We start from the raw sequence: 255,561 nt of genomic DNA, 5'->3' as shown, positions 1-255,561 counted from the left end.
GCTGGACATCCCACTGACCACGACAGGAGACCTCACCCCTTCCAAGGCCTCAGTCTACGGGCGCAACTGGTCCCGGAAGCGTCCTGGGCTTTCCTGGCAGCAGCCAGACAGACAACTCATCTCCGGCATGTGGTGGACATGGTGTCCTCTGGGGAGAGCGTGGCGCCTGCGACTCCCTCTTGGGTGGTAGACTCACATGGTTCTACGATGAGACAGCAAAGCGAGCGGGTGTGCTGAGGCACAGCGGTTGTTTTGTTGGCTGGTGGCCAGAGTTTGGTTGAGTTCATTTCATCCTTTCTTGACCCATTTGTCTGTTTCCTTTTGTGAATCATTATTTTTTCAAATGAACAGCAGTTGTCTGTCAAATTGCAAGGGAGAGTGTCCACCGTTCGCCAGGGGGTTGAGCAGCAAAACGGCCCCCCACCTACCTGGAACCCGTCCTCGGCCCCGTGGACCCTGCCTGCCTGAGGGTGCTCGAGCCGTGAAGCCCCAAACAACACAGAGCCTGATTTCCTGTGAGACATTGTAGTTCCCACCATAGGCATGAATGCCCTATCTTTCCAAATTTGCCCTGTTGCATAACAAGCCCTAAACAGATGTTCACAAATACCACAGATACTTGCTGCCTGTAGATTTGCTGTGAGTCCTGAGCTGGGAGCGATGGTCCAGGGGTTGCTGAGGGTTATCTCGGCTCTGGCCGCTTTCCTTCCAGGCAGAGCCTGGCCTCCTGAGGCTCCCTGGCACCCAGCATTACTTGGAAGCTGATTTCAGCCATTTTCATCCCACACCTGGTCCAGCAGAGGATGGTCAGGACAGCGACATTGGGTGAGTCAGGCCGGGCCTGCTGACTTCCTCAGCGGCCATCATGTTGCCTGCCTGGCTGTGGCCCAGGGTCCGGTGAGAGAGCTCAGGGCTGGCTGGCGATGCTCCTCCACAGCTCATGGATGGGCGCCTGCAGCGCTGGGTGTCATGCTCCTGAAAGGGGGCTGTCAGGGCATGTGCGATGTGCAAAGTCCAGTGACCCAAAGTGGACTCGGGCCCTTTTGGCCCACGTGTCTGCTGCCACCACAGGATGAGGCTAGACCCAGCAGCACCGGGAAGTGGGCTGTGGGCCTGGAGTCTGTTAAACTCCGCTTCCTGTTCTGTGAAGTTCTGTGGATTAGCTGCAGACTGGTCAGGATTGTCGAGTCGTTCTTCTAGACGCACACTGGGATGTTTTTCTCTGCAGCTGGGGAATCGTCCCTGAGAAGCCACTTTGACATTAAAGCTACTCCAGGTGTGTGTTATTCAGTGGTTGCTCAGAATAGCTTTTTTTATTCTTTTACTTTAAACTGTGTCTTTATATTGAGAGTGGGTTTCTTATGGGCAACATGTTTTGAGTTTTGCTTCTTCTTCTTTTTTCTTTTTTTTACCCATTCTGATAGTATCTGTTTTTTGTTTGTAGCATTTAGGCCATTTACTTTTAAAGTAGTTGTTGATGGGATATACCTTCGTGTGGTCTTCTTCATGGTTCCTGTGCTTAGAGTTCCGTGAGCTTCTTGGATCTGTTGGTTTCAATCAAATTTGAAATTTAGGATATTGCTGTTCATATAGTTTGTCCTGCTCCCTCTCATTCTAGGATTCCAATGACACATATGCTGCGTTAGTTGATGTTGTCCTGATGTTCTTTTTTTCCTCTCTCTTCACACTTTGCCTGTCTTTTCTTCTCTGATCTTTTCTCTGTAATGCCTACTCTGCTGGTAGTCCCAGCTAGTCTTTCTTTTTTAAAAAAATTCTCCCACTTGTCTCCTGGTCCTCTGCATTCTCCAGCACACAGGGCATCTTTATGATGCTGTTTGTACGTCTTTGTCTAAGAAGTCCATCGTCTCTGTCACATATCTGCAATTTTCTCCTGGCTATGGGTAATATTGCTGATAATCCTTGGTGGCTCAGTGGTAAAGAATCCACCTGCCAGTGTAGGAGACATGGATTAGATCCCTGGGTCAGGAAGATCCCCTGAAGAAGGAAATGGCAACTCACTCCAATATTCTTGCCTGAAGAATTTCATGGACAGGAGCTTGGTGGGCCACAGTCCATGGGGTTGCAAAGAGTCAAATAAGACTAAATAGCAACAATGGGTAATATCTTCCTGCTTTTTTTTCATGCTTTTTGATTAAAAAAAATTAAATATTTTAAAAACATATAGGAGCTTCCCTGGGGTCCAGTGGCTAAGACTTTGCCTTCCACTGCAGGGGATGAGGGTTTGATCCCTAGTCAAGGAAGTTTCACATGCCATAAGGTGTGGCCAAAAAAAGAAAAAAAGAAAAATCCAACTTGCAAGCTTTAAAAAAATATATATGTATAACATAAGTTTACCGTTTTTATCATCTTAAAGTGCACCATTTGGTGGCCTTAAGTTATATTCATCAGCCATCACCACCATCCGTCTCCAGACTATTTTCATCTTGCGCAATTGAAACTCTATACCCATTAAACACTGACTCCCCATCCCCGCTCTTCCCAGCCCCTGGAAACCACCTTTCTACTTTGTCTCTAGAAATCTGATGATTCTAGGAACCTCCCGTGGGTGAAATTGCACAGTATTTGTCCTTCTGTGACTGGCTTATGTCATGGGGTGTAAGGTCTTCAAGGTTCATCCGTGTTGTAGCACGTTTCAGAATTCCCTTCCTTTTTCAGTCATGCCTATTGACTTTTAGTTGGATGCTTGACGTTGTGGCTTTTATGTCTTTGGGTCCCAGATGTCATTTAATTCCTTTAAAGAGTCTGACGTTTTCTGGGAACAAATAACTTGAAAGGATCAAACTGATCCCTGGTAGCGTCACTGTGTTCTGGAACAAAACGCAATGGTCTTTCAAGGAAGACAGTACTTGGCCTTGTGTATTACAAGGTTTTTCCATGCTGGAACTTTCCCCATCCTGAGAGAGTGCCAGTTGTTTAGTCTGCAAGTTCCACATCGGATTTCTGGGTGAAAAACCTCAGAGGCGCTAAGCAAACGATCAGTTTGAAATACCATATTGGTATCAGTGAAATCTAAAAACACAAGTCCAGTGGGCTCATTCCTATTGTAATAAATGCGGATTATACTCCCAGTATAATCCAGGCTTTACTGGGATGTTATGTGGGTATTCTAACTTATCCTGTGTATTCTGAGTAATTGTTAGAGGTTTCCAAATATTTAACCACCCCTCCAGTCACTCATACATCCTAAAAAGAACATCCAGCAGCTTCTAAGACAAAATTAACACCAGCTATTTAAAAAGAAACTTCCAGAAGGAATCTGATCCCCTTTCCACGCATACTCCACAGAATACAATTCCCACAAAGGGAATAAAACAACTAGAAAAAGTGGTTCAGGCGTGTCTCTAACCTTTACAGAAGTCATAAATGATGTCACATGTTCTGAATGCCTAATAAACTGATCTAAAGGCTTACACTAAAACAGGCACAGACGATGGGACAGCCTTTGACTTGCCGGTAGCCTGCTGTACAAAAATCAGTTCTTCTTGTGAGGCCTACATAAGTACAGCAGGGCAGACAGAACAGTGAGTGACGAGGCTGGAAGGGAATGGGTCTATCTGTCTAAAGCAGACCCTATGAAATTCTGGGCCCTGTGGGCTTTGAGACCTGCAGGAAGCATTAAGAGTCATTTTCTTTGTGTTAACTGTCTGTTTTGTTGTTGGTTTGTATGTCTTTCCAGAGATTTTGTTTGCTTATTTTATTTTCAAGAGATGAATTTTTTTATTGGAGTATAATTGTTTTACGATGTTGTGTTCGTGTCTGCTGTACAACAAAGTGAATCAGCCATATGTATACATAATAATCCCCTGAAATATAGTTGATTTACAGTATTGTGTTAGTTTCAGGTTTACAGCAAAGTGATTCCATTATATATACATATATTTTTTTCAGATTATTTTCAATTATAGGTTATTACAAGTGATTGAATAGAGTTCCCTGTGCTATATAGTAAATCCTTGCTGCTTATCGATTGTATGTATAGTAGTTTGTATCTGTTAATCTCATACTCCTAATTTATCCCTCCCCCCACCTTTGGTAATCAGAAGTTTGTTCTGCTTGTCTGAGTCATTTTCTGTTTGGCATATAGACTCATTTGTATTATTCTTTATATTCCCCATATAAGTGATATCATATGATATTGTTTGACTTCACTAAGTATAATATTCTCTGGGTCCATCCATGTTGCTGCAAATGGAAATATTTCATCTTTTTTATGACTCATACCATCTGCTAATGGGCACTTGGGTTGTTTCCATGTCTTAGCTGTTGTAAACAATGCTGCTAGGAACATTGGGGTGCATGGATCTTTTCAAAATAGTTTTCATCTCCTCCACAGGTGTATTCAGGGACGGGATTGCTGGGTCGTATGGTAGCTCTAATTTTAGATTTTCAGGCACCTCCACACTGTTCTCCATAGTGGCTGCACCAGTTTACATTCCTACCAGCAGTGTAGGAGGGCTCCTTTCTCTCCACCATTTATTATTTGTAGACTTTTTAATGATGGCTGTTCTGTTGTGAAGTGGTACCTCATTGTAGTTTTGATCTGCATTTCTCTAATATTTAGTGATGCTGAGCATCTTTCATGTGCCTATTGGTCATCTGTGTGTCTTCTCTGGAGAAATGTCTGTTTAAGTCTTCTGCCTGTTGGGTTGTTTTTTCCGATACTGAGATGTATGAGTTGTCTGTATATTTTGGAGATTAAGCCCCTGTCGATAGCATCATTCACACATATTTTCTCCCATTCAGCAGGTTGTCTTTTTGTTTTGTCGATGGTTTCCTTTGCTGTGCATACATGTCTTGTCCAAGGTTTAAATGCTACCACATAGCCACTGTCACATCAGATGGTTCAACCATGCAGCCTACAGCAGAGAAAAAAAAGTTAACCCTGAGTCCCCTAGAGAGTGTGTGTAACACACATGCTTCTGATCTTAATCAACAGAGTGTTGACAAGGGTAAAAATCTGGGCATCATGAATTAATGTACTGTGGCCTGATGTCATCTGTCTTTGACCAAAAGCGGAACTGAGAGAGAAGAAAGCAGTTCCTGACATCTGGAGCTGATCTGACACTTGCAGCTAGATCTTAGCATGGTCACGAGCTGTCTGAGGCTCACCGCCAGGCCGTTTTGTTCTGTCGGACATAAAATCCTCGCAGACAAGCAGCCTCAGGGGTTACTGAGGTTACTCAGAGACCAGGATAAAATGAAACAGGATAAGCCCGCTTAACAGCTTTGTCTAAGAACAGACACAAAGGTCACCAACAAAGTTCCCCGTCTTAGCGTGGTCTCTGCTTCTGGGAGCATTCCATTCCAGAGCAGACCCAGCTTCCTCAGATGCTGCTCCAAACTGCCTCCGAGCACCCAAGTCCTGCCCCAAGGTCTGCTCCACAGAGCCTCAGCGATGTCACCTACAGAGGAGTCCCTGACCAGAAAGGGTTAAACACCACGTGTCACAGAGACCTCCCTGTGCTGAGCCCATCCCAGGAGCAGCGTGGCACACACCCGACAGACACAGGATTCTCAGACATACCTCTGTATAGAGTCACTCATGTTTGTGCCACTGGCAAACACAAGCTTCAACTTCTTTTTTTGTTTAAATTAATTAATTTATCTATTTTTCGCTGTGCTGGGTCTTCTTGCTGCGTTCGTTCTCTAGTTGCAGTCAGCAGGGGTTCCTCTTCATTGCAGTACGCAGGCTTCTCATTGTGGCGGCTGCTCTCGTTGGGGCTACCCAGCTCTAGAGTACAGGCTCAGTAGTTGTGGCCCATGGGCTTAGTTGCCCTGTGGCATGTGGGATCTTCCCAGACCAAGAATCTAACCCGTGTCCCCTGCGTTGGCAGGTGAATTCCTAACCACTGGACTACCAGGGAAGTCCCTAGTTATATTTCTAGATGATAACAATGAGCAACCCAAAAAGGAAATTAAGAGAACAATTGCACATAAAATAGCATCCACATGAAAGAGATGGGGTCAATCTAAAAAGTGTAATACTCATATTGTAAAAAGTATAAACATTGTTGAAAGAATTTAAGTTCAGTTGTTCAGTACCGTCCTATTCTTTGTAACCCCATGGACTGCAGCATGCCAGGCTTCCCTGTCCTTAACCAACTACCAGAGCTTGCTCAGACTCATGTCCATTGAGTTGGTGATGCCATCTATCCATCTCATCCTCTGTCGTCCCCTTCTCCTTCTGCCTTCAATCTTTCCCAGCATCAGGGTCTTTTCAAATGAGTCAGTTCTTTGCATCAGGTGGCCAAAGGATTGAAGTTTCAGCTTCATCATCAGTCCTTCCAATGAATATTCATGACTGATTTTCTTTAGGATTGGCTGATTTGGTCTCCTTGCAGTCCAAGAGACTCTCAAGAGTCTTCTCCAACACCACAGTTCAAAAGCATCAATTCTTCGGTACTCAGCTTTCTTTATAGTCCAACTCTCATATCCATACATGACTACTGGAAAAACCATAGCCTTGACTAGATGGACCTTTGTCAGCAAAGTAATGTCTGCTTTTTAATATGCTATCTAGTTTGGTCATACTTCTCTTCCAAGGAGCAAGCATCTTTTAATTTCATGGCTGCAGTCACCATCTGCAGGGATTTTGGAGCCCCCCCAAATAAAGTCTGTCACTGTTTCCATTGGTCCCCCATTTATTTGCCATGAAGTGATGAGACCAGATGCCATGTTCTTAGTTTTCTGAATGTTGAGTTTTAAGCCTACTTTTTCACTCTCCTCTTTCACTTTCATCAAGAGGCTCTTTAGTTTCTCTTTGCTTTCTGCCATAAGGGTGGTGTCATCTGCATATCTAAGGTTATTGATATTTCTCCTGGCAATCTTGATTCCAGCTTGTGCTTCTTCCAGCCCAGCGTTTCACATGATGTACTTTGCATATAAGTTAAATAAGCAGGGTGACAATATACAGCCTTGACGTATTCCTTTCCCAATTTGAAACCAGTTTGTTGTTCTATGCTCAGTTCTAACTGTTGCTTCTTGACCTGCATACAGGTTTCTCAGAGGCCAGTAAGGTAGTCTGGTATTCTCATCTCTAAGAATTTTCCAGTCTGTTGTGATCCACACAGTCAGAGTCTTTGGTGTAGTCAATAAAGCAGAAGTAGATGTTTTTTGGGGAATTCTTGCTTTTTTGATGATCCAACGGATGTTGGCAATTTGATCTCTGGTTTCTCCACCTTTTCTAAATCCAGCTTGAACATCTGGAAGTTCATGGTTCACATACTGTTGAAGCCTGGCTTGGAGAATTTTAAGCATTACTTTGCTAGCATGTGAGATGAGTGCAATTGTGAGGTAGTTTGAACATTCTTTGGCATTGCCTTTCTTTGGGATTGGAATGAAAACTGACCTTTTCCAGTCCTGTGGCCACTGCTGAGTTTTCCAAATTTGCTGGCATATTGAGTACAGCACTTTCACAGCATCATCTTTTAGGATTGAAATAGCTCAACTGGAATTCCATCACCTCCACTAGCTTTGTTCATAGTGATGCTTCCTAAGGCCCACTTGATTTTGCATTCCAGGATATCTGACTCTAGGTGAGTGATCACACCATCATGGTTATCTGGGTCTTTAAGATCTTTTTTGTACAGTTCTTCTGTGTATTCTTGCCACCTCTTCTTAATATCTTCTGCTTCTGTTAGGTCCATACCATTTCTGTCCTTTATTATGCCCATCTTTGCTGAAATGTCCCCTTGGTATCTCTAATTTTCTTGAAGAGATCTCTAGTCTTTCCCATTCTATTGTTTTCCTATATTTATTTGCATTGATCACTGAGGAAGACTTTCTTATCTCTCCTTGCTATTCTTCAGAGCTCTGCACTCAAATGGGTGTATCTTTCCTTTTCTCCTTTGCCTTTAGCTTTTCTTCTTTTCTCAGCTATTTGTAAGGCCTCCTCTGACAGCCATTTTGCCTTTTTGCATTTTTTTTTCTTCAGGATGGTCTTGATCTTGCCTCCTGCACAATGTCACGAATCTCCACCCATAGTTCTTCAGGCACTCTGTCTATCAGATCTAATCCCTTGAATCTTTTTCCCACTTCCACTGTATGATCATAAGGGATTTGATTTAGATCATACCTGAATGGTCTAGTGGTTTTCCCTGCTTCCTTCAATTTCAGTCTGAATTTGCAATAAGGAGTTCATGATCTGAGCCATAGTCAGTTCCTGGTCTTGTTTTTGCTGACTGTATAGAGCTTCTCCATCTTTGGCTGCAAAGAATATAATCAGTCTGATTTCAGTATTGACCATCTGGTGATATCCATGTGTAGAGTCTTCTCTTGTGTTGTTGGAAGGGGGTGTTTGGTATGATCAGTGTGCTCTCTTGGCAAAACTCTATTAGCCTTTGCCCTGCTCCATTTTGTACTCAGGCCAAATTTACCTGTTACTCCAGGTATCTCTTGACTTCCTACTTTTGCATTCCAGGCCCCTATAATGAAAAGGACATCTTTTTTGGGTGTTAGTTCTAGAAGGTCTCTACAAGACCTTCATACATACCTTCTACAAGGTCTTCATACAACCGTTCAACTTCAGCTTCTTCAGCATTACTGGTTGGGGCATAGACTTGGATTACTGTGATATTGAATGGTTTGCCTTGGAAATGAGCAGAGATCATTCTATTGTTTTTGAGACTGTATCCAAGTATTGCATTTTGGACTCTTTTGTTGACTATGAGGGCTACTCCATTTCTTCTAAGGGATTCTTGCCCACACTAGTGGATATAAAGGTCATCTGAGTTAAATTCACCCATTCCAGTCCATTTTAGTTCACCGATTCCTAAAATGTCAATGTTCACTCTTGCCATCTCCTGTTTGACCACTTCCAATTTGCCTTGATTCATGGACCTAACATTCCAGGTTCCTATGCAATATTGTTCTTTATAGCATCAGACTTTACTTCCATCACCAGTCACATCCACAACTGGGAATTTAAAGACCTAAATTTTGGACTGCAAGGAGGTCCAGCCAGTCCATTCTGAAGGAGATCAGCCCTGGGATTTCTTTGGAAGGAATGATGCTAAAGCTGAAACTCCAGTACTTTGGCCACCTCATGCAAAGAGTTGACTCATTGGAAAAGACTCTGATGCTGGAAGGGATTGGGGGCAGGAGGAGAAGGGGACGACAGAGGATGAGATAGCTGGATGGCATCACTGACTCAACGGACATGTGTCTGAGTGAACTCCGGGGGTTGGTGATGGACAGGGAGGCCTGGCGTGCTGCGATTCATGGGGTCTCAAAGAGTCGGACACTACTGAGCGACTAAACTGAACTGAACTGAACTGAAAGACCTAAATAAATGAAAAGACATCCTGTGTCCATGGATTGGAATGCTTAATATTGGTAAGATGTGTTATTCCCTGGGGACTTACTGATTCAAGACCAACTCTCTCAAAACTCCATCAGCATTTTTGTGCAAAAATGGAAAATCTGACCCTAAAATTTGTACAGATCACTGTTTTCCAGGATTACAGGGCTCAGATTGTCCCTACTGCCAACCTGTGGGCAACTGACACAGACACCCGGGGAGTGGGGGCTACTTGTGTAGGGTTATGAAAGCAAGGGTTATGCAGTATAAGACACTCCCCCCGCCAAAAAAGAAAGGAGGACATGTACAAGAAGAGCCAGGTGATAGATATGCAATGTGAGGGACAATGTGGATCTGCTTGCCGGCGAATCTGGTGAAAATTATAAAAGCACAATTGTTAAAGCCTCTAAATGGGGTTGCAAAGAGTTGGAAAACACTGACGCAACTCAGCACGCATTGGAGACGTTCAAGCCCGAGGGTGTTCTCGGGGGTGGAGGATGTGGTGAAAGACGGTTGGAGGGAGGTTGGTGGGATCACTGGACACACAAGCTAACTGCAGCCTGGTTGGTTTGCCCCAAAACCAGGAAGGGAGAGAGCTGGGAGGAGACCACTTGGGGTGAGAACACATCTCAAACCCTGACCTCTACAGATATCTCTTCAAATGAGTGGGAACTTGATGGGTTCGGGTTGTGGGGCAAGTTACACCCCCAGGGGACTGCTGCAGACAATGGAGGAAACAGCATGTTATAAGTGAGGTTTAACAGCTGAATGTACTCAGGGAAAGAGACAGAGAGAGCCCTGCCAAAACCAGTGTCATTCCAAGGTGAGCACCACACATCCAAGGCTGTGCCCTCAAGGACCTTCCATGCTCAACACTGCAAGGATGCAAACAGACTCTACTGAAATGATCCAACCAGTCACTAAACAAATAAAAAAAGTGATAACAAACCCCAGGGAGAGGACCAGTACCGGAGTTGCTGTCATGTATTATCCAGAACGTTCAGGGTCCAAGAAGAATTATGAAACGTGCAAAGAAGCTGGGAAGTATGACCCATTCACCAGGACAGAAGTTGGGGGCAGGGGGAAGCAGGCATAGAAACTGACAGTGAGTGAGACCACTGTTGGTGGTTTTCACAGACAAAGCCTTCAGAGTAGCCATTATAAATACATTCAGTAAGTCAAGGAAGACACGATGATGGTGCCACATTCAACAGAGGATAAAAACAAAGAGACTGAAATTGTTTTCAAAAATGAATCAAATGGATATTCTGGAATTGAAAGGACAATAGCTGAAATAAAAGAAAAAATTAACTAGGGGAGCTTGGCAGTGTATTTGAACTGGCAGAAGAAAGAATTTGTGAACTTGAGGATAGGTCCATAGCGATTTTACAGTCTGGTCCCTTCTGGTTTGTAATGTTTCTGCTAATCATCTAATGGGAGCTCCCTTGAATAGGACAGGCCGCTTTTCTCTTGCTGCTTACAGGATTCTCTCTTTTTCTTTTGACAGTTTGATTAAAATGTGTCTCAGTGTAGGCCCTTATCCTAGTTGGAGTCCTTTGAGCTTCTTAAATTTGGATGCTCCTTCTGTTCCTCAGAATTTGGCCATTATATCTTCCACGGTTTTCTGTCCCTTTCTCTCTGTGTCTCCTCATTCTGGATCTCTCATAATGTCTCTACTGTCAACTTCAAAGTGTTCTATAAGTTCCTATGGCCTTCTTCACTCTTCCTCATTCTTCTTTTCGTTCCTCCAGCGCAGTGGTTTCGGATGATCTGTCTTTGAGTTTCCCGATTCTTTCTTTTGCTTGACCCAGTTGGCCAGTGAAGGAAGCCCTCTAGTGAATTTTTAAATTCAGTTATTGTATTTGCAATTCAGAATTTGCTCAGTTCTCTTTTTGTAATAGTTTCTTTTTTGATACTCATTTTGTTCATCACTTTCCTGACTTTGTTTAGTTGTCTATCTGTGTTCTCCTGTAGATTATTAAACTTCTTTAACACAATTATTTTGACTTATTTGACAAGTAATTCAGAGATCTCCCTTTTTTTGGTTTGGTTTCTGGACATTGATTTTGTTCCTTTGATTAGGGCATCTTTCCTGGTTTGTTCATATGCCTAGTGATGGTTTGCTGAATTTTTTTTTAAAGTATCAAATTTATTTCAATATCTAGTTTCATTTTTTAATTAAAGCTATTGGACAATTTTTGCAATTTAAAAGTCATTAATAGAGGTGAGGAAAACATTAATAATCTATTAGTTATTGACAACAAATAAAATTATCAACCATGTATTTTAAAAAGCCATGTTAAAGAGTAAAAAGTTCCAATTATACTATTCAACTGAAGGAAATATCCTTTACCTCTTTATTTCTAGTTATAACATTCTCATTTTGACATAATTTACCCCCTTTTCACCCAATGAATACAATGCAAACAAAATTTTTCCAAATGTTAAGACTTTCTTTACCATTTACAACATATGACATAATTGTAACTCTCTAAAAGTTCCTTAAAAGAAAGTTGAAATTTTAATTTTCACCATGAACCTGTCTGATCAAAAATTAAAGACATCACTACCACATGAATTAAAACAAAGAATGGAATTAAAAACAAAAGTGGTATCTATATAATCAGCAAATTATCTGATAAGACATTTTAACTACTTCACATTTCTACTTGGCACAAGTGAGAATAAACTGGTTCTAAGGTATACTATCAGAGATCAAATTGCCAACATCCGCTGGATCATCGAAAAAGCAAGAGAGTTCCAGAAAAACATCTACTTCTGCTTTATTGACTATGCCAAAGCCTTTGTGTGGATCACAATAAACTGTGGAAAATTCTGAAAGAGATGGGAATACCAGACCACCTGACCTGCCTCTTTAGAAACCTATATGCAGGTCAGGAGGCAACAGTTAGAACTGGACATGGAACAACAGACTGGTTCCAAATAGGAAAAGGAGTACGTCAAGGCTGTATACTGTCACCCTGCTTATTTAACTTATATGCAGAGTACATCATGAGAAACGCTGGGCTGGAAGAAGCACAAGTAGGAATCAAGATTGCCAGAAGAAATATCAATAACCTCAGATATACAGATGACACCACCCTTAAGGCAGAAAGTGAAGAGGAACTAAAAAGCCTCTTGATGAAAGTGAAAGAGGAGAGTGAAAAAGTTAGCTTAAAGCTCAACATTCAGAAAACGAAGATCATGGCATCTGGTCCCATCACTTCATGAGAAATAGATGGGGAAACAGTGGAAACAGTGTCATACTTTATCTTTTTGGGCTCCAAAATCACTGCAGATGGTGACTGCAGCCATGAAATTAAAAGATGCTTACTCCTTGGAAGAAAAGTTATGACCAATCTAAATAGCATATTGAAAAGCAGAGACATTACTTTGCCAACAAAGGTCCATCTAGTCAAGGCTATGGTTTTTCCAGTGGTCATATATGGATGCGAGAGTTGGACTGTGAAGAAAGCTGAGCACCGAAGAATGATGCTTTTGAACTGTGGTGTTGGAGAAGACTCTTGAGAGTCCCTTGGACTGCAAGGAGATCCAACCAGTCCATTCTGAAGGAGATCAGTCCTGGGTGTTCTTTGGAAGGAATGATACTAAAGCTGAAACTCCAGTACTTTGGCCACCTCATGCAAAGAGTTGACTCATTGGAAAAGACTCTGATGCTGGGAAGGATTGGGGGCAGGAGGAGAAGGGGACGACAGAGGATGAGATAGCTGGATGGCATCACCGACTCGATGGATGTGAGTTTGAGTGAACTCCGGGAGTTGGTGATGGACAGGGAGGCCTGGCGTGCTGCGATTCATGGGGTTGCAAAGAGTCGGACACTACTGAGCGAATGAACCGAACTGAACTGAATGTATACTACGAGGTTTGGCATTTCCACTCTTAAGCTTTAAATCATAGTGTTACTCTACTCAAGTCATCTCTAAGAAAATGGCAGTGTTCATAAGTACAAAAATTATTATATCCAGTAGGTGGTATTCTACATAGTCAAGATAACAGGAAAATTCTTTATAAAATTAGATTTTTAAAAATGCAGAATATTTGGTAATTACCAGCATCTCAAAAGCTAAAATGAGAAAAATACAGAAAATAGAGAAGTACTCATTGAATAATATTATTTTGCTTTGAGGAAACCAGAAACTATTCTATTCCAAGAAATAAGTAATAATGATAAGAGATGTAATTAATACACCATATATCTTTTAAGCCAAAGCACGTGTTTCTGCTCAGAACAACTTTGATTTCTACATTCTTAATCTCCTTTGTCCAGAACAGGACCCCATTTTAAGCCATTATTTGAATAGAGTTCATAAACTAAAGCCACTTTTCTTCATAGGATGTTTTCATTTTAGTATTCATACATAAGCTGCAAAAAGGCAAATGAAAGTTCTAAGAATTTGTAGCATAATAAATGCCAATTTACAGTAACTGTCAACAGACTTCTATTCCAAACCCGAAAAGTTGCTACAGTACAAGTGAGAACTACATGATTCTTCCATAGACTCAGACTTCGATTAGTAATACTGTCATAAGATCTGAAAGGAAACGTTAATGGGTCCTTTCAAGGATGCATAATTTTCCAAACAGTTTTTCTCTGGATGCACAGCCTGTTCATTCTTTCAATCATTTTTTAGTCATTTAGCTTTTGCGATATTTTCTTGATGTTTTTGATTCTTCTTTTGCTCCTTTTCCCTGGTCTCAATCATCTTGGCCAATTTCCAAGACAGCACAGCACTTGCTCAGAAAAGATGGAGTCAGAGCCAAAATAACTAAGGAAGCCCTATGGGTCCTTTGCAGCCCATTCCACAGCATACTCAGCCCAACCCTTTAAGTCAAACGTCTTCGTGGAGGCCTTATGCTTGAGCAGTGATCTCTGATTTTGTCCAGGGATTATCAGCCAGTCACAATTTCAGATGACGTTTGGTTGGTTGTCTTCTTCTTTAACTCTACCAATACACTTCTGAGAGAAGGCTTAAATTCTTATACTCCTGTGCACCTCAATTTCGGACCCCAAGTGCAAGCACCCTCCATACTTTAAGGAATAAACATTCTTCTTCTTCCTTCAGAAAAGGATCCACCAGGCTTGCTCTCCCGACCAGACCCACATGGCACCTGAAGCTAAGGACAGCTCAACAGCCACCTGCGATTTCACTTCCTTATGTTTTCCCCCAGTTCACCCTTCCTCCCTAGCAGGCCCAGCGGGGTTCGAACAGCCTGCGGTCTGGGAATCAGGGGTCGCCCCCACCACACCCTGGGCCACTGGCGCCGTGGCCACCTCCACTGAGCACCGCCACCCGCCTCCCCTACATCTCACAGGGGACAGTGGGTTTGGACCCCCACTCCCGACCTATTTGCTGAATTTTATGCTTTGAGAAAAGTCACCTCTCCCAGGCTTTCTACAAGGGAATGCACTCACCAATTAGCCCAGCTAGAGACTCTGGTGTCTATGAAACCTTTTGTGGGCCTGCCTGCAGCTTCTCCCACAGGACTTCCCAGTTAGGTTTGCCGGGTTCTTCTCCCGGAGCACGTAAGCCTTTGCTCCCTCCAGCGTGTGTCTGTGGGACTGCATGTTCCCTGGCTCTCTGTTCTCTGCAACCCCTAGGCATCTGAAGTATGCCAGCTGTCCGTTAGCTCCCCAGAGCCTGGGAGATAGATACCAGTCCTCAGAATGCTGGCTAGATTCATGCTATGCTCTTCTCTCTCTCTCCTGGTGCTATTGAGTCAGGCGTCTTCTCCTGATCACACCAAGCTGCCCTGGCCTCCGTGTGCCGCACCATGGGCCCCCTGGTGCTGATGCTGCTGAACACTGCCCTCACTCCTTCTAGCTTTAGGCAACCTCCAGACCTCCAAACTGCGTTGGTTCTGTTAGCCCTGGAGTCAGGAGAGACAGACACCAGTCCCTCGAGTAGCCCTCTGAAAGCCTGTAGTATTGGTCCACGTCTTATGTTCTCTTCCCCACCCCCTGGGACGAGCCGTGCCAGCCAGGGGGTGGGCAGTCACAGAAGAAATGAAAGGGTCTTCTTACACTTCTCCATGGAGCTGTTGTTGACTCTGCATTTGCCTGGGGGACTACAACTTCTTGGAAATGGCCCCCCCACTCCAGTGTTCTAGCCTGGAGAGTCCCGTGGATGAAGAAGCTTAGTGGGCTACAGTCCAAAGAGTCATAAAGAGTCAGACACAGCAACTAAGCACAGCACTGCAACTTGTTAGCTGGTTTCTGAAGTTCTCCTAAAGGTATTTTGGTGTTTCTAGGGTTAATTTGGTGTCTCTGTTGGGGATGAGGGCTGAGCCTTCCTATTCTGCCATCTTGCTGGCACCACCCTGAGTCTTCTGTTCATCACCATGAGATCACATGAGGTGTCAAGACATATAGAGCATGTCAGTCACTTAGTTGTGGCTGGCTTTTTGCAACCCCATGGACAGTAGTCCACCAAGCTCCTCTGTCTGTGGAATTCTCCAGGCAAGAATACTGGAGTGGGTAACCATTCCCTTCTCCAGGGGATCTTCCTGACCCAGGGATTGAATCCGCATCTCTTGTATTGAAGGCAGACTTTTTACCATCTGAGCCACCAGGGAAGCCCAGGATGTATAGAGCCCAGTTGTCTAAAAGGTGCTTAACACAGACTTTGAATGAAAGGCTGAATGAGTGACACAGACCAGACAAAGACCCCATCTCCTTTAATTAGTAAGGAAACTAAAGATCAGAAATGCTCAAAGTCCAAGGCCAGCTGCAAGCAAGAGATGGGTCTGCAGTGGGTTGAATAGTGTCACCCAAAAAGGCATGCCCACCATAAACTTCAGTTGTGACCTTATTTGGAAATTATTATAGAGTCTTTGCAGATATAATCCAGTTAAGGGTCTCAAGATCGTCCTGGATTTAAAGTAGGTCACAGTTCCATTGACTGTAGTCCTCCTAAGAGGAAGGAGGGGGAAAGCAGAGACAGGGACACAGAATTGAAGATGTCTCATGAAGACATCTTCATGAGAGGTAGCTACAAGCCAAGTTCTGCCAGCAACCCCAGCAGCCAGGAAAGAGGCATGAAACATATGCTCCCCCAGAGCCTCCTAGAGAACTAACCCTGCTGCCACCTTGGCTTCAGACCACTGGCCTCCAGACTGGGAGAGAATAAACTTCTGGAGTTTTAAGCTCCCAGTTTGCGGTTCTTCATTCCAGCAGCCCTAGGGATCTAATATAGGATCTAACTTCCCAATCAAAGAGTTGTAACTTCTATTCCCGATCCCACCACAGATCTTGAGAAGGGAGTCAGGTCTGTTTAAAAAAAAAAAGAACTACAGGTCCCAAAATGGAGTCACCTGCAAACGAATACTTACTATCTAACCGCAGTGTCTCCCAAGAATGTGACCCTTTAACCAGTCAACAGGAATTAGTGAGGTATCTGCATGATAGAACCCCCCTCTCCCCGCCAAAGGAAGGTGACCCTGCCTAAAGCAATCCACTCTGTTAGTAACTACCTTTTTTTCCTAGTCCCCTTTTGCCTGTAAAAGCCTTCATTCTGTACAGCTCCTCTAATCTTCTCATGTGCTGGATGAAATAAATGCTGCCTGATTCAAGAATCTCTGAATTGAGACTTTTCTGGTGGTTCCTTAAGACTGTGCTTCCACTGCAGGGGTCACGGGTTCAATTCCTGGTCAGGGAAGTAAGATCCCACCTGCCTCACAGTGTGACCAACAAATAAATAATAAAAAAAGAATTTGAGTAAATTATGAAAAAACTGACAGCACAGGTATGTTCAGAGTACGTTATTGGTTCCTATGCTAACCTCACAGTAGCCCTGAGTGAGGCTCCCGCTGTCGGTCCTCTTTATACCTAGAAGTGAGAGTGAGGGAGTTTAAGACACACCCTAGACCCACTCGAGGGCCAGTGACCGGTGGGGACTCCACCCAGGCAGCCCAGCTTCAAAGCCATTCGATTACACTCTCAGAATGTGGGCAGTAGCCCGTCCTCCAGCACAGTGACTTCAGATGGACTGTGGAGGGAAGGAGCAGCAGGTCAGTCCCGGGGCGTCAGGAAACCTTGCATCTCTCTCCCAGCTCACTACTCAGAGCCCCTTCGTGGACTTCCCGTTGGGAACACAGAGAAGGTTAGGGTCCTCAGGGACAACATTTGCAATTCTCACCCAGTCTTAATTACTCGGCGGGTACGGTGTTCACTCTCCTCTGGGAGCTGCGAGGAGCAGACTCACAGAATTCACACTCGCAGCCAATTAGACCTGATCTGGACGCACAGCGCCTCATTTTCTGCGCCCTCAGATTCCCCTCCCAGCTTTCCTCCTAAGCCAGCTCATCTGCGTCGTCGGGCAACTGGCCTTGATACGGTCTACGATGAAGTGAACAATAAACTGGGGACGTCGCCGTACAGGACACACGCTGACTCCTGGGGATGGAGCCGGGAGGGGGCAGGAAAGGTTGGCGGACTTATGGGGTGGGCACGTGTGTGCATGACGTCACCGCGCCCCATCCAGGCGTTCGCGGAGCCGCGGCGGGATTGGCTGCCGGCAGGTGCGGCGGGCGCTAGAGGCCGAGCTCATCGCCTGCGTGCGCCCTCCTTGAGGTCGAGGGTCTTGCGCCCGGGGGTTGAGGCCCGGCCTCGCCTGCCTCCCACCGCCCGCCAGGCCTGGGCGTGGCATGTGAGTCCTGCGCGCCCACCTGCGCCTTCGCACCTTCTGCCGCCTCCCTCCCAGGGAGCGGGACGGGGGCGCGGTCCAGAGGAGAGTTGCCCTCGGCTCGGCTGGGCCGGGCGGCGTAGGCACAAAGAGGACACTGATGGCCCGCGGGACGGCTCTACAGCCTGGGGACAAATTGAGCCTGGAGCGCACTGAGCCTCTGGAAACACCCAAAAAGAGATTGTGTTAAGAGTGTAGGAACTGGGTGGTCCAGTGGTTAAAAATCCACTTTCCAGTGCAGGGGGTGCGTGTTCCATCCCTAACCCTAACCCCTACCCCTACCCCGGGGATCTAGATACCCCGTACTGTGGGGCAGCTAACCCTGTGGGCTGCAACTCCTGGGCATGTGCCCCATAGTGGGGAGAAGCCGGAGTGCCACTACTGAGACTGGATGCCGCCAAAAATAAATATTTTAAAATGTAGAGTTAGAACTCTCAGCTCCCAAAAGTGTGGAGAGTGCAATTCTTTCGCGAGGAACCCTGGGATTGGGTTACTGGTGTTTTTTTCTGGAGTAGGTTGAGGCCCTCAGTCCTGGGCTGGAATTTTTGGAAGCATTTTGGGAGCCTACAGTTACTGTTTTATTCTTAGGAACACTTCCCTTCAGATAGAGAAGGTATAAATAGACTGAACAACAGATTAAACATTCAAAAATATCTCTGTAAAAATGGCAGAGTCCTTATACTGTGACAATATAAATGGAAGCCCAAAGCAGAAAAATCTTTCTGGGAAAGTTAAAAAGTAGCACAAGGCTCTTCCAGGGGAGTTATTTCACATGAAAATGAATGGAGGAAAATGCAGAAAGACTATTGCTAACCTGTATCCTTCAGTCCTGCAGTACTTGTAACTGCCCAGCAGTGAGATGGAAGAAAGAGCCTGTAGACAGTGACAGAGGCATCAGTGTTTTTTGGATGGGCACCTTAACAGGTCAGAGGCAAAGGTCCTGGAGCAACACCCCACTGAGTACAGGGGAGGGCAAGCAGGACATGGCAGCAATCTTCATTGGAGGGGGCTGCTCTCAGTTGTAGGGAGCGTGATGTTTGAAGCCCCCTTGGTCAACAGGGGGGCTCCCACACAGCTCTGGGTTAGCAACAGTCATGAAGGCTGATGTCTCCTGATGATGACCAAACATAATGGAGCCATTCTGGTCCTTGGGCTGGAACAAATTTTAGCTGGGGGTCAGGCTGATCACTGGAGAAGGCGGTGGCAACCCACTCCAGTATTCTTGCCTGGAGAATCCCATGGACAGCAGAACCTGGCAAGCTACAGTCCATGGGGTTGCAGAGTCGGACACGACTGAGAGACTTACACACACACAGGCTGATCATGCTGGCGATTCCTGATTAAACTTGCAGATTAAGACGGGGATGCAGGGACTTCCCTGGTAGTCCAGTTGTTAAGAATGCAGGGGACTCGGGTGCGATCTATGGTCAAGGACCTAAGAGCCCACATGCCACGAAGCAACTAAGCCCATGAGCCACAGATAGAGTCCCTGTGTGAAATGAAGAGCCTGTATGCTGCAGCTAAATAAATAAATATTAAAAAAAAATAGACGTGGGGCATGGGATGTACCAAGAGCAAGAGAGCAGCCATTTATGGGGACCGACAGACCATACAACCATAGGAAAAGGCAGAGTTCCATGAAGAATTCAGGAGCGTATTGGTTGTGAAGACAAAATGAGGTAACATATAAAATACCTACTGGGACCTCCCTAGTGCTCCAGGGGTTAACATTTCGCCCTTGAAACGCAGGGGAGAGGGTTGAATCTCTGGTCCCAGAACTAAGATCCCACATTGCCACAGGGCAGCTAAGCCCATGCTCCACAACGAGAGAAGCCTACCAGCCACAATAAAGACCCAATGCAGCCAAAGAGTAAAATGTGTACCATGGTGCCAGGGACGTGGTAGGTCCTCATAAAAGTGATAAAATTGCAAAGATCTGAGTTTCCAGATGACTCAGAGTAGGTTTATGAATCATTTTGTGATGATGATTCCCTGATTTACATATCCGTCAGATGATACAAGGTCACACTGGCTATCCTGGGGACCCAAATAGGGTGATTTGGTTGGACTCCATTAATGCCTAATCAGAGAAGAACAATACATTTTTGAGAGGGAGAGAAATAACACAAGAATGTAAGGTGGAATAGGGGCTGTGCGGTAGCCATCTTCCAGCTTACATGACTCTGAGTAAGTACTGACAGCAGGCTTGCTTACTGCTTGTGCTTGGAGAGAGCCCAGCATTAGGTTAAATCACATCTTGCCCCACAGCCCTGGGCAGTCCTGACAGCCCCACAGTCATGAGCTCTGACAAGTCCTTGGAAGCCTAGTAGACACGCCAAGAAGCAGGAAACAGGGATGTCCCGGTGGTCCTGTAGGTTGACTCTGAGCTCCCAATACAGGGGGGTGGGATGAACAGATTCGATCTCTGGTCAGGAAACTAGATATCCCCCTGCTGCAACTAAAAAAAATTTTTTTAGAAACATTGTGCTCTTTGGAGCTCATTTTCAAAGCATTACTTGGCTTACAATCCTTTTACTCCGGTTATATCACAGTTTAGATTGAGGCATGTTGCAACACATGGACTGTATGTAGCCCGCCAGGCTCCTCTGTCCATGGGATTTCCCAGGCAAGAATACTGGGAGTGGGTTGCCGTTTCCTCCTCCAGGGAATCTTCCAGACCCAGGGATGGAACCTGCATCTCCTGTGTTTCTTGCATTGGTAGGCAGGTTCTTTACCACTAAGCCATCTGGGAAGCTCTTAGAATTGAGGACTCCATGGCAAAGAAAAGTTGGGTGACTTGTCTGGTGTCACACAGATAGTAGGTGGCAAAGACAGGACTGGTACACTTGCCATCCCCTTGGTAGAGGGAACCTTCCACAGTGATGTTCTTTGTCTAAGTTTAAACCCAGATTTAAATCCTGATGAATAGGGACAGGCTCTTCCTTTTATCATTCTTCCATGTTGGAAGACAGGTGTTTTAGTTCCCAGAGGATGGCACTGTCTCCATTTGACTGCTGATGGAATTTCAGGGCCCTGTCTGTCATCAAGGCCTCTCTGTGTGTGCAGCACCCAGTTGCCATCAGCTGCATCTGCTGAGTGACAGCCAGGAGGATCTTTGATTTAGTAAAATGCCAAGGCTCTCTCTAGGCTGGGGACTTCCCTGGTAATCCAGTGGCTAAGACTCTGCCCTCCCAATGCAGGGGGCCCTGTGTTTGATTCCTGCTTGGGGAACTAGATCCCACATTCCACAACTAAGACCGATGCAGCCAAATAAACAAATAAATATATATTTTTTTTAAGGAAAAGAAGGGCTTCCCTGGTGGCTCAGTGGCAAAGAATCCACCTGCCAACACAGGTTCAATCCCCGGTCTGGGATCCATAACTACTGAGCCCACGTACCCTAGAGCCTGTGCTCCACGACAAGAGAAATCCCCGCAATGAGAAGCCCATGCATCACAGCTAGAGAGCAGCCCCCACTTGCTTCAACTAGAGAAAAGTCCAGGCAGCAATGAAGACCCAGCACAGACAAAATAAATAAATTACTTAAAAAATTTTTTTAAGTAGTAGTAGAAGATTGATGATCCCAAACGCCACAACTAAAACCAAATAAAAAAAAAAAAAAAAAGATCTCCAGACTGAAGAACATCTCCAGAAACAAGTACAGTCAGCACTGTCACATGGGGCAAAGTTGAGAAAGTCACACTTACTGTCACATGGAGTAACTGGACAGGACCATGGTCCTCACTAGCTGTACCCACGACTGATGACCCATAGACAGAACTTTGTGCTTTCAGCTCTCCGTCTCCAAGGTAAAGGACATCTACACTGCCCCAGTCTCCCCTGACCACAAACAAGCATGGCAACCTTCTCATTAGATCCGTGAAGACGTTTGAGCCCTGACAGATCAGCCAGACTTACTTGGGTTTATACAGAACCACATCCTCAGCAAAACCAAAACCTAAGAGGGTCACAGAAACTTTAAACGGAAAGGACAGGCAGGGAGGTGCAGACTGGTTTCACCTATAATCCTCTTGAATTTTCCTGTGCTGAGGGAGGGCTTTTTTTTCCTAACCAAGGTTTTCGAGGCACAGAGCAAAGAAGGAAAACCTGGCATAATACAAAGTCATCATGAAAATAGAAATGCCTGAAATTCAAGACTCCCTGTCAACACAAATAATAACCAGAGTATAACAGGAATGACAAGAGTTTTATTTGAGTCAAACAGGACTGTAGCCTGGGAGACAGCCTCGGAGGAGCTGCTTCGGAGAAGCATGGTTTTCAGCTCAGTTTTATATCTTGTCAGAACAAAGGACATCAAACAAGTCTGGGGTACATTCCTTCAAGGTTTCAAAAAACAGATGAGCCAATATACAGCGAGTCAGAACGGCCTCAGTGCCTGGGAAGGGAGTCTTACCACAGAAGGAGAAACCAACACACGTCCCAGGCGGGGAGTCTTTTAATATTTATATATTTTTAACATGGGCATTCTTTGCTTCTGGTCTGTGAACCCGTTAATGATCAAAGCAGATGTACAATGTACATTTGATAGGCCATAAACAGGCTGTTCTGGTTAGCATCAAATTCAAGTTAACTCCTGTATAAACCAGAATGACTTTCTCATACCTCAGTATGTGAAAACTTCTTCCTCCCCAAATCTGCATTTTTAAAACTTTAATTTTTTTTTTTTTTTTTTTACCTCTGTGCCATGGCCAGAGGCATCCCTCTCCCATCATGGGATGTAATGGCTTTTCTTCTCAATTAATCAGGAGGCCATAGCTTGGAGAAGTCCTGTCCTTGGCCTGGGCCTCCAGATTACCCAACATTGGTTTCTAATATTTCTAATGAAAAATTTTTTTAAGGTTTTTTTTTTTGACCATTGTAAAAGCCTTTCTTGAATTTGTTACAACATTGCTTCTGTTGTTTTATGTTTTGGTTTTTTTGGCTGCAAGGCACCTGGGATCTTAGCTCCTGGACCAGGGATCGAACCTGCACCACTGTTAGGGGAATTAAGATTGAAGTCTTGTTAAGGCTTCAGAGACAAAGAAAGCAGAGCAGGCTTCTGACTTGTCCCTAATCTGCCTGGATGCCACCCTGGCTACATGCCTGCCTGCACTTGCACTGACTTTTACCAGCTAGCTGGGCAGCATCATAGATAAGATAGGGAGTGAGTCTTGGAATTCTCCTGAGCCCTGGAGATCCAACCAGTCTCCCAGGCCTGGAGTGTATCAGTGCTCATAAGATAAAACAGACAGCATTAACATGAAACCAGAGCTGAAGTTTGCTCACAGATTGATGGCTATATCAATTTGTGGCCTGAGATTTTAAGTGGGAATCTCAGAACTGAAGTTTTGAAGCCTCATCCACAAAGTGGGCTCACTGCCTGGGACATTTTCCCAGTTCAGACTCTGGACTTGCTGTGACATGGGATTTCCCAGTGCTGTTTAAGTCTGGATGTTGGTTAAAACCCAGTCTGATGATGTATCCTCTGCTGTTTCTATTTCTCTTTTAATGTTAATATATTGAGGGTAAGCTAGATAATTCTCTAACAAATACGGGTATTGTTCATTTGTTTGCAACAAGTGATTAATTTTGTTAACAAACCCCTTGAACCTGAGAAGAAAGTTAAAACTTTTGGCAGAACAACACGCTGCATTAGAAGGCAAAGTTTAACCACTGGGTTGCCAGGGAAGTCCTTGTAATGAACAATCAAATGTCCCATCCCTGCATTCTTCCTCCATAACAGTTACCCCTGGAGTCTCAATACAATGTCTCTTTATTCAGGGAGCTCATAAACACAAGCATTCGCCAAGGCCAGCCATTGTGCTCACTCCCTTGGAAATTAGACTGAGCTGTGGATCTTGGGTTTCACTGTCACCAACACAGCTCTGATGAGAACAATCTGGACGGTACATCTTTGCATCCATCCTTAACTGGTTCTTTAGTACCGATTCTCTAGAAGAGCAGATGTTTGGACAGAAGCATTTTTAAAACATGTGCCACGTTACAATCCAAACAGCTGGTTCATGTTCTTTTCCAGTCCTGAGTGAGAATATCTATTTCCCCACACACCTTTGTCACTGATGGTAGTTATCCCTTTTTTTGTATTTTATTGGACATTGACTGTTTTGTCATTTTGAAAATTTCTATATTTTGCAGGAGGTTTTTTTGTTGTTGTTGTTGTTCTCTCTCTCTCTTTTTTTTTTTTCAGCATAATAGAGTTTAGTTCTAAAATAAGGAAGCAGTTCTTTTTGATTTCTGGGCATCAGCAGAATTTTGGTGAACAGCAGGGCTGGAACTAGGGTGAGGCAAGTGAGGCATTCTCCGAGGGGTGAGGGCTTATCTCCACAGTTAAATTTTTTAAGTTTAAAAAATGTTTTTAAATAAGATAAATTTTAAAAATGCAGTCTTTTGAAAAATAAAAATGGTTGGACTTCCCTGGGGGTCCAGGGGCTAAGCCCCTCAGCCTCCACAGCATGGGCTGCGAGTTCAATCCCTAGTGGGGGAATTAAGATCCCCCATGCCTCAGGCGTGGTCAAAAAATACCAATAGATGCAAAAAAACCCATGATGAACAAACAAGCAAAGTTTTAAGAGGAGTTGACCCTGGAGGATTTCCCTAGCCCGCCAGTGGTTAAGGCTCCGTGCTCACATTGCAGCGGGCGTGGGTCCGATAACCCCGAGGCGGGACCAGGGGTAAAAGAGGACCTGACCGATGCTGCACAACTGCACGCCTGCCTCACTCCTTCGCTCTGGTCTGCCCTGGCGGAGACGGCGCTCACTTTTAAAAGGGCCCCCGGATGCCATCCGTACAAACCTCGGCCATCCCTCCATGCGAGTGCATCACCGCACTGGCCTGTAGGGGCGCACGCACAGCACAATCACACTTCAGGTTTGCGTCCACATCCCAGGAGGAGGGGCCTGAGTATCCAGAACTCTGAGCCGGGTTTCAAGAATGTCTCTGACCTTTCCTTGTGTTGAGGCATTCTTTCCAGGAGATTCTGGGCCCTCGACATCCGTGGGAAAGGCACTGGCTCCTCCTCACAGTGACCTTGCTGTGCAGCCAGGGTTGGAGGCTTGCGGGGAGGAGGGCCGCGAGGGAGTGACCAGCCCGAAGCTGCGACCAGATCTCGTTCACTCCCTCCCTTCTCTCGGCCCCCCATCCCCCCACCACCCCAAGCAGGGTACACTTCACCCCTGGGCCATCAAAATCGATAAGGAGGTGACTCGGGGCTCTGGCTCCCTGGCATCTGGACACGGAACCAGCAACGGTGCTGCGGGCTGGCAGGCCTTTTTCCTGGAAGATCGGGAACAGAGCCTCCAGTCTCTGATGCCCTGATGGCCTTGGGTCCACCCCAAATGCTTCCCATGTCATACGTGGCCACAAACACAGAGACTGCTGCAATCCCTTTCCATTGACAAGTAGAAGCTCTGGTGGTCTCAGCTGCTCCCTCCAACTCACACTGCCCCCCACCCCCCACCCCCAGCTTCACCCGGGAGCACCAGACACAGTTTTCCTTCCTCCCACAAAGGCTTCCCTCTCTCCTTCTCTAAAGAATGCCAGGACCTTCGGATGTCCTAGTTATTGAATTAACTGATGCCTCTTGTTCTTAATCCGGAGAAGGCAATGGCAACCCACTCCAGCAGTACTCTTGCCTGGAAAATCCCATGGACCGAGGAGCCTGGTAGGCTGCAGTCCATGGGGTCGCTAAGGGCACGACTGAGCGACTTTACTTTCACTTTTCACTTTCATGCATTGGAGAAGGAAATGGCAACCCACTCCAGTGTTCTTGTCTGGAGAATCCCAGGGACAGAGGAGCCTAGTGGGCTATGGGGTCACACAGAGTCGGACACGACTGAAGTGACTTAGCAGCAGCAGCAGCTTGTTCTTCATCAGGCCAGGAGAGCGTTCTTTCTTACTTCTACCTTTTTAACTTAGAAGCATGTTTGCTGCTGCTGCTGGCTTTGCGAAAATTCACGGTTGCTTTTCCGGGTGTGTGTTAGTTGCTCAGTCTTGTTGAACTCTTTGCGACCCTTTGGACTGTATAAGCCTATCAGGCTCCTCTGTCCAAGGGATTTTTCAGGCGAGAATACTGGAGTGGGTTGCCATTTCCTTCTCCAGGGGATCTTCCCTGACCCAGGGATTGAACCTGTGTCTCTTGCATTGCAGGCGGATTCTTTACCCACTCAGCCATCACGGAAGCCCTTCTGGGTGTATACGACCCATTACTGGAAAGTTCAATAACGGATTTGGGAAGTAGAGGTAGCTGATAAAAATCTGCAAAAAAACCCCAATCAATACCTCTGGGTGGTGGATGGTCAGAGATTCCAATTTTCTTCCAGGCACTGTTCTGATTTTCCTCAAAGTTTACTTCTGTGGTTTAGAAACAATAATTATATATCAACTATGTTGTTGTTTAACTGTTAAGTCGTGTCCAACTCTTTTGTGACCCCATGGACTTGTATCCCTCCAGGCTCCTCTGGCCATGAGATTTCCCAGGCAAGAATACCGGAGCAGGTTGCCCGGTCCTCCTCCAGGGGATTTTCCCCACCCAGGAATCGAACCTCGGTCTCCTGCGTTGGGAAGCGGGTTCTTGACCGCTAAGCCAGCCACCAGCGAAACTCTAAAACCAATTGTACTTCAATTAAAAATTGGCAAATTCAATGAACTAACTTGCAAAGTAAAAAATAAAAGTAAAGTTGTTGCTCTTTTCAAGCTCGTTTATCAAGTTCTGACTCTCAGGCTACCCACCCGCTTTCTTTCCTTGTTTGGAGTCGGAGGGGGCGTCTCTGAAAGGAGCCCCGCCCTCCAGAAATTCGCTCCGCCCGGGACTCGCTCGCGGCACCGCGTCCCCGGAACGCGCATGCGCACGAACTCGGCTCCGCCCCCTGAGTGGGGGCGGGATGAACGAAGCGCCAATGTTCTGCCGTGCGGAGGCGCAGCCTCAGCGAGGCCTTTAGCTCCCGGGCAGCTCCTGTTTTCTGTGACCTCGTGGCGCAATGGTAGCGCGTCTGACTCCAGATCAGAAGGTTGCGTGTTCAAGTCACGTCGGGGTCAGGTCGGCTTTTTTTCCTCCCAAAGTACAGGGGCAGCAGAAGGAGTGGAGTCGAGTTCCATCTCAAGAGATTTGACCTCGCGCAGGTGTATTACCATACCCGCCTGACGGCTCGTCGACCGTTTTCCTCTCGTCGCGAAGACAGAGCTGATGCTCACGGTCCCTCCCGGGACCCGCCGTGGGCTGCGCGCCGGGCCTCTTGAGTCACCCCTTCCCGAAGTCAGCCCCTCCCGCCCGACTCACGTCTCCCCTCCCCAACCCGGCTACCCGGAGGGTCTCCCGGCGGGAGGTGTCCCCGCGGACTCCGCAGGTGTCTGATCCCTCAGCGGGCTCGGCTGGAAGGTCCAGTCCGCAGGTCTGGTGGCCTTGGAACCCGCGGCGGGGGCTGCTCGTGCTCCCCTCTACGCACCCGTCTCCCAACCCCCCCGCCCCGGACCTGGGGACTGACGGCCGAACTCTGCGCAGCTCGGATGCCCGGAGATGCCCGGGCAGGTGGAGCCCGGCTTCCACGGAGGTGCTGGGACCCGCTAGCGGGTGGCGAGCGCGATCCTGAGGGAGACCAGGACTGGCCCTGCCCTGGAGTGGGCGGAAAACCAGCCATAAAGAGCCAGCGTTTCAAATCTCAAATGACGAAAATATCCCCAGGATTAGATCTGTGCCTGCAGACGGGTGCAGAGCTGCAGGGCCTGAGGAGCTGTAGGCTCAGGCAGCTCAGGGTGGCTGTTCTCTTACTCTCTGTCCATCCGCTGCTGGACCAGGGCCCGCTTCCCCTACACTCTACGCTCAGGACTGACCTTCCTACCTAGTGGCCCCAGGACCCAGCTTATCACAGGGGCAGTGAAGGGCTGCCCTCTGCTGGTCTCCCTGGTAACTAATGAGCCCACGTGAGGTCAGTTTCCCCTATAACTGCAGTCTCCCCTTCCCAGGGAGAAGGCAGCCGTCCTGTCCACCTCTCTGTCCACTGCACACGGTGGGCTGTAGCTCCAGGACTTTCTTCAGAGGCGAAAGTTCCTCCATGTTCAATCATCCATGTCTCTGTTGCTGACTCTGGCTCTCTCTTCTGCCTTGAAACTAGGCAAGCACAAGGCTGGTAGTCTTGCAGGCCACCAGGAGCACATCTGTACATCTGCACATCACACGTGGAAAGGAAAAACATGTCAAGGGGTTCTTCACAGGAGATGATGAGGGACCAAGGGAGTACAGGGGAGATTTCCCCGTGCCTGGGTTCAGGGCAGCTTGTGCACCTGGTTGGAAGAATTGAGAGATTAGATCCAAAGGGAGTAGCCCTTATTTTCGCGAATAACAGTGTAAAAAGACTCCTCTGGGTTCCTGACAAAAGAATAAAACCCACAGGACCCACACTTCACCTACAGCTGTTCAGTTTCCCTTACCCTCATGACCAGAAGAGAAAGGAACATGGAAAGACAGACAGAATGACCTGGTCGCAGGAGCTAATAATCTGTGGACATTACCAGAACACACGGTGAAGGTGATTCTCAAAAATGGCTTTTTATACCACTTTGAATAACTCTTCTTGCATATTGTCGGTGAAATTTATGTATGTTTTTACTGTACAGTTTGAGTAAAGGAGATGTACATGAAACAGAATTAATAGATTTTAATTAACTTTAATAGAATTAACATGACCTAAATTTTAATAGAATATCAAATATATGCAGCAATATTGTATTTATTTTGTTTAAAAATTTTCATAAATGAAAAACATCAGAAAATGAATTACTAAGTAAAAGAAAAAATTTTTTCTTTCTGGAAAAATAAAGCAAGTTGCACAAAAACTTTAAACACACAAAATATGTAAACACATACTCTGCATGTTAACATGTAGGACTGTGGGTGGGAGACACACCAGCTCTGGGAGAGCGGTAACCACTGTCTTGTCCTGAGTTGGCAACAGGGACAAAAGTTGGAAAAGCTGCCAGTTACTGATCAAAGGTGGGGTGTTTGAGACCCAGTTACTGGGGTTGTTTAGCTTCCAGGTTTTTATAGGAGACGACAGGTTGCCTTCCTGGGCTGGTCACTGTCAATAAGAGGTTGGTTTCCTGGGTGTGCTGCTGCCCACTGTGAGTAGGGCTCTGTTTTTATACTGGTTTGGTTATTATCCGTGTGTATATTCAGTCTCTCAGAGGGTGTTTATTCCCCAGCTGTCTCCCTGCAGGGTCCCTGGAAACCTCGGCCTGGACAAATGTCCATGGTTCCTGTGGAATGATCCTGCCACAGGCCCTCTCTGTCCCCAAGTGCTGGGACCCACGCTTTCCCTCAGGTCTGCACACCCAGGGTGGACAAGGCACCCCACTGCTCCCAGCCTCAGGCGACTGTGCTGTTCAGGACTCCAGGTCTGGGGCTCCTGGGAAGGATGAGTCCCTGGGGGCCACTGCTGCTGGACTCAGGAGACTGGCACTCTCCAGAGGACTCTGGATGCTCCCTGGCATCCTTGGCTGCAGGAGATGCAATGGTTTTGGGCATCAGAACCTGCCCCCCAGTAAGTAGGCTGAGCATAAGTCGTGTGAGTCTGTGTGCCCGAGGCCAAACAAACTAAAATGTAGGCATTTGGGGCAGAGAAAGGTTTACTGCAGGACTGAGCCAGGGGGATGGGTGGCTTGTGTCGGCCTCAAACACTGAACTCCCTGAAGGGTTTCAGCAAACATCTTAAAAAAAATTCATTTATTTAGCAGTACCATGTCTTAGTGGTGGCATGCAGGACCTGCGGAATCTTCACTGCGGTATGCGTGATCTTAAGTTGCAGTTGCAGCATGGGGGATCTAGTTCCCTGACCAGGAAACGAACCAAGGCCCCCTGCGTTGGGAGCATGGAGTCTTAGCCACTGGACCATCAGGGAAGTCCCAGCAAAGCATTTTGAAAGGCCCGGGGAGGGAGGGCATTCCCAGGGTCTGTGGTCTGTGGTCAGCTCGTTTGCAATTCTCTGATTGGTTGATGGTGAGGTCACAAGGTGGGGTCACAGGGGTTCACAGTATCAGTCCTTAGGCCCTGTAGATCTGGGGCAATCAATCATGTGTGAGTTTCTCCCATTTGGTGGTGGTTTTTAACATCTGCAAACTCAAGAAGTATTCCTGAGATGCTGTGATCTGGGAACTTCACAGCAGAGGGGGAGGGAGTCTGTTCCAGGAAGGCCCCACAAGGTCTTAGCAGCACAAACCAAGGTCTTTGACCTGCTTCCTCTTTCCTCCTCATGCCCACTTGAACTTGAAACTCGTTACCCCAATCCTCAGGTGTCAGTGCCACTCCCCACCTTGTGGGGGGCAGCCTGGCTCAAGGGGTGACCTCAGCCCTGGGAGACACGACCAGGACAGAGGGGTACCTGAGACCCGGCTCACTAGAGCTGCCCTTTGTGAAGACGACTCTAGAAAGCTGAAAGAAACAGCGTGAGGTCTGCCGACTCTGTGCTCCAGGGGACGCACTGAACTGACCGTGGCGGAGAAGGGAGATGAAAGCGGCCGAGGGAAACCTGGACATACCTTCAAGTGCCCTGAGCAGACGGCAGAAGGAGATCTCATTTGTACAAAACACACCCTGCTCCACAAGGCTGGAGAAGAACACACTGGATTGTCAGCACTGCTTCTCTAGGGTGGTGAGATATTTGCCTGCATTTTCTCACTTTTCATCAACAGTAAAGAATCTGGAATTCACTATGCCCGTCTGGAGCCTGGCCCTGCCTCAGTATGACCTGGACAATTACTGCCACCTCTCAGTGCCTGGTGCAGGCAGTAAAGAATCTGCCTGCAATGCAGAAGACACAAGACTCGGGTTCAATCCCTGGGTTGGGAAGATCCCTTGGAGAAGGAAATGGCTACCCAATCCAGTATTCTTGCCTAGAGAATTCCATGGACAGAGGAGCCTGGCAGGCCACAGGCCATGGGGTCACAAAGAGTCAGACACGACTAAGCAACTAACACAGACACTCAGTGCCTGATGTCCTTGTCTGTAAAGTGGGAGCCACCAGGGCTCCTGGCTCGGAGGACGAACGAGAGAACTGAGGGGGTGGATTTACGCAGGGGGCTTCAGACACTACAGACCCTCCTGCTGTGATCAGAATGACTTTTCTAAGGTTATTGCTATTTCCAAGGCCAAACCCTCTTCTCAGTAAGAGGATTGCATCAGCGGAACCACAGTGTGTCCTGCCTCCCCTCTGACCCAGACACTCTGTGCGCTATGTGCTGGGACAGGGCCCTGCAAAACCCTGCCGGAGGTCCCCCACCTGGGCCTCCCAACTGGCCCCCAGGTGGGGATTCCGACCACAGGTGGGAACCAATCAAGGAGGAAGCAGGACTGCATCGGCCAACAGAGGGCGCCAGAGGCGAACCCCGCCGAAGCGGGCCGTTAACCGCGAGCATCTTTTTCCCTCCAGCGAAGCGAACGCGGAGCCTTCCTGTTAGAGCGCCTCTGGGAGAATTTCTGGAAAGCGACGTGAGCCTCGCCTCTTTTCAAGTAGTCATCTAACACTTTCGCCGTTATGTGATCGTTGCAGGGGTTGGCATATTGTAAATAGTAACGTGTTAAAATGAAAGGGCTACATCATTAGTTTAACTATAACCCAGGAAATATTAATACCGTCAGGATTTGATACTAGGATGAATTAAAAAATATAAGAACAATCTCTTCTTTATTAGACAGTTTGCATGTTTCCTCTTTCTCTTTGTATTTTCAGTCCCCTCCTGCCATAAATTTATAATAACATGATATACTTTTAAAAGTATACTTCTCTCTACCAAGATGCAAATATAAATTATAAAACATAATTTCATAAAATTAAAATGTGTTGGGCTTCCCTGGTGGTTCAACTGGTTAAGACTCTGCACTTCCAATTGAGGGACTGTGGGTTTAATCCGTGGTTAGGGAATTAAGATCCCATGGGCCGCACAGCAAGGCTGAAAAACTTAAAAAAATATCTTATTTCCTGAGACCTTAGAGATCTGAAGTGTTCATTTTTCTTTGGAATTGAATTAACAGTATAATAATGTTAGCATAGTACTGATACAAACTGTACAAATATGAGTTTTGATAGTAAAATTAGAAATGATCAAATTGCCTCTTTAAACAAATCTTAAATTTTATACCAGAGTATAGCTGATTAACAAAGTTGTGTTAACGAATTGTCTCTTTGGCACTTCAGAAGTGTTTACACGCTGGGATGGCATCTCTAGGGAGGAGATGGCTGGGTGAGAAGTGGCTTTTTCTTGACAAAAGACTCTGTCAGGGAGAAAAATGTTTTCCTCTGCCCTTCTAAGTTCTTCTGGCTGGTCTAAGAGAGACAGAGTAACACGAGAAAATCAAGTACAGTTTAATGTTGAAACCATTTACCTCAGATAGGGACTTGAACTCGGCCAAAACCCACGGTCTTCCAACTAAGATCACAGACCTGGTTTCAGGACCTAATGGAGCTCAGGTCCTTGATGTCTCATCGCAGAAAGCATTCAGTGAGAGACAAAATGATAGATAAGAAGTGGATTTCTTCAGACAGAAACACACTCCACAGAGTATGGACTGTGTCAGAGGGTGAGTATGGCCTTGAGATGTCGTGTGGTGAGCTTTCAAGGGCTGCGTGGTTTCACAGGCTAAACCACAGGCTAATTAGGGGAAGATTATTCCAATTGTTCTGAGGAAGGGGCAGAGATTTCCAGGGATTGGCCTACTGCTCACTTTTTGTTTTTGTTTTTTTCCCTAAGTTCTTCACTATTCTGTTTTTTTAAAAATAATTAAATTTATTTATTTATTTTAATTGGAGGATACTCGGCAATATTGTGATTGTTTTCTGCCATGCATCAACACGAACCGGCCATAGGTATATATGTGCCCCCCCAATCCTGAACCCCCCTCCCACCTTCCTTTCTACTCTGTCCCTCTAGGTTGTCCCAGAGCACCGGCTTTGGGTCCCCTGCTTCATACACAGACTTTTTGATCTTTGCTGGTTGACTGTAGAACTCTCATGGTGCCTCTGGGTGTGTCATTTAGCTTGCTAATGTGTTACAGTGAGCGTATACTGAGGATCAAGGTCTAGGCCTCTGAGTCGTCTAGGTTGTGCCCTGCTCCTTCCCTCCTGTTTCAATATCAGGGACTTCCTGGGGGTCCAGTAGCTAGGACTTTGGGTTCCCAATGCAGGGGGCCTGGATTCCATTCCTTGTCAGGGAACTAGATTGCACATGCCACAACTAAGACCCGGCACAACCAAATAAATAAATAGGACACAATGGATACTCTTTAAGGCCCATCCAGCATTAACACTCTAGTCTTCTCTTCAGCCTTGTTACTCTGAGTGTTGTCCTAAAACCTGCAGCAGAGACTGCCTGGGAGGAGAAATGCAGACCCAGACCCCACCCCAGTGCCACTGACCCCTTGTTCATCATTCAGTTGTGTTTGACTCTCTGTGACCCCAGGGACTGCAACACGTCGGGCTTCCCTGTCCTTCACTATCTCGTGGAGTTTGTTGCTTAGACTCATGTCCATTGATTTGATGATGCTATCCAGTCATCTCATTCTGTCACCCACTTCTCCTCCTGCCCTCAATCTTTCCCAGCATCAGGTTCTTTTCCAATATGTCAGCTCTTTGCATCAGGTAGCCAAAGTAGTAGAGCTTCAGCTTCAGCGTCAGTCCTTCCAATGAATATTCAGGACTGATTTCCTTTAGGATTGACTGGTTTGATCTCCTTGCTGTCCAAGGGATTCTCAGGAGCCTTCTTCAGCACCACAGTTCGAAAGCACTGATTCTTCAGCACTCAGCCTTCTTTGTGATCCAACTCTCACATCTGTACATGTGAGATGCTTTTTAAAAACATCTCCTGGTGATCTGCAGATGCTCTCCTACATAAACTTGAGGCTCCTCAGAGGGAAGAATGAAACAACCCACATGAATATAAATACATACATTTTATAGACTCGGGGGGCTAGGATGCCCCCTGGCAGTAGAGAAACGACGTCTTCATTTCTGAGCCATTTCTCCCATCTGACTCCATGGAATTTCTTCAAGTTCAGTGTTTTGTTCCTAGAAACAACAGATACTCACAACCCATTTTCTGGGTGACAGGTGAGCAGATGAGCAGAGTTGGATAGTCCTATCTCCTCATCACCTGATGTAAAATTATGAGCTTTTATTCCACCTTCTCTGGAACCAGGCAGAAGTAATTTGCAGACTCCTCTCTGCCACTCATTAGCCACTTAGCCCTGGGCAAGTTGCTCAGCTGATAGACTCTGTAAACTACCCCGAAGAAATAGGTTAGTGATCCATCCAGGGTTGTTTCGAGGATTATGAACTCCCAGAGGAATGCACTTGCCAGAGTCCTGGATTAAGGTGGGGGTTGGCGATGTGATGGAAAGAGAACGTTGTTACATAAAACCACAGGCAGTGGTGTGACGTGCTTATGGCTGTTGTATTAGTCAGCTTGGGCTGCCATTACAAAACACGTCAAAGACGAAGTGTCTTAACAGAAATTACCATTGTCGTGGTTCTGGAGGCTGAAATTTGCAGAGAAGGTGCCAGCTGACCCAGTTCCCGGTGAGGACTCTCTTCCTGGTGTGTGGATAGCCGCCATTTTGCTGAGTCCTTGCAGGGCCTTTCTCGGTCGCGCGTGGGCCCGGAGATCTCTCTTCCCCTGTTAGAGCCACCACTCTCGTCAGGTTCCACCCTCCTGACCTCATGGCACGTTAATTACCTCCAAATTACCTCCTCTCCTAGAGCTTCTCTGGTGGTTCAGATGGTAAAGAATCTGCCCACAATGCGGGAGACTCAGGTTCAATTCCTGCATTGGGAAGATCCCCTGGAGAAGGAAATGGCAACCCACTCCAGTATTCTTGCCTTGAGAATCCCATGGACAGAGGAGTCTGGCGGGCTACAGTCCACGGGGTCACAAAAAGTCGGATACAACTGAAGCGACTCGGCACGGCATATTTCATGATAAGATTCTTGTTATGAATTAAAACAGATATGTATTTATTTACTTTTAGGTGCACTGGATCTTTGTTGCTGCATGCGGTCTTTCTCTAATTTCAGTGAGCAGGGGCTACTCTCTAGTTGCCGTGCATGGGATTCTCATCGCAGTGGCTTCTCCTGTAGAGCACACGTTTCAGTGGGTGTGGCTCGAGGGCTCTGTGGCACAGGGGTTCAGTTGCTTCTTGGGCACACAGAACCTTCCCGGACCGGGGACTGAACCCGTGTCCCATGCATTGGCTGGTAGATTCTTAACCTCTGAACCGGCAGGGAAGCCTTCAGACATTGTTTCTGAAGCTCTGCCACAGCACAACTGAAGTGACTTAGCACGCATGCACACACAGCACGGAAATGCCTGTGCTCTGGCCAGAGAGCCTTTCACTTTGATTCTTTTAATCCCAGTGGATGAAAAATGGAAGACACCAAGACAGAGACAGGTAAACAGTTTTGTAGGCGTGTTATTCCCTATGAAATGTAACCCACAGAAGACAGGTGAAAGCTACAAGGGTGGCTTTGCAAGTAGACAACTTCAAAGTGTTCCCCAAATCCCCCACAACTACACAGTGGTTTTACCTGCTGTCAGAGGTGAGTCTTTGGAGGGTGTTTTCTAGGTATTGGCTCTAGCAGTGGGGGGTTGCTATGGGTCTGTGTAAACAATAGCTTCCGGGAGCTGAATTGCTATGGATATATTATTACTAACCAAAGTCCATACTTAACTCAGATTCCTTAGTTCTTGCTTAAGGTCCCTTTTCTGTTCCAGGGTCCCACTCAATCACCATGGCGCATTCTGTCCTCGTTTATCTTAGGCTCCCCTTGGCTGTGACAGTTTCTCTGAATGTTCTTGTTTGGGTTGACATTGACAGATTTGAAGAGTGCTTATCAGGTGTTTTCATAGAATATTTCTCCATTGGGATTTGCCTGATGTTTTTCAGATGATTAGACTGGAGGGTTATGGGTTTTGGGGAGGAAGACCATAGAGATAAAGTGCCATTTTCATTACATCCTATCAAGATGCCCTCCTCCCCCCAAATCCCTGTCCCCCGGAACCTCAGGATGTGACCTGATTTGGAACTGGGGTCTTTGCAGATGTGATGAGGTTAAGATGAGGTCACATGGGTTAGGGTGGGCTCTGATCCAGTGACTGGTGTCCTTTAAGGAGAGAAAACAGACACAGAGGCAGAGGTTGGAATTATGCTACCAGAGGCCGAGAGATGCCAACAACTCCAGAAGCCAGGAGAGAGCCCTGGAGCAGATGCTCCCCGAGCCCCAGAGAAGGAACCAGCCCTGTCAGCTCCTGCATTTTGGACTTCTGGCCTTCAGCACTATGAGAGAATACACTGCTGTTGGGTTAAGCCACCAGCTACAGCACCCCTAGATACATACTTAAGCACATACTATGAGCCTGATTTATCACTGTTGATGTTAACCTTGGTCATGGGGCTGAGGTCATCTTTGCCAGGTTTCTCTGCTCTTAAGTCACTGTCTCCCCCTCCACACACACACCCTTCCATGGTGTGCTCTTTGGAAGGAAGTCCCTGGACACAGTCCCGTTGCACTTTATTTTTAAAAATTAACTGATTAATTAATTTTTGCCTGCCCTGGATCTTTGTTGCTGTGGCTCCCGGGCTCTAGAGTGAGAGCTCGGTAGCTGTGGTGAGTGGGCTCGGTTGCTCTGCTACATGTGGAAATGTCCCAGACCAGGGATTGAACCTGTGTCTCCTGGGTTGGCAGGAGGATTCTTAACCAGTGGACCACCAGGGAAGTCCCCACAGTCCTTTAAAGAGTTGGGAATGCTCCATGTCACAGGAGGGTTTATTTGAAGGCTCGTGAGAGTCCTTTGGACAGCAAGGAGATCAAACCAGTCCATCCTAAAGGAAATCAACTCTGAATATTCATTGGAAGGACTGATGCTGAAGCTGAAGTTCCAATACTTTGGGCACCTGATGTGAAGAACTGAGTCATTGGAAAAGACCCTGATGCTGGGAAAGATTGAAGGCGGGACGAGAAGGGGATGACAGAGGATGAGATGGTTGGATGGCATCACCGACTCAATGGACATGAGTTTGAGCAAACTCCAGGAGATGGTGAAGGTCAGGGAAGCCTGGCATGCTGCAGTCCATGGGGTCACAAAGAGTCGGACACAACTAAGCAACTAAACAACAACCATCGTGAAAGAGGCTTTTCTCCTTCCAGTATTCTCATATATGTTGTTACCAAGATAAAGGACTGATCATATATGTTGAAGGACTTAAGTGTAGCAACTTTTAAATTCCTTTAATTAATCCTATTAGCTTTATCCCCATGTAATTTATTTGGGCCATTTGGAATTATAACCATGAACAATGTTTTGGTATCTTCTCAGTAGTCATACATCACATGTCTGTTTCATGACTTCTAACGTTGGCCAGGATACCAGAAGACCATTAAAGAGCTGGGCTTGGAGATGTAGCATACATCCTAGCATTTTTGTCTGGCGGGACCCTCCCTCTGTGTAACTCTGGTGGGACTCTTGCCAGTGACAGACAGCACCCAACCTTTCTGGTATAGAGTTGAGCCAAAGGTTTTGGGTCCAGCCAAACAAGACCCTATTTCCCCGGCCAGGGTGGCAAAGGTAGGCAGGAAACGTAAACAGGGCCAACCAATTTTCTCCGTTTTTGGTTTGTTTGGTCCTGAAGAGAAGTGGGGAGGGTCTTATTATCTGGATCACAAGGTAGGAAAGATGGGAATGAGGATTAGGGGAGGCTACCCTCCCGAATAAGCAAAGAGGGGCTGCCTACAGAGAAAGACGAGGCTGAGGAGTGAAGAGCAAATAGTGGGGAGGGGACTTCCGTAGTGGTCCAGGTTAAGAATCTGCCTTCCAGTGCAAGGGACTCAGGTTCGATCCCTGGTGGGGGAACTAAGATACCGCATGCCACTGCCAGGCAACTAAGCCGAGCTCTGTAACTAGAGAGAAGCCTCCACACCATGATGAAAGACTCGTGGAACTAAGATCCCACATGCCTCAATGAAGGCAAGACTCCATACACCCAATAAAATTAAATTTAATTAATTAATTTTTTAAATGGTTGAGAGAAGAGGGCGGGGAAGACAGATGGGGAGGCAGAACACTCATGACCTTGTTGTAAATCCCTGAAGCCAGACTTCTAGCTGTGTGACCCTCTCAGGATTTATGTTTTCCTTTTTCTAGAATTGGGCCTCTTAAAACAGAGGGAACTTTGACTGTTACTGAAATCACTCTCGTCTTGGTGGCTAACTTTTCTTAGGCAATTACCCTGTACCAACCAGGCTGAGAGCTCTTAGTCCATCTCAACGTTCTTTCTTTTGGCCACCTGACTTGAGGGACGTTAGTTCCCCAGGGGAGGACTGAACCCTTGTCACTGGCAGCGAAAGTGCAGAGTTCCAACCACTGGACCACACCATCTCATTTAATCCTCACCACAAAGGGCGGTTGTAGATATGGTTTCGAGTTCACAGATGGGAAAACTGAGGCTCTGAGGGACCAGCAAGTTGCTGGCGCTCTCCCCATAGACCCTGGTGGTGTCTCCTGAGCCCAGGTTTGCTGACACACAGCCTCTTGGTCCCTTTGCCAACAAACACTTGGCACTGGCCATCTGCCTCTACCAGGATGCAGTCACTGGCCACTGCAGCCCCAACCTTCATCACACCCTGAAAGGATTTCAGAGTGGAGATCAGGAATGAGGCTGTCTGCTCTGGGAAAATCCTGGCAGAACAAGCCTGCAGAAGATATTCTCAGGAGAAGATTTTATGAGCCTAATTCTTGCATCTCCTCATGTCTAGAAAAACACTAAAATCATGAAGGGGGACATCTGCTCCTGACCAGCAGGAAACCTTTGCCAAAGAGTGTGCTTGACTGCACACTGCCCCCTTCACTAAAATAGTGCATAATACTGACCCCCCTCTACCCCTACTCCCATTTTCGGAGCAGTTCCTCAGAGCTCTCTGAAATGTCACCTTCCAGGCTATAGTCCTCATTTTGCCCACACTAAAACTTAACTCACACTCTCTCACGGAGCATTTAAAAAATCAATACCCTTATCCAGCTGTTGGATAAACATCCAAGACCAGAGAACCTGAGTCCTGACGCTTGAAAATGTGGCCTCGTGCGCTATCCTGGCAGAGTCTAAATTAAAGAACGGGCGCACGCGGGCTGGGTGGGGCGGGAAGAAGAGCGTCCGCACAGTCAAGTCCGCACAGTCAAGTCCTGTGCGGTCTCCCAGCCTGCGTGCAGAGCAGGCGCTCCGGGAGCCGGAGGTTTCTGGCTGCGGGCGCGGGCTCTCAGTGGCCAGCCCGCCAGCGCTTCCACGCGGCTTTCAGACCCCCAGCCCTGGGAGGTGTGGAGCCGGCGAGGGCCGGAGGACCCAGCCCCCGCCGCGCTTTCCACTTTCTGCTTCTTTCCGGAGCTTCCTTCAACTGTGTATTCGGAGTCCCGGAGTTGGCAGGCCTTGGCCAGCTAAGCGGGCGACCTGGGCCGGGCGGCGGGCGGCCCGGGGCGGGGACTGGAGCGCGGCTGGCCCGGCCGGGCCTCCCCTCGGCTTCCTGCGTGCTCCCCGTGGCCGGCGCCCGGTACATGGAGGCGTCCGAAGAGCTTACACCCGGGCCGGGAGCCCGGGCGCTCAGCCCGGAGCGCCGCGCGCCGCGCTGTCTGCGGCTGGCCGACCTCCGGCGGGAGCTACGGGCGCTCCTGTTCCTGGCGGGCCCCGCGGTGAGTAGGGGGCCTCACCGGGGGCTGGTCCCGGGGGCGGGGGTCCCCGGGCGCAGAGCTAGCGGGAGGCGGCGGGCGGGCGCGCGCGGGGCCACGGTCCTGGGAGCCTGGAGGCGGGCAGGTCCCGGCGCCTCCGCGTGCGCCCGGGCCGCGCTGGCCGCCCTGCGCGGCTGGACAGCTAGGGAACGGAACCGGCCGCGTCCAATCTCCCGCTCCGGAGCCTTCTCTGGATGAGGGCTCCCGAGGAGCAGGCAGAAGCCACCAGAACCGCAAAACACTGCGGAGAACACCGAAAACTAGCCGTCGATTCTGGCCGTGAACGTGCGTCTCTGGAGTAACTCCAGGTGGGGAGCGGTGTCTTTTAGACCCACATCTTCAGGACCATTTCTTCGTTGCATAAATCAGCCTCTGCCCAAGGAAACTAGCGGCATCCTGCCCCACACGCCCTCCCCCAATTCTTGTGCTTAAAACGTTTTTGATGTGGTTCTCTTTGGGGCTGAGGTTTTTTTTTTCTCCATTATCATTGTCAGTTTAGGACTCTTTCTGTGTTTTCTATTTAAAGGTAATTAGAATTTTGAAACCACAACACCCACAAAACAGAATCTCATCATTGTTCTGCCAGTTTGGGTGATTTTCAAATCAACAGGGTAGGGGAGCCCTTTCTTCAGACAAGAAGAACCTGGGATGGTTCTAAGGGGAGAATAAGCTTTTGGACTGGAGAAGGGAATGGTTCCCCACTCCAGTATTATTGCCTGGAGATTCCCATGGACAGAGGAGCCTGGTGGGCTACAGTCCACAGGGTCACAGAGAGTCAGACACAACTGAGCAACTAACACACAAGCTGTTGGGCTCTGGGGTGATGAGACATTCTGCACCTGCAGAGGCTGAGGCAGACAGGAGTGACCTGATGGTGACCCCGCTGTTTGTGGGATCCTGAGATGCCCATTGTGTTGTACCGGGTGGCATGGATGAGACCGGGAGAAAGCCATGGCTTGAAAATCCATGTAGCGGGGAGCTGTTGGCAGCCAGAGGGAAAAGAACACCTGGTTAGGAATCTTTCTTGTGGGTCCAGTTCTCTGCTTTGGCCTCAGAAGGGAGGTTAGGAAACGGCTATGTGAACCTGAGTCGTCTGGTAACCTCTTCTAGCTTCTGTTAATCCATCCATAAAATGCGGATAATAATACCATGCTTGGCCCAACATTATCTCACAGGTTACTGTGAGAAAGGTCTCTGTAAGGCTTCCCAAGTGGCTCAGCAGTAAAGAATCTGCCTGCCAATGCAGGAGACGTGGGTTCAATCCCTGGGTTGGGAAGATTCCCTAGAGGAGGAAATGGCAAGCCACTCCAGTATTCTTGCCTGGGAAATCCCATGGACAGAGGAGCCTGGGTCCATGAGGTCACAGAATAGGACACGACTTGAGCAACTAAACATGCAAAGCTGCTATTGCTCTGCTAAGTCACTTCAGTTGTGTCCAGCTTGCCACCCCATGGACCATAGGCTGCCAGGCTCCTCTGTCCCCGGGATTTCCCAGGCAAGAACACTGGAGTGGGTTGCCATTTCCTTCCCCAGAGGATCTTCCTGACCAGGGATCGAAACCTTATCTCTTATGTCTCCTACATTGGCAGGTGAGTTCTTTATCACTAACACCACCTGGGAAGCCCCCCAAAAATGAATAACTAAACAAGGTAGCCTCTGAGATGCAGCCCTCCCAGGGCAGGCCCCTGTCTCTGCTGGCCCCCAGAATCACCCAGTCCCCTTGATGGACCTGTCGGTCTGCAGGGATGGTTAGCACATGGCTGACATGCAGCCCCCCGCCCTTTCTCTCTGTACACCTGTGTGTGTGTGCCTGTGACGATGTTAATTATAAGCGTAATCTATGTTCCTTGTAGAAAAAATAAAACCGAGACAAATGAAAGGAAAAATCTCTGAAATGATCTGAGATAACCGGAGAGTTGGGAAATGTTCCTTGCAGCCGTTTGTGGGACAGTTTCTGTCTGACTACTTTATGCAGTCGGGTCATAGAGTTCTGACACCTGTTTAATTGGTCATGGGTTGTATATGGGCCCCTCTTGGTCCCTCTCTGTCTCTGTTCCCCTCTCCTCTGGGTTTTCTGTTTCCTGGGGGCATGAGGGAGGGGAGAGGTGCCCCTCATTGCCTGCTCAGGGTCCCCCTCTTCGCTTTCTGAGGGTCCACCATCCATTAGGTAGGACCTTGGTCTGAGGTTCCTCTCTCTGCTTTTCTGTCTCCCGTTCACCCTATCCCTTCCAGGCCTCTCATATCAACACTGACTCATGAGGATCCAGTGTAGGAATCAGGTTGAGGGATTAGGATTTACCACACCTGCAGTGAGCTTTAAATGAGGGCTGTAAAGAGAGAATAATGCAGAACACAAAGGCAAGCATGTGAGATGAGCTGTGCACATCTGAACAGAGGCTGGGCCACATTTTCCTTTAAAGATTTAGGTAAACTGTGCGTTTGTTGGGGCAGGAAGGCAGTTGTTGAAGTTACCTGGCCTTAGGCATTTCAGCTGAACTTTCTCCTCATTAGCTTCTCTTCACCAGACTGAACTGTCAGTCCTGAAGAATAATCTCAAAGAGGGATTGCGTGCTCCTCAGGGACACAGGCTGTGCAGTGCATTGGTGAGGATAGAAAAGATCTGCGGTAGCCAGGTCCAGACAGAGGGCACTGGTTTCCATCTCCATGGAAACAGGCTCACCCAGGAGAGAGTTGAGAGGGTCTAAGGCTGAAGGACAAAGACTAGTGACAACGCCCCCCAAGCAGAAGGGCATCTGAGAGACTGGCTTCCTGCCCACGAACCTGCAGGCTGATCTCTGACTGTTACCCTGTAGGTGGGGAATGAGGAGCCAGGGGTGTTCAGTGACCTTATGTAAGATGTCGCAGGACCAGACTTGCTGGAGGCAGAAAATAACCTTGGCCGAAGGTGGTAGCTCCTGGGCAGTCCAGTGGTTAGGACTCTGAGCTTTCACTGCCAAGGGCCCAGTTTCAGTCCCTGGTCAGGGAACTAAGATCCCACAAATCCAACTGCCTCCTGCCCTCACCTTTTCCCAGCCCCAGCCATCCCTCACATCCCACCCCATCCTGCCTGGAACGTTCTCCCAGACAGGCCCCCTTCACTTGCCCGCTCACCAGCCAGGTTGCGGCAGAAACTTCTGTGACTCCTGGGTTCCTGTGTTGTCTGCAGTGCCCGTCTTGTGTGATCCGCTGTGTTGCTCCGTGTTGAACATCTTTCCCTGTGATGCCCTGGGTTCCCTGGGGTGGGGCTGGAGCCATGGTGTTCCCCTTACTCAGATCCATGCTCCCGTGCTTGGCCTGTACTCTGTGCTCCGAAGGAGTGGACAAGAATTGACCTTCTTTTTTTTTTTCAATTTCAAATTTATTTAATATAAATTTATTAATTTTAATTGGAGGCTAATTGCTTTACAATATTGTATTGGTTTTTCCATACATCAACATGAATCCACCACGGGTGTACATGTGTTCCCCATCCTGAACCCCCCTCCCACCTCCCTCCCCATCCCATCCCTCTGGGTCATTGCAGTGCACCAGCCCCGAGCACCCTGTATCATGCATCGAATCTGGACTGGCGATTCGTTTCACATATGATAATATACATGTTTCAATGCCATTCTCCCAAATCATCCCACCCTCTCCCTCTCCCACAGAGTCCAAAAGACTGTTCTATACATCTGTGTCTCTTTTGCTGTCTCGCATACAGGGTTATCGTTACCATCTTTCTAAATCCCATATATATGTATTATACTGTATTGGTATTTTTCTTTCTGGCTTCACTCTGTATAGTAGGCTCCAATTTCATCCACCTCATTAGAACTGATTCAAATGTATTCTTCTTAATGGCTGAATAATACTCCCTTGTGTATATGTACCACAGCTTTCTTACCCATTTGTCTGCTGATGGACATCTAGGTTGCTTCCATGTCCTGGCTACTATAAACAGTGCTGCGATGAACATGGGGGTACACGTGTCTCTTTCAATTCTGGTTTCCTCAGTGTGTATGCCCAGCAGTGGGATTTCTGGGTCGTATGGCAGTTCTATTTCCAGTTTTTTAAGGAATCTCCACACTGTTCTCCATAGTGGCTGTACTAGTTTGCATTCCCACCAACAGTGTAAGAGGGCTCCCTTTTCTCCACACCCTCTCCAGCATTTATTGCTTGTAGACTTTTGGATAGCAGCCATTCTGACTGGCATGAGATGGTACCTCATTGTAGTTTTGATTTGCATTTCTCTGATAATGAGTGATGTTGAGTATCTTTTCATGTGTTTGTTAGCCATCTGTATGTCTTCTTTGGAGAAATGTCTGTTTAGTTCTTTAGCCCATTTTTTGATTGGGTAGTTTATTTTTCTGGAATTGAGCTGTAGGAGTTGCTTGTATATTTTTGAGATTAATTCTTTGTCAGTTGCTTTGTTTGCTATTATTTTCTCTCATTCTGAAGGCTGTCTTTTCACCTTGCTAATAGTTTCCTTTGTTGTGCAGAAGCTTTTAATTTTGTTTGTTTAATTTTGCTTTTATTTCCAGTATTCTGGGAGGTGGGTCATAGAGGATCCTGCTGTGGTTTATGTTGGAGAGTGTTTTGCCTATGTTCTCCTCTAGGAGTTTTATAGTTTCTAGTCTTATGTTTAGATCTTTAATCCATTTTGAGTTTATTTTTGTGTATGGTGTTAGAAAGTGTTCTAGTTTCATTCTTTTACAAGTGGTTGACCAGTTTTCCCAGCACCACTTGTTAAAGAGATTGTCTTTTCTCCATTGTATATTCTTGCCTCTTTTGTCAAAGATAAGGTGTCCATAGGTGCATGGATTTATCTCTGGGCTTTCTATTTTGTTCCGTTGATCTATATTTCTGTCTTTGTGCCAGTACCATACTGTCTTGATGACTGTGGCTTTGTAGTAGAGCCTGAAGTCAGGCAGGATGATTCCTCCAGTTCCATTCTTCTTTCTCAAGATTGCTTTGGTTATTCAAGGTTTTTTTTTTGTATTTCCATACAAATTGTGAAAGTATTTGTTCTAGCTCTGTGAAAAATACCATTGGTAGCTTGATAGGGAGTGCATTAAATCTATAGATTGCTTTGGGTAGTATACTCATTTTCACTATACTGGAGAATCAACCTTCTGAGAGTCAGGTGTTTGGGTCCTGACTGCGCTTCTGACCTGGCTGCGTGACTGAGGGCTGGGTGTCCAGCTTGTCCCCCTGCCTGCACTTACCTCAGGTATGTGCACCCAGTGACCTGGCATCCTGCCAGGCTGACCTTTGCTGCTGATGCTGACCTTCCTGGCATCTCTGGATGGGGCGAGGATGGACCCTTGGGGACTGGGCTGGTACAGCACACCAGGCAGGCTCACACCCTCTGTCCTTCTGGCATCCAGCCCCAGAGGGCACTCTCCCAAAGCCTCCTGGCCAGAAAACGAGGGTCTCCATGACAGGAGGCAGAGACATGCACAGACAGCCCGGCCATCTCTGTTGTCCACTTACCCCTGTCTGAACCCCAGGCAGGAGTCCTTGAGGTGCTGGGGGAACAACCTGTGGGCCCAAAAGCAAGCCCTGTAGGTTCTGTAGGTCTGGTCCTTGACGGCCCCCTCTTGATTGGACAAGTATAGCGGGGTGCGGGGGGGAGTATGCTGAAAAACAGATCCCTCAGCCCATGGACATCTGGACTCTGTCGCTTGAAGTGGGACTGGGCATGAGTCTTCTGACCAAGACCCTTGGGTGATCTCAGGTGTGTGGTTAGCAAACGTGAACTCTGGAGCCAGGACCCCCTCCGCCCCTGAGGCTGGGGTGTGGCAAGTCTGGCCATCCAAGGACTGCACCACTGGGATGACCCACCTTCAACCCAACAGTTGAGTGGATTAGCTCTGCACAAGATGTGGGTTTGATTCCTGGGTCAGGAAGATCCCCTAGAGGAGGGAATGGCAACGCATTCCAGTATTCTTGCCTGGGAAATCCCATGGACAGAGGAGCCTGGCAGGCTACAGTCTATAGGATCACAAAGAGTCAGACACTACTGAGCACACACACACACACATACACGCACAGACACACACACATGCACTCATGGATTATCTCAGCTAGATTTCCCAGCCTCTGCTCTGAGAGATCCCACCCGTGCACTAGGCATTCACCCTAAGAAAATGTCTGGCCCCACCCAAGTAAGAAAGACATTCTGTGCAGTGTGATTTGTATCAGCAAAACCTGGGAAGCAGCCCAGAGACCTGACCATGGAGGAGGCAAGTGCATTTTCCTGTGAAGCCACAGAAACAGCTTACATGTGGCCTGCGGAGTGACCGGACATTGTGTTACGGAAATATTGAAGTCTGATGAAAAAGGGGAAAACAGATCTATGACTATCATTTGCAACAGTTTATGACAGTTCAGTTCAGTTCAGTCACTCAGTCGTGTCCGACTCTTTGCGACCCCATGAACTACAGCACGCCAGGCTTCCCTGTCCATCACCAACTCCCAGAGCTTGCTCAAACTCCTGTCCATTGTTGAGTCAGTGATGCCATCCCACCATCTCATCCTCTGTTGTCCCCTTCCTCCCTCCTTCAATCTTTCCCAGCATCAGGGTATTTTCCAATGAGTCAGTTCTTCACATCAGGTGGCCAAAGGATTGGAGTGTCAGCTTCAGCATCAGTCCTTCCAATGAATATTCAGGACTGATTTCCTTTAGGATAGACTGGTTTGATCTCCTTGCTGTCCAAGGGACTCTCAAGAGTCTTCTCCAACCACGGTTCAAAAGCATCAGTTCTTCAGCGCTCAGCTTTCTTTATGGTCCAACTCTCACATCCATGGAAAAACCATAGCTTTGACTAGATGGACCTTTGTTGGCAAAGTAATGTCTCTGCTTTTTAATATGCTGTTTAGGTTGGTCATAGCTTTTCTTCCAAGGAGCAAGTGTCCTTTAATTTCATGGCTGCAGTCACCATCTGTAGTGATTTTGGAGCCCCCCAAAATAAAGTTTCTCACTATTTCTATTGTTTCCCCATCTATTTGCCATGAAGTGATGGGACCAGATGCTATGATCTTAGTTTTCTGAATGTTGAGCTTTAAGCCAACTTTTTCACTCTCCTCTTTCACTTTAATCAAGAGGCTTTTTAGTTCCTCTTCACTTTCTGCCATAAGGGTGGTGTCATCTGCATATTTGAGGTTATTGATATTTCTCCTGGCAATCTTGATTCCAGCTTGTGCTTCATCCAGTCCAGCATTTCTCATGATGTACTCTGCATAGAAGTTAAATAAGCAGGTGACTGTATACAGCCTTGACATACTCCTTTCGCGATTTGCAACCAGTCCATTTTTCCATGTCCAGTTCTAACTGTTGCTTCTTGACCTGCATATAGATTTCTCAGGAGGCAGGTAAGGTGGTCTAGTATTCCCATCTCTCGAAGAATTTTCCACAGTTTGTGGTGATCCACACAGTCAAAGGCTTTGGCATAGTCAATAAAGCAGAAGTAGATGTAGTTTACGCACAAAAAGGCTTAAAAAAACCCGAAAAGATTGATAGTGATGCTGAATATACCCAAATAAGGGCCCTGTGCCCTTTAAAGTTAATATAAATTCACAATCAAAGAGACACCAACTCTGTGAATGAAACCACAGAATATCTGTGGGGTGGGGACAGCATTTAGTCATGGCCACTTCCTGGGAACAGGCCTACGGGGGCCCCTGGTTCTGACTTTAGGGTCTACAGAATTGGGGTTTTCATATCAACCTTTTTCAAAATTTCTATTTATTTTTGGCTGTGCTGGGTCTTCATTGCTGTGTGGGCTTTTCTCTAGCATTCTGGGTGGGGGCTTCTCTCTAGTTGCAGTGTGAAACTTTGGTCTCTGCAGTGGGGGAAGCAGGAACTGGGTTGAGGTTTGGAATTCGATGTGGAGATATATGCACCCTCGCCACCGCACACGCATGCACACGTGCACACACGGCTGAGAGCAGGCCTCTCAAGGTCTGTCGATCTGGGTCCACCTGTGGAGATGTACCTGTCTGTCTCCAGGTGCAGGGAGGGAAAGCAGGCAGTCACCTGTACCGTCACCAGCAGGGCCAGGTCCGATGCCCACATGGCAATCTTGGGTGGTTGCGGCGCTAGCCGATGGCAGTGTGGGTCGACAGAGGTGAGGACGAGGGTCACTGGGAGCCTCGCCTGAGATCACCGGAGGAGCTTTCGCCCTCGAAGGACTGAACGGCAGCAGTGCTGGCTGGACCTGCACAAGCTCCCTGAGCCCCGGGAGTGCACTTTGAGAGGGGCGTGTGGGGCCGATGGGCTTCCCGGGAAGTCCTGCACCTCCCGGGTCTGGCAGGTCACAGAAGGTGGTTTTAAATTAACCTGAGGAGATAAGTCAGTGTCCAGAGGTGAGGCTGGAAGTTCTGGAATGGTGAGGGAGAATGAGTCCGTGTTCCTCAAGCTGCATTTGCCCTCATATTGGAGGTTTTGTGGAATCTGAGATGCTTGGCAGACTGGTGATGATTCACTCCATCGTTCCAGACCCCACTGGCCTTCCATTGAGGTAGCCTCAGGTCCGCCTCAGGAGTTCCTCTCCGTGGACTGTTCTGCTGGCCGTTGAAAGCTGTTCTCTTCAGCCCTCAGGAGGAATCTGAAATAACAACGGGTCATCCCAGGAGGCAGCCTCTAGAAATTTCAGGGAAAATAGGCATGCAGTCTATGGTATGAGAATCTACAGTGAAAAATAAATTTTAAAAGTTGGAAGTTCTCAGAAACATGACACTGGTGGCAGCAAATGAACCTGCATATTTTTCAAGAAGTCCACCCGAGGCTGCTCGTTTGCCTGTGAGAGCTGGCGGAGGCTCCGTGCAAGCCAGGCCTCCTTACCTCTGGTCCAAGCCCACCGGGGAGGGCGGGGTCACCTGGGAGCCCCCCGCCCCCGCCTTCCTTCCACTGCCATGGCGGCCCTCACTTGCAGCTTCGTGTTTTCTGTCTCTTCCCAGTTCCTGGCCCAGTTGATGGTGTTCCTCATCGGTTTTGTGAGCTCTGTGTTCTGCGGGCACCTGGGGAAGCTGGAGCTGGACGCTGTCACACTGGCAATTGCTGTACGTACGGGGCTGGCCAGCTGAGAGATAGGAAGCCGTCTGTGTGTTCATTTGCCCCTGTGGCTCTTACAGATGATCAGAGTTTTGGGGCTTCAGGGAAGACACATGCGTGCCTGAATCTCTCACTGCTGGAGGCCACTGGTCTGAAAGGGGTTTCACTGGGCTAACCTCCAGGTGTGGGCAGGGCTGGGACCGTGTTTCCGTCCTCAGCCTACCTCTCCTTCCCCAGGGAGCCGCCCCAGGTATGTGTCTCCTCAGGTGCCAGGCTCCGGAGGGGGCGTCTTTGGAGGGCCAGAATTCTGTCTGCCACGCCAGCTAGTCTGCCATCCCTGGAGCTCTGGCTCCCACCCGGACCCCACATCTGGAAGTAGGGAATTGTTCACCAGTAGAAACCCTCCCCCCTCCCCCAGCTCTTGATTTGTCTCTTATCCCGAGATGCCAGAATATGAAACCCTGGGTGCCCGGGTCCAAACCTGAAACTGGGAGGAGGGACTTCCCTGGTAGTCCAGTGGTTAAGAATCTGCCTTTCAGGGCAGGGGACATGGGCTGGATCCCTGGTGGGGATCCCTTGTTGTTCCACAACAAAGACCCAGCTCAGCCTACCGCGCCCCCCCCAACCCCAAATAATAATAAAACTTTTAAAAATTTAAATAATAAAAATGAAAAAAATCAGGAGGCACCAGTCCTCTCTGTACCCCAGACGTGAGCCCCACAGCCACAGAGAGGTGTCATTGCCCTCAGCCGTGGTTGCTGGCTTGGGGGCCCTGCCAGCCTGTTCACTTGGGCCAGCAGATGTTTCACTCAAGTTCTTGCCTCAGGTGTGTCCTCTGAAATGCCCGCATCGGCCTCCCACACCTGGTCCATCGGGCATTTGAACTTGCCACCTCTGAGCCTGCAAGGTGCTCTGAACCATCCCCAGGGGCTCGTGGATTGCTTTGCTTTCAGGGAGTAGCGTGGACAACCCTGGTTTAATTATCCTTTTTGGTCTCTGATGTTTGGATATTTGGGGAACTCAGCAAGCTTCCCACAGATCCTTCTTGGCCACGGAAGTGCAGGAAAGCTGGTGCTTCCGGGCTGGGCCTGGCGGGGACTGCTGTCCCTGGTGCTTCCTGCAGACTCAGGGGGCAGCGGGTGGAGGCAGGCAGGGCCTCAGACTTCCCTGGTTTGGGGATGCTGTGGATGCTGGAAGGCATGAGTCTTGGCTCTGAGACTTGTTCCTGCTCTCGCAGAGTCCTTCAGGGCGTTGTGTGGGTCATCCTTGGTCACTAGCAAGTGGGCTCACCCAGGACTGCTCTGTGCCATGCCGCAGGCCCCTTAAGAAGGGTTCATGGTCCTCGGAACCTCGGAAAAAGGTGCCCAAGACCTGGGGAACAAATGTCTAAGAAAGACTAATGCAGTGTTGTCACCACGGCCTTGAATGTCCTTTCCTCCCAACACTGTGTCTGTCCTTTAATTCAGGGCACGGGGAGGTCTGTGCACAGGCTCTGGGTGGAGTGCTGAGGGCTCCGGGGCTCTGACGGGCAGAGGGGGAACCTGCCCCCAGCCTCCTCCCTGGTTTGTTCCCAGGTGGTCAACGTTACTGGTGTCTCAGTGGGGTTCGGCTTGTCTTCTGCTTGTGACACGCTCATCTCCCAGGTGAGTGGCAGCCCCAGGTCAGGTCACTCCCCCGCCCCGCACCAGGTGGAGGGTGGAGTCCCCCAGGGCAAACCCTTGCCACATTTCTCAGCTCTCCTGCTGGCTCCAAAGTGTGGCCACAGGTCTCTCTGTTCTGGGAAGTGGCATTTTTCTGCATGACTGCCCTACTGCTACGTCTTGACAGATAGGGGATGTTTTGTTAAAGTCCCTTTTATCACTTCCAACATTGTGGAGCTTGGTATGTCCAGGGGTCCTCAAACGGGCATGTGTGTCAGAGTCACTTGGGGGCCCCCCACCAGCCATAAGCCTGAAGAACCAGGTCTTGGGTTTGGGGTGGGGAATGTCCTGACTGGTTGTGTATGCCGGTCCCAGTGGCTAATTTCAAGCTGCCCAAGATGTCACTGAGCTGGCTGGGGAGGGCTGTGCATGGTGGGTTTTGTAAGCAATAGGGGCTGGCTCCAGTGCCCCCCCATCCCCAAGTTTCTGCATCAGTAGGTCTGGGGAGGGGGAGGCCCAGGACATCATATTTCTAATCAGTTTCCAGGTGAGGCCACCCTGACTGCACATTAGGATTACATGAACATGGGGAGATTTTACAAATTATTGGTGTCTGGGACCTACTGTGGACCAGTTAAGTCCAGACTTATCTTTATCAAGCCCCTGTCATCAATGATTTAAAAATGTTCCCCAAATTAAACATCCATTTATGATAAAAACTCTTCAGAAAATAGGCACAGAAAGAACGTACCTCAATATAATAAAGACCATACAGAAAAAGACCCTGGTGCTGGGAAAGATTAAAGTCAAGAGAAGGGGGCAGCAGAGGATGAGATGGTTAGAAAACATCACTGACTCAATGGCATGAGTTTGCACAAACTCCAGGAGATGGTGAAGGACAGGAAAGCCTGGTGTGCTGCAGTCCATGGGGTTGCAGAGAGTCAGACATGACCGAGTGACCAAACAATGATTAGGTCACAGCTAACATACTCAATGGTGAAAAGCTGAAACCTTTTCCTCTAAGATCAGGAATCAGACAAGGATGCCCTCTTGCTCCACTTTTATTCAACACAGTATTGGAAGTCCCAGCCATAGAAATCAGAGAAGAAAAAGAAATACAAGCAATCCCAATTGGAAAGGAAGAAGTAAAACTGTCACTGTTTACAGATGACATGATGCTATAGAAAATCCTAAAGACGCCACCAGAAAGCACCTGGAGCTCATCAATGAATTTGGTAAAGTTCTAGGACACAAAATTAATATGCAGAAACCTGTTGTGTTTCTATACCCTAACAATGAAATATCAGAGATATAAGAAATGTTCCTTAGGTGATTCTGATGAGCAGCGACATTTGAGAACCACTGATACCTAAAATGTAGCAGTTTCTGGGGCCATCTGTCTCTCTGTGGGGCGTGATTGGAGGCCTCTGGGGGACAGTGAGGGTGCCGTTTCTGTGTTAATGTGTTGGTTTGACTGTGCACGCAGACGTTTGGGAGCCAGAACAAGAAGCACGTGGGCGTCATCCTGCAGCGAGGCGTGCTGGTGCTGCTGCTCTGCTGTCTGCCCTGCTGGGCGCTCTTCCTCAACACCCAGCTCATCTTGCTGCTCTTCAGGCAGGACCCGGCCGTGTCCAGGTGAGATGGGCCACCCCCTGGCAGGATGGGTCCATCCCGGCAGAAAGATGGTGCCAGCCAGGTTCAGACTCTGGGGGTTCCCAAGGCCAGGGACAGGCCATGCATGAGGAGCAGGTTAAGCTGTCCTCAGCTGACTCTCCATACCTGGCCCATGGGATAACATACCTGGTCCTCATTTGGGTAACTTTCAGGTAAATAGTTCTGGGTGAAATATGATCTGCAAACACCCTCCACATGAAATGGTGGTTCATGGTGTTGATTCCCGGTTCTGTGATTCTTGGCCCTGGTCAATATTAAAATCACCTGAATGCTTTTAAAGCCCACCGCTGGGGAATTCCCTGGTGGTGCAGCAGTTAGGACTCTGTGCTTTCACTGCCAAGGGCCCAGGTTCGATTCCTGGTTGGGGAACTGAGATCCTGAAAGCCGCATGGTGTGGCATTGGAGAAGGAAATGGCAACCCACTCCAGTATTCTTGCCTGGAGAATCCCAGGGATGGGGGAGCTTGGTGGGCTGTCGTCTGTGGGGTCACACAGAGTCGGACACGACTGATGTGACTTAACAGGAGCAGCAGCATGGTGTGGCAGAAAAACAAAAAAACAACGCCCTCCCCTCCTCTGGTGCCCTCCCCCAGCATGTTGTTCTTTTCATTTGTTTGTTAAAATATTTAGTTATTTGGCTGCATACGAGATCTTTGATCTTGGTTGCCACCTGTGGGATCTTTAGTTGCGGGATCTTTAGTTGCAGCATCTAGTTTCCTGACCAGGGATCGAACCTGGGCCCCCTGCATTGGGAACACAGAGTCTTAGCTACTGGATCACCAGGAAGTCCCTAGCATTCTGGTTTAATTGGCCTGGGGTGCAGCCTGGGTGTCCATGTCTTTCAAAGCTCTCCTAGATGATTCTAAAATGTGACGCAAGGTTTGAGAGCCGCTGGTTTAGTTGATAAAGACCTTTTATGACTTTCTGCTCAACCAGTGGCTCTGAACCCAGGGGACACTTGGAATGTTACAAGACGTTTCTGGACGTCAGAACTGGTATGGGGGTGTCGCTGCTGGTAGAAACCAGAGATGCTCCATCTTGGGATACACAGGACTGCCTCCACGGCAAGAATTACCCAGCCAGGGTGCCCAGTTTGAACCCCGTGTCCTGGACCTGGAGAGACTTGGGAGAACCAAGAATGGCCACTCGGGTCATAGGATGACATGTTCTGTGTAGATTCTGACAGTGCTCCAGCAGCTTCAGCCTGTACGTTTAGGAAGAGCCAAGCACGTGAAGGTAGTGTTGCTGTGTCCTGCCTACCTTCCCCTGGAAACGGAGCACTCTGTCACTTTTCCCTCTTCCTTGTACAGGCTTACCCAGACCTACGTCATGATCTTCATTCCAGCTCTTCCTGTAAGTGTCCACGGGGTAAGGGGGTCCCTCCTTGAGGTTCATGGGTAAAAAGGCAGCGGAGATGCCTTGAGCTCAGGGATCTGGTTCAGCCCTGCGATGATGCCCACATGAGGAGTTGGCTCCTTCAAGGAAGCGTAGTTTTCATCACACTCGGGAAAGACACAAACCTTTATCCCTCAAGAAACACCAGGGTCAAGAGGGCTGCAGAGGCCGGGGTCCCCGCTCCTGTAGCAGAAGGGGCCTCTGCTCACCCGCGGGGAGGAGCTCAGACTTCTCCTGTAGACGGTGAATCCTTGCCACCACGGACCCCCAGGGGCCTCGCCCGGAACTTTGAGGCTCTTGCTTGCTAAGCCTGAGGCATGGAACCCACGTGTGTTAGTGTTCGGGGGGGGGGGCTACCTGCTTGGTGAATAAGCACAGCTATTTCATTCAGTTAAACATGTGGCTGGATTAGTCTGCTGAGCTGCTGTAACAAAATATCACAGGCTTAGACAACAGAAACCGATTTCTCACAGTCTCGGGGGCTGGCAGGTCCAAGGTCAAGGTGTCGGGGCTGGTTTCCTCCGAGGCCTCTCTCCTTGGCATGGAGGCCCACCCCCAGTGTTGCTTGTCTGCCCAGAAAGGGCACCAGTCCTGCTGGATCAGGGCCCCCCCAGTGGCCTCATTTAAACTTAATTGACTTTGGGCTTCCCTGGTGGCTCAGATGGTAAAGAATCTGCCTCCAGTGTAGATTGGAGGATCAAACCTAGGTTCAATCCCTGGGTTGGGACGATCTCCTGGAGAAGGAAATGGCAAGCCACTCCAATATTCTTGCCTGAAGAATTCCATGGATAGAGGAGCCTGGCAGGCTACAGTCCATGGGGTTGCAAAGAGTCAGAAACGACTAACATTTTCACTTTTAAAGACTTTATCAAATATGGTCACATTGGGCATGAGGGCTTCAGCATATGAACTGGGAGGGGATGTAATTTAGACCTCAGAAGCACTCATTTGCCCTCATAATTGAGATCGTGGTCTTTATTTTTTCCTTTTAAACTGAATATTCTTTTCTAAGATTTTTACTTAACATCTTTATTGAATTTGTTACAGTATTGCTTCTGTTTTATGTTTTGGGTTTTTTTTTTTTTTTTTTTTTGGAGGGGGGTACCCTGAGACATGTGGGATTGTAGCACTCTGACCAGGGACCAAGCTGGCACCCCATACATTGGAAGGTGAAGTCTTAACCACTGAACTACCAGGGAAGTCCCTGAACTGAATATTCTTGAGTTTATTCCACCAAATAGGACTACAGCCTAATCTATAGAAAGGGGCACCCATCCAGAGTTTGCATGGGCCTCCTGCAAAGCCCAGTGCCCCCAGGAGAGTCCCAACCAAGCACCCAAGGAAACCACTCTCCCAGCTCCCCCGGGGGTGCTTAGATCATGTTCACCCATAAGAGAGATGTCCGGACTTGGGGTTCCTGTCCTGCCCCCGAGCCTCCCAAGAGGGCCCCAGCCTGGGCCTCCTGTGAGAGCAGAGGGCAGGCTGGCCGAGGTCCCAGCTCTCCACTGTGAGGCTGGCCAGGGTGCTGACCTCTGTCCCATGTTGTCTTGCAGGCGACCTTCCTCTACACGTTACAAGTGAAGTACCTGCTCAACCAGGTAACTCGACTCTCCTGTACTGTAGGGGTGAGCACATCTCTCCTTTCAGGGGTCAGGGAGACCGGGTGGAGAGGCTCGCCTATCCGGAGCCCCTGTGGGGCGTTTCCCCGAGGGGTGCTCGCAGGGCTGAGGAGTCAAGGAAAGGATAGGTTGTTATTGGCACTGGAAAAGTTGGATCCGGTTCCCATTTGGAAATATTGTTATTGGTGGGCCAGCAGGGAGGATTCTTGGCCCTGCACCATCGCCTGGCTCCAGAGGGGTTGGGGGCGACCTTTCAGCTCCGGCCATCTGGGGATGTGAAAGCACCCGCTTCCCCACGAAAGTGCCTCCTGTCATCAGGACTCTTGGTGGGTGACTAACAGCAGTGGCCAGAGCCTGGCTCTGTAGGTGTGGAGTCATGTGTGGGACCGTCGACTTCCTTCCAGAAGGACCAGATAAATAGGGTGCCAGGTGGTGGTAGGGTACCAGCCCATGAGGGCAGGCTCTCCCGGGCTTGTGTGACAGGGGCAGGATGATGGAGAAGGAAGCTTTTTACCTATTTGACATCCTTAAAGTTAAGGTGCTATCCTCGTAACAGAACAAGATTTCCACTAGTTCCACGTTTTTATTAGTATCAGAATTGTATACTTGAAATGCCTGTAAAGAGGCAGAAACCAGCGTGTGCCCTGGACTCTGGGCTGTCCCCTCATAGTTTGTTACCCTGTTTGAGGGCCTTTGCCCTGTCAGCCCCCCAACAAACGTGGGGCTCCTTAGTGCTTGAGTGAGGAGTGGGTATGAGGACCCCTCCCTGAAGGCCCTGAGGCAGGGGAGACGACCTAGAAGAAGGAGTCCTGAGCCATGGGGTCAGGAAGGGGACTCGAGTGGTGGAGAACACGTGAGTTTCCCAAGGTGGGAAGGAGAGGGGGGTGCAACCCAGACTGGGGGGGTGCAGTGGGAGCCTGGACATGGAAGGGGGTTGCCCAGGCTGACTAGATGCAGGAGAAAAGGAAAGGATGGAGCCGCTGCCTATGTGACACGTGAAGGACAGGTTACTGGGGTCACTAAAGGGCGGAGGATGCAGAAAGGTGAGGGGCAGGCTTGTGGGGATGCAGAGGGAGCTGTGCAACGGGCCTTAGCCTCAGTCCCTCCTCAGTGCCTCCGCTGTTTCTCCTCTTTTCCCTCAGTGGGATCCCACCCAGGCCCCCTCTGCCAGGTGGTCCCACAGCCTCTACCTAACCATCGGGTCACCTGCCTCTCCTGCTGAAACAGACCAGGGCTCCCGGTAAACAGAGTGCTTGGCAAGGTCCTGGTCTGGCCTCTGAGCCCGCAGCCATGAGCCCGCAGGATGCAGAGCAGCCAGGGGAGCATGGGTCTCAGGCACAGAGCGGGGGTGGAGGTGGGGTGGGAGATCTGAAGGACGGTGTGAAGGGAGGGCGGAGCAGAGGAGCCGTAAGCAAGCGGCCAGTGTCCGCCAGTGTCCGCCTGCCCTGCAGAGTGACCAAGCCCTCCCTCCCCAATTGCTGTGTCCAGAGACACTGTGGCTCCTGTGGGAAATCCAGACTGCTTTTTAAAATTAATTAATGAATGACGGCTGCACTGGGTCTTCATTGCTGCTCGAGGGCTTCCTCTAGTTGTGGGGAGGGGGCCCTAGCACCCAGGCTCAGCAGCTGTGGTGGCCGGGCTCAGTTAACCTGCAGCATGTGGGATCTTCCGAGACCAGGGATTGAACTTGTGTGCCCTGCATTGACAGGCGGATACTTAACCACTGGACCACCAGGGGAGTCCTAAGATGTTTGATTTATACTGTGGTTTCAAAGAGCAGAATTTCAAACAGCCTATGATTTTGGGCATGATGCTTTACAAGGAGGTAGCACTTTTTAAAAATTGGGGTATAGTTGATGTACAATATTCTATAAGTTACAGATATACAATATAGTGATTCATAATTTTTAATTCCCATGTATCGTTGTTATAACATACTGGCTACATTCCCTGTGTTGTGCAGTATGTCCTTGTAGATAATTTAACTCACATATTAATAGCGGGTTCTACCTCCTAATTCCCTCCTCCTATATTGCCCCTCCCCCTTCCCTCTTCCCACTGGTAACCACTGGTTTGGTCTCTGGGCTTGTGAGTCTGTTTTATTTTTAAAATTCCATACATAAGTGAAAGCATATAGTATTTGTCTTTCTCTGACTTAATTCACTGAGCATAATGCCTTCCACGTCCACTGCAAATGGCAAAATGTCATTCTTTTCCATGGCCGAGTCATCGTCCATTGTATATACACACCACATCTTCTCTCTCTGCTCATCTGAAAGGTGACGTTGTACAGTGAGGTGACCCCTTGCGGTGGGCGGCCCCTTCCAGTCGGGGGAAGCAGTGCTTCTGCCTTCATCACAGCCGGCTTTCTCTGCGTCCATTTTCTGTCCTGATGCTGCAAGGAGAGACGTCAGCCCTGGTCCCATGTCGCTTCACTCTCATGCCTTCAGTCGGTCAGAAATGTGGGAGGCCTGGACCTGCTCGGGTCTGTCGCCCATCCCAGGGTCATAGCGTCCCCTTAGTTCCCGACCTTCAGCGTTGGTCCAGGTGTCCGGGGAAGGTGATGTGCTCACGCTGCTCCTGTGCACGAGCCGCCTCTCGTCCTCCCTCTCTGCCGCTTCCCTCTCTCCTGCCGCGTGTCCGTGGCCAGAAAGATGCCCTTCCGGCCGACCCAGAGGAGGGAATGCCCAGTGGACGGGAGCGGCAGCTGTGGCAGCCACCCTGCTGGCCATGAGGGCGCCTGTTTGGGTGGCAGTCGCGGTCCCTATGGGTCTCCAGCACGGCCTCTCGTTTCAGGGAATCATTCTGCCCCAGATGGTGACTGGTGTGGCTGCCAACCTGGTCAACGCCCTCGCCAACTACCTGTTCCTCTATCAGATGCATCTTGGGGTTATGTGAGTCCCAGGGAGTCCTGGGTCAGGGAGCAGGGTGGCCTCCTGTGGATTTCCAGGGCGGGTGGGGTGTCCACGCTGACCCTCCTCCTTGAGCCGCTCTGGACCCTGCGGGGGGATGCTGCTCTGGGAGGAGGTGACCGGGGCTGCTGTGTCACCAGCAGGAGAGGTGGGGTACCCGTCAGCATGTTCTCTTCTGCCCAGGGGCTCGGCGCTGGCGAACACGGTCTCCCAGTTCACCCTGGCTCTCCTCCTCTTCCTGTACATCCTCGCCAAGAGGCTGCACCAGGACACCTGGGGAGGTAAAGGCCGCCTGTCTCCTGCCTGGACACGACTCCTGTCTCGGCTCGAGCCCCTGCCCGGTGGCCATTCGTGTCACAACCAACCGCATCTGTGTCCTGCCTGCAGGCTGGTCCTGGGAGTGCCTGCAGGACTGGGGCCCCTTCTTCCGCCTGGCCGTCCCCAGCATGCTGATGCTGTGCATCGAGTGGTGGGCCTACGAGATCGGGAGCTTCCTGAGCGGTCAGCATGGGGCCGGCCGGTGGCGGCTGGGGGACAGCCAGGGCCCGTGGGAAGCACGCAGTCACCCACCCCTCTCCCACAGGTGTCCTTGGCATGGTCGAGCTGGGAGCCCAGTCCATTGCGTATGAGCTGGCCGTCATCGTGTACATGGTGAGTGTATGAGCCCATCCTGGGGCGGGGCTGTGTGCTTCCCTCCAAAGACTGCTGAGCACAGGCGGTCAGCGCGTACAGGTTGTAAAATGATTCCTGAAGGGCACATTTCACCCTGGAGCCTGGGAGGGTCCTTTTGGTATGGCAGGCGGTGTTCCCTGTGAGCTGGAGGGCTTTGGGGAGACGGTCCAGAGGACTGGGTTGCTCCCGGTCCTCTGACTCCTAACGCGGCCCCAATCCGAAGGACTCGGTTTGATGGCACGCTTGTCAAACATGCCAACTCTTTTCCTGTTTCATGACACAGATGCGGTGGGGACAGGTGGGGGATAAAGCTGACGGTGCTGCAGGCAGGGCTGAGCTCCACTCCCGCCTGTCTCTGTTGCCTGTGGATACTCGGTGACATTTGTAGGTTAGACCCCCAAGGCATGAAAACAGATGTTTGTACTGAAGTTCCTAGCAGCGCTGCTCACGACTGCCAAGAGATGGCAGTGTCCCACGTGCCCAGGCACGTGCCCGAGGATGGCTGAGTGGACCCCATGCGTGGGCAGGATGTTGTTCAGCTAGAGGAAGGAAGAGGGTGCTGAAGCTCTGGAGAAGAACCCTGGTCATCAAAGGCTTCCCTTTGACTCTCTTTTACTGAAAGCATCAGGTGGATATTCTGAAGGGCTTTGTCCTCCCCAAGTGTCGCCTTAGAAATGCACCTGGGACGTGGGAACAGAAGGGCCTGTGGTGTGGGAAGGACCAGGGTACGCACAGGTGTGCATGTGCATGTAGGACTAACTGGAGGACTGAGTCTCAGCATCACCGTCAGGTGCCCTCCTCATTTCAGGTCCCCACAGGCTTCAGCGTGGCCGCCAGCGTCCGGGTGGGGAATGCACTGGGGGCCAGGGACATCGAGCAGGCCAAGACATCCTCCGCCGTCGCCCTGCTGGTCACAGGTGCCTAGACTCGGGGATGCGCCCACAGCCCCCATGCCCTTCCCTGCGGACCCCCTCTCTCACCGTGTGCTTCTCCTGCCATCTGATCTCCAGGGCTCTTTGCTGTCATCTTTTGTGTCCTGTTGTTAGGCTGCAAGGATGTCGTGGGCTACGTTTTCACCAAGGACCAGTGAGTGTGGAGGTTTTCCTGGGATGTAAATCTGGTCGGTGGGAGCTGCTTTCACACTGGGCCTCCTGGATGGTTGCATCTTGGTGGGGAGCCTGAGTCACCTCCAAGATCAGAGATGCAGTTGTTACCTGGCAAGAACGGATAGGATGTAGGAACTAATTTATAATCTAGAAGCCGACTCAGTGGGCATGGGTGGTGGGTGTATGTTTCTGCTAGTGGAGTACTCACATCTTTTAAAGATGGTAACTCCTTTTGGGTACCACTGCCTCCATCTTCACTAAAGTACTTCCTTCCCAACAACATGAGTCATCTTGGTGGCCCAGAAGCTGCCCAAGTGCCTGGCTGGCAGTAGTCTTGTAATGTGTTTGTCCATCTGAACTGAAGTGGAACTCTCACCCCTGAGCTGTCTCCACACATCACATTATCGATCAATCACTGAAGAATTCTTGCACCAGCAAAGTCCCCCGTGCTCTGCAGATCCCGTTAGGTTGGTTTGATAGCTTTCATCCACGAGGCCACAGTGTATGCTGACTCGGTAGCTATATTGTGCTGTTACCCCTTCCTTGGGCTTCTTTTTATTTATTTATTTATTTTTGCTGAACCATGTGACATGTGGGATCTTAGTTCCCCAACCTGGGATCGAACCCATGCCCCCTGCATTGGGAGTGCAGAGTCTTAACCACTGGACCACCAGGGAAGTCCGTAACTGGGATTCGTCAGCAGTTACAAAATGCAGAATTGACTTGTCCCTCCTAGATTCACAAAGCAGGTGGTGTGGATGGAACTGACCCTCAGACTATGCCTCGGGAATCTGTCTTTTGACTTCTGGTGGTGGGTTGTCACCTTTTAGCCTTTGCCGTTTTGCTGTGAAATGTTTGAATATCCCTCACATCAGAGTGAGTCAGATGTAGCCAGAGATCATGCTCAGCTTCTTCACTTGATCAGAAGTCTGTCTTGCAGGATGGCTTCAGCAGAACCTGGTAGGAAGTTTGATTCTCAATCTGTGCACTTTTGGAAAATCAAATAGAGCAGGGAATAGAGTGAAAAACAAGAGTCCCACCAATGGGATTTTTTATGGAATTAGGAGACATAGAAAACTCACAAAATCAAATTATTTGTGATATGGCCAAGCTCAGCTGAAACTGGCAGAACTAATGACACATTCTGAGGATGACACAGATGCCTGACCCAAACAAAGGGCAGAAAGGCAGTGTGCACCTCTATGCAGTCAGAAACGGGGAAATGACTGAAAAACCGTAGTTTTCTTAAAGTGGAAGAGACTAGTTTGCACAACTTTTGCAAGTACATTTAAAACGTGGGGAAATAACTTCTCAAAACTTATGCGACCAACAAAGACTTTTTCAGTATATACTGAAAAAGTATATACACATGTATCTATAACTGAATCCCTGTGCTAACACCTAAAACTAACACATTGTAAATCAACTTTGCTTCAATACAAATTACAAAAAATTTTTAATTAAAAAATTATTCTAGAAAACATAGGTCTAAATAGATCAATTTGTTTAGACGAAATAAGAAATAGTTATTTTTAAAGTACCAGGGGACTTCCCTGGTAGTCCAGTGGCTAAGACTCCAAGCTCCCAATGCAGGGGGCCTGAGTGCTATCCCTGGTCAGGGAACTAGATCTCACATGCTGTGACTAAGAGATCCCGAATGCCACAACTAAGACCCAGTGCAGCCAAATAAAAAATATGTATACATATGTATTAAAAAACACCAACTCCAGCGACTTCCCTGGTGGTCCGGTGGTTACGACTGTGCTTCCACTGAAGGGGTCCCGGGTTCAGTCCCTGGTTGGGGAACTAGATCCCACATGCCTCGCAGTACAGCCAAAAATGAAAATAAAAGCACCAGCTCCGGAGCGTTTCAAAGGAGAATTCTATGAAATCTTTAAGACGTAGATAATCCCAATGCTGCCTTAACGGTTCCAGAAAAAAGAAAATTTCCTCATTCTGTTTAGGAAGCAAGTATGTCGGTACCGAAGCTGACAAAGTATTCACATGAAAAAAGAAAGCAATCCACGGGCCAATCTTCCTAATTAATGTCAATTTTAAAATCCAAAATAAAATATGAGTAGATAGGATTCAGCAGCATAATAATATATCCTGATGGAATGTGAATATAGGGGCTTCCCTAGTGGCTCAGTGGTGGAAAGTCCATCTGCGACATCAGGAGACACAAGTTTGAACCCTGGTCCGGGAAGATCCCACTTGCCATGGAGCAAGTAAGCCCATGCACCACGATTACTGAGCCTGTGCTCTGGAGCCTGGGAGCCACGACTACCAGCCCACGAGACCTAGAGCCCGTGCTCTGCAACAGAAGCCACTGCAATGAGAAGCTCCCCCATTGTAAGGAAGGGTAGCCCCTGCTCACCACAACTAGAGAAAATACCACACAGCAACGAAGACACAGCACAGCCAAAAATAAATATATAAGATTTTTAAAAAGTGAATGTAATACACGAGGCAGAAAAGTCAAGGTACAGAACATCATGAAGAGAATGTCAGAACATGAAATCATACATCAGGTCCAGAAGGGGAAAGAAGAATATATATTTGTGCTTGCTTTTATTTTCATGAACACTGGACAAAGACAGTGCCCAGAACTGTTCCTTGGTTTGGGGGCAGGTCACGGGAGGAGTGGGGAAGGAATGGAAATAAGATTTTCCTCCATATGCTTTTCATGTTGTTTAATTTCTTTTAACCATTGGCATATGTTACCTATTAAAAGCAAAATAACATTTGAATAAAAGAACTGTACTTCTGTCCTTGTTTGGCAGGGAGGGGGGACCATCCTGTTCTGTGCTGGATGTCTTAATTATTTATTCATTCAACCAACATTTACTGCCAGACAGCCATTTCTTCGTTAACCACTTGAAGGAATTGGGAATACTCGGCCGTTCCGGCCCCTGGCAGTGTCTTTCTGTCTCTAGCTGTAGAGGTGAGGGTCAAGGCCAGCTCTGTAAACTCTATCTGTGGCCTTTAGAACTTGCCAGCCTGGTTCCCTGGAGGGAGCCTGACCCTGATCCTGTTGTGCATCACTCAGACACTTGGAGGGGACGTGCATGGAATTGTGTGAAAAGGAGGATGGCTCTATAACCCCCATTTTATTTTGGGGGGTGCAGGAGAGGAGTACAGAATCATTTGATTGACTTTCATTTTAACTTTATTGGGAGTCTAGTTGATTTGTAGTGTTGTGTTAAATTTCAGGTGTACAGCTAAGTGAATCAGCTACATGTATACATTATATGCATTCTTTTTTAGTGAAATCATATGGCTGAACTGTTTATGTTGACCACAGGGACTATATGTTTTCTAAAAGTCTTGAGATACAGTAGTTTCCACTGCAGACCAAAACAAGGTAGGACTGTCCCTGAAAAGGTTGTTGGCGGGACACCTGAGCCTGTTGGCTCCACACAGACGCGGAGCCCTGCCTGGCGGTCAGAATACGGTCACCAGGAGCCACACTGCCCTGCTCTCTGCCCACGTCCGCCTCCCAGTCATGCTCTGCTTTGTTCTCCTGACAGAGAGATCGTCTCGCTGGTGGCCCAGGTGGTCCCGATTTACGCGGTTTCGCATCTCTTCGAAGGGCTGGCTGTGAGTACTGAGCGGTGGTACCACCTCAGCCGCCTTTACGATCCACGAGTTTCTGCTGACGATGGTAGATTTTAACAGAGAAGAGCGGCGGGGAGGTGGGATATTCCTCTCACATCCACTTCACGAGGCCCTGGACTTGAGGCAGAGTCCCCTGAGGTGGGGGGTGCGGGGTGGGCGTCGTGGGGCAGCATGAGCCGTGTTCACAGGACTGGCGTCTGCCCGCAGTGCACCTGTGGAGGCATCCTGCGAGGCACCGGGAACCAGAAGGCGGGCGCCATCATCAACGCTGTGGGGTACTACGTGCTCGGTCTTCCCATCGGGATCTCCCTCATGTTTGCTGCTGGGCTTGGACTGCTGGGTAAGCCTCCCCCAGAGCAGGAAGAGCCGGGATCACGGCCTGGGAGGTGGCTGTCAGAGCTCGGAGACAGATTTTGAGACGCCGCTTTAAAAGAACAGAGAAACGGGTGACTGCCCAGCTTTGACTTCTAAAATAATACTTGGGTGTACATCAGCGTTAATACGTGATTACATTAAAACCTGAGCACACTAGCTGGGTGCAGTGGAGACAGTGCTCATCTGTATCCCTCAGCTCTTGGCTAGCTCAGAGGCAGAGGCGTCACCTGATAAGGAGACTCAGCTTTCAGATCAATGTGTCTTGTATGTTGCACATTTTTCTCGTTCAATAATATTTTAATGAAAAATATGGGAGATGTCCAAAGAATGGAGTTGCCAAGGCAAACTTCATTGGTGTGGAAAATTATTTATTCTGAGTTTCTGGCCTTATTCATATTTTTGAAAGTCATTTTAAATCTTATTTTCTGGCAGTTTGTGAGATCTTAGTTTCCCAACCAGGGATTGAACCTGGGTTCTTGGCAGTCAAAGTGCCAAGTGCTAATCACTGGACCTCCAGAGAATTCCTGGCATTATTCATATTTTGGGGTTTGCCAGTGACATAGCTAAGGAAAATATTAATATTATAGAAATTCACTTTGAAGTATAGATCTATGTCCCAAGAGCTGTACTAGGCCCGCTCTGCTGTTTAACAAAAGCTCACCTACAGAGTGTACAGCACAGGCAGAGGTAAGGATCACCTTAAAAAAATGTTAGGGTGCAAACTTGCAGTTGGAAAATAAGTCCTGGGGGTGTGGGGGTGTGATCTACAGCATGGTGACAGCCTCTCCATCACTCTCTTGTCCAACTCTCTGCAACCCCATGGACTGCAGCCCACCAGGCTCCTCTGTCCATGGGATTTCCCAGGCAAGAATACTGGGTGGGTTGCTATTTCCTCCTCCAGGGGATCTTCCCAACCCAGGGATTGAACCTGCGTCTCCTGCTTTGCTGGTGGATTCTTCACCACTGTGCCACCTGGGAAGCCTGTAGTTAATAATACCATATTGTATATTTGAAAATTGCTGAGAGTAGATCTTAAAAGTTCTCATCATAAGCAAAAAAAATTGTGTAGCTATGTGAGGTGATGGGTGTTAACTGAATTTATGGAGGTGGTCATTTCACAGATATTGAATCATGGTGTTATACACTGGAAATAATATAATGTTATATATTGATTCATATATAAAAGATGTTGGGGGGAACTTCCCTGGGGGTCCAGTGGATAGGACTCCTTGCTCCCAATGCAGGGGGCCTGGGTTTGATTTCTGGTTGGGGAACTAGATCCCACATGCTGCAATTAAGACCCAGTGTAGCCAAATAAAAATTAATAATTTTTTAAAAAAGCTGGGGACTCTGAGGAAGTGAGGGCTCTGTGAGAAGACAGTGGACACTCCCTGTACCAACTGGTGTTGAAACTCGTATCCCTTCTGGCAGGACGTGCTGTCCACCTACACCAGGAGCCCTGAGAAGTGTCAGGAGCTACAGGTTCTCACGGGCAAGGCCAGAAAATCACAATGGCCATCCTAAATCCCTGAGGCTTTCCCAACATTGATTTTTTGGGTCCTGTCCAGGGAATCCTGATAACCATCCCGTTTCAGCATTCCTCCTTGAGTCAAACAGGTATCTTTTCAATAGTATAGTGAAATCCTTGGAAATTTAACTCCTAGCTTTCAAAATACAGCTGGAGGTAGCTGGTTATGGGCTTCCCAGGTAATGTTAGTGGTAAAGAACCCACCTGCCAAAGCAGGAGATGCAAGAGAAACGAGTTCAGTCCCTGGGTCAGGAAGATCCCCTCGAGGAGGGCATGGCAACCCACTCCAGTATTCTTGCCTGAAGAATCCCATGGACAGAGGAGCCTGGTGGGCTACAGTCCATGGAGTCACACAGTCAGAAGCGACTTAGCATGCACACACACATGTAGGTGGTTATCTAATGTTTAAGATGGGTGGAGGAGCTTGTGGTTTCTGTGTAATGGGAATTTTCAGAAGAGGAAGGCTTTGCTTTCACTGGGTCCACTGTAGGAGTGACAGGTTGACTGTTCTAAAGATCAGGCTGATCACACCTGTAAAGTACAATATGGGCTGATGGGTACCAAGGAGCAGAGTTGAAAAATGTGCATGAGATCTGGCCACCCAAGCCTTAAAGCATGAGTCCCATCCAGCCCCTGTCACCTTACCCAGATCTAGCCGGCTACATGGCAGGGGCAGGGGAGGGAGCCACGGTGGGACAAAGGGGAGGCCCAGAAGTGGGGCATCCTGTGTGCCTGGTCAGGGGGCACGTTTGCTTTTCTCTGGGTGGTCTTAAGTGGGAAACCAGGACAGAAATTAGGGAGGCTGTCAGTTACAAGTCAAAGCTTGGACATTTTGCATCAGTTATTGCAGAAATTATTTAGCTTATCCCTAAAGAATGATCTGGCCTCTCAGGAGTCTGATGTGAAGCAGACTGGCTTCTCGGCTGTCAGTTACAGGTAAGGGATTGGCTTCCTAGACAGGTTGCTTTAGATTGTGGGTCAGAGGTCTATTTTTGTGTAAGACCTGACAACTGAGACTACTGTCAGCTTGGATATTCAGTCTCTCAGTTTGGAGTTTCTGACTCTGCTGTGGGTTCACTCTTGGGCAGAACCCTCGTCACTCAGGTCCCCCTCTGGGTCCTGTGTGAGTGTCTGGGGCAGGGTTTTTAGGTCAAAGTGTGGAGTCTTAGCACCTGAACTGCCAGGGAATTCTCGATGTCTGCGTTTGTAGAGTGGCAGAGTTTGTAGAGTCTGCTTGGTTGAGGAAGATGATACAAGGTATTGGGAGTCTGCAGGTGCTGCTAGAAAGCAGTTTGTCCTGGAATATTCACTTTTCCTAATAGCCAAGCATTATGGTTGCAAAGGCCAAAAACAGCTTCCAGATATTTGTTCTGAGATCCACAAACCCAAGAGTGGCCTCAGGGTTCTGGGCTCCCTGGAACCTCCTGGAAACCAAGAGTGAGCAGGGTGGAGGTTTCTGGCTCACTGTGGGCCCCTCCTTTGCTATAAGAACAGATTCTCAGAAGTGATTTAGGAGAAACACGCTCCCCAGGGCAGCTGGCTTTCCACCGAGTTAACTTCTGTTAATTATCCCCACCTCCAGGTCTGTGGTCAGGAATCACCATCTGTACCATCTCTCAGGCTGCGTGTTTCCTCGGCTTCATTGCCCGGCTAAACTGGAAAAAAGCCTGCCAGCAGGTAACTATGGACGCTGCCGTCCTGCCCTGGAAAACACACAGAACCAGCTTTGCCTTTCTTTGCCTTATTTTGGAAGGTTTATTATTATTATTATTATAAATGCTACCTTTTTATCATTGTTTTATTTTATTGATGTGTAATTGATTTACAATGTCATGTGAGTTTCAGGTGTACAGCACAGTGACTCATTTATACACACACAGAGAGAGATATATATATATACTCTTTAAATCTTAAAAATATTTTTATTTTTTGGCCACACCACGTGGCATGTGGGATCTTAGTTCCCTGACCAGGGATTGAACCCATACCCTGTGCAGTGGAAGTGCAACATCCTAACCATGACCGCCAAGGAAGACCCTTTTCTTTTTCAGATTCTTTTCCCTAATACAAAATATTGAGTATATATCATTGCTGTTTTAACTGGGCTTATTAACTCAGGTGTGAAGGACATCTGTTCCCCTTTGTTTATTCATTCAGTAGAACAGAAGGTCTTTTCCCCCCTGGGTCCTATGTTAGACGTCTGCCTTGCTCCTGAACAGCCCATTTCAGGACAAGATTTAGAAGTGGAGAGAAAGGTGGGATGCCAGCAACTATATCCTGTTTGCCTGGCTGCAGTTCACGGGGTTGCAAAGTCAGACATGACTTACCCACCGAACAACAAAGTTTCATTAAGATACCTGTGGGCATCTTTCTTTATGAACTTTCTAGGGTCAGGGCAGTGTGTTAAGTAGGTGACAGAGAAAATGAATGAAGGAAGAGGAAGGGAGAATCCTACGGTTGGTCCCCGACTTTCCTCGTCTTTTTTACAGCCAACCTTTCCCATGCACTGGCCTCGCGTCAATCATTAGAAAAGAGGATTCCATGCTTGTTAACTGGAGAGGCTCCTGTGTTACCTGTCAGTGAGAGAAAATGGCTGGGTTTTTCCTCAGCAAGGGTACGGCCAGGTGTGTGGCTGCACTGTGATGGAGCCTATGGACTGACGCGTCCCCTCTCCTAGGCTCAGGAACACGCCAATCTGAAGCGAAGAATGGCCGGCAATGGGATGGCCACGCTCCCTCAGGACCCACTTTGCCCAGGTATGATACATCTGCCCCTGCTCTTGGAAAGGCCCCTCTAGGTGTTCACAACTAGATTTGCTGTGCTGAGCTCCCATTTAAATAGGGAAATAATGCCTCCGAAACAAACGATAGGGAGCATCCAGCTTCAGGTCAACAGCTGAAGTTTGTTTGCTTTAATTGCTGACTCAGACATGCTGCCAAAGATGATTAAGAGTTGCAGGTGATCAATTCAGTACAGGTGCAAGCATTTAGGGTGTTTTCCTTACTGTTCCTCTTCTGAAGTACCATGAGACTAAACCTAGGTCTGGGTCACTATCCTGTCCGGTTTTTAGAGGGTCCTCTAACGGGAAGGCTTGCATCTCCCCTGCCAATGTGCTGTGAACGCTCTTGAATCACCTCTTAGGTCATCCTTTCCTCCACTGACCTTATTTTCTTTCTGAGATGCTAATTGGTGGTGCTGGCCCCCTTGAACATTTCCCCTAAGCCTGTTAAACTTGGGCTTCCCTGGTGGCTCAGTGGTAAAGAATCCACCTGCTGGTGCAGGAGACGCAGGTTTGATCCCTGGGTTGGGAAGATACCCTGGAGGCGGAAATGGCAACCCACTCCAGTATTCTTGCCTGGAAAATCCCATGGACAGAGGAGCCTGGCAGGCTATAGTCCATGGGGTTGCAAAGAGCCAGACACGACTTAGCAGCTAAACAACAAAACTGTTAACCTAAAGAGCTACCTTACTTGGCTTTGTACACAATGGGGCAGAGCCCATGCTGACCCCACCAGGATCTAGTCAGTGTCTGTGGATTCATGGACAACACCTGAGTCAGGATTTTCTTTATTCGTGGTCAGGAAGCAACTGCTTCCTGAATTATCATTCTCCCAGCAGGTACTGCATACGTGCTTTTCCTTTTATACAGATGAAAAATATCCTTTTAAGGTGCTGAGTTCATTTTCCCCTCCAGTGGGCCCTGAAAACCGTGGAGGAATGTTGATAAGAGATGTTGGACAGGAAGAGGAGACTCAGTCGGATCAGCAGATGCGCCAAGAAGAGTGTCTCGAAGTCCATCCCAGGGCCGCATGGAGGTTGTCCGGGAGACAGCTGGTGCTGCGGCGGGGGCTCCTGCTCCTGGCGGTCCTTGTCATCTTACTGGTGGGGATTTTAGTGAAAGTCTATGTCAGAGTTCCGTGATATGGCAAGAGAGAGAGAAAGTCAGGCCAAGGGATGCTTCTGAGCTTAAACGAACAGAAATTCATTGGCCCAAATGTTACTAAGCTGTGCTCATGGATGTCAAGAACTGAGTTCCAAGATACATTTCTGATGAAGAAAACGAACGAAGGTAAAAAGTATGTGCAAGTCCAAGACAACATTTGGGAGATTACATCCACCATCCTTTCCACCAAGGACCACTGTGTACTGGCTGCATCATGTAGGGCTTTGATGTTTCTTCTGCTTACTGTTTTTAAGCCACAAACCCATATACTGAGCACTTAAAGATTCTTACTATTTGAATTATTTAAAATATATTTTACAATATGTCTTCCTCATGCCTTAGATTATTATTCAGCAGAAAACGATATTTGTTAATATTCCTTTGGATTCCAGATCTCAGGTACCGAGGGTGGTGGATGTGCTTAAGAAACTTCTAGGGGAGAAGACAGATTACCAAGAAGAAAGGAGTCAGGTGGCATCAGTTAGCTTGCCTCGTATTCAGGGCCTGTCTGATCATTGGTTTAGACCAATATGTTGTGGCGGGGGTGGGGGAAGGCGGCAGGGAGGGAAATGAAGGACCTGTACTGTGTTTTTTAATTTATTTATTAGCTGTGCTGGGTCTTCATTGCTGCTCAGGCTTAGCTGCAGTGAACGGGGGCTACTCTAGTTGCAGGGCTACTCTCATTGCGGCAGTTTCTCTTGTTGTGGAGCACTGGCTCTAGGGCACACAGACTTCAGTAGTTGAGGTACTTGGGGTTAGTTGCCCCAAGGCATGTGGGGTCCTCTCAGACCAGGGATTGAACCCGTGTCCCCTGCATTGGCAGGTAGGTTCTTAACCACTGGACCACCAGGGTAGTCCCAGCACTTGGTTTTTCTAAAATGGTGGACAATCGACAGAAATACAGGGTTCAAAGAGCTAATTCAGGCAAACTGGAGGGAGAAATCAGACCTTTTCCTATGCTGACAGAAAGAAGGGCTGAAAAAGCTGAAAAGCAGCAAAAATGAAGAGTGTTCAGGAGAGGGGAAGGTTACGTCCCAGGAGGGCTTCCTTTGTGGCTCAGACAGTAAAGACTCTGCCCGAAATGCAGGAGACCTGGGTTTGATTCCTTGGAGAAGGAAATGGCAATCCCACTCCAGTATTCTTGCCTAAAGAATTCCATGGACAGAGGAGAGTGGCAGGCTACAGCCCATGGGGTCTCAAAGAGTTTGACAGGACTACGTGACTACACTACATCTTGGACAGGCCCTATTCATCTTGTTTGGGTGGTTCTCATCTTAGAAAAGGCACAGGCTTTTATTGGCTGGCTTCCCTTGTAGCTCAGTCGGTAAAGAATCTGCCTGCAGTGCAGGAAACCTGGGTTCGATCCCTGGGTCGGGAAGATTGTCTGGAGAAGGAAATGGCAACCCACTCCAGTACTCTTGCCTGGAAAATCTCATGGACAGAAGAGTCTGGTGGGCTGCAGTCCATGGAGTAGCAAAGAGTCAGGGAAGACTGGGCAACTAACACTTACTTGCATATATCCAGAAGATTCCGGGTGGACCCATCTCAAAAAGATGAGATTCTAATGAACATGCCCTTCTCCTTAACTTTGGGGATCGTTGGGAAAGTCTTGGAGTCATGAAAACCCCATTACTCCTAACTCTTAGTGGGCAGGAGGACAGACAGAGGCCTTGGATTAAGGGGTGAAGCTTGGATGCAGCCTGGGGTTGGGGTGGGGGAAGGTGTGCTGTCAGCCAAGCGAGCATCAGGACCTACTAAGTTCGCTGCCTGCGGGGTGGGGACCAACAACCAGGCCTGGCCTTTGCTGGGAAAGACCAGGTAACCAGGAAAGGAGAAAAGTGAGCGCCTCTTGAGTGAAGACACCGCGGGGCAGGTTTTCGGTGTGTGTTGGTGTGGGGTGGAGGAGTTCTCTTATTAAGGCCCTCATTCCTCTTGGGTCAGTAAGTGGAAGGCCATCTTCCAGACGAAGGCTGCACCCAAGGGGGCCCTCGCGATGGGGCCCCAGCGATGTCCCCGTCCCGGTTTGTCGTGCCCTCCCCACCCCGCACCCTAGCCACCGAGGTTTCTCACGGGCGCCAAGTCCAACGATCTGCAAACTGCTGGCACCTGGGGAGGGCAAGCCCAGGAGAAAATGCTTTGACTCGGTGCGGGGCGGGGGATGCTGACTCCAGGCCCCCTCTTCCAGTACTTTTCCCACGCGCCCCCACGAAGGCCACCCCTCCACCAAGCCCAGGGAGTCACGGAACTGCGAGGGGTCCCCCCGCCCCAGTCGGCAGCGGCGGGGCGGGGGGGGGGGCGGCGGGAAGTGGAGCCCCCTCCTCACCCGACCCCCTGCCCCGCCCCGCCTCCCACGTGCTCCCTGGGCTAACGAAGGCGCCTGAGCTCAGGCTCCTCTGGCGCCAGCATGGTCACCCCTGCCCCCTCTGCCACCCAGACCCCTGCGGCCCCCCGCTGGCGCGAACACCTACAGGCTCTGCAAGGACCTCTGCCGCCCGACTTGGGGTCCAGACGGCGGGGCTGGCGGCGCTCCGGGCCGGTGGTGAGTGTGCAGCCCGCCCCCACCCCCGCGGTTCCCCTCTTCGCGCTCACCCTGTGTCCCCCGCTGTCCCTTATTCCGCGGTCACACGTGGTCCTTCATCCCATGGCCCCTCCCCGCGGACACCCCTTGTCCCCCGCGGCACCCCCATGTCCTCCCGCCCCCGTTGTCCGGCCCGTGGACAGTGTCCGGCTCCGTCTGGGCCCGGGGGTCGGTGTAACGCGCTGCCTCCGCCCTCGCCCACCAGTTCCCCGAGCCGCACAGCGAGTGCAGTGTTCTGCGGATACCTGGGCAAGGTCGAGCTGTCTCGGTAGGTTTTTACATTCATTAGGACTGAGAAGAAGGAAAAACCTGGAATTTAAATGGTCTTGTCTGGCACTTGCACCTTTATGGGGTCAGAGCTTGCCCCAAGGGTTCCCTTATCCTTATAGGGTTCCTACCTACATAGGAAAGGTGTTTTCCTTACTCTCAAACCAGCCCCAGGGGAAGGTGAAAGTGAAGTCACTCAGTTGTGTCCCACTCTTTGTGACCCCAGGGACTGTAGCCCACCAGGCTCCTCAGTCCATGGAATTTTCCAGGCAAGAGTCCTGGAGTGGGTTGCCAAGAGGCCCCACCTCTAATTACGCAAGAAATTTGTAGCCATGAGACAACTCTGCAGGTAGAACATGAAGAACTGCATTTCCCCCTTTATTATGAAGTTAAACTAGGTAACTTATCTACATCTAGACTGGCTGCCATTAGTTAGAATTAGTTTACTCAGTTCAGTCACTCAGTCGTGTGGGACTCTTTGAGACCCCATGAACCACAGCATGCCAGGCCTCCCTGTCCATCACCAACTCCCAGAGTTTACCCAAACTCATGTGCATTGAGTGGGTGAAGCCATCCAACCATCTCATCCTCTGTTGTCCCTATTTCAGCCTCATAGTAAAGTGTCTCCCATCCACCATGGATTGAAATTATACCTTCTTTGAAGACCTGCATTTTGGAGAGTTCCCTAATGGTCCAGTGATTAGGACTCTGCCCTTTCACTACAGAAGCATGGGTTCAATCCCTGGTTGGGGAACTAAAATCTCACAAGCTAAGTGGCATGGCCAAAACCAAGAAACCACCATGACATCCCTGCTTTTTTATTGGTGAAGTCGTGGACAGCTGCCTGTCTCCTGCATTTCATCAAGGCCTTCAAAGGTGAGAAACTCCTGCTGGTGATGTCAGGTGGTCTTTCCCAGTCTCAGAAAATGTCCCTTCTGTCCCCACCTAGATGGATGTACAGCCCTAAATCATGACGACCTTGGCACATGGACTCAGACGTCTTCTTTTCACGTCTGTTATTGTGAACCCATTTGGTGGGCTGCCTTTTCATTTTTTGATGGTTTCCTTTGGTGTGCAGAAGCTTTTAGTTTTGTGGAGTCTCGGTTACTTTTACTTGGTGCCTTTGATTTTGATGTCAGATCCCAAAAAACTTACTGCCGAAGTTTTCTTCCAGTTTTATGGCTTCAGCTCTTTCACCCATTTTAAGTTGATTGTGTATGTGGTGTGACATAGGGGTCCAGTTTCATTCTTTTGCACGTGGACTCCCCTTTCCCAGTGTCCATTTTTGGACAGTCCATCCAGTGCACCATCCTATACTTTTCCTCATTGATGATCTCTGGGTGGCCTCTTCTATGTTCACTGACACCCTCAGGACCCGAGTGCCTGTCTCCTTGGCTGTGTTGGTTCACCTCTCTCCATTTCACCGGCTTCCAGAACCCCTGAATCCAGTTTGGGTCCCCCACCCTGCACATTCCCAGCCCTCCACTTGCACCCACAGTAGAAGCTTTGAACTTTACATCTCCACTCACCTCCTTTTATCCCTGGAGCCCTGTCTAGTCCTCATACCTGTGTCTCCTGGCCTCTGCCCTCATGGGGTCTTCTGTGCCCTGATCCCTTCACCCTTCTTTCCTCTGCAGCCCCCTGCTTGGTCCCCTCCCAGAACCCAGGGCCAGTCAGTGCCTGACCACCCCTCCTTCCTCTTCCTTAAGAACTGCCACCTGGACCATCGCTCTCCTCTTTGAGATCAGCCTGCCACCTGGGCACAGAACCGTCCTCTCTCCTCCAGCCCCTTCCCTTTAACTAGTCCTGCTGAATTATGATAAAGGTCTCCAGGTCTCATTTTCTGTAAAAACTTGTCTCTTGTCCACTCCTCTCTAGCCTTTGTCCTCTTACATCCCTTGCCAGAGAGTCTACACTACGTCTCAGTAATGCAATAAATACAAACCTAAAATTATACAGATAGGCCTGAGAAGAGCATGTGGGAAGCAGGTATGTTGCAAAGGCAGGCGTTTCTGTGGACACAGTCTCGGATAAGGGGTTTCTGTATGAGTGGCAAGATAGCGAATTGCTAGGGAGAGAGTAGGCTCATTTTGAGAAAACTATTTATGAAAGCCAGACACAGTTAACATTTTTTATTTTTTTACCTTGTGAGAAAATTCTGAATATATTATGACAGGATTCACAAGAGTATTTGGTTTTAAGAGAACATTTCTATATACCCACCTTGTTCCACAAAGCATTTGAGCTGGTTTATAAAAATACTTCCAAAAAAGGTTCACGTGTGACTTTTTATTCAATATAAAACTCTCTGAGAGATTGACATGCTTCATCTTTCTCTCTTCCTGGAAGGCAGAGGTGTCTCGGAGCTTTTGCCCTGACACTGTGAACCTCCCACCCACCGCATTGGGAGTGTGGCGTCTTAGCCACTGGGCTACCAGGGAAGTCTTGAAGTGTGAACTTTAAAATGGTTATGATGTTAAAACAATACACCACATAGTCACGACTGGAGTAAGAAGCGGAGAAATGGCTAACATGGTGAGTTTCACATTACATGTATTTTGCCACAATAAATACAAATGAGTAGTAGTAGAACTGGAATATGTGAAAGATGGAGACCTGTTTTACATATACTAGGAATTCCACAGGGAGAGGCTCTACTGGTGGGGATGCAGAATTCAGGCACTGATGAGACCAGAAGACTGAAGTGATAGTAATGATATTATATTCAGCAATAATAACACTGTATTAGCGATTCTAACCTGTGCAATTAGGCAAGAAAAGGGAAATGTGTTGATTTAGAAACTGAATGGCTGACATGGCTTTCCTGTCCTGTTTGTGGATTTTTCTCCAGCGGACCTCTCCACTACATAGGAAGGCTCAGTGGGCAGCTCAGTACAGAGGTGGGCTTGGTCCCATGACATCTTTACTTTAGGGTTTAGGTGGGGGGCAGGGTGGCAGAGAGCAGCAGCCCTGCCCTCCCCCTCCAGCTCACCCCACCTCCTATCCCCCGAGAAGAGAAGGGCTTAGCTCTGAGGTGCTCACAGAACCAGAGAGCTCTGGCACTTTGCTTTTGTTTGCCCAGTCTCTGTGCAGTGACCTCAAGGGAGGGGTGGTCAGCAGTGAGGTCTGGCTGAACTGCCTGTGACCCAGAAGTGAGTCCCCAGCACCACCTACCACTGCCTCCTGGGGCTCCCCTGGGAAGGACTGGTGGGACCTAGCCTTCTTTTCTGTGGTCCTTCCCTCTTGCTAAAGCTTGGCTGCTCACTTATGTTCAGTGTTGTTAATGGATTTCGTTTCTGTTAAGTACCTTTACTGACATTTTTGTGGCATTTTGGGAAGGAAGGGGGATAAGCATGTGAGCTGGCCATTCATCATGAGCTGAAGCCAATACATATACTTTGGACCCACAAGTCTTGTAAATTTCTATATAATGAGGTCCATTGTTTCTCAGATTCTTAACGATTTTTAATACATATGTTTTTATCAACTTCACTTGAGTTGGCTCTCCAATAGCAACAAATTAGACGGTTCTTTGGAGGATGCTGCTTCTAGTAGGAACAAGAAGTTAAAGCTGACATGTAAATTATTACAAGCAGACATGAGATTCAGTTCAGTTCAGTCACTCAGTCGTGTCCGACTCTTTGCAACCCCATGGACTGCAGCACGCCAGGCCTCCCTGTCCATCACCAACTCCCGGAGTTTATTCAGACTCATGTCCATTGAGTCAGTGATGCCATCCCACCATCTCATCCTCTGTCGTCCCCTTCTCCTCCTGCCTTCAATCTTTTCCAGCATCAGGGTCTTTTCCAGTGAGTCAGTTCTTTGCATCAGATGGCCAAAGTATTAGAGTTTCAGCTTCAGCATCAGTCCTTCCAATGAATATTCAGGACTGATTTCCTTTAGGATGGACTGGTTGGATCTCCTTGCAGTCCAAGGGACTCTCAAAAGTCTTCTCCAACATCACAGTTCACAAGCATCAATTCTTTGGCGCTCAGCTTTCTTTCCAACCCTCAAATCCATACATGGCTACTGGAAAAACCATAGCTTTGACTAGATGGCAAAGTAGTGTCTCTGCTTTTAAATAAGCTGTCTAGGTTGGTCATAGCTTTTCTTCCAAGGAGTAAGCGTCTTTTAATTTCATGGCTGCAGTCACCATCTGCAGGGATTTTGGAGCCCAAGAAAATAAAGTCTCTGTTTCCACTGTTTCCCCATCTATTTGCCATGAAGTGATGGGACCAGATGCCATGATCTTAGTTTTCTGAATGTTGAGTTTTAAGCCAACTTTTCACTCTCCTCTTTAACTTTCAACAAAAGGCTCTTTAGTTCTTCTTCACTTTTCTGCCATAAGGGTGGTGCCATCTGCACATCTGAGGTTATTGATATTTCTCCCAGCAATCTAGATCCAGCCTGTGCTTCATCCAGTCCAGCATTTCTCATGATGTACTCTGCATATAAGTTAAATAAGCAGGGTGACAATATACAGCCTTGATGTACTCCTTTCCAATTTGGAACCAGTCTGTTGTTTCATGTCCAGTTCTAACTGTTGCTTCTTGACCTTCATACAGGTTTCTGAGGAGGCAGGTAAAGTAGTCTGGTATTCCCATCTCTTGAAGAATTTCCCAGTTTGTTGTGATCCAGTCAAAGGCTTTGGCATAGTCAGTAAAGCAGATGTTTTTCTGGAACTCTCTTGCTTTTTCAACAATCCAACAGATATTGGCAATTTGATCTCTGGCTCCTCTGCCTTTTCTAAATCCAGCTTGAATATCTGGAAGTTCATGGTTCACATACTGTTGAAGCCTGGCCTGGAGAATTTTGAGCATTACTTTGCTAGCATGTGAGATGAGTGCAGTTGTGTGGTAGTTTGAACATTCTTTGGCATTGCCTTTCTTTGGGGTTGGAATGAAAACTGACCTTTTCCAGTCCTGTGGCCACTGCTGAGTTTTCCAAATTTGCTGGCATATTGAGTGCAGCACTTTCACAGCATCATCTTTTCGGATTTGAAATGGCTCAACTGGAATTCCATCACCTCCACTAGCTTTGTTTGCAGTGATGCTCCCTAAGGCCCACTTGACTTCGCATTCCAGGATGTCTGGCTCTAAGTAGGTGATCACATCCTCGTGATTATCTGGGTTGTGAAGATCTTTTTTGTATAGTTTTTCTGTGTATTCTTGCCATCTCTTAATATTTTCTGCTTCTGTTAGGTCCATACCATTTTTGTTCTTTATCGTGCCCATCTTTGCATGAAAAGTTCCCTTGGTATCTCTAATTTTCTTGAAGAGATCTCTAGTCTCTCATTCTATTGTTTTCCTCTTATTTCTTTGCATTGATCACTGAGGAAGGCTTTCTTTTCTCTCGTTATTCTTTGGAACTCTGCATTCAAATGGGTGTATCTTTCCTTCTCTCTTTTGCCTTTCACTTCTCTTCTTTTCACAGCTGTTTGTAAGGCCTCCTCAGATGACCATTTTGCCTTTTTGCATTTGTTTTTCTTGGGGAATGTCTTGATCACTGCCTCCTGTACAATGTCACAAACCTCCATCCATAGTTCTTCAGGCACTCTGTCTATCAGATCTAACCCCTTGAATATATTTGTGACTTCCACTGTATAGTCATAAGGGGTTTGATTTAGGTCATACCGGAATGGTCCAGTGGTTTCCCCTACTTTCTTCAATTTCAGTCTGAATTTGACAATAAGGAGTTCATGATCTGAGCCACATTCAGCTCCTGGTCTTGTTTTTGCTGACTGTATAGAGCTTCTCCATCTTTGGCTGCAAAGAATATAATGAGTATGATTTTGGTATTGACCATCTGGTGACGTCCATGTGTAGAGTCTTGTGTTGTTGGAAGAAGGTGTTTGTTACGACCAGTGTGTTCTCTTGGCAAAACTCTGACATGAGATTAAAGCCAGTTTATTCTACCATCCATGTTTCACTAACAGCCCCTGAGGGCAGCAACCATATCACAGGAATGATAACAGAGATAATCCTGCAGGTTGAGTAATGGCCTATTTAAAAAGCAGGCAAGCTTAGAGCTTCAGATTTCTATAACCAATTAAAAATTTTGGCATCTGAAGGGCCATACTTCAGTTTAGTGGGTAATTAGACACAAGGAATGCTGGACACATAATGTGTGATGGGGTCAGATTTCATCAGCTTTTGCAATGTTCCTAGAGTGCCAGGTTTGTTCTGAGTGCTTGTTTCACATGGGTCATTTAATTTTTTAAAAGGCTTTACTTCTTTTTCTGAAGCTCCAATACTGTGGCCACGTGATATGAAGAACTGACTCACTGGCAAAGACCCTGATCCTGGGGAAGATTGAAGGCAGGAGAAGGGGACAACAAAGGATGAGATGATTGGATGGCATTACTGACTTGATGGACTTGAGTTTGAGTAAGCTCCAGGAGTTGCTGATGGACAGGGAAGCCTGGCGTGCTGCAGTCCATGGGGTTGCAAAGAGTCAGACATGACTGAGTGACTGGACTGAACCTCTTTTTAAAAAAATTATTTTTGGCTGTGCTAGGTCTTTGTTGCTGCACACAGACTTTTTCCACCTACAGTGAGCAGGGCCTGTTCTCTAGCTGTGGTCCCCGGGCTTCTCCTTGTAGCGGCTCTTTTCCTGCAGAGCACAGCCTCTACAGCGTGTGGGCTTAGCATCTGTAGCACTTAGTTGCCCCACAGCATGTGGAATCTTGCCAGACCAGGGATCAAACCTGTGTTCCCTGCATTGGCAGGCAGATTCTTAACCACTGGACTTGAGGGAACTCCTGGTTCATTTAATTTTTACATATTATTTCTATATTTACAGTTCACTAAATCTTGTAGAATGTAGCAAGGTTGAATGGACTTTTCAGAGTCTGTGTTTAGCTAATAAGGGAGGTGCTTTGCCCTCATACCCAGCATCTTTAAGAGGTTCCTATTCTGCTGCCCGTTTTTTTTTTTTTTTTTTAATTATTTTTTGGCTGTGGTAGGTCTTGCTGTATGAGGGCATTCTCTAGTTGCAGCGAGCAAGGGCTACCCTTTGTTGAATGCTCGGGCTTCTCACTGCTATGGCTTCTCTTGTTGCAGAGCACAGGCTGTAGGTGCACGGGCTTCGTAGTTGCAGCACAGGGGCTCAATTGCTGTGGTGCAGGGGCTTAGTTGCTCCACAGCAGGTGGGATCTTCCTGGACCAGAGATCAAACCAGTGTCCCTTGCACTGCAAGGTGGATTCCACCACTGGACCACCAAGGAAGCCCCTACGTGGCTGCCTTTGATGGGGGAGTGGTCTGGGCACTGCCTGTTACCTGCCTGTAACAGCCAGTGAGGAAAAACCGCTTGTTTACATCACACAGCAAGGACACACTGGACCAGGTCTGGATCCCAGACCTCTGACTCCACCTCAGGTTTCCATGCAGGTGGACCCTAGTGCACTGGTATTCTGACTTTCAGACCTGACTTCTCGTGACTTGTGGTTGTTCGTTCCCAGGTGCCCCCTGGCCTCAGTGTGGCAGCCAGTGTCCAGGTGGGCAATGCCCTGGGGGTGGGAAACAAAGTGCAGGAGCGACACTCCTGCGTCACCACCCTCCCGTGCATGGTAAGTGTGATGCGGCTCGAGGCTGCCTTCTGAGTTTTATCTGAGTTAAATTTGTGTATCACGAGTTCTCCAGGAATTGGCTTACATATGTAAACTCAACTGAAATTTTATTCATGTTGTCTCCAGTTTACTCAGTTAAATAAAACTCCTGATTATGATTTTCTGTTATCAGGTGCCAACTAAATACTGTTCTCCTGGGCCCTAAAGGGAATCATTGCAAAGGCAGTTGTGACCATGTGCAGGCTCCTTTCTGACGAGCATGTGTGCCCAGCCCTCCAGGTCCCTGCACTTTGACCCCTGGGCAGTCTGAATGTTCTGGAGTCTGAGCAATTAGAGAAGATGTCATCTTACTGAGCATCTTTTCTATGAGAAAAAGGAGTTAGAATCACTTCAGTGATTTTAGGTGATTTAAAGGTTACTTTAGCTGCCTTTTCCTGGACAGTCAGAAGAAACACTTAGATTTCTTAAGTCATTGACAGAGGTGTCCCGTGAGAAGTCAGTACTAGGATTACTTTTACTTCCTGTTGGTTCTTCAGTATCTTCCAGGTGTCTGTGCCCTTGTAATGGGATCTTACTTGCTGCTTTAAAGGATGTGGTTGCCTCTGCATTTACAAGGACAGGTATGTACATCTTCTGGATGTACATACATCTTCTACAGTGTAGATTTTATGCCTGCTTTCTTCACTGTACTTTTCTCACTCTGAGAGGTGAGTGGCATTTCACTCTACAGGAAAATCTGTAGTGCAGCCAGGACTGAGAACCAGAGCTAAACTTGGAACAGGTTTGAATGAAGGAAGCCTGAGGAAACCCTCTCCATCCCTCCAATCAATCATTTATCAAACCAAAGTGGGGTTTCTCTTGTGCTCAGAGTGTGGAAAAACCTCACCCCCAGACAGGCAGTTTCCTGTCCAGGGCACACTGTGACAGCAAGCCCTCCTGAATCACCTGGGCGGTGTTTGCGCAGACCACTGACTCAATCTTAGGTTGAATTTCACGACATTTTCTGTGATGATGTGTTTGCATAGTTATTTAGATAGTTACTAATAAGTGTCCTGAATAAACCAAATCTTGATGAAAACACCTCAATAATTTTCACAGTTGCCCCAGATTATGCTTTTGAAGAAATCTGGCTTTACTGCTGTAAAGTGTGCTCATCTCGTGTCACTGATTTTAGACCAGAGCTTAAAACGTAGAATCTCAGGACTAAGGAGGTGGTCAGCTGGAGGAGCAGAAACTAGATTTACCCTCCTAAGCAGCTAAAAATCTAGACAAAATCTATTTTGTAAAAAATGGCTCTCAGACTCTGGACCACAGGCGGCACACGTGGATCTAAGGGGCAGCAGGGAGGGGAGCCCGTGGCTGCCTGGCTTATCACAGGGGAGCGGTTTCCAGGACAAAGTGCAGATGGGGAATGTGCTTGGGCTGAGGAAATGGAGCTGGGAGTTGGGGAAGCTGTGTGATTTTGGGCCTCCACCATCTTGAGTTCATACAGACCTGGAGGCAGTGCTCGCAGCTCCACTTAGAGCAGGACTGTGTCCACTGTGCCTCGTCCTACCTGATGGACTTTGGCTGAACTATTACCGTGTCTGTTTGTTTTGGCTGTGCTGTCTTTGTTGATGCGCGCCAGGGGCTTGCTCTAGTTGTGGTGTGTGGGCCGGCTTCTCACTGCGGTGCTTGTCTTGGAGAGCAGCCCCTGGGGCCCTCAGGCTTCAGCAGTAGCAGCACATGGCCTTAGTTGTCCCAAGGCATGTACCATCATCCTGGACCAGGGATTGAACCCGTGTCCCCTGCATCGCAAGGCGGATTCTTAACCACTTGACTGGGAGGGAAGCCCAGTGAGGTTTTATGATGCCCTCATTTTCTCAAATAGGAAAGAAGTGTTTGGCCTGGGTGGACTGGCCACTCTACCAGGTAACCACGACTGCACAGAGCCATGGGTTTCCGGTCACAACTACTTTCTTTTCCTCCAACAGGGACATTATTTCCCTAGTGAGCCAGGTAATGCTGATCTTTGCTGCTTTTCATCTATTTGATGCACTTGCTCTGAGTACTGGTGGTTTTACTGTCTGCCACACTAGCACACTTTGTGTTTCTGGTTTTTAATTAAATGCCTATGATTTAATTTTCAAAAAGAGGGAGCTCTAGCTTCACATGGTTGGAGCCACTGGAGGGACAGGTGGGTGATGTGATGTGTGGCATCTGGGGTAGGAGAGTCCCGGGCTAGCCGGCCTCCCCTACTGTGTCTGGGCCTGGACACTCTGTAACTCTGGCCATGTGGTGACACCTCCAAGGCAGGCTGTGCTACCTTGGAGTCAGTCCTGACAATGAGAAGATCCTTCTCCCGCCTGATCTTCTGTAGGCTTAGGGGTATTTGAAGACCCTTCTGCTGAACTCTAGAGTCATCCTGTGAAGCTTATTCCTGGTTTACCAATGGGTCCTCATGACATGATTTCTGGGTCCACTTGCCATCTTTCTGCTGTGTCTCAGTCACTCTGGAGACCTGGTGCCCGTGACTGGACACTGGCTACGGCAAGAATGTGACAGAGTGAGATAGTCATCATCCCACTGGCTGTGGGCATTCTAGAAGCCCAACTGCATTAATATTTTCCAGCTATGATATCAGACTAGTTTTTGCTGAGAGTTCCATCCATGAAACCTCTACATTTTTTAAACACTTATGAACTATTCTTATGTTTTTTTAAATTGGTCAATTGATAGGTTATTCTTTGACCAAACCATGAGGTTCATGGGATCTTAGTTCTCTGACCAGGAATTGAACCTTGGCTGTTGGTCGTGAAAGTGCAGAGTCCTAACCACTAGACTGTCAGGGAGTTCCCTTTAGGAACTATATTTATAGAGATTTAAATGCTGTTATCTGGCGGACTTCTGATGAAAGCTGCTGTAGTTGTTGATAATGTAACTTTAGAAGCACATGTTCTCCGTTGTCTCTAAGGCGGGGCCCTGTTTTGAGATAGGATGTGTGACTGTACTCAGAGCGTGAAATGCCAGGTGGTGTTCTGACTTGACCTGGTGACACATGAATGATTGCAACATCAGCTGTTTTCCTTCCCTTTGGGGCACCTCTGGTGGAGTCCTGAGAGGAGCAGGGTGCTTTCCTGAGTGCCACTGGTTACTATGTGTGTGGTTCTCTCCCTGGAACATCTCTGATGTCTGCTGCTAATCGTGGGATGACAGGTATGCATCAGAGTCCAAAGTGACTTGCCTCGGATCCTGCTTGTCACGTTAAGGTAAACTGAGATACAAAGCAGTCATCTGCAAAGTGACCCGTGTGGAAGAGGAAAAATTATTTCCTCCCTAAATATTTTGCATATAGCATTTACACTTTGTATATTTGGTATACAAGAACAGTTTGTGTATTAAGCACACAAAAACACTGGAAATGTCCACTTGAGGAAAATAAACATGACCCTGCCCTCAGGACGAGACCAGGATCTAGTAAGTAATCACACACTTACTCCATTTGGGTTAGGTGATGTGAACACTGTGAGCACCTGTGATGGGCTGGAGGGAGCTGGCTGGGAACAACTCCCTCAGTCATGACTCAGTAGCTCAGATCTAGGACATGTCTAGAATCACTAGACAAGGTGAGCCCCATTTGTTGGAAAAGATTCTCTGTTGAATGGTCTTGGCACCCTTGTCAAAAATCAGTGGGCCAGAGATGTGAGGGTTTATTTCTGGCCTCTGTTGTGCTCTATTTGTCTCTGTCTGGCTCATGCCAGTACAACACTGGATTACTGTAGCTGTGCAAGTTGCTTCTATGAAAATTTTTATTGAAGTAGAGTTGATTTACAATGCTGTGATTTCTGCTCTACAGCAGAGTGACTCAGTTATACAAACATATACATTCTTTTTCATTTTCTTTTCCATGATGATTTATCCCAGGATATTGGATATAGTCGCCTGTGCTATACAATAGGTCCTTGTTGTTCATCCATCCTGTATGTGATAGTTCGCATCTGCTAATCCCAAACTCCCGAGGCCCCCACCCCTAGGAACCCCAACTCTCTTCTCTATGTCTCTGTTCCTGTTTTGTAGGAAAGTTCTTTTGTGTCATGGGGCTTCCCTGGTGGCTCAGACGGTAAAGCGTCTGCTTACAGTGCAGGAGACCAGGGTTCGATCCCTGGGTTGGGAAGATCCCCTGGAGAAGGAAAAGGCAACCCATGCCAGTACTCTTGCCTGGAAAATCCCATGGACAGAGGAGCCTGATCGGCTACATTCCATGGGGTCACAGAGTCGGACATGACTGAGCAACTTCACTTTCACTTTTGTCATATTTAAGATTCCTAGGCAGTAAGTTTTGAAATCAGAAAGTGAAGTCTTCCAATCTTCCCAATCTGTTCTCAGTTTTTTGTTGTGGCCATTCAGGGCCCCTTGCAGTTCCATACGAGATCAGCTTTTCCATTTTCCCTGAAAGGCCACTGGAAGGTTTTTTTTTTTTTTTTGGTTGTGCCGTACAGCTTGTGGGATCTTAGTTCCCCAACCAGGGATCGAACCTGGACCCTTAGCAGTCAAAGTGCCAAGTCCTTCTTACCCATTGGACCTCCAGGTAATTCTAGAATTTTTATCAGGGTTGCACTGAATCTTCAGATGGCTTTGTGGAGAATTTTGAAGTTTTTATTAGGATTGCATTGAATCTGTTGGTTTGCTTTGGAGAGAATACTGCCATGTTAAGTCTTCCAACCCATGAACAGAGACTGTCTTTCCATTTATTTAGGCCTTTCTTACATCAATGTTTTGTAGTTTTCAATGTATATGTCTTTGACTTCCCTGGTTAAATTTATTCCTAGATATTTTATTCTTTTGGATGCTCCTAAAATTTTCTTAATTTCATTTTCAAATTGTTCTTTGCTGGTGTATTAAAACACAGGTGATTTTTGTTGTTGATCTTGTAAGTTTGCTGAATTCATTAATTAGTCCTAGTATTTTTGTGTGTATGTATTCTTCAGGATTTTCTATGTATACAGTCATGTCACATACACATAGTTTTACTCCTTCTTTACCAATTTCAATGCCCTTTATTTTTTCTAGCCTTATTGTTCTAAAATAGGATTTTAACATTTTTAATTTTCAGTTTCATTTACTTATTTTTAAAAAGTTTTTATTGGAGTGCAGTTGATTTACAATGTTGTGTTGACTTCTGCTGTACAGCAAAGTGAATCAGTTACACACATACATATTCTTTTTTTGCAATAGGTCATTACACAGCAGTACTTTAATTTTGAATTAAAAAATAGGACTTCCCTGGTGGTCCAGTGTAAGACTCTGCTTTTCCAATGCAGGGGGTGCCAGTTTGATCCCCAGTCAGGGAACTAAGATTCCCACATGCCATGTGGTGCAGTAAAAAAAAAAAAAAAAAAAGTACAGCTATAATTTACAGGATGTGAGATAATTTTTCCTGAAGGGCCTTTGCAGAAATACGCTGTTTATGTACATTATGTTGTTTATGAAATTTATGAAGATATCAGATACCATCTCCCATTTGTGCCATCTGACACCTGGAAAAGCTGGCGCCTGAACAGGTGAAGCAGTTTCTCACAGACAGCAGGTGAGGAGACAAGATTTGAGCCCAGACAGTTGCCCCTAGAGCCGCTCTAGTTACCATGGTGTGCGTGGTCTCCCCGAGGTTTGAGTCCCTCATTCACCCCGCAGACTCACTGACACCTGTGCATGGCGGCCTGGGCAGTGCTGGAACCCAGGGAACACAAAGATAAGCAGGCAGGATCCCCGTCTGCTCTGAGCTCACCCCAGGCTCTTGGTGTTTACTCCTCTGTTCTTTGGCACTTTCCCCACCTTGTGCTCTTAGGGTACAGGCATTCCCTGAGGGCTGAGATGATCCTCTTGTTGTCCTGTCCCTACTCTCCTCCTTGGAAGGTGTGGGGTTCAGCCTGGTGCCCGGGGCTCTCAGCTCTGGACCCGACTTGGTACCTAAGCTCCTGGCTGCCCAGATGTTCGCAGGCGGTCTCACTGGTGTCTTAGTTCAGACCCCCAGGTGAGAACTGGTACCTAAGCTCCTGGCTGCCCAGATGTCCGCAGGTGGTCTCACTGACGTCTTAGTTCAGGCCCCCAGGCGAGAACTCTGCCCAGGTCAGGCTGCCAAGTCTTAGCCAGCTCTGACTGTGAGATCTCATCGCACTTTCAGAGGCAAGGAGGTGGGAGTTTGTAAGGGCTGTGGCATTTACCTTAGCGTTTGTCATCTGCAGTAACCACAGCACCCACTCAGCTGCTATGCATTACACTCATTAAGGGGGTCTTGCTCGGTACCCAGTTTCCTGTTGGGGGACTGCAGAGGGGAGGTGCTTGAGGCAGATTCTGTTTTCCAGACACTTCATTTCTTCCTTAGGGAAATTCTCCCCTCCTGGGTTTCATCTCAGGATAGCACCAGGAGATCTCTAAGTCCAGCTGCCCGGCGATCCTTGGCCTGGAAAACACCTGTGTTCTTATAAAATGGGCGCCCGCCCCTCTGACAACCTCAGCTCTTAAAATATTTGGCGAGCATTATGGAAATGTTAGGCTCTGCTCAGTGTACTTTTCATCATCTTCCTTTTTCTTGTTTACGCCCAGACATATAATCCTTTTGTTGTCATTGCAGACGGAGGCCTTCCCTTCCATTACATAATCTAAGTGGCGGTTGTTTGTATGTATGAGGCCTGTTAACTACTGTATGTGAATGTAGCTTGTTAAAATCCTGAACTCAAGTAGTTTTCAGTTGACTCCTGGGTATTACAGGCATTGTTGTTTAGTTGCTAAATCCTGTCTGACTCTTTGCGACTCCATGGATTACAGCCTGGCTAGGCTCCTCTGTCCATGGGATTTCCCACTGGAGTGGGTTGCCATTTCCTTTTCCAGGGATCAAAGACCCAAGGATTGAACCTGTGTCTCCTGCATTGACAGGCGGATTCTTACCACTGAGCTGCCAGGGAAGCCCCACTGAGGCAAACAATCATATAATACTTTTATATTCCCCTTATCAAAGGTTATACCACGCATTTCTTTTCTTGCCTAATGCCTGTAGTAGAATAAATTGTTGTGGTGTTAGTAGAAATGCTTGTCTTGTTCAGGACTTTAGTAGAGAAATATCAGAAGCCCTAGTTCTAAGTAGCATGCTGGATTTTGGCCTGACACACACATATACACGGGAAGATCCCCTGGAGGAGAAATGGCAACCCACTCCAGTATTCTTGCCTGGGAAATCCCATGGACAGAGGAGCCTGGCGGGCTACAGTTGCAAAGAGTTGGACATAGGTTGCAAAGAGTTGGACATGACTCAGCAACTAAACAACAACACACATACAGTGTAAACACGTATTAATAAATCCATGTATGCATGTCTTCTTAATGATGCTCAGGAAATATCCATGGAGTCTGCTTTATTGAAAGTTTCCAACAAAAATGGTTGAGCATTTTGTCAAATGTATTACATGTCATGTAAATAGAAATGGTTTTACTCTTTCCTAATTTTTATGCCTCATTTCTCTGGCAAGAATGTCTACAATAGGATTTTAACATTTTTTTCTATATTTTCCTCTAATAGTCCTTTTTTATTTCTTAAAATTTTTTACTTGTTAGGTGATATATAATGTATGTAGATGATGTATAATATCGTGTTACAGGTGTATAATATAGTAGTTCATAACTTTTAAAGATTATAATAGCTATAAATGGAACACTAAGTATTTACTATATTCTCTGTGTTGTACAATATATCCTTGTAGCTTATTTTATATGTAATTGTTTGTACCTCTTAATCCCCTACTCCTATCTTGCCCCGCCCCCGCTTCTCTCCCCATGGGTTAACTACTAGTTTGTTCTATCTGTAAGCCAGTTTTTTGTTATATTCACTGCCTATATTTTTTAGATTCAACATATAAGTAATATCACATAGTATGTCTTTCTCTGAATGCTCTACTTCACTTAGTGTAATGCCCTCTAAGTCCGTCCACTTTGCTGCAAATGGCAGAATTTCTTCATTTTTTTTATCACTGAGGAATATTCTATTATATATATATACACAAACCTTTATTCATCTTTTGATAAATACTTAGGTGCTTCCTTATCTTGGCATTTGTAAATAATGCTGCTGTGAACACTGGCGTGCATGGATCCTACTGAATTAATGTTTTTGTTTTGTTCAAATACATATCCAGCAGTGGAATTGCAGGATCACTGGGCAATCTTATTTTCAGTTTTTCTGAGGAACCTCTGTACTGCTTTCCACAGTAGCTGCACTCACTCACATTCCCAACAGTGCAGGAGGGCTCCCTTTCTCCATATCCTCGCCAACACTTAAATTCTTTTTGATGATGGCCATCCTAATAGGTATGGGTGATATCTCATTGTGGTTTTGATTTGCGTTTCCCTGATGGTTAAAGATGTTGAGCCTATTTTCTGTGCCTGTTGGCCATCTGCAGATCGTCTCTGGAAAAATTTCTGTTCATTTCTGCCCATTTTTTGATGTTGAATTGTATGAACTATTTATATATGTTGGATGTTAACCCTGTATCAGTCACATCATTTGTAAATATTGTCTCCCATTCAGTAGGTTTTCCTTTACATTTTGTTGATAATTTCCTTGGCTGTGTGAAAGCTCTTAAGTTTCATTAGACCCCATTTGTTTATTTTTTGCTCTTATTTGTTTTAGGAGCTGGACCAAAAAAATTGCTACACTTTATGTCAAACAGTGGTCAATTCAGTTCTTTGTTTCTAGCACTTCATACACTACCTGACGCAAACAAAGCCAGGAAATATTGGTTAAATCCCCATGTAAAGTAGCCAACAGTTCTGGGGGTGTTTATTGATGGACTGAATGCCATTGACAGGTCAGTGGGAAGCCTGAGTCTGATCCTGTTCTGTAATTATCTAAAACTTTAGGGACGTTATAAGGGCTTCCCTGGTAGCTCAGTTGGTAAAGAATTCCACCAGCAATGCAAGAGACTCCGGTTTGATTCCTGGGTCGGGAAGATCTGCTGGAGAAGGGATAGGCTACCTACTCCAGTATTCTGGCCTGGAGAATTCCATGGACTGTATAGTCCACGGGGTCACAGAGTTGGACATAACTGAGTGACTTTCACTTTTGGGAAGTTATATTAACTGCAGTTTCCATCGTGGATACAGAAGGATGTCGATGGTGGCAGGGAGAAGTGCAGAACAGCTAAATGCGCTGCTCATTCCCACCCGCAGGTCTCTGGTCTGGGCTGATGGTCTTCTAAACCCTCCTCTACCTGGTGTACATCTGGAGCATCGACTGGAACCGTGTGGCAGCGCAGGTACCAGCGCAGGGGCCACTGGAGGAGGGGAGTGTGCATGTGTGTGCGTGCTGTGATTCCAGGGCAGGCGAGGACTCTTCCAGGGTGAGGATGGTAAGAAGCCCATGGGCAGCAGGACGCACTGTGACTCGTGAAGAGGCATCGGACGTGAGAGTGAGGGCCAAAGGAAACCTGTGTCCTCTTAATACAGAGCTAACTTCTCCTCTGCTAAGCAGGCACAGCCAGAGAGTTAGCTTAGAAACTAGTGTGTAAGGTCCTCTTGGGAGAACAGTAGTGCTCCTGTTTTTCCTGATCTGCTGTCTAGTTCTAGTGTCTCAAGGATCTTTGGTCCATGGTTTCCTGAGAAGCAGATGCTAAGTGTCTGTGGTCAGGGAGGTCTGTGGGGGCAGAGCCTGTCCTGCAGGTGGAGGACTGGGATCCTGACACTCGGGGTGTCTCTGGGTTGAAGGGTGAGCCCTGCCGACTGTGTCAGGTTCAGAGTGAGATGGTGGGAGGTCGGCCGAGGGGAGAGATGTCACGGATACGGGGACATGAGGAGGAGCCGAGGGGCGCAGACCACCACTGTCCACGCCCTGACCGCCGCCAGGGCCCTCGTGACTGCTCATGGGGACAGGCCATGTGCTCCCTCCCCTTCAGTGTGGTCCACGGAGGCAGTGAGTGTAGAGGGCGTTGTTATTTTCGTGAGCTGATGTTGGGGAGGATGACAGTGGTCTCTAGTGTCGTGTTCACTGTCAGGACTGAGCAAGACTGTGCTCGGAGCAGAAACTTCTGGCGTAGCTCCCGCAGAAGCATAACCACAGTCTGACCACGGAACCGGCCAGCATGGCTGTATTTCGTTTACCTCTGACACAGGTTTGAGCCAGGATGTGAGGGGACAGAGGCCATATCCAGTGCCATAGGTGAGGGGGTGTCCTCCAGTATTCTCACTTGTCTTTCCTACCTGGAGCTCAGAGTCGCTGGTGCAGGAGCCCCTGCTGCCTGCCCATGTGGCTCGTCCTGCCCTCTGACCAGGAGATGGGCTCCAGGCCCGCGATGGGGTGTGGCTACTGTGGCCCATGTGTTAACAGCCAGTGACCAACCACCACACGGGCTCATGTCACACCCAGGAACGCCTTCACTCAGACTCCCACCTAAGTAAATATCATCTCCCTGTTCTCCACAGACAGATCTGTCCATCCTGGAGAAAGAAGCACCAGCTGGGGCCATCCTGCTGGACCTCATCCGACCCAAGAGCCAGACTGCACAGCTGATCAGGGCGGCCCCTGCCATGACGTCCTGACGGGGACCCAGCTGATTGTGTAGGGCAGGGCTGCTGCAGTTTTGGCCGTTGCTATCCTCGCAGTGGGAATTTTAATAAGACTCTTCACCGACCGTGGCTGAAATGGAATCATCCCAGCCCCAAACTACCAGTGAGAACGCTATGCCACACGTGCAGCATGGGAGGCGAGCTCTTTGCCTGGACCGTGGCTTCGGCCCCAGACAAGCAGGGAGAGGATGCCAGCTTCATGTTCTTACTCTGAGGATTCACACTATCGTTCTGGACATCAAGAAAAGCGTTACAATTTTATGTGCACTTTTCTCCCAAACGTTAACTCTTACCGTGGTTTTTAAGTCTGCACATTTGGTGTCCTGGCTGGCTGTGTTCCTTATCCCACCTTACATTTAATACCTTCTGTCTTCCAGGAGAGCAGGTCCTCCAACAGTAACTGCTGGCCACGGTGTGTTTGTGGCCCTCTTGTGCGTCCAGCCTCGTGTGTGAGTGTGCATGAAGTCCTGTCTTGGGCAGTGCCATGCAAGCTTTTATAAAATAAACATTTTAAAATATGTGCTCAGACTATTTCTAAGTGCTAACTTGTAGCTTACTGCCTTTTAAGAAATTTGTTAAACTTTTGTATTAATTAAAAGATGACTCTTGTGTTCTGTCCTGCTGCTGAGCTCCCAGGTGCTGGCAGGTATGGCCCCGGCGCCTGCTGGAGGTTTTTAGAGCCTTTAATAGGGAATCTGACCAACCAAACAGAAAGTCCTAAAAATGACTGACACTGGCACTTCCCCAGCATGAAGCCCACTGCTGACCTAGAGAGCAGTCCTCCCCGGGGCCACGCACCTGCCCCCCTCACCCCACCGGAGGAGAGAGGCAGGAGAACCCCGATACGTCACCTGCAGGCTGCAGACTATGACGCAGCAGGACAGACAAAGTTCTGAGGTCAAATTCACATAACAGGAAAGTAACCTTCACGTGTATAATTCAGCGACATTAGCCAGTGCGTCTGTGGTCTTTATTATGCCACCCAGTACAGTGTGCAGTATCTCACTGCCACTTTATTACAGTTTCACTGCACGTCACTAATGACATCCTCAGCTTCTCGCAGGGTTACTGCCCGGCTCTGATGGTTTGGAGACATGTGCCCATTCATCTATGGGCTTGTCTTTCTGCTGTGGGACATACCCTCTGGGTACTGGGCCCCTATCAGATGTATGGTTTGCAGTATTCTCCCCATTTCCCAATTCTGCCAGCTTTCTATGCACTTTCTTGACAGTGTCTACTCTTTGCACAAAAGTTTTTAATTTTGATGAAGCCTAATTTTTTCTTGCTTCCACTTTTTGCTGTCATATCTAAAAATCCATTGCCATGCTGTCAGAAAAAGATTTAAGTGCTGTTGGAATATAGAATATAATAGAAGAAATTTAAGAGTAAGAGACTCTGTGTTTCTAGTGTGACATTTAAGGAGCTTGGCAGGCATCACCTTGTCCTCAAACAAGAGCAGCGGGATTCATGTCTCTTCTGGCGCCAAACGTGCGGGGCTCACACACACCGCAAATGATGCTCTAGACCTTCCCACACCAGTGGGGCGTCCAGCCACTCGACTCCGACACTATGTGGGGTTTGTGTCAGGCCCACAGGTCAAGGGCTCAGGCCCATAAGACTGCCCCCACTTAGAAGCCACTGCAGGTCCAGGCCACCTATACTCCTGACAGACCATCTATAAATAGGGGGTTTCTGTGACCACCCCTCCAGCGACCCCTGCCTTCAGTTGGCTGGAACAGCTTACAGGGCTTAGGAATATATGCTCCATGGAAGCAGTGCATAGGGCAGGTACAGAGGTGATGGTGCTCTGGTGGTCTTTCTGATGACCACCCACCCTCCTAAAGCTACCTAGGGTAGCTACCCTCAAGAGTCACTTTATTAGCATAAACCCTGAACCCAAACTGCTCTACAAAGTACAGTCTACTTCTCCACTTGTTTCAACCGTTACACAAATGGAGAAGAAAAGCCCGAGGAGATTCGAGTATGCGTGTGCTTGGCGGCTGTAATGAACACACAAGCACTGCTGCAGACAGGGAGAAACTGGACCCTCTGACATTAGCGGGAGGAACCTCAACAGGGCAGCCACCACTCAAGGTGAGACAGTTACCACGTGACTCAGCAACTGCACTCCTGGGTGTGGGCCCAGAGAACCGAACACACATGTCCACACGGAAGCTTCTACGTGAATGTTCAGAATAGCCAAAAACTGTAGGAGCAAACTATAATATTCAAAATGCCCCAGTTTTCAATACAAAATTATTCATGCAAAGACTTGAGAATGTATGGCCGTATACCAGGAAGAAAAGATAACAGAAATTATCCCCGAATGTGCCCAGACAAGGGCCAGAGAAGTAAAGGGACCAAAGGGCATGATGTCTCAACAAAGAGAGAAAATGTCAACACAGAAACAAAGTACAGGAAGCAAGAAGGAAGCCTGGCGCCAAACAGCACGCTACCGGAAATGGAAGCGTCACGGCAGCAGAGGGGAGCAGCAGGAGGAAGCCAGTGGACCTGCAGCCACCTGGGCATTCACAGCTCAGTGCAGCTGTCTGACGCTGACGGGAGTCAACATCCTACCCCACAGGTGAGAACCTCGTCTCCAAGAAGACCCTTCAGATGCCCAGCGTGAGCAGACATTTAGGAAATGCACACGAACACCGCGATGAGATACTACCTCACACCTGTCACCGTGGCTGTAATCAGAGATAAATGTTTTCAGAGTAAGTGTTGGTGAGGACGCGGAGATACCTGGAACTCCTGCACACTGCTGCTAAGAAGGTAAAGTGGTGCAGCTACAGTGGAAAAGTTTGGCAGTTCCTCAAAAACTGAAATGCAGAAATACCACATTATTCAGCAATTCCACTAGATTATACCCCGAAGAATTAAAAGCAGAAACTTAAAAAACAAACGCCTGTACATCTGTGTTCGTCACAGCATCACTCACCATTGGTGACTGAAATAACACAAGTGTCCATCAGAGAAAAACGGATTTATATTCATACAAAGGAATATTATTTAGCTATAAAAAGGAATGAAATTCTGACACCTGCTACAACATGGATGGATCTTCAGAACATTATGCTGAGTGAAACAACCCAGATACAAGAGGACAAAATTTGTAGGATTATACTTTCAAGAGGTTCCTGGAATAGGAAAATTCATAGACAGGATGTAGAATAAAAGCTACCAGGGCTGGGGGAGGGGGAAATACAAGTTGTTATTTAATGGGCACAGGGTTTCTGTTTGGGATGAAAAAGATGTGGAGATGGGTAGTGGTGATAACCAGACAACATTTTGAACATACCTAATGCCAATGAAATCTACTAAAAATTACTAAAATGACATTTTATGCTATATATATTGTAGTACATTGAAAATATGAAAGGCAGAAAAATTAATGCTAATATATACATACTGTTGTTCTTCGGAAAAGAAACAAACGGAAGAAAAAAGTATTTAAATGAGTAATAGCATGAATGGAGCAGGAGCCAAAGTTGCCAGCCTCTCCGGTGCAGTCAGACAAGCAAGAAATGTGAGGTGCACGTGTTGAAAGAAAGAAACAAGAGCCCCATGGTTTACAGGTGGCAAGATCACCAACCCAGAAAATACAGAAAAGCTGAGAAATTACTAGAGCAGATCAGAGGTTTCAGAAAACTCCTAAGAGACGAGGTCAGCTTTCAAAAACCATCAGCTTTCCTATATGTCATCAATTACCAAGTAGAAACTGGTTAAAGATCACATTCAAAACAGCGAAGACAAACATACCCACAGAAAATCAAACTCCAATAAGGCCTGGCAGGTAAAATCCGCGAGAAGACACGTTTGTGGATGCTGTGCCCTCCTCTCCCGGGAGGGGGCGGCTGCCCACGTTTCCTTGGCTCCGCCTCCGGGGCCCTGACTCCACAGCCAGGCGTGTGTGCTCAGCTCTCTGTCCCAGGGTCAAATGTGTTCTCGTTCCTCTCCAACCTGCCTTCTGTCTCCTTCTCTGACAGCTGCCCTGCACAATTGGGGCTCCCCGGCAGGTGCAGTCACACCTCGTGGGCTGTGTGGCCAAGCTGTGCCAGCCAGCCCCCCAGGGTAAATGAGCTGCTGCTGCTTTGCTCTGCCTGAACCCTGACTGATGCAAGCATCACAGAAGACACCGAATCCCACCACTGGGGCTGAAGCAAGCTCTTAGGAAAACAGCTGATCCCGACAGAGCCAGAAATAGATTTTTGAAAAATTACTGAAAATGTTTGTCTCGATTAGTCTTAGCGGCTGTTCCAGAATTAGAAGTATTGATATTCTAATTTCATAGCCTGCGCAGAATTACCTGAAGAGTTAGCTTCCTCTCACCCACCTTTCTATTTTATCTCAGCTAGTACAGTCACTTAGTAAACAGTAAGATTTATCCTGAACTAGGAACTTGCACAAAGATTCAGAATACTGACTCCATCTGCCGGGAGCCGGCGAGAGACATTCCGCTCGTGACAAAGGTCATGAGGAAGGAGGCTCGGCATACACAAAGGTGGGATCAAGCCTCAGGAGTCTCCCCGGATATTCTCGAGTATCTTCCCCCAAAAAACCAGAGTCTGCCTACTTTATTGCTTTGTGCTCTCACCTCTGACTTTACTGGGGGCTGTCCCCTACCACCATCTCGCTCTCTCTGTCAAAGAGTTAACTTACAGCTCCAATTAATAAAGTTCCTGGGCAATTAGGAGTGTTTAAATCCAAACCCCTCAGATGGCTCTCTAACTCGCCTGACAAGTTTACCCGGACTCCTGCAGCTATGCATACGATTGTTTACAGTCTCCCAGCCTCGAGAGGCATGGGAAGCTTAAGATCTTCAAATAGCTTAGAGCCTCTCAGAGAGTTAGAAACTGTCAGAATAAACTAGTAAAGGATTTCATTGATGAGCCAATGCTTGTTGCCAAGTTTTCACATCCCCTGAATTGTATCCTTGAATATGTATTAATAGTTGGTATGTAGAAAAAATAAGTAGTGGCCTTGGTGTTAGTAACTTTAGACCCTTAAGGTAATAAATTCTTTTCTTTGCTGTAAACCCATTACACATCTGCCCTATAGGAATGCAATTTTATCTTCGGAAGATGGCGCCAAACCTTAAAATAATTACTCTTAGAGAAAATAAGTCTTTGTTGATAAGTCCTTGTCAAGAGTCATAAAATGTTAATAGGCCTTCTGGCCAGAAGATGATGTAAATCACCTAAACCATTTGTATACAATAAATTTGCAGGAAAGAAACCCTGGTTTTTGATAAGAATCAAAGACTGCTGACTTTGCATCCCCTATTATCCCCTATGTGTAACTTAGGGTATAAAAGCCCCTGTTAAAAATAAAGCTATGGGCCTTGCTCACCAATGCTTGGTCTCTCCCCATGTCATTCTTTCCTTTAACTTCCGGCTGAAGTCTCCATCTGGAGCGTGGATATCCTCTGCGACCACTTATTTGCCTGGGCTTCTAAGACCCACTGGAGAAGGTGTCTAAGGTGGGGCACCTTCCGCTATTCGAGAGGGCGCCTGCGGCCTCCGTGGTCAGAGCTAACCTGGTGTCACGGGTTATATTGATTTTCCCCGTAAACCAAGCTACTTAGCCTCTTTTCTCCACTGAATTTTCCTACTGAGCTATCCTCATTCTATTAGTCTTTATATCTCTAATTACCATTTGAATAGGTCGCCGACGCTGTCTCCCCTTCGAATACCCTGGATCAGCTGGGGCTGGTCCCCAGCATCCATCTAACTCTGCGTCTTTAAACAAGGTAGTCACTGCCCTCAGTTTGCCCAACTGTGACATATGGACAACATATTCCCTGCCTCTATTACATGAGATGGTCATAGAAAGCTCTTTAGCAAAAGGCTTATTTACCACAAAGCAGAAATCAATGTTAGCAATGATTATTTTGGTCATTATTAAAAATGTTTTTTTTTTTTTTTAATGGACAAATGTTTGAAGTCTGGTGTCCCTGGGGCAGAAAGGGCAAAATGCACACCCACACCCCCAGAGCTTGGGCAGCTGTCTGTGATCACTAGTTCTATAGGAGAGCAAAGAGCCAGACACCCTGGAGTGGGAAGTCAAGTGGGCCTTAGGAAGCATCACTACAAACAAAACTAGTGGAGGTGATGGAATTCCAGCTGAGCTATTTAAAATCCTAAAAGATAAAGCTGTTAAAGTGCTGCCTTCAATATGTCAGCAAATTTGGTTAACTCAGGACATGTGCTATAAGATTTCAAAGACTGAATACACAAAATGCATTCCCTGGTGGCTCAGCAGTAAAGAATTCACCTGCCAATGCAGGAGATGGGGGTTCGATCCCTGGGTGGGGAAGCTCTCATGGAGAAGGAAATAGCAACCCACTTGCCTGGGAAATCCCAAGGACAGAGGAGCCTGGCGGGCTGCAGTCCATGGGGTTGCAAAGACTGAACAACAACAAAGTAGGGGGAATTCCTGAGGGTGGGAAACATATCAAGACGTTTCCTTCTGCTCCTTGTTTGTTAAGATTTATTTGCTCATTTATGGTTGTGCACGGTCTCCTCCAATAGTGGCAAGTGGGGGCTACTCTAGTTGCGGTGTGCTGGTTTCTCATTGGGGTGGCTTCTCTCGTTGAGGAGCACAGGCTCTAGGGCATGTGAGCTTCAGTTGCAGCCCATGGGCTCTAGAGCACAGGCTTAGCAGTCATGGCACACGACCTTAGTCGCCCCACAGCATGTGGGATCTTCTGTACCAGGGATCAAACCCAGCGGATTCTTTACCACTGAGCCACCAAGGAAGCCCCTGTTTAATGTTTTTATCATTAAAAGATATTGAACTTTGTCAAATTTCTTTTCTGCATCAGTGGAGATGCTCGTGTGGCTTTTTACCCCTTCATTCTACTAATGTGTGGGGTGTATTTGTGTATTTGTTATACAATTTATATATATATATATTTTTTTTTTTTTTTTTTCCCAGAGACTCTCTCCCTTTACTTAGTGGTTCTTAATCTCAAAACGACAACCTTGGAAAGATTGGGTTTCCAGGCATTTCCTAAGCTTTCCAAGTTCTTTTTAATTGATTTTTTAAAATTTATTTTTAATTGATGGATAATTGCTTTACAGTATTGTGTTGGTTTCTGCCAAATACCAACACAAATCGGCCATAGGTTTACCTATGTCCCTTCCCACTTGAACATCCCTTCTACCTCTCTCCTCATCTCACCCCTCTAGGTTGTTACCACACCCCCGATTTGAGTTCCCTGAGTCATACAGCAAATTCCCATTGGCTATCTATTTTACATATGGTAGTATGTTTCCATGTTACTCTCTCCATATCTCCCACTATGGATATGTTGCTCTGCTTGATGCTGTCTTACAGGTCTTCTAGTCTCTGCTTATTTATCCTCAATCCTTTTTTCCTTTCTGCTCCTCATGCTGGATAATCTCAACTGATCTGCTCTGACAGAATAAAGACAGTAAACCTGGGCTTTGGCCCCAGTTTCTGGCACAGAACTTTAAAAACCCTTGGACTTTCCTGAGTGATAAGCGTGTTTGTACCCTGAGGTGACACGTGGAGGGGCCTGTAGACAGCTACAGCACAAGAGCCCGTCACTATAAAAACCAACCACATACAGAAAGGGCTGGAAATTTCAACCTCACCTCTCTGATCCCCCTGACAGAGGCTAGAGACCATGGTCGATCGTGTGGCTCATGGTGTAATCAATCATAATATCTATGTAATAAAACTCCATGTAAAACTCTGGACTATAAAACCCAAGGGAGCTTCCTGGTTGGTAAGCACTTGATATGCTGGGAGGGCAATGGGCCCAGATTCCGAGAGGAGATGGCCCGGAAGCTCTGCATCCTCTCTGGCCCCCAGACCCTGTCTTAAGTATGTCCTTTATCTGGCAGTTCCTGGGTTGTGTCTTTCATAAATTCACAGTCATAAATGTAGCATTTTCAGTGTGTTCTGTGATGCATTCCAGCCAAGTACAGAAGGGAGGGGACTGCAGGAAATGAATTTCTAGTCTCCTGGGCAGGAAGTGTGGGTATCCTGGGAACCCCCATGTGGGCTGGCATCTGAAGGAAGTACAGTCTGTGGAGGACACTGCCCTCCAGCAGGTGGCATCTGATGCTGACTCCAGTTAGCTGGTATTAGAACTGCAGAACTGAGTTGTGGACACCCAGCTGGTGTCAGATCCCCTAGGAATTCTACTTGGTTCCTATACTTCCCATTTGTTTGCTAGAATTCTCTACTTGTTGAGATATCAGGCTCTTGGTTTCCTTTAGCTCTCTGTGCATATTTGAGTCGGAGAAGGCAATGGCACCCCACTCCAGTACTCTTGCCTGGAAAATCCCATGGACGGAGGAGCCAGGTAGGCTGCAGTCCATGGGGTCGCTAAGATTCAGACACGACTGAGCGACTTCCCTTTCACTTTTCACTTTCATGCATTGGAGAAGGAAATGGCAACCCACTCCAGTGTTCTTGCCTGGAGAATCCCAGGGACGGGGGAGCCTGGTGGGCTGCCGTCTATGGGGTCGCACAGAGCCGGACACGACTGAGGCGCCTTAGCAGCAGCAGCATATTTGAGTCTGTTAATGTAAAGTACTTCTCAGAGGGGACTTCCTTGGTGGTCCAGTGGCTAAGACTCCATGCTCCCAACACTGGGGCCCCTGGGTTCAAGGCTTGATTAGGGAACTAGAACCCCACGTTCACTGAAGTTGGAAGATCCTGCCACACTAAGACCTGGTACAATCAAATAAATATATACACAGACATTCTAAAATGTAATAAAGTGTTTCTCAGGGAAGCTCACTATCTTTTCCTCCTGTGAGGGGGCCATACATTTTTGATTCTTGCATGCCTAGTAACTTTGTATTGAAAATTGGGAATTTTGACTATTACAGTCCAGCAATTCTGGAGTCAGATATGTTCTACTCCCACTGCCGGGTTTTTGCTGTTGTTTGTTTACTTTTTAAAACTTTTTTTTTTATTGTTGTTAAAACAGTATTCTTTATTGTGTATGGACATTGAGTGGTCACCTAGTGATCTGACAGAAATAAGCAGTTTTCGGCTACTCTGAATAGTGCTTCTAGGAGTATTCATGTAGACGTTTCTGTGTGGACATGTGTTTTCAATTCTCTCGGGTACATTCTCAAAGTACAACTGCTGAGTCATGTGGTGACTCGGTCTCACTCTGAGAAACTGTGACATTGTTTTCCACGATGGCTGCACATCTCTCCAAACCTGTGCCAACACTTGTCATCTGCTTTTTATTACTGCCACCAAGTGCATGTGGTACTGTATGCCAAGCCTCCTTCCTCATGACCTTTGCCACGGGCAGAGCTCGCTCCCCACAGTACTGCCTGTGTTTTCATTTGTATGAGTCTACAGAGTAATATATGAGCATCTTTAAGTGCTTATTGTCCATTTTTATGTTATTTTTAACTGTATAATAGACCCTTTGTCCATTTAAAACAATTGACTTAATTTTTAGAGCAGTTTTGGGTTTAGAGAAAAATTTCACAGAAAGTACAGAGTTCTCATAAATGCTGCTCCTTACACATCCACACAATTTCTCCTGTTATTAACACTGTGCACTAATGAATTTGTTGCAACTGATGAATAAACACTCCTGCTGCTGCTGCTAAGTTGCCTCAGTCGTGTCCGACTCTGTGCGACCCCATAGACGGCAGCCCACCAGGCTCCCCCGTCCCTGGGATTCTCCAGGCAAGAACACTGGAGTGGGTTGCCATTTCCTTCTCCAATGCATGAAAGTGAAAAGTGGAAGTGAAGTCGCTCAGTTGTGCCTGACTCTTAGCGACCCCGTGGACTGCAGCCCACCAGGCTCCTCTGTCCATGTGATTTTCCACTGCTACATTATTATTAACCAAAGTCCATAGTTCACACTGGGGTTGACTCTTGCTATCACCCAGTCAGCCATGGGTTCCTCTGACAGATGTATTTCATGAACCTATCATGACAGTATCACAGAGTTGGCTTCACTGCCAAAAAACGCCTTCTGCTTCAGGAACTAACCTCTCCCCACACCCAAGATCCTGGCAGCCACTGATCTGTATAAACCTTCCACAGTTTTGCCAACTCCAGCATGTCATAAAGCTGGAATCACACACTATGCAGTCTTTTCAGACAGGCTGCTCTCTCTTAGCCATATGCACTAAGGCTCCTCCATGTCTTCTTTTCACCACCTAGTAAAATTCCACTGTATGGATGTAGAAGGGATTGTTTATCTAGTCACTGACTGATAAACAATCAGTGGCTACTTTCTTGGCTACTTCCAAGTTTAGGCAATTAAAGCTGCTGGACTTCCCTGCTGGTCTAGTGGTTAAGAATCTGTTTCCCAATGCAGGGGACACCGGTTCGATCCCTGATCTGGGAAGATCTCACATGCTGTGGGAAGCCCATGTGCCACAAGCACTGGGCCCACAATGTACAGTCTGTACTCCACAACTACAGAAAAGCCTGCACAGCAACAAAGACCCGATGCAGCCAAAGTTAATAACTCAAGTAAAAAGAATAAAGCTGCCATTAACAGGTGTGTTCCAGTTTTCTGTGTAGGTGTAAGTTTTCAAATCATTTGGGTAAATAACTGCACCACGAACACTGGACAATATGGTTAAGCCTATACTCGGGGGTGTGTGCTTAGTCACTCAGTCATGTCCGACTCTTTGCGACCCCATGGACCGTGGCCCACCAGGCTCCTCTGTCCATGGGATTCTCCAGGCAAGAATACTGGAGCGGGTTGCCATGCCCTCCTCCAGGGGATCTTCCCAATCCAAGGATCGAACCCAAGTCGTCTTCACTGCAGGCAGATTCTTTACCATCTGAACTACCAAGGAAGCAAGCCTACGTTTAGCTTTGTAAGAAACTGTCAAACTCCCCCAAGTGGCTCTACTACTTCGGGTTCCTAACAACAATGTATGAACATTCCTGTTGTTCCACATCTTTGCTAACACTGGATGTTGTTAGCATTCCAGATTTTAGCCATTCTAACAGGTGTGTAAAGGGAGCTCATTGTTGTTTTAATCTGCAATCTCCGGATGACTCATGGTGTTGAGCATCTCTTCATATGCTTCTTTGCCATCTGTATATACTTTGACAAGGTCTACTTAGATCTTTTGCCCAGTTTTTAAACTGGGTTATTTTCCTATTATTGAATTTAAACTGTTCTTTCTACTGTACACTTTGGAGACCAGTCCTCTTTCAGATATGTTTTTACAAAGATTTTTTTTCCTAGTCCCTATTTTTTTTTTTGGCCACACTGCGTGAAGCATGTGGGACCTTAGTTCCCTGACCAGGGATCAAACCCATACTCCCTGCATTGCAAGCATTAACCACTGGACGGCCAGGGCAGTCCCCCTAGTCCCTATTTTATCTTTTCATTCTATTAACAGTGTTTTTTATTGCAGAGCAGAAGTTTTTAATTTTTAATGAAGTTCAATGATCAATTTGGCAATGTCCTTGGGCTTCCCTCGTGGCTCAGTTGGTAAAGAATCCACCTGCAATGTGAGAGACCTGGGTTTGATCCCTGGATTGGGAAGATCCTCAGGAGAAGGGAAAGGCTACCCACTCCAGTATTCTGGCCTGGAGAATTCTATGGACTGTATAGTCCATGGGGTCGCAAAGAGTCAGACACGACTGAGTGACTTTCACTCTATATAAATCAGTCATAATTCCAATGAAAAATCACCATTCTTGCCGCATTTATATAAACAATCAGGTCAGGATAAGACTAAACTTATTTTATAAACAAGTCTTACTATAATGATATTTGAGAAAAACAGAGTAAATACAGAGAGAAAATTAGGTTTCAGTGGAAAATGACCACACATCCCCCTTGGTTATTATAAGAAAACAAAACTTCAAAGAAAATGAACAAGATTACCTACCTGTAAACTGGACTGGATCCTGATTATTTTAGTCTCCTCCAATATCTAGCTACAACTACTCAAACTAACAACAGCAATTTCTGTCCCACCATTCTAACTTGGAATCACTGAGAATGAGAACTATCCTCTCCCTGAAGTACCATAAGCTAAAGCTGCATGACATGGTGTCAGCTTCAGAGGAATTGCCACAACAGGTCATGTGTGGACAACCTTCTCACCTGCTCTTCTCCAGGCTGCTAAGGAAATTCACAGGATACTCAATTTCACAAACAGAGCCATTCAAACTGCAAACCAGGAAATTAGCCTAATGACAACTGCCATCCTCACTCCACCATCTGAAGCTGCTTCAAGCTCAAATTGAGAAATCTTGACTGGATCCCTCTGAACTCAGAAACTAGGTTTCCAACTCTGAATCTTTTTCTTTTGTTTCCACAGACACTCTTTTCATAAATGCCTGATTGCTCACACCACACACAGACCTAACTTAGGACAGGGACTCCCACCTGCACCACTGCCTCCTGAAACAGACACAAGAGTTTAACTGCACTGACTTAGTTCTCAAAACTAGGAGACTAGTTTAGTGAGCTGTGAAGCAATCCACCAACTCAGTTCAGGACTGTGAAACCTGCTGGGGGAGTTTCCAAGTGAGTTGAAGGGGAATGAAGGGTGGCGGAACATGCCACCCCTGCATATGCGACTTTGGCGTAAGAATCATTCAGAACTAAAGGTACCTGAAAAAAACAGCAGATGTTTTTGTCAGAAAGGCACTGAAGAGCAGTTTAATCTCTGCTCCTCTTTTTGAAAAGAGGACATAAAAATTCACATGTGAAAGATGCCATCCCTGTTCCAGGAAAGGAGTCAAAGCTAAGTGAATGATTCTACACAGACCTGGTTAAAATAACTCTCATCTTCCTTCAGCCTCTCTACAGAGCTTAGTTACTTTTCTACAACTGCCTCTTTGTTCAAACTAGTAGAAAAGCATGTAGATTTTGCCACATTTTTGCATCTTCATTTCCTTATGAGGGCTCTGATGTCGCACAGACCTTACATTAAGTTCGTATGTTTTCACCTGTGAACCTGTATTAGGTCCAGCTGAAAAACCCTAAGAGGGGAAGGGAAAATTCTGCCTCCCCCTACAGGTATGATAACTCCTGGGCTACTTACAGTTTTCAGATTGAAAACTCAAGTCTTCTATTTAGTTTATTATTATTAGTCCTTCCATAGCATTTTTATATTCGAACACCACTTATTTTTTTTTTCACAGTTTGGGAATGGGTTCTCAGATAACATCAAAAGCCCAGCAGTAACAAAAATAGATAAGGTGGGTTTCATCAAAATAAAAAACTTTTTGTGCAGCAACTCAATATAGCACATACATAAAGAGGAACAAATCTTTACATACTTGTCCCAAAAATTGAGGAAGGAGGACTTTCTAATTCATTCTATGGAACCAGCATGAACCTGACACCAGAGCTAGACAAAGACACTGGGAGAAAACAAAACTACAGACTGATATCCCCTGTGAACACTGATGATAAAATCTTCACCAAAATGCTAGCAAATCAAACTCACCAGCACAGGACATCCCTGGTGGTCCAGTGCTTAGACGTCCACGCAGGCACCACAGGTTTGATGCCCAGCCTGGGAAGATTCCATGTGCTGCGGGACAACTGAGCTCATCCACCACAACTACTGAGCCCACGTGCTGCAACGACTGAAGACCATGCACCCTGGAGCCTGCGCACTGTGATCAGGAGTAGGCCCTGCTCGCCGCAGCTAGAAAAAGCCCAGGCACAGCAACAAAGACCCAGTGCAGCCAAAAACTAAATAAATCAATCTTAAAAAAAAAATACTCAGCAGCATACAAAAAGTTTATACACTATGACCGAGTGGGATTTATAGAAGTGCAAGGATGGTTCAACATAGGAAAACAGGTCAATGTAATTGACATTGACAACGTTACAAATAAAGGGGAAAAAACCCCATGATCATCTCAACCGATGCAAAAAAAGCGTCTGACAAAACACAACACCCTTTCATGGCAAAAACACTTAACAAAATAAAAACAGAAGAATAGTACATCATGTGATAAGAGCCCATCTATGAGAAACCTACAGCTAACATAATACTCAATGGTGAAGGACCGGAAGCTTTTCCTCTAAGTTCAGGAGCAAGGCAAGGATGCTGAGATTAACCACTTCTATTTAACATAGTCCTGGGAGTTCTAGCCAGAGCAGTTAGGGAAGAAAAAGAAAAATAAAAGGTATAAAATTGGACATGAAGAATTATCTCTGTTCAAAGACAATATATCTTATATATAGTAGACCCTAATAATTCCACAAAGAAACTGTTAGAGCTAATAAAGGAATTTAGTACTGTGGCAGGATAGAATGTCTACACACCAAAAAGCTGTACTTCTATTCTATACAGTAACAACGAACGATCTGAAAAGGAAATTATGAAACAATCCCATTTACAATAGCATCAAAAGGAATAAATATTTAGAAATTAACTTATTTAGCCAAGGAGGTAAAAAACTAGTACAATGGAAACTTCAAAATACTGCAGAGAAAAATTAAAGACATAAATAAATGGAATTACATCTCATGTTCAAGGACTGGATGCCCTTTTACTGTTAAGATGGCAACACTACTTAAAACAACCCACAGACTCAATGCCAATCCTTATAAAAATCTCAATGACATTATTTGCAGAAACAGAAAAATCCATCTTACAATTCACATGGAATCTCAACGGGCCTGGTACAGCCAAAACAACTGTGGAAAAGAAAAACAAAGCTAGAGAATCATACTTTATGATTTTAAAACTTACTGCAAAGCTAACCATAACAGTTTGGTACTGGTGTAAAGACAGATATATAGAAAAATGGAATATAACAGAAGGCCCCTGAATAAAAAATACCCTTGCATATGTGGTCAAATGATTTTTGATAAGGATCCAAGATTATTCAGTGGGGAAAGAACCATCTTTTTAACAAATGTTTCTGGAAAAAACTGGATATTTGCATGCCAAACAATGAAGCTAGACCCTTACCTAACACCACATACAAAAATTAACTCCAAGTAGATTAAGCCTAAACGTAAGACGTAAAACTATAAACCTCTTAGAAGAAAACATAAGGCAAAACCTCTATGGCACTGGATTTGGGAATGACTTTTTGGATGTGACACCAAAGGTACAACCAATAAAAGAAAAAAATAGATAAATTAGACTTCAAGAAAATTCAAAACTTTTGTTTATTAAAAGATAATATCCAAGAGTAAAAAGGCAACCCACAGAATGGAAGAAAATATTTCTAAATTATTTTTCTGATAAGGGACTACTGCCCAGACTATATAAAGAACTCCAAAAACTTAACAACAACAACCTGACTAAAAAATGTACAAGGGGGACTTCCCTGGTGGCCCAGTGGCTAAGATGAAAGCTCCCAGTGCAGGGGCCAGGGTTCAATCCCTGCTTAGGGAACTAGAGTCCACATGCAACTATGACCCAGTGCAGACAAATAAATAAATACTAAAAACAAAACCAAAGACCATTGTTTAAAAAAAAAAATGAAAACAGGACTTGAACAGGTACATCTCCAAGGAATACACACAAATGGTCAAGAAGTACAGGAAGAGATACTAAACACAAGTGACCATTAAGAAAATGCAAATCAAAACTATATTGAGAAATTACCTCACACCCATTAATTAGGTAGGCTACAATTAAACAAAACAAAACTCAGAAAAATTGTGGAAAAAATGGTCTCCTGTGCAAGGCTGGTTAGAATGTAAAATGGTACACCCACTATGGGAAACAGTATAGTGGTTCCTCAAAAAATTAAAAACAGATTACCAGATGGCCTACCAGTTCCAATTCTGGGCACGTACTGAAAGGAATGAAAAGCATGAACTCTATCTGTAGAACTCATGTTCACAGAAACATTATTCAAAACAGCTAAAATGTGAGAGCCACCTAAGTCTCTGCCCACAGATGAACAGAAAAGCAAGATGCGGCAAGTATTCACACTGGAATACTATTCAGCCTTAAAAAAGGAAGGACATCTTGACACATGTTACCTGGATGAACCTTGAGGATATTACACTAAGTAAAATCATCTGGTCACAAAAACACAAATACTGTATGATTGCACTTGTATGAGGTACTTAGAGCAGTAAGAAACAGAAGCAGGGAAAGCAGACTTCCAGGGGCTGGAAGGAGGGGGACTGAGAGAATGTGTGATGGGGACAGAGCTCCAGATGTACGTGCTGACTGTGTGGTGGGGGTGGACGGTGGGGTGTGGCACATTATCAACATATTTAATCCACTGAACTGCACATGAAAAATGGTGATGAGGGTTATTTTCATGTTGTGTGTATTTTACTACCATAGAAACTGAGTAACAGAAAAGCTGGTATGGCATTACCAGTTATAGAGCTTGAAAAGGCCCTTTAAATACATAACGGTAAGATTAAATCCACTGACAGAGAAATAGTCAATACAAACAAAACTAGATCAGCAATTAATATCTCATAGGAAAATGACCTACTGCCATGGAAGAAGAAATATTCAATATAAGAAGGTAAGAACACCCATGATCAGATTTATACATTTACAACCCATGATGAAGTATCATCCTGGAGAAATTTTTACTTAAAACTGTAGCTCCTTTCTTGATCACCAATAGGATACTATAGACCTTTCAAATAACTTAGAAAACATTACTAATATTTATCCACCCGAAGTTGACAGAAAACCATAACAAGGTTAGTTAACATGCTTCATAAAACGGTATAAGATTATCATTTCCAGTTTGTAGCCTGGTCACGAGTCTTCTATTTTAGTTACAGTCTTTGAAAACTCTTATTAAAATTTATGTTAAAAGTACATCAACAGCTTAAGCGATTCCATAATGGAAAATTACCTGTCATATTTGCAAACTTAATGTATTTTTTGCACTGCCCTTTACTGTTCCTAAATCCAGATAAAAGGATTAAAGTCTGAAGATAAATGGTACAATCACCGACGGGGTGGTTATGGTCCAACTTAACATCCTGTCTCTATGGACCACAATGAAAGGAGGGAACACGTGACCTGTCCCTATGCGCAGTCCTGAGGCCCTGGAGCCTCGAGGCGGTCAGGGCGTGGACAGGAGCAGATGGACAGACAGTTTATATCCTTTGATGGACTAAGCCTATTCCTAGGAGTACATCCTAAGGAGAGATTCAGAAATGTCATTAGTAATTCATATACCTTGGATGCTCATCACAACGCTATTTAAGAGAGGGGAAACTTACAACGTCACTAATTATTAGAGAAAAGCAAATCAAAAGGACACTGAGGTACCACCTCACACCGATCAGGATGGCCATCATTAAAAAGTCTACAAATAACAAATGCTGGAGAGGGTGTGGAGAGAAGGGAACCCTCCAGCACTGCTGGTGGGCATCTAAATTAGTGCAGTCACTGCAGAAGAATCTAAGGATTCTTCAAAAAACTAGAGTTGCCATATGATCCAGCAATCCCATTCCTGGGCAAAATTCTAATTCACAAAGACACATGCAACCCTATGTCCAAAGCAGCACTATTCACAACAGCCAAGCTACTGAAACAACCTAAAGGTCCATCAACAGAGGAATGGATAAAGAAGGTGTGGTACACATATACAATGGAATACGACTCAGCCTCTAAGAAGAACGCAATAATGCCATTTGCAGCAGCATGGATGCAGCTAAAGATTAACATACTGAGTGAAGCAAGCCAGAGAGAGAAAGGCAAAGAGCAAATGATATCACTTGTATGTGGAATCTAAAATATGACACGAACTTATCTGTGCATAAGCAGCACAGACGTAGAGAACACATCAGTGGTTGACGAGGCAGGTGGGGGAGGGACAGGCTGGGAGCTTGGGACTGGCAGAGGTAAACTGTTACGTATAGGACGGATAAACAACAAGGCTCTACTGCACAGCGTGGGGATCCGTATCCCATATCCGGGGAGAAACCATCATGGAAAAGAACACTAAAAAGAATGTATTGGATTGGCTCAAAAGTTAGTTCGGGTTTTCCTATAAGATGGTGTGGAAAAACCTGAATGAACTTTCTGGCCAACTCAATATATATATATGCATAACTGTACAGGAAAATTAACATAACACTAAATCAAGTATAGTTTACTTTAAAAATTTCAAAAAAGAGCAATTTAAATGTCCTTATTAGGGAAGCATTAAATAAACGATCCATGGGGTCGCAAAGAGTCAGATACGACTGAGTGACTGAACTGAACTGAAATAAATGATACAAAGAAATAATAGAGAATTACTAAAAACCATGAGTTTAACACGTGGTCGGGGAAATTACATAATCAGTACTTCAACTGAGTGACTGAACAACAACACATTTGTGAATAGAGAAAAAATACTGGGACAAAAATAATCTTTAAATGCTGGGATAAAATATATTGAAATGCCTCAGGATTTATATTTAAGGAGTGATCTATAGATAATTTTAATTTTCATTGTTATATTTTTATGTATTTTCACAAAATATCCACATTGTTAATTACAGCTTTAACAGTTGTAACATATTTAGCCAATCTGAGTACCTGCTAAATAAGGACAAGAGCAAGAAGCACTTCATGATGCAAAGAGGAAAATCTGACATGTTCTTACTCTAAAGGAGCTCGGAGTCTAAGAGAGGAGAGATTTTATGTTTTTTGCTTTTTTAAAGTAAAGCTGAGTACAGGCAGAGGCTCTGGGGGTTGGTGAGACGGTATTTCCCAGGGTATCAAGGACAGTGCTTGGTGGAGATGAGACCAAAGTAAGTATCTGGCACTTTTGCGTCCCAAACAGAGAATGACAAAGTCCTGCTTGCCGCTGATCAAGCAGCCCACAGGCCCCAGCATCAACCACTCATCAAAACAGACACAACGCTGAGGACAGTTACTCATTAACCATCAAATGACATTTCCAAAAAGTCATGGTAAGAAGCTAAGCCCTTCTGTTTGTGTGGACACAGAAGGTTCTACAAGAGCTGCAGGATTAAACTTTCACAGAGCCTTGGGGACAGGTTCAACATTGTTTGCATGGTAAAAACAGACTGGTTGACACAGAACTAGAGGGGCTGCCCGAACACATACTACAGCATGTGGCCAGTGCTCAAATCAGACTATTTCTGCAGAAAGTACAGCTCACTGTTACTGAGGAAATCCACAGAGACTGCAGGGGTGGGCACACAGGCAGAACACACACAGAACAACTTACCCCAAAGCGCATGACACTGTTTTGCACCATTCTATACATTTAGAATCTTGATATAATAAATTTCTGAAAATATAATTTGTCAAACTGACCCAAAAAAAGAAAGTCTACACACACTGGTTTCAGAAAGAAATTGTGAAAGTTGTAACAATACACTCTTCCAAAGCACCAGGCATGACATTTCACAGAATTCCACCAAACCTTTGTAACACAGATCACACCTACACCTTGTAAACTGTTTCAGGCATTCAAAAAGGAAATAATTTCAATTCTCTTAATGTTATCAGTGTAACATTAATGCTATTAATGTCAATGCTTAGAAAGATGCCAGGAGCCGGTGAGGCATTCCACTCGTGACAAAGGTCATGAGGAAGGAGGCTCGGCATACGCAAAGGCGGGATCGAGCCTCAGGAGTCCGCCCGGATATTCTCAAGCATCTACCCCCCCAAAAAACCAGAGTCTGCCTACTTTATTGCTTTGTGCTCTCACCTCTGACTTTACTGGGGGCTGTCCCCTACCACCATCTCGCTCTCTCTGTCAAAGAGTTAACTTACAGCTCCAATTAATAAAGTTCCTGGGCAATTAGGAGTGTTTAAATCCAAACCCCTCAGATGGCTCTCTAACTCGCCTGACAAGTTTACCCGGACTCCTGCAGCTATGCATACGATTGTTTACAGTCTCCCAGCCTCGAGAGGCATGGGAAGCTTAAGATATTCAAATAGCTTAGAGCCTCTCAGAGAGTTAGAAACTGTCAGAATAAACTAGTAAAGGATTTCATTGATGAGTCAATGTTTGTTGCCAAGTTTTCACATCCCCTAAATTGTATCCTTGAATATGTATTAATTAATAGTTGGTATATAGAAAAAAATAAGTAGTGGCCTTGGTGTTAGTAACTTTAGACCCTTAAGGTAATAAATTCTTTCCTTTGTTGTAAATCCATTACACATCCGCCCTATAGGAATGCAATTTTAAAATAATTACTCTTAGAGAAAATAAGTCTTTGTTGATAAGTCTTTGTCAAGAGTCATAAAATGTTAATAGGCCTTCTGGCCAGAAGATGATGTAAATCACCTAAACCATTTGTATACAATAAATTTGCAGGAAAGAAACCCTGGTTTTTGATAAGAATCAAAGACTGCTGACTTTGCATCCCCTATTATCCTCTATGTGTAACTTAGGGTATATAAGCCCCTGTTGAAAATAAAGCTATGGGCCTTGCTCACCAACGCTTGGTCTCCCCATGTCATTCTTCCCTTTAACTTCCAGCTGAGTCTCCATCTGGAGCGCAGAACCCACCACGCTTACTAATTATGCCTGGGCTTCTAAGACCCACTCGAGAAGGTGTCTAGGGTGAGGCACCTTCCGCTATTCGAGAGGGCGCCTGCGGCCTACGTAAGTGGTGCAAACTTCTTGTCTTGAAGTTTTATTGGTCTCCCGCGTAAACCAAGCTACTCAGCCTCTTTTCTCCACTGAATTTTCCTACTGAGCTATCCTCATTCTATTATTCTTTATATCTCTAATTAGCATATAAATAGTCGCCTAGGCCGTCTCTCCTTCGAATACCCTGGATCAGCTGGGGCTGGTCCCCGGCAGAAAGATTACACACAAAATACAGCTACAGACCAATCTTCCTTATAACTGTCACTGAAAAATTCTTACATAAAATATTAGCAGAGTCTGGCAGCTCCCAAGGAAAGTAGCACCTAACAGTCAAGACTGTTCTATATGAGGAGACCAAGTAATGCCATTTATCATCAGAGCAGATCTAACGAGAACAGTCAGTCATAGGACCATGGGCACAGTAGAGTCATCTGGCAAAATCCTCAACCATTCTCATTGGAACATTCAATAAAGCAGACTCCATGGATACTTTCTGAGCATGATTTTTAAGAAGATGCTTCTTTATGAGTACACTGATGTATGTTTTGATGGCATGTTTAAGATCATTTAGAAGTCAAGAAGGAGCACCCATGGTTCAGGTGTGGAGCTGGTAGCCTTGGTGGATGTGGTTTCAGACATAATCCTGCATTACTGATAAGGTGAATTTTCTGCACTGTATCAAGCTCAAGGACACCAACAGCTGTTCTCAAAACAATCTCTGCCAGCTGCAGCCTTTAAGGTCTCAAGGTCCCCCCTTGTAACTAGGCAACCATTGAACCCCAACCAACCCCTGCTTAACCAGCCCCCTTATTTTTTGCCAGCACCAAACCTAACTCGTGACAAACAGCTTAAGCAACTTTCTGCTTTTTGCCTTTATAAGCTGCCCCCACTTGTAGTCTGGCAGTGGCTAAGACTGCGCTCCCAATGCAGGGGGCCCAGGTTCCATCCCTGGTCAGGGAACTAGATCCCACATGCCATAACGAAAGAGTCCACGTGCCACCGTAAAGACTGAAGATGCTGTGTGCTGCAACTGAGACCTGGCACAGCCGATCAAATTAAAAATAAGTCACACCGAGAAACAGCCACCAGAATAGTTAACTTCCCTTAGGTGACACTGTCAAGTGCCGACGAGGCTGTGGAGCTAGCAGACTGTCAGACACACACGCGCGCGGACTACGGACAGGCAAGAGCACACTGCAAAGCTGACTACTACAGTTACACACATATTTGCTTTCACCTGGGAATTCTGTACCAGTGACCGGATATGGACATACAGGGGTGCTGGTAACATTCCAGGTGGCAGTTAAATAGGCGGGTTACGTTTGTCATAGTTCACTGCATATGTTTATCATTCATCAACTCTTGTATCTATGTCATCTCCAATAAAAATGTAATCCTTATTACAAGGAAATACATAAGGCAATACGCAAGACCTCCTCAGGGGCTGGCAGGGAGGGCTGGACTCCTAAAGGGACGGGGGCAATAGACCCCTGAGTTCTCTCAGCCTCAGGGGGCACAGACTGCCCCCTGTGTAGTGTTCCCAGTCCTCCACCTTCAGGCACTAGTCTGGCTTGGTGGAAAGCAAACGACTTACACCCCACTGCAAGGAGCGTACTGACCACGGACGCGTTTTTAAAACTGTTAACATCTCTTAACTCCTTTCTCCCCACAATGGATTTGACCTAAGGACCTGGATAACAGAATTAACTGAAATGTGGCAAGTCTCTCTATCACGTTCAGGTCTCTTAGTAGCCAGTGGCAAAAAATTCAATTCAAACGCTGGGTCCCTGACATTTAAAAATTGATTGGCTTATAGAACTGAGAAGATGGGAGTTGAAGATGGGAGGGATGCAGTGGGAGGTAGGAATTAAGAGCTACAAAGTATTACTCATAGAATGGATGGACAATGTCCTACTGTATAGCACAAGGAATTATACTCAATATCCTGTAAGAAATCATAATGGAAAAGAATATTTAAAAAAAAAAAAAAAGAATATATGCAGGGAATTCCCTGGTGGTCCAGTGGTTAGGCGTCTGTGCTTTCACTGCCAAGGGCCTGGGTTTAATCCCTGGTCAGGGAACTAAAATCCCACAAGACACACAGCAAAAAAAAAAAAAAAATATATATATATATATAATATACATTATATATATAATGTATATATATACAAAACTGAATCACCTTGCTGTGCAACAGAAATTAACAACATATTGTAAATCTACTATACTTCAATTTTAGAAAATCACACAAAGAAGAATTTGAACAGTTTTAAAATATGCCTAACAAAATGCCATCAACTGATTTCTCTGACTAATAAAAAAAAAAAATGTTCAAGAGTGGGCGAGGAGTCAAACCTCAGTGATGTTGCCTAATATTAGAATCACAATAGATTCTTCTCAAGATCCTAAGGTCTAACCCTTCAGGCAAGAGAAGCAGCCCTTGGCTGCTCAGGGGTTAACCTACCTTAGATGACACTGGTTCCTGTTCTGTTTTCATGTTGGTATTCTGCTCATTGTTTATGTTTAAAAAACTGTGGTGAGACTCATAGGCCAGTTTACTGAGTTCCTTATGTAACATTTATATTGGCTCAAAGTTTAAAATGTCTACCCGTGTCAGATCAAACAGGGTGATCTGTGGTGAACTCTGAGCCAATGTGACATTGCAACAGTTCTAGAAGCAGGTTTTGCCCACACTTTGAAAGTTTGTCTGACATCACTGTACTGTCACTAAAGGCCCATGTGGGCACTTGTCTTTGCTGGCAACACCAAAGAACGATCAAACTACCGCACAATTCCACTCATCTCAAACGCTAGCAAAGTAATGCTCAAAATTTTCCAAGTGAGGTTTCAGCAATACGTGAACCGAGAACCTGCAGATGTTCAAGCTGGATTTAGAAAAGGCAGAAGGACCAGAGATCAAATTCCAACATCCGTTGGATAACAGAAAAGGCAAGAGTTCCAGGAAAACATCTACTTTTGCCTTACTGACTACGCCAAATCCTTTAACTGCGTGGATCACAACAAACTGTGGAAAATTCTTCAAGAGATGGGAATACTAGGCCACCTTACTTGCCTCCTAAGAAATCTGTATGCAGGTCAAGAAGCAACAGTTAGAACTGGACATGGAAACACAGACTGGTTCCCAACTGCAAAAGGAGTATGTCAAGGCTGCTGCTGCTGCTAAGTCGCCTCAGTCGTGTCCAGCTCTGTGTGACCCCACAGATGGCAGCCCACCAGGCTCCCTCATCCCTGGGATTCTCCAGGCAAGAACACTGGAGTGGGTTGCCATTTCCTTCTCCAATGCATGAAAATGAAAAGTGAAAATGAAGTCGCTCAGTCGTGTCAGACTCTTAGCGACCCCATGGACTACAGCCTACCAGGCTCCTCCGTCCAGGGGATTTTCCAGGCAAGAGTACTGGAGTGGGGTGCCATTGCCTTCTCCTGTCAAGGCTGTATATTGTCAAGTTTATTTAATTTGTATGCAGAGTACATCATGTGAAATGCCAGGCTGGATGAAGGACAAGCTGGATCAAGACAGCCAGGAGAAATATCAACAACCTTAGACATGCAGATGACACCACCACCCTTATGGCAAAAAGTGAAGAGGAACTAAAGAGCCTCTTGATGAAAGTGAAAGAGAAGAGTGAAAAACCTGGCTTAAAACTCAACATTCAAAAAATAATGAAGATCATGGCATCTGGTCCCATCACTTCATGGCAAATAGATGGGAAAACAATGGAAACAGGGACAGACTTTATTTTCTTGGGCTCCAAAATCACTGCAGATGGTGACTGTAGCCATGAAATTAAGATGCTTGCTGCTTGGAAGAAAAGCTTTGACCAACCTAGACAGCATGTTAAAAAGCAGAAACATTACTTTGCCAACAAAGGTCTGTCTAGTCAAAGCTATGGTTTTTTTTTTTTTTTTTTTACAGTAGTCACATATGGATGTGAGAGTTAGACTATAAAGAAAGCTGAGCACCAAAGGATTGATGCTTGTGAACTGTGGTGTTGAAGAAGACTCTTGAGAGTCCCTTAGACTGCAAGGAGATCCAACCAGTCAATCCTAAAGGAAATCAGTCCTGAATATCCATTGGAAGGACTGATGCTGAAGCTCCTATCCTTTGGCCACATGATACAAAGAACTGATTCTTTGGAAAAGACCCTGATGCTGGGAAAGATTGAAGGCAGGAGGAGAAGGGGACAACAGAGGATGAGATGGTTGGGTGGCATCAATGACCCGAAGGACATGAATCTGAGTAAGCTCCAGGAAAGGCTGAAGGACAGGGAAGCCTGGCGTGCTGCAGTCCATGGGGTCACAAAGAGTAGGACACGACTGAGTGACTGAACTGAACTGACTGTCTTTGCTGACGGAAAAAAATCCAAAGAGGATTTTCACTGTGTATACACATGGCTGGCTCACTTTGTTGTACAGCAGAAACTAACACAACATTCTAAAGCGATTATACGCCAAAAATAAAATTAAGAAAACAGATTCAGCATTTTAAATGCTTCTCGGCTTTCCTCCGTCTCCTTTGGGATGGTCTCCCGGGAATGCCCTGCCCTGGGAAAGCGGGAGGATTCTTCACTGACCTGAGACTGTAATCCTGCTAGGCACAGGCAACCCTCAGGGATGGAGTTGGCTTAAGACACTGGTATGTACTGGAGACTACAGCTTTTTTTTTTTTTTTTTTCCTTTTCTTTTTTAAGAGAAGTTTTCTTTAAGGATGTTACATTTAACCAGAGATGAAGTTAAGTGAGCTGAGCACTCCAGGCCAAGGATAAAGCCGGGAGTAAAGCCCCTGAGTGGGGATGTGCTTCCCGTTCTGTGAGCAACGAGGCAAGCACTCCACTCAGTGGGAAGATCACCTGGAACAAGGCTGGAGAGGAGGCTGCAGGCAGGACACACGGTGTGGGTTTTGGATTTTACTCTAAATACCACAGGAAGCGGATGGAAAGCTTTGAGCAGGGAACTAACAGGATCAAGGGGCTTGATGACTGACAGCTGGGTAGAGAAAGGCTACAGCAAAGTCAGAATCCAGATGTGAAAAGAGAAAGCACTCAGCCTACGGCAGGCGGAGGGAATCTACACAGTAAGAGACTATAGGACAGATGTGAAGCTGCTGAGAATACCCCTGGAAGGGACCCGGGGGGCTGCACCAGCACCTGTGCCACCCGGAGAGGCTGTCACTGTCACCCTGCGTCTACTAGACACAGCCCCCTTGGCCAAGGGAGGAACCATCCTTGCTGCACTTCCACTACAGGAATGGCCAGCAACCACCACACTGAAGAACCCAGAAGCATAAGGTTGCCTTCCTCCTCACCCTGCTCACTCTTGCTCGTGCCTCCAGAGGCAGAGCCCACTGGAAGCCAGGAGCTGTGGGAACCTGGCAAAGTACAGTTCAGACATGTTGGGAGTCTGTGGGGCAGGTTACAAAAGGGCAAGTGGAGGACAAGAAATGACAATTTCCCAGAGTCAGCAGCAGAAGCAGGGAACCCAGTGGGAGGTTCCATAAGGTGCAGGTAAGAATTATCATGGCTTAAACTAGGGCAGAAGAGCTTGGATCAACAAGCTAGGCCAAAGAATCAGGATAATCTAAGGAGTTTGGCCTGAATAAAAAGGATAAAGGATGGTACCCTTTACTGAGACTGGGGACACTGGAGGAGCTCTGTAGTGTATTTGGTGGATTAAAATAAACCAGCAATTGTATCCATGGTCACCTTTAACCCACCTATTATGAATGCCAGTATGAAAGGGATGGAGTTGAACATGCCTATTGGAGTTCAAAGAAAAGGGTGGGACCAGATGGAATTGAAAACCTTCTCCAACACTGTCCACCAGATTAGATGAGGTCGTGACTGAGGAAAGAGAAGAGGCCCAAGGACTGAGTCCTCAGGCACCAGAACTTCAGGAGGCCTGGAAGAAGAGATCCGGCAAAGAAAGACCCAAAGGACTCTGTGAGGGAAAGAAAGGAAAACCAGAAGAACACAAACAAGCAAAGCTGAACACAAACACGCAAATGAGCAAAGCCGGCCTCCAGGAGATGGCAATGATCAGCTGCAGCTTCGTGTGGAGGCAAGTGATCAGTCAACAACCTCTCTCACAAGACTGTGTTGTTGTCACTCAGTTGCTAAGTCATGTCTGACTCTTTGCGACCCCATGGATTGCAGCACACCAAGCTTCCCTGTCCTTCACTATCTCCAGGAGTTTGCTCAGACTCATGTCCGTTGAGTTGGTGATGCCATCCAACCATTTCATTGTCTGTTGTCCCCTTCTCCTCCTGCCCTCAATCTTTCCCAACACTGGGGTCTTTTCCAAGGAGTTTGCTCATAAAACTACAAGAGAGTTGTTGTTTTTTTCCGCGCCAAACCGGAGGGCTGTAGCCCAGGTGGGCAATCCCCACATGGAGGAAAGCGCTGTGCAGAAGCTCGGTTTTCCGAACAGTTTTGTATATTGTCAGAAAACACAAGACGCGACAGGGCCCTTGAAGGTTTCACGGGAGACCCCGCGGCCGGGAGGGAAGCTCACCTCTGGGGAAGCATCAGCGGCGCATCCCGGGAAAGGGGCAGACTTCCCCATCCTGAGGCAGAGTCCTTCACCTCCGGATTAACAGGTTCTCTCCCTGAGGAGTCAAAGCACAGGGAAATGATAAGCAATCACGTGACAGGCATATAAAGTCCCAGTGAAGTCAGGAACTAGCCAGAAGGTTCCTCCAACCAGCACAGGTGAGGAGAGTGAGGTGAGAACCCACCAGCAGGGGGCTCTGTCACGGTGGGTGCAGGGGGAGCCGGAGCCCAGGCCCTCTGGGGGCAAGGGGTCAGAGACTTGGGGAGGCGCAGGGGGACAGAGACTCAGGATGGGTGTGGGGGAGGGAGACAGGGACTCGGGGAGGGGAAGGGGGACAGGGACTCGGGGAGGTGGAGGGAAGGGGGACAGGGACTCGGGGTGAAGGGGGAGAGGGACTCGGGGTGGGGGAGAGGGACAGGGACCTGGGGTGGGGGAAGGGAGGGGCCAGCGACCGGAGGGTGGAAGCGGCGGAGAGCGGCAGGTAAAGGAAGAAGAGATGCCGCAGGGCACTAACTTGCGTGAGCAGTCCGAGAGACTCGGTGCCCGGAAGGAGCGGTGCGGGCGGTCAAGCGCCGCCTCCGGGGCCGCTTGGCGCGGGACCAGGTCTGCAAGGTCTGAACCGCGCGGCCCAGGCGCAGGCGCAGGCGCAGCCGAGGTCCCCTCCACCCCTAGCTCCCACGCGTCGTCCTCCCCCGCGCGCCCGCCGAAGGCTGGGGCGGGGCCCGCACAGTGTCCGGCCTGCGGGGGTCACGTGGGCCGCGCCGGCCAATCGGCGCGCGACTCAGGGCTGAGCCCTGCAGGCTGGGCGTCGACCGGGCAGTTGGCGTCCGCTGAGTCGGCGCGTCGGGGATCGAGGTTCGGCGTGGGCCGGGAGCCGTGGGCCCGGGACCGGGTGGAGGGCGGGGATGGGGCGGGACTGCCCCGCGGCCCCGCGTCCTGCCCGCCCGCCGCCTATGGCGCCGGATCTCCCCTGTCCCCACAGGACCGGCCATGGAGCGCGAGGTCCAGCGGGTTCGCGCGGCTTTCGGCTCCGGCCGCTCTCGGCCCTTGACGTTCCGGCGGCGGCAGCTCGAGGCCCTGCGCGTGATGGTGCAGGAGCGCGAGAAGGACATCCTGGCGGCCATCGGTGCGGACCTGAGCAAGGTGCGCCCGGACCTGACCCCACCCCTACCCACTCTACCGGGATTGGGTCGTTCTAGCAACTTGCGGGCCGGATTACTGTCTTTCAATTTTGTGGCTGATGGTCTCGCTCGGATTTTCCACCACGACTTTAGGTTTCAGATCTGTGCACCCGCGAGTTACCCGGGAGGTCCCGGACGATGCTTCCGTGGGTCGGGTGGGGTTTGGGGGGACTCTGAGAGCACGAGTTTGTAACAAGCCCCCGTATGATACCCCGCTGCCTTATTCTGGAACCATGCTTTCAGTAGCAAGGTTTTGGGAGAGTGTTCAGGGTTTAAATACAGTCCCCTGTATTCTGTAATACTGTTGTTACTATTCTGTTTTGGTCCCCCCACCCCCCATCCCCCGCTCTTTATTCTAGGGGTAGCAAAGCCAGAGCAAGGCCTTGCTCTGGCTTTGTGAGGCTCCATCCCTCACTTCCCCCTAAAGATTTTTTTGAGGAGTAGAAACAGAAGTGTAGGCTTCCCTGGTGGCTCAGTGGTAAGGAATCCACCTGCAGTGCAGATCAAGATCCGATCCCTGAGTTGGGAAGGTCCCCTGGAGAAAGAAATGGCAACCCACTCCAGGATTCTTACCTGGGAAATCCCATGGACCGTGGGGTCACAAGAGTCGGAAACGACTTAGTGACTGAACACCACCACCACCACCAGTAGTAACAACATAGCTATAATATTTACTTATGATGGAGAAGCACTGTGTCACAGAAGGCAGATTTAAGTAGCCTGAAGCAAGATGTCTGAATCGTTCCCTCTACCAGCATTTCTGAGTGTGTGTCTTAAGGATTATGAAAGTACAGGGCTTCCTTTGTGGCTCAGCTGGTAGAGAATCCACCTGCAATGTGGGAGACCTGGGTTCGATTCCTGGGTTGGGAAGATCCCCTGGAGAAGGGAAAGGCTAGCCACTCCAGTATTCTGGCCTAGAGAATTCCTTGGACCATACAGTCCATGGGGTTGCAAAGAGTCAGACATGACTTAAAAAAAAAAAAGTGAAAGAAGTACAGTAAATTCCTTGCCCTTGAGGGAGTTAAATTTGGTCCAGAAACAAAACATGCCCAAAGTTAAACTACAGTTGTAAGGCAGTGTATTCAGGGTGAAATATTGAGATATGGGTGAAAGCATAATTACTGTGGCTTGTAAAGTGAGATTAGGGCACACCATTATTAACTAAGGACCATTTAAGCCTGAGTTTAGATGTCTTGGATCAGTAAAGAAAGATTTAGAGAGACTGAATATACTAGGGAGTTAATGAATGCATACTATGGGCTTTAGGTGGCGCTAGTGGTAAAGAACCTACCTGCCGGTGCAGTTGACTTAAGAGAGGCAAGTTCGATCCCTGGGTCAGGAAGATTCCCCTGGAGCAGGGCATGGCAACCCACTCCAGTATTTTTGCCTGGAGAATCCCATGGACAGAGGAACCTGGACGACTGCAGAGTCGGAGACAACTGAAGTGACTTAGCAGGCATGCACTGTGGGCTTGAAGGGTGCAGAGAAATCTACACAGCAAACCAGCCCATCTGACAGGTGTGCCTAGCCCAACACTTTGGTTTCTTTGTACATCGCTGTATGATTTGTGGGATCTTAGTTCCTGGGCCAGGGATCGAACCCATGCCCCAGTGGAAGAGCAGAGTCCTAACCACTCGACCACCAGGGGATTCCCTTGCCTGAGTATGTCATACCCATGAAGGTTAACTGTATCCTCTTGTGACAGAGCGAATTCAACGCATACAGTCAAGAAGTCATTACTGTGCTTGGAGAAATTGATCTCATGCTGGAGAAGCTTCCGGAATGGGCTGCTGCTAAACCAGCTCAGAGGAACCTGCTCACCATGCTGGATGAGGCCTACATCCAGCCAGAGCCCCTGGGGGTCGTACTGATTATCGGAGCTTGGAACTACCCCTTTGCCCTCATCATCCAGCCCCTGATAGGAGCCATCGCTGCAGGTCTGGGGTCAGCTTGCGTCCCCGTTCCATTGTTGCACGTTAAGGAGGGTGCCTAGTTACATGCATCTGCTATAGTGGCTTGCCTTAGTGTAAGCCAGCAGCGTTATTCTTACTTGTTTAGTGGGCTCCAGAGGTTTGTGTGGCCACTGCTTTCTGGAGCCCTGGAGAGGGAACCTCTGAGGGTGGAGAGGCGCACTTGACATCCATGTTCCCAGGTGGTTTCAGTCACCACCTCTGGCTTTGGATGAATCAGTCTGTCTGACCAGTTTCTACATTCAGATAAGGGCTGTGGGAGTCATGCTCCGTGGCCCGCAGCAAGTGCCAAGGGATTAATTTCTCAGTTCTTCAGGATCCACATCAACAGCTTCATGTTGACAAGGCTCATATTTGTGCAGTAATCCCAGGCCAGACAGGAAAACCCAAGAGTGGAAGTGAGAGGAATGTGGGAACACTGGAGGCCGTGTAGGGAGGCTGATGGGACCTGAAGGGTGAGAATGGAGGCGTCAGCCTCTGGGAAGGAGGCAGTGGGGTGACTCTGGGGTCTGCGGTGAACAAGGCCGAGCACAGACGGAGGAGTGACGCTTAGCCTGTGCTCCGCACGTGAGCGCCATCTGGGGGGCTGTTAGTCACTCAGGTATTCGACAATGCTGTCTTGCTTTCTGCTCTGTTTAGGAAATGCTGTGATTATCAAGCCTTCCGAAGTAAGTGAGAATACAGCCAAGCTCTTGGCTAAGCTCCTCCCTCAGTACTTGGACCAGGTGAGAGTGCCCCTCCTTGGCATGCATGTCTGTCTGTTGGTTGTGGGGAACAGGTACCCGCTCTTCCCACTGCCATTGTTTGGTGGTCAGGTCTCCATGCCCCATTTCCCTAAGCCTCCCGCAACTGGCCTGACAAGAGAAGTGAAGTCCAAGACAAAGTGGAATCATTCAGCTGCTGTGGTTACAGACTGTTCAGGCCCTTGGCCTTATCAGCACCTCTACTTCTCAGAGAGCGTCCCCTGCTGTGTGGTGTTCTGAATTAACCTGATACTGGATCTGCTGCGATCTTAGGTGTATCCGCGTAGTGGGTTGTTTGACGAGGGGCTGGAGCTGAGCCAGGTGCTCCTAGCGAGCATGTATGAGAGCATGTCCAGGCTTAAATGGACAAGTTTGTGGGCTGAAAACCACAGAAAGAAACGGCCTGCTGACCCAGACCTGGCCCTTCACTCTGGGTTAAAGTCCTGGCAGTGAAGAGTGTCAGCAGCTGTGTAGAGAAAACCATCAGGGGTCTGGTGCAAGGCAGAGAATGTTGTGATGCCATTTAGCTCTGTGGGGAGGGGGTCTTCAGGGACTGTCAGGGAGGCAACTATGAGGCCCCCAGCCAGCGGGCATAGGAGCTGGTGGCAATGGGGTAGGGAGCAGCTGGCCCGACCTTGTTGGCCCTCACTGGGTTTCACACATGTTCAGACTCAGACGTCCCTCGGTCTCCCCCTGCACTGAGCTGAGTTCAGGAAGGATGTCCAGGTAGACGTGCCCAGGGCCTGTCCTGTGCTCACCCACAGCAGCTGCGTCCCTACCACCCTCCGTTCACTCTTCCCCCGGCTCTGCGTGTCCCAGGGGGGATCCTTCCTCTCCTTTGTGGCCTTGTGAGGCTGAGATGGAAATGCTAGTCTCTCTGGCCAGTTCTGCCACAGGTCGAGATTCTCAGGTGCCATCGGACTCCCCCACCCATCCTCACCAGGGCCGGTTTCCACCTGTTCCTGGTTTTATGGACAGTTAGGTGTTTACATCGGACGACAGGATGAGGTCGATGATACTCGCGTCTGTCTCTTTCCTTCAGGACCTATACGCTGTTGTCACTGGTGGTGTCGAGGAGACCACGGAGCTTCTGAAGCAGCGATTTGACCACATTCTCTACACGGGAAACACCACTGTTGGAAAAATCGTCATGCAGGCTGCTGCCAAGCATCTGACCCCTGTGACCCTTGAACTGGGAGGGAAGAGCCCGTGCTATGTGGACCGAGACTGCGACTTGGACGTCGCCTGCCGGTGAGTCTGGCTCTCTGGTTTCCTGGATTTTCTCAGCTCGGCCGAGAGCCTGCTGGCATGTCCCCTGTGCCTCCTGGCTCCAAGAGACCTTGCTGAGTCTTGGGGGTTGATGTCCTGGGTTGGGGCCACAGGGTAGCGTAGAACTTTCACACACTCCCTCTTAGTGCCACAGCCAGAAGTGGTGAATACGAAGCCTTGACATCACACGGCCATCCTTAGGAATGAAAAACAAGTTCTTTCTGTTCTCAAGATAATAGATCAGGCAGGAAATCTTTCTGTTCCACTGGTAGCTGATCCAGAAAGTACAGTAGATGATGCAAAGTCTTTAGACTCCCTACGCTGATCTCCTAAGTTCCTTTGTTGATAACCGATACCGCTCATCTTTTAACTGAGAAGAGCATCTTGCATCTGAGAATTAGAAAGTGAAGGGTTTGGAGGTGTCTGGGCTGAATCAGTTTGGCTCACAGCAAGTGCTCAGACCCACAGTCGACAGTGCTAGAGCGGCATGGCTCCCCTCCCCTCGGAGAGGCGTGGGTGGGGGCATTGGGCAGGGTTGGGTGGGCTCTGTAGGTAGGTGTGTGCCCGAACAGGAGACCCCAGTGCGTGGATTTCTGTCAGAGCTCAGGCACAGCTTCCCAGAGCCAGGTGACCCCGTCCTCCCAGACGTCCTCCTAGCCGGAGTTGGGAGAGGGAGGGAGTGTCAGGAAACCGTACTCTGTCCTTTCCTGCTGCAGGCAGGGGTGTCTCTGCATTTAAAGCACTGTTTTTGATGAGCAGGCACAACGCTTTCCCTGCTCCCTAGAATATTCTGCATCAACTGAAAGTGCTACAGAGATGAGTCATTAAAACATTGTTCAGTCAACATTCATGAGAACGTTTGTGAGCATTGTTGGTAAAGAGCACAGCGTGGGTGGCAGGTGCGGGGACTGAATGCGGCTGCTGGTGCTTTTCCCAGACGCATCGCCTGGGGCAAGTTCATGAACTGCGGTCAGACCTGCATCGCCCCCGACTACGTGCTCTGTGAGCCGTCCCTCCAGGACCTGATCGTGCAGAAGGTGCAGGAGGCCGTGAAGGTGCGTGTTTACCGCCTCTGGTTGCACTGGCTGCCTCAGGGTGCAAGTAGCAGCTGTGACTGAACTTCCTGGCTAATGAGAAAACATTTTCGGAGAACATTTGCTGAGAGCATGGTGAGGCTGGTGGTATGCACACCAAAAACCATCCAGCTGATTTGTTGATGATAACTCCTAGGTGCAGCACAGGCTTTAGAAAAAACAGTTCAGCTGTGATTCTATGGTCTGGGGAGAAGACTGTCAGGCTTCTGCAGCACAGTCGAGGGCCCCTGACATGTGGCCACTGCCTGTCAAGGTCATCTGATATTCAGTTTGTAGGCGGTTTAGCAAAGCCAGCTATTTCGTGGAGTGAGTGAATTAACTACTCTTAATGCAGTCCTCAATTTTTGAGGGTGTTTCAAGTGGCAGTCTAGGGCGGGGATCAAGGAAGGCCCCAGATGAGCCAGGAGAAACGAGGGACTTAGACTGGAGGAAGGATGGGATGGAGCTTTGACAGCTCAGTGATGGCACTGAGTCATGGGCCTCCTGGGTGAAGAAGTTGCTGGAACAACCACGGTTCACTCCCTGGGTGCTGACCAAGCCCTGAGAGGTGGCTCATGGACAATCAGGAGAGACAGTGTGAGCAGCGAGGGGCCGAGGGTCTTGATGTGGATGTAGTGGTGAGACTGTGGTGGGGCCGGACAAGGACAGCATGAGAGGGGCCTTGGCCAGACTCCAGGGAGACACTGCGGCTAGAGAAGTTGTGCTGGGGGTGCGTGGTGATGAGCCAGGTTTCCTGGGAGTGACAGTCCCTGTCTTCCTGGAGGCGTTTCTCCTCTCACTGCCCTGCTAGGCGTGATTTAGGAGAAGTTTCCTGTCCTCCCATCCACAGGAGGTCTGGGGTCTCCAGGTGACACTGAGGTGCAGCCGGCACTGACAGCCACTCCTGTGGCCCCAGTGTGGGGACCTGAGACCCTGTGTTTCCACAGGCTGCCCGGGATGTTCTTACCAGCCAGCTCAAGGTTGATGCGGGGACTGGACAGTGGTCAGGGGAGATGGAGCACGCCTATGGGGCTGACTGTGAGCCATTGAGATTGGTTTACCCGGACTGTGCTTTGAGCTTCCGAGTGGTTTCCCAACTGTCTGTGGCTGGTGGAGGTTCCAGGCCAGGAGGAAGCAGCACGAAGCTCGGCAGACTCTTTTTGTGAAGGGCTGCACAGGCCGTGCTCCAGACTCTGCAGGCCACTACTAAGCTCCTCACGGGAGCGGAGCAGCCAGAGTCAACAGGGATGCACATGGGGCCCTGATACGGGGCATGACTTGCAGTACCCACTCTGCATCCACCCCAGGAAGGACCCATGCTAACCCCAGAAACTGGGAAATGGGAGACATGTGTGTGTGTGTAAACTCCTGCTGCCCTCAGCCTGACAGAGAGCTTAACCTCACTGCTGTCGAAGTCCTCGGGCTGAGGGGGAGGGGGGCATGGGATTCTGTGAGGGTGTAAAGCCAGATCTGGGGACACAAGTGAACTTTATTAAATTAAAACGTGGGTCTTTGGTGATGACTAGATACTGTTGTCTGACACAGGGATTTTATGGAGAAAATGTAAAAGAATCTCCCGACTATGAGAGGATCGTCAATCTTCGTCATTTTAAGAGGATACAGAGTCTGCTGGAAGGACAGAAGATAGCTTTTGGTGGGGAGATGGATGAGGCCACGCGCTACATAGGTAAGGGGACCCACCTGGTTTGTGCCTCAGAGTCCACGGCGTCTCTTCCTGTGTCCTCCCATGTGTCCAGGGCAGGCAGAGCCTGAGCCAAGGCCTGGGGGATGCTACCACTTTATGACATTCTCTAACCTCACTCAGTTGTAGTCAAGGTCAGAGAGATCAGGGCAGGAATGCACTTGAGTTAAGAAGTGGTGCTGGTCTGGTCCTTGGAGGGACCAGACCATCTGTGCTCCCAGGAAGGCCTGTCCAGGGAAGGACACAGGTGTGCCGTGCTGAACACGGTTAGGTAAACACAGGATTTACTCCAGCCTGTCTGCCCCCTTGGTGGCACAAGGATCCCTGATGCACATGCCTGGAGACATTGAGTATTTGCACGGTTCACGCATGCACTTGGGGCTCGTTTCATGAGGTGACACTTGGCGGGGTGAGGGAGCCCTGAGCACAGCGTGCAGTGAGAGTTGGGTGTTTCTGGCTCAGCTGCAGCCTTTTCACCTTTGATTTTCTTTCTCAGCCCCAACAATACTCACTGATGTGGATCCTGGCACCAAGGTGATGCAGGAAGAAATTTTTGGGCCAATTCTTCCAATAGTGCCTGTGAAGAATGCAGATGAAGCCATACAGTTCATAAATGAACGTGAAAAGCCCCTGGCTTTCTACGTGTTTTCTCACAACAGTAAGGTAATCTTCACAGCACACGCGTGCTGTCATGATCTGTGCTCCTGAACCTTCCCTGCTCTAAAGCAGACAGGGATTATTATGCCTGAGTCCCCAGTGAGGCTTTGCTCACAGCTGGCTGTCTCTTGGGTAGTGAGGCCCTGGGGTTATCACTGTAACCTTCCCCTCACTCCCTGGGGTCAGAGCTCCATCTTCGGAGTGACTGTCTGTTGACTCACAAACACCTCCCATCTAATTGGGAGACTTCAGGCACCAGTGTTGGCAGCTCTCCCGCTGGTAACCCTGGGTGCCCGAGGACCCCAAGGCCATGCAGGTGGGGGCTGTGGAGTAGACTAGGGCAGGTCTCTGGCACTGCTTAGGGAGCTGCTGGGAAACCATGGACTTGGGTTTTTCCAGTGATGCAACCTTGTGGTTGGAGCGGTTTCACAGTCCTAGTCAGGCTGGCTACCCACGCCTTGTCACCCCAGGCCTGGCAGCCCTGCCACCACTCTCGAGCCTGTCCATCCACACCTCAAAGGTGACTGGCTGCCGAGGAACAGTAACCTCAAGGTGGGCCAGTAGGCCAGGAGCCTCTGAGGAAAAGGGAAAAGTCAGAGGAGAATGTGCAGCCAGGCCAGGCTGAGGAGTCCCCAGAGCAGGAGCCCCCTGTGGAGCCTCTGCCCGGCTGTACAGGTGGTCATGGGGCCGCTTCCAGAGCTGGCCAAGCTGTCGAGGGGCTGATCTCTGTCCACCATCCAGGGAGACCGAGTGTGCAGGGCTCAGTGAGGCTCAGGTTAGCGGCACACAACGGTCTACAGCCGAAATGATCACAGGCAGTGGAGCACAGAGCGGAAGCTGAGGTCTGTGGCCTGGGTGGAGGGTGGCAGGTCAGGGTCTGTCCTGTGGTCAGTGATGACCTTTGGTACAGAGGACTGGGCTGGTCGGCAGCAGGGAGGCAACGTTTACCAGTCAAGCGTCACTGCTCATTTGGGTCCCGGGTGAGCCAACCAGCGATCTCCTTCAAAAGTAGGACATTTGAATGGTTTTTGCATGTCATAGAAATGAAATATCTGTAAATCACAGGCTGTAAAGTAGATCATTGCCGAGGTCCAGCCCTGGCTGATCCAGGGTATTTGAAGGAGAGACGGCGTCAGCGATTTATTTAAATATTAATTAGAGATATAAAGAATAATAGAATGAGGATAGCTCAGTAGGAAAATTCAGTGGAGAAAAGAGGCTAAGTAGCTTGGTTTATGCAAAAAATCAATATAACCTGTGACACCAGGTTAGCTCTGACCACGGAGGCCGCAGGCGCCCTCTCGAATAGCGGAAGGTGCCCCACCTTAGACACCTTCTCGAGTGGTCTTAGAAGCCCAGGCAAATAAATGGTCGCAGAGGACCTCCACGCTCCAGATGGAGACTCAGCCAGAATGTGAAAAGAAAGAATGACATGGGGAGACCAAGCTTTGGTGAGCAAGGCCCGTAGCTTTATTTTCAACAGGGGCTTTTATACCCTAAGTTACACATAGATGATAATAGGGGATGTGAAATCATGCAAAGTCAGCAGTCTTTGATCCTTATCAAAAACCAGGGTTTCTTTCCTGCAAATTTATCATATACAGATGGTTTAGGTGATTTACGTCATCTTCTGGCCAGAAGGCCTATTAACATTTTATGACTCTTGACAAAGGTTTGTCAACTGTAAGACTTATTTTATCTAAGAGTAATTATTTTAAGGTTTGGTGCCATCCTCCGAAGGTGTTAGATAAAGTTGCATTCCTATAGGGCAGATGTGTAGTAGGTTTACAACAAAGGAAAGAATTTATTACCTTAAGGGTCTAAAGTTGCTAACACCAAGGCCACTACTTATTTTTTCTACATACCAACTATATTAATTAATACACATTCAAGGATACAATACAGGGGATGTGGAAACTTGGCAGCAAGCATTGGCTCATCAATGAAATCTTTTACTAGTTTTATTCTGACGGTTTCTAACTCTCTGAGAGGCTCTAAGCTATTTGAATATCTTAAGCTTCCCGTGCCTCTCAGGCTGGGAGACTGTAAACAATCAGGCTGGGAGACTGTAAACAATCGTATGCATAGCTGTAGGAGTCCAGGTAAACTTGTCAGGCGAGTTAGAGAGCTATCTGAGGGGTTTGGATTTAAACACTCCTAATGCCCAGGAACTTTATTAATTGGAGCTGTAAGTTAACTCTTTGTCAGAGAGAGCGAGATGGTGGTGGGGGACAGCCCCCAGTAAAGTCAGAGGTGAGAGCACAAAGCAATAAAGTAGGCAGACTCTGGTTTTTTGGGGGTAGATGCTCGAGAATATCCAGGGGGACTCCTGAGGCTCGATCCCGCCTTTGCATATGCCGAGCCTCCTTTCTCATGACCTTTGCCATGAGTGGAGTGCCTCTCGCTGGCTCCCGGCAGATCATAAAGAAGAAACATTAACAATTCTTAAGACCTGGAATAGAGCCTGAACAGTCCCTGATAAGAGAGGCCCTGGCTGCGGGCTCAGGGGTCGAACAATGGTTTGACGGGTGTTCAGCCACCTCTGCGTTGCTTCCCTGGAGGACTCGATGTGCAGCTGAGAGCTGACCTGTACCGTGCTTGCTCGTGGGGTCTGACCTCGAGGAGGACGTGTCCTGGGCTGGCCGCAGCTGACCTGGGGCCTCTGCTGTTCCCCTCAGCTCATCAAGCGGATGATCGACGGGACGTCCAGTGGTGGTGTCACAGGCAATGACGTCATCATGCACTTCACGCTCAGCTCTCTGCCCTTCGGAGGCGTGGGTGAGGCCCCTCCCAGCCGCTGCCCAGAGTCTCCTTCTGGCCCCGTCCCCACCCTCCACCCTCAGGGGCGCTTCCCAGTCTGTAATGGTTTACAGTTTGCTGCTTCCCTGGTCTGCAGTTCTTCATCAGATGCAGGGCATGTCTTGGGCCAAGAATCAGGTCTCAGATGAACTGAGGCTTGCCCTATGTCCTTTATGAATGAGGTGGTGAGGGACAGGCCATGGGCAAGTGAGGGATGGGCCCATGGACAGGCGGGGGATGGGGCCATGGGCAGGGCAGACAGCAGCCGAGGACCTGGATGTCAATTTGCATTTTTAGGGAAAAGGCACAAAAATAGAATACTATGGAAAGTTGTGAGGGAAAATTTAATGACCTCCGAGACATAAACACTTAATATTTTGTAATTTATACTTTTTCTTTAAAAGGCACACCTTTTGATACATCTTATAGAATCCCCCTGCAGCTTCTGCTGCTGCTGCTAAGTCGCTTCAGTCGTGTCCGACTCTGTGCGACCCCACAGACAGCAGCCCACCAGGCTCCCCCGTCCCTGGGATTCTCCAGGCAAGAACACTGGAGTGGGTTGCCATTTCCTTCCCCAGTGCATAAAAGTGAAAAGTGAAAGTGAAGTCGCTCAGTTGTGTTCAACTCTTAGCGACCCCATGGACTGCAGCCCACCAGGGTCCTCCGTCCATGGGATTTTCTAGGCAAGAGTACTGGAGTGGGGTGCCATTGCCTTCTCCACCCTGCAGCTTTAGCTTCACCCAAATCATGCCCTGGGCCCTGGTTACCCTAGCCACACGTGTGTCTGCCTGGCTTACGTGACCGAGCAGACAAATGAGCACAGCTCTGAAAGGGCAGAGGTGTCCACCAGCTTGTTAGCACCACCACATGACCTCCCGAGAGCCTGGAGGAAGCACAGCTCAGCCCTGGGCTCCCAGAGTCAGACCCTCAGGGCCACACTAAGGCTCTACCTGCCGTGTTCCCTCTCGGAAGTGGGGTTGTGGTAGTGTGAGCCTGTCCCAGGAGCACCCTCAACATGTCCTGGGCCGGGTCCACTGTGTGGGGGCCACTGGGAGGACCTGAAACAAGGTGCTCCCCCCATGCCAATGGCAGGGGGCCTAGGACCTCCTGGAACACAGCCCTCCAGGCTGGTGGGCAGGGGGCCTGCCTGTGCGCAGAAGGAGCACCGTTACCTACATCGGCCTGTCTCATCTGCCCTTGACTTCAGGGTCCAGCGGGATGGGAGCGTATCACGGAAAACACAGTTTCGATACTTTCTCCCATCAACGTCCCTGTTTATTAAAAACTCTCAAGCGGGAAGGCGTGAACCAACTCCGGTACCCTCCCAACAGCCAGTCGAAGGTGGACTGGGCGAAATTTTTCATGCTGAAGCGGTTCAACAAAGAGAGACTCTGCCTCCTGCTGCTCACTCTCCTGGGCGTCCTGGCTGCCGTGCTCATCAAGGTGGGTCCCCAATGGCTGCCTGGGGTGGCTCTGTCTTGGGAGCGCCTCCGATCTTATTAAATCAGTGCTGTCTCATCCTATTAACATTCAGCCTAAAACTAAGGGCTAGGGAGCTGTGGCCTGTGGGCAGCCCCAGATTCTCTGAGCATCTCTGGCTGCTTCTGGGCTCCAGCGGCAGAGACTGTCCAATCCACAGGCCTGTCCTCACAGGAGCCATGAACTGCCTCTGGTCTGAGGTTAAAGCTCTGGAGAGCTCGCTTGCAGAAGCTGAGCTGCCTAACCCTTGATCCTCTCGCTGTTGGTGCCTTGGGGCCAACTGGTTCCTGGACGTGCATGGACCTGGCGCGTGGAGGTGGAGGACAGGCCTCTGGTGACAGGCTGCTGGTGGAGGTGGTTTGGCCGTGAGGCTGACTGAAGCATGTGTCTCTGGTGATTAGTCATCGCAGACGTGGACGTGCTAGGAGAGCCAATGCCAGGCAGCTTCCCGAGGCAAAGCCAAATTTAACGTGAACAGCTGTGTTCGTGTCTGTGTTTGGTTTAAGTGTTGAGAGGGTGTTGATAGAGCTGGAGACACCAGCCGCATCTGAATTCATTTGGGTTTCCTCAGAGGTACCAGGCTGTGCTGAGGACAAAGGCCCTGTTGATTTTTCTGGCAGTTCACAGACGTGCCATCCCGTGAGCCAGTCTCAGAACCCACTCTGTGTTGAGAGGAGGTAGGGCCGTTTCTTCCTTTCTGTAACTCGGGCCAGCATGGGGTGTGTGCTCTTCCGGTCATGTGTTTTTCTACACTCAGAGGTTCATGTGTTACCAGAAAAAGAATGTGCAATTTATTTGTCTCCAGGCACTTTGGACTTTAGCCTGGAGCAGCAGAGTGTTAAACCTGACAGCCACAGTGCAGTCCAGGGCTGGACTCTAGAGGGTTCGGACGAAGCAACCATCGCTCCCAGAAAACCACAGCCATGTGCACTCAGCTGCCCCAAGGATGTACCCGTGGAGCCACTCAGACCTAGCTTCAGAGTCTGAGCAGCATCTCAAAAAGCTCAAAGTCACTTTTTGTTTCGTTTTTGAATGGTTTTTCTTTCCTTAAAGCTTAACTTCAGCACTTAGGCAGCAGACCTGGTGGATCAGAGCTTGCTGTGGGCTCAGTGCTGTTCTGCGTCTTGCTGAGGCCGGTGGCACTGTTTGGTCTCCAGTCCCTGTCTGCCTGCCCTCTCCCAGGTCGTGGGTCCCCAGCCTGACCAGTACCTCCTTGCTTGCAGTGGAGTTGCTCAGCCTGGTGGAGAATCCAGAGGTGCAGGCAAACTGATCCCCACAGGCGTGCCCCCTCTTAGGGGGCAGTGCCCCCTGCCAGATGGGCTGGCAATGCCGCGCAAAGTTCCCAAAAGGGTCTGGCAGGCAAGCCTTTGTCTGGTAGGTTCTAGAGATGCATCAGTGTTGTAAAAACGTCTACTTAGCTTGGCCTGGAGATTGATTTAATTATGGCTTTGGGAGAGGCCTCTTCTGAGCCCACAGGGTGCGGGCAGCCCCGCCTCTTGCTGTCCTCACTGGGAACTGAGGTGTTCCAATTGTTTTGGATCCAGTGTGAGACTGGGTAAAGATTTGGGGGCTCTTCTCTCTTTGCTGCTTCTCTATGCTTATACCCTCTTTTTATAAAATCACCTTTTACTTTCAGCAAAGGATTCTGTGCCTAAATTGGCCATTTTCTTGAGGAATCTTTGTTGGTGGTCACTGCAAACATTTTTCTGAAATTGCTTTTTTGCACTTCGTAGCTCTGATTGATTCTAATAATTCAGTTTACTAGGATTAGAATGCATTTGGAGCATTTTAAAATGGGAAACTGAAAGCCACAGTTATTAGTCTAAGGGGAGCACATTAGAATCTCAGGGTGGGGGCATTTTCCACATCCTTTTTACACAGGGTTCCAGTAAAGGCTAGCCTAAGCTATGGAAAGCATTGCAGGGGTTTTTAAAAGCTGAAGAAAATAAAAGGTTAAAATCGATTGATGTCATCAGGATCTTGAGGATTAAATGCATCGTTTGAACTCTGTGGCTGTGCTTTAAGCCTCAGTGGGTGTTGATGGAATTAATTACTCTCTGGAATTTGAGAAGCAGAATCGCTCACCAGTTTTCAGAGTTCACATGGACAGTCTGCTTCCTTCTTACGACTTATGTCTTTGCTCGTTGTCGTGTCTCCTCCATGTTGGACAGAGTACCGCCACCAACACCACCATCCTGTCATCGTTTGTCGGGGAGAGCATGACCTTTCGTCCTTAGGCACCTGTGGGCCCTGCTGTCACTGGAGGAGAGGCTTCAGGATGGGAGGTGCTGGTTGGGGTTCTGACCCTGGGCCCATGTTGCAGGGCTGAGGGGTCAAACTGGCGGTAACCTGGATCCCTTCTCCCCGCCACAGGCTGGATACTACTGATGGACCCCAGCCACCTCCTCATCGTCTCTGCTGAATTATTCTACTCAGTGGCTAACCAACCAATCATTTTTAAATCGTACCAGAACTTTTTAAGAAGATATGCAAACGCACCATCCTCGCAATTAACCATTAATAAAACTCACCGCTTCAGCCAAAGTCCCCCACTTACCTCCTCCGCCCCCGGCCCCCTAGGACTGAGCATGCTCAGTCGGAGAACCTGCATCCCTAGAGCTCTGGGCAGGGACAGGGAGCGCACTGGGTGAGCCCACGTTCCCAGACCTGCTCAGTGACTCTTTACCAGGGACATGGGGCTTGCCACCCCCACCCCCATCTTCAGGCAGCACCCCCTGAAGCCTTCCAGAGACTGTCCTGCACATGTTTCCAGGTCTCAGTCTAGAGAGGTGAGGCGAGATCTCCCAGAGTCCTCGGGGTTCAGGGCACTAGAACTGGGTGGGGGTGAGGGGGGGTCCCTGTCCCCAATCCTGGGACCAGAAGACAGCTCCAGGAGGCAGCCCTCCTTTCTCACCACTCTCTGTCCTGTCCTGAGCTCGGCTTGTGATGGTCATTTGTGATGTCCACACGTGGTAAATCCTCGGGCTCCTGGAAGGCAGCTGCCAGTTTGGTGCAAGAATCATCTGTCATTCGTAGACTGTGCGTCTTACAAAGCCACTGGCCTGTTTCACTGCTGTTGTCATGGTACTCAGACAATACCCACCCTTGATCAGAGGCTGCACATGGCAAGTCAGTGGCTCTTGAGGGACGAATCTTCAAGTTTCCTGCTTCTGTACCATGAGGCTAGTAAGCATCCCCTTGGCCTCCCTTGTGGCTCAGCTAGCTGGTAAAGAATCTGCCTGCAATATGGGAGACCTGGGTTGGAAAGATCCCCTGGAGAAGGGAATGGCTACCCACTCCAGTATTCTGGCCTGGAGAATTCCATGGACTGTATAGTCCATGGGGTCGCAAACAGTTGGACACAACTGAGCAACTTTCACTTTCACTTTTGGAAACCTGCGAGGGGCATTGCTGAACAGATTCTGTCCAGAACTTAAGGTGGGGACCAGTTTCTGTCCTGGACAAGAGGCCTTGGGTGTTCACGACTTGCAGCCTGCAAGCCCCAGGGGCAGGTGAGGGGCATCTGGAAGAGGGCTCTCCGTGACCAGGACAGCACACTGAAGGGGACCTCCCAAGCACAGTCAGGACCAGACCCAGCCCTTCAGCCAAACAGAAGGTCTCAGGAAGAGCCCTGGGGGTCCTCCATGCCCCCACACTCAGTGAGAGAATGTACCTCACTTCACAGCATATGTGATTCAGCACTGAATGAACCTGCTCCTTGTGGCTGACTGCAGAGCGTTACGCCTTCAACACAGAACACGGGGGTCAACAACCAATCACTAGGCTGGCTTAGGACATACCTGCTTACGCTGGGGCTTTATCAGAATAATCAGCCATAAAATATCAGACAATGGAATTTTCATTTGGTATATTGTGCATTTTACTTTCTAATTAAAATTATTTGCTTGTCTACTGGTATATTCTGCTTCAAAGTAGATACATTATATTTGATGAAATTGGCATGAATTTTAATAACATTAGTTTTCAGATATGCCCTGATGAAGACAATTCTTCAAACATAAGTTTTCTCCAACTAGAAATCCATTTTTTGCCTTTATCAAAGGTAGTGTTGATCCACTTTCTCATTTTAATTTCTCAATTTTTGGATTTTCTCAAGTTTTACTTTGCCACTTGTGCATTGTTTTTAAAAACCATCTATATAAACAGGTTTCTTTCTAACTATATCTTTACCCATTGCTGACCTAAAACAAGTATAACATTTCTGTAAGCACATTCAGGAGATCCCAGTCCCCTAAGCCTCTGCACAGAAACTGGCTCTGCGTCCGTTCTGTCTAGCAGGGGTTGTGCAGGTGTGCTGTTTCCCAGACTTGGCTTGCAGTCCTCTCCTCAGGGCCTTGCAGTCTGATGGCTCAGCTGGTAAAGAAATCTGTCTGCAATGCAGGAGACCCCAGTTTGATCCCTGGGTTGGGAAGAGCCCCTGGAGGAGGGTATGGCAACCCACTCCAGGATTCTTGCCTGGAAAATCCCATGGACAGAGAAGCCTGGAGGGCTCTGGTCCATGGGGTCGCAAAGAGTCAGACACTTAGCAACTTAACACCTTCCTTTCACTTACGCAATCCTAGGACACACAGCACAGCCTTTCTGTTCCATACCTGTTCGTTCTGTCTGGGTGCGGAAGCTCACCGAGTCTTCAGGTCACAGATGACACTGGCTCCTCCCTTTCTGTGGAGTCGAGTGTTTGCACTCTGCATCCTTTTTCCCTAGTGACCTTGATTAGTGCATCCACTGTGTCTGTGGATGTAGCTACCCACATTAAAGGGGCGGATGTTGAAGGCCAGGCTGAGCCCCCAGGGCCCCATGTGCAGCCTGGAGCCCAAACATGTCCCCAGTCCCAGGCCTCAAAGCACCCTGGGACTGGGTTAGCCTCCAGTTCTATCCCGAGCCTCCCTGGCCCAGTGATCTAGGCTTTACTGTCTGTCGAAGTGTTAGTCATGTCCGACTCTTTGCTACCCCAGGGACTGTAACCCACCAGTCTCCCCTGTCCATGGAATACTCCAGACAAGAATACTGGAGTGGGTTGCCATTTCCTTCTCCGGGGGATCTTTCCAACTCAGGGATCGAACCCAGGCCCCCTGCATTGTAAGCAGACTCTTTACTGACTGCCCTTAGTTATATCCTGTCGCTACTATGAGAAAGGCATTTCTCAAGTGAAAATGCTGATGCCCTGAGAGGACTGAGGGAAAGGTGACCAGCTTCCTGTACCTGCAGGAGGCTCCAGAGCAGGAAGCAGACGGGTCTCAGCAAGGTGGACTGTGTGCGCGGGGCCCACTGACCGCCCCTTCCAGAGTTTCACAAAGGCTTTGTGAACAGACCTAGGCGGCAGACTGCCTACTTTTTAATGTGACAGTGGCATTTTCTATTTGGTCTTGATTTGAAATCTCCAACCTGAAGCCATTTATTGAATAACGGGACCAACCCCAGGAATCTCATCTTCTGGTCGGCTGAGCACTTATCAAGAGCAGTCCAGCTGAGAGGAGGCAATTTAACCGCCACTCAGACCCGCTGTGTGACATGCAGCACCGGCTGAAAATATGTTTATTTTCTGGCCACACTGCGCAGCAAGTGGGATCCCAACTCCCCAACTGGTGGGGGTTGGTGGGGGTAGGGTGGCAGGGGGAGGAGGGGGAAACCCACTCAGTGGACAGGATCTCAACCACTGGATCACCAGGGAAGTCCTGTGAATGTTCTTGAGGAGCGGTCAGGGGCATCCCCCTGCACTGAATTTGGGGTGGGCAGCTGCTCTCAGCTTCCTTTTCATCTCAAGCTGTCTTGCTAGGGCCTGGCGGTGAGGACCCTCAGGATGAGCCCCACTATCAACGAGCCCACTGCCACCCCCAGAGCAGCCCCCCGGCGGAGAGCCAGCTGCTTGGCTGACAGCCGGCCGGCAGGGGTGGGTAGGGCGTGGACTGCTTCTGGAGTCCTGAGGAGGACCGGGTGGCCCCCGGGCCTCGAGTAGGTCGTCAGGATCACGCCAGGGGAGCTGCCTGTGGCCACTGCAAGGCAAACAGAAGCCGGCTCAGCCCTGGGTGGGGGGCTGTGGAGCCACAGGATTGACCCCCTGCCTCACAGCTGGAAACACGTGGGACAGCATCCTGTAGACCTGATGTGCAGACAAGGCTGAGATCAGATGGGGTCAGACGACGTAGAGGTGCGTATCCTTCACCAGCGACCTCAGCATGTGACATGCTCTGTCACGCTGCCTCCCCCACTCTCTGGCAACACTGAAGCCCCCAAAGCCTGTGCCGGCTCTCCATGCCCACCCCAATCAAGGCACAGCCCAGGATGAACAAGGTGAGGCTGCAGAGATAACCAGGCTATGGTCTGTGGACACACAGCCCTGGGCTCAGGCCAGAGGCGGGGCAGCAGAGCTCCGGTCTGACAGGGTGTGGAGGGGTGGGCGGGAAGGGCCCCCCCACACTGGTTATCAAGCCAGGCTGACCTGCCCAACCCTTGGCTGCAGGCCTCCTGCCCACATTGGAGCTGGGTGGTGACAATGCGCCCTGAGATCAGATGGTTGGTGCTCAGACCTCGTCCCCTAATTTAGCAGCTAGCTGCAGGACAACAGGGAGGAGATCCAAGCACCCAACCCACACCCTCGTCTGATGACAGGACCAAGGGTCATAGCCTCCCAGGCCAGGACAGACAGGGCCTGCTTCCCGGGACATCAGTGTCCCCTCCTGGTGTCAGAACAGATGTCACTGTCACATTGAGGAAGAGAAGCAGCCTGGGTGCTTGTGGTTCCTGGCCACCCAAGCACACAGGGCAGTGTTACCTGAAGACACGACCGCTTTCTCAGGCCCGGGCCTGGGTCCGAGGGCCATGCTGCCAGTGCTCCCCAATGGCGGCAGTCCTGCATGTTTCTGCGCCTGAAGGAGAGAGAGTCGCCAGGTCAGCCTGCCAGCTGCCCATCCACCCGGCCTCAGCTGAGCCCTGCAGGCTGAGCAGGATACACACGGTCACACACAGCCACACCTCGGGGCCTCCAGACCACTGCAATAAGGTGAATGATGCAGGCAGAGGGCTTTTCTGGGTTCCTGGTGCACATAAAAGTAATGTTTGCACAACACTGAAGTCTGCTAAGTGTGCAAGACACCTTGTCCATACCGCAGTTTAAATGATACTTCCTGGCTGGAAAATACCATCACCTGAGCCTTAAGCAGGTCATATTTTTGCGATGGTGACATCAGAATTCAGTGATCACCCCTCACCATAAATGAGAAGATTTGAAATATGATGAGAATTATGAGCAAAGTGTGACCCAGAGACACAAAGCAAACAAATGCTGTTGTGAAGGTGGTGCCTGCCGACTGACTGCCTTGCTCAACGTAGGGTAGCACCAGATCTTCAGCCTGCAGAAACCACAATGCCCAAAGTGCGGTGAGGCCAGACCTGCCATGGCCATGGTCTGGGAAACTGTAAGTGGCACTCTTTTAGATATGAGTTGATCCATTGTCTCAGATGCCAGGAGGACTGGATCCTCATACAAAGGCGAACCCACACCCTCTGGGTTTCAGGGTCTGAGCCATAGAAGCAAACGCCAGGCTGCCTGTTTCAGAAGTGCTCCCAAGAGGACAGCAGACAGGGTGCTGTAGGTACCTTTTCCAAGGTCACAGCTCACCCTCGGGGTCATCGGGAGCCCTCTGCTTGAGTTTGAACGGGGGGGGGGTGGGGGGCGCTGAGGATGGTGTCTGGCATGGTTTCTCTGGTAACGGGAAGGGCACTCACCTCCTCTGCAGCCCGCTTCCAGTCCATCCGGGCCGTGTAAGTGACGAAGGCAGCGGTGGCCAGCATGACACAGACCAGCATGCCTAGCCAGAGGCCTGCAGGATACGGGGGCGAGTGAGGGCATCGACGATCACTAGGCCTTCCCCCCTCCCCCCACACCACGTACCCATGATCCCCATCCCGACCAGGAAGGTCAGCACGACACCCAGCGGGAGGCCGATGGCGTAGTACATGACGGCATTCACCACGGCCCCGAAGGCCTGCCTGCCGGTCCCACGCAGGACCCCAGCGTAGAGACACTGCAGAAGGCAGAAGGGCTGGGGGTTGGTGATGCTGAGGCGACAGTGGGTCTTAGCAGTGGGGCTTCCTCAGGAATCTACAGGCCTCAGCCTTGTTTAAGTCCACAACATGGGCTAGGAGGGGCCCTCGTCCCCCTTCCTTCATGGAGGGACCTGCCCAGGGTCACACAAGGCTGCTGCGTTTCAGATACAGGGGGAGGGGTGGACTGGGAGTTTGGGGTGAGCGGATGCAGACTATTACATACATGATGGATAAACAAGGTCCGAATATAGAGCACAGGGAACTGCGTTCAATATGCTATGATAAACCACTATGGAAAGAATATTTTTTAAAATGTACACCAACTCAACGGACATGAACTTGGGCAAACTCCGGGAGATAGTGAGGGGCAGGGAGGCCTGGCTGCCATCCATGTGGTAGAAAAGAGTCAGACACGAATTAGCAACTGAACAACAATACATATATGTATAACTGAATCACTTTGCTATACAGTAGAAATTAACACATTATAAATCAACTATTCTACAATGAAAAAAGAACATTAGTACTTTGGCCACCTCATGTGAAGAGTTGACTCATTGGAAAAGACTCTGATGCTGGAAGGGATTGGGGGCAGGAGGAGAAGGGGACAACAGAGGATGAGATGGCTGGATGGCATCACTGACTCGATGCACATGAGTTTGAGTGAACTCCGGGAGTTGGTGATGGACAGGGAGGCCTGGCATGCTGCAATTCATGGGGTTGCAAAGAGTCAGACATGACTGAGCGACTGCACTGAATAAAAAGATAATTACTATGGGTTGGCTTGTGCCCCCCCCACCACCCCCACCAAAGATGCTGAAGTCCCGACCCCAGGACCTCCAAATATGACCTTAATTGGAAATGGCATCTCTGCAGAAGACCAAGTTGAGATGAGGTCATCAGGGTGGACCCTACCCCGAGAAGACGGGTGTCCTTGTGAAAAGGAGAAACTGGAACACAGACATGCAGAGGGGGAAGACAGTGTAAATAGACATGGGGAAACAATGCCTCCTACATGCTTAGGGGCTCCTGAGGGTTCCAGAAGCTCAGCAGAGCCTGGAGTAGATCCTCCCCTGGTGCCTTGGATCTAGGACCTCTGGTCTCCAGAACTTCGAGACAATCCATTTCTAGTATGTTAGGTCACTTGGCTTTGCGTGCTTTGTCAGGGCAGCCCTGGCAGGCTCAGACAACAAGAACCCGATGTCTGCAGTGGACAAAGACACAAGCGGACACTTCACCCGAGGAGACATGCAGATGGAAGGGGCTCGGCGTTAGTCATTCAGGAAACGCACATCAGGGACTCCCGGGTGGTCCAGTGGTTAGGGCTCTGTGCCCGCACTGCAGGGAGCCTCGGTTTGATCCCTGGTTGGGGAACTAAGATCCCACGTGCCGTGTGGCATGGCCAAAAAAAATAAATAAATAAATGTACATTAAAACTACATTGAGATACCTGTATAGACTCATGAGGATGGCTCTAATAAAAATGAGAAATAATATAAAAAAGTTAGTTTCTGCTGTAAAGTGATCAGTTCTACATACATATATAGTCTTTTTCATATTCTTTTCTATTATGGTTTATTACAGGATACTGAATATAGTTCCCTGTGCTATACAGCAGGACCTTGTTGTTCACCTGTTTCAGATATAGCAGTGTGAATCCTGTGTGATTCCACAATGTTGGGTACATGTCCTTAAACATTTGTCAAAACCCACAGAACGCATACCAACCATGAACTGTGGACTTAATGTATCAATATTCTTCATCAAGTAAACAAATGTCCTGTACTTACACATGATGTAAATAAAAGGGGGAACCAGGGGAGGGGCTTATGGGAACTCTGTATTTGCTCAATTTTTTTGTAAACCTAAAACTGCTCTTAATCTACTTTTTCCAATTTCAAGACAAACAATAATACCAAGAATTAGCAACACAGGGGAGGAACTGGAATCCTGGTACATTGCTGGTGGGAATGTAAAATGATACAGTTGTTTTGGAAAACAGCTTAATGGTTTCTTACAAAGTTAAAGGTAAACTTACACTTCAACCTAACATTTCAACTCCTTAAGACTCTAAGGGGCAGGAAAACATACGTCCACACAATGACTCATACTTGAATGTTCCCAGCAGCCTTAGTCACAGCAGGCCGCACTCAAAACAACCCAAATGTCCATCACCTGATGAATGGGTAAACAAACATGTTACAGCCACAGAGTGGACTATTATTCAGCCACAACAAGGAATGAAGTCCTGAAAAACGCTACGCCATGGACGAACCTCAGAAACATTTCAAGAAGTGAACGAAACCAGGCACGAAAGACCACATACTCTGTAATTGCATGTCTATAAAATAATCAGAAAAGGCAAGTATGCACAGACAGAAAGTGGGTCAGTGCATTGCCAGGGCCTGCCCGTGGGAGCAGGCAGTGACTTCAAAGCAGGCCCCAGGAATTCTGTGGGGGTGACGAAAACAGTCCACACTGGATTACAGCGCTGGTTCCACAAGTAGACACTTACTTAAAGGTTTGACTTATGCATGTAAAACGCATGAATTTTTGGTATGTAAATTATAACTCAAGAAAGGCATAAAAATATAAAATAAAAACTAGGTCCATGGAAAACTTAAATTAAGAATAATATAGGGCTTCTCTGGTGGCTCAGTGGTAAAGAATCCACTTGTCAATGGAGTCACGGGTTTGATCCTGTCTGGGATGGTCCCACATGCTTTAGAGCAACTAAACCCGTGCACCACACTATTGGGTCCTAGTGCCCTAGAACCGCAATGACTGAGCCCCTGCACCCAAGAGCTCCACAGCAAGAGAAGCCTGAGCACCGCCACTAGAGAGTAGCCCCCATTCCCACAAATAGAGAAAAACCTGAGCAAGTAACGAAGACCCAGCACAGCCAAAAATAAATAAAATTATTAAAAAAAAAAAAAAGAACAACACAGATCGAAGGAGTTCTCTCAGAGAAGGCAATGGCACCCCACTCCAGTACTCTTGCCTGGAAAATCCCATGGACGGAGGAGCCTGGTAGGCTGCAGTCCATGAGGTCGCTAAGAGTCGGACATGACTGAGCAACTTCACTTTCGCTTTTCACTTTCATGCACCGGAGAAGGAAATGGCAACCCACTCCAGTGTTCTTCCCTGGAGAATCCCAGGGACTGGGGAGCCTGGTGGGCTGCTGTCTATGGGGTCGCACAGAGTCAGACATGACTGAAGCGACTTAGCAGCAGCAGCAGCGGCGGCAAGGAGTTCTCTGGCAATCCAGTGGTTTGCCAATGCAGTTCTCTGGCAATGCAGTGGAGCTGGTACTGCAGGCAGCACCAGTTCCATCTCTGGTCAGAGAATGAAGATCCCACATCCCGCGTGGTGCAGCCAAAAAATAAAATTTTTTAATGAAAAAAAATATAGACAAATAGATAGATAGATATAACCGGGAGTAAAGATAGTAGATACAGCGATGCGCACTGCAAGACCCCAGCAATTGTGAGCTGTGAATCTGCTGCGGGTTCCCTGGTGGGCAGTGCTGCCTTAGGAGCATTTAGGAATGCAGAGCCCTCTGTGGCCTGACCCTGCAGGAGGAGTTTCTCAGCTGTGGCCTCACCTTGGAGCTAGAGAAAAAGTAATTATAGTGTCCCTGCAGAAGCCATAACAGAGCCTAGAAGAGGGTTTCTTTTAATGTTTTGCAATTAAAGCTGTGAATTTGATGACAAAACCCAGCCCAAAGCAAGCAGTCCTGATGAGGTCAGAAATGTGCTACAAGCCTGTGCCCAGCTAGATTCGAAGGCCAGCCCTGGAATGTATGGGGAACCGGCCAGAGTGACAGGGCTCTGGGGAAAACTCTCCATGAATATACTTTCTCCCAACGGTTCTTTCTTTCCTTCCTATAAGAGCTGATGACGACTCTATGTGGGTTCTTGCGTCCTGCCCCTTGCTGCTCTCTAAGCACACGCTCCAGGCAGAGACTTGGAGCTTCCTGCAAGATTGCCCAAGGCGTGAAGACGACGACCCAGGGCTTCAAATTCTGCTCAATAAATGAGACTTTGGTGTTCGCTGTCTCTATGCCAGGCTGTTAAAACATTCACAGAATTCAGACTTGCACTCAATGGGACCTGCTCTTCAGTGATCCAAGCGGAAAGTTGGACCCCTCCGTACTCTGGGTGCCTCTATTCTGGAAACCAGTGTGGCCGCTCCTGGCCGGGTGGGGCCTGGGTCAGAGCTGTGCCCTGCTCCCCACCCCCAACCCGATCCTGGGGAACAAGGAAGAAGAGGGTTTACGATTCTGCACTGAAGAGTGGTCAGTATTTTGCTAATCTATGTGCATCTCAGTAAATCGGAACTGCAGGAGAGAAAGAGGGGGAGGCGTTATTTTGAATAATAATAGATCCAACAAGAGCTGCCACTTTGTAGTCAGCCCTAATCAGGCAGCTCAAGCTCACAGCCCTGAGCTGCTGGGGTGGGGGCAGGGGTTGGGAACACGGGGGTCGGAGCGGAACTCACACAGAGGGCATCAAACAGCTGGAAGAAGATGTACAGCGGCAGGACCTTGTTGACCAGGGCAACGACTTCCCTGCAGGGACAGGGGACTGTGAGACACAACCTTGGCCTTGTCTATTCCGCCCTGCCCCCACCTTCTGCGAGCCTAGGTGGTGGCTCCAGGCCAGGCTAGGCCGCTCCTGTCCCTGAGTCTCCCTGTGTGTGGGGTACACATCCGAACCCCCCAAGGAGCCCCGGCAGCTCTGCCCTGCCCTTCGGTCGGCGCCTGGTCTGTGCACGGGCAGCAGCTGAGGCCCCCGATGCGAGGCGAGACGTACTCATCATTGGTGAAGATGTGGCCCAGCTTGTTTCTCAGGAGGCTCAACAGGATGCCCACAACCAGGGAGGTTCCGACTGCAAGAGATGAAGGCGGTGAGGCCGACCCAGCCAAGGGAGGAGCCTGGCTCCCCTCAGCCTGAGCCAGCCCAGCCACATGTCCACTTGGATGAAGACCCTCATCTGTGGTCCCGTGATGACAACATGCAAAATGCCCTTCCTCCCGTGGTTCTCAAAATGGGGTCCCTGGACAAGCAGCTGCCTAGGGAAGCAGATTCTCAGACCCTCATCTCCGACCAACCGAGTCAGAAACTGCTGGGGGCGGGGGGAGGTTCGGGTTTTGACACCCTGCTCCCCTACCCCACCCCCAACCTAGGTCTAAAGCCTGAGAACCACCGCTCTCCATGAAGAGCTGCTCTGAGCCTGGCAGCTGCAGAAAGCAGAGACAGGATGGATGCAGAGGGGTCCTTCTGAGGGTCGCTACGAGCAAGCCCCAAGCTCCTGGGCACTCAAGGAGGCCGAGCTCACAGTAAGACCTAGAGGGCTGGGAGCCTGGTGAGGAAGGGCTTTCCCAGCATCGCACTATGTGATGGAAACTGCCGGCCCAGACCCCCAGTGGTGGGGAAGCGGCCGGAAGGGGCACAGCAGGCTTGCTGCTCTGGGCCACGTAACAGGTACACAGGCTTGAAAGGTAGCTGTGGCTCTCAGAGCCTCCCCTGGCCTAGGCCTGATCCCACCCACCTGTGCAGAGGGTGCCTGAGATGGCTGATCGCTTGGCTTGCACGGTGTCTGCGGCTCCCAGGGCTGTCCCCACTCGGACACAGACCGCGATGCTGAGCCCCATGGGGATCTGGGCTCAGAGACAAGAAGGTACAGTCAGCCCCCCTCCTACCCCAGGCCAAGAGGGAGGGAAGCAGGGTGTTCCTGGCTGCTGGTAACCAGCCATGAGATTGGCAGCTGGCAGGTGGGGTGGGGATACCCCAAGCAAGCCAGCCAAAGCCCCACCCTGGCTGAGCCATCAGACACCACAGGCAGCCAAAATCAACACACAGCCAAAACCTCATGAGTAAACACGACATAAAGAGGCGAGTGTAGTCGTAAGTCTGTCAGAAAAGGTCCCTGCGAGAAAAACATCGACACCACTTGCAACATAAGAATCACCTTATAAATCAGTTTTGTACAGGTAGGTTTTTGCAACTCCCTTGATTAAAGCTGTGGTCACAGAGTATGCACCCCAGGAGGCTGGCAGAGGCTGTACAAGCGACACGGGATACCCCACATGTCCTTGAAGAGGAAGGAACTGTGGAGAGTCCTTTCCCCGGCAGAGGCACGGAAGGGCCCCCAGAGGGCTCTGTTCCCCAGAGCCCACCACTAGGGGTGTGCAAGAACATGGGCCCACTGCCAAAGGGAATGTCCCGTTTTTCAAAAAAGTGCAAAAATCCAGATAGTGACGTGAAATCTCCCAATTTTAAATGATTCCAATCAATTCAAAACAATTCCAACATGGAGAGTTCTGTATCACCCTTGGCAGAATGGCTGTGGGCCATGTGTGCCTGTTAGGGCCTGGGTCTGGGGGACACAGGAGGTCTGGAGGGTCCCTCAGGAGACAGAAATGGCCTCTGGGGGGACAGCTGCCCCTCCCCCTCTGACACCCCGAGGCTGTCAGGGGGTTGGGCTGGGGGCAGAACAAAAGGTGCCCCCCATGACCCTCACCATGTAGATGACGGTGGCCACCTCGTAGATGACTGCTTGGGCAGAGAGGTCGAGCACGCTGAGCAGGCCTGCAGAGGCGGGGCGGGACCACAGTAAGTGCCCAGCCAGCTGACCAACAGCCCTGGGCTGACAGAGTGCCCCTTGCTCTTGGGGCCAAGGGGCCAGTGGCTTCCAAGGTCAGATACAGCAAAAACCACCTTTCTACTTGGCATTCAGCCTTCCAGGAGACCCCTGCCTGGGTGTGCCAGGGTCAGGGTCCCTCTCCTGTGTACATGGTGTGATGAGGGAGGGAAGAAAACTGGACCAAGGTCAAGAAGCCTGAGTTCAGCTCTTGGCCCTGTTGCGGTGACTCTGGACAGCCTCTTTTACTCTTAGGACTCAATTTTCTCATCTATAAATAGTCTGGAAGGTCTCTTGGGGCCATTTCAGCCCTGGTGGTTTGGACTCTGATCCGAGTTGGTTGATGAGCACAAGATGTGCCGGTTGCACCAGTTCCATCTCACTCCATCTCTGACTGAAAACCATGCCCGGGTGTCCACTCCATGCCAGACCTAGACTGGGCAGTGCTGGGCCTAGGCCTGCCTGCTGGACGCTCACAGTCTGGCAGGGAGCCAGGCCGGGCAGGTGAACCACCTATCCGGGGGAGGGGGCTCCCCACATCCCGCCGTCCCACATACCCACGAGGAAGCTCCCGATCTCGTAGGCCCACCATTCGATGCACAGCATCAGCATGCTGGGGATAGCCAAGCGGAAGAAGGGGCCCCAGTCCTGCAGGCACTCCCAGGACCAGCCTAGGAGCAGAAGCCAGCTGGCTGAGCCCTCGTCCGCCTTGCAGCCCAGCCAGCCCACCCACCACCGGGGCCCACAGCTTTTGGCTCCACACAGCAAGCCCTCTTGCCTGGAAAATCCCATGGACGGAGGAGCCTGGTAGGCTGCAGTCCATGGGGTCGCTAAGAGTCGGACACGACTGAGCGACTTCACTTTCACTTTTCACTTTCACGCATTGGAGGAGGAAATGGCAACCCACTCCAGTGTTCTTGCCTAGAGAATCCCAGGGATGGAGGAGCCTGGTGGGCTGCTGTCTATGGGGTCGCACAGAGTAGGACACAACTGAAGCGACTTAGCAGCAGCAGCAGCAAGCCCAGGCACTTGGCACCAGGCAGGGTGGGGACGGGAGGAGGGTACCGGCTAACACCTCGGGCAGCACCTCTGGGTGGGAGCCTGGGCTGGCAGACAGCCTGGCCCTTCCTAGGCCCTGCCTCCTAGGATGAAATTTTAGCTCTTATCTCTGCCCCATCTCCCTGAAGGGCTGCTGGGAGGGTGGCACGACACCAAGGTGCCGGGAGGTTTCACAAGGCAGACAGGGTTGTACAGCCATGGGGGCCAGAGAGGGACCCACAGTCCACACAGCCAGCTTTCAGGGGTTAAAAGCTCAGCACCTAGGCCTAGGAGCAGGCTCGAGCCCACTTCTGTGATTTGTGGTGAATGACAAACTCTCTTGGCACCAGCTTCCTCCATGTAAATAAAAATGGAGTTAATGAGGAGTCGTGAAGCTTATCCGAGCAATGTGGGTGCACCCTGCTGCTGGCACCCAGCATTCTGTCCAAGTTGTCATTCAATCTCCAATAGGAGCCAGGAAGCTCCTGGCCCATCCCCAGCAGGGCTGTGCCCGTGACACACTGGACTGGGAAACCGGGCCTCTAGGGGTGGGGTGCAGAGGCCAAGAGGCAGGTACAGAGATGGAGAGAGGGTGCAGAAATAGGGGGTGTGGAGGGGGTGGGGAGGGGGTGGGCCCTGAGAGATGTCGGGGCAGGCCTGGGGCAGGGCTCCTCCAAAGGCTCCAGCTGGCACCCTGCCCATGAAATGAAGGCCCTGGGCTGGTGCTGGCGGCACCTCCTCAGCAACCCCCTCCCTGGGTGGGGGCCCCCTCCACACCTGCCCATGTCTCCAGATGCAGCTTCTTCAGCACGATGTAGAACAGGAGGAAGACAGCCTGCGAGAACTGGGAGACTGTGTTGGCGAATGCGGAGCCCCTGACAGAGGAGGGAAGGCTGGGCTGGAGCAAAGGCCGACTCCAGCCCTGGGGGCAAGGCGGGGACAGGCCTGCTTCATCCCCAGTTCCCCACGACCCCTCTGTGGCTGAACAGTGTGGACAGCCTCCACAATCCTTGTTGTGGACCAGGCCACCACAGCCCCTGCCCACCTGATCCCCCAACCAGCCCCTGAACGCCTTACCCACCTGAACCCCCCAACACTTGACCCCTGCAACCAGGCCCTGCAGCCCCCTGCTCACCTGACCCCCTGGCCCAGCACAGAAACCAGGATATAGTTGGCCAGGCCGTTGACACAGTTGCCCACGATGCCGCTGAAGACTTGGGGCCAAACGATGCCCTGAAATAGGGGAAAACTGGCCTCACCGAGTGGGGGGACACCGGGGGGGCACAGGCTGGGGGCATGCAGCTCCCCACAGACCCGTGTGGAGGTCAGAACAGGGACCCCAGGCACTCCTCCCCTGCTGGGCAGCGCGGTACAGGGTAGGGGGCAGCTCCAGCTAGGGCCCTGTACCTGATTCTGTAAGTACTTGGCCTGCAGGCTGTAGAGAAAGTTTGCCTGTGTAAACAAACACACACAGACACAAGTAAGCAACACCTCCACATGGACAAGGACACTGCTGAGATGAGCGTGGGGCCACTGCTTCACCAGAGCACGACCCGACCCACAGATATGCGCCGTGCTGGCCTGTGCCCCCGCCCTGCCTGAGGGGTGGTGCCGGGATGGGGCCAGCGGGCCGGGAGGGTGGACCTGAGAGGGGCTCCAGTGCTCCGGCAAGAACGAGAGGGACTGGGCCCCTGGCCGCCAACTGGGCCTGTTCACAGAAGGGCCACCAGAACCCACAGGTCGGGGCTACCCTAGGACCTGTCTCTGGCTGCCAGAGACAAGACTCTGGGTGGAGGGGCCTTGGGCAGAGGGAGTGGGGGTAGGGAGGGTGGAGGCCACCAGCAGCCTCTGCAGAGCAGGGTGAAGACCTCAGAGGAGTCCACGGAGGACAGAGGGGGCCTGCATGTGTGTGTGTGTCTTGGGGGCATTTCCCTGCGCTTCCTGCCCTGTCAAAGCCTGGCCCAGGCCTATGGCCCCTGCCCACCCTCCCTGCAGCCCTCCACCTCTCTTCAGGACTGCAGTCAGCAAGAGTGTGCCACTGGATTCAGGTACTGGCTCTGTGCCTCCTGTGAGCGGTGTGGCCTTAGGCCACTTACTTAACCTCTCTGTGCCTCGGTTTCCTCACCTAAAAAGGGGATAATACTGTGCGTGTGAATCCTTGCTATTTATGCATACATTTATACACAATGCTGATATTGCAAAAGTGCTTACAAAACAGCATTTGGCACATTTAAGAGTCCCAAGAGTTGAGTTAGCATCATGACTAAGACATGTGATGCTTCTCACCCCACAGGGAGTTATGTTCTGCAGCATCTTTGTCTGGGAGGGAGGGGTTTTGTTGATTTGATAAAGTGGCTACCATAGTGATAACTTGGAAGTTTCCCCTGACCCAGCCCCAGGGGCCCTGTTGGACAAGACACCTTCACTTGGTCTAAAGAGCCAAAGGTTTAGAGAAGAAAAACCAGACTTTTCAGGTGGTTTCCATGATACAGGAGAAATCTGGAGCCCCAAAGAAGTCATGGCACTAGGCTTCCAGATGGGAGGGTGTGGCTGGGGCTCCCTGACAGCCCTGGTGTCCCCTACGGGCTCACCGCAACCCTCTCCCTTCCCAGGCCCATCCTCAAGAGCTCTGTCACTGGTGCTGGGAGGATAGAGGAGGGCAGAGCAAAGGAGGATGGGGGTGGCAGAGTGAGGGAAAGCAGGGGGGGCAGCGAGGGAAGACAGGGGGGCAGAGAGGGAAGACAGAGTGGGGCAGTGTGAGGGGGGATAGAGGGGGGCAGAGAGAGAAAGGTGGACTCCCCTGAGACAGCCTGCCACGTGGTGACACGTCCACTGAACCACAGCAAATCACACCGTGCAGCCATGAGTCCCGAGTGGACACGTGGACCACTGCTGCTGCTAAGTCGCCTCAGTCGTGTCCGACTCTGTGTGACCCCATAGACGGCAGCCCACCAGGCTCCCCCGTCCCTGGGATTCTCCAGGCAAGAACACTGGAGTGGGTTGCCATTTCCTTCTCCAATGCATGAAAGTGAAAAGTGAAAGTGAAGTCGCTCAGTCGTGTCCGACTCTGAGCGACCCCATGGACTGCAGCCTACCAGGGTCCTCCGCCCATGGGATTTTCCAGGCAAGAGTACTGGAGTCGGGTGCCATCGCTTTCTCCACATGGACCACTGGGTGGGGCTCAAATCTCAGAAACTTATCTGTGTGGATGGACTGCTTACTTAGTATTCAATAAATTAATAGAGAAAGAACATTCAATAACAACTCTTAGACAACATTTGTTAAAGATTACAGTCCTAAACACAAAAGTAGAAGCCATTAAAAAGTTCAAATAAAATAAAGGCAAATGCTTCTATAATCCTGCAATGGGGTCACTGTTCTTAAGCTCATCAAAGACAGACATCATAAAGGATGGGATTTATGGATCTGTTATGCACACATTAAAAATTCTTTAAGAAAAAAGTATCAAAAAATTAGAAGGCAACTGAAAAACGTTTGTGACACATATGTCAAAGGAGTGAGATATTATTTAACAAGAGTTAAAATAATTAGAAAGAGATTAATCCACTAAAATAAGCAAAGGATGTGGGCAATTCACAGAAGGAAAACAAATGATCAAAGATATGAAAAAAACATTCAAATTCATTTGCAATAATGTGCATGTTACAATAACCTATGTCTAATTGGAGAAAACATTTTCATAATACTCTGTGCTGATGAGAATATTGTTCTTGAGGGTAGAATTGATACAAACCAGTAAAGAAAGCCACTAACAGAGCAACTCCAATTCCAATAAGGCATCATTACAGACATTCACAAAGATTTTTCTACAAGAATGTTGATCACAACCTAATTTATAAGAGTGACCACTGCAAACAACCTAAGTACCCAACACATGGGGACTAGTTAATAAGTTATGGCAAAGGGGGCGGATACTGTGGGGCCTTTGAAATGGGTATTATGGACAGTGATTTGAGCATATCTAGAGAAGGCAATGGCACCCCACTCCAGTACTCTTGCCTGGAAAATCCCATGGACAGAGGAGCCTGGTAGGCTGCCATCTATGGGGTCGCACAGAGTCGGACACGACTGAAGCGACTTAGCAGCAGCAGCAGAGACTGACTAATGATATATTTGAAAGGGAAAAAGTGGGTTACAAAACAACATACACACACTGGCCCCATTTCACACTACAGGTGAGTCTCTATGTTTGGTAACACACACACTCATGAAGAGAAATAGCCCTGGAGAGAGAGATTAACCTGTCTTTTCTCTGGGATTATGGAAGATTTGAAATGTTTCTTCCCCAGGCTTTCCAGAAACTCTCCTGTAAATGGTTTTATAACCAGAAAAAGGTGTCGTGCTACTTTTTAAAAGTTCAATCTGCACCAACCACCGACCGCAATGTGAAGTTTTCTCCGGCCCCTCTGGCCACCAGCATGAGGGCTGAGGGGCGCCTGGCCAGTAGGGGGTCAGGATCCAAGCTCCATAAGACAACTCACCGGCAGGCCTGGGATGTAGACCTGCACGTACTCCTGGGCCAGCCTGCAGGAGAAAGAACCAAGCTCTGAGCCGAGCAGCCTATGCCCTGGTTGTGGGGAAAGGTTTGGCAGACTTTACCTCGAAAACAAGACCCCCAGAGACATCTGGAACCTCGGTGGGGGTGGGGTGCCAGGAGACGGGGCCCAAGAACCCAAGGACTCAAACACAGGGTCTCAGGGCTGGGGAACTTAAATTCGGGGAGATGTGAGGTTTGTAAGGGGGAAAACAAGGTTCCATCACGTTAAGAATTAACTACATGAAGTGCACATTAACAGGAAACAAGTGAGGTAAGGAAACATATCCTACATTAACAACACAGTGTGTAATTCCTCAGAAATGGGGTTCGGTCCTGTTCCCACTGTTTGTGATGTGGGGTGTGCACATGTCACTGCTTCCGAAGCCTCTGCGGGGCTCGGGCCCACGCTGGGACCAGACGAAAACAAATCCCATACAAATGCCTTTTCTCAATTAAAATGGGCTGCGGTCTGCCCCCTGCTGACCACAGCTGAAGCAGCATGCTGTGGGGGAGAGTCCCCAGACCAAGCCCCCATGGAATGGCTGGAGACCCAGAGAGGGCAGCACGGGCTGGGGTGGGCCTCCCAAGGTGACTTGGCCCTGCCCGCCCCGGCGCACCTGGACACAGCCGGGTCCTGCCTGCATAACAGCAGGATGAGCTGGGTGTTGAGGAAGAGCGCCCAGCAGGGCAGACAGCAGAGCAGCAGCACCAGCACGCCTCGCTGCAGGATGACGCCCACGTGCTTCTTGTTGGGGCTTCCGAAGCTCTGGAACACAGGGGTAACGCCCGCCCCGCGCCTGCCCTCCGCTGGCCGGTTGAGGGGGGCGGCGGGTGTGCTGGGCAGCCCTCCACCACTCCCCAATCCCACCCGGGGCTTCCTCTGAGGGGCTCAGCAGCTCAGAGTGATGGCAGCAGCTGTTTGCAGAACTCCAGCCCCTGTCCACCCACGGTGCCCAGTACTCCGACCACTCCTGATAGAGGAGGCACTGCCCACCCCCCACCATCCCTGAAGCACCAGCACATGTGAGTCTCCCTGGGGAGTGCGCAGCAGCCAGGCCCACCATGAGCCCCAGGACCCCAGAGCTGAGCCCCTCCGGGTGGTGGGCCCTCTGAGGACAGCAGGCCCCCTCAGTGTGCGCTCAGCACACAGGGCCAGAGGATTCAAGGTCAAAGTCAGAGGACTGAAGGTCAGAGGGCTGTCTTTCATTCCAGTGCTCTCTCGCCCGGCCACCCTAGCAAGGGGAGGGTCTGGTCCCTAGATCATGTGGTCCCTGGGGGTGGGTGTACAAGGACAGCTGCCCCCCAAAGGCCTGCCTGACAGGTTCCCAGATGCAGGGGCCACTGGGGGGCCTCGGGTGGGTGCCCAACCCTACGCTTTCTGCAGCAGCCGTGGGACTGGCTCCGGCCCTGCTGGCTCCCGGGGGCCCACCTACCTGGGACATCAAGGTGTCACAGGCGGAGGACAAGCCAAACCCGATGGAAACTCCACAGACGTTGACAAACTGGAGCCACACACAGAAGAGAATGCAGGCTTTCAGGAGGAGACCGAGGGGGGACCCTGCACCCAGGGGGCTGCCCAGCAGCAGGAAACCCCTCCTGGCCAGGCCTGTGAGTGGGGTGTGCTCGGGTGAGGCCGGAGGCCCAGCTGTGCCCTCAGGCCGTGTCTTCTCCCAGAAGCCTAGGGGAGAAGGTCCTGGCTGTACTCACGGCCACTGAGAGGGTCACTGCTGCCAGCTCCACCGTGCCCAGGTGTCCGCAGAACACCGTGCTCACGACGTAGACCATGAAGTTCAGCATCTGGAAGAGGAACTGAAGGCCGGGGCCAAGGTCAAGGGCCCTGCTCACAGCCCAGCTCCCAGCAAGAGGCTCTCTAGGCCCTGACCCTCAAGAAGCCCCTCTGGGCCACAGGGCGAGTCACCCACAACGGAGGAGCGAGAGTGTGGCTGAGGCTGGGTGGCAGAAGGCCCGGGTCCTGCCCCCACCCCATGGGGCAACAGCATCAACCCCTGAGCTCTGGTTCCCCACTGGGGGCGCTGGAGTGGATACAGCTGGTGATGTTACTGTAACCATCTCGTCAGGCCGCATGCAAACACAGAGGAGTGGAGTTAAAGACACCAAAATCCTAAGAAGCCTCTGTCCACGTGGTGGGATTGGAAAGGAGTGTCTTCTTTTACTGGTATCCAAACTCTTACAAGCAGCACATATTTAGTAGTCTTTATGGTCAGAAAAAAAATGTACCTGGAGCCATTTTCCCTTTGAAAATAAATGGGCAAAGGCCCCTCTTCCAGTGCAAATGCCCGTGCAGGCACGCCTGGGCTCCCCTTGGCCTCTCGGGCCTTTCGGCCAGCCTCCCTGTGGGTTCCTGAAGGAGGACACCCCTGGTCCCTCTGATGGTGGGGGGAGGGGGCTGCCCGCCGCTGAGAGAGGTCAGACCCCGCCAGGCTCTGGGTGGTGGCCCCTGGTGCCACCTGGACACCGTCACTGTGGGTGATTCCTGGGGAAGGCCTGGAGCAGCCCCTGCCCCCCGCCTCCTTACCAGGGGTCCAGAAAGGACGAAGAGTGTCCGTGCCTCAGCTCCAAAGCCAACGGGGACTAGCCTGCGGAGGGCAGGGCAGCGGCTCCTTCGGCCTTGGGGGACTGTGTCCTGGGGGCTGTCCATTCCAAGCCCAGGCCACCCAGCCACACTGCACGGCTGAGCACCTTCTTGGCCAGCCTCACACAGCCGGCCAGGGTAACCGTACAGTCTGGCTAATGAGTAAGGGGTGTACAGCCTGGCTAATGAGTAAGGGGTGGAGGAGGGGCAACTGCCACCCATGGGACCAGCCCTGCCCCCTGTGCGCACCAGCCCTGTGGCCTGACCCACTAGCCCTGGACAGAGGTCTGGGGACCCGGAGTCACCAGGCTGACCCCCTTCCAGGGGGTTGGCAGCAAAGGCCCAGGAAGTGCAGGTGTGGGGCAGGGCTGAGGGGGCCAAAGACTCTCTGTCCAGGTGAAAAGAGAGACACACTCAGGTGGCAAAGCCAGGGTCCCGAGGGGGGTTGGGGGGGCAGGGGTCCGGGGTCAGTTCTGACAAAGGGCTCTCCGCCCCACAGATGGAGGGTACTCAGTGGTCTAGCCCACAGGCTTCCGGGTTTCCTTGGTGCTCCCCAGGGTGCTAAGCAGGTCAGGGTCAGCCCACTGTCCAGGGAACAGGTCCTTGGCTGAGGATCTGCAAACACCCCCCAGAATTTGTATGATGAAAACTCACAACTGCCTCCACGTCCCCCTCCATGCTCTCTGCCCCCTGCTGCTCACAGGAGCAAGGAAGTGAGGTGAGGTGGTGGGGGTGTAGGAATCCCTGCCCTTCCACCTGTGTGGGGACTGCTCCCCTCAGGGTGGGGGCCGCCCAGGTGCTGACTTTCAAAACTCCACTTCCAGCCTTTTTCTACGAAGACCCCACTATTGTTGGGGTGACTGCAAATGCAGCCAGCACCACGTTCAGTGCCTGCAGGCTCGGGCCCAGGTTTGGTTTTCCAGGATTTCAGCCCATGTGAACTGGCACAGAGTCTTGGAGCAGAGCGGTCACCCAGTCCCACGCGGGATCCCCTGGCCAGGTGAAGATGCCCCTCTCCACAGCCCCCGCTATCAGGGGCGGCCGTGCAGCCTCTGCCCTGTGTCCTTGGTCTCAGACCCCCCCACAAAAGAGAGGAGCAGCAATTCAATTCTCAGGGACAGGGCCACAGACCCCAGGACTTTGGGACTCTCTCCCTTCTCAGGTGAGAACTTGCCCCACAATCCCCTGGCTCTGAGAGCATGCCCCACCACTTCCTCCCTCCTGGCAACGTTTGTCAATCATGGTTCTTTGGTGGAAACAGGAGAAACTAATTAACAGGAGGGGGAGAGAGAGTGTGGAGCGGGGGGGTCAGCGTTGGCAGGTGATCTGGAAAGAAGCTGAGTGACTAGAATGAGAAAATCTGGGTTTTTAAGGGCAAGTCCACGAGATGATTAAGCTCTGAACACCTTCACCTTCAGAGCCAGATCTCTGGAAGACTGGGGCAGAGTCAACCTGGGATGGCAACAGGGAGGGGAGGGTGGGATAGGGGTGCTGGGGACCATCCGAGGGGCAGGTTGGTTCCTCCAAAGGATGAGACGCTGAACAGATGACAATGGTGTCACCTGTGTACCCTAAACTCACGTGGGCTGCTGGGAGCATTGGGCTGGTGTTTTTATTGCACCTGTGTCTCTGTGTCCCCTGGAGAAGGAAGGGGCAACCCACTCCAGTATTCTTGCCTAGAGAACCCCGAGGACAGAGGAGCTGGGGGGTGCTACAGCCCATGGGGTCTCAAAGAGTCAGACACGACCGAGCAACTGAATAACTATCTGTATTCGCCCGGAGGCTCACCCAGGTGGGATTGTCTGCCATGGGTGCCTGCGGTCAGCAGGTGCTTCCCTGGGGCTCCATCTTCCGTCACGGGGCCTCTCTGGGCAGCCTGGCATCTCATGGCTCAAAGCTGGCCTGACAAGGGAACATTCCAGGATGGCAGTGGGAAGTTCCAAGGTCACCTGGGCCAAGCTCGAGAAAGGAAGCAGCATCCACCTCCTAATGGGAGGAGCTGGAGACCCTGCACCCTGGGGACCCACCTCCTCCATGGTCCCATCTCCATCCTCTCCCCTCCGGCCCAACACCCACGCCCCACTCTGAGCAAGGGCAGAGCAGGGAGGGGCTCAGATCTGTCCAGGACCCTCACAGAGAAAAAAGACCCAAAGCTCTCAGGTCCCAGGACTTGTGGGGGTGGTGAAGGGAAAGGGTGGAGAGTCACTGCAAGCCCCCAACACACCCTGGGATTGGGAAGGTGCCCAACCAAGGAGAGGATGCCTCCGCTGGAGTCAGTTTCGGTGCCCTGCAGCCTCATTGTGCCACGAGGTGCTGGAGTGTGCCCAGAAAGGCTCAGTGAGGAAGCACATATGGAAGCAAGCCAGAAGCCAGTGACCTGGACAAATTGGCCTAGCCATCTCGGCGGGGGGGCGGGGAGGGGCAGGCTCAAGAGTCCCTCTCACGACAGACCAGCTGTAGCCAGCACCAGCACAGAGCCATCACAAGGGGACCCCCAACTCTGGCTGCAAATCCTGCAGCAGCAGGAAGACAGTCCCCCTGGGGGTGGGCCTGGCCTATGAGCCCCCGCCTCCGGGAACTGATGACCCAGTGACCTGCCAGGCACAGCCAGGGCCAGCCCCTGCAAGCCTCTCCTCGATTGGTTACACCTCACCAGGCCTGAAGCCATTTTATTTGCCCTGGGGCTGCCCTGCGCCGTGCACCCCCAAGTCAGGGGCCAGAGTCCCTCTCTCTGATCCCCTCCTCCCTGCCATGTGACCACCAAACCCTCAGCCCTCCTCTGGGGAGTGAGAGACTCTGGCCTGGTCCCTCAGCTTCACACATCTTCAGGGCAAAGGACGGATGGCTGAGCAAGACTGACATCTCCTGAATGCCTGAGGCCACCCCGACTGCCCTCCAACCCCACCTCCTAGATTTGGGTGGCCTCTTCCCTCTCTGCCCCTCCTGACATCTCTTCCCTCCACACCCCTGCCCTTCCCTGCTCCAGCCAGACTTCACTGGAATGTCTGGGCTCGGGTCCTGATGGACCCCAAGGTTGGCAAGGGTGGGGGGGACACAGCCGGCTGGCCAAGCCTTAACAGTGACCGGAGACCCTCCTAGGGGAACTTCCGAGTTAAATTTCTGCCTGGGGAGAAGTTTACCGGAATGTACTGAATGGAGACACCAAATTCAGGGTTAAACTAGCAGTTCTAACCCGTGACTGCATTTTAGAATCACCTGGGAAGCTTTTCCCCAAAACACCACTACCCAGGTCCCACCACAGATGTTCGGACCTAATTAAGGCCCAGGCAGCAACTTCTTTTCCCTTTTTCTTTAACTTCTTACTGAAGTATAACATTTATACAGAAGAGCACACATAAGCCTAAGGCTCTATGAATCTTTTTAAATTAAATGCACCTGAGTAACCAGCAGTCCGCTGAGGAAACAGTTTTACTCTCCTCCTCTGAGCCCGGGGATGGTGTTCAGTCACTGTGCCCCATGGAGGAGAACCATGCTCTTGGTTTTAGCACCAGGGGATTCCTTGGCCAGGCGTTCTTTGAGATCCGCCCAGGTGATTTCTCCAGAGCAGCTGGGGTCCAGAACACTGGCCTGGACACCTCCACCACCTTGCGCAGCACACTACGGCCCTAGCCTACCCCCAACTATTTCCCTTGACAAAGATGAAGAGCTTCAGAGGCACCAAGCTCAACGGTTACTTCTTAAATTAACAGACACAAGTCCCCACGGCGCCCCCTCTCCCAGGGCTGTCCCCTGTGGCAGGGGCCTCCTGAGCTGGGCCTACTGCTGGTGTTCACCACTAACCCTGGCTGTCTCTGAGATGGTCCTTCCAGAAACTGCCACGGCTGTCAGGGCTCAGGAACCTGCTACTGCCTCCCCACCCTGGATGCCATTTCCCCTCCTGAACTGGAGGCTTTAGGATGCACCTGCTGGGCGGGGGCAGCCCGGCTCAGGAGGCCTTATCCTGGGGCTGCATGGTTAGGAGGCAGCTGCTTTCTCATAGCGGGCCACGGAAACTCCTCCGCCTCGACAGTTGGGGTACCATCCAGGGGGCTGGGCTGAGGGACAGGGCGCCCAGCTGAAGGCAGCCCTCTGAGTGCGAACCTCGAGCTCGAGCCACTGTGGTCGGCAGGTTTAGAGTGGCTGGCCCCAGACACCGGGCTTTACCGAGGTCAAGGCAGCCAAGACCGTCACCATCTCCAGGGCCTGCCAGGGACCTACGTGGGAGAGCAAGCAGGAAGCTGAGCCCAGGCTGCAGAAGGCCCAGTGGGGGATAATGGCCTCGACTGAGAAGGAGACTCAACTCAGAACAGCGTGGTGCACAGCGGGCAGGGATTACTAAGGCCTGGGTGCCCCGGGCCCCTCAGGAAGCGAGCACTGGCAGCACGTGGGGGCAGCACACGGTACACCACGCAACCGGCCCTGGGACCCCGCCCACCATGCCTGTCCTTGTGCCACGTGACTGCCTCTCCGCTGAGGTTTATTGGCCGCCTTGGCCGGGCTGGGCCAATCAGATTCTCTCCCCGGACTTCGGTGGTGTGGGCGTGGAGCCCGACCGGGAGAAGGCGGAGCTGGAGGCTCAGCTCTGTGCGAACTAGGCCAGGCCCGGGCAAGACTGAAGGGAGTCCAGCTAAACCCAGGGCTGGGGGCCTGGCAGCAGAGGCAGCCACTTGGGAAGGGAGGAGACGGGCAGCGGTGGGCAGAGGGGCAGAGATGGGAGACCCTGTGCGCCGTGAGGGAGAGAGCCAGAGTATCATTCACTTCTTTTCACTGGTTTGGCATTTTCAGTGTCTTTTCCAGGTCTGATCATTTTATGGCCTGGCCGTTCCTTCCCGCTACCAGACGATGCCCCTGCCTTCCATCCTCACGTTCTACTTGAGATGATGAATGGAGGTCAGTCCCTTGCAACCCCATGACCCCTGAACCTGCAGCTCTCTCCCCAACCCCAGCATCATGTCTTTGTAGTGACCCCCACTGAGCAAACCCTGTCCTTCTTGTCCTTCACGTGGGTCTTGCTAGGGAGGCAGACGTGCTAGTGTGAAGGGCCAGGGATGCTCCCAGATCCATCAGATCATAGCCAGCCAGGGAGCAAAGAGGACACCCCCTCCCGACACTTTCTGTCACACCTGCACATGAGGCTGTTTGCTAAACCCAACTGTTTGCTCAAGGGGAGCATCAAATTAATTAAAGAAGGAGGTCTGCAAGCAAACCGACACCTAAGTCTATAAATGCTTCTAGGTGAGGAGGTCAAAACCTAAGCACAGGGAACGCCCTGGTGATCCAATGGCATAAGAATCCGCCTGCCAGTGCGAGGGGTAGTGGTTGGATCCCTGGCCTGAGAAGATCACACGTGCTGTGGAGCAACTAAACTCGTGAGCCACAACTACTGAACCCTGTGTGCCCTAGAACCTGGGCTCTGCAACAAGAGATACCACTGCAAAGAGAAGCCTGAGCCCCCAGCTAGAGAAAGCCCTCCCATAGGAATGAAGAGCCAGTGTGGTCAAAAGCTAAATAAGAAATAACTCATAAAAACAAAAACCTAAGGACAACCAGTCAAAAACAAGTAACCAAAAGGTGGAGGCAACCCAAGTGTCCATTGAGGAAATAGAAAAACAGACTGTTATCTATTCAGTCAATGGACTATTATTATTCATCCTTAAAAAGTAAGGAAGTCCTGACGGATGCCACACATCAAACAATACCAACACAGAGGGCCTCATTTTAGGTGAAATAAGCCAGTCACCAAAAGACAAACACTGATGCAGTACTCTAGGAGGTGCTTACACGAGGTCCCTGGAGTCATCAAATTCATAGACAGCAAAATGTTGGTTGCCAAGGGCTCAGGGAAGGGAGAGGGGAAGCTGTTTGGTGAGTGTAGAGCTTTAGTCTTGCAAAATGAAAAGACTTCTGGGGACTGGTTGCAGGACAGTGTGAACGTGCTTAACAGCACTGAGCTGATACACTTTACAGTTTTTTTAATGGGGGTTTTTCTTGGCCATGCTGTGCATCTTGCAGGACCTTAGTTCTGTAATCAGGGATTGAACCTGTGCCCCGTGCAGTGGAAGCACGGAGTCCTAACCAGTGGACCACCCGGGAATTCCCATATATGCACTTTAAAATGTTTAAGATGTTTAATTTTAGGTTATGTATATTTTACCACAATTAAAAGTGAAAAAAAAATTTTTTTAACCACACAGAAAATACTGATGCAAGTAAATGAGCTAACATATATGGAAGTGCCTGGAACAACATAGGCATTTAATGGGTGTTAGAGTCTGTTTTCTTTTTCTTCCTTAACTCTGGTCCTTGATTCCTGATGGTCTAAAAGAATGAACCAGATGAGACTAACTTATAAGAGGCTAATGAACACTGCAAAAGTCCTTGGGTTTCTTTCCTTAAGTAGGTGAGATAGTCTGCATAACAGTTTTGTTGCATAACAGATCTATTTGAAGATGGAGGAGAACGAAAAGGAGGAGAAAAGGATTCAAGAGAAAATGAGCTTGCCTCACGGCATTTTCCTTCGTGCAGATTTCCTGCGGGATGTGTGTTGAGCATAGGAGCGTGTGTAGAGGTATTGACTGGACCGGCAGCTTTAGCCACGACGTCATATTTCATCTAGTCCCAACCTTTTCAGGTGTTTGCTTATCTCCCTTTACAAATGAGAGAACCGAAGCTCAGGGAAATAGACTGCCCAAATGAAGCGGTGGGGCCAGAATATGGGGCTGGTCTGTATCCATCTGGGTGGCAATGCGCTCTTCTCCAGCTCTACGTGGATGTCATCTTGCAGGGTGCTCAGCAGACCTGTGCTGGCGTCAACCCTGGATGTCTGCCATGGCGTGGGTAGAGGAGACACCGCACCTGTGCTCTGCAGCTGCCTCTCCCACCTGTGTCATGGTGAGCACAGTTTTGGGGGGAAAAGAGGAAGAAAACGTTTATCTGTCTGCCTAGCAACTGCTGGCCTATTCTCTGAAAAAGACCTCGGGATGGAGACGCTCCTCCTGCCAGGGTGTCTGGCTGGGCTTGGGCCCCTCTGTCTTGGGCTCCTGGCCTCTGTCTTCCCGGGAAAGAGGATGGGTCACTCAAATTTCTACCAGCCCCCGACCTTGTAAATTCCTACCAGGCACATGGGCTTCGGGGAACAGAGCACTGTCATCTTTCTCCAGCAAAACAGCTGCCAGTCTGAACACTGATTTCCCAGAAGGTCACACAAGGACTCATGAGCTCGTGTCTGGCCCTGGTTCAAAGGAAAGTTGTTCTGTGAGTCTGGTGCTCTGGAACCAGGCCTAGGCAGCGTTCCCTGGGTGCCACGGCAGTCATTAGGGAAGCAGAACGCCCCCCAGGGCCTCGTGGTTGCGCTAGGGAACAAAGGGTGTGTGGTTTCTCCCCATCTGTCTGTCTCTCTCTCCCTCCCACTCTCGACTCAAAAACTTAGGTCAAACCAGAGAGCTGAGAACATCTTCCCACCAGCCCCCATCCTCTTTGCTAAAAGCCTGCAGTGTAGCTGAAAGCAGCCTGGAGTGAGGATCTGGCCAGTGGAGGCTGTCCTCTTGGTAGAGAACTTGAGTGCCAGGCAGGGACCCCGAGGCCGCGGGCTTGGCCCTGCTATGAGAACGGTCAGACCTGCACCCGAAAGCACGTGGCTTCCCCTGGTGCCCCCTCCTGGATCTTCCTGGAAGCAGCAGCTCTGCCCAGCACCCTGTCCGCTGGGCCTGGCTCTGAGCCTGGTGCTGGCTTTGCACGTGGCCGCCTCACTTGCAGGAACCATCTCTGTTGCCTTTAGGAATTAAGCAGCTTAGCCCACACCCAGTTGGTATTTTCAGAATTTCTGATAAACAAAATAAATATGCAGCTTATATAACACTCCTGGCTGGAAAGTCAACAACGGCTGGCTTGGCTGAGCAGCTGACCAGAGCCCCAAAGGCAACATGTCTGGGGTGGCTGGTGATGAAGGAGCCCGTTGTTGGGCCACCCTATCAAAACCCTTTGTTCTAAACTTTCTAAAGCGAACTCTCCACAAAAGAGTGAACTCCAAGCCCATTTCAGAGTGAGGTTTGCTACGGGCGGAGGTCTCAGCGGTGGCAACGAGCACCAACCAGGCCCTGGTGCAGCTCCAAACCAAGAGCTTCCCCCAAGTTCTCCCATTTCATCCTCAAACTAATGCCAGATGTAAACACTGAAATTAGTACCCATTATAGATCAAGAAGGGCTTCCTAGGTAGCGCTACTGGTAAAGAATCTGCCTGCCAGTGCAGGAGATGTAAGAGACACAGGTTCAATCCCTGTGTTGGGAAGATCCCCTGGAGGAGGGCATGGCAACCCACTCCAGTATTCTTGTCTGGAGAATCCCATGGACAGAGGAGCCTGGCAGGGTACAGTCCATGGGGTTGCAGAGTCAGACACAATGACTATCTCCCAGAGTTGGCTCAAACGCATGTTCATTTTAGAAAGCATGTATTCACGGAGATCAAGAAGCAGGTCTGGGGGTTTGCAATAGCTCAACTGGCCCTCAGCATCGACTACCCTTCCTGCTGGCAGCTTTTAGTGTTGCTAAAACCCACCTTTCCCAGACTCCCTTGCAGCCTGGGCTCGGGTTGAGCACTGAGTTCTGTCCTTACACACAGATTGGCTCCTGGGTTTGATGAGCAAGGCCATGGTGCCCACAGCAGTGAATTCAGAGGTGGCTCTGATTCCCCAGGCAGAGGGTAACTCTCTCGGTGAGCCCTTCTCATGTGTCCTGGGAGCTGTTCCTGGAGGCCTTGCCCAGTGTCTGCTCCTCCAGACTTTCCTGTGTTTTTGTAGAGACCTAATTCCCTTTAGGTAAGTATGTATTTATATATTTTTATTTACTTTTTGGCTGTGTCTCAAGGCTTGTGAGATCAAACCAGTCAAAATTAAAAGAAATCATCCCTGAATATTCATTGGAAGGACTGAAGCTGAAGCTCTAATACTTTGGCCACCTGATTCAAAGAGCTGATTTATTGGAAAATACTCTTATGCTGGTTAAGATTTAAGACAAAAGGAGAAGGGGATGACAGAGAATGAGGTGGTTCAAAGGCATCATCGACTAAAATGAACGTGAGTTTGAGCAAACTCTGGGAGATAGTGAAGGACAGAGGAGCCTGGTGTGCTGCAGTCCATGGGGTTGCAAAGAGTCAGACATGACTTACCAACTGAACAACAACTATTGAAAATACCTGCAGAGGATTCCGTTTTCTGTTCTGACATGCTTGATATGGTCCTGGAGTAGACACCAAGCAGTCCTCCTCCAGATGCCCCCTTGGCCTCTCCCGTTGGCTTGGAGCTCAGGGTGTGTGGGCAGCAGTGGCTGGAAGGAAGAGCTGGTGTGCATGGGACTTTAGAACCTGGAGGCCAGCCGGCAGCTGCTTCAGGATTAGGGAGGGAGCCAGGGAGGAAGGACTTGCCAGAGAGAACAAGCAGTCCTGCTGGGAAGATGCTGGGATACCGAGAGACTAAGAGGAAGAGGAGGAGAGAAGGACATCAGCCAGAGGATGGGTGGGGATGGGATGGGGGGCAGGGCGAGTCTGCCCATCCAATAAGATGCTTTCAAATATAAATAGCTGAAAACACACTTCAAAAAAAAATTTTTTTAAGACATTTTATCATCATGGATAACAAAGATTCCAAAGACAGAACAGGGCCAGCAGTTCAGTAACATCTTCCACGAGCCAGGTTGCTTTCATCCTCCAACTGCCCCATTCTTAGTGGGTCTACTGAACTCAGGGAGCTGTCCTCATGGTCACAAGATGGCTGCACTGTTCCAGGTGACCCATCCAGACACATCACCTTCTCAGACCCTCATCCCTTCTAGTGCTTCTGTTTTCATCAGGGAGGAAGCTGTCCTAGAATCTAACTCCAGTTGACTTCCCTTCACATCCCACTGCCCACACTGAGTGGCATGCCCATCCTCACCCAGTCACTGGCTGGAAAAATACACTTCAGTACTGGCTTCTGCCAGGGGCGCTCAACCCTGGCAGAATATTAGACTCTTCTAGAGAACTTTAAAATATATATATACTTTAAAATTTTGTGTGTATATATATAAATATAACTTTGTAAGTTCTTTCTATATACATATATATATGAATACATACATACATGTAATGTATTAACGCTCAGTTTCCTCTCCAGAACACAGAATCAAAGGCTCTGGATCCTTGACAACGATGTGTGCAGGGAGATGGGTGGCTGGGGGGTGGGCAAGGAGGCACTGGGAGCAGGGGAGCTCTCGGGGCCCTGACCAGGGATGGTGGCCTACCTTTCCTCAGCTCCTAAATGGTTCTCCCTGCCTGCGGGCAGATTCTCTGTTGGGGGCCAGAGTGAGGTACTCCGCCCATGGCAAAGGTCATGAGGAAGGAGGCTCGGCATACGCAAAGGCAAAGGCGGGATCGAGCCTCAGGAGTCCCCCTGGAAATCCTCGAGCATCTACCCCCGTAACCAGAGCCTGCCTACTTTACTACTTTGTGCTCACCTACACCTCTGACTTTACGGGGGGCTGTCCCCCACCACCTCTTTCAGAGAAGGAGTTAACTTAGAGTTCCAGTTAATAAAAACTTCTGGGCGTGACAAGAGTGTTTTAACCTACAAACTCCTCTGAAGGTTCTCTAGCCTGCCTGACAGGCTTGTCCGGCCACATGTGATCGCTCACAGCCTCCCAACCGTGAGAGGCACGAGATGCTTTAAACCTTCTAAAAACAGGTTCCTTAGAAAAGTTAGAAAACTATTAGTATAAGTATAATGGGCTGATTAGAAATTGTATTGGTGAAGGGTTTTTCATTTGTTGAGCCAATGTGTTTGTTGCTAAGTCTCCATATCCCCCTGCCCTTACACATTAATGAATATATAGAAGAAATAAGTATTAACCTTTGATATTAATCATGTTAGACCTTAGGCTAAGTAAATTCTTTCCTTAACTGAAAACCCACTACACCCTCACCCTATAGGAATGTAACTTTATTTGGGTGGCGTCTGTTTTTAAGAATAATCACCCCTGGAGAAATAAGTGTCCTGGTTGACTGACCGCTGTCACAAGGAGAGAGGTCATAATTTGTTAGCAGGCCCCTGGCCAGAAGATGATGTAACACCCCTAAGACCTCTGTATACATTTTTATGAAGCACCTGACTTTAATAAAAGTCAGGACTGCTGTCCCCACGTGACTTTTGTATAACATCTCAGTGTATAAAAACAGACTCTGGAAAATAAAGAATTGGGATCAGTTTCTCGAAATACTGGTCTCCCCATGTCGCTCTCTCTCTCACTCTGGCTGAGTCTCCATCTGGAGCGCAGAACCCACCATGCTTACTAATTATGCCTGGGCTTCTAAGATCCGACCGGGGAGGCCTCAGTGTCTCCTCTCCTTCGGGAGAACGGAAGGACGCCTGTGGCCTACGTAAGTGGTGCAAACTTCTTGTCTTGAAGTTTTATTGGTCTCCCGCGTAAACCAAGCCACTCAGCCTCTTTTCTCCACTGAATTTTCCTACTGAGCTATCCTTATTCTATTACTCTTTATATCTTTAATTAATATCTAATTGAAGCTATTGTATCCTGACCCTCGCTGACGCTGTCCCCGCTTCGAATACCCTGGATCAGCTGGGGCTGGACCCCGGCAATTCTCCATCATCTGCAAGGCACCACCCGTCTTCCAGGTGCTTTTACAGGTGTCTGTTTATTCCTGTGCTTATTGTCTGGTCCATACAAGTGGCAAACACTTGCTGCCCAATATCGATGCTCCTGGGCTTCCTTCGTGGCTCAGTGGTAAAGAATCTGTCTCCCAATGCAGGAGACTTTGGTTAAATCCCTGGGTGGAGAAGACCCCCTGAAGATGGTAATGGTAACTGACTCCAGTATTCTGGCCTGGGAAACCCCATGGACAGAGGAGCCTGGCGAGCTACAGTCCTTGGGGTCACAAAGGGTTAGACATGACTGAACAACAACAGCGATGCTCCTCCTTCCGCTGGGAGAGGGGTGCTGCGAGACGGGATGTGAGTGGAGGTGACCCGTGTGTGAGCCTCTGCATCTGTACCCCCGCCTCAGTGAACCCCCAAGGCCTGCTCTGAACAGGAGACCACCGTTAGCAGGGGCGGGGGGGAAGTTCCAGGAACAGAGCCCTGCCAGCCTCCCGTGGCATTCACCACGGCCACTCTGAGGTCAGCCTGTTCCTGCAGCTATCAACCCCTTCCTAAGTCACCCCAGTCAAACAAACCTCCTGAGAAGCACAGACCCTGTGTTTTTTCCACAATGTCCCCAGTACCCAGGACTGTCCACTCAAAAAATTGCTGGTTTTTTTTTTTTTTCTCTCTCTCTTGTGGTTAAGACTCTGCACTTCCAATGCAGGGGGCATGGGTTTGATCCCCGGTCCAAGAATTAAGATCCCACAGGCAGTGAGGCATGGCCAAAAAAGTAAAAAATAATTTTAAAAAATTTTGCTGAAGCAACAAATGAGTGGAGGAAATCTCCCCTCTGTTTTATAACAACAGCAAAAGAAGAGACTGTGACCACAGCAGACTGCTTGCTTGTTTTCTGTCTGAGAGTCTAAATACTAGGAGCACCAAAGAGTGGAACCAAAGGGTGCTTTGCCAAGGTTTCAGCTGCCCAGCTAAGAACCGGGATGTCAAGGTGCCCTCCGTGCCCTCTGTCCAGTGTGATGGGGGTTGTGAGGAGCCACCCAGAATGTCACCCCCTCTCACCGGTGACCTGTGAGTTGGGATGGTTCTTGGTCATTTACATTTTAGATGATGGCAATTGTTTGGAAAGGCTGAATCAATTGTACAAATATTTTTTCAGCGCATTCCTTAATCCAGGAAAAAAAAAACAGTAGAGGGGATCACGATAGTGAGATTTGAGTTTAAATCTAATTAGGAAATAGGGTTAGTCCAGGTTAGTCCTGTTGGTCAGGTTTAGGACATCACAATACAACAGCTTAGACTGTTAGTCTTGTAACAGAGGTGGTGAGTGGGAAGAGGAGGAGGAGGGAGAAGAGGGCGACGGTGACTTTTCCCAGAGCACAGAGAACGATGCAGATCAGGTGTTTGGAGACCCTGAACCATCTCCTCTCCAAGCTGCATGTTTCCAGCTCTCTCGACACTGTCTTAGCCAAGGGTTTTGAGGACACATCCCTGCAGGTGACACTTCCGTGGTGTCAGGGAGGAGACAGGGAGATGCAGACCCTGTGAATGGTGCCGTGAGACCAGGCTACACCCCTTCCGAGTCTGGGCTTCCTCCTCTGTGGAGGGTGTACAGAGCTGCTGGTGGTGGGGGCTGGGTGGGGAGGATGCTGTCTGTTAATTCGGCTTAAACCGTACTGGATGCGGGAGTCTGGAGCTCAGGGCCAGGGGGCCGGAGACTTTAATTTGGGAGGAGAAGCTGGGGAGGTGGGGGCACTGAAGTGTGGGGTCCTGGGAAACCAGAGTGAGGGGGAGAATGCTGGAAGGAGGGATGTCCTGGCAGGGGGCTGCCATGGGGACGAAGTGTTTTTGGGCAGAGAGCAGGCAATGGTTCAGCCGATGATGGTTCAGCCGGGTGGGGGGTGGAGGGTAGGAGAGTGGGGACGGGGCAGTGACTCAGGGAAGTGATCTGGGGAAGACTTTGTTTTTGTTTTCAGTCAGTTATTTGGATATTTGCAAAATAAGTAACAGGAACACACAGAACATCCAGTGACCCCGTCCTCTCCCCTGTCCTCCTGGAATGGATGAGGTAACAGCCAGTGGCCAGGATTGGCTTGTCTCCCCCGCGGTCCCCTCACCCGCCGGCCTGACTGATGCCCTGCTTCCCACGGTCCTCACTGGACCCTGAACCGGGTCCTCAGGCCCCTCAGGCCAGACCCCGGCCCAGAAGCTACTGCACAGTGGGGTCCCAGTGCTGCCCCAGCTCCCCGTCCTCCCACCCCAGAGGCAGCACGCTGGAGTCACCCAGGGGGGTCACGTGGACCATCCACCAAGGGTCTCACCCAGGGACCCCTGCCCCCACCTCCTTCGTCCCCACTCTGCTAGACTCCCTGAAATGGAGCTGACATCCCCAAGTTCCAGGGCCCTGGGGCTAAAGGGAAGCTCTGAGGAGAACTTTGCTTCTCCTCAGCTGACAGTGAGGTGGGACTGGAGAGGGTGTGGGGGGATGGGGATGGGGGGTAGGGAAGGGGGTGGAGGTGGGGTGGGACTGGAGAGGGGGGGGGGGATGGGGGGGTAGGGAAGGGGGTGGAGGTGGGGTGGGACTGGAGGGCGGGGGGATGGGGGGTGGGAAGGGGGTGGAGGTGGGGTGGGACTGGGCAGGTGGGGGGATGGGGGGTGGGGGGGAGGGGGGGTGGAGGTGGGGTGGGACTGGAGAGGGCGGGGGATGGGGTGTGTGGGGAAGGGGTGGAGGTGGGGTGGGACTGGAGAGGGTGGGGGGATGGGGGATGGGGGTAGGGAAGGGGGTGGAGGTGGGGTGGGACTGGAGAGGGGGGGGGATGGGGGGGGGGGGTAGGGAAGGGGGTGGAGGTGGGGTGGGACTGGAGAGGGGGGGGGGATGGGGATGGGAAGGGGTGGAGGTGGGGTGGGACTGGAGAGGGCGGGGGGATGGGGATGGGGAAGGGGGTGGAGGTGGGGTGGGACTGGAGAGGGCAGGGGGGATGGGGGTAGGGAGGGGGGTGGAGGTGGGGTGGGACTGGAGAGGGTGGGGGGGGATGAGGGGATGGGGGTGGGGGAAGGGGGGTGGAGGTGGGGTGGGACTGGAGAGGGTGGGGGTTGTAGGGGTGGGGGCTGGGGGGTTGAGGTGGGGTGGGACTGGAGAGGGCGGGGGCGGGGTGGGACTGGAGAGGGTGGGGGTTGTGGGGGTGGGGGCTGGGGGGTGGAGGTGGGGTGGGACTGCAGAGGGTGGGGGCGGGGTGCAGAGACTCGCAGTCCGGGGCTGGTCCGAAGCTTTATTGCTCTATGTTTAGTGTAGCGTGGGGGCGGGGCTGGGTGGGAAGGATGCACTTGAGCAGCGGGGCACCAGGGGAGCCCTCCAAGGGTGCAGTACGGTGAGGCCAGGGCACCGCTTCAGTGACGAGGCATCTGTTGGGGACACGAAGGGCAGTGAGGCCCTTGTCTGGCCGGCGGCTCCCCAACCCCACCCCCGTCCCCACCTCCCACTTCTCACCTTGGCCGGGCTCGGCGGGTATCTGGCTTTGAGGGTCTCTTCGTTCAGCAGAGGCCTCACCAGGCAGGAGCGGCGGTGCGAGAAGGTCTCGAAGCTCTTCCTGCCGTGGTAGGACCCCATGCCGCTGTCCCCTGCGGGGGCACCGGCTCAGTGTAGCCCGAGACTCTGATGCTCCTCCTGTGCCCCTTCTCCCATTCGCCCACCCTGGCCAATCCCCGATTCCGCCTGGGCCAATCCCTGACCTGGGGTGTCTGCCGCGGTGCCCACAGCCCTGGGCCTGAAGAGTCTCACCCCAACCGGCCACTAAGAGAGGCTCTGTGGCCTCTCTCAGGGCCCAGGTGAGAGTCTCGAGGTTCAATGTGGCTTTTGGGTGTGCTGGCAAAGGAGGGGTTGGGGGAGTCTGAGACTCAGCCCAGGGATGGGGGACACCCGGGGGTGGGGCAGCAGGCAGCAAGCTCAGCCCCCAGACTCACCCACACCCCCGTAGGGCAGCGAGTGCACGGTGATGTGGACAACGACGTCGTTGGCTGTCACCCCGCCGCTGGAGGTCTCCGCGATCATCTTCTTAATCACCTGCAATAGCCCCCTGGCCTCAGTCTCCACCCAGGACCCCCCAGCCCTCCCCACCTGTGCAAGTCCAGGAGCTGCAAGGATGTGAGCTAGTGGAGGCCGAGCCCCAGCCTGAGGCCGCTCCCCCTGCCCCCAGAGTCCCAGGCTGGGTCCCCCACTCTCCCCATGGGGATTTGTGCTAAGATGGGAAGAGCAGTAGTTCCCACAACACCGAGAATAGCACCAAGCGGGTCAGCATCTCAGTCAGTGTTCTGTCCGGACTTCAGAGATGAGGGGAAAGGGACTCAGGAAGGTTAGGGGACATCGCACAGCAGGGAGTATGGGGCTGGAATCTGTTCCCTGGGTCTGCGTTTGCAGGGGTGCTGAGCTGGGTTCCCAGGACCCTGGGGAGGGTGCCTGGCCCACCTTGTCGTTCGGTGAGAAGACGTAGAGCGCCAGGGGCTTCTCGCGCTGGGTGATGAACTGGATGGCCTCCTCCAGGCTGCGCACACACATGATGGGCAGGACGGGCCCGAAGACCTCCTCCTGCATCACCGGGGACTGGGGGTCCACGTCCGTAAGGATGGTGGGGGCTAGGCAGGGAGAGGCCAGCGTCAGCCGGCGCCCGGACCCACCCAGGCACGTGGCCTTCTCTCCCAGCCCTTTATAGACGAGGTCCCCGGGCTCCGCGAGGGGCAGGAGGAGGCCCTCCAGCTGGGCTCCACCCTGGAGGGTCATGGGGAGGACAATGGCATAACCAGTATGGGGGTCCCTGGGGGCCCCACTTCAGGCCGCATGAGCCCTGCTGGAGCTCCTCAGCCTCCTGGCAAACTGGGGGCCAACTGGGCCCCCATCTGCTGACCCCCGAGCCCAGGCAGGAGGCCCCTCCCGCTTGGCACACCTGGGGCTCCCATGGTCTCTGCCGCTAGCACCCTCTGCTGAAGCTACTTGGATGGAGCGGAGGTGGGGCTCCTTTAGGCCTTGGGGGTAGGGAGCTAAGGTCTGAGGAGGGGCCTCCCAGGTGGCGCCCAGCTCCTGCCCATGGAGAGGCCTGGAGTCAACCCGGGCCATGGGTGAAAGCAGCTATATTATATGCACCGCAGGGCTTCGCCTGCCCCTCGAGGGTCTGTGCCCATTTCCACCAGCCCTTCCGGAGGGCTGGCACACGCACCGATGTAGCGGGTGGTCGCGTCCCCGGTGCCTCCGTAGGCGACCTTCTGGCCCTCCAGCAGGCCCATCACCCTCTGGAAGTGCCGGGAGTTGATGATTCTCCCGTAGTCCCTGGACTTCTTGGCGTCCTCCCCGTAGAACTCCTGAGGAGGTGGCAGGCTCCAGGTGAGGACTGGATGCTCATCGTGGCCACAGGCTACAAGGCCATAGCAACTCCAAACTGGGAGTATGTGGGCACTGCCTGGTGGAGCGGTGCCACTAAAAACTGCGGGGCTGCCACACCCCTGCTGCCCACCGCCTTCCCCAGGGCATGAAGTGCTGTTGTTTGAAAGAAATACATGCAGGGCGTCTGGACATCACATTGGGCCCAAACATGTGTCCACAGCACGGAGGACGGAGGGGACACGCCACATGAGCAGTGACTGCCTCTGGGGGTGGGATTCCAGGTAGAGCTCTTTTCCTTCTCTGTGCTTTTTAATCTTTTCCAAATTACAGTACGTGTGGACTACTTGCATGATCAGAAAAAAAATTCAGTCTTTTCGTTAGTCCACGCCCATGTCACTGCCTGGCAGCCCGTCACCCACCCCCGGTGCCAGCACTCACTTTCAGGGACTTTTTGAGCTTCTCCACGACTTGGTTCTGGATAGAGGGGTCACACAGGATGTAGTCGGGGGCCACGCAGGTCTGGCCACTGTTCATGAACTTTCCCCAGGCGATGCGTCTGTGAGAACGCCAGGTTACAGGGCATTCTGCCAGCCGTGGGGAGGTGGGAGGGGGCTCCCCGGGAATAAGCCTCTGGCCCGGTTGGCCCAGGGTCAGGCTGTAAGAGGCTGAGCTGTGAACTGTCCATGGGAATGGGGGGGCATGCCTCGGTGCCCCACTGGCTTCCAGATTCCTGCCAGAGCACACTCATGACCCTGGACGTGATCCCTGGGCCTGCAGTGACCTCATCACCGACTGGCAGGAGGATGTCTGGGGCAGGGGGTCTGGGGTGGGTGGCCTTTGTACCCCTCTTTCAATAGCCTTGAGCCCTGCACGGCCAGGTGTCACCTGCTCAGGGTCCCCACGTCCCAGAAGGCCAGGCATGCAGGGTGTGAAGCGGGGTAGGGCTCTGGCTCGACGCCCCCACCCCTGCAGGAAGTCTTTCCCGAACTCTCTCTGTGAACATGGTGCCCCCACCCCAGCTCCTGCCAGGACCGCAGGTGTTGGTGTCATGTTGGTGTCACTTGGGGTGCCCTGCTGTCCGCCTACGTTGGGGGCAGCCTCTCACCTGCAGGCAATGTCCAGGTCGCAGTCCTTGTCCACATAGCAGGGGTTCTTGCCCCCTAGCTCCAATGTGACGGGGGTCAGGTGCTTGGCCGCAGCCATCATGACGACCCTGCCCACCCCGGTGCTCCCGGTGAACAGGATGTGGTCGAATCTCTCCTTGAGCACCTCCGTGGTCTCAGCGACACCCCCGTTGATCACAGGGTACAGATCCTGCCAAGCAAGGACGGAGGCGAGGCTCAGACATGGCCACAGCCCCCTCCCCACCTGCCCAGGCAGCCAACACCAAGCAGACGCCCTCTCCTGGCTCGGGGGTCCATTCTCCTCACCAAGCTGTCCTCACCCCACCCGTGGCTCGGCCTGTGGCTGCAAGAATTCACTATTTCCCCACCCCAAAGACCTGGCCGGGCCTTAGTTCTCAGTGTGCCGGGGGAGCCCATCACCTGGTCCAGGTACTGGGGGAGGATGGTGGCCAGCAGGCTTGCCGTGTTCTCACTCAGCTCCGACGGCTTCAGGACCACCGCATTCCCTGCAGAGCACAGAGAGTCAGGACTGCACCTGGACCACCCCACACTCTGTCCTCCAAGGGACCCAGGACACATGGCGGGAGGCAGGGCTGCATGGACATCCGAACCTGGCTGGGCCTTGGGCACTCAGAGGCCTGGCTGAATACTCTGGTCCTTGCAGCCTCCCAAGAGAACTAGCTCCATCAAACCTCTCCTTGACCGCAGGCCCCATCTTTGCCCAGTCCTCAGCACCCCAGACCCCTTCCTCTGCAGTGAAGGATGGGGACCCCTCATGGCTCCCTGACCTGGAGCAGGGCCCACAGTACCTGCAGCGATGGCGCCCACCATGGGCTGGATGGTCAGGTTGAAGGGGTAGTTCCAGCTCCCGATGATTAGGACCACGCCCAGGGGCTCCGAGTGGATGTAGGCCTCATCCTGCTGGGTGTGGGGGGTCTTCTCCACAGGCTCGTCAGCAGCCCACTCAGGGAGTTTCCTGATCATGTAGTCGATCTCCTCCAGGACATACACAATCTCCTCGTAGTAGGCGGTCCATTCATTCTAGAGAGAGGGTTCAGTGAGGTTCACCCCAGGGTGAGGGCCGTGCAGTGGGGGCTCTGAGCAGAGACCCCAAGGCCCGTGGTGGTCCTGCTTCCCAGCTCTGTGACCCCAAGTGAGCTTCCTACCCTCAGTCTCCAGATCTGCAAAATGGGAGCAAGACAGGACCTTATGCTCCAGGTGGGCCCATTTAGAACTTGACTTGTTCAGCTGCAAGGGAGCCGTTTACTGCAGAATCCCCAGCCCAGAGCACCCGCCAAGAAGGCACAGGGGGTGGGACTGAGAATTAACCTTTGGGTGGTGAGCTGCAAGGACCCCTTTCTGCAAGTGCTGGGGGCTCAGACAGGTTGGACATGTTGAGTTCAAGGTGCCCAAGGGGACCTCAGACCTGATTTGAGGGTCCCTAGTGAGTCAGGGAGTGCTTCCCTGGTGGCAATGGTAAAGATTCCGCCTGCCAATGCAGGAGACACGGGCTCGATCCCTGGGTCGGGAAGATCCCCTGGAGAAGGAAATGGCAACACACTCCGCTATGCTTGCCTGAGAAATCTCATGGAAGGGGAGCCTAGTGGACTACAGGGCATGGGGGTCCCAAAGAGTCTAACATGACTTAGTGACTAAACAACAAGTAAGTCCAGGGGAACAGAGCTGAAGGGTGTCCAGGAAGGCTTATAGATGAAAATAAGACTTGAACCCAGGACAGAGCCCTAAGAAGACCACCTTGAGAAAGTGGCTACAAGAAATATGCGACCAAAGAGAGTCAGGAGGAAATCCAGGAGACCCTCAAGCCAGGAGAGGAGGGACTGGGCAGCCCATGGCAGGGCGTGGGGTGGGGAGGAAGCCAGTGTGCAGGGTGAGGAGAGAGGGAGTACAGAAGGTGTAATAAACAGCTCTCTCTCGAACTGTGATTGTGCAGAGCAAGATGGAAGTTGTGAAGTCAACCACTTGGATTTTCTTGCCTTTGGTTTTTGTCTTAAGGTTAGAAATCTTGAGAGAGTAAAAAAAAAAAAAAACAAAAAAAACAGTAGCAAAGGGCCAGGAAGCAGAAGGCTTGTAGACTCCAGCCTCTCTGCTCCCCTCCGAGGCAAGACGGGAGGGTGGAAGCAGGTCCAGGTGACTTGGGGGCAGTGAGGGGAAGGGGCTGAGAATTTGGAGGGGTCTGGTTTTGCTCAGAGAGAGGAAAAGATGGGGAGGGAGGGCAGACCCCAGCAGAGTGGCCAGACTGGGCTGTTTCTTGGTATGGAGAACCCAGGGCTCCGCGTGGGCTGAGAGATGGAGGAAAGAGAGGCCAGAGGGGTGTCGTGTTAGCAGGAGATAGTTAACGTGCGCTGGGCTGGGTGGAGAAGGGAGTGAAGCCAGGAGCGGGGATGACAGACGGTGGAAAAGAGCCTCTGGCCCTGTGCAGGGCACGTGGACCTGGGGCGCCTCGCGCGCAGGGAGAGGAGGGCGCGCAGAGGCGCGCAGTGCTTGGGGGACTAAGTGGCTTCTCTGTTAAGGGGTGGAGCAGTCCGCCCCCGCCCCCGCGCGCAGCGGACATCCTGGGCGCACGCAGTCCGCGCCTCCGGTGGTCCGGCTGGCGCACCTTGTGGAGGTCCGCAGCCAGCGCGCCCACGAGGTCCTTCTCTCGTTCGCGGATCAGGCGCCGCAGCCCCTCCAGCTGCTGGACGCGGAACTGGAGCGGGCGCGTCCGTCCCGAGTTGAAGGCGGCTCTGGCCCGCTGCACCACCTCGCTGATTGCGCTCATGGTACCTGGGAATGGAGAGCTCCTTGCAGGCATGGAGGAGAGCGCCCTCCCGCCGGGCACTGAGACCTGGGGTCCCCAGGGCAACACCCACCTTTGCTGCTGATTTTATAGGATGAAGATCTCCCTGGGGTCACTGGGAAGTGGCACCCTTTTGCCTTTTCAGCTCCCTAACCCCGCAGTCTGGACTGTCCTGGTTGGCAGGCTACCCCTGCCCACCAGCAGATGACGGACCCTCACAATGGGGACCCAGCAGCAGTGACCCAGAGTCCTAAGGTTGTCTACACTTGCTCACTGTGGGGTCTTGGCAGTGTGCTGGGGGTAGGCCCTTCTTGGCACCTCTCAAGCCCCACGCCCACCTCTATCTCTGTGCAGAGCTGTTGACACTCCCAGGCAAACCCTCCAAGTGCTCTCCAGGCACACCCGACAAGGCCCGTCTCCAGATCAGATTAAAGGACTCAGGTGGTGACTCCACACCCACACTGAGTAAACTCAGCATCAGGACACACACCCCACCTTCTGACTGAGCCTCATTCTCAAAAGCACTGGTGGCTTGTCCCCAGACAGACCCAGGCTGGCTGGGTCTTTGAACTGTCAGCCTTGTCCCGGGCACAAGGAGTAAGAAACGAAACAGGCTACAGACAACAGATACACCAGGCATGTGTGCACTTGCAAGAGCCCGTGGGGACAGGCCCTGCGTGGTGATCTTTTGGTAGGGGGGGTGGGAGTTAGGGGGTGGTGGATTAGAGGTGGATTTGCTTTCATTTTTCTGAAGGGCTTCACTTTTCTGCAGCGAATTTGCATTTTCAAAAAATGTTTGTTAATTTGGGGGGAATTCCCTGGCTGTCCAATGGTTAGGGTGCCGAACTTCCACTGCAGGACTGCAGGGGGTGCAGTTTTGATCTCTGGTTGGGGACCTAAGATCCTGCACGTTTGTTTACTTTTTGAATAGGTAATACATGCTCATGGTAGGAAATGTAAAAGATACAGAAAGGACACAGAGAAAAGTTAAGTGTCCTTCCTTCCTCTCCCCCAGTAGTTCCTGTTATCCTCCCAGAGGTGCCCACCCACTTTCAGACACAATGTGATCTCTGACAGCAGAAAAAACACAGTAAGGCTATTTCCACTTAAAAAAAAAAAAAAAGACATTATATGGGGCTTCCCAGGTGGCCCTCATGGTAAAGAACCCATCTGCCAATGTAGGAGATATAAGAGATGCAGGTTCAATCCCTAAGTAGGAAAGATCCCCTGGAGAAGGACATGGCAACCCACTCCAGTATTCTTGCCTGGAGAATCCCATGGACAGAGGAGCCTGGTAGGCTACAGTCCATAGGGTCACAAAGAGTCCGACATGACTAAAGCGACTTAGCACTGCACCACATATACACAATACATATAGTATATGTGCATGTATTATTATACACAGTATATATATACCATGGCTTCGCCTGAGCCACCATGTCCGCAGAGGTCAGCATCCCCTTTGAGCCTCATAGATATCCTCACTCTGAAGGAGTGCCCACGAAGAGGAGCTGCTATAGTCCACATTACCGATGAGGAAAGTGAAGCTGAGAGACATTAAATGCTCTCTCTACGGGACTCTTCTGTCTCCGGGTGACTGAATCAAGCCTCCTCACCCAGTGTCCCCAGGTCCCCCTGCTCCGAGGGCCCCAGGAGCCCCACCTCCCTGGAGCTGCCAGACGTGAGCTTCAGACCTTCGGCACACAGCTTAGATGCTCAGAAGATGCTCCTGGGGGTGGGAGGACCAGCTGCAGGGGTGGACCACTCCCCGCCAGGCTGCAGCTAGAGGTCTCTAGAAGAAGAGAAGGGGAAGAGGGTTACCTTCAACACAGGCTCTCCCAGGGATGGAGCTCCAGGAATGGGTGTCAGCTTAGAGGTGATGCATTTAAAGACCCTTCTCCTGGTCCTGGGAGTCCCTCCCCAGGAAGTTTGCGTAACAAGAACAAAACAGCTTTCAAACGTGGGGCGTTGTAATCTGCTCCCAGTTTGGGGGATTAGGGCTAGGCTGTCTGATTTTGTCCAGTTCAGAAATGCAAGAATGTGTCCGCAAGGCTTGGGTGGGGCCTGTCCAATCTTCCAAAGGAGCCTCTGTGTTTGCCCTGGGGCTGTGGATTGATTTAGACTGACCTGACAGCTTCCAGATTTCCCAAGTGCAGGTGCCAGCTGCCGTTCTCCCCACCGCCCTGGTTACATAAGGGCAGGGGGCGGGGGGCAGGGTACAGTCGTGGTGAGTGTGCACGCAGCTCCCTGAAGATGCCCCATGGAGGCTAGATTGCCAAGCCTGCGGAGCCACAGGCCGGGACTGTCTGTAGTAGGCCCCACTGTATGTGGGTCTGCCCTCCTGTTGAACAGCAGAGAAGAGGGCCACAAACCAGTACCAACGGCCAGGAGTCTCCCGAGTGTGGTCACCTGGGGGCCAGAGACGCTTGGGCAGGGAGAGCTCAGGAAGCCCCTTTCCCTAATTACAGGTGTTTGCTGGGTGTCTGCTCAGGGGTGAGGTGGCGGGGTGGAGGCAGGTGTGGAAAATGCATCTGAACACTGCCCACACCTCCCCTGCACACACCTTGGGCTCTGGGCCTCCCACTGGCACTGCCTGCCACCCTCACCCGCCAGCCTCGCCACGTCTGGGGGACCCTGCCTCCCTCCTGGGTTGATTGTCCTGCCCCCTCCCTCCACCTGGAATGCCCCTCCCTGTATTGCTGCCCACCAACCCTCGTCACTGCACTTCCTCCTCTTCCTCTGTTCTTCTCCAGAAGGTATATCAGCCTCTGACAGGCCATTTGTCTACTTATTCTGTTTGCCATCTGTTGGCCACCACCTAGAATTTGCTCTGTTCACTGCTGAGTCCGTGGCACCTAGAACACTGTCTGGCACAAAGTAAATGCTCAATAAGTGAGTGATGTGATGACGTGAACAGAGAGCGTTTCAAAGTAATATGAAACCTGTAGTGGCTGCAAGTGGAGAAAGAAATGGCACCCCACTCCAGTATTCTTGCCTGGAAAATCCCATGGATGGAGGAGCCTGGTAGGCTATAGTCCATGGGGTCGCTAAGAGTCAGACATGACTGAGCAACTTCACTTTCACTTTTCATTTTCATGCATTGGAGAAGGAAATGGCAACCCACTCCAGTATTCTTGCCTGGAGGATCCCAGGGACAGAGGAGCCTGGTGGGCTGCTGTCTATGGGGCTGCACAGAGTTGGACACGACTGAAGCGACTTAGCCGCAGCAGCAATGGCTGCAGGATGCATAAGATGCTGCAGGGCTTCTGATGAAGGTCCTGTGGTGGGTGAGTGGGGAAACAAGAGTCTGAACTGAATGGGAGGTATTTAGGGAAGGAGCAGCAGGGAGGCTTGGAACAGCAAAAGCAGGCACACAGAGGCAGGAACAAAGTTATGTGTCACTGCAGTTATTAATAAGGTGCTATTAACAAAGGAATTGAAACTGTCAGGGGTGCAGATTCTCAAGCCCCCCTGCTCAACAAGATCAGAAGCTCTGGCTGAGGCCCAGCCATTGGTGATGCTATGAAGCCTCCCAAATTTCCAACATCCGCTGGGTCATAGAAAAAGCAAGAGAATTCCAGAAAAACATCTACCTCTGCTTTATTGACAAGAACAACAGAGGATGGGACGGTTGGATGGCATCACTGACTCAATGGACATGAGTCTGAGCAAGCTCCAGGAGTTGGTAATAGACAGGGAAGCCTGGTGTGCTGCAGTCCATGGGGTCGCAAAGAGTCGGACATGACTGAGCAACTGAACTGACTGACTGACTTGGCTTTATTGACTACACCAAAGCCTTTGACTGTGAGGATCACCACAAACTGTGGAAAATTCTTCAAAAGATGGGAATACCAGGCCACCACCTGCCTCCTGAGAAATCTGTATGCAGGTCAAGAAGCAACAGTTAGAACTGGACATGGAATAACTCAGACTGGTTCCAAATCGGGAAAGGAGTACATCAAGGCTGTATATTGTCACCCTGCTTATTCAACTTATATGCAGAGTACATCATGAGAAATGCTGGACTGGATGAAGCAAAAGTGGAATCAAGATTGCTGGGAGAAATATCAATAACCTCAGATAGGCAGATGACACCAACCTTATGGCAGAAAGCAAAGAGGAACTGAAGAGCCTCTTGATGAAGTAAAAGAGGAGAGTGAAAAAGCTGGCTTAAAACTCAACATTTAAAAAATGAAGATCATGGCATCTGGTACAATCAGCTCAGATCAGATCAGATCAGTCGATTAGTTGTGTCCGACTCTTTGCAACCCCATGAATCGCAGCACACCAGGCCTCCCTGTCCATCACCAACTCCCGGAGTTCACTGAGACTCATGTCCATCGAGTCAGTGATGCCATCCAGCCATCTCATCCTCTGTCGTCCCCTTCTCCTCCTGCCCCCAACCCCTCCCAGCATCAGAGTCTTTTCCAATGAGTCAACTCTTCGCATGAGGTGGCCAAAGTACTGGAGTTTCAGCTTTAGCATCATTCCTTCCACAGAAATCCCAGGGCTGATCTCCTTCAGAATGGACTGGTTGGATCTCCTTGCCCCATCACTTCATGACAAATAGATGAGGAAACAATGGAAACAGTGACAAACTTTATTTTCTTGGGCTCCAAAATGACTGCAGATGGTAACTGCAGCCATGAAATTAAAAGACACTTGCTGTTTGGAAGGAAAGCTATGACCAACCTAGACAGCATATTAAAAAGCAGAAACATTACTTTGCCAACAAAGGTCTGTACATATAGTCAAATCTATGGTTTTTCCAGTAGTCATGTATGGATGTGAGAACTGGACCATAAAGAAAGCTGAGCACTGAAGAATTGATGCTTTTGAACTGTGGTGTTGGAGAAGACTTTGGAGAGTCACTGGGACTGCAAGGAGATCCAACCAGTCAATCCTAAAGGAAATCAGTCCTGAATATTCATTGGACGGACCGATGCTGAAGCTGAAACTCCAATCCTTTGGCCACCTGATGTGAAGAACTGACTCATTGGAAAAGACCCTGATACTGGGAAAGACCGAAGGCGGGAGGAGAAGGGAACGACAGAGGATGAGATGGTTGGACGGCATCACCAACTCAATGGACATGAGTTTGAGCAAGCTCCGGGAATTGGTGATGGACAGGGAAGCCTGATGGGTTGCAGTTCACGGGGTTGCAAAGAGTCGGACACGACTGAGTGACTGAACTAAAAAAGGCCTCCCGGTGATTCTGAGGCCTCCAAGGGATTCTGAGGCCTCCAGGTAAAGATGGAGAACCACTGACTCACCAGTGACTGGGAAGAGTTCCCTTTGATCTCTGTGTTTATTCTTTTAAGAAGTTGCTATAAGGAAATCATATTATTTATTGTTTAATACCTGATATATGTTACAGACATATATATATATATATATATGCATTTACAAAACTATATTCTGTGAACTATGTATGTATGTATGTAACTATATTTTGGAACTCCTGGGAAGATTTGTGGTAATGATGTGAATAAGAGAGAGATTTTACATTGGTCCGAGGCACAGAATTCAGTTTACATGTTTCAAGTGGTCAAGAAGCTAGGCTAAGGGCATAAAACCTGAGAAACTGTTCTAAGGGATGAGTACAAGGTCTTTAGAGGCAAACATGAAGTTGCTAGGTGACGGCAGGCATGATGTGAGGCATTATTCCAGGGACACACCACAAACTCGAGCTGCCTGTGGTCATCACGGCCACCACTCAGGCAGCAGCCACTTTGTGCTGTGACTGGACACATGAGGTCTCTGATGACAATTCTACAGGAAGGTGTCACCACCACCAGCACCCCCATTTTATAAAGGGGGAGAGGAGGCTCGAAGAACGTTGGTCCAAGTTCTCATCACTCACAGGTGTTGGAACCAGTCTTTGGACCCACCAAAGCCCAGGCTGACTCACCCAGTCCAAGCCGTCTCCCTGGAAGCGATATGCAGCCAAAGCAACCCCAGTGGGAAGTGTCATATCCGTGCCAGTTCCTCGTGGCGGAGCCCTCCTGCCCTCCTTCTGAACATGCTGGTTCTCAGTACACAGCTGGTTCCAACCAACCTGGGGATCTGGTTCCAAGTGACTAGATGGAAAGAGGAAGGGTGCCAGGGAGGAACAGCTGGGAAGATGCCAACCAGCAGGATCAGTTCCCTGTACAGCAGCATCGAAGAGGAGAAGTAAATGTAAATTCAACAAAAGAAGTGTAAGAGTTATACACTGAAAACTGCCACACTTTGTTAAAAAAAATTAAAGATCTAAATAAATGAAATCACAGGTCATGGATCAGAAGATGTAACATTAAGGTGACAATACTCTCCAAATTGATTTATAGAGTCAAAACAATTCCTGTTAAAATCCCAGGTTTTTTTTTTTTGCAGGAATAAAAAAACTGACTTTAAAGTTTGTATGTAAATGCAAGGGACCCAGAATAGACAGAACAATCTTGAAAAAGAAGAACAAAGGTAAAGACTCAATTTCAAAACTATGACAAAGCTGCAGTGATCAAGATGGTGATGCTGCTGGGACTTCCCTGGGGGGTCCAGTGGTTAAGACTCCGAGCTTCCATTGCAGGGGGCACAGGTTTGATCCCTGATCAGGGAACTAGATCCAACATGCTGCATGGTGCAGCCAAAAAAAGAAGATTGTGGTGCTGACATAAAACAAACATTCAGATCAGTGGAGGGGCTTCCCAGGTGGCACTAGTGGTAAAGAATCCACCTGCCAATGCAGGAGACATAAGAGACATGGGTTCCGTCCCTGGGTCAGAAAGATCCCCTGGAGAAGGAAAAGGCAACCCACTCCAATATTCTTGTCTGGAGAATCCTATGGACAGAGGAGCCTGGTGGGCTACAGTCCATGGGACCACAAAGATTCAGAAAGAACTGAAGCAACTTAGCACGCACACATAGATCAATGGAACAGAGCTGAGTCCAGAGATAAACTGTTACACATATAGCCAACTGACTTTTGACAAGGCTGCCAAGACAATTCAGCGAGGAGAGAATGGTCTTTCCAACAAATAGCACTGCACAATGGTATATCTACATGCAAAAGGATGAACTTGGACCCTTGCCCCACACCATATGCAAAAATTAACTCAAAATGTATCATCCACCTAAATGTAAGAGCTAAAGCTACAAGAAAGTGTTAGTTGTTCAGTCATGTCCAACTCTTTGGGACTCCATGGGCTGTAGCATACCAGACTCCTCTGTCCATGGAATTCTCCAGGCAAGAATGCTGGAGTAGATTGCCATTCCCTTCTCCAGGGGATCTTCCCGACCCAGGGAGCCAACCTGGGTCTCCCACATTGCAGGCAGATTCTTTACCATCTAAGCCATATTTGCTTTTCATACTACAGGAAAACACAGGAGTAAATCTTCACGTCCTTACGTTAGGCAATGGTTTCTTAGATATACGACCAAAAGCATGAGTGACAAAAAAAAAAAAAAGGTAAGTAGACCACATCAAAAGCTGAAGCGTGGGACTTCCCTGACAGTCCAGTGGTTAAGACCCTGGGCTTCCAGTGCAGCAGAGTCCACTGAGATCCATCTGTGCACCTGCCATATAAACTTCCAGATGCAGTGCAGTGTGGGGCTCACAGACCTAGAGGGCTGATTGCCAGGGCCTGAAGGGAGTGAGGGTGCCAGGGTGCATGGGGCAGGCTGGACTCGGCTTTGCCCAACAGCACTCCATTTCTGACTTGAGGGTTCCCTGCCCCTCCAGTCAGCAGCTGGACACTGAGCCACTAGAGGACACTGGGATTTCAATGACTGTTTACAGGGCCTCTCCTGGGAGCAGCAAGGTGAGTGAGGCTGGCTGCATGTCCAGGAAAATGCAGGAAGGACCTTCTATCCACCCGAGGGCTGAGACTTGGGTCGGAGAAGGTACAGGTTTGCAACCCTGGGAGGCAGTGGGAGCAGGTGGGCAGCTCCCCAAAGGGTGCTGCAAAGGTCCCCCACTGTCAGCTGGCCCTGACCTTCACATCCTTCAGACTCTGAGGAAGCACTCAGGAAGCCGGGGCTGAGCCTGAACCAAGGGCAGCCCAGGGCTAGTGCCAGCCTGCAGCAGCAAAGTGCAAGTCACAGTGAACTGGGCCCCTGGCCTGAACCCTGCTTGGAGCCCCTGCACATCCGCTGGAGGGCAGGCTGCGGCCCACCTGGCACTCCTGCTCCTCTGAGTGTGGGAAGCCGCACCCTGACTACTGATGAACACATAGAGTGCACCCCATTGCACACCAAGTTTAATAATTACTCTAAAAGGGGCAAGTATCTTTCTGTTTATTTCTGCATGATGATCCCACAGATATAGTCTTGTGAACCTGCACAAATGTGATGACTGGTTTTTAGAGACACCGGTTCCTTTCTCACTGAACCCGGCTCACCGCTCCCATCAGCGCCCTGCAAATTCCAACATGTCGTGCCTGTGTTTGTCCCAATCCTTAGATAACATCTGATACAGTTAAATGTGCAAGACACACTGGCAGCTGTCCCATTTTTAAGACAGGGTCTCACGGAACATGGGTTCTGATCCCCCATGTTGTGTTGCCTCTGAGTGGTGGGCACAATTCCCCACCACCCAGGCGGGGGACAATGGGGTCCACTCTGTCCCCTCTCATAGCCGTTTAGCACAAAGTCTGATGTGATGGGACCAGAATGCTCCCTGCTGGGGGAAGCCGCTAGCTTTGACCAATGCTCCAGAAGCCTCCTTGAACTTACTGGTGTTTTTGTTTCTTTGTAACAGACTCCCAGGAATGCTGGCATTTTTGATCTCCTGCCTGTTAACTGATGGCGGTCCCCGGAGGCCCGCGGGCCGTCTGGGCCACGGTCCAATTGGGCTGCCGGCGCCCTGTGCTCTCACCATTTCTCGGCTATTCCCAACCCCGTGCTGGGGGGGCCCTCACAAATGTGCCCCAAGCTCCCTCCCAGGCCACTTCTGTTTTGTGTTTTCCTGGTTCGTGTTTAGGAGCTCCTGCTGTGACAGCCGCTGGGTCACTAGTACTATTTTCCTTGATCTGTCTTTTGTCCGGGGACTGGATTTATGGCATCTCTGGTTAAGATGAGTGTCTGCACAGCCAAGAAATCTGATTTAGTTTGAACGAGGCGGGCTCTCTCCAACCCTGCATGGTTCATCTAGATTTGCAGTATTTTATCATTTACTCTGAGCCCTTTGAGAGGCTATCTTAGTGCACACATTCCCTATATGAGCCCATTTAATCCTCATAACTGCCCAAGGGATAGGAACAATTATTATGTCCACTTTATAGATGAGGAAACAGAAGGTCTGAGAGGCTAAGTAATTGGCCTAAAGTCACACAGCGCGTGAGTGATGGAGCCAGGCCTCACCCAGCATTGATTCCTCAACCTCCTTTGGAGGTTCACACCCTTCCGCCTCACCCATTTCCTCAAAATGCTTTCCTCTCCTGACTCTGTTATCATGTTTCCTTTCTGAATCTTAGCCTTGTGTGTTTCTGTAACTCATTTTTCATTCACAAGGAAAGGAAGTCAGGGTGAGCCACGGTTCTTCTGCTCATCAGTGTTCACAAAGGCCAGGCCCCACTTATCTTCTAAGAGAAGTGTGCAGGTAGGTTTCTGATTCATTTCTGTTCTTCATCAATTCCATCTTCCTACTTTCCTTTTGTGGGCTTCCCAGGTGGCTCAGATGGTAAAGGATTCGCCTGCCAATGCAGGAGATCCAGGTACAATCCCTGGGTCAGGAAGATCCCCTGGAGAAGGGAATGGCAACACACTCCACAGAGGAGCCTGGTGGGCTACAGTCCAAGGGGTTCCAAGAGTCAGACGCAACTAAGCACACAGTTTTCTTTTGTACTTAAACTGAAAAAGCAGGTCCTTGGTCTTTTGTTTTTCTGTTTTAATACAGATGGCTTTTAAGTCATTTTATTTTCCACTGAATGTGGTTTTGCTATGTCCTGGAGAATGTAACATTCCTATTTTCACTGCTTTCTAATAGTTTTTAATTTCCTCCTTGATGGCCTGTTTTTTAGAAGCGTGTTTCCTATTTATCAGGGACCCACTCCAGCATTCTTTCCTGGAGAAGCCCATGCACAGAGGAGCCTGGCAGGCCACAGGTCACAAAGAGTTGGACACGACTGAGAGACTAACACACTTTCCTATTATCAAAGCAGTTAACATTATATTTGTCCCACCTTTATTAGTTACTGACAACTTTCTCAGATTATGATAAACTTTCTCAGATTATGATAAAAAATATAGCCTTCTTCTCTGCTTTCCTGTATTGGTTCAGGCTTTGTTTGTGGTCACATAATCTTTGTAGCCATGCCAGGGACATATGAATGAGAGGTATGTTTTCTGTTCATAGCTGTAAGAATCTTTACCTATCAAATGCACTGATTATTTCTGGACACTATTCCTTTTTATTTACTTAGTCTAACTCTAGGCAATGTGTATAAAAATCTCTCATGGTTAACTGTATTTTTATCCAACTGTCCTTACAATTTCAATACTTCTGCTGTGTTCATTTAACCACATTTTGCTTTGCTCATACAACTTTATGACTGACCCTCCTTATGATTTTTGCCTTTCCTCTTCACGTTTCAGCCATAAAGGCCACCTTATCTGATGTGAATACAGCTCTTCCTGCCTTATTTTTGCTTGCACCTGTCTGTATACCTCATTACCTCCAGCAACTTATCCTGCTGTTTTATGCATTTCTTGTAAATGATGGACGGTAGGTTAGTCTTAGATGCCCACCTGACAGTCTTCCTGGAACTTGCCATCATATTCTTCCCATTTCCTTAGCGCCCACTCTTCGTGTTGTTCTCTCCTCTCTGATGGTCCCGGTTCCCTACTTTCCCTGTTGATCTGTTAGCGCTTCTCCCCTGCATGGCCTCGAAGGTCCCCTTCCTCCCAGCTCTGTAATCAGATGCACACTATCCTACAAGTGAGGAGAGCAAAACCCCAAGTATCTGTCCCTAAGCTGCCCTGTGCCTCTGCTGCCCCAGGAGGCACTCAAGGAATCGCCCCCTTGTCCTGACATTCAGGTGAATCACTTTCCACACTCCCTAGCATGTGTCTTTTGCTCTTTCCTCACCCCTTGGAGAGTCTCGTGCTTTTAGTTCTACACAAAAATTTGGACCAAGTGAAGTATGAATATAAAATGGCTTTTCAATTTGTTTTCAGTTCAGCTCCAGCTGGGCCTCCTCAGATCTTTATTTTCCACCCCTTCAAACATTCCAAGAGGCTCCCATCACTTTCTGGTCAATTTCCGGTGCCCAAAGCTCCGTCCAGGCTAACTAAGCACTTTGATCTCAGTGCACGGCCTGTGCCAGCTCAGCTCTGGCCCACGTCCCCAGGAAGAGGACAGATCTAGCTCACTCCCCTCCAACATTCCCTGATGCTCTGTCCACTGTGGGGGTGGCGGTGAGAGGGACAGAGTGTTGCTGGCAGGAGAGTGAACCAGGGCAGAGTCTTTGCTACTTACCGTTTCTTAGTGCTCCTGGCAGCCTTTGTGAATGTCCAGGGGCCCCGCAGCTCCTGCCTCCACCCAGTTACCAGGAAAGGGGTTTCCAGTCCCCTCTGCCCCTGCCCCACCCTCCACAGCATCATCTGTGGGTCCCCTCAGCTGGCTGAGGCTCCCGGGGTATCAGCAAGATGGTCTGAGGCCATGCTTCCTCAGAGTGCAGTCAGCTGGAGGAAACTCACATCCTCATGACCCAAACGGGCCCTCTGACCAGCCCTCTCCAGTTCCATCAGCTCAGGTGAGGATAGTTCAACAAGTCCCCTGCGTGAGGAGATGTCCCTTTTGCAGGCACCCCCATCTCTCTTGGGGCTCCCCCTCAGTGAGCTTGGAGGGGTGGGGATGCCATCCTTCAGGGGTGTTTGGGAGGGAAAGGCCACAGTGCCCCCGTTAGGCTCCCGACTTCCTCTTACAAGTGCTATACTTTCTAGTTTTCTGTTTCTATGGCAGCGAGATGCTGGAGGAGATGAGGGAGTCAGTTCCCTCCCTCACTCTGGGTGAAGTCTCCATGGGTGAAAAGCCAGTGCACAAAGGAAGGACAGCTGGAGCCCAAGGGGAGGGGGCATTTCAGACTCTGGGACCCCCTGCAGAGGCTGGAGAGTTGGTAATTCCTGGACTGGCACACACGCAGACTTCCCTAAGTCTATGCTGGGTGTGCTGGGGAGGGGTCGACAGCTGCCCTTGGGACCATAGAGCCGCTACAGAGAGCATGGCCTGGTCAAAAGCACTGCACCACTACTACACTAACTCAGCCTTAAACAGGAAGGCAATCCTGACACCTGCTCCAATGTGGATGACCCTGGAAAGCATTGTGCTGAATGACGCCAGTCATAGGACGACAGACTACGTGATTCCAGAGACGGAAAGGAGGGTGGGGGAGGGGTGTGGAGTGAGGGTGTAATGGGGACAGAGATACAGTTTGGGAAGAAGAGAAAGTTCTGGAGATGGTGGTGGTGGTGGCTGTACAACAGTGTGCATGTGCTTACTGCCTCTGAACTGTGCACTTGAAAACGGTGAAGATGGTAAACTTCATGTCATGCATGTTTTAACACAGCAAAATTTTTTTTTAAAAGCCCATCCACATGGACCCAGGAATGCAGCAAACACATGAGCACCATCTACTGATCCCCCTTCCCAGTTGCCGGTGCTGGGGTGGACAAAGGGCAGAGCCAGCCCCTGCCACGCCCTCGGGGAGGGTGGAGGCTCCAGGTGGAGCGGGTCAGAGGAAGCAGGTCCAAGTGTGAACCAGCTCTGGCTTCAAGTGAGCGAGGCTGGACTTGCTGAGACACGGGTGAATGATGACAAGCCGGATTTGGACAGCGGTGACCTTTAGGGGCACAGAGAGGAATAGACCAGGAGGGGGTGGTAATGCACCGAGGGCTTTCTGTGTACATAATTTCTAAAGCTGGGTGGAAGGAACAGTGTTGAGTATTTTTATATATTTCTGAATGCCCCAAACCCTTCATTGTTTACAATTAAGGCTACTTTTAGAGCAGTTTTGGGCACAGCAAATGTGGGGGGAAGGTAAGGGACTTCCTGTGCATCCCCTGCCCCCACACAGGCACCAGCAACATCCCCATCGGTGGGTACATTTGTTACAATTGATGAAGCTCCGTGGACACATCATCACCGCTCAGAGCCCAGAATTGACCTCCTGTGGGTTTGGACACATGGATCGTGACCTGTATCCATTGCTATCACATCACACAGAGGATTTTCTCCCAGGGACGGGGGAGCCTGGTGGGCTGCCGTCTATGGGGTCACACAGAGTCGGACACGACTAAAGTAACTTAGCAGCAGCAGCAGCAGCAAAGAAGAAACATGGGGTGTCCACGCTAAGTGTCTGCTGGTCGTGGGAGTGTTTCCTGTGGGGTGCAGCTGATGAGGGGAACCCTGAAAGCCACAGAAGGGATAACAGGGTGGAATACCCCGGAAACCATGGGCTGGAACAGTGGGGGCAAGAAGCAATGGGTTCGGGTGTGGCTTCAGCAGAGGAATTCATCGAGGAAATTTGAAGGAGTGAACCGCCAGGTGCCAGCAGCCTCACTGCAGCATTGCTGATGAACAGCACAGATCAGAACAGCCCTCAGGCCTTTCAGGTTGGGAACAGTGAGATAAATGAAGGTGTAGCCATTCGAGAAAAGGCTTGAGATCCTTAAAAGGGGCAGCTGTGCATAATACCTTCAAACACAAGTTTTTAAACAGTATAATTTCTATAACTGCATTTTTATAAAAGATGTCGTTTACACAGGAAGGTCATCTGAGTGGATGAACCAAAATGTTAATATAATCTCTGAGATGATGGAAAGTTTGTTCTTTGTAAGGATTTCTGCAACGGACACAAAGTACTTATAAAGAGAATCATCATCATCCACGGGGAAACAGGAGGGGTCAGTTCTCAGACGCTGAGAGAGGAGGGGCCCTTGCGGTGAGGAGCCGAGCTCCCGTGCAGGATTTGGCTGGGAAGCGTCCAGGGGTGCATGAGACAGAAAAGGGGAGCCCACAGGAGGTGGGGTGCTGACCTGGTGACCACTCCACCCTGGATGCTTGCTGCTGTGGGCCTCTTGAGAGCCAGCCTGGAGGTCAGTGGTGGGGCTGCTGCACGCCAGGCACTTGGGCCACTGGTTGTGGTTTCTGGCGCCAAGGCCAGCACCCGGGGGTCTGGAAATGAGGCTGGTCCACCTCTGGATGAGTCATCAGCGACCTGGTTTGCCTGGCGCTCCCCCTGGTGGCCACTGATGTGAAATGCAATGCTGTGCGCCTGCTCCCTAGGTCATCAGCATGGGCCACCCCCAGACCTCCTCACATCGGATTTCCAGGTCTCCACTCTTCTAGGCCCTGACCTCTCAGGACACCACCCACATTTCTGTGTATATCCTTACCCTTGACCTCTCCAATCCACACAAAGGCGATGACTGGGCCCGAACTCTGCCTGCCTTGCCAACAGGGTCTTTCATGTGACCCAGGAGGCGCAAAGTGGCCCTGGGTCTTCTCTGCACACGAGGTGGAGTCGCCACAGGATCAAGCCCCCAGAGCAGCAGTGGACGAAGGGTACAGCGGTGCAATGACATCCATCCTGCATGTCCTAAGCCCTGATCCTGCTCCCAGGCCTCCCCAAGATTCTTCTTAACAAATATTTGTGTTTTACCAATTCCATTCTGCTTAAACCAGCTGGAGTCCTTTCCATGCATGGCAGCTGCAAGGACTCTGCCCCACCCCCACCCCCCGGGCGCACAGGGCTGTGCTCCCCCTGAGGTGGACTCTACTTCCCACATTGACCCTGGACTCGGCCAACGGGACAGTGACAGATCCGTCTGTAGGGCTGAGTGTCTGGGGCTTGTCCTCTGACACTGGGCGCTCCTGAATGGGGTTGGGCCAGCAGTGGACAGCAGAATGTCAAGCAAACCCACAAGCACAGGTGAGGGCCCCCAGGCCACTGAGCACCAGCCATGCAAAGCCAACCAGAGCCATTCAGCTGGACCGCAGAACTGTGAGAATCAGGTGTGTTCACTGTGTGAAGCTACTGTTCTTGGAGTGGTTTTGTTACACAGCAAAAACACACTCATACACAATTCCTAGCAACAGAGAGCCCTCCCGGATACACCCCCATCCTGTTCATCTCCAAGTCACAGGGGTTTTAGCTCCTCCCTGTCTCTAGAAACCAGGCACTTTCTCCTCTGAAGACATTTCAGGGGGGTGTCCCTGCGTCCACTTATGGCGCTTCCCATCTTTTCTCCAAGCTGCCAGTGCAATCAGGCCACCCACCTGTGTCAAACCTTCCCACGGCTGAGGGGGGCCTCCCCAGCCTTCCTAGCCACACACTTTGACCCGATGCACTGACCTCTGGTCAGGCAGGGCCGGTGACGAGAGCCTGTGTCCATCACAGGATGGATGTACTCACGTGTGCAAGAAGGTGCATAAAAGAGTCCCTGTGCAGAAGCAGAGTCGTTGCTGTATCTGCATCTTTGTGGGGGCGTGTCAGGGAGTGGGCTCTAGGGAGCCTGCCTGAGGCAGATCCTGATGTGGGCACTGACCACCGTGAGAGTCAGCAAGCACCTTCAGTCCCCTCCCAGGCCCTGCGAGATCTATACATGCTCACGTAGAAGCTCCTGGATGTGTGACGACACAGGATCACACACGGTGTCTATCTGCCTGGAATGTGGACGTCGCCACTGTCACTATCGTAACCACCAACAGCAACATCACCACCACCATCTCACCACACACCCACCAGCATCATCCTCACCACCACCCCCATCACCACCAAAACCATAAATGCCACCATCATTTTCCACAAATATGTTTTGAGCACCTGCTCTTTGCCAAGAAATGTCCTAGGAACTAGGTGCATTATTAACAAGACAAATTCCTGGCTTGAGAGAGATGACACTTTAGTGAGGTGAGCAGAACAGCAAGTAAAAGCATAAACAGGGTAATTTCAGAAACTGGTTACTGTGCTACAAAAAGCACATGGTGCTGGGACAGAGGACTGCTGTCCTGTCGCTGCCTCCATTAAGGCAGGTTTCCCTGCCACAGGGCCTTTGCACAGGCTGGTCCCGCTCTCAGAACACCCTCCCCTCCTTCCTTAACCTGGGCAATGGCTACTCATCTTTTCCTGACTTTGGCCCCATCACCCCCATCATGAGCCCGATCACAGCAATGACACTGTCCCTCTCTCTTTCGTGGCATTCATTGCACTCACCATGTGGTTATCAGTCTTGTCTGAAAGGTACACCCTGTGAGAGCAGTCAAGCCTCGCATTGCTGCAGTCCCAGCATGGCAGGTGCGTAAGTACGAAGAGACCAACTTTGAAGTCAAACATTGCAGTTTCTTGAAATTTATCCATCAGTCTCTGGCCTAGGACACACCTCACAGAAGTGGAGCTGGCTCCCCTAGACCCTGCCTCACAAAGACCCCTCCTCCCTCCACTCCAGGAAGTCACCCCTAAATCCAAGCATACAGCAACTAAGGGTTGTTCCTTCTGCACCCTGTTGGCTGGAGGCCTGGCCATTCTCACCCACTGAAGCCCCTTCAGGGCCATCCTCAACACAGGAGCATGAAGGCCCCTGGAGGCAGAAGTCAGGGGGAGACCTGGAGCAGCCTTTCCCCTGGAGACCCTTTTGTCTCTCCTTTGGAACGCCATGCCCCACTACTCTCAAGAGAAAGACTGGGCTCACCAGCCCCTGGAGGGGCCCAGGGGTCTTTGGGGTGGTTTCTCTGGAGGAAGGGGGCCCAGGACTTGCCTCCCTGCTCCTCTCAGAAGTGAGCTGGGCTTCTGGGGAGCAGGGCTGAATAGGTACCTGCGTAGCCCTGTAAGCCCCTGCTCCTAGGTTTTCCTCAGGCCCTTCAGTGCCCTTCCCTGTTCGCAGGGCGTTTTCCCCACCAGGACCACATGAGTAGGTGCCCCTGTGACCTTCTTCACTGGATGGAAAAGCAAAGCTGCAAGAAGGCGAGGGATCTGCCCAAGGCCACACAGCATGAGTGAAAGGGGCCTCACTTGTCAAAGGACCGAAAAGATAAGTGTCTCCAGATGCTCCAAAACTAGAAATGGTGCAAACTTTGCATCCTGTGTATTTACTAACCATCCAATGAAATGTTTAAGGTCAGAATCATCACCAGGGCTGTGCTGCTGGCCCGGATGTGGACTGTCCACACCCAGGTTAACTGACACATGGATGGTGGGGAGCACACGTCCCCAGGGGCCTGTCTCTCCCACCATATGCACCTCAACACCTGGCTCTTCTGTGGTTCACCTGAGCACCAGGTACACACAAAATAGCCTGCAGATTAAGACTGGTTCTTACATTTAAAGTGGATATTAAAAAAAAAAAAAGATTTTGTGACATGTGGAAGTTATGTGATACTCAAATTTCAGGTGTGTCGTCTGGTTGCTTTGCAGCTCAGCAGCAGGGCTGAGTAGTTGCCGAAGGTGCTGGCCATTCAGTCCTGAATGGAGCAAGTGGGCAACACGGGGCATCCTGTCCAGCCTCCTGGACAGGACATTGCAGAGCAGATGATGTGTTTGTGACCATGTGGAAGGAAGCTGGGACCATGTGGAAGTAAACAAGCCCCTTACGTAACAAGCATCTGTTCCCGAGAATCCCCCACTTTTCATATCCTCTCTAGACTAACACGCTCTGGTCACAAGCTGGCTCCTCTGTGAGCGACCTCTTAAATGTTGACATGTGCTCAAGGTCAGCTGGTCTGAGAAACGAGATTTTATTCCACATCTTCAGTGTCCGGAGTCCACGGAAGACTCACGTCTCTGAACACCAGACATGATGAAGAGACAGCCTGTGACTGAAGAAGGGTCCCCAGCCTCAGTCTCCCTCAGAGCCCCCATCCCTGGCTCAGATCCGCCCCCCATCCGAGCCCAGAGCCTAGGACCCTCAGCCAGTCCGTACCAGGGATTTTTCACCCTGCCACTCACAGAAGCCTCCAGACTGGAGATTGTTGGGAGGGAGAGGCGAGGAAGGAATGTGTCAAGGGGCCACCGCTGCACGAGGGAGTCCGAGACCAAGAGAGCTGCACCCAAGGAGGCAGAGAACAGCCAAGACGTGACAGCCTGGGAGTGGGAGGATGAGAGGAAGCCCAGGGCTCGGTGACCTCACTCAGATCCACTCCAAAGGCTCTTCAACAAGGACACACTGAACAGCCACAACAAAGATTTACATGGCACATTACTAACTGGCCAAGCAAGGCCCTGGGGAAGGGGACCTGAAGCCTTGGCCCCTTCCTCCAGAACAGTCTGGGTACTGGCCTACCATGACCCTTCACCTGTTTGGCCCTGCCTTGTCCACAAAGGCTGAAACTTTAGGGGCTACCAGTCATTTCCCATGGTGGGTGCTTTTCCAGGTGGGCCACTGTGATATGTCTTCTTTGTTTGTGTGAGGACCTGGCCATCCTGACCCCTTGCCCACTTGCCAGGGCTGGGACAAACAAGGAGACTCGGGCAGCACTCAGGAGCCTCCATGGCTGCAGACTCGGGGCCCAGGGCACAGCCAGAGTCTCCTTGGGTGCAGAGCAGACACGATACTTCCAGGTGGTGCCTGTCAGGGAGGGAAGACGCCAAGCTCCCCAGCAGCAGGTATCCTCCTGGAACAATACAAGTTCACTCAGTCCCAGTGAGAACAGGTGACTGCTTGTGGAGGCTATGGTGGAAGCAGCAAGACTTCCTCCAAGGCCCATGCATAAGTACCCCCATCACCTCACAGGCTTTCTAGAGCCAAGTAACAACTTCACATCCATGGTGTCCAGCTCGACTCCCCTCCTGTTACCTGTGGGGACTGAGCCCACCCAGCCCAAACAGTAACCTTTTCTCCAGCCTCCTCTTCTCGACCCCAGGAGGGTGGAACGACAGAAGGGCATTCTGGCTCTTCCTCTTCAGGAGAAGGGGGTGTGGGCATCATCCCTCAGGCCCAGTGCAGGCCCAGCTCAGGGAAACCCTTACAACAGGAACAGCCAGCTAGCACATTCGCGGATTACTCCTCTACCTGCATTTGTACGGTCCATAACTTTCCAGATGTCAATCCATGAATGTATGGACTGGTCCATTTCCATTTCATGAAACAGATGATAGAAAAATCAAAAGATACACATGGAAACATAAAGCATTTGTTTATTATTGCTATAATCAAGGCAAAATCTGTTAAAACAATTGGCCTTGATAATGGAAATATAATCAGAATCATTATTCCTGCATTTACAGTTTGTTTTCTGCTGTTCAGACTGCAGGGTTTCACACATACACCACCTACCACCTGACTTTTCTCGCACAAGAAGAATGCACTTGGAGACCACTCCCTAGGTACTGATGGCAGACCAAGCATTTCCTCACTGTGAACTCATTCCATCCTGTGTTTAAAACCAATGGGAAAGGGGAGGAGGGATGCACCCACCCCCTTTGGAGGATCAACTGAGATAACCTAGGTGGTAACTGAGAGAACATACTAGAAACTGCCCTTTAGTACAAACTAGAGCATCACCAGTAATGGTGCTTGTCACCCTGCTGGGGGTGGGGGAGACCCCAGCACAGCCCTGCTCCTATCGCCTGCAGAACTGTCACCACAACCTGAAGTCCTGAGGCAATGTGCGTTAACCACCCAGCCTCCAAACTCACTGAGGGAGTTGGTCTGACAAGTCACGTCACAGGGACCCAGCCTTGTCCTAGAAACACCTGGTCAGTTTTATTTATCTTAGTATACATCTGTACAGGCAATAATAAAAAGGCTACTACACAATTCAGTGAGTTTTACCTAGTTTCATGAGTAATGCATGCAGTTACAAATGAGAGGTAGAAACACTGTATTAAAGACCTAAAAATACAAACATCATATAAATAAATGTTCAAATTAACTGCTGGAATTTTATACAGATAAATAAGGTAAAAATTACATTACTTTGTCAAAGTAAAGGAAAACCTTGTTTTGTTTTTATCAGTACACTTAAATTAGATTAATGCCAAAGAGCTTCTGTGCAATTTGTCCAAGTTTAGATGACATCATCTAAGAGGATTAAAACTGGAGAATGATTTGTTCAAGTATCCAAGCATGTAAGTCAAAGAAACCAAATCATCGACCGCGAGGGCACCGTTTCTGGAGGGACGTTAAGGGCCCACAGGAAAATGCACACAGGCTGGAGAGAGCCGCCCCTTATCCTAAGAGAAAACAAACCTAATTTTTCTCTGACTTCATGTAAAACTCCACATCACTAAAAAGCCTAGAGGTCACCAACTCTGTTTTGGCCCTACTGCAATTCTTGAGTGTATCTCTGGCCTGCGATTTGTTCTAATGCTGCCCGAATAAACCTAGCGGTCACAGGCATGAATGCACATTATGCATGCACAGTAAAAAAATGAAAACTAAAGCAGACAACCAAGCAACTTAAAAACATCAGTGAGAGAAAACCTGTAGGCGTAGATGAATAAGAAAATGCAGAGGTTCATAAAACGTAAGTCTTTACCACTGAAAAGTCCACGAGAGATTACATGTGAATTCTGGAAAGGGTACGCATATATAATCAAGTAAAATGCTCTAAACAAGTCCATTGTGCCTCAGTTAGTTTTAAATTGCAAAATCCAATACAGTTATTTTAATAAATTAGTGCAATATGAAAGATTTTGGAAGATTATTAATATATGTCCATGTTAGCTCAAATGGAAGATCTCACAATATCTTCCAAGAGTCATCTTTCACTCCTTCTTAAGCTATTTCTTCCTGAGCTGTTTATGGGTGCATGCTCAGACTCAGACAAACTCACCCCGAGAACTGAACTGCCTGGAGGAGATGGGGCTTTTTACTTCCACGCCTCAGTGAATACGAGGAGTCCCACACTGTGCTCTGGTGGCTAGTACAAAGAGCCACTCATCACTTCATGCTAACTCTCCTTAACAGTAACCATATTGGTGACTCTAGTTCTAAGGTATGTTTATTTACCAAAATCAAACCGAAAGCCCAGTGGAACACTTTTGCATCTGCTTCTATAAAGAGAAAGGGAAGGGGTGACTTCTCTGGTTAGGCAGACCTCCTACCATATGTAGTTCTGGGATTGGTTTTCCTTTGTGAAACCACTGCGTGCTCTTTGGTAGTCACCATGTAAGGGTGGGGCGACAGGACCCAAGCTGTGCTCCCAATGGCATCACCTGACACCCACCGCTGGTCCCGGGGGCAGGCCTGCTGCTGCTCACAAGGCTGAGGTGCTATAGCAGAGTGCTGACAATCTTCTTTCAATACTAGATTTATCTAGAAATAAAATCCATGATAAATGCCATTAATATTTCAAAACTGAGGAAAGAATCACCACTAAGAAAAACCTCTCCACATCCACCCTCACTTTTGTCCTATCTTTGCCCCAAAGTTAACAGTTCCAGTGCATTTTCTTCTTTCTGCCTGCTAATTGTCTAGCTTAGTGCTGCACGGTGTACAAGCTAGATTAGCAAGTCGAACGAAGAACACGTAGATTTTAACAGCTAGTTTGCTAACAACTGCAAATAAGTATAGAACTGCCAGTCCCTGGTTGCTCTTCAGAATGTGGATGACCACACCTCCTCCAAGAGGCCCACCACCACCTCATCTGCTCTTCACAAGCCTAGTATCTACTCCTCACAACAGCTCTGCAAGGCAGGCCTTGTCCCTCATCTCACAGAAGAAGAACCTGAGACCACGGAAGGGGGATGTGACTAGCCCAAGGTTGGGAAACCAAGATGCAACCCCCTCGGGCAGGGCACTGCACACCCCAGGGTCTTCCTGCTGCGCCAGGAAAAGACGAGGAGATGCAATCAGCAAACACACTGCTTTCCAAGTCAACTCACATCTGTGGATGTTTTCAATGTCTGCTGGGTCCTGAAGAATCTTAGTTAAGCCCTCCAGAAGAAGGGCTGCCTTATGATAGCGATAAACAATATCTTCAGTCTGCTGAAACATTTCATCCAAGGCTGCGGCTTGAACCTGGAACCAGCAAAAAAAGACAAGAAGGTTCTCGACTTTTCCAAGAAAATATGAATCCGTGTGCACAATGCAGCTTTAAATGGAATCTCTCTAAAATTAGTACATTTTGACAAAATGATATAACTTACTGGGTGAGTGATATAAAGGAAAAGCTTCTTGACAAAAGAATTACTAACATTCAAACTGCATTTGTTTGAACTGCATTCAAACATAACCTTCTTGAACTCAGAGACTCAAAACTAAGGTTTAACACTTCTAAACTGGCTCATATCTGACTTCAATAAAAAGTTTACTTTAAATATACACTTCCATACTAGTAACCTGGCATTTCATTAAAGCAGATTTTGTTACAATGAAATAATTAAATGATATTAAAAGCCATTTATCAGCTGCTTCTTTCAGTTAAAGGACTTCCTGGTGTGTGGGATTTATTTACTCAGAGACATTTAATAGGCACCTCTTGAATTTACGGGGCATTGGGCATATGATGAAGGCGAGCTCACAGTCCAGGTAAGGTGTGCGGTGTCCTCCAAGGGCCACACGATATCACAGGAGGAAGCCCTGGATCCCAGTGGACTACACTCAAGGGGCACCTAACCAGACTATCAGGGAGGGGAAGGTGAGGAGAGCCTCCAGGAAGTGACACTGAGGCCGAGCCACGAGAAGCAGGAGTGAGCTGGGCAGTGGGAGGGGGGCAGGGCCTCCTCAGTGTCATTGACAGGTTTATGAGCATTCTGTTTTCCCAGCAGCATCCTAATTTTCTCTTTAATCATTCATCTCTGAGTCTGTGAGGGATCCAGTGTGCTAATTTATCTGTCAGTATGCTGTCTCTTTCAAAAAGCAAAGCCACTTACAATAAGATAAATAAAATGGATATGGAAAATCAAAGTCCTGAAACGGAGGGAGAAAGAAAGAACTACATGTAAGGTGAGTGCCCCCAAGCTACTCAGCAGCCAGGACCCAGGAGAGATTTGTTGGAGGCACGCGGCCATGTCATCAGCAGAGACAACAGCACTGTCACTCCTCACAACAGGACATCAGTCCTGGCACAAATTTTAAGAGAAAACCTATCCTATGAAGTCTTTATTTGGTACAAAATGATACAGTGCATAATGTTATTCATGTCAACAGTTTATAGCGATATAATATATATTATTCTCATCAATAGCTTATATTCCAAAATTATTTTCATATGACTTTTTATTATGATGACTTTCAAAAAAATGCCAAGGGGTAATATAACAGTACAATTCAGAGTTCAGGTAAATCTGGGGCCAAGAAGGAAGGTCAATTGTGTTAGTATGGTAAAAATCATAAGGTTGGTCAATAATTAAGTTCTTCCCCACTGAATTACTTCTTTAACAGCCTCTAATTTCATGCTTACCTCAGGCAATTTTCCTTTCGAGATACAGAAAACAAATTATTTCTACGAATATAACCAGAGCACATGAATTTTTGCAGATAGGGTAAAAGAGCAGAATTTTTTTCTAACATTTTAAGCCAAATTTCTTAAACAATGGGAAACGAAGAAACAGATCCAGCAAAAGCTTTTAGATTCAAACTATCAAAAGATTAGATCATGCCTAATGTTAGCAATTTTTAAGCGGTATGGTAAACTTATTAATACCAAAAGTGGTAACCAACACAGCTTATGTTTGCTGCATGTTAATTCAGTCCAAATACTCCTTCAGGAAGAGGTACCATAACACCTGGGACTTGGGAGTGGTGGTGCATAAACTCTGCTTAAAAGGATGATGTCAAGCAGGTGTGCAATTCAAAAGATGCTCTTAAACACCACAACTATTACTGTACAATATTACACCTTAAAAAGGGTTACCATTTCTACAGCACAGTTATAGATGAGTTTCTCTGCAGTTACGCTGTTGATTTCATCAATAAATCTCTGTTTGTCAGAGAAGAAGCGATTCAGCTTTTCTGTCAGTTTCTTGCACATGCTAATGCAGAATTTATATCGTTCATTCAGATTTTTGACAACTGGAAAAAAGTTGAAATAAGAATTCAGTTTTCTTTCAGAAACAGTCACGGTGACATATAACTTTCCTGCTAACTTAAGGAAAGCAACATAAAATGATCACTGAGAAAAGCGCCTGGAAATCATTCTTTCCTATGTCCTCTCTGTCAGTTAGGAGAGGATTAACAAAGCACCTGATTGTTCTATGTTAAAAACAGAGAAGCCAGCATCTTTTCCCACTGAAGAAGACTTAATAACACAGTGACCCCTCATCAAAAACCCTTTTCTCAGTGCAAGGGGAGAGGACTTCTGGGCCTCCAAGAGCTCATCACGCCCCAGCCTACCTTGCTTCACACCTGAGGACGGGCTCAGCTTCCCGGACTTGATCTGCTCTTTGGCGAGATGCAGAGAGGCTGCCAGGAGTTGTGCAGCTTTCATGTACAACACCAGCTGCTCTACCCGCCTGGCCCAGAGACAGCAAGCACAGTGTTAGCCTGCAAACCAACAGACCAGGCCCCATCTCAACCCGCCTTGACATTCTTAGTGCACAAAGGACTCCTGAAAGGAGAAAGGTCGGCGTGGAAAAAAGTGTACTTTTAACACTAGGGGCACACTCAGATAAGAGTACCATCTCTTTATAATCAAGTATCTTTAAAATCAAGGCTGCAGAACCTCTGGTCTTGGCTCACACAGTGAAATTGAGCACTGAAATAACTCAGAGACTCCTCAACACTTCTGTTAACCAGACATGACCTGCAGTGGGTGGCGAGGCCTCCAGCTTGGACACCAGTGTATGGAGGGCAGGAAGGAAGGAAGGAGACGGACAGTAGGGGCCACCTACCCCCAGTCCTTGCTCAGCTGGCTGATCTGGTCCACCACCGCACTCTCCTGGATCTGGTACACGGAGACGGCGGATGCGCAGAGCTCCGGGCTCCCCCCGCGCACAGCCGTCAGGTCCAGCACACACTCCGTGAACAGCAGCATTGAGTTCAGGTGGCGTAAGGTGTCTGCATGTTCTTGCTAAGGCAAAGCCAACTTGTCTTAGAAACTTGCAGGTTAAGGAGAGGTGCATACTCATTTCTGTATACCAACCGTGGCCACTGCTGATATTTTTCTATACGTATCAATATCAGAATGATCAGAGGAGGCTGAAATTTCTAAATTCCAGAAAACTAGTCAGAAGATAAACACAAATGAAATCAAAGATGTGTCATGTGTTTTGTGGCATGTATGAGAGCAACCACAACATTCAGCCTCAAAGATACGAGGCTACTGTGCTTTCACCAGGAAAAAATGAAACACAGAACTAAATCAATGTACACGAGACACTGACCAAACATGACCAAATAGATACTGAGATATAAGAACTTCAGCATATTCTGGACATGAGACTACACTTCTCAAAAGTTTCATGAATTCTACTGGCTTAAAATTCAGAGATACTTTATTTAAATTTCTGGTGGTTCCTCAGTTAGTAGTGATTCCTAATAATAAAGCTTTTAAATTTCATGATCTTTTCAGTTAGAATGAAGTACTTAGAATGAAGTACAGACAGACATAATAGCCATGCATTAAAAATTGGTATTCTAAAATTAATGCTGTTTTGAGATTTGTTTTTAGCTAGCAATGTATTTTGAAATCTAAAATAAGACTAAGTTTCTCACTCTCCTTCCATGGTTAAAAGGGATGAAAACCAGTTTCCTTGAGACAGGAGAATAAACGAACCAACTTTTGAGAGTCTCCCTGCTCTGCAACAGCAAATTGGACTGTATGTTCCAACACTTACTAGAACATAATTTACATTATACATATTTTCAAAATTACAGCTTAAACTTACCACAGAATCACTACTAAGATTTTGCATGCAATATTTTATAAATTTTATGTGAGATACTTAATGCTCCTCCACACACAACAGAAAATCCTAGGGGTCCAGCATGGACACTTAGTGCCTTCGATGGTCTGGAGAACAGGTCATTTTCATTTGAAGTGCAGGGTGATCTGCACTGACTGAGGTCAGATGCAGTCCACGGGAAGATGGCCTAGAGTCGATGCTGAGGAGTTAGCTGGCACAGGCTTTGGAATCGTAACATTAACCTCTGTTCTGGATGTGTGCTCAGCATGCTGCACATTATGACCTGTTTTTCCCTGGAGAACAAGCTCCATGGAGGGACCTGACTGTCCAATCTGCTGGGAAGCTGTATTTCTCAGCGTTACTGACTCAGTTGGCATTATAATCTACTTTTTCAAGACCTAAGTTTAAGCATATCATTTTTATCTTGTAAGGTAAGGTAAGCTTTGAGAATAAAAAGTTATGGTTTTAGGGAAAAGATTATGTTTTAAAAGTCCTATAAGTAGTAAAAGGGCTTCCCGCATAGCTTAGTCAGTAAAGAATCTGCCTGCAAGGCAGGAGACCCAGGTTCGATCCCTGGGTTGGGAAGATCTCCTGGAGAAGGGAATGGCAACCCACTCCAGTATTCTGGCCTGGAGAATCCCATGGACAGAGGCGCCTAGCAGGCTACAGTCCATGGGTTCTCAAGAGTCAGACACAACTTAGCGACTAAATCACTACCACCATAAGTAGTAAATAAACTTCAGATAAAAGCACTAAGAATACAAAATTTGTATGTGTCACTTCCTGTGAACCAAAGCTTGTTGTGAATGAGTGTCACTGTCAACATAATTCTAAAAACACACCACCAAGGTTTCAGATAGAAAAAGTCATGGGGAGAACCACTGGGACTTGCTCTCTGATTCTCCCCTCTCATTATCAATTCTCTCCTCACTGTAGCCTTAAAGGACACATCGTAGGGTCTCTTCCCACCTCCATCAGCGTTTCCTCTGGCAGTTCGGGGGCTTCAAAGGTGACAAGCCCCTCCAGGCTGGGGGGTGAAGCACCACAAGGCACATGTCTCAGGCTGGGAGCTGCCTCTGCTCCCGGAGGGGGAGACCCCGAGCACAGCCCAGGTGGGGAGCCCCCACACACGCGGCCACCGATGGAGCACAGAGAGCCCCCGGAGCCGCTAGAGCCCCCTGTGGAGAGAGGACATGGACAGCGCTCAGTGATTAGCACCCAGTGATCACCAGGCAGTATGGCAACCAGTAAGAGAAACCCCGCTCCCACCCCAGCCCAAGAACAGGCTCTGTCTTCCAACGCTCACCTTCATTCCTCAGCTGTAGGCATCCTTCACAGACTCATCACAGCTGCTTTTAAATTGTTTTAGACAAACTCTAGCATACGCCTCGGAGAAGGCAATGGCACCCCACTCCAATACTCTTGCCTGGAAAATCCCATGGATGGAGGAGCCTGGTAGGTTGCAGTCCATGGGGTCACTAAGAGTCGGATACGACTGAGCGACTTCACTTTTCGCTTTCATGCATTGGAGAAGGAAATGGCAACCCACTCCAGTGTTCTTGCCTGGAGAATCCCAGGGATTGGGGAGCATGGTGGGCTGCTGTCTATGGAGTTGCACAGAGTCAGACACGACTGAAGCGACTTAGCAGCAGCAGTATACGCCTTTCTCCCCTGCTGCACCGCAGTCCTCAGGTGAGAAAACTCAGCCATAGGTGGTACATCACTAAAACTCTATCCGAGCGCTGGTCTGGAGGCGCTTACACCAGTTCTGATTTCTAATACCATGAACAACATTGTGATGAGATCTCACCTTCTTGTGAGTTATTTATGTGTGATAAATACTTTATAAGACTGTTTTGCTGTGAGTGGTCTCATAAACAGAATGCAGTTACCACAGGTCAAATATTACTATACACACTTCTACAGCTCTAAGAATCATCATGCTGTTTTCTAAAGCAGCCAAAAGTGAGCACACACTTCCCACTAAGCCTCCACAGCACTGGGTTATACTATTTAAATGTTGGCTTAGTTAATAGGTATAAACTGTTATTTTCTTTCTCTCTTTTCTTCAGCCGCTCTGCGTGGAGGGACCTTAGGTCCCTGACCAGGGATGGAACTGGTGCTTTCTAGAGTGGAAGGTGGACTCTGAACCACTGGGCCATCAGGGAAGTCCCCTCATTTACTTTTTATAACCCTTTAAGGTAAAGAAGATTGTTATATCCACGTCACTGAAATTATATCACACCATGAAGGCATTTTTCAGAACTTGCACCCCAAACAAGAGCCCAAGGCAGAACTAAGTCAATCCTCACCTGAGGTGGTTCTTATCCGAAGGCCGGTGTGGGTACATGTGGTGGCTGCGGCCCTGTGTGGGGGAGACCCCACTGTGAACATCACAGCCCTAGAACTTGCTGCTGCTCCTATAGCGGGGGCCAGGGCAACACCACAGGCTCCTGCAGGGGCTGAAAGAAGAAGTTCACCACGCGTGCTATATTCCAGAGGGCAGGGTTACAGGGAGACTTCACTGTTACATTAGATTTTTGGTTTTTTACAATAAGCATTTATTACTCTTAAAAACAGAATTCAATTTAGAGCTCCATGAAAAATATTTTACAGTAATCTCTTCACAGCTGTGAATCTTCCTTTCACCAAAGCCTAGAAGTCAGTTTTCTGTGCACTTCTAAAATATGTGAACTGCAGTCACAGCTGAGAATAATTTGAAAATGTGGAAACTAAGAATTGGAAATAAAAATGTGAGGAAAAAAACCTGATTAAAAAATGGGCAGAGGACCTGAGAAGTTACTTTTCAAAAAAATATGGTAATAGGTACATGAAAAGATGCTCAACATCACTAATCATCAGGGAAATGCAAGTAAAAATCACAGTGAGATACCACCTCATACCTGTCAGGATGGTCATCCTCAAAAAACAGCAAATAACAAATGTTGGTGAGGATGTGGAGAAACTTAAGAGCTAAGCTGCCTTTTGGCTTATAGTTTCTTAGAAGAAAATGCAGAGTTAGGCATGACATAGGAGTATCTAGGGAGACTCCAAGAAAAGGGAACAAAAGCAAAGACACCAGAGAAAAGTTTACCCTGCTACCTACAGCTACAGCAAACCCTACACACAGCCTCACTTGTGGCAAAAAATAAAAAAGACCTCACACTATTTGACTTGATTCTTTATATCTAGTATATCATGTCTGGCTTTCAACAAAAAATTAAAAGGCAAGCTCATCAACAGACAGGACGTGGTGGAGAAGAGAATCAGCTAGCCTGAAAGTACGTCAGTAGGAACTTCCAAAACTGGAAAGCAAAGAGAAAGAAGAACCAAAAACAAAACCCCCAGAATGTCCAAGAACTGTGGGACAACCACAAAGGTGTAATATACATGCAATGGGAATATCGGAAGGAGAAAGAAAGGAACGAAAGAAACACTTGAAGTATCAATAGTAAAGACCAAGTAATTTCCCAAACAAATGCAGAATCAAACCACAGGTCCAGGAAACCTCAAGAACACCAAGTGGTTAGAATTAAAAAAAAAAAAAAAATCTATTCCTAAGCACTTCATATTCAAACAGCAGAGAATCAAAGAAAAATTCCTGAAAAAAGTCAAACTGTGTGGGGGGGGGGGGCGGGGGGTGGGGTGGGGGGGAGAGAACATCTCATCTATTACATCAGGAACAAGGGTAAGACTTACACCAGATTTCTCTTTAGAAACCATGCCAGATGAGAGTGGAGTGAAAAGTGAAGTCCTGTTGTACAGAAACCACAAACCACACTCAAGATATTTACTGGTCTAGACATCCCCTGCTTTGGAGATTCACGGGAGAGTCAATAAAAGTATTATAGAGAAAACAAGAACAAAGGTTACAACAGTGATTCTCAAATTTAAGTGTGCCGTAGTAATCACATGCGGAGTTTGCTAGAGACACAGATTCCTAAAATCCACTTCCAGAAAGCTCAATTGAACAAGTCTGGTTTAGGACATGGAACCAGCCCTTTGATTTCATTTTTTTGACAAGCAGTCCAAAGTAATCTTGGTGTGGGCCCATGGACATAAAGATCTCTGGAACAACTGAAAGAGCCAGGGATCTCAGTGACCCATGGCTCTCTATAGGATAGGCCAGCTACATAAGAAATGCTGAAGAACACGTATGTGTTTAAGGTAACTTTGGCCAGTGTTATCCTACTGATAAAAAACAATCTTGGTCAGAACTCCTCCTAACTCATGGGTTGCTTATCATCCACACACTGCACAAGTTGCTGTCTTGGCAGGCTCCTAAGAAACCAGATGAGATGACAGAGGCTGGATGAAGAGATGTGGGTCAGCAGGTTGATGAACAGTCAATAGGAGTAGACAGGCAGAATGTTACCCCCACAGCCAAGCCAGAGACGCTCACGTTCTGACCCTTGGAACCTGTAAATACTTACATTACATGGCAAAGAGGAATTAAAGTTGCAGATGGAACTAGGGTTGCTAATCAGCTGGCCTTAAAGAGATTATCCAGTGGGTCCAATGCAATCATAAGGGGCCTTCAAATGGATAACAAGCAGGCAGAAGGTCTGAGTCTAGACTGGCCATGGTTGGCTTTCTAGATGGAAGGAGCAGCTGAGCCAAGGGGAGCAGGTGATCCCTAGAAGCGGGAAAGGCAAGGAATACAGTCTCCCCAGAGCTTCCAGAGTGAACACAGCCATGCCCACACCTTAACTTCAGCCCAGTGAGACCTTGAGAACCGTAAACTAATATACTTGTGGTAATCTGTCACAGCAGCAAGAGGAAACTAACAAATTATGTGCCTAAAGGAAACCAGATTTTTCTTACCTGTATCCATTGGTCGTTCTGTATTTAAACTGTCCGTGCTGCCCTGATGTCCACCAAAAGGTGTTTTTACTTGTTGATCTGATAATTTCCCAGTACTGACGGACCTAAAAAGAAACATAATAATGTAAATGTATACTTTTAAAAAATCTAGACATATCAATAACAAGGGTGACTTAAGCCAAGCCATAAAAGGGTTAATGGGAAGTCAAAGAACAAGGAGACAAAAATAGAGACCAAACAATTCAAGGCAGAGATTAACTTCATAACCAGAAAAACAGAAGGTATAAACAGACCCCTCAGGAAACTTAGGATGACCTATGATTCACACAGGTGCAGGAAGCATCTTGGTTTTCTGAGATGCTACGTTTACACAGAGTCACTAACTGTACACAGTATCACTAACCACTGGCATAGAGCAGCTGCTAGTTTGGTCTGGTTGTTTTATCGTAGAAATAGAGGCACTGCTACAGTCTTCAAGTTTGAGGCTGGAAGGAAATGTCCTTGTTTACCTGCCAAACGCTGCCTTGACCTGATGCTCGGACTTCTGCCTCTCCCCTCCTTGTACCAGGACACAGTGAGTGCATTTCCTTGGGTTGTTCCCATCTTTCAGCTGCCCCTCAGAAGGCCCATGACGAGTGGCTAAGGCGAGCAGGTTGGAAGATGCTTGCGTTTTGGGAATTTTGAAAGGAGCTGTGGTCTAAAGAAAAACACATAAGCAAATTACTCCAACATATGGAGTAATTCCATTCAGAGTCGCCAGGCTCGTGGTGCAGAGGCTGGAGCAGAGACTCTGGACTGTGGAGGGCCTGGATTCAAATCTGGCTCCTCTACATCCAGTCTCTGTGACCCTGACCAGTTCATTTACACTAAGCCTGCTTCCTTTCTTCAGGGTAAACCGGATAATGAATGTAAAACATGCAGCAAGTAAAGGCCTTACACTCTGCCTGGCACAGAGCAGGTGCTGATTAACTGTGGTTGTTCACCCCTGAATGCTTTCCACAAGTATCTGTTAGACTAGCTCATGACCTAGCTTTCTACTCCTGAGAGCTCAGTTAAGCTACTGCTAAACCGACTGCAGGGACCTTACGTTGACATTAGCTCCCTGTACAAGCGCACGCCCTAGACAGCAGCACAGAGTCAAGAGTGAGTAAGTTCCGGATCAGGCTTCCCTGACAGGCCTGGTGACCTTCCCGTCTCCTGGGGCCCTCCCACTATGCACCCCTTAAGACAAGACCCTCATAGAACTTACCAGACCCTGCTCTTTGGTTTGGAATGACCCATCCAGCCTTAGGCCAGAACCCCACAGCACTCTACCCACAGACCTAACAGAGGCGTATGCCCAGGCCCTGTCTTTGTCTGTGCTCTGACTCAACTTCCCTGTGTAGCCCCTGGGTGCTTCTCCCGGGACCTGGGAGTAATCAACTTCCCTATTTCAATTTCTCTTGTGGTCTGCTACTGGATCCAACTGACCATCCAGAACACAGTGCCCCAGTTGAGAAATGTTCGTTTAGCAAAGTCATAACATGCACATGAGGGCTAAATAAACACACCTTAGTAGGAGAGCCAATGATGGTTGGTAATGGAGTTCTGAAGAACCAGTCTGAGCTCCGCGGGGAGGACCCGGTGTGCTTGGTCGGGGAGGTCCCAAGGCTGCCAGGCCGGCTGGGCTGGGGGGAGCAGCTATAGCCAGCCCCGGCCTGGGATGGGCACACGGGGTCAGAGTGCTGTTTTCTGAGTTTCTGCTTGTTCTGGTAGATGTCGGTGAGGGTGGGGGCACTCTGCAGTCTAGCGCCCAACAGGACAGGCTGTGGTGACTGGGCCTGCGGTATGGGAGAACCTGCCAAGGACACAGAGGCAACGTTAACCCAAACAGAACAAGCACAGAGCAGAAAAGGGGAGTCAAGAAGACACCTCTCAAATGAGAATTCTAACGAATGTCTTGTTTTCCATGAGATATTTTAAAAATTGTTTACCTGGCAAGACACAATTTTTTGGCTCCTTTACAAAACAGTTGACAAAGGCATTGAGACAGAAGTTAATGACTGTGGGCTATCAGTTGTTTTTATCAACAGCAAGCACATAACTCAATTAATGCAATGTCTAATTACCAACGAAGAAAATTAAAGAGTAAATGGCTAAAGCTAATGAAGATAACACAAATCTACACTGAGCAAGATGGTTTCTACTCTTTATGTGATGACACACATGTGTATTATCAATGAAATTATTCTCTCTTCTCATGTAGCAACTAAAAGAAACTCAAGCTAACCTAGAAAAAAACTCCTTATTCAAGTAAAGAATGTTGGCAAGAAAATTAGAAAGATAATATACTTTTCCTAGATTGTTTTTTTGTCTAAAAATAACAAGCATATATGGATATTTGTCAGTTTCATGAAATTCATTTGAAACCTAAAATATCCATCTTATCTACAAACAGAACACTCATAGACAGACTTCCTGCCTCTCAGGGGAACACTGGGAGACAAGGTCTCAAAGAATGGTTGGCTATGACCTGGGAACTCCCCTCCCATCCCTGCTGCTACTGACCTAACGTCCATAAGCCGGGAGCTCCAGTTACAAATTCCTTGGAGCTTCTTGCAAGCCAAACCACCACCACCAATGTTAAAGACATACAAACCTTCTTGGTGGCTGATAACCATTATCTTCCCCAAAACAGACACCAGTAAATATGAGATACTGCTGCTGACCACTCTTAGGTTAATCTCATCCTAAATCTAGTATTTTAGTTTTTAGACCCGCATTCTACCATACGTGTGTGTATACATATACACATGCACCAATAAACAGTGACAAAATGTTATGATCTGGAGAAAATTATTTGAGCTCTATTTTTAAGGGAACATAAAATCTGTAACACTAAACCAAGAAAAGAGTTCTTTTCTAAGTAATGGAGCATTCCTTTAACTGCCCAGTGCCTCAAATGCACGTGTAAGATTTGACTTATCAGTGTGTGATTTACACATATCTTTTCAGACATACATATTTTATATAATAAAGCAAATAAACACCCACATTTCTTTTTTATATGATGCTAACTGGTAGCTCTTATTAAAACCAGTATTAATCAAAGTAATGAAATTTCATTTTCTAGATTGATTTTCACTGTCTGTTTGACAACCAGAATTTAGCCAACTCATTAATTCCTAAGACTTGGTTTCATGAAAGAATCATATGCCCAGGAGTCAACCAATCAGCAATGATGCACTAGAGGACATTAGACCAAGACAGGAGAGCACAGAAAATATCTCATATAAATCTATTGGTTTGCTAAGACTGGAAAAATCTAACTTGAATTCACTCACGATGGGACTTAAACTATGTACACTGTGTGGACATTGCCTACCTGATGAGTTCCTACTCCTGGATTCATGGCCCTGAAGATGCCCGCAGCAGCACTGACGGAACTGCTCAGGAATGGTGCCCACTGAGAGAAAGAAAGGGGAAAGGATGGAGAAATGGCTCAGAACTAGTAAAGGATGGAACAGGCAACAGGTGCACAGGCTGTATATTACAGCTCACAGAATTTAATTAGCAAAGATGTAGTTCAGCTCGTGCATGCTACGTGGCCCGCATGCTGGGTGCTGGGCTCACTGAGAATAGAGCCCCACTGGGCCTACCTGGAGAGCAGAGTCCGGGGAGAGAGCCAGGCACACCCTCGACATGCCTTCATGACAGAGAATGTGAAAAGCTGGTCCCGAGCGTCCAGCCTATGGAGCTGCCGGGGCCCAGTAGCTGGCCCTCTGCCCACCATGTTCCTGCCAAGGTCGCTCCCATGCCACCCCAACTGTGACTGGATGGGTCACAGATCTGGATGGCATGGTGCCTGGGGATGCTCCTTCAGCTTGGGGGACGTCTCCTTAGGACTCACTACCTCAGAACTCCTGCCCACTCCTCCCCGCTCCCTCACCCTTGGGGGTCAGGCCCATAGGTGCTCTGAAGGGCACCTGCCGCCCCTGCTTCCTCCCTGATCTCCAGCAGGGTCTTCCCAGGCACTCTCTGGAACGCTCTCTGCATCTACCTCTGGGAAGCCAAACTAACCAGAGGGAGAGCCGGGGAAGGCTTCAGGGAGCTTCGGCAGACGAGAGACACGTGTCCACCAAAAAGAAGAGGCACTGACTTAAGTGCGGCTGGGCCTCGCCCCTGGAACTGGGAGAGCCTAAGGGTTACAGAGGGGATGAGGAAGAGCCACAGTTTTGTTTGAAGAATATTTTTCAGCTAAAAATACTTTTAAAACCATTGCAACAGGCCAAGTGCTGATGTAACCTTTTGACAAAGTGTCACTGGGGTCCTGTTCTGTGAGCGGGGCACCTGGGCGCTGCCGCAGTCTCTCGCTCTCCCTCCTGCTGAGGTGTCTCCCCCTGCCCTCTCAGTTTCCTCCAGCAGCTGTGATGGGGGGTGCAGCCCTCCTCTTGGAAGTGTCTGTGTATGCCGGCCCTCCCTGTCCTGCTCCCCCAACATTTCTGCTGGGTGGCTGTCTCTCTCAGACTCTGCAATCTCAGTTGCTCTGGCCTCTCCGATGTGTATTCTCAAGTTGGAGCATTTTCTCTGTCTCTCAGTTTTCCTGAAAATGTGGTCTGGGGTCTTTCTGTTAGGTTGGGATTTGCTGTTCTGTGGCCTCCCAGGGTGTCCTGGGGGTGGTTTCCGAGCTCCCCCTGCTGCTGTACAAAGTGACCGGGAGAGGGGGAAGGAGCTACCGCCCCCGCCCCCTGTAGCAGGAGGGCCTCTGGTGGACACAGCCTGGCACAGTTATGTACACCACTGCCTTGTAACCCTCTTAAATCCTAGCACCAAAGAAGGGCAGGAATTATATATGCTTTAACCTAGGGTATCTGATTTTGTGTTTAGAGATGCTTTTTATCCATAAGACCCATGGATACTATCATATTTCCAACAGTGCTCTGAATGGATTTACAAACCCTCAAGAAGCAGTCAGAGCAGTGGAGGGTTGGAGGGAGAGACATGGCTCCCTATCAGCTGGGACTCAAGGCCACCAAGAGCTGGGCTCCTAAGGGAGGGTCCTGTCACAGGTGTCATCATGAAAAAGGAGGGAATCAACTGCCACGTATTCTCCTTACCCAGAGGGGAAGGTGAGTAAGGCCTGGAAGAGCCAGTGGAGAGTCTTCGTCCTATGGCTGGAACCGCATCTGCCGGCGCTGGGGAGCAAGATCCCGGACGGAGGAAGCCCAGAGGGCTGGTGTTAGACCTTCGTACCACTGCAGATCTGGGGAGAAAGACAATTACTCCCTCGCTGGCAGCTTCCAGGACTGTATTTCCGTCTTTTTTCCTAAAGCTTCCAAACAGTATGCCATGCAGTATATTTTTTAAAGTACGGAGCAAGTTGCATGCAACAGACATCAAGTGTGTGAAACTACAGAGTGAGGTCTCCCTCCCACCTTGGATCCCTCTACTTAATTTCCAACACTTCCTCAGTTCTACTCAAAAGGTTACTTCTATGTTCATTTCTAATGTATCCTTCCAGAGTTCCTTAATTCAAATATGAATGTATCATGCACGTGTGCATGCATGCCAAGTCACTTCAGTCGCTTTTGCTACCCCAAGGACTGTAGACTGCCAGACTCCTCTGTCCATGTGATTTTCCAGGCAAGAATACTACAGTGGGTTGCCATGCCCTTCTCCAGGGGATCTTCCTGACCCAGGGATCAAACCCACATCTTTTAAGTCTCCTGCATTGGCGGCTGCTGCTGCTGCTGCTAAGTCACTTCAGTGTCTGACTCTGTGCAACCCCATAGACAGCAGCCCACCAGGCTCCTCTGTCCTTGGGATTCTCCAGGCAAGAATACTGGAGTGGGTTGCCATTTCCTTCTCCAATGCATGTATGCATGCTAAGTCGATTCACTTGTGTCTGACACTGTGCAACCCCATGGACAGCAGCCCACCAGGCTCCTCTGTCCACGGAATTCTCTAGGCAAGAGTACTGAAGTGGGTTGCCATTTCCTTTCCCCCTGCATTGGCAGGTGGGTTCTTTACCACTAGCACTGTATCACACCATATGAATTACCTGGCCAAGCTTAAACATCCACTACAAAAACATTTATCATTATTCAATTTCGTACACCTCTAGCACACATCCACGTAAGAGAGTAGTCAGCTATGGAAAGTGATGAACCTTCAATGACAACAAGGACTTTAAAAGACAGGTGGAGGAACTGGGAAAGGGGCGAGTGCCCACCTACCGTGGAGAGCCATGTAGATTTGTGCTGGAGCCAGCAGTGGAGGTGAGGTTCTGCTCTATGCGCTGGTAGTTCCTCACCTGCGTGGGGACGGGAATGGGGGCAGCTGTGCTGTGTGGGGACACGGAGGGCTGGCACTGCCTGCAGACATGAGTCATGGAAAAGGAAATAAATCCAGTGAGACCACTCTCCTTTCACTTGACCCACTGGTGATAATTGAGAGAAAATTCTAGAAGAAGCCAAGTGATCACATCTGAATGTGAATAAGAAATGATCTAAATAATATATATATATATATATATATATATATATAGCCGAATACATCACACCTGTCATTTCAAGAAGTCTCCTGGTTTGCACACACACACTGAGGAGGAAGACTTGCAACAAGAAGGGGATACACACCCCTCTACAGCAACAGGAAGGGCCCACGGCCGGCGCAATACAGCTGCATCTGCTTACATTCTGTGACTTATTCCTTATGTGATCTAGAGGAAAAATACTTCTAGGAAACTATGCTGGGTAAAAAAACAGGAAATTCAAGAGCAGAGATGCCTGGAATGTTTACAAAAGTTATGAGTGTAGTAAGCGTTCTCAGGAACTGGAACTTTGATGAAGACTAAAAACATACTGTGTGACTCCCAGCACACAACTCATGTGAGATCCACACTGTGCAGCACAGCTGGTTTCTTTCCTTGCTTTTCACAAATTCAGAAATGGCATGTCCTTACATAACTTTCAATTCAATCTACAACACACCTTGAAACACCAGGGGTGACACTAGGCCTTAAGAAAGAATGAGTGATTTCATTCTTTTGCCTTTCCTTAATTCTGAAAAAGCAAAAAAATCTCCCACTTTTGCCTAGTTACAATATTAGAGAGATAAAGAGATGATATATTTAGTTATTTAAATAAAAATCAATGAAATTGATAAACCCTTGGTGATATTAACTAAAGATAAAAGAGAAAAGACTCAAAATCATAAATGAAAGGTCATAACTAATGCCACCTTGAATATACAGATAAATGCTATAAATACACAAGCTACCAAAACTGGATCATGAAGAAAGAAAACCTGAATAGACCTATTACTAGTAACGAGACTAAACCACTAACTGCTGCTGCTGCTGCTAAGTCGCTTCAGTCGTGTCCGACTCTGTATGACCCCACAGATGGCAGCCCACCAGGCTCCTCCATCCCTGGGATTCTCCAGGCAAGAACACTGGAGTAGGTTGCCATTTCCTTCTCCAGTGCATGAAGGTGAAAAGTGAAAGCGAAGTAGCTCAGTCCTGTCCGACTCTGAGCGACCCCATGGACTGCAGCCTACCGGGCTCCTCCATCCATGGGATTTTCCAGGCAAGAGTACTGGAGTGGGGCGCCATTGCCTTCTCCGACCACTAACTGAAAACCTCCCAAAAGAGAAAAATCTGGGACCCTGTGGCTTCACTGGTGGATTCTATCAGTTAAAGACTTACCACACAACACTCAGACTCTTCCAAAAATTGAAGAGGGGGGAACACTTCCAAACTCATCCCATGAGTTCAGTTTACCCTAGTACAAAAGCCAGACACAGACACTATAGGAAAAGAAAACTACAGAATATCCCTGATGAAATTTGAAGTGAAAATCGTCAATAAAATACTAGCAAACCAAATTCAAGATCACATCAAAAGGATCAAACACAATGACCAAACAGGATTTATAGTACACCACAATTAACAGAGCAAAGGACAAAACCCACACAATAATCACAACTGATGAAGCATTTGTCAACATCCAACACCCTTTCATGACAAAAACTACTAAATAAAATAGGGATAGAAGGAAATTACCTCAACAATAATAAAGGTATATATGAAAAGCCCACAATTAACAACATATTCAATGGTGACTGACAGAAAGCTTTTCCTCTATGATCAGGGATGAGTTAAGAACGGCCTCTTTCAACAATTCTATTCATTGTAGAATTCCTAGCCAGAGCAATTAGGTAAGAAAATAAAAGACATTCAAACTGGAAAGGAAGAAATAAAATTATCTCTTCACCGACAGCATGATCGTAAATGTAGAAAACTAAAGATTTTACATGCAAGGAAAAAAAAAAGACATCAGAACTAGTAAACTCAGCAAAATTGCAGGATATAAAATCAACACACAGAAAAATCTGTTGTATTTTCCATATATTAACAACGAATAATCCAGAAAGGAAATTAAGAAAACAATCTCACTGATACTAGTATCAAAAAGAATAGAATTTGAGAAATAAGTCTAACCAAGGAGATCAAAGACTTGCATGATGAAAACTGCAAAACACTGTTAAATGTAATTAAAGAAGACACCTCATATTCACGGATGGGAAAACTTAATATTAAGATGTTAACAGCAATACCCAAAGTGTTTTATACAGATTAGTGCTGTCCCTATCAAAATCCCAATGGCTATTTTTATATAAATAGAAAAAAAATCTATCTTAAAATTCATATGGACTCTGCATGGACCCTGAATAGTCAGAATAATCATGGAAAATAATAAAATTGGAGGTCTCAGTCTGCTTTTTATTTATTTATAATTTTTGCTGTGCCACATGGGCTTGACAGAGAAAGCAATGGCAACCCACTCTGGTACTCTTGCCTGGAAAATCCCATGGACAGAGGAGCCTGGTAGGCTGCAGTCCATGGGGTTGCTAAGAGTCAGACACGACTGAGCGACTTCACTTTCACTTTTCACTTTCATGCACTGGAGAAAGAAATGGCAACCCACTCCAGTGTTCTTGCCTGGAGAAATCCAGGGACGGGGGAGCCTGGTGGGCTGCTGTCTATGGGGTCGCACAGAGTTGGACACGACTGAAGCGACTTAGCAGCAGCAGCAGCATGGGCTTGAGGGATCTTAGTTCCCAAATCAGGGATTGAACCCAAGTCCATGGCACTGAAAGTGCCAAGTCCTAACCACTAAACCACCAGGGAATTCTGAGAGATTGCATACTTCTTGATTTCAAAACATACTACAAAGCTACAGTAGTCAAAACAGTGTGGCACTGGCATAAAGACGGACCTACAGACCAGTTGAGTAGAACAGAGAACTCAGAAACAAACTCTTGCGTTTATAAATAAGTGATCTTTGACAAGGGTGCCAACATCATTCAATGGAGAAAGGACAGTCTCTTCAGCAAATAGTGCTGGGAAAACTAGATATCCACCAGCCAAAATTGAAACTAGACCGTTCTCTTATGCCACATACAAAAACCACCTAAAAACACAACATAATGTATAACCATATGTCCGAGTGGAGACCATATATGGAGACCTATTGTAAAACACTGTGAATATACTTAATGCTGTTTTTGAACTCAAACTGAAAAATGGTTGAGACAGCAAATTCTCATATTTTTTTTTACTACAATTTTAAAAAATGTTTAAAGAAACCATTGTGAAACAAAATAAATTTTAGAATCAAGAATATAGAGTTCTGTAACTTTACTCACACACAAAAAAACATGAAAAAGTGTTTAGTGAAACACATGCAAACATACCCTCCAAACACCAAGAACTCATTAGAAGCACGTCTTCCAGCAGTTCCCATTGGCATATCATCTGAAGAAAAAAAGAGAAAAACACAATCAGTTTTGCTAAACCACCGGCTTAAAGTGTTTATTGTTCCAACTTGACTATTAGGAAACAATTTGATCACAATACAAATTTACCATTTGCTTATGTTTTGATTTTGCAACAATAAGCTAGTAGGGAACACTGCACCCAGCTGAACTCACAGGCTGCCAACATCACCTTTTTTCAAGGTAAACTGTCATGCTTATTGCCACAAGTATGTATTTCTCCACCATTTAATTCGTGCAAAATCCATACTACTGTTTTTACCATGTTCCATTTCACATGTCACCGACAAAGGTTTTGGGTGTTGTTCTCCTAACCCCAATTTGCCATAAACACTGTGGGCTTTACTACTTTGCAGAGTGTGGTGACTTAAGAACATGCGTGTCACCTTCTAGTACAGCTGCCTGCACCCCGAGTCCAGTTCACTCTAACGCTGGAGCATTCCCACTCCTGCGTGACACTCTCCTGGGTCTTGCATGGGTGGCTGAACAAGATGTCATGAAGCTGGACCTCTTGGACACAGATGCCACAGGCAGTCTTCATGCTCAGACATCACCCATCTATGGGAACAGAGTGCAGCTCAGAACACAGTGTCTCTCATCCCTTACCACCTCTACACCCATCAGATCACACTGCCCTGTGTGACCTTTACATGGCTGCAAAGGTATAATTCATATGTGCTGATGTGAAATAGCAGTGTTGACTAATAATATAAATTTTTAAATATAAAATAAACTATGGTAACCTCAAAATACTCAAAAAGGAAAAAAATAATCACAAACCTCCCTTTGAACGGCCCTACATGGAACTGAGGAATATCAATACATTTATTTTTGTCCCTGCTCTCAGGAAGCTTACACTAGTAGTGAAAAAAGGTTAACAGTAGCAGGGAGTGATAAGATGTATAACAGGAAAATAAGTCAGAGTAACGGGATAAAGGGAGGGGCACAAAGAAGTTAGTTTTAAAGACAACAGTTGCCCAAGGGTAATGGAGAAAACAGGGCAGAGGGGACAGGGTTAGAAGCTGGAGTTCACCTCTTCATTTTGTAGCTTTGAGTTTGGAATCATATATCACTGTGAAACAAAACTAAGAAGAAAAGAACAATCCCTAGAAATCAAAAATAAAACTAACTAATCATGTATCAGCTTGGTAACATAACCACCAGAGGGGAATCCTTTCAAGTGACTTTAAACTTGGAAATTTAATTGAACATCCCTAATGGCTGAGTCTTTGTTGAGGGATTTGAGCAGTCCCTCAAAAAGGAAGCTGTCTGTGACAATGACTCAGGCTGATGACCCAGTGTAGACTCACTATCCATAAGATCTGCCACACACTAAGCTTTCAAATAACATCTTAATTGCTAATTCCAAATTATGAGCACATGACCAGCACCAAACATTCAAAGAAAGAATCTAAATGAAAACTAGACTCTAAAACAAACTGGAGGGAAAGAACTAAACATTTTACAGGGAAAAGCTTTAAAATGTATATAATTAAGTAAAGGGAATGGCAAACCACTTCAGTATTCTTGCCTTGAGAACCCCATGAACAGAACGAAAAGGCAAAATGATAGGATACTGAAAGAGAAACTCCCCAGGTCAGTAGGTGCCCAATATGCTACTGGAGATCAGTGGAGAAATAACTCCAGAAAGAATGAAGGGATGGAGCCAAAGCAAAAAGAATACCCAGCTGTGGATGTGACTGGTGATAGAAGCAAGGTCCCATGCTGTAAAGAGCAATACTGCATAGGAACCTGGAATGTCAGGTCCATGAATCAAGGCAAATTGGAAGTGGTCAAACAAGAGATGGCAAGAGTGAATGTCGACATTCTAGGAATCAGTGAACTGAAATGGACTGGAATGGGTGAATTTAACTCAGATGATCATTATATCTACTACTGCGAGCAGGAATCCCTCAGAAGAAATGGAGTAGCCATCATGGTCAACAAGAGAGTCCGAAATGCAGTACTTGGATGCAATCTCAAAAATGACACAATGATCTCTGTTTGTTTCCAAGGCACACCATTCAATATCACAGTAATCCAAGTCTATGCCCCAACCAATAATGCTGAAGAAGCTGAAGTTGAATGGTTCTATGAAGACCTACAAGACCTTTTAGAACTAACACCCCAAAAAGATGTCCTTTTCATTGTAGGGGACTGGAATGCAAAAGTAGGAAGTCAAGAAACACCTGGAATAACAGGCAAATTTGGCCTTGGAATATGGAATGAAGCAGGGCAAAGACTAATAGAGTTTTGCCAAGAAAATGCACTGGTCATAACAAACACCCTCTTCCAAAAACACAAGAGAAGACTCTATACATGGACATCACCAGATGGTCAACACCGAAATCAGATTGATTATATTCTTTGCAGCCAAAGACGGAGAAGCTCTATACAGTCAGCAAAAACAAGACCAGGAGCTGACTGTGGCTCAGATCATGAACTCCTTATTGCCAAATTCAGACTTAAATTGAAGAAAGTAGGGAAAACCACTAGACCATTTAGGTATGACCTAAATCAAATCCCTTATGATTATACAGTGGAAGTGAGAAATAGATTTAAGGGCCTAGATCTGATAGATAAGAGTGCCTGATGAACTATGGAATGAGGTTCGTGACATTGTACAGGAGACAGGGATCAAGACCATCCCCGTGGAAAAGAAATGCAAAAAAGCAAAATGGCTGTCTGGGGAGGCCTTACAAATAGCTGTGAAAAGAAGAGAAGCGAAAAGCAAAGGAGAAAAGGAAAGATAAAAACATCTGAATGCAGAGTTCCAAAGAATAGCAAGAAGAGATAAGTAAGCCTTCTTCAGCAATCAATGCAAAGAAATAGAGGAAAACAACAGAATGGGAAAGACTAGGGATCTCTTCAAGAAAATCAGAGAGACCAAAGGAACATTTCATGCAAAGATGGGCTCGATAAAGGACAAAAATGGTATGGACCTAACAGAAGCAGAAGATATTAAGAAGAGATGGCAAGAATACACAGAAGAACTATACAAAAAAGATCTTCACGACCCAGATAATCATGATGGTGTGATCACTCACCTAGAGCCAGACATCCTGGAATGTGAAGTCAAGTGGGCCTTAGAAAGCATCACTATGAACAAAGCTAGTGGAGGTGATGGAATTCCAGTTGAGCTATTCCAAATCCTGAACGATGATGCTGTGAAAGTGCTGCACTCAATATGCCAGCAATTTTGGAAAACTCAGCAGTGGCCACAGGACTGGAAAAGGTCAGTTTTCATTCCAATCCCAAAGAAAGGCAATGCCAAAGAATGCTCAAACTACTGCACAATTGCACTCATCTCACACGCTAGTAAAGTAATGCTCAAAATTCTCCAAGCCAGGCTTCAGCAATATGTGAACCGTGAACTTCCTGATGTTCAAGCTGGTTTTAGAAAAGGCAGAGGAACCAGAGATCAAATTGCCAACATCCGCTGGATCATGGAAAAAGCAAGTGAGTTCCAGAAAAGCATCTATTTCTGCTTTATTGACTATGCCAAAGCCTTTGACTGTGTGGATCACAATAAACTGTGGAAAATTCTGAAAGAGATGGGAATACCAGATCACCTAATCTGCCTCTTGAGAAATGTGTATGCAGGTCAGGAAGCAACAGTTAGAACTGGACATGGAACAACAGACTGGTTTCAAATAGTAAAAGGAGTTCGTTCGACAGTTCATATACTGTCACCGTGTTTATTTAACTTATATGCAGAGTACATCATGAGAAACGCTGGACTGGAAGAAACACAAGCTGGAATCAAGATTGCTGGGAGAAATATCAATAACCTCAGATATGCAGATGACACCACCCTTATGGCAGAAAGTGAAGAGGAACTCAAAAGCCTCTTGATGAAAGTGAAGTGGAGAGTGAAAAAGTTGGCTTAAAGCTCAACATTCAGAAAACAAAGATCATGGCATCTGGTCCCATCACTTCATGGCAAATAGATGGGGAAACAGTGGAAACAGTGTCAGACTTTATTTTTCTGGGCTCCAAAATCACTACAGATGGTGACTGCAGCCATGAAATTAAAAGACGCTTACTCCTTGGAAGGAAAGTTATGACCAACCTAGATAGCATATTCAAAAGCAGAGACATTACTTTGCCAACAAAGGTCCATCTAGTCAAGGCTATGGTTTTTCCTGTGGTCATGTATGGATGTGAGAGTTGGACTGTGAAGAAGGCAGAGCGCCGAAGAATTGATGCTTTTGAACTGTGGTGTTGGAGAAGACTCTTGAGAGTCCCTTGGACTGCAAGGAGATCCAATCAGTCCATTCTGCAGGAGATCAGCCCTGGGATTTCTGTGGAAGGAATGATGCTAAAGCTGAAACTCCAGTACTTTGGCCACCTCATGCAAAGAGTTGACTCATTGGAAAAGACTCTGTTGCTGGGAGGGATTGGGGGCAAGAGGAGAAGGGGACGACAGAGGATGAGATGGCTGGATGGCATCACTGACTCGATGGACGTGAGTCTCAGTGAACTCCGGGAGTTGGTGATGGACAGGGAGGCCTGGTGTGCTGCGATTCATGGGGTTGCAAAGAGTCGGACACGACTGAGCAACTGATCTGATCTGATCTGAAGTGTGTTCAGAGATAAAACAGTACATCTTGAAATAAGAATAACAATACTGAGAGGGAGATAAAAAGAAGTTCTAAAAACTGAAAAGATGAGAGCATAATAAGTGAAAAACCCAATAGAAGATTAATGAAATAAAATTCATATTTTATGGCAAGGCACTAGAAATTTAAACAAAAGTTCTCTCTGCTCATTTGGGTCTCCTCCCTTCCTTTTAGTGGGTATTTTGCACCTGCATTAACCAGACCTCCTTAGGAAATAACCTTCCCTCTTAATCTTGTAAGGGGTCATCACAACAACCCACCACTGGCTTTTTACATGCAGGCCTGGATTGTGTAGCTAGCAACATGTCATTTGATGTACAGCCCCCATATAATTGTGCTTTGACCTGTAACAAGTAGAACAGTCCTTATTAACTTTTCATCGATAAGAGAACATTAAGGAAACTTTCCTAAAAGTAGAGCAATACAACAAAAAGATGCAAAATCAGACAAAGAAGGTTAAGAAAATCAGAAGTATGCTCAGGTATGTGTTACATTAGTACTGTTTAAGTTGTACAGACGTTTTAAATGTTTCCTTCAGAGACTTCCAGCTCCTGATTTCACATGTAAGGAGCTTGGAAGTCACCCTTCCATCCTGACAAGTGAAAACTCTTTTTGGCTCTAGAGGAGACAGGAGGACCCTGGGCGAAGAGATGTCCCTAAGACTACAGAAACAGGCAAACACAGAGAGGACTGGCTTCCCTGAGAAGGGACTCATCAACCGAAAAGACTGTGGAAACCAGAGCCAGGGCAGGAACACCTGAGTGAGAACTGACAACTTGCTGGACCCTTGGGGGAGACAGCTCTGAAAGCTGAAAACTTCAGGGAGACGCAGTCATAGGAGGAGCACAGGGCCGTCAGACTGACCTCTGAGAGCCCAGGCCGACTTACCACAGTAAATGTGGAGAAAGATACTTTCCTTCCTGGAGCTGGGGAGGGGGCTTCTGTGGAACAAGGCCAGTCCTCAAGGGACACCTACTAACCCGAGTTCACCAACTGGGGCTGAACTCAGAGCCTCAATGACCTAGAGATGGGGAACCCCCAACTCCAGGCCCCTTCAGCCACCTTGTCCCACCTCAGACAAGAGAAGAAATGTGAAATAGCTCTGAAGTTCACAGACCAAAGGCTCAGGTTCCATCAAAGTGTGTGAAAGTCACTCAGTCATGTCCAATTCTGCACTCCATGAAAGGCAGAGCCTTAACCACAGGGCTGCCTCCTCCTCACCACATCATTAACGACCAAAGCTCTAATGGCCTGTGGACAGTGCTTACCTACCCAACCTCAGCCCTCGATATATCAGATGCAGCTATCTAGACACAAGTACAAGGCATATCAAAGGCAAAAAATACACTCTGAAGTGGCAGAGCATCAGAACCAGACACAGTGGGGATGCTGGGTTTCCCAGACCCGGAATTTAAAACGATGATGATAGGCACTGTGGCCCACCAGATTCCTATGTCCATGGCATTTCCCTGGCAAGAATACTGGAGGGGGCTGACATTTCCTTCTCCGAATGATTAATATACTAAGGGCTCTAATGGAAAAAGCAGACAGCACATAAGAACACATGGGGAATATAAGCAGAGATGGAAATCCTAAGAAAGAACCAAGAAGAAATGCTAGAGATAAAAAACACTGTAACAGGAATGAAGAACGTCTCTGGGAGGCTTATTAGTAGACTGGGCATGTTTGAAGAAAGGATCTCTGAGCCAGAGGATTATTTCAACAAAATCCTTGAAAACCAAAAAATAAAGACTTGGAAGAAAAAAAAAAAAGAACAGAATATCCAAAGTCTGTGGGACAACTACAAAAGGTGTACCATGTACAGAATGGTGATTCCAGAAGGAGAAGAGAGAGAAGACCAGAAGGAACTATCTGAAACAATGAGAATTTCTGCAGATTAATGTCAGTCATCAAGCCCCAGATCCAGGAAGCTCAGAGAACACTTAGCAGGGTAAATGCCCCAAACAATTACACACTGGCGTGTCATTTGCAAATTCTAGGAAATCAAAAATAAAGAAAAAATTCTGAAAGAAGCCAGAGGAGAGAAACACCTACAGAGAAATAAAGATAGAACTGCACAGACTTCTCCAAAACCTCACAAACCAAAAGAGAGTGGAATCAAATACTTAAGGTGTTGAGAGAAATAAACTACCAACTTAGGATTTCATACCCTGCAAAATTATTCTCCAAAATGAAGGAGAAATAAAGACTCTCAAGACAAGCAAAAATTGAGGGGACTTGTTGCTTGATAGATATGCCTTGCAAGAAGTTCTTTAGAAGAAAAATAATATAGATCAGAAAACTGAACCTACACAAAGTAAGGAAGAGCACCAAAGAAGTGAAATAAGTGAAAGTAAAACGAAAACTTTTATTTTGATTATTCTTAACTGATCTAATAGGTAACAGTTTGTTCAACAGCAACGACGTACTTAGTTATGTGTGCTTCCCTCCATGCCCTATGTGTGTGTATGTGTCTGTGTGTGCGTGTGTGTGTGTATGTGTGTATATATGTATATGCTTGTGTATGCTTATATATAAGTGAAATTAATGACAACAAAGATACAGGGAGGAAGGAATTCGGGTTATCTTGTTATTATAAGATACCTACAATATTCATGAATGGTATGGTATATTTCAAAATGGATTAGTTACACATGTATACTGCAAATCTAAGACAAACCAACCACTCAAAAAAATAAAAAAGAAGTATAACTGATATGCCAAGAAAGGAAAGAAAATAGAACCTTAATAAATGGTCAATTAAAACCACAAAAGGCAGAAAAAGAGTAGAAGATAAACAGGAAGGCAGATCAAGGACAACAATAGAAAACAGTAATGAATGTGGTAGGCACTAATCCAGGTATATCATCAATAATCATTTTTAACATCAATGGTTGCACAGGTAAAAGAGGTTTCCAAGAAGACATACGGGTGGCCAACAGGTACATGAAAAGGTGCTCAACGTGGCTAATTATCAGAGAAACGCAAATCAAAACCACAACAAGGTAATCACCTCACGCCAGTCTGAAATGCTCCTATCACAAAGACTACACATCATAACAGAGAAGGCAATGGCAACTCACTCCAGTACTCTTGCCTGGAAAATCCCATGGATGGAGGCCTGGTAGGCTGCAGTCCATGGGGTTGCTAGGAGTCGGATATGACTGAGCGACTTTACTTTCACTTTTCACTTTCATGCACTGGAGAAGGAAATGGCAACCTACTCCAGTGTTCTTGCCTGGAGAATCCCAGGGATGGGGAGCCTGGTGGGCTGCCGTCTATGGGGTCGCACAGAGTCGGACACGACTGAAGCGACTTAGCAGCAGCAGCAGCACACATCATAAATGCTGGAGAGCGTGTGGGAGAAAGGAACCCTCCTACACTCTACACTGTAAAGATCCTGTCACTGAACACATCTTAGAGAATCAACACAATTCGAATCAAAATCCCCAAATGGCTTTTTTGTAGCATTTTCAAGTCAAAATTAAACTACATGGGGGGAAAGGGGTTGAGAATAGCCTGGGTGATTCCACAGAATTCTTGGGTGCCCCCTCACCTTCACCTCTGACCCCATATCACACACACACAATGAAACAAATCCTTTATATAAGCCTGATAGGGCAAGTCTGGGATTGCCTATCAGTGAGGAAAGGACAGAACATTCAATAAATAATCCTGGGGTAACTGATAGAACCCTTATCATCTACACAAATTAGTTCCAGGTAAAGTTAAATATGGAAAAAATAATGAAAATCTCTAGAAGGCACCATGGTACTACTGGGGCAGCATGATAGGACACTGCTGCTAGTGGCTATAGGCTACAACTTGCTTGTACCAACATTTTACAGAGCTGAAGCTGTACATACCTACAGCCACCTGGAGAAAAGTTTGGCACAAGGACATCTGTTACCACACATTCTGAACAGTAAAAACATGGAAATGATCCAAGTCACAATCAGTAGGGAGATGGATAAACTACGGTTCAGTTGTACTACTAATATAAAGTTCATAAGTTAAAATGAACTAGATACATACCTAGCTATATATGTAGATACACATCAAAAATAGGAATAAAAAAGCAAACCATAGAAACAAATATTCTATGTAACATTTACTTAAAACTGTAATATCACAAAAATACTATTTTTCTTAGATACAGGCATATTAGAATTATAATATAAATTAAGAAGAAGAATATATCTCTGGCAAGATTAGAATGAGGCCAGGTGCTCTGGCTGTACCTACAGCACTGTATACCTTTAAAAAGACATCTAAAACATCCATGGCAAAATGGTGACATAAATAAAATTAGCATGGTAGACAATTTGAGTATCTGCTGTATTATTTGGTTTGAAATATTTCACAATTTAAAACTTTTCATTACTTTTTCAGTAGGATAAAACTACCCCACATGATGATTTTTAAAGGCAACTACTCCCAGCTCTCGGTGCTCTGGTCAGAACCTGCCACCTGCTATTACATGCTGTGCATGATTCCCCTACCCCAGCCAAGCAGCCCTAAAGTGTGTCTGGTCTGAGGTCGCAGCCTTCATGACAGCTAGCAAAGGGCTAATGTAAGCAGCTATTAAATATGAATTTGACAAACATCCTGAGACCTCTTGACACAGACTTCTCCAGCTTCCTACATATGCACACAGTCAACCTGATACTAGTCAATCATTAAAGTCTTCAAGTTTCCAGCTCTTCTGATCCTACTCCTCTGCAACCAAACCCTGGTTCCTTCTTTTTTATCTAACTTTTCTTCTCGTAGGTCTCCCAGTGCCCTGCACTACTCCACAGAATCCTGGTTTGGATTCAGGCAGCCTGGATTCTGCTTCCTTTATAAAACATCCTTCCTGTGTGTTTATGAAGCTCATTCCTGAACTCTGGCCAGCATCTCCTGAAGCACAGCCAGACTGTTTATAAGACCCTTTGACTCTCAGATTTTTTCCAAAAGAGGTCTTCCTTTGTATCCTTTCCTTAAATTTAATTTCTCTCATTCTGCTGGCTTTGCCACTCCTTTCTGTTTGGATACAAACAGAATTTGAGGTCATTTCCTGCAAAGTTTTCATCTACCTTCAAAATCCAAGGTTACCGTCACAGGAACGTAAGTATATAGTTCTGGGAATTCCATCAACTAAATAAAATGTCCATCTGGAAAGGTGTCGTACACACAAGAGCGTGACATAAAGGTTAAAAAATGCTAGTCTAGTAAATTCAGAAATACAATGTGTACAAGCAGAAAAGATTCTCACATGAGTGGTCTGACGAGATGTTGTGTGGAACCAAAACAAAGTCATCCGTGTCACAAGAAGAGTTCTTGCTACTAGTACTGGCAGAATCTTTGGACACCTGGAGATAGTTGGGAGGACCCAATGGTGGGGAGGATAAGTTTTCTTCCTGAATATGCTGCATATCTGGAAGGGACTAAAATTAACAACATAAAATTAAAAGTGGCCTCAATAAAATGCAAGTCAGAACAGCCATTAGACTAAGGAATATTTTTTTCATGAAAGTGGCACAGAGTTCAATTCCACTGAAGATTTTAAAAATCTCTTTGGAAAACCTTTCCCTTAGAGATGCACAGTTTAAGGTGTGTTTGCATAACACCGTCTAAAATGTTTCCCAAAAGTGATACTTAAAACACATCACACCTCTTATCATGTGCACAGGTCTGCCTCCCCTGAAAGGTCTGCTCTGAATCTGTACCATGTCCCATCCCCGCTTCAGCTCATGGCCTAGCAAAGCAGATACTCAACACCTGCTTACCTAATGACTAAAACAAAATGTCCAGGGACTTGAATGACATTCTGCACACAGTTTTCAATCTCCAATGAAGAAAAATCATGAAAGGGAAAACAAGAGACTATGTTATACAGAAAAGTAACTAAATCAGTAAGGATAACTGTGTATAAGCACAGGGAATTACTGACACTTCCAGAAAGAAAGATTTAGAAAGCCTTACAGGTGTGGGTGTGTTCCTTTTGTTTTCTTTTTTGTCAGAGGAAGGAGTTGATTTGTGGAAGATAGAATCATAAGGGATTTGCGGAAGATAGGACCGTAAAGGAAGAAAAGCATATGAATATGATGTACAGAACAGTCTTATGGACTCTGTGGGAGAGGGAGAGGGTGGGAAGATTTGGGAGGATGACATTGAAACATGTATAATATCATGAATGAAACGACTCGCCAGTCCAGGTTCGATGTACGATACTGGATGCTTGGGGCTTGTGCACTGGGACAACCCAGAGGCATGGTATGGGGAGGGAGGAGGGAGGAGGGTTCAGGATGGGGATACCTGTGGCAGATTCATTTCAATATTTGGCAAAACCAATACAATATTGTAAAGTTTAAAAATAAAATAAAATTAAAAAAATTTTCTAAAAAAAATAAAGTTAAAAAAAAGAAAAGCATATGAATATATTGAATAGATCCTCGGGCATAAGTAGCTATATACCTCCTGGCACTTGTCTAGTTCAAGGACAGTAGTCACAACCTTAATTGAATATCTTCATCCTACAACAGTCTCCTAAAACAATGAACTTCATAACTTACTGTGTTAGGTCCCCATTACCCTGTTTAACCTTTGTTTCTATTTAAGAAAAATACGACAAAATGCTCTGTAAAGCCCAGTTTTAAACCGCTACTATTCCTTTGACTGTCACTGCACAGTGAAACCAGTCTCAAATCTCCTTATCACTTCTCTGGGTGTGTGTGTGACATACACATGATATAAATTCTCCTTATCACTTTTTGAAGAGCACTTATGCTTCAAGGTTATAAACAGAGTGGAAGCTGGAGGGAGTAACATTACAGAGCACTCACCACGGGCTTGGCATTGAGCTTGGCACTGGGCCCTGTTAAGAGCTCTCCATGTATTATCTAACTCCAGCCCTATTCTGAAATCCATTTCATACATAAACAAACAAAACTCAGAAGAGAGAACAGGTGAGCTGGGCCAGGTTCTAAGCACCTAACTCCACCAATTCTTCCCTGTGCCCTTGCTCCCCAGGCAGGAACTCTCTCAATGTCTCCCTTTGCTATTTATAAAGTTACCTTCATCCACAGCCACCTTGGTGGAAGAGATGCTTCTCGGGTTCAAAGGTCATCTTCCACTAAATCTCTTCCCTCTTCAAGGACCCTATTCAACTCCCCTATGCTTTCCCCTCTGCACACAAACATGTTTAATTTCTTCACATCTCAAATCAATATAACTCTCTCAATTACCATCTTATCTCCCTTCTTCACTTAACAATGTTTCTTGAAATTTCAGTTTTCACTGACTCAAACTCCTCACCTTCAAAGTATCACTTGCTGCTGCTACCACTAAGTCACTTCAGTCGTGTCTGACTCTGTGTGACCCCAAAGATGGCAGCCCACCAGGCTCCTCCGTCCCCGGGATTCTCCAGGCAAGAACACTGGAGTGGGTTGCCATTTCTTTCTCCAATGCATGAAAGTGAAAAGTGAAAGTGAAGTCGCTCAGTCGTGTCCGACTCTTCGCGACCCCATGGACTGTAGCCTACCAGGCTCCTCTGTCCATGGGATTTTCCAGGCAAAAGTACTGGAGTGGGTTGCCATTTCCTTCCCCAAAAGTATCGCTTAACTAACCATAAGCCTCTTTCTGCCTTCAACCCTCCAATGAAACTGCCTTTACTAAGCTTCCCAGTGATTCCACTACTCCTTCAGGTACTGGACTCTGCTTCCCAGACACTGGGCCCCCAGCCCTCCATTCAGGGACCCTGCTCTCTGCTTCCCCTTCTACTTCTCAGTCTCTTGTGCCCCTCTAAGGAGACCGGTGGAGTATGAGTTTCCCCAGTGCCACCCTGGCCTCCAACCCTCACAGTTTATACCCACCTGGGGCCCACTGTCACCTTCCTACACCAACTACCCCTGCAGAGAGCTGACTCCCGGGCTCAGACCTGCCCCTGGGCCTGCACATCACAGTGCATCATCCTTGTGCTCCCCCGCTAAGTGGCTCCATCAACTCACATCACTCAGGGCTCACCGAGACCTTCCTCTTCCTTAGGTCCCAAATTCAAGCAATCTCTAAGCACTGCAGACTCCTCATCTTGCTCTTTCTGGCCCCTTGTCCTCCCCTTTCCTACTGCTGACTTAGTTCAGGCCCTCATTCTCAAAAACAAACAAACAAAGCAAACCCCAAAACAAACCAAAAACAGTGCAATGGTCACAGGCTGTTCTCTTTGCTCTAGGAGAGAGGCCTCTCTTCTGATCTTCCATCCAATTACCTACCTGCTTACAGAGGAATTTATTTGCTAAAACACACAGTGGATCAGGTCACCCTCCACTGAAAGCCACTCAAATGGCTCAGCGCACACAGCCTGCTCTGCTTGTAGCCCAGATTCTGCCAGGATGCAGACTGCCCCACTCTGGCTCCACTCGCTCCACCGCCCCCAGCACATCACCTTGTTCTCTGTACCCTCAGGCTGGGCCGTGAGAGGAGCCTGTCCCATAGTGCTTCCTGCAACGCCAGAGGGTTCAGCTCTGTACAGGGCGGTGGCCATCAGTTATAGCTGGCTATGAACATGTGACATGTGGCCAGGGAGACTACCGAGTTGAATCTGCAATTCACTTAATTCTAACAAACGTACGTGGCCACAGTGGGCTACAGACTGCTGCAACAGGTCATGGTTCCACGGGATTCCTCTGCTTACATTACCACTCTTACAAATTCAAAACTCAGCTCAATGTCTCTGCCGAGGGTCTCTGCAAGCTCTCAGTCTGATTTCATGGTCTCATCCCCAGTCCCACAGGCAACAAGAGGAGCCATCTACCTCCCACAGGCTGCTCCACCGGCCTCTCCTCCACACAACCAAACCCAGAGCTGCTCAACAAAGGGACCTGCCCTGTCACTGGTATCAACCAAAACTTCACACAAAGTGGGCATTAAATACGTATAATTAAAAGAGTAGATATTCAGGAGGTATTATCTACATAGCATTTAGCCTATAGCCAGTATCAGATCTAACAGAATTATTTGAATTTTTTTGTTACACAGTTTTTGTTTTTTACCTTTCAAAGACTTCTCTGGAGTAAAATAGCAGCTGGGTATTTTGGGAGAATGTAAAGAACAGACTGTCACACAGGCATGCCTGCCTGCATCCCCCTCAGTACAGGAGTCTAGCCCAGCCCCAGGAGGGAAGGAGCGCAAGCAGGATGTCACCTCACTGTTGCAGATTATGTTGACGCAAGGCCTATCAGATCACTCCACTTTCTAATCTCTAATTGGAAATTATACAGAAACATTCCTGCTCTCCTTTTATTTCCAGATATGTTATTTTCACTTCAAGCATGAGCTCTTCATAAAGGCCTTCTAAAAAAGGTTTTTCCACCAAAGTTCTGGGGATTCCCAGGTAGTGCTAGTGGTAAAGAACCCACCTGCTAATGCAGGAGACATAAGAAACTCAATCCATGGGTTCAATGTAGGAGACATAAGAGACTCAACCCCTGGGTCAGGAAGATCCCTGGAGGAAGGCATGGTAACCCACTCCAGCATCCTTGCCTGGAGAATCCCATGGACAGAAGAGCCTGGCAGGCTACAGTCCATAGGGCTGCAAAAAGTCAGACATGACTGAAGCGACTTGGCAAGCACATACAAAGTTCTGAGCATCTATAATAACTACGCCTCCCCTGCCCGCCACATCCTCTCCCTGCTCCTATGAGCAATGGTATGCTCTTCCAGCAGCCCAAGCACTCCTCTTTTGCTCTCCCTTTCAACACGTCTCATCCAACAAAAAACCCAACATGTGTTGTCCTGTCAAAGCACTTTCCCACTTGCATTCCCCTGGTGACCCCTTCTCTGTCTCCTCCCATGGTTGTCCAGCCACCCCAGAGGCCTCCCCATACCCAGGTCCTCCCCTGCCCTCCCCTCTCCAGCACACACTGTGCTCTCCACACCGCTTGTCACCTTGCATCACGTACATGCTCCATCACGGCAGCTACAGTCATCATGTACCCACCACATACTGCCACCCACCCTGCAACCAGAGGGTAACCAGGCCTATGTTACAGATGAGGAGCTGACCTTCCCAGCAGGTTACAGGGGCAAGGGGCAGGGCCAGACACAGTCTGCAGTCTCTCCCTGACAGTGCACTTCCTCAAACTCTTCCCACTCATTCCATATTCAGTGTTTTTCTTTATTCCAGACTGAAACAGGAAATATACTACACTTTTTTTCCCTCTTAGTCTTTAAATCCACGGGAATATAACGTAAGTCTTCTTAGCCCTCTGCCTTTCTATTTGGTCTGAGTTGGCAGGCTGTGCAGAAGGGCTTTGTCAGTGTTAGGGCTCAGTCATGTGCCATAGGCTGCTCCAGCCTCTGCCTTCACCAGGGGCCATAGGGTCTCCCTGGAAAACAGGAATAACAGCACCTCCCACTGCCTGAGTATTACCATGTGCCGAGCAGTGCGGTCAGTGCTTTTCCTCTTTATCCTTAAAAATGCCATGAAGCATGTAACTTATGCTCACTTTACTCAGACTCAAAGAGACTGAGTCACCTGTCGCAGGCAACATGGTGAGTCACGAATGTGGACATATCCAAGCCCAGACTCTTGAGCAGCAGGCTGCTAACCCCCAGCCAGCTTCCTGTGCAGCTCCCCAGCCCCACTGCCAGCAGAAGTCAAGAAATGCGTGTCTGCAAGCCAATCTGAAAAATGCCCATAGAGGCTGACACAATGGCCTCTGGACTTTGACTTGTGAAAAGTTTCAAGGTCACAACTCTCTCAGACAGCAAGAGAGATGTGGGGGAAAGTCCAGGAAAGCACAGAAGAGGGAAAGACCTGGAGGAGCAAAGCAGGAGGAAGGCGTTCTCAGGACCAGGAAGAAGCACTGAGTCTGGAGGGAGGGAGCTGCAGGGGAGCAGCTCACAGGGCCTGTTGCCATGATGACAGGGTCTCAGGCCCAAAGGGCACTCCTCTACCACTGGAGTTCTGTGTGCACTAACTCTCCAGACTGATGTTTATGACGTTCATAAAATAAATACAAAGCTACCTATCTACCTGTCACAGTGAAACCCTTCCCAACCTTACTGAGCATGAAAAGGTGAGAGCACTGTGTTCCTGGTTCAGAGGAAGGCAGCCCTGAGAGGTACTGTGTTCTGCTGAAGTGTGCACATCTAGGTAGGGGCAGATTCCAAACTGGGATCTTCAGCAACAAGTCTCCCTGCTCAGGCCTCAGCCGCGCTAGGGAACTCCATACATAAAGAGAACACCCATAACATATCTGCAGCTCTGTCTGTGAGCAGATGCACTAGCACAGACCCTACAGTCACTTCTAAGAACCCCAGGACTTACTGGTGGAGACACGAAACGACAGGACGGAGAGCTGCCGTAGGAGCCTCCAGAGGCAGAGCCGGCATACATGGGCACCGGGACTGGGCAGGCTGGGGAGAAACACCAGGGGAAGAGAGGCTACTGAGTGTAATTATGTGAGTCGTCCACTAAAAAACCCACAACTGCCACAGCTTCATGTTGACCAGAAATTCACATCCACATACTCCCATGGATGACACTAACAACACAGCAATTACTGAACTATTTCAACTTGGATGTAGAAGGAAAAACAGAACTGTAACTAAATAAACACAACTATAGGTATTTAAGAAAAGCCCAATGAAATCTTGAGAAGCACATAAAAGATTAATTTCGTGATATCAAATACTAATTTTTCCTTATGGTTGCATTTACTTGTTTAGTAAAAATGTAAAAAGTGGGTACTCACATTTTTTTGCTGGAACTTGCTCAAGGAAAGGATGGCTGAAAAATGCTTCTGTAATGAAAATGAGAATGCAACCTTTAAACTGACGTTGATTTTGGCAGACAGGTTGATCTTGTCAATGTAGTCAACATAGTACCCTTGAAATCATATATAATTATTACTGTTGTTTAGTTGCTAAGTCATGTCCAACTCTCTTTTGCAACCCCATAGACCCCGCCAGGCTCCTCTTTCCATGAGATTTCTCAGGCAAGAACACTGGGGTGGATTGCCATTTCCTTCTCCAGGGGATCTTCCCAACCCAGGTATAGAACGCAGGTCTCCCATATTAGCAGGCAGATTCTTTACCACTGAGCCACCAAGGAAGCTCGTAATTATTATTACCTTCTTTATACAAACACAATTTCCTTTCAATGTAACAGCATGTTATTTTTGTAAATCATCTATAAAAATCATCAAATTGTAAGTAGTTCTCAATCAATGAAAATTTAAAAGTAATGGCTGTGAATTCTCCAAATGCCCATTACTAACACAGTACCACCAAGATGACTAAAGTGGATCTGTCCTCTTGCATGGCTGTCTTCAAGTAGACGACAACACAGAACCGCAGCCAGGCCCTCGTTAAGCACATGTGAACTACGGCTGTCAACTGTCCTGACAAGAAGTCTTAGGCAGCTCATTTGTAAATTCCATCCTTCTATCCCAGAAGAAGTATTCCTACAGCTGGTTTCACGTTTTTAAAAAAGCTATTAATTTGATTTAGTTCCTTCAGCTATTCACCAAGGATAAAACCTACACAGTAAGCCTGCTAATTAGATAAAGATAAATAGGTAGGTAAGTACATGAAAGTTTATTATTTTACTCTCTTTTCCTGTATGTATAATTTATTTCATTATTTCTTTAAAAGCCCACAAAGACCATCTCATTTATCATTAGGTCTCCAAATTATGTGCTACTAAATAGCACAGAGTGGACAAGGAGAATAGCACAGCATGGAAATTTGCCGGATTAATACAAGATCAGGAGTGAGATTAACTCAGATTTAGTCTAAATGACCTTACTCTCTGAAGCACTCAGTTCATGGCCTCAGTAGAAAGTAGTTCTAACAATTTCTGTATAGGGAGTAAGATGAAATAATCTGGATATATCTTTTCTGAAACTTCTATAAAAACTGAAATTAAACTTTAGATCATGCAATTGGTAAATATTTCTATCTTTAAAAGAAAGAAATTAAATGGACATTGCCCAGTAACCATGAGAAAAATGGGCCAATAATGAAATGACATACAGGATAATAGTTTGTAAATTATTGATTGTATTAAATATTTGTTATTCTTTCCATACATTTACAAAATATGTAAAAAGGAAAAACACAGAGATAGAAAGAAAAGTAAAAATGAATTTCATTTTCCTCTGAAACCTCTACAGTATCTTAAAAAAATAGTTTTTCATGTGGTTGCCAAGAGGAGAAAGGAGGGTAAGGAGGGACTGGGAGTTGGGGATTAGCAGATGTGAACTACTATATATAGAATGGATAAACAATAAGGTCCTACTGTATAACAGGGAAATATATTCAACAACCTGTGATAAACCATAATGAAAAAGAATATATATGTGTGTATAAGAGAATCACTTGGCTGTACATCAGATACTAAAAAACACCGTATATCAACAATACTTCAATAAAACATAAATTAAGAAAAAAAAAACTTTTCAAAATACACAAAATTAGAAACCAGATACAAAATTTGAAAATATTACTTACCAAAGTCCATTCTATCTTTTTGGTTTCTCTGAAGCAAACCCAAAAGAAGATTAGCCAAATAAGGTGATGTTTCTCTGGGAATGCTGCAGGGGAGGGGAAAAAAAAAACACTAAAGTGGTGAGTTTATATACATTAACTACACAACTTTTGCTTTCATTATGGTAAATGAAAATGTATATGCAGTTTCACAAATACCACATTTTATACCAAGACAACCATGATAAAGCCTCATTCCTTAAAAGAGAAACAACCCACTAAGCAGCTGCCTCTGAGAAGCAGCATCAGTCTGGGAAGACTCTTGTCTTGAGATTCTTACTGCCTTTGTCAGAACATCTGCAGGACAAAGCCTCTCAGAAGCACAGCCACCTTGAGTTTTAACACAACTTCAACCTGGCACCGAGAGTTGCTACAGAGTTCTCTGTTAAACAAAGAGCAACCTCCAATTCTGCCTGGAAAAGGGTAGAGCTTAAATAAATACAAATGTCTGCAAACAAATGCTATACATAAGTTAAAAATAGCCACAGAACAATTTGCAAAGTAACTTGTACTGAACTATATGTGTGCAGAAGCACCAGTAAGAACCAGACATGGAACAAAAGACTGGTTCAAAATTGGGAAAGGAATACGACAAGGTTGTATATCATCACCTTCCTTATTTAACTAATACACAGAGAACATCACACGAAATGCTGGGCTGGATGAATCACAAGCTGGAATTAAGATTGTCGGTAAAGCTATCAATATGCAGATGACATCACTCTAATGGCAGAAAGTGAAGAGGAACTAAACAGCCTCTTGATGAAGGTGAAAGAGGAGAGTGAAAAAGCTGACTTGAAACTCAACATTCAAAAAATTAAGTTCATGGCTTCACTTCATGGCAAATAGAAGGGGAAAAAGTGGAAAACAGTAGCAGACTTTATTTTCTTGGGCTCCAAAATCACCATGGACAGTGCATTAAATTTCACTGCAGCCATGAAATTAAAAGACACTTGCTCCTTGGGAAAAAAGCTATGACAAACCCGGACAGCCTATTAAAGAGTAAAGGTATCATTTTGCCAACAAAATTCTGTATGATCAAAGCTATGGTTTTTCCAGTAGTCATGGTACGAATGTGAGAGTTGTACCATAAAAAAGTCTGAGCACTGAAGAATTGATGCTTTTGAATTGTGGTGCTGGAGAAGACTCCTGAGACTCCCTTGGACAGCAGCAAGATCAAACCAGTTAATCTTAAAGGAAATCAACCTTGAATATTCATTGGAAGGACTGATGTTAAGCTAAAGCTCAAATACTTTGGCCACCTGATGTGAAGACCCAACTTATTGGAAAAGACCCTGATGCTGGGAAAGACTGAAGGCAAAAGCAGAAGAAGGTGGCAGAGGATGAAATGGTTAGATAGTATCACCAAGTCAATGGACATGAATTTGAGCAAACTCCGGATGATAGGGGAGGACAGGGAAGCCTGGTATACTGCAGTCCATGGAGTCACAAACAGTCAGATACAACTTAGCAACTGAACAACAGAATATATACACATAAATAAGCAGTCAAACATGTAAAGAGAACTCACACCAAAAATATTTCTAAAGAAAAAAAATTTCAAAAGGTACACAGCAAACTCTTGTTCTCCGTAAGAGCAGGGGAAGCCCAGCCACTTTCTGCTTTACACCCATCTATTCTGTTTGCATTTCCCTCCCTTCTCTCAAAAAAACACACATAACTTCTATAGGTTTTTATTCTGAATAAACTTAACATTTTAAAAAGAAAGAAAATGGCACAGCACATGGGCATGCATGATGCTCTAGTAGCTTTCTAATTTCCTGTTAAAATGAATGCTCTCTTTACTGCTAACTGGAAAAAAGATGCAATAATGGAAAAACATACATAAAACACACAGAATTCAGATAAATAACACAGTATTGACAAAGTAAAACCCAGTGTAATCAAGACACATACCTAGGCATTAAGTTCCTGTTTTTTTCATAAAACATCCTTAGGTCTTGAGGACTATTAGCCTGTTAAAAAAAAGAAGAAGAAAATGGTTTAATTTCCTAAAAAACCAAGTGCAAAAACTCCAAATTACATGATGGATGCTCATATTCTTGCAATAGAATAGAGACTGAATTTGAAAGCCATGGACTCCTGAGGGAGCCATCGATGGGCACAAGGAACTTCTAACACCTCTGACACTGTACAGATTCTGCACATCTGGGCATAATGTATTTTTCTGAGGTCAGATTCTCAGAGAGGCCTGAGGCTCAGAAGAGTGACTACTCTGGAGGTTACATGGCCCATCCAACAGGTGTGCTGTGTGAAGTCAGGTGCAACGTACCTTCAAGGGAGTCAAGCCAGAGAACTAAGAAAGTGCTCCTTTCCAGCCTCTCCAGAACACAACACAGCAGCCTCCCTGTAAGAGCTGCTGAATTACTGAAGTTGCCTCTGCCTTTGAACCAGGCTAGGAAATCAAGTGTTCAACCTGCTGTGTCACTGACTTTTAATGCCATCTTGGGCAAATTATTTCTCTCTGTTTTAGTTCTCAAATTTAAAAAACTGTCTCTGTAACTGGCCAATATGAACTCAAGAAGAATCATTGTGATCATATGCTAGAAGAGCTCTTTCTGACAGAATGTTAAGGGAGAGGCAGACCTACCTAAGATAAATTGTGTAAAACCTAAACAATGACCTCTCCTCCAGGAGAGGCAGGAGGAGAGCTGTTACCCATTTTCCCAGACCTGCCCCCGCCCTCACACGGATTCCCAGACCCCAAATCCAGGCTAAGCAGGAAGCGCTAATATCACCATTCACACCTATTTCCCACAGGGTTGTAAGCCTGAGCTGGAGAACGTAGTATTACCTAGTATTAACCCCTACACTGTTCAAGGGCCAACCGCATTCCCCATTTTATAAGTCAAAGGCAACTGCAAAATGAAAAGAGCCTCGAACTAAGTATACCTGAAAAGAGTCACGGTACCTGAAAAGGTGGCTTTCCAACGAGGCACTGATATATCACTGTCCCGATGCTCCACAAGTCGGCCTTGGCATCATAATGTTGAGACATGATAACCTCAGGAGCCTGGGGAGAAAGCAATTCAAGAGACGTGCATAATGTCAGTTACATAATTGACCTGCATGTGTTAACTGGAGAAGATCACACTCCTAACAAAACTACAACAATAAAAACAACACACTGTGATACTGCCCTAATCAAATGATACTGCAACCAATATAGACCCACATTCTTACACTAAGGTTTACTGGCAAGTCCCAAAAACAACACTGGAGGAAAAGCAGCAGGTTGCAGAAAGAAAATATTTCTATATAATAGTATGGACACATAAAATACACAAAGAGCATTAAAATAGTAACAAAGAGTACACCCCAATCCCAGGACCAGGGTTACTTCTGGGATGGGAGAGTAGGAGAGTGAGAAGGGCGGGTTACAGAAGGTACATGAACCACTTTCGAAATATATCATTTCCTCTAAAAGAAGACCAAGGTGAACACGGTAAAATGTTAACTGTCCAATGCGGATGGTAGGCACACAAATGTTTGCTACATTAGTCCTATTTCCGCCACTTAAAACTCTAAAATAGCAGAAAATCTATTAGGCAAAACATAATAAAAACAGTCTTAAAAGCAAACAAAAAGTCTCTGATACTTCGTTACAGCTGTTTTCTCCCCTCTCATTAGATGTTGCTTTCTAAAACTACCATCAATCAAGGCAAGCATTGACTGGAAATGCTAAATACACTGAATGACAATGACATTTTATTTTCTAGGCATAACATTTTTATTTATTGTTCCTAGTAAACTTCTTACTGGGTCAACTTCCTTTAATAATCAGCCCAAGTACTCTCTCTATCCTCAAGGCTGTAAGTTCAAAACTGAACTGATTTCACACTCGAGAAGTGCAAAGTAGCATTTAATTATATTAAATTATAAGATTTACTATATAAGCAGTAAGGTTATGATCAAGAAAAAGTAAACCTAACACAAAATTTTTTTGAACTTTGAGTACTAGTTCCCTTGATCTCAAAGTTGATTTTACATTAGAAGAAACCCTAACTGAACATAAACCTATTTTAAATTCAAACTGAATTAGGTTCATTTACTTCACAGGATTCTGAAGCTCCAGAATCAAGGTGTTTCCAGGCTTACCACCTCACATTAGTTCAGAAGTGTCACAGCCTTACCCTATTAGACCTGACAGTAACCACAGGAGAGGATAAAGAAGAAAAGTAAGATTTTTCAGCTGTTACATGTGACATGAATGGGAAACATTTCTATAGTATAGGGATCCTGTCAAAAGAGACAACATGCAAAGGATGACTACAACCTATAGGTGAAGATATGCCCCAAAAGATTTTTTTAAGTATTCCTAAAATTACACATCATGTATAGCATGACCATACTTCATCAATTTTTATTTCTAATTTAATCTAATAGAAGATTTCTACCATAACTAATCATGTTAAAAAAATAAATGCCAATGGGCAAAGATGACTTTTATAGTCCACTAGGCTAAAGCGAAAGACGTGTGTATTACAGCATTTCAGTAATATAATTAACATTTGTAAATACTAAAAACTCAGACTATGATAAAAATCACATCTTAGTTGGAAACAAGCTTTATACTTAAATCCCAATGCTTCCTGCTGTAAACACAAAGGATGCAAACACTCACCATGTACATTGGGGACCCACATAGTGTGGCAGCCATCATGTTACTATGCAAGTAACGAGCAAAACCAAAATCAGCTGTTTCACAAAATAAAAGGGAGAAAGTCAAATGATACCTTTGCCCACACTTAACACAGACCATGATTCTTTAAGTTACAAGCAGGCACAAAAGAACTATGAGAAACTAAAGCTTATTGACTTAGACTGTCCACCAAAGAAAGAAGTGGCCACCTCACTTTCAACAAGTTAAATAATGGTAGTAGCCACCAATGGCACAGGTCGCTGCTCTGCCAGTTTTGTAACCCAGAAGGGAGTTCCTCGCTTTGCAAGAGAAAATGCCAATAATAGTAAATGATTCATTAATAAAGCTCTCATTAAAATATCAACACCAGGTACAGAGTTTCAGCTGTTTTCATCCTCCTCCAGATACCAGATGTAACCTATATAATAACAGACATTTCTTAAAATACTGGTAAAAAATTGTTTTTCCAACAACCATGAGAACAGCTTTAAAAAAAAATCTAGCATTACCAAGTGCTTCAAATAATCCTGAGAGTGCTAAAGTGTTAGTCTCTCAGTCGTGTCCAACTCTTAGTGACCCCATAGACTGTACAGCCCGCCAGGCTCCTTTATCCATGGGATTCTCCAAGCAAGAATACTGGAGTGGGTAGCCATTTCCTTCACCAGGGGATCTTCGCCACCCAGGGACCGAACCCAGGTCTCCCACACTGCAGGTAGATTCTTTACCATCTGAGCCATGTCTGCCTTGAGTGAGCTAAAAAAAAAAAAACCTTCCAAATAAGAAGCCTGAACTAAATGGTCTCTCAGATCCCTTAGGTTAAAATCCCATGAGCTGTAAAGAATCAGGGTATTAATTTGCTGCCAGCAACGCAGTGTGTTAGCTTCCATCTGATGAAGAGAAGCATCTCCTGCTGAGATTCCTACTCGGAGCCCTGGTGCAGGCCCATCAGCCCTTTCTGAAATTTAGCACCTGCTGCCAACAATGTAAAGCATTCCCACATCCAAATGGACTTCAGTGAACAGAACAAAAATCTCAAAAGTGTCTCAACAAAATTCATCATTCTCACTGAACTAAAATTACCTAAGAATATTGAGTCTCAAAAGTGTTCTTTGAGTGAAACAACATAGCCACATACCTATTTTGATACGAATACCACTGACACTGGACTTCTTGCGACTGGCGTAGGACAGCAGGATGTTCTGGGGCTTGAGGTCCCTGTGGATGATGCCCTTGCTGTGCAGGATGCGCATGGCAGCTGCGATCTGATGCAGAAACACTCTGATGGTGTCCTCGCTGAGCGTGCCCTTAGCTGGGAGAAAAGGCATTCCATAAACACTTAAGCCTACAAAACCAAGTCTCATCTGTGGGAGTAAGGAATGGGAATTCACTTTTTCTCATTGTTTTTACTCTAACAATTTAAGTCTATGAAGAGGTATCAAATATCTCAAAAATTTTAATCAACTTATTGTAAAGAGAACTGATTTATGTTTATATCTTCTATTCTCATCAGCGATCCTTTATGGTTTTCTTTTCCCACTTTTACTGGGAAGAATGAGCATGACAACAGATGCTTAGCAAATGCGAGTTTCCTCCACAAGCCAAAAATAAGTCCCCTTCACATCAAGTACTTGGGATAAATGTCCATATTTAACCCCAAACACTACCTGAGTACAAATTAAAAACACGTGATATGCTTGGCTGGCGAGACTAAGGCATTACCTCCAACTGGACCTGTCAGGGGGCCGAGGCCCACACCTGTCTCCTTTTCACCTCCCAGAGGCACCTCTCCTAACCAAAGACACCTGTAAGAAGCTGCGTCTTCACTGCTACCAAGAGGTGGTGGGGACACGACTGGAGAGTCATCGCTATCCAGCAAACAGCCACGCCCACACATGCACACCAGAGCATGGCTGGATGTGGAGTCAGGCTGCCTTTGTTCAAATCCCAGTTCTTCCACTTACTAATATTCACTGCACAGTCATGGAAGTTGACCCCTCTGTGCCAACTCCTCTACAGAAAACTGAAAACAGACTAACCATGTGGGGCTGTTGCAACATTCAAACAAGACAGCACGTTTAATCATAAAGACTTAAGGAAAACACCTGGCATGTAATAAGTACTCAAAGGTAAAGTGAAAGTGCAAAGTGTCAGTCGGACCAACTCTTGTGACCCCCTGGATCGTGGCCCACCAGGCTCCTCTGTCCAAGGAATTCTCCAGGCAAGAATACTGGAGTGGGTTGCCATTTTCTTCTCCAGAGGATCTTCCCGACCCAGGGATCAAACCTGGGTCTCCTGCACTGCAGGCAGATTCTTTACCATCTGAGCCACCAGGGAAACAAGGTAGTCAGTACACAAATGTGTATTTTATAACAGTGGATCTAAAAGTCAAAAGTCCAATTCCTTCAATCTACATTAGGTATTTAATATCCGGGCCCCCATTTTGACTTCTTTGGCTCAGATGGTAAAGAATCTGCCTGCAATGCAGGAGACCCAGGTTCAATCCCTAGGTCGACCCCATTTTAGAGTCTCTGTGAACATACTTCTGCCCATACAACTCTAGAACATGTTCTTTATAACCTTCTCTTATGCACTTAAAACTAGGAAAGACAGAAATAACACTAATACACTGAACAAGTGAAATATTACTTTTAAAATCATTTTAATGAGTGACATTTTGTCCTTAATATCTTCAACAGTGGAAACAGTGACAGACTTAATTTTGGGGGGCTCCAAAATCACCAAAGATGGTGACTGCAGCCATGGAATTAAAAGATGCTTGCTCCTTGGAAGAAAAGTTATAACCAACCTAGACAGCATATTCAAAAGCAGAGACATTACTTTGCCAACAAAGGTCCATCTAGTCAAAGCTATGGTTTTTCCAGTAGTCATGTATGCATTTGAGAGTTGGACTATAAAGAAAGCTGAGCACCAAAGAATTGATGCTTTTGAACTATGGTGTTGGAAAAGACTCTTGAAAGTCCCTTGGACTGCAAGGAGATCCAACTAGTTCATCCTAAAGGAAATCAGTCCTGAATATTCCTTGGAAGGACTGATGCTGAAGCTGAAACTCCAATACTTTGGCCATCTGATGCGAAGAACTGACTCATTTGAAAAGACCCTGATGCTGGGAAAGATTGAAGGCGGGAGGAGAAGGGGACAACAGAGGATGAGATGGTTGGATGGCATCACCAACTCAATGGACATGAGTTTGAGTAAACTCCAGGAGTTGGTGATGGACAGGGAGGCCTGGTGTGCTGCAGTCCATGGGGTCACAAAAAGTCAGACACGACTGAGCGACTGAACTGAGTATCTTCAAATGAACTAAATCCCCATGGTTTAAAAATTACCAAATACTTTTTTCTGTGAGGGCTATTTTCATCTGCTTTTAAAAATTCCTTGGGGTTCTTTCCCTGATGCTCACTATTAAAAAGAAAAATCCAAATGCATTAAAACATACAAAAAGTGAAAGCTTCCTTGCTCCCCTCCCTAGAGATGAATGAACACTGTTAAACTCTGGAGTACGTTCTCCCGGTTCTCCCAGCTCTACTGACACTTCCCTTGCAGATGAACGCAACGATGACAGCACATTAGTGGGAGGGTCAAAGCAACAACTGGCGGAGAAGGCGATGGCACCCCACTCCAGTACTCTTGCCTGGAAAATCCCATGGATGGAGGAGCCTGGTGGGCTGCAGTCCATGGAGTCCCACAGAGTTGGACACGACTGAGTGACTTCACTTTCACTTTTCACCTTCATGCCTTAGAGAAGGAAATGGCAACCCATTCCAGTGTTCTTGCCTGGAGGATCCCAGGGACGGGGGAGCCTGGTGGACTGCTGTCTATGGGGCCTCACAGAGTCAGACACAAATGAAACGACTTAGCAGCAGCAGCAGCAAATCAACAACTGGAGCTTTACTGCTGTAACATTTTAAATTACACTGAAGCAATAAAAATGGATGGTACGGCTTTTTCCATCTCATTCATTTACATTTTCATTTTAGGGCTTAGAAAACTTTTGCTACTGTCAATGACTGCAGCTGCTTAGAACTTGTATCTTTGCCCCATGATACATGCAAGTTTATCTGATTCAGAGACCAAATTCTAACACTGTTTCTGTGCAGAAAAATTAATGATCTCATTTAGGCTGTTTCTGGGCACAAACTACAGTAGAAATTCACGTATTTCTATGAACACGGAATGCCTACTCTCAACACAATCCCACAAACTGAAATTCTCTTGGTAAAAGCTTAACATTTTAAAGGCACAGCCAACATGAAAACTCTCAGACGGATGAACTCCTGAGCAGTTGGCCCTGACAGGGCAGGCTCAGCCGTGGCTGCCAAACTGAAGCTATCTGCTAAAAATAATGTTAAAGTACAACTTACCAATTACTTTCCAACTTCCCTTATTTTAACTTGCAATCAAAAGAATTTGTTTTTTATCTTTTGAAGATGTGAAAGGCACTTTATCAAAGCAAATACAAGGACTAAATGGGTGTCTTGTGATTTAATGGCATTATGCCCTCCAGACCTCTGACAGATCTTCTTGATCAATGCTCCCCAACAGAAACATAATGTGAGCCTTATACATACCTTAACATCTCCTAGTAGCCACATTTTCAAACATGAAAAGAAACTGGTGAAATAATATCTATTTAACCTAGTACTTCCAAAATATCATTTCAGCCTATAATCAACATTAAAAATCTTGATATAATCACTCTTTCTTTCAAAATGCAATGTGTGTTGCATATCACAGCATACCTTTCAATAGCTCAACAGCCCCATGTGGTCAGTGGCTACTGTAGTGGACAGTACAGCTCTAGACAATGCCTTGAGTACCTAAGTTATTCGACACATCTCTTCAAGTGGCAGACGGGGAGAGGTTAAGTATGACCATTAAGTATGACCAGCAATTAAGTGACATAACAAAGGAACTACTGCAAACCAGCCTGCCTGTCTTGACCCCAACATTCAGGTAAGCTCTTCATTCCCTGCTCTCCTGATCTAACACTACTGCTCCAGAACATCCAAAGCAGAGTTCAACATCACATATAGATTGTTGAGGAAGCTAACAAACCTGCTACAGCAGCATCAGCACCTGTGTCAGCCCACAGGCTTTCTGTTAGAAAAGAACACTGATATTCCGACAAGGAAGTGAAATAGCTAAGTGCCCCTCAGCTTGACCCCGGGGAAAGGGGCTTTTACCTGGATCGATAAGAAGTCAAGGATCTCAAGATTCAGAGGTTAACAGAAGGTAGAAGCAAGGTGTTTTCTAGCTCTAACTCCTCTCCTCCAATAGAGAAAAAAATGCCCATCTCTGAATTTTATCTACTAGCAAATGACTTTTTGAAAAACCTTTTTACCAAACTGACATAATCTGAGAGAATCTCAGGAAAAATACCAGAGAAGGCAATGGCAACCCACTCCAGTACTCTTGCCTGGAAAATCCCATGGGCGGAGGAGCCTGGTGGGTTGCAGTCCAGGGGGTCTCGAAGAGTCAGACACGACTGAGCAACTTCACTTTCACGCGTTGGAGAAGGAAATGGCAACCCACTCCAGTGTTCTTGCCTGGAGAATTCCAGGGATGGGGGAGCCTCGTGGGCTGCCGTCTATGGGGTCGCACAGAGTCGGACATGACTGAAGCGACTTAGCAGCAGCAGCAGCAGCAGGAAAAATACAAAAAACACACATGGACTAACCTCCTGAGTTCAGAATAATGGTGGTCTCTCAGTGGGAGGGACTGGAGTAGGACTACAGAAGGGCCCTCAGGAGCTTCAACTGTATTTAGAATTTCTTTAACTATGGGGAGGAGGAGAAATACTTGTGTTCTATATATTATTTCTACATGGCTTTCGAAATCTCAGCAATATTTTATATTTTAAAGATTTTAAAATCTCATTTTTTATTGTTCCTTGTTTACCTGAACATTTAAAATACACTGCTTCTCTCCTGTAAACTGCCCACACCCTTTCTGAGTGTATCTACTGATGTCTTAGTGCTTTTACGATCAATTGCCATGACTTAGTTTTAGGCTGGGAGAAGGCAATGGCACCCCACTTCAGTACTGTTGCCCGGAAAATCCCATGGATGGAGGAGCCTGGTGGGCTGCAGTCCATGGGGTTGCTAAGAGTCAGACATGACTGAGCAACTTCACTTTCACTTTCCACTTTCATGCACTGGAGAAGGAAATGGCAACCCACTCCAATGTTCTTGCCTGGAGAATCCCAGGGACGGGGGAGCCTGGTGGGCTGCAGTCCATGGGGTCGCACAGAGTCGGACACGACTGAAGCGACTTAGCAGCAGCAGTTTTAGGCTGAGAGATGAACCTTTTACTACTTTTTTATTCATTTGTTTTGCCTATTTCCCATATACTTTCAAGGGTGAACAAGTAGGTGCTGACTTCATCTAATGTCCTTTAAAAAGTACTTTGGAGGGACACAATTTGATCTGAACACGAACACACTTTATATATGGAATTTCAAGCAACATCTAGTACTAAAACCTTACCTCTATGCCACAAAATAATGTCAAGGTTACCCTGAATCCCTTACGACATCTTTTAAAATTTACAAGCAACATTCATGTTAATAAACACATCCTAGGACATATTCTCCCACTATTTTTTTTTTTAAGGAGATGAAAGAGACTAAAGGTTCACTGCCAGCCCCCAACTAGAATCCTTTGAAGAGAAATTTTGTTGGTTTTTCTCTGATGGTGAGAAACCTCACCTCTCAAACTGTCAGAGAAAGGCACACATAAACAAGTACTTATATACAAGCAAAGGAGTAAAACCACAACACACAACAGTCAGGCAGCAAAGCAACCACAATTAAACATATACAAATATTTATTGGATGTTTCTATACACGTACAGAAAACAAGGGTAGCATATTTCAGAAGTAAATGAAGATTAAACACACTATAGTACTATACTGACCACTGACAAAGTCAAAAAATTACCTTGCAAATAATCTGCCAGGTCTCCACCATTGCAATACTGATATACAAAACAAAAAGTAATTAAAATAAGACACTGATTCAAGATTATTTCAATTCATTATCAGCTTTCTTTTTTTTAATTTGGCTACATGGCATATAGTATCTCAGTTCCCTGACCAGGGATCGAACCCACATCCCCTGCATTGGAAGCTTGGAGTCTTAACCACTGGATCACCATGGAAATCCTATCAGTTAATTTTAATTAAAAATACATTTGTAATATTATAAATCCAGTCCCAAACAAATTATAAGAATCATAGAATCAACATTTTAAAATTTTATATTCCTTATAAAATAGAATCTAAATCACTGAAACTTTATTAATTCAAATTTCAAATAACCTGTCAATTTTAAGGTATGCATTAATCAAAAGAAAAAAATTAAAAAGAAACCTGGATACTACCTACCTCCATCACCAGAAAGACAGAGTTGGGTAATTCCTGAAAAGTAAACATATTATACATGGTCTAGATTAGAGAAAAAAAAAGCAAAAATTTTAAAATAATGATTGTTAATAAAATAGTATATGTATTCATTTTAAAGAAGTAAAATGAAATCACAAAATCCATTAGTAAGTGAAATTTAAAATCCCCTAAACACTGACATAAGCATCTCAGCTTCAATGACACTAAATGGCTAATGTAGTCATCAAGAAGTTCAAGTCTATTCATGCAAAGAACTAAAGGAAGAGCAACACTAAATGTGCAGTCTCGATTCTGAAACACATGGTCTGGGATGCTTTGTCCTACCGGCCCACACACACCTGAAGGAAGAATGTACTTGCTGGGATTCTTAACTGTAATATAATACATTTCCACCTTTTTGCTTGATTATCTTCACCTCAACAGCTGGCCAATATTTACGTCTGGTATGTAACCCCATACCCTTCTCCTACTCATATAATCAGAAGCTAAACACACACACAAACACACTTTACTTTGAAAAAACGGGATATCACATATAAATGTCTGAACCTTGCTTTCCTTACTCAATAATATACCAAAGAAATCCATCCAAGTCAAATGCATATGCACAAGTCTTTTTCCTAACTGTCATATGTCATTGTGTGACTATATCACCATTTAAGCTGTTTCCTACCAAGGAACATCACTTGTTTCCAGTCTGGGCCATTATAAGCAAAGCTGTATTGTTTCTTGGACATACATTCTAGTTCTCAGGCTTTTATGGCCCTCGGATAGATGTCCAGGATTCTGGGTTGTTTAGTCAAGGATGTGCAGCTCTAACATCCTTGGCAGATACTCCTCAATGACAGACTTTTTAACTCCCTACTATAAACAGGACACTGGTCCAGGCCCCGAGGGTACAGCAGTAAGACAGCAGAGTAGAATATCCTTTTCTCCCCAATCTTAAATTCTAAGAAGGGAGGGTCAGGAGCAAGTCAACAAACAAAAGCATTAAGTACACAGAGCCTGGAGATGATGATAGGTGCTTTGGGGAAGGAGGAGAAACAGGGTTGGGAGGGGACTGCAATTCCATTTAGGGTGGCTAAAGAAAGCTTCCTGAAAACATACCGTTTGAGTGAAGACATAAGGAAGGTTGAGGTGTACCTACGCAGACAACAGACACGGCGATCCACCTGCACATATAATCTCCCTGCAGGAAGGAGGCCCTCGGCATGAGGAAAAGGGGGAAGTGGCCAAGAACCACAGGAGGCCCAAGTAGACAAAACAGAAGCAGCAACATGCAGAGAAGGGGAGACCGGGGATAGCGGGGTTTGTCTTTCACGCACAGAAACAGGAGCCCCTGCAGGACCCATGCAGATAAGGAACACACGCTGACCTGCATTACTGGGAGTACTTGGACTGTAATGCCCAGACTCTTCCTCAGGGTGGAGGCAAAGTGTCGTCACACACTCCAAAAATCATATCCAAAGCCTGACATTTGTACCAGTGACACATCTCCTCCTCAATCACACCAGTAAGAATTACTGCACTTACTACTTTTGCCAATAGGAAAGGTGAGAAGTGACATCTTTCACCTTAATTTACCTTTCTCTACTTGTTTATGAAAATTTCACCCATTTATGGCTGTATCATCTGACATAAAATAAGTCTTTCAAAACTTTTATGTCCCTACTTTTATCGCTTCTGAGTTTATCTTGACTTAAAATACCTTTCTAGGGACTTTCCTGGTAGTCCAGTGGTTGGCAGTCCTCCTGCCAATGCGGGGGACACAGGTTTGATCTCTGGTCTGGAAGGATCCCATGTGCTGCTGAGCAACTGAACCCTTGCACCACAACTACTGAGCCTGTGCTCAGCAACAAGAGAAGCCACCGCAGTGAGAAGCCCGCGTACTGCAATGAAGACCCAGCACAGCCAAAAATAAAAATAAATAAAATACCCTTCTAGCTCTTAGATTACATATAGTCATATAAATATTATTCTAAGATCATTACTGCTTATTTTATATATTTAAGCTTTTGAGTCACTGAAAATTATTCTGGAAAAATGATGAGGACAGATGTCTCAGTTTGCCAGCATCATGTATTGAACGAATCTCTTTTTCACTACACTAAAAATTAACAAGAGGTAGATGTTTCCAGACCATTGACATTCATGCAGGGAAGTATTCCCAGCTGACAATACTTACCTCATGCCCAAAATACTCAAAGATATGTATCTTTCAAAAGCAGTCATGATATCACCCTCCGAACGGCTTTGCACCATCCTTGGACTAGCGATCCATCCCGTGTGAGCCCTCCACCGTCCCCTACATCACCCAGCACTCCCTCCACTCCCAGCACTCCTGCCACATCCCTTCTTCCAGGTCCTCACTCTTGTCTTTCCTGTCGGGTCCTCACAGAGGCTGCATCTGCGTGGGAAGCTGACCTGCCTATGCCCAGCCCAGCCTCCTCCCACTGTATTACATGACTATAGATTCATATATGTGTTTAGAAAACTCTAAAACAAATATAACAAACAGTGGTTATCCCTGGGAAGTGCCATATCTTTTCTAATTTATTCATTTTGATAATGCTGGAATATTTAAACTGTGAGTGAGTGAGTGAGTGAGTAAAAGTCGCTCAGTCATGTCCAACTGTTTGCAACCCCATAGACTACACAGTCCATGGAATTCTCCATGCTAGAATACCGGATCTTCCCAACCCAGGGCTAGAACTCAGGTATCCTGAATTGCAGGCAGATTCTTTACCAGCTGAGCCACTAGGGAAGCCCCATTCAAACTGTTAGCATATATTACTTTTGTAATTAGGGAAAATGTGTTTAAGTGTCATCTAAAGTGAAACCTGAGGACTACAATGTCAAAAGTTCTCAGTTCATCAAAGTGCACATAAGTCTGAGGTAGACCTCCACAAGTGGCGGCCAGTGTGAATGGTGCTCGTCTCCAGTGGATAAAATGACTGCACCCGCCTCTGCACCCCACACCCTGTACCCCAATCAGAATCCAGCGAGCAAATCTAAACTCTGTCTACTCAACAGCCAAGCGTCAAGATTATATTCATCTGACCAAGAGTTCTGAAGTCTATTTTTATAAATTAATTCCAGGAGTACACAATGCACAAAACAGTAAACATTTCTCAGCAGTCACCTTGATATTTCCAATTGTTTCACAGTTCTGGTTTCTGGAACATGTTCTCTCTAATGATATCTCATTCTGCAGCCAAAGCCAGTACTTTAAAATATTCATTTCGACAGACAAAAATCTAACTACACTCTCCACCCTGAAAGCAAAATCAACTCTGAACTTGATAGCGTTTTCTGTACCTCTCAAGAGACAGGCAAAGAAGAGTTAATATTACTTACCAATTTTTACACGAGGCACTGACTTGTACCTCGTGGTGCCCTCTATCTACAGAAACTCAGACAACTACACAAACAGCTCTGAGGAGAACCAGCATTTCAATAGGGATTGTGACATCAGATTAGTTTTGACTTTAACTGTTTTTCCCTTTTCTAGGCTGCTTTGAATTTCTCAAATGAAGGAATGAATTGTATCTATTTAAATAGGTAATAAAATATACCCACAGAGTATACATGTTCTGTATATGGAATCTGTTGTATTTTTGGAGATCACACACTGACATCAAAAACTTTAAACCTGATCGTTCTACTTGTCCCAATAATTCCAATTCTAGAAACTGAACTCACAAGACATAATCAGGTATCTTCAGAAGTTATGTATTATCCTTGGAGCATTTTTTTGTAATGGGAAAAATCTAAACATCTTACAACTTGGGTAGAGTTAAATAAATACTTTGCTGTATGATATGACTACATAAAAAATAACTATTTTTTAAAGGACATACAGAAGAGCCCACTAAAATTAATCACACTGAGAGCAAGGCCTGTTTTACAAATGCCTGGCACACAGCACCTCACCGCATGGAACCTCACAAAATGAATGAATTTGAATAATGTAAGTGTATAGGGAAATGGTTTTAGCTAGAAATAAAATAGCAGAATCACATAACACACTCATTTACTTCCTGGAATTCCACTGTCCAGACTAAGAAAACAAAAGAACAGAGTAATGTGCATCAAGCACCTGGTTGGCTGTGGAAGGAGTGGAGGGAAAAGCTGAACGCACCGCCCCTCAGGATCAGACTCCTGGAGTTCCCATCAGGTGAATACCACTAGCAAGGGTGATTCTAGGATCCAAGGATTTTAAAACACAATATGGCCCCTAAATACAAGCCAACTACTTGCTCTGGTGCTCCACCCAATAAGCAGGAATTTTCTCTAAACCTGGGCTTTTGAAAAGGATTTCCAAGGGTGATTTTGACTATACAGAAATGTTGCCTTAGAATGTAACTTCAGAATCCAGCCTTCCCACCTCCAAAAATAATATGACTCTACTGTACGCAATCAACATGAACAAATCCAGGTGATGAATCTGCAGTTTCCTTGTTATCATGCCATGTTATCGCCTAATATCACCACTATTAGCAAACATTGCTTCTGCAATAAGAAAAAAAGCTCTAGTTGGTTTTTCAATAGCCCAAAATAGTCCTTTCTACATTCATCACAGAAATGCCAGATCTCACGTCAATATTTCTCTACTTGACCTAAAACAACACTACTGTAGCATATTATCATTTATCAGTAAGTTTACTTATGCAGCACATTATTTTATCCTTTTGCCCTATACTATTTTATACAAATTCTTAATAAACACACAACTCCAGCTATATATCTTTTCAACAAGAAAAAAGCAATTTTTCTATTTCTATGATGACATTTAAATTTGTATGAAATGGAAAAAATTTCTATTAAGTTCTTTATTAACAAACATACATATATTTCTTTGAAAATCCAAAATAAGGTACCTGAACATCATAGAGTGCTACAATGTTTTCATGCTGAAGTTCCTGTTAAGAAAATTGAGAATTCAAAATATTTGTATTTAAGAATTGTAATTTTTCAATATGCAAATAAAATTAAGTATATACACACATTTATATCCATTTATACTATTTCTAGTATACTACACTTTTGTTACTAGTTAAAACAATTCAGTCTAATTAAGAATAACAAGAAATGTGCCTGATCAAACTACTTGGGGCAAACATTTTTTCACTGTCCTAATTTATTCTCATTTACAAAATAAAAGGTCAGTATGACCACATATTTTACTGCTAGTCTTTTAGATTTAATACATAATTTCTAACAAGAAAGGCCTAAAATTCCAAACTGCTTTTAGAAAGCATTATTTGCCTAAAAGAAAACAAAATATAATTCAACAAGCTATAATTCTTACCCAAGAGCTGTCCACAGAACAGCAGTTCTGATGAACGTTAGATGAAGGTTCCATGTTTATATTACTTTGGGATTAAACACACCTAAACCTATTTCTTCACTGCATATTTTTTTCGAATTTCTTTATAATGAATCAAGGGCTTTGTGACTCTCCAAGAAGTATTAAGTAAACATGACTTTCCACATTTATTTGACCATGGACTCCTTTCCCCCCTCAAAGCATCCCACTTGGATAATTCTGCTTATGAGTGATCTAAAAAGACAACTTCCAAGGAAAATAACTTTGCTCAATTTATAAGGAAAATAGATTACAACTGCCCCCAGTTCTCCAAAAAATATTTAACAAGAAAGGAATCAACAGAAAAAGAGAGAAATAATGCATGAGAGGCCTGTGTGTAGTGGTAGTCACTCAGTTATATCCGACTCCATGCAACCCCATGGACTGTAGCCAGCCAGGCTTCTCTGTCCATGGGATTCTCCAGGCAAGAATACAGGAGTGGATTGCCATGACCTCCTCCAGGGGATCTTCCCCACCCAGGGATTGAACCTGGGTCTCCTGCACAGGAGGCAGACTCTTTACCATCTGAGCCACGAGGGAAACCTCCAAGAGATGCCTGCCTCTTCTCAAAGGACAACGCAATAACTAAGGGAAAGGAATGATGAGAAGCTAAAATCAGTTTTCATCTAATCCCTCTAAGCACTGACCAAGAGCCGCAAGCATCTATTCTTAAAAACAGCTTGCAAGTACTCAATGTTTCAAAAAACTGAGCATGCAAAAATGAGAGCAACAGGTGAACATTCTCAAACTTGGGGTCAACTACCCAAACTGGAAAGGATGTCATCTTGTGTTCATTTAAGTTTTACTCTAGTGTATCTAGTATGAAATACCCCATAAAGAAACATACCTTTAAGATTTTAATTTCCTTCCCAAGCAGTATTTGTGATTTTGACAGGTTCTTTTTATTAATACTTTTAATGGCTACCTCCCAATCAGTTTTCTGGAAAGGAAAAACAATTACTCCTGAAAATTATTCCACAGAAACAACTGAAGAGAAACAAAGAAAAAAGAATCTATAAGCATAAAGATGTTTTTAGCAAATTCATGTAATAGCACCAGGAGAAAATAGAACCCAAATTTCTAACAAGAAAATGATTTTACAAAGGTGTAGCAAGCTAACGTCCCACAAGACAGCCAGTAAAAATAAATATGAAGCCTCCGTAGTAACTAGCAATAAATGGAAAAAAAAAAGGACACACTTTATCTACAACGACTTAAAAGTTATGGAGGATAAGCTGGGAGATGGTTAACAGTTAACCGAAAATAGGATTTGACAGCTAGGCAGGATTAAACGATTCGTGGTGGTTTTTTTTTTTTTCTTTCTTTCTTGAGTTTTAAGTTATTCTCACGATAAAGGAAAACTCGGTAATATTGTATTTACTACTTTACAGGCTGAGCAACCAGGCCAGCCAGCCCTCTTCAGACCTGCCCCTTGGCTCAAACTCTCTTAGGATTATTTCCACTCCTGAGGTGCCTTTCCGAATTCTTTAGATTCTAAAACCTGCTGGGAGCCTGTTTTCAAAACAGCATAAGCTTAAAAAGAAAAAAAAAAAAAAAGCTGAGCCCGCTCTCGGGTCGATTTGGGTCTCCCCGCCTCACCCCACGGCCGGCCGTCCGCCCAGCCCAGGAACGAAGGTGGGTGGGCGGTCGGGGCTCCGCGCGGGGAAACGCGACACTGAGTTGGGGAAGCCCGGGGCTCGCGGGCCACCTGTCCATTTTCCGCTAGGTCTGCAATTCTCCGCCACCGGGGAGGGTCCGAGCGCGACCGGACCGGCCCCGCGCCACCCCGGCCGCAGCCTCACAGCCGCCGCAGCCCCGCCTGAGGCGGGGCTCACCTGGCGGTGCCGCCCCCGGAAGACCACGGCGAAGGCCCCGTGTCCCACGAGGTCCCGCTTGCTGTACTCGAAGTCGCCCACCACCTCCATGGCCGCGCCCCGGGGTCGGCGCGGGCGGGCGGCGATCAGCACCGCGGGCCCGCCGGCCCCGAGCGCGCCCGCCGGCCGCCGAGCTGGGGCAGCCGCGGCCCCGGGCCTGGGCGGGCGCTCATGCCGAGAGGCCGGGCAAAAACCGGGAAGCGCCGCGCAGGGCCGGGGTCAGCGAGGCCTGGCCCGGCCCCGGCCGCTCCTCATGCCGGCCGCCGCCGGCCGCTGACTCCCTGACGAAGCGGGCTCCCTGAGGAAGCGGACTCGGCGCTGCCGAACAGGGGCGGCGCCGTCGTCGTCACTGAGCACTCCCGGGGCCGCGCGAGCGCCGGGGAGAGGTGCGGGCCCCGGCGCCCCCCATCCCCGCCCGTCTGCGCGTTGGCCTCTCCGAGGGTGCGGCTCCGCCCGGCCGCCGCCCTTCGCGGGCCCGGCCTTGTGCCCTCGCCAGCCTAACCAGCGAAGGGCCCGCACGCGCGCGCCGGCCGCTCCGCGCCGACTGCCGGCCCTCCGCGACGTCAGCGCATCTTGAATGCCGCAGTGCGCGGCGCGGCGGACGCGCTACCTCCGCCGGGAAAATGAGTGCCCAGCTGCCGTTGGAGGCGGGAAGAAGCGCGCGAACCGGCGGCTCCCAGGGCTAGACCCGCGGGGAGGCGGGCTTCCGGGAAGGGGCGGCAGGAGGGACGGGGGCATCCCTGTGCAGTGTGGACCCCACTGATGCGATGAGGGCAAAGGAGCATCTCTTGTATCCAGGCCTTTCCGCGCCCTGCGAAGCCAGAGGCCTCGCCGCCAAGCCCCCACCCTTTTGCATTTACCCTCATGGGTGTGTAGGTCAGGGATCCTGCACCTTCTGCGGCCACTTGGCTTCTGTGAGGAACTGATGACAGTCCTAGAGAAATAAATGCGAATGCTCGTAGACTCAGTTTTGGTTGTTTTCAAGGCTCTAGTGAGAAACTGCTTCCCAGCCTTGGGTGTCCTGCAGCGTGGCCTCCGGCTTCCTTTGAAGGGCCTAAAAGAGTTTTCTTTCCTACCAGCTCATTAACATTCAAGTGACAAGGAACTTACTTGACACTTGAAAAGTGACAACCTTTCCCTCAGAGAGGTGTCTACCGAAATCATTTTGTAAACGTGCTTGAAAACGTCAGAAATCCCAGGTCCCATAATGCACTGCATGTTCACTTGTTTAACATATCTGCTCTCAAGTCATCTCTCATTTCCAGAGTTAAACTTCCCACCCAAGGCCCTTTCCTGAACACTGATCTCTGAAGGCCCAACAGGGACCCTCAGGACATCCAACCTTGTAGCAGTCAGCCTGGGAAATCTCCAGAGAGGAACTGGCCCCTTCCTCTAACCCTTAAAATGTGAAGTCTTGGGTTTATACTCCCAACTGTGCACACCTGCCTAATTCCCTCCCTATGTCAGTCTGGCCCAGGTGAGTGTTGGAGCCTGTGTAAGTCTACAACCTTCAAAAATTAAGAGCAGGGACTTCCCTGGCGGTCCAGTGGTTGGAAATCCACCTACTGGTGTGTGGGGGGAGTCAGGTTTGATCCCTGGTCCCGGAAGATTCCACATGCCACACGGAAGGCTGGGCCCAGGTGCTGCAACCACTGAAACCCTGCGCCTAAAGCCCGTGCTCCGCAAGGAGAGAAGCCCCTACACTGCAGCTAGAGAAATCCCTCACACAGCAGCCAAGACCCAGTGAAGCCATACACAAATAAACAAAGATTTTTAAAAATGAAGCAAATTTGCACATAAACACAAAAATTCATTTGGAGATGATTCCTTAACCTCTTTGAAAGTGTCCCTATTTTCTTTTCTCTTTAAACATGCATATTTAAATATGAGTCAATGACCTAAAACCCACTGAGAAGTAGTTCTCCAGGATGTGTTTATTATGGGTTGTAGGACCCTGAACCAACTACTTCACCTCCCCTGCCTAGGTTTCCTCGTTTGTAAAAGGAAGCTATAACATCAACCTATACCTTCACTGGGTGGTTAAGAGGATTAAAGGACTGATGTGGAAAGAGCCTGAAACAGTACTTGGCTCTGCAAAGCACTACTTAATGTGTGGGGACTGGGAATGTGAAGGACAGGGATGCCTGGCGTGCTAGAGTCCATAGGATCACAAAGAGTTGGACACAACTGAGTGACTGGACAACAACAGATGTGTGTGGGGTAAGTAAAATGAGATCAAGCCTGGTCATAGGTGACACATCCCCCATCCCAGCCCTGTGCTGGAGTCACCCCCTTCCCTCCTCTGGCCATGCCCCAGGTGGTACTCAGGTGAACAGAATCCAAGCTTTGCAGTTCTAGCTTTTATCGATGGACCATTATACCTGTGTAAGAGCTGGTTCTCTAACAGTTCCCTGGAGAATTCACTTCCTATAAACTTTCTGTGCAGAAGCAGTGGGTGTAAAATTTTTGGACAGCAGGGAAGTCACAAGGAGAACTAACATCCCAGGACTAAGGCTGGCAGCCTTTCCCATGAAGTACCTGGCCATGGCCAACATCCCAGGGAGCAGAGGGGGAGCTGTCCAGGTTGTCCTGAGGCACCAAAGCTGCTAGTTTCGGGGTCTGTCCACTGAGGTGTCTTGTAGGGCCTCAGTACCCTCCAGGAGCAGTGCTTCAATCTTCCTGCTGGTCATCTCACCATCCAGACGAGGACAGGTGTATCCTCTGCCAGCTGAGCCAGTGCACAAGACATAATTCATAACACGGCCCTGTTCACAAGGTTGCATCCTCTAGGAATCAAAGGTAATTGAAGCTAATAACTAATATACAACTTCGAGCTGTTTATTTTTCAATGTCATTAAAATTACATTCCCACAGTAGGACATTATGGAAGTGTCCTAAGCCACCAGGGGCCCTAAATTTAGACCTGCATCCCCTCCTGTACCCATAGGCTAAGCACAGGCCCTGGGAGCACTTTGTTGCTTTAAAAAATATTCAGCTTTCACAGAAGGATTTCTGACCTCGAGGCTCACTCCTGAGGGGAAGTGGCGGTGGGGAGCACTGGAGTGGGGGACCTTTGCTAAGGGGATGTCTAGTTAGGACTATGTCAGTAAGCACATACGCCAAATGAGATAAAGCAAAAGCAAAAAAAAAAAAAGAGGAATGTAGATAAAGACACAGGTATGGCTCTTGGGTTCCCAGTAGAGCAGGGACTGGAAGAGGCATCTGCTTCTTTGTTCTCTCCCCAACAAGGCAGGAGGACAGAGAACCGGAAGCCACCAGTCTCAAACCCAAGTTCTTAAGGAAGGGATTCTGATGACCCCACTCTGGAGAGGTGCACTGAGCAATCCTCTCAAGACAGGGACTAGGGTTGAGGGAGGCAGGTCAAGTTGTACAAGCCTGCCGGAGCCAGCAGAAGAGTGGAAATTCCAAAACTTACCCCAAAAGCAGGGGCGAGTGGGCAACCCAGGAAGGATGATCAGGGGTCAAATTTAGGCTTTATTCAGGAATGCCCAGAAGGAAGATTTTGACTTTACTTCTGAAATCACTCAAAGTTGCCAATCTGATTCACTGTAATTGTTC

At 48.1% G+C, this 255,561-nt stretch overlaps 5 protein-coding genes, 2 long non-coding RNA genes and 1 other non-coding gene across 19 annotated transcripts; 4 read left to right on the top strand and 4 right to left on the bottom strand.

Annotated features, from left to right (window-relative positions):
- Nucleotides 1-27,003: 27,003 nt before the first annotated feature.
- On the top strand, nt 27,004-27,075 carry TRNAW-CCA (transfer RNA tryptophan (anticodon CCA)). Its single transcript has one exon. It is a non-coding gene; the product is annotated as a tRNA-Trp (tRNA).
- Nucleotides 27,076-39,304: 12,229 nt separating this feature from the next.
- Nucleotides 39,305-68,158, top strand: SLC47A1 (solute carrier family 47 member 1). Its single transcript, XM_070357318.1, has 16 exons — nt 39,305-39,753; nt 48,730-48,831; nt 50,398-50,466; nt 51,950-52,098; nt 53,447-53,489; nt 55,085-55,129; nt 57,947-58,044; nt 58,246-58,343; nt 58,450-58,563; nt 58,646-58,713; nt 59,543-59,651; nt 59,745-59,820; nt 63,371-63,440; nt 63,666-63,798; nt 66,944-67,038; nt 68,039-68,158. Exons 1-16 carry the CDS (start codon nt 39,619-39,621, stop codon nt 68,156-68,158), a joined length of 1,524 nt encoding a protein of 507 aa, XP_070213419.1. The 5' UTR covers nt 39,305-39,618.
- Nucleotides 68,159-68,912: 754 nt separating this feature from the next.
- Nucleotides 68,913-118,058, bottom strand: LOC138992097 (uncharacterized). Its single transcript, XR_011467964.1, has 3 exons — nt 117,906-118,058; nt 117,353-117,446; nt 68,913-69,240 (listed from the first exon to the last, which is right to left on the bottom strand). It is a non-coding gene; the product is annotated as an uncharacterized lncRNA (long non-coding RNA).
- Nucleotides 71,704-90,583, top strand: LOC138992098 (uncharacterized). Of its 2 annotated transcripts, none has more exons than XR_011467965.1 (3): nt 71,704-71,843; nt 88,916-89,001; nt 90,164-90,583. It is a non-coding gene; the product is annotated as an uncharacterized lncRNA (long non-coding RNA). The 2 variants fall into 2 exon arrangements; XR_011467966.1 differs by lacking the exon at nt 71,704-71,843 and adding an exon at nt 72,888-73,025.
- An 88-nt stretch (nt 118,059-118,146) lies between the features above and the next one.
- ALDH3A2 (aldehyde dehydrogenase 3 family member A2) lies at nt 118,147-134,182 on the top strand. Of its 3 annotated transcripts, none has more exons than XM_070389583.1 (12): nt 118,147-118,246; nt 118,374-118,534; nt 120,278-120,509; nt 121,182-121,267; nt 122,328-122,536; nt 123,492-123,609; nt 125,173-125,314; nt 125,826-125,992; nt 128,665-128,764; nt 129,993-130,228; nt 130,836-130,941; nt 132,638-134,182. In XM_070389583.1, exons 2-11 carry the CDS (start codon nt 118,382-118,384, stop codon nt 130,905-130,907), a joined length of 1,515 nt encoding a protein of 504 aa, XP_070245684.1. In that variant the 5' UTR covers nt 118,147-118,246; nt 118,374-118,381; the 3' UTR covers nt 130,908-130,941; nt 132,638-134,182. The 3 variants fall into 3 exon arrangements, with proteins under 3 accessions (XP_070245684.1, XP_070245683.1, XP_070245685.1); XM_070389582.1 differs by lacking the exon at nt 132,638-134,182 and adding an exon at nt 131,070-132,629; XM_070389584.1 differs by lacking the exon at nt 130,836-130,941.
- Nucleotides 134,183-136,057: 1,875 nt separating this feature from the next.
- SLC47A2 (solute carrier family 47 member 2) lies at nt 136,058-162,608 on the bottom strand. The gene is made up of 17 exons (XM_070357317.1): nt 162,356-162,608; nt 152,280-152,381; nt 152,006-152,074; nt 151,190-151,338; nt 150,517-150,559; nt 147,422-147,466; nt 147,150-147,247; nt 146,792-146,889; nt 145,534-145,647; nt 144,857-144,924; nt 143,885-143,993; nt 143,146-143,221; nt 142,832-142,901; nt 138,177-138,309; nt 138,011-138,105; nt 137,058-137,151; nt 136,058-136,278 (listed from the first exon to the last, which is right to left on the bottom strand). Exons 2-17 carry the CDS (start codon nt 152,367-152,369, stop codon nt 136,058-136,060), a joined length of 1,572 nt encoding a protein of 523 aa, XP_070213418.1. The 5' UTR covers nt 152,370-152,381; nt 162,356-162,608.
- A 5,457-nt stretch (nt 162,609-168,065) lies between these two features.
- On the bottom strand, nt 168,066-180,732 carry LOC102269123 (aldehyde dehydrogenase, dimeric NADP-preferring). 4 transcript variants are annotated; one of them, XM_070388792.1, is made up of 12 exons: nt 180,008-180,732; nt 175,759-175,888; nt 173,917-174,083; nt 172,109-172,340; nt 171,720-171,805; nt 171,281-171,489; nt 170,614-170,731; nt 170,012-170,153; nt 169,267-169,433; nt 168,765-168,864; nt 168,292-168,422; nt 168,066-168,206 (listed from the first exon to the last, which is right to left on the bottom strand). In XM_070388792.1, exons 3-12 carry the CDS (start codon nt 174,076-174,078, stop codon nt 168,192-168,194), a joined length of 1,362 nt encoding a protein of 453 aa, XP_070244893.1. In that variant the 5' UTR covers nt 174,079-174,083; nt 175,759-175,888; nt 180,008-180,732; the 3' UTR covers nt 168,066-168,191. The 4 variants fall into 4 exon arrangements, with proteins under 4 accessions (XP_070244893.1, XP_070244894.1, XP_005887325.2 ...); XM_070388793.1 differs by lacking the exon at nt 180,008-180,732 and adding an exon at nt 176,224-176,497; XM_005887263.2 differs by lacking the exons at nt 175,759-175,888; nt 180,008-180,732 and adding an exon at nt 175,918-176,135.
- Nucleotides 180,733-193,187: 12,455 nt separating this feature from the next.
- On the bottom strand, nt 193,188-252,516 carry ULK2 (unc-51 like autophagy activating kinase 2). Of its 6 annotated transcripts, none has more exons than XM_070389575.1 (27): nt 251,944-252,516; nt 250,956-251,048; nt 249,621-249,662; nt 244,723-244,755; nt 244,277-244,313; nt 238,453-238,626; nt 237,300-237,373; nt 235,587-235,688; nt 234,572-234,630; nt 232,619-232,701; nt 230,860-230,907; nt 230,433-230,521; nt 224,379-224,550; nt 214,422-214,482; nt 210,899-211,036; nt 209,780-209,925; nt 208,048-208,128; nt 206,234-206,520; nt 205,193-205,380; nt 204,684-204,787; nt 202,172-202,321; nt 200,829-201,037; nt 198,846-199,024; nt 198,349-198,467; nt 197,870-198,027; nt 195,897-196,032; nt 193,188-195,327 (listed from the first exon to the last, which is right to left on the bottom strand). In XM_070389575.1, exons 1-27 carry the CDS (start codon nt 252,031-252,033, stop codon nt 195,269-195,271), a joined length of 3,111 nt encoding a protein of 1,036 aa, XP_070245676.1. In that variant the 5' UTR covers nt 252,034-252,516; the 3' UTR covers nt 193,188-195,268. The 6 variants fall into 6 exon arrangements, with proteins under 6 accessions (XP_070245676.1, XP_070245677.1, XP_070245678.1 ...); XM_070389576.1 differs by having other exon boundaries at nt 224,379-224,475; XM_070389577.1 differs by lacking the exon at nt 210,899-211,036.
- Nucleotides 252,517-255,561: the final 3,045 nt, after the last annotated feature.

Source organism: Bos mutus, chromosome 19 (assembly GCF_027580195.1).
Source record: "Bos mutus isolate GX-2022 chromosome 19, NWIPB_WYAK_1.1, whole genome shotgun sequence".
Lineage (NCBI taxonomy): Eukaryota > Metazoa > Chordata > Mammalia > Artiodactyla > Bovidae > Bos > Bos mutus.
The sequence above is the reverse complement of the archived record's forward strand: the minus strand, read 5'-3'. Positions and strand labels throughout refer to the sequence as shown.

Bases quoted from the DNA above. Each gene is read 5' to 3' on its own strand.
- SLC47A1 (XM_070357318.1), top strand. From the start codon at position 39,619: ATGGAGGCGTCCGAAGAGCTTACACCCGGGCCGGGAGCCCGGGCGCTC. The intron at 48,832-50,397 runs GTACGTACGGGG...GTTTGTTCCCAG, and splicing joins CTGTCACACTGGCAATTGCT to GTGGTCAACGTTACTGGTGT. The intron at 58,564-58,645 runs GTCAGCATGGGG...CCTCTCCCACAG, and splicing joins GATCGGGAGCTTCCTGAGCG to GTGTCCTTGGCATGGTCGAG.
- ALDH3A2 (XM_070389583.1), top strand. From the start codon at position 118,382: ATGGAGCGCGAGGTCCAGCGGGTTCGCGCGGCTTTCGGCTCCGGCCGC. The intron at 118,535-120,277 runs GTGCGCCCGGAC...CTCTTGTGACAG, and splicing joins TCGGTGCGGACCTGAGCAAG to AGCGAATTCAACGCATACAG. The intron at 120,510-121,181 runs GTCTGGGGTCAG...TGCTCTGTTTAG, and splicing joins GATAGGAGCCATCGCTGCAG to GAAATGCTGTGATTATCAAG.
- SLC47A2 (XM_070357317.1), bottom strand. From the start codon at position 152,369: ATGCTGAACTTCATGGTCTACGTCGTGAGCACGGTGTTCTGCGGACAC. The intron at 151,339-152,005 runs GTAGGTGGGCCC...CCTGTGTTCCAG, and splicing joins GTGACACCTTGATGTCCCAG to AGCTTCGGAAGCCCCAACAA. The intron at 143,222-143,884 runs GTGGGTGGGATC...CATCTCTTGCAG, and splicing joins CTCAGGCACCCTCTGCACAG to TCGGAACCTCCCTGGTTGTG.
- LOC102269123 (XM_070388792.1), bottom strand. From the start codon at position 174,078: ATGAGCGCAATCAGCGAGGTGGTGCAGCGGGCCAGAGCCGCCTTCAAC. The intron at 170,732-171,280 runs GTGAGAGGCTGC...GCGTTCTCACAG, and splicing joins GACCTGGACATTGCCTGCAG to ACGCATCGCCTGGGGAAAGT. The intron at 169,434-170,011 runs GTGCGTGTGCCA...CTCCCTGCCTAG, and splicing joins CGCGACCACCCGCTACATCG to CCCCCACCATCCTTACGGAC.
- ULK2 (XM_070389575.1), bottom strand. From the start codon at position 252,033: ATGGAGGTGGTGGGCGACTTCGAGTACAGCAAGCGGGACCTCGTGGGA. The intron at 251,049-251,943 runs GTGAGCCCCGCC...TTTCCTTTCCAG, and splicing joins TCCGGGGGCGGCACCGCCAG to AAAACTGATTGGGAGGTAGC. The intron at 214,483-224,378 runs GTGAGAATCTTT...TTTTTTCTTCAG, and splicing joins CATCTCGTCAGACCACTCAT to ATGATATGCCAATGGGAACT.